This window comes from Chroicocephalus ridibundus, chromosome 3 (assembly GCF_963924245.1).
Source record: "Chroicocephalus ridibundus chromosome 3, bChrRid1.1, whole genome shotgun sequence".
NCBI lineage: Eukaryota > Metazoa > Chordata > Aves > Charadriiformes > Laridae > Chroicocephalus > Chroicocephalus ridibundus.
In genome coordinates this window covers 12698804-12982661 of record NC_086286.1, presented here as the reverse complement: position 1 = coordinate 12982661, position 283858 = coordinate 12698804, and the positions used below count along the sequence as shown (strand labels likewise).

General features: G+C 45.8%; 12 protein-coding genes and 1 long non-coding RNA gene across 25 annotated transcripts; 4 read left to right on the top strand and 9 right to left on the bottom strand.

Moving 5' to 3' along the window:
• Positions 1-90215: 90215 nt before the first annotated feature.
• On the bottom strand, positions 90216-105987 carry LOC134512598 (uncharacterized). The gene is made up of 5 exons (XR_010070170.1): positions 105681-105987; positions 98284-98392; positions 94223-94335; positions 90814-90987; positions 90216-90695 (listed from the first exon to the last, which is right to left on the bottom strand). It is a non-coding gene; the product is annotated as an uncharacterized LOC134512598 (long non-coding RNA).
• Positions 105988-106898: 911 nt separating this feature from the next.
• Positions 106899-133091, bottom strand: DTD1 (D-aminoacyl-tRNA deacylase 1). The gene is made up of 6 exons (XM_063328063.1): positions 132940-133091; positions 129700-129790; positions 126585-126820; positions 119248-119345; positions 109339-109515; positions 106899-107497 (listed from the first exon to the last, which is right to left on the bottom strand). Exons 1-5 carry the CDS (start codon positions 132980-132982, stop codon positions 109360-109362), a joined length of 624 nt encoding a protein of 207 aa, XP_063184133.1. The 5' UTR covers positions 132983-133091; the 3' UTR covers positions 106899-107497; positions 109339-109359.
• A 1045-nt stretch (positions 133092-134136) lies between these two features.
• Positions 134137-136094, bottom strand: SMIM26 (small integral membrane protein 26). Its single transcript, XM_063328061.1, has 2 exons — positions 135923-136094; positions 134137-134823 (listed from the first exon to the last, which is right to left on the bottom strand). Exons 1-2 carry the CDS (start codon positions 136077-136079, stop codon positions 134639-134641), a joined length of 342 nt encoding a protein of 113 aa, XP_063184131.1. The 5' UTR covers positions 136080-136094; the 3' UTR covers positions 134137-134638.
• Positions 136095-136733: 639 nt separating this feature from the next.
• Positions 136734-155732, bottom strand: SEC23B (SEC23 homolog B, COPII coat complex component). 3 transcript variants are annotated; one of them, XM_063328059.1, is made up of 20 exons: positions 155601-155732; positions 152628-152863; positions 151536-151593; positions 150879-150965; positions 150439-150675; positions 149974-150059; positions 149031-149175; positions 148324-148482; positions 147374-147489; positions 146057-146180; positions 145500-145580; positions 145092-145181; positions 144184-144290; positions 143862-144015; positions 142431-142508; positions 141999-142160; positions 141095-141181; positions 139319-139474; positions 138375-138440; positions 136734-137183 (listed from the first exon to the last, which is right to left on the bottom strand). In XM_063328059.1, the coding sequence occupies exons 2-20, from the start codon at positions 152846-152848 to the stop codon at positions 137094-137096; spliced, it is 2304 nt and encodes a 767-aa protein (XP_063184129.1). In that variant the 5' UTR covers positions 152849-152863; positions 155601-155732; the 3' UTR covers positions 136734-137093. The 3 variants fall into 3 exon arrangements, with proteins under 3 accessions (XP_063184129.1, XP_063184130.1, XP_063184128.1); XM_063328060.1 differs by having other exon boundaries at positions 155597-155683; XM_063328058.1 differs by having other exon boundaries at positions 155501-155641.
• Positions 155733-156739: 1007 nt separating this feature from the next.
• Positions 156740-158200, top strand: RBBP9 (RB binding protein 9, serine hydrolase). Its single transcript, XM_063328431.1, is given in 4 exon segments — positions 156740-156775; positions 157250-157386; positions 157649-157715; positions 157861-158200. Coding segments are annotated over 4 exon segments (546 nt in total). The 5' UTR covers positions 156740-156773.
• A 4011-nt stretch (positions 158201-162211) lies between these two features.
• Positions 162212-172397, bottom strand: POLR3F (RNA polymerase III subunit F). The gene is made up of 9 exons (XM_063328056.1): positions 172274-172397; positions 171380-171497; positions 169355-169422; positions 168272-168339; positions 167359-167471; positions 165238-165381; positions 164366-164473; positions 163477-163668; positions 162212-162895 (listed from the first exon to the last, which is right to left on the bottom strand). The coding sequence occupies exons 1-9, from the start codon at positions 172327-172329 to the stop codon at positions 162818-162820; spliced, it is 945 nt and encodes a 314-aa protein (XP_063184126.1). The 5' UTR covers positions 172330-172397; the 3' UTR covers positions 162212-162817.
• Positions 172398-172418: 21 nt separating this feature from the next.
• On the top strand, positions 172419-198355 carry DZANK1 (double zinc ribbon and ankyrin repeat domains 1). Its single transcript, XM_063328055.1, has 22 exons — positions 172419-172508; positions 173314-173370; positions 174362-174486; positions 175141-175294; positions 176659-176776; positions 177153-177249; positions 178011-178135; positions 178701-178786; positions 179501-179618; positions 180591-180704; positions 182836-182928; positions 184866-184988; positions 186037-186144; positions 186843-187071; positions 190451-190554; positions 192667-192741; positions 193622-193718; positions 194931-195019; positions 196286-196366; positions 196938-197065; positions 197551-197625; positions 197723-198355. The coding sequence occupies exons 3-21, from the start codon at positions 174378-174380 to the stop codon at positions 197612-197614; spliced, it is 2112 nt and encodes a 703-aa protein (XP_063184125.1). The 5' UTR covers positions 172419-172508; positions 173314-173370; positions 174362-174377; the 3' UTR covers positions 197615-197625; positions 197723-198355.
• A 193-nt stretch (positions 198356-198548) lies between these two features.
• Positions 198549-200097, bottom strand: LOC134512593 (baculoviral IAP repeat-containing protein 5-like). The gene is made up of 4 exons (XM_063328057.1): positions 199953-200097; positions 199743-199852; positions 199389-199506; positions 198549-199138 (listed from the first exon to the last, which is right to left on the bottom strand). The coding sequence occupies exons 1-4, from the start codon at positions 200076-200078 to the stop codon at positions 199055-199057; spliced, it is 438 nt and encodes a 145-aa protein (XP_063184127.1). The 5' UTR covers positions 200079-200097; the 3' UTR covers positions 198549-199054.
• Positions 200098-203464: 3367 nt separating this feature from the next.
• Positions 203465-223139, bottom strand: KAT14 (lysine acetyltransferase 14). 2 transcript variants are annotated; one of them, XM_063328052.1, is made up of 10 exons: positions 222859-223139; positions 220200-220318; positions 217952-218073; positions 215252-215433; positions 214266-214685; positions 212689-213260; positions 212005-212141; positions 211322-211497; positions 207978-208168; positions 203465-205338 (listed from the first exon to the last, which is right to left on the bottom strand). In XM_063328052.1, the coding sequence occupies exons 1-10, from the start codon at positions 223130-223132 to the stop codon at positions 205165-205167; spliced, it is 2367 nt and encodes a 788-aa protein (XP_063184122.1). In that variant the 5' UTR covers positions 223133-223139; the 3' UTR covers positions 203465-205164. The 2 variants fall into 2 exon arrangements, with proteins under 2 accessions (XP_063184122.1, XP_063184123.1); XM_063328053.1 differs by having other exon boundaries at positions 214266-214682.
• A 239-nt stretch (positions 223140-223378) lies between these two features.
• LOC134512590 (protein PET117 homolog, mitochondrial) lies at positions 223379-229380 on the bottom strand. Its single transcript, XM_063328054.1, has 2 exons — positions 229161-229380; positions 223379-223534 (listed from the first exon to the last, which is right to left on the bottom strand). Exons 1-2 carry the CDS (start codon positions 229254-229256, stop codon positions 223385-223387), a joined length of 246 nt encoding a protein of 81 aa, XP_063184124.1. The 5' UTR covers positions 229257-229380; the 3' UTR covers positions 223379-223384.
• Positions 229381-243526: 14146 nt separating this feature from the next.
• Positions 243527-253211, top strand: OVOL2 (ovo like zinc finger 2). The gene is made up of 4 exons (XM_063328051.1): positions 243527-243641; positions 244401-244594; positions 246883-247072; positions 250884-253211. Exons 1-4 carry the CDS (start codon positions 243542-243544, stop codon positions 251192-251194), a joined length of 795 nt encoding a protein of 264 aa, XP_063184121.1. The 5' UTR covers positions 243527-243541; the 3' UTR covers positions 251195-253211.
• A 968-nt stretch (positions 253212-254179) lies between these two features.
• Positions 254180-265410, bottom strand: MGME1 (mitochondrial genome maintenance exonuclease 1). 10 transcript variants are annotated; one of them, XM_063328041.1, is made up of 6 exons: positions 265295-265410; positions 263455-263646; positions 259489-260090; positions 258095-258338; positions 257504-257636; positions 254180-256246 (listed from the first exon to the last, which is right to left on the bottom strand). In XM_063328041.1, exons 3-6 carry the CDS (start codon positions 260024-260026, stop codon positions 256112-256114), a joined length of 1050 nt encoding a protein of 349 aa, XP_063184111.1. In that variant the 5' UTR covers positions 260027-260090; positions 263455-263646; positions 265295-265410; the 3' UTR covers positions 254180-256111. The 10 variants fall into 10 exon arrangements, with proteins under 10 accessions (XP_063184111.1, XP_063184110.1, XP_063184119.1 ...); XM_063328040.1 differs by having other exon boundaries at positions 265254-265373; XM_063328049.1 differs by having other exon boundaries at positions 258095-258284; positions 265254-265373.
• Positions 265411-265590: 180 nt separating this feature from the next.
• Positions 265591-283462, top strand: SNX5 (sorting nexin 5). Its single transcript, XM_063328039.1, has 13 exons — positions 265591-265752; positions 274974-275078; positions 275587-275697; positions 276287-276408; positions 276733-276856; positions 277482-277577; positions 278460-278565; positions 278645-278720; positions 279559-279598; positions 279690-279776; positions 280884-281043; positions 281777-281862; positions 282896-283462. The coding sequence occupies exons 1-13, from the start codon at positions 265720-265722 to the stop codon at positions 282941-282943; spliced, it is 1194 nt and encodes a 397-aa protein (XP_063184109.1). The 5' UTR covers positions 265591-265719; the 3' UTR covers positions 282944-283462.
• Positions 283463-283858: the final 396 nt, after the last annotated feature.

The window sequence follows — 283858 nt, the reverse complement described above, 5'->3', positions numbered from 1 at the left end:
AGTAGAGGAACAACTTCATAGCAATGTCCATATAGCCATAACAAATGCCACAAACCAAGAATACAAAGGGCAGAAAATGGAAGACGCCTTGAAAACCAAGATGCGTCAAAAACTATTGACACAACACAGCTCAACAAGAGTTTGTTGTCTGCATGTGGTGTATCTACAGACCACTCACATTGTCTACCTACAGAAAATACTCCACTCACTACAGCTGTTCTCTGCATGTGCAGCACACGCACAGAGAGCATACACTCTACATACAGAAAAGCCTCTCTTCACCTTGTATACGTCCTCTCTACCATACATTTATAATATACATTCCTACCTTATCCTCAATATAAAGATAGCATATACTCGATATACAGAAAGGCCTTGCCTCATTGCTCCATTCACTCAGGGGTTTTGGTGGTTTTGTTTTAGGGTTCCCCCGCCACCATCTCTATTATCAAGCCTATAGAGAAGACACCAGAGAATTCCTAAAGGAGCTCACTTTCTAGAAACCTCAAGTAAGAGTCCTAAAAAAAGTGCTGGAAAATTCCCAGGAAGACTCCAGATTTGGGAACTCATAAGAAACACGTGGAAAACAATTAGAAATGAGTTGCCATGAAAACCAATGAGGATTTCTTAGAAACATAAAAGAAACTCACAGGAAAAAAAACTAAGGAATTCCTACAAAGCTGAGCAGAAAAGTCATACAAAAGAAATGGGAAAATCCTTGAGTACTGCACAGTTCCTAAAAGGCAAATTGGGAATTCCTTAAAAGCACATGGGAATCCCTAGAAAGTAAACAGGATATTCCTAGAAATAAATTGTGGAATTTTTAGAGAGAAAGCGGAACACTCGCAGATAGCAGATCTGACATTTCTAGGAAGCTGACAAGAAATTCCTGGAAAGCAAATAGGGAATTACAAGACAGCAGGGGAGACAATCTAGAAAATAAACAGGGAATTCCTAGAAAGCAGATAAAGAGCTCTTGATAAACAAGGAGTGAATTTCTAGAAAGCACAACCAAAGTTTTTGGAAAGCAGATGGGGAATTCCTAGAAAGGAAGAAGGGAATTACTAGAAAACAGATGAGGATTTCTAAGAAAAGCAAGCAACGTATTCTTGACAGCAGCAGGGAATCCATAGCAAGCAGAAGGAAAAAAGAAAACCTCTAAGAGGAGAAATGCAGTTTATAAACTCTAGAAAGAATACAGGGACCTTCCAGAAAGCACTGGGGAACTTCTAGAATAAAAAGAGAAAATTCGTTGAGAGCAAGCAGGGCTTTCCTTGAAAGCACCGTAGGGAATTTCCCCAAAGCAGAGAAGAATTCCCAGGAACGGGACTGAATTTATCTGAAAGAGGGGGCTTTCACAGAAAGCAAATGATAGAAAGCAACCAGGGGATTTTCTGTGAAGCCATGGGGGAATTTGAGACAGCAAACAGAATTGCCAGAAAGCAAATCAACACCAAAGCCTCAACTACCTGGAGGTAGGAACCCCTGGGTCCCAAAGGCTGTGAGATTCAGCAGCTCCCCGCAACACCCTTAGAGGCCCTCCAGGAGAGGAAAGAAGTTCCTTAACCGCGAGCTGTAGTGACCCCAGAACTCAGGGGAGACTTCCCTGAGTTCCCCTGAGCGAGAGGGGTTGTTTCTCAAAATAAACAGCAAACCACATGCAAAACTCCAAGACAGCTGCAGGAAACTCCCAGAAAAGCAGCGGGTGGACAGAATCCCAGAAGACAAGGGATAGCCTTCCATAAAACAAATGCAAGCATTGCTTGAAAGCAGATAGGAGATACCTAGAAAGCAAGAGGAACACTCCTTGAAAGCAAAAGGTGGGGGAAATATTCCTAGGAAGCAGAAAGGAATTATTCCTAGAAAGCAGATGATGTAATAGCTTCTGAAAAGCAGAAGGAATTTTCTTTGAAAGCAGAGAAACATTGTGCTGAGGCAGCTGAGACAGGTTATTGCTAGACATCTAAAGGGTGGATATTCCTAGGAAGCAGCTGGGAGATATTGCTGGAAATAAGGGGACATTCATAGAAAGCAGAGGAGAGATGTTCCTAGTAAGCAAACAAGACAGTCCCAGAAGGCAGACAGGGAACACAGGCAGAAAACAAAAGGATGTTACTCCTGGGAAACATCAACGGAGCAATAGCTGGAACATAAATAGGAGGTTCTTCAAAGAAACCTGAGGGGATTGTCACAGAAAGCAAAGGCAGACGACTACTACACCCCCCCTAAGGTGGAGACATTCCTAGAAAGCAGAGGGAGACTACACCTAGAAAGCAAATGGAGGATGGAATATATACCTGGAGAACAGAGGAGGAGATTTGTTGAACGCAGATAAAAAAAATATTTGTTGGTAAGTAAAGGGAAAATAAACTCAGGAAACACACAAAAAAATATTATTTCAAGAGATCAGAGGGACCTTTTTTTATAAAAAGTGGAGGACCATTATTTCTAGAGAGCAAAAGGGGACATAGCCCTAGAGAGCAAAGTGGAGTTATCCACCCAGAGCAAACACAGGATATTCCCAGAGGCAAACTGATGTTTCTAGAAAGCACGCAGGGAGTTATATTATAGGAAGCATTCCCAGGAAGGATATGGGGGAATATTCCTAAAAATCAATGCCTAGAACTTATAGAGATAGATTTCTAAAAAGCCAAACCAGAAAACATTCCTAGAAAACAAGATGGTTATTTCTGGAAAGCATGTGGGTTTGCTCCTAGAAAGCAAAGGGGAAAATAGACTTGTGAAGCAAGAAGGGATATTCCCAGAAAGCAGAGGGGCAATACACCTAAAAGCTAAGGCACACTCTTAGAAAGCAGAAGGGGTAATATTCCTGGAAAAACAAGAGTTTCTGGAAACCAAATCCAGGCAATATTCCAAAACAGCAAATGGGGCTTGATATTCCTAGAAAGCAAATTGGGCGTGTTGCTAGCAAGGAAAGCCACCTGTGGTGTCATTCCTAGAAAGCAGAGAGGGGACATTGCTGGTGAGCTGAGAAGGTATGTTCCTAAAAGCATAGCTGTTAAACGGCTAGAAAACAGAAGGGGGACATGGGGGGATATTCCCAGAAATTAGGTGGCAGGGGAGTTAAAAAAAAAAAAAAGGTAGTTCTCCAAAGCCAAAATGGAAAGATCCTAGGAAGCAAAAGGGGACATATACATGAAGAGGGGATAATACTTCTAGAAAGCAGAATGTGGCTACTCCTGGAAAGCAGCTGGTGGGAGGGGAGTATTAGAAAGCAGCAGGGTATTTATAAGCAGGCAGAACACCCCTAAAAAGCAGAAGGAGAATACTCTGACAAGAGGACTATTTTTTTTTTTTTTTTAAAAGAAAAAAGAAAAGGGGTAAATATTTCTGGAAAGCAGAGGGAGGGATATTGTCCTGGAAAATAGTGGCATTGCTAGAAAGCAGAGGGACAATACTTGGGGGGGGGGGGGGGGGAAGCAGGGGAAGGAGGAAAATAGAGAAAACAAATGTCAGAAATGTTACTTTAGAGTATTACTTGAAAACAAACATTGGGAACATTCAAGGGAAACAATCTGGGGGAATAATCCTGGAAAGCAAAGAGAGTATTCCTCAAAAGCAAAAAAGGGGATACTACTAGATAACAGAAGGGCATGCTCCTGGAAGGTAAATGGGGAGGACACTAAAAAAAAAAAAAACAACCAACCAACCAAAAAAAAACCAACCGAAAACCAAGCAGTCAATTGAGGGCAGGCGACAGGAACGTGGAAGGGAATACTCCTCCAAAGGGGGGGGAGGGAGGGAGGGAAGAAGTGTTCCTGAGAGCAAATGGGGAGGGATGGGGATGGGGGGGGAGAATTCTTAAAAAATCAGAAGATACTTCTTGAACATAAACAGAAGAGATAGTTTTAAAAAAAAAAAAAAAAAAGAGGGAGGGGGCAGGATTCCTAAAAAGCCAGGTGGTGAGGAAATGCTAGAAATTCTGGAAAGTGCCTAGAAAGCATGGGGCTGGGAGGATTTCTAAGGAAACATTTTGAGGACTAGATGTCCTGAAAAGCATTAAGGGAGGAAAGGGGATTCCTAGAAAACGTAGATTATTCCTAGAAAGTGCTCAAGAGGGCAGGGGTTCCTAGAAAACATTGGACATCTCAAGAAAGCAAAGTGGAAGATTCCAGGAAAGTATTCACAGGGGGTTCCCAGAAAAAAAGAAAGAAAAAAAGTCCTCTAGAAAGCAAAAAAGGGAAGGGAGGATTCCTGGAAAATGCAAACAATTCATAGAAAGCAGAAGGGAGGATTCCTAGAAAACACAGACAACTTCTAGAAAAACTTGAAGAGGAGGTTACTAAAAATTATGGACAATCAAAAAAGGGGAGTTGCCAGAAAGCATGGAATATTCACAGAAAGCATTAAGACTTAACATTACTAGACAAGTAGTCTTACTATGTCTGGTAAGACATACTAGACTTAACATTACTTAACATTAAGCATTAACATTACTAGAAAACATGGAAAGCAGGAAAAATCCTAAGGAAGCATTCCGAAGGGATGCCTAAGTATTAGGGAGAAGTCCCCTAGAAAAATATAGACATTTTCTAGAAAGCGTATGTGCACATGGGCTTTGGGCTCAGGGGGTTTCTAGAAAGTGTGCAGGGGAGGTGTGCTTCCAAAACACTGGGGATTCCTAAGAAAGCATTAACGGATTCACAGAAAACTTGGAAAAATCCAAGGAAGGATTAAAGGAAAATTCCTGGAAAGCTTTTGGAGGGGATTCCTAGGAAATGTGGGAAATTCCTAGAAAGAACTAAGGGAGAATTTCTAGAAAATATTGGGCATTTCTAAAAAGCACCGAAGGGTAGGATTAATAGAAAACCTTAAGGAGGGGATTCCTTTGAAAGTTATATACCAGAAAAAGTGGTAATTCCTAGGCAGGGAACTGGAGGATTCTCAGGAAGAATTTGGAGGGCATTGCCATCAAGTGCAGAAAAATCCTAGGAAGCATTTAGGGGCAAATTCTAGAAAGCAAAAGAGGTGATTTCTAGAAAACGGAACAGGTGCAGCCACAGAAATTGTGGGAATTTCCTAGAAAGCAAGAGGGGTGGGATGTCTTAGAAACTAAACTGGCAGAGTCCTAGAAAATCTGGACAATTCCTACAGAGAAGTCACAAGATTCCTAGAAAACATTAAATATTCCTAGCAAGCATCAAGGAAAAGTGCTAAAAAGCAAAATGGAAGGAATTCCTAGAAAGCAAAAAGAATGAGTTCCTACAAGTTGTGAAAAATTCAAAGAAATCAAAAAGCAGGGGGAAATTCCTAGAAACAAAAACCAGAGGGAGTCCTAGAAAGCACTGAAGTGCAAGTCCTAAAAAACCCCAACCCATACAGCTCCTAGAAAGTAAATGAGGGGGGAAAGGGGGTGTTGCAGAATGGAAAATGGAGGGGGTTGTGGTCCTAAAAGCGAGTAAAATCAGAGGAAGCTTCCCTTAGTGCTTCTAGAAAGCATTACGAGGAAGCCATTTGTGATTTTGAAGGAGTGGCAACAATCAAGCTGCGGGACAGGGCTCTTTCCACACTATATGTGCCCCTCAGCTGCCCTCTTATCCCAGAGATACTTCTTCTGAAGAGCAAGTTTTAAAAAAGAATCAACAGAAAACAGGTCAAGCCCTTTGAACTGTGAAAAACATTGAGCCTTGGAGAAGTTGAGGGTTGGACAGAAAGTTCAGAGCTTGAATCCAGCTCTAAAGATAAAAAAGACAGTCGCACGGAGCAGATTGAGAAGCTCAACGTAGGACGTTTTACTTTCACCAACAACTTCCTCTTGAACAATTGTGTGGCCTTATCTCCAGAAAATGGCAGTGCACCTGCAAACTCTGGGGAAATTCAAGAAGAACAGATTTTTTTTTTTTTATAGGAAAATCAGAATTTATACAGAGAGGGTTATTTTACAAGTCTTATCTGCGTGCCTGTAAGGGATTACTCAGCAGCCCCTTGTGTTAACATGTGGGGTGATTTCTTCTTACAGCCTTATCCATCTATTAATCTGTATATTTTATGTAAACTACTACTCCAAGCTGAAACAGAGCAAAGTAGCTACCGCCGCTTTTATCATTGAACAGGAAACAGATAAGAGAAAAATATGTGATTCCTCACTGTCTGGGGAGAAGTTATTAATCAAGTTTTTGGTTCCCTGAGCCACAAGCTAAGCCTTTGATGGAATTAAGGCAACACCCCCAGTTACCAAAGCATCACAAGGCTTCAGTGCTGATCTAGTAGACCGATCCGCCTCCCATGGACATCAATTAGAGCTTTGCCACAAAAGCTCCAAGAGCACTGGATTAAGGGTCCATTTTCTATTTCATTACCTGCTTTTGCCTCTATTTACGTAGTGGCTGGCTCCTTTCCAAAGGAAATGAGCTCTTCCGCGCCAGGATTTGGCTCTCCCGTTTTCCCCCTCCCACACTTCTGTTTTATTTCAGGAATTACTTCCATGCTTTATATTCAAAGGAGGCTACATATGAATGCCATATGTTTATTCATCACCATATCCTGTCAATCTTTCAGATGTGATGACAGACTGACAAGGCAAAAGCGTGCGTTTCTGAACCCACCTGAACACTCCTGCCTCGGGTGGCACATGGGGAATGGGTCACAGCCTTTACTAGCAGGAGGACAGCAGGAATGGAAATTTTAAAGATTGCCTAATTTTCATTCTCATCTCAGGTTTGCACCACTGGAAAGCAAAGTGGCTTGTAAACAGGGATCAGTTTAGATGGGATTTAGCAAATAGATACAGTATCGCAGCATAGGATCATTTTAACTATCTCAGTCCGAGAAATCCAGGTAGTGCATCTTAAAATGAGGTTAGTGCTGTTCAATATGAAACAACTGAGCCTATCTCAGGCAGGACAGACCTGCCAGGAATCCTGAACAAGCTACACGAGGTGCTGCGTGCAGAGAAGGTACGTTACTCCACAGCAGATCAGCATTTTAAAAAACAGCAATAGCTGCAAACAGGTAACAGAGCAGTCGCATCCTTTATAGCGCCAAAGCTCTAAAATACCAAACCGAAGTGAAAATTAAAAAAGCCCACTATATCTCATGCTAGACATATAGCATGAGCAGGCAAAAGGTGGATTTACTCTTATTTGGTAACGTTGGCTATTAAGGTTCACCTGCTCCCAGCCCTGCCATCGCTTCTCCCCAGGCCGCAGCTCAGCAAGACGGGTCTTCTCCATCTTCCCCCTTGCCTGGGCAGGCTACCGGGATGCAGAGTGCCTAATCCCTGCCAGCACCTCCCTGCCTGGTAACTGTTTGTCTGGGAAGATCTCTGTACCTCATCACATGCAGTACTTTGATTCTTACCCTGCTGGAGGGGCTGTGTGCTGGGGAGGTGAAATAAAGCTGCTATTTAGCTAATCCCACCCTGCAGAGGGGAGGGGGTCCTTGCTCTGGGTAGTGGGATGACATTTGTAAGGAATAAGGGTACAGCATAACCTCAAACCCGTTCAAGACTGTCAAAATACACACAGTCCCCAAGGCACACAGGGACCAGCCCAACCTCAACTTCCAACAGTGCGAATTTACGGTGAGAATTGTCGTCACTGCAATATATGGTCACATCCACAAGTACCACAAATCAACACCTGCCTAAGTAGATCTACAGCATCAGTAAGGACAGAAGGGATATTTCAATTATCTTCTAATAACATAAATTCCACATGTCCTATGCTAATTAGATAACAGTAAATACAGGATGGGAAATAGTGCTGTTTTGAGGCAACTCGAACGCCATAAAATAAAGGCTCCTACTTAAAATACACGGCAAAATACATAAATCAAGAAGTTAAACACGTTCGTTCACCTGTGATGTAACTAGTTCACTTCAATACAAATGCCTAAACTGTGATGGTTAATCAGGTTGCCATTAGAGGTACTTGACCAGGCTTTGGGTGAAGAGGTCAGGGCTCCTCTCCTCGGCAGCTGTGCGAGGTCACCAGTGTTTTCCAGGTTCTGAGTGGCTGGAGGTGTTGGGGTAGGCAAATATATACGCCAAACCGAGAGGACGCTGTTGTAGAGTTTCAGGTAATGTAATAAACCAATATTTTTACGGTTTGTTTGCACTTTGCGTGCTATGGGCACAGGAGCATCCTTTGGGAAATTATTTGTTAAACCAAAAAAAACCCAACACAACCAAAGGATTGGAGAGAAGACCACCAAGCAAACAGTTCGCTCAGAGCAGGAACTCCAGTTCCTGACTTGTAAAGCACTGCCATAGCCAGTGGTGGGTCAAATGCATGGACGCTAATGCTATACTTGAACATTTATTTTTTTCAGCTGGTTAGTGATTCTGTGATAATTGACCACCCACAGATCTCTATCCCATCTTGTGCTTGGGACAGAACCTGTTCTGAACACTAGTGAGGCAGAAATGAGTCAGGATTTAATTAAATCTGCACATGCACAGCAAAATTCACATGATTCTCCTTGAAGAAGAAACTCACTTACCCACTCTCCTTACAAACCTAACTTGATTAATTATTTAAGGAACTACCTTACCTCCCTGCTACCTTTTTTTCCATTTTTCAGCATTCATGCCTCTCCCAGAGCCTCCAGGCAAAGGCGCAGCGTTAGGAGCAACCACATCTGTGCCAAGGGTATCTTCTGATGCTAACAGTAAGAGGCAGCATCTTCTCAGGAGTTCCCCAAGAAATGCTGCAAGTTAGCGTGCAGGAGGTAGCACGATGCATAGCACGGCTGTTCCACACTTGGCAATGCACTACTCACACTGGCTTCAAGCCCTGTGCAAGGCACTAGATCGCCCTGTGCCCAAGTCCCGTCCGGTGTGTGTCACACAGAGATCAACTACCTACCAATTTTTATTTAAACCCTAAAAATTATTCAACTTTTTGCACATTTATTATATGACTCAAATAATATCAGTAATTTCTGATAAATATTTGGCTCACTTTAGCTAAAGGCAGTTCCAGATGCATCTTTACAATTCACTACTGTGACAACAAAACCCAATTTTTACTCAAAGACATTCAGTAGTACAACACTGCGCAACTCCTTCTTCTGCAATAAAGCAGTCATTTAGGGAAAGGTAAAAATCAGTTTGTTTAAAAAATTAAAAATGAAACAGGTAAGGAAATTATGGTGGGTTTTTTTTCCAATTCTCTTGAAGACATCCGTGGGTTATCCTAAAAGACTCCCTTTAGCACAACAGAAAATCTCTTTGGTCAGCATTTGTCTTTCAGGTGCTACACACTTTCCATGAAGGAGGGTTCCTGTGGCTTTTGTTGTTGACTTCTTCACTCACTCAAATAAGTTACCACATGACAGCCTGAGCTTCACTGCCTACTCTCTTTATCTGTATAACCTCTCTACCTTGGAGACACAGGTGATGTATTCTCTTTCAGGAAAGTAAATACAAAATATCTTCAGATAGAGATACTGATTATAATCTACTTCTAATTTTAAAGCAAATACTGCAAATGACCCTCAGGGATCAGTACTGGGACCAGTCTTGTTTAACATCTTCATCAGCGACATGGACAGTGGCATTGAGTGCACCCTCAGCAAGTTTGCCAATGACACCAAGCTGCGTGGGGCAGCTGACACGCTGGAGGGAAGGAATGCCATCCAGAGGGACCTTGACAGGGTGGAGAGGTGGGCCCATGCCAACCTCATGAAGTTCAACAAGACCAAGCGCAAGGTCCTCCCATCTGGGTCAGGACAATCCCAAGCACCGATATGGGCTGGGCAGTGACTGGCTTCACAGCAGCCCTGAAGAAAAGGACTTAGGGGTACTGGTGGATGAGACACTCAACATGAGCCATCAGTGTGCACTAGCAGCCCAGAAAGCCAACCGTATCTTGGGCTGCATCAAAAGCAGTGTGTCTAGCAGGTCGAGGGAGGGGATTCTCCCCCTCTACTCCACTCTTGTGAGACCCCACCTGGAGTACTGCATCCAGTTCTGGAGCCCTTACTACAAGAGAGATATGGATGTGCTGGAACATGTCCAGAGAAGGGCCACGAGGATGATCAGAGGGCTGGAGCACCTCTCCTATGAGGACAGACTGAGAGAGTTGGGGTTGTTCAGCCTGGAGCAAAGGCGGCTCTGAGGAGACCTTATAGTGGCCTACCAGTATCTTAAAGGGGGCCTACAAGAAAGCTGGTGAGGGACTTTTTAGGATGTCAGGCAGTGGTAGGACTAGTGGGAATGGATTAAAACTAGAGATGGGACGATTCAGACTGGACATTAGGAAGAAGTTCTTCACCATGAGGGTGGTGAGACCCTGGAACAGGTTGCCTGGAGAGGTGGTGGAGGCCCCATCCCTGGAGGTGTTCAAGGCCAGGCTGGATGGGGCTTTGAGCAGCCTGGTCTAGTGGGAGGTGTCCCTGCCCATGGCAGGGGCTTGGAACTAGATGATCTTTAAGGTCCCTTCCAACCTTAACAATTCCATGATTCTATGGATTCTGAATGGTGTTTTAGACCAGTAAACACAAGCGGAATACTGAAATTTTACGTTGTTTTATGTTTTTTCTCCTGGATAAACTGGTAGAGCAGAATACACTGCTAAAATGATAAACGTGTGTTACCCATGCATCATTGTGCTGCAGGCCACCGGATCAGTACTGTATCACTTACCAAACCGACTACAGATTAACATGTAACTGTCCTTTGTCACGGGGCTTAGTTTGAGGAAAAAAACACAAAGGCTGCACTCTTCATCAGTTACCAAGCTGATCTGCAATAGCCCAGCAAGACTCACTCTCTTCTACACACCTGTCATTTCCCGTAGCTCACATAAGCAACGCATCTGCCAGATAAGCTCCTAAGCCAGGATCAGCACACAAAGCAGGTACTTGGCATTTACATGTTACAAGAACTTCAAGAGAATCTTTAAAGCCTACACAGATATCTTTTATAAATGCTTAATTTTTTTTTTTCCCTTTATTGCAACAGGTAGAATGATTAAACATCAGTATAACCTCAGAAAGCATCTTACTTCTGTGGGACTTACCTACCCCGCCCCAACTACTCCATTTTGAAATTAGAAATAGTTGTCTATAACAGACAGTGTATTGCCTAGTACCTCCTCCTTTGCAGCAGTCAGCATGCAAGATTTAAATTCACACCACAAAGGAGACAAGGCCTTGGTTAGATGAGGGAGACCAAGTCCTATTACATATAAATGAAATTTTGAAGCCAACATGAAATTATTGCACGTAGTAGATAAACTGTTTTTTGTCTGCAGTGACCAAATTCCTCCTTGATTTTTACTGAACAAAACAGTGATCCAACACCATTTCTCTTTCAGCTGGTGCAGAAGTATGGGAATATTCTTAGAATATTCCCAATCTGTGCAACCCTGAACAAGAAAAGTACAACACAGGACCTCTCATAGTTTGTTTTGTTTTTTGGTTTTTTGTTTGTTTTTTAAAAGGGATGAATTATGATGTTTTCTGCAGTTGTAGAATTAATGCCTTAAAGAAAAAAAAAGGAAAAAAAATTTGCCACGTTTCCTCAGAAAGCCACAAACTGTTCGTAACACATTCATCATTAAGTGTACTGCAGGCTGAGATTTCAGAAAGGATAGACTACCAAATAACTATAAATCGAGAGGACAAGCTAGTACCAAGTCAAATCATTCAAACAAAACTTAGCAGCTAGAGAAATGCAAGAATTATTGCAACAAAATAATTAGTCTAGCACATCAGCTTGAACAGGAGATATCAAAAAAAGATTACAGCAAGAGATGCTGAAAATTGAAAATTATCATATGCTAATTTATCATTGGTAACAGGTCATCCTTTAAAGATAAATAAACTCAGTTCCACTTGAACAAGAACCCAGCCAGCTTCAGGCAAAATATATCTGCAGCTTTTTCAGCCGTACATGGTCATGGACAGTGGCCGCAGGGACACAAGCAGCAGGACAGTATCCCAACTCCTCAGATGAGCATATAATATCAACTCTTAGAAAACTCTTAAGTCAGGAAAGAAAAAAAAAAAAAGCCACAAGGGAATACTTTTTGTCTTGTGTTTCCTGAGACTACTGCACCAAAAAAACAAAGTTACAGACGTTTAGGAAAACCAAACGAGGTAAAAGGAGAGCAATTCTACATTGCAGTGGAAATCCGTTAAAAAAAATATCATTGTTCTGTACATGAGATAAATATCCAACCAGCCCACTCAGAGCTTCATGCTGTCACGTCTAGACTGCAGTGGGCGCTTTGAAAACCAGCTTAAAACCGTGCTAGATTTATCTGAGCTGTCATGAAACTTTAGAGGTCTCTATGCCTTCTGGTTACCAAACGGTTGGTTCAGAGTAGGATAACTGGTTCCGTAGAAATGGGGAGCTAAAACAACAAAAGAGGAAGAAGATTTGTTTTCCTTGTGTGTTTTCCTTACAATTTCTGCTAGGCTGGAACTTTCTTCTTGGGCTGGCTAGTGTGGATATTTCCAAGAAGAATTCATCAAGCACTCTCCGCAAGGAGCGAGGCATCACCAAGAGGTTTGGGAAAGGCACTAGACAACAAAATAATGCAATGGGCACCTTATTGCACATCACCATTTTACACTCATTTTCATTACCGCATGGCTCAGACCGGGACGGATGCTTTTCAGACTTATAGAAGGAACCACCCACACCATTCCCCCCTACTAAACTACAGGTTCAAACCTTGACTCTGAACAGGATCTCAATCACTTTTTCCTTGCAATGAAACAGGGAATGGGGGGAGGAGAAAAAAAACATCCACTCCTACAAACCTCTGGATGAGGAGCTTTGAATATAGCCATATGATAACAGAAGGCTAAAACCAAAGAACATGCCCAAAGAACAGAACCTCTTTGTATGCACACTTATACCCTCTACAAACTATATAATACTGTATAATTATACTACGTAATTAATATTACATACTATATAGTTAGGATGTAGAAGCTATAGGCGTGTACACAAAGAAGTTATGTTCTCAAAGGCTCAAAAAAATAACAATATAGATAGGTTTTGGAGGGTAAGGCAACAAAGCGGTGATGAAGAAGGAATGGGTAAATAAAGAGGAGAAGGATACAGAGGAGGGCAGAATCTTGGCAAACAGCACTGGCAGTGACCAAGGGATGGGAAGCCAAGAAAACCCCAGCAGCAGTTAGAGCACCAGGATATACCTTAAAGATGCCATGGAAAGACTATGGAGAGCCCAAGGGTGGAGTTCCTGATGGCTGTCTCTTATTTTCCTCTCCCTGAGGACTATCTGAGCCCACAACAAGCCCCAGGCAGCTGTGGGGGACTCCAGAAGGGTTATCCTGTGTGTTCATGCTTCTCCCTAATGCAGCTGAAATAACTCTCTGGCTCCTAAACAGATGCTAAGTGACATTCGTCTCAAATGTTTCCTGTGAAAAATGCAGGGTATAGGAGGTATCAGCTCCCAATGTAGGCTGTTAAAGAGGTTGTTCCATGCAAAGAATAATTATAAGGAATCAGAGGGGGAAAAAGTTCAGCAAAGTTGTTTCTAGTTTTCTATAATTTGCTTTCTAGCAATTTAGAGGAGGCATCTTGTTTTCTGCTATACAGTAGGCCCCTTCCCCCCCGTGACTCTTCCCAAGTGATTTCACCCATACTATGTTCACAAAGTAGTGAGACACTTATACCCTGGGAATAACAGGACAGGGAGTTTGTGAGAGCAGGAGACTCCATAGGTTTGCTGAAATTTCTATAGCTAAGTGAACAAGCTGTAGACGTCAGCCAGCTAGAATGGAAAGCAACCCTTAAATAATTGCTTCAAGTAGTGTAATAATTAGTAATTACCAAGGAAAACATTTGCAAAGGAAAATACAGTGCTAAGCAAATTACGCTGTCTGCTTTTCTAACAATTACAAATTTGTTGAAAATATCAGATATGTGCAATGAATATGCCTGAAAGAGAGGAACAGTAGTTTGAGAGTCAAGAAATTACACCAAAATTGACGGCCCAGTAAGATACAGGGCTTGCTCAAAAAGAATAAAACAAGTAAATGGAATACTAATGACTTTCTAATAGCTGCAGCCTTCTAGCGTATAAGTAGTTTACTCTTGGTTTTATGCTTAAAAGACAAAGAATACATTTTAAAAAAATCAGAAAACAAATGTTTCAATGGGCAAATAGACAAAGATGAGCAGGATTTTGTTCCCTTCTTTTATATACTGTTTTCCAGTAACACATGACAACTTAGCCTGTTGAGTATAAAAATCATCTGTTTTCAAGAACCCTCTGCCTCTGTCAAACAGAGCAGTACACCAAGGCTCTTTGAGAAGCGAGTGAAGATGGTGTGCAGGAGTGAGAAAAAATGCTGGGAGCCAGGATCAAACGATCCCCACCAGAACTACTGCTACCCTTATTATATGCATCAGCTAACTTTGAGAAAGTACACTGAACACGGAGAAACAAAATGAGTAAACAGATCTATTAAGGATATCTTTATGAAGCATATCCTTTCAAGACAGATACAAGAGCAGCACAACTTGACAGTCCTCCCCAGGTGTCAGAGCCTGGAGCTCACTCCTGGCTCAGCTCATGGCCCAAGACCAGCTCCCTGGTAAAAGGCATCATGAAGAAAGTGCTGGGAGATGCCCCAGCAGGGATCCTCCCCCCACCTTTTGCTTGGGAGCTGCTCTAATGCTGAGGCTCATGGCCTTGATCCCCACCTGAACTATGCTGCACTGCAACCACCCCTGTGCCCGAGCAGGTGCCCCATTGATCTGGACCCTGGCATGCAGAACTGGCTTCCCAGCTCAGCCTTAGGCTTGCCTCATCACCAGTGTCTTCCCTGGCAACTTTGGAATCATAGAATGGTTTGTGTTGGAAGGGATCTTAAAAATCATCTAGTTCCAACCACCTGCCATGGGCAGGGACACCTCCCACTAGACTAGATTGCTGAAAGCCCCATCCAACCTGGTCTTGAACACTTCGAGGGATGGGGCACATCCACAGCTTCCCTGGGCAACCCACTGCGGTGCGTTGCCACCCTCACAGTAAAGAATTTCTTCCTGATATCTAATCTAAATGTACACTCTTCCAGTTTGAAGCCATTACCGCTCATCCTATTGCTACATACCCCTATGAAAAGTCCCTCTCCAGCTTTCTTGTAGGCCCCCTTCAGATACTGAAAGGAATCTTGACTCAGCTGAACCTCATGGCCACTCCTGGGCCTGCCCTGCTTGGTTTGCAGCCTGCACTGGTGTCCCAGGTCACCTCCCCTTGCACAGCAGCCAGCCCTTGCTGCTCTCCTGCGACACACCAAAGAGTAGGCTTCCCCTGCTCGCTTTGCGGCTTTGGCTGCTGTGACTGCACTCCCCACAGCAACCAAAACCAAACCAGCTTCGATATCCTGCAAACATCCTGCCCCACACGTTGGCTATGGAAAGAAACTGAAGCAGCGAGTGGCTTGCTCCCAATAAAAGACCATCCTTCTTCTGTGTAGAGGTACAGCAAGGAGACGATGTTTACTTTTTTCCCCCCTGCTCAGGCAGGACTAAGCCCTAAATCTATTAAAAGAAAATAACTAAACGCATGCTCCACAGATAAGCCTATTACGCTCTTAGGCAGCAGCTGGGAGAGTTAACCTCCATCTGAAACCACTTTTGGCTCTTTGACAGAGGGGTGACAATATAGGCAGCCAGGCCATCACAAACATCGTAACCGCAGAAGTGTTGGATATGAAGGGAGAGAATTTTTGACTTAAAACAGGTTTACGGTCAGCCCAACTGCAAATGCGCAGTGCCCATGGCATCATTTAAAATTCCTTCCCCTACAGCTATTCCAGGATCAGTTCTTTTCTATTAGTATTTCTTTCCTCCCATATTCGTTTGCTAGTGCAGATGAAGGTCGGGGAGAGCGATTCAGCACAAGTTCAGAGCTCACCTCACTATGCAGATATAATCAAAGCATCAAACCTGAAGGACAGCATCCACTTCCCGCTTGGAATATGCATCAGACCCCAAAAATCAAACCAGATGGTGATCTACTCCTTTCTGAACACATTTTATTCATCGTGAAGTTTATTTCAAGCAACACTGTATGTCACCTGTCAGGGTAAATGCAGATGAGTCTTCCCAGATTTCAAATTCAAATTGATTCACATTTCCTAAGCAGGGAGATATAAAATGTAGTTGCGTGTTTTGGAGCATTTTCCAGCCAAAATGCCGATGGTTTAATGCAATACACAACCACATCAGGGGACTAAAGGTAATCAGGCTGTCAGGCAGCTTCTAAGGTGTAGATGTCCGTATAAATCTGTGCACTCATAATCTAAACTTCACGCAGCAGCAGCCTACCAAGGATGAACAGGCAAGTGAATCCTACATCTCCCTGTCCCTTGTCTGCCTGCCTGCTGCCCACCTCTCCCTGTTCCTAGCAGCTCTTTGGTCTGCCAATGGCTATAAGGCATTTCCATTCCTTATAAATGCACGGTGAGAGGGGGCGTCACATCTCCGGGCTCTTAGTGGGGAAGAGAGACACAAGAAGCAGTGGGTTTTGGCAGCGGAGACCCCCCAGCATTAGAGCTTGCATCAGGGGGCAGAGATGCAGCTCATCAGGCACCCATGGATCCTGCCAGGGTTTGCCCTTGCTCAGCACCTCACACACACCGAGCTCCACCTGGGGCTTCCCACTGAGCTCAGGGAGCTCTGGGCAAGCCCATGCTTCCCATCTCCCAGCCCAGAAAACCTTCTCCGTAGAGTGAAGGCCAAATGAGTGACAAGAAACAGCCCAAAGTAGCCTCATCGTGAGAATATTACAGGGATACTGTAAAAAAAGAAAAAAAAAATCCTGTTGAAGACCAACCTAAATGCATTGAAGCACTGTGGCCCAGCATCACAGACTTCTTTAAGGATGTTTTTCCTCATATAAGGTCTAATATCTTTCGAATTATCAGCGAAAGCAGATGGACCCCCTAGCAGGCACTTGTTTTTCTTTCCCTGTGAGGCTTTATTTATTTATTTTTATTTACAGACTGCACCTAAGGTTCCCAGATGAAAGAAAACCCTACCTCCACCTGCTCGGCAATGCCCTGAAGGTGTCACTCCGTCACTTGAAATGCTCACCTCGTAACCAGGGGCTCCCAACAGCCTAGGCACACATCCCACGCCTCAGAGGTCTCCAAGGGAGGCATCGCACTCAAACAGATGCTGCGTTTAGAAGTGACATCCTTGGCAGCTGGTATTGTGAATATTCCTTAGAAATTCATGCCATTTATCTACCTGTTCTTCCATGACAGGCAGACCTAAAAGCAACTCAAATATTGATCCAGCTGGGACAGAGATGTGTCATCTTATTTAACACCCTCACAAGCCTCTGCTAGAAGGGATGGGGTTTAAAAACCTTTCGCAGGAGGATGCCCAGGAAGATGCTGCCCCCCCGGCAACCTGCAACAGTCACAGAAGGAAGAACAACGCCACCGAAGCGGGGAGTTTGGCAGGGCATCAGGAAGGCTGTTTGCGTGCACAGGGCTGCAGTGCTGTTTGGAACCAGCATCTCCATACACAGTGCCCCTACAACAGCTAGTTTGGTCTGAGAAGGGGAGAGACCTCCTGCGTCGGCACGCAGCACACGAGGACATCAGAGAGGCTATATCACAGGCTGTATCGACTAGGAGAGCTTAAACACAGCAACGGGACCAGTGAGATTACACAAGGTTTCCAAAATAAACCAAACAACTGCTTCTTATAATTTGCTCTCCGTATTTAGTTCACAGCTTTTGCATTTGAAAGGTTTCCAAGAAGCCTCAGAATATCCTGTAGGAGCAGAAGATGTGGTGGCCACACATAACATTTAAGCACCTCTTAAGCTTATTTGGAATTGAGTTTGGCACCTCAGCACCTAGCTTAAACTAGGACCTGGATATCATCCATACTTCTGCAACTTTCCCAAACTATTCCCTGCATCCACAATCCCATTCCTTCACTGCCTGTTTCACAACTTTTCAACACCACCCCCCGAAGGCCAGGCAAACACAGAAAAAGGTAAACCTGGTCTGCTCTTTCTTCCCAAGTTCTCTTCCCCGAGCCCTGGCAACTCAGGCTCCCAAATCCATCTTGTTGTTTGACCCAGAGCCCTCATCCCTCTCTTCAGGACACTCCCTACCTCCCGCCTCTGATCCAGACCCTTTAAACCATCTCCCATCTTTTGCCCTCAGCTGGCACCACCCACACTTTTAACCAAAGCTGTGTCTCACCTGTGTAACAGCCCCCGAGAGCCAGACTTCCAGCCTGCCTCATCAATTTATCTAGAGTTCTGTGCGCCTGCCATTCAGGTGACGTTCCTCCTTTCCCAAAGCCCCCCTCAGCCTCCCAGGCAAAGTCCTGCAAAAGCACAGGTGGCGATGGATGAGGAAATAGGGTGTTAGGACACAGGCAGAAGAAAACTGCTGGAGAATCACAGAAGCTGTGTGCTCCACAACGTCTGAAAGACTGCCATCCTTTTCTGTTGTGCTGTCACCAGGACACACATCTAGAATACAGTTTGTGTATAAACAGTAGATACACAAAAGTTTGTCCCTTTAGATCATTTAAAACCCCACATTTAGATCTCTAGCAAAAGCCATCCTCCCATTGGCATTCACATTAGCACGGCCTCCCACCCCTACCCCCCATCTCCCCCTCCTACCCACCTCCTCCCCAAAAAAAAAAAATCTTTTAACTTGGACTATATGATTTCGCAAATTACCCAAATTATGCTTTAATTATTCTTCATTTAATAACACATTAAAATGGCTGCAATATTTCTGAGCACATTGCTCTCACCAGTTCCCTCAAGCACATTAGTTTTGGAAATCTGATTCACAATAGTTTCACTTGGCTTTCAAGAGAGACAATAAAGCAAAGGCTGAGCATACCAAGGGCAATATAAGTACATTCTTAAAATAAAGAATTCCTGTGCTAAAGAAACCTTTAGTTAATCTATTTCTCTACAAGCAAAGAAGCTTGATTTATTGCCTGACTTCTTTCAAGAAGAAAAGATAATTGACAGTATTATACAAATGACAAGCTGAGTTACTAATCAGAGCTGGCATAAGAACAGCTAAAACTGCAGTTAGAAGCCCAGGTTAAGGTTAAAGAAAACTTGTAATTAAATAAATTACAAATTTCACACATGACAGACAGGCATTTAGCTACATTTCGAGTTTGATAGTTCCAATTATAAGTGTAGACAAACTATACCAAATTAATATAATTAAAATACAGAACTGTCAATGTCTATGCCATTAACAAGAACAGATTTTTAAATGAAGCGTGAGTCAGAGCGAGTCTGAAATTCAGTACATTTCCATCTCCGTATTTGTTTCCACCTAATCTGGTTTACAAGATGCTGTGTGGCCTAAAGCTCACTTTATATCTCTGCCACATGCACACTACGGTATGAAACAGTAGGATTATATAGCATGAAAGACAGGTTTGGGTCTCCCCCCGGTAACAGATGTCATTAAAAAAGTAAATATATATGTATATTGCTGTTAACTTACAAAAAGAATGCAAAAAGAATCCAGTTTCCCAATTTAAAACGTACCAATTGAAAACAGTGTGTTCCTGACACCATGCTTTAAGGACATTAGAATGGGGGGGGGGGGGAAGCACTCAAACAGAGTTTGGGGAAAATCACCAGCTGTGTTCATAATGCAAGAGTTGTCCTACCTGCGCAGAGGTATAAAGCCCCATGTAGCACTGGCAGAAGCACAGCCAGCATCTCTGTGCTTGCTCTTCATAGAATGGTTCGGGTTGGAAGGGACCTTAAAGATCATCTAGTTCCATCCCCCTGCCCTGGGCAGGGACACCTCCCACTAGACCAGGCTGCCCAAAGCCCCATCCAGCCTGGCCTTGAACACCTCCAGGGATGGGGCAGCCACAACTTCTCTGGGCAACCTGTTCCAGTGCCTCAGCACCCTCACAGTAAAGAATTTCTTCCTGATATCTAATCTAAATCTCCCCTCTTCCAGTTTAAAACCATTACCCCTTGTCCTATCCCTGCATCCTGACAAAGAGTCCCTCCCCTTCCTTCCTTTAGGCTCCCTTTAGGTACTGGAAGGCTGCTATAAGGTCTCCCCGGAGCCTTCTCTTCTCCAGGCTGAACAACCCCAACTCACTCAGCCTGTCTTCATAGCAGAGGTGCTCCAGCTCTCTCATCATCTTTGTGGCCCTCTGCTGGACTCGTTCCAACAGGTCCACATCCTCCTTGTGCTGAGGACTCTTCCTTCTAGAGCAGCTCCCAGCAGGATGATGTAGCCCAAGAGGCACTGGGGAGAGCTACCAGGTTGGCAGGGCAGCAGTGCCCAGAACCACAGTGCAGCACCTTCCCACACCACCGTGCCCTACTCCTCCAGTACCACCTCCTGCCCTCCTCGCCCAGCACATCAAAATCCTTTGCTCAGGTGGGATGGGAAGCAGACTTGGGGTTAGCAGAGAATAGCAGCGAAGCCATTCCAGCCTGGTTAATATAGGGGAGCTAATTCCCTCTGCTAAAAGACTGGCTTTATCAGCTCTGGCATAGCCTTATGGGTGTGGAAGCAACAGCTCTCTGGGCTCTGAATGGTGTGGATATATAAGAAATTTTTCAGAGGGTGCCATGGGCTCCTTGCTCTATTCCCCAGCATGCAGTGGGGGACACATAGATGCCACTGATCAGCCCCTGCCCTAACCCTGCACTGCAAAGTAACACAGGGAAGAAAACCCCCATGGTGCAGCTTTTGATCGGCCTTGCAAGCTGATCAAACCTTCATCAATACCAAACCCTGGGCAACAGCCTCCCATTGCCGCCTCTGTAACAGCTCAACAGCACATGGAAACACCTTGAGCAGGACACCCACCTGATGTGGTTACCCACCGCTTTCACCCCTCTGCACCTCACCTAGAGATCAGGGACCATCTCAAGCATGTCTTCTATTAACATTTTTTTAAAGGACGAAACGTGGCGGTTCTGCACCATCAAGAGTTGCTAGGAGAAGCTCAAGGGTTTGAGAGCACAGGGAACATGGAGATTTGGTGGGTATTATCGAGGAAGCAAGGCAGGGAAAGCTTAACTCACGGGTACCCCTGGGTATAGGCTGAAATAACTCTAAATCTATAAGAGAGAAGATTTTATTCAAGAGAAATTGATGATAAGTACTAACTTGATCCTAGTATCTGGCTGTATATCCAATAAAGGTGGTCCTTCAAGCCTGGTGTTTCTGCTGAAAGACTGCAGATCGAAAGGCTAATGCCGCTTATCTCTGCAGCGGCAATATTTGGGCCACAGAGTTAAGATAAACAGGACCTTTCAGCCTGCCTGAAGCACTAGAAAAGGGATTGTGAAATAAATGTGAAAAAAGGCACTAACTGAAGAGCTAATTTTTATGAAAAAAAAAATTACCACTCAGGAGCAAAATATTAACAACCAGACAGGCATATTACATGCAGAGCCTTGACCAAGTAACACGATGTTTTAAAGCGAGAATTAAAGAAGCTGTTCCACCATCCCAGTCTGCCTCAAAGCCGGGGTTCAGGGTGAGCTGGCACACCTGTAGCCATGTCAACGCCATGGAAATACAGTTGTGGCATCTGACCAACAGCCCGCAGCCAGAGCATCACTGCCTCCACGTTCACTGTGCGCTCTTCCCTCATTAGCCAGTGCGAGGCATCAGATGTATTCACCAGCCTCGTGGTTCAGTGCCTAATTGCTTCAGCGCACGCCATGACATGTCATCCCCTCTGCTGAGGCTCAGAAGACGACAGAACTATTTTGGTAGCTATTTAGTGCATTACTTGACAGCTACACAGTTAAGCACCTGTTTTGCTTTCTCATGAGCAAAAGAGTGTCAGGGTGAGATTTGTCCCGTTGTTTAACTGACATTGGCTTAAATTTGACTCTTTTCCTGTGTTTGGTGTCTCTTACTCATGTCTTCTTTGTGGGGGTTGGAAACCCCACATAGGCGTTATCAGCGGTGAGCACGAAGTCGTACTGATCATCAAAAAGGTGTTCCAAGAATTCAGAGCTGTGCAAGGCAGCTCAGGGTTTCCCAGTCTGTGAGCGCCTGCCATCACATCTCGTACAAGAACAGCCTCTCACAGCATTATGCTCCAAGAAACCAGAGTGCCAGCCGCTGTGTCAACAACAACAAGGCTCATTAAGAGGCAACTTTGACAGATATTTTTAATATAATTGCATCCTGGAAGAGAGCGTACCTTTGGAGCCTCATCGCTGGATGTTGACAGAGCCTTAAGCAGGAACAGTAAGATCTACAGGGATTTGTCTGATCATGTCGATAGAGGGAATAAGCAAAGAAATGACTGCTTAAAATGGTAGAAATTAGTACCCACTAATTATGGTAGATAAACATTGGCTGATTCCTTACCTGTCATCACCTGCTAATATTGGATGCTATAGCCATAGGCTGACTATACCTTTTCCTCTTGAACCGAATTCTTCTCTTTACAAACTGAGCAACGGAACAGCCCACAGAGCGTCTCCTTTTCATCTCTCACATGCACACAGCATTTGAAAAGCAGTAAGTTATATAAATCAGAGTCATTCAAAGGAACAGTTGTCTATGGCAATACCTACCAGCCCTCATCACAATCAGTCCAAAATTAGTTTAGCCAACAAAGAGAGGAATAAATGCAGAAAAAAACCCAAACAAGTGGGACTTGCTGAGAGGAACAAAGACAAGCAAGCTCTGAAATTGGTAGCTGGGTGAAGTAGGAGTCCCAAGGAACTTGGGCCAAAGGAAAACAAGTTATTTCAACCAAAAATTGTTAAGCATTTCCCAGGCAACTTCTTGAAGAACCAGGACAAAACTGAAACTTTCTAAAGTTATTTGGCAGGAAAAAATAATGCCCTTTTCTATAGGAAAAATGGGATGAATATCAAGGGGTGGGACAGGGTGAAGGACACAAGACACCAGGGCTATTCTCATGTCCCTTATTCTCCCATTCACTGGCATACACACAAAAAAAAACCCCACCTCAAAACCAACACAGAAGGTATGAATTCCTCCATTATTTCCCACCTCTTTCTGACCTGTAATTAATAATTACTAAGCAATATTCGTGGATGGCTTATCAAGATTGTCTTGCAAGACAGATGACGCTAATAAGTTTTATACTGCCAAGAATATTTATTGGATGTTAAACAGACTACGCCTGACTCTCAGGGGAATCCAAGGGCCACCACTAGGACATGTACTTCCAGGAAAACAGAGCAAAAGAGCAGCACCTGTCAGAAATATTAGCACAGGCTTTTTAACATGCATGTGAGGGACAGTATCACAAGCACCTACCCACGTAAGGGTCCACTATGCCGTGCACAGGCACTTTGAAGGCTTAATAGCCTAAACAAGAAATCACTCCTCTCATCATTAATCCACCTTTTGCATAGTTTATTTCTTTCCTTCAGGTTTCTAATCTTTTAACTGTTGTTCTTATCTATTAGTCCCCAAATGTGCTTCTCGCTCAATCTGTGATGCCCGTACTGACTTCTGCTTGCTCTCTGGGGCATGTTCCTCGCCTATCTTATAAAGTTCTCTTTTGTCTATCCTACAAATCTCTTAAGAGCATCTCTTTAAATTGTGACCTTAAATTACCAACAGTCCCAGGGAACAAATAGCGTATTTTAAAAGAAGGAAACTGTTACCCCAGGTATACTTATGTCTCTCCCTTAGCAGAGAGCCCCTAACCCAATGGATTAAACATCTAAGGAGCCTCTCCCATATGACTATTCTGACTCTAGGGAGAAAAAGGTCAGTCAATCTGCTGCTCAAAATAACTCATATTAAATGATTTCAACCCATCGGCACTGTCTGTCTTAAATCCAAGTCAGAGAACAAACTAAAAATATACTATAACCAGTGGTCCAGATGTCTTGAAAACATTAGAGGTACAATCTAAGTAAACAGTATGCAGACTGATCAAATACATATAGAGCACACACCAAAATAAAGCACAAATTAACTTGGATAAATAGTTCTTTTGTCAAAGTAACTTCTACAGATTTACACAAGTCTAAGTGGTGTTTATCCAAGAGTGCAAAATAGCTCCCAAGTTACCACAGTATTCTCCCCTTTCCCAGATTAATTTAAATTAAAGCATGCACAACTGGGTGATCCATGTTGGTGGTGCATTACCATTTCCAAACAAAGCCCTTCGTTACGATGGAGGTAGGGCTGGAATCTGGAGGAATATTTACCCTGCATGTCAAGTGTGGATTTGACACCGAATCAGAGTTCCCTGTGTGCATTTTGTCATTCCCCGCATCCCAAAGCCCTCAGCATAACCACACTGCTCAGACTTTAATGACAGCATCAGCTAAGGCTAGTTTATTTTATCCCATACACTCATCTTTGGATCTTGACTACTTCTGCTGCACATTTTCTCTGCTCCCTGCTTTTGCAGCGCATATCATTCCTTCAACAGCAGAGCTTGGTGCTTATTTCCTGCTTCACAAATTGGCAGTGCCCCTGTAAAATTTTAGAACATCACTAAAGGTCAGCAGATATTTACTGGGGAGCTGGAAAGAAGCAGTCACCTGCCTGGCAGCGACTATGCAAAAGGACAGTAAGAAGCAACACTTTACCAGTTGCTGAAAATGGCTGACAAAGGAAAAGAAAAGGAAGCTAGCGATAATCTGCAAGAGCCATTCATTTCAAAATTGACCAAAAACCTCTCATGTCAATTGTGAATGTCAATATAATCCCAAAATTCCTTCCTTTCCTTTTGTTGCCTCTGAGTTTTCGCGTTATTCCTTCCCTCCAGAACCAGCCGCATAAGCACTAACCTTTTGAACTCAGCCTGTAGGCTGCTAACACGGCAATTAGTTTAAGTCCCAAGAGAAGTAGGTGAAAACCAGTAATTATTTGTAGGAGGGATTACATTGTACTAGTGATAGCCACGATGGCTTTGTTCCTTCCTTGCCTGTACTTTGTTCCTTGGAATACGGATGTCCCAAATAATTGCCTCTTTCATCAGACTCCACAACGACGAGCCCCTTGCTCTTGTTCGAAACATGCATGCAAAGTAACCTAGAATTGTTAACCGCAGCTTGCCATTGCAAACAATAAATCGAAGAGAGAGAAGCAGTACAAGGGATACTCACACTGCAATTACAAGCCAAATTAATACTTATGGACTGAATACACCGGCCTTTTCCCACCTGACTTCAAATACTGTTTCCTCTCTTACCTGTATCCCTAGATTCAGAGACTCAGTTTGCTTGAAGCGCTATTTCTTTCACCCAGCTTTGTGCCAAATCTCCTTTTTAAATCTAGTCCCAGGACCTACCTTGCTGGTCCGGTGCCAGCCAGGGAGTTTGGTGGCTGCAGTCAGCAGCTGACCCACGGGAGGTGGGTGAGGTGGCACCCAGGAGTTGGCCAGCAAGACCCACATGCCCCCCACACAGGATGAAAGAGTCTGTATCTAATTAGTTCCTTTTAAAAGGAATTTGTCTTTCCTAAAACGCAATCAGAAAAATCAATCACAAATAATTGACTTGATGAAACATTTCCCTACACACATGCACGTAGACACACAGTGTAACTAGTGTCAGAGCCCTGAGTGCACGAGCAGGCCCCCAATCAACCAGACCCAGCCTCACCTGGGACCCCTAACCAAACCTTTGCCCACTGTGCAGAAGCTCTGGGTAAACTCAGGCTGCACCTTTACTCCTCACCTGAGCTGTGGTGCCTGTCTTCAGCCCCACCTCCTGGATGGACCTTGGCCCTACACTGTAGTCATGCGTGTGGTACATCCACCTCCCCCTCCCCAACCTGCTGCTCCTGTCCCTGCCTCCTGCTGCTGATGCCCTGGATGGACCCCAGTGTGGTTCATCCCCTCACCTTCTCTGGGTCTGCTGGACCCTGCTACCAGCTCCTTTTCTCTGCCCACCCTGCTCGGATCCTGTGGGGCTGCACCCTGGCTCCAGTGCAGGTGCTGCGGTCTCCTTTGGCTCCCAGCTCATTCCCTGCCTTGTGGAGCAGGTCCCTCACAGGCAGAACCAGAGGAACACCTCAAATTCAACGATGAACTCTCTGGAGAGTTGTATTCCCTTTGCAGGGGAAAACATCCCCAGATTTTGCAGGTCCTACAGAGATTATAACCATCTGCTCCAGAACTCTTAGTTCAACTCTTTTAAATATTCAAGACAATTCACCTGCACTTAAACCTGATTTCAGAGAGTAAATTCATCTGTCCCTAACAAAAGATAAGAAGCACCTTTTGTCTCCAAAAGGATGTGAACAGATGGTTTGACCAGCATGAGGATGACAGATCCTCTGCATTTCACAGCAGAGCGGCATTACACAGATAGCACAACACGCACAGCAATATCAGTAGTGTGATTAAAATGGTCTTTCCCTTAGTTTAAATAAAAAAATTCATCTTGTTCAGTTAGCCAATCACCTGTGCCTGACCGTGATTATTTTTTTTTTTAAATACACATCATTAGGAAAAGTCAGAAAGAGGCTAAATGAGGCACAGCAGTTAGCAAGAGATCTCCTCACAAGCACAAAGGAAAAAACATGGCCACCCATTGAAAATTTAAGTGGTGAAAAACTGAGACACCAATGACCAAAACAAGACCCAGTGTCTCCATTTTCCATGAGGCATAAGTATCCACAAAGCTTATGAAGAGAACTGGTCTGTTGGAAGGCTGATGTTTGCATAAGCACTAGGTTCAGGGGCATTTGGGTTACTACCTACTACAATTTTGACAGGAAAACTAATTACGGTAGGCAGGGATAAAAGGCAAATGTGGGTGAACCTTGCATTGGAGGTGAAACACATCACCTGCTTCTCCATCAGGAGGCACAGGTGCAGCACTACACTGAGCACAAGCCCTCTCCACCCATGTTCCAGCCTACATGGCTGTCCTACCCCTACTTCTCAGGTCAGTAACAACTCTTAGCCCCCAGTTTCAAAGTGGTCCCTTCTCAAGAATACTAGGTATTAAGGGGGTTTTCATCTAGAAGCATTAAATACAACAGGCCAGACTTTAACTCCCATTATTCAGTTTACAGTGAGGGTAATTATCCACTAGGAAAAAGTTTATCCCAATGAATGATCAAAATTAAGACCAGCACCAGAAAGCAGCGTGCTTTCTGAATGACAACTTCTAGCTAAATTAAGTTACTGAGCTCCAGATGCAACAGGGAGAAATTGATGGAAGTGAGGAGTAAATGAGGTGAATCAACAGTTCTATTTAAACAAAACCTATTCCACCATTGCAAAAATAAAATGTAGCAGCTGTAGCGTCGAAAACAAAAGTTATTTCCTAAAGCACCACAGATAATTGTAATGAGTGCACTGCAGAAGTTATGTAAAGCAAACTAGATGATTAAATTAATGCAGACAAAAGGTTTACTGCTACATTACATTAATATAGCCCCTGGAAACATGAAATACAGGAGAATGAAAATTCAGAGACTACAATTTTTAAATCAGATATTAGACCTCATTGCTAGCCAAAAACCAACTTCTGGGCCCATCCCACTTTTGGGGGGTCTTTTGCTTTTGGGGAACAGAAATAAAAGCTTGAGGGAAAGAAGGTCTGTGCCAAATCATTCAGGAGATCAGATTGAATGAGAGGAGCAGTTTTAAAATCACTGTTTGCCACTCCATTACTCACTGAAATCAAAGATTTACTATGACGTTTCTCATCCCAGCCATTAAAGATGTCTCAGCATAGCCAGACCAGAGGCCAACCCAGAAACCATCCCACCTCCACTAGCTGCCACCAGACCTCCAGCACAGCTTGCCGTAGGAGATACATACTCCTGCAGTCACTCCAGCCCTCCATGAGAGCAATTCTTCCTTGCTTCATTCCTTGTTTCTTCCCCCTATTTCACTCTTTTAAACTTTACGGAAGTTCAGCTGACCACAGCTGTCCCTCTCATGGTGGCTGGGAAGGCCGAGGCTCCCAGGGGCAGCCTGGAGCGATGCCTCTGGCAGACCGGCCGCTGCCCTGCCTTGGGGAGGCTGGCGAGAGTCCAGGCAGCCCCAGCCAGCCTCCAGCAGGCAGGCGGTGGCAAAGAGCCCATGCCCCAGAGAGAAGCTCCACTTTTTGCATTTGGCTTATCCTTCTCCCCCAGTCTTCTTTCACCAGTTTCTCTTGTTTTGGTCTTAGGTGGCCAAAAAAAAAAAAAAAAAAAAAGAGACCAAGGTGAGATTTTTAGCAACAGGCACTTCACCTCACTTCCTTCTCATGCCTCTGCAGACAAAGGTTAGATCTAGCCACCTCCAACACCAGGACTTTAAAAAGCTGACAAATATATTTCCCCCTCCTCCCCCAACCCCCAAATAAAAATTCTCTTCTGCTTTCAATCACTTCAAGTTTCCCCCCGCCCCCTTTTTTCTACAGCTAATAAAAGGTTAAGAAGTATTTTCATGTGAGCAGAAGCCATGGGACCAGGCAAGAAAACGCGTCCTCTCTTTGAATCCCGAGCTGTGCCCTACAGTGACCTGTCTGCACCCAGCCAGAGACAAGTGCTGCAGACTTCAAACCCTTCAGCAGCACCGTCAATTACACCCCCCCACCTCTTGGAACAACTTGTGTATGTAATTGCTCCCTACTAGGCCACTCACGTCCTAGTGGCATTCATTCTATTTCAGCCTCAGGTTAAAAAAAAAGAAGTTTTAAAGACTTTGCTTGGTTCTATTAAAGTCACTCAAAGTGTCAAGTACAGCAATGACTGCCCAAGATTAGAAGCACGTTTTATTCTCTCACTTCATAAGCCTTAATATTTCTTTTAATAAATTACTGCAGCAAGTGCGACTACATACCACAAATGCATTTTTATGCTCAGGTATTTACCAAAAGCACATTTTGATGCTGGTTCACAATTCACATGGCAAGTGCCAGAAGTCATTCAGTGATGGGAAACTCTTGGGCTCTCTGAAAGCAGAGGTCTTAGCCAGTCAGTAAAAATTTCAAACTCCAAGCCCAAACAGTTGAGTCTTCTCACACAAGAGAGAAAGCAAGACCTGCTCTGAAGAGGTCAAGGCGACTTTCAAACCAATTCAAAAAACACACATCAAATGAGTTCCAGAGCTTGGGAGCGGAAAGCGAGCATGACTATTTTGGAACACACTAAAAATGAAAACAGCACGTTTGAGATTTTTAAGGTAGCAACCTTAGGACCTGATATCAAACACATTTGAGAGGCCTGAATTCAGCAAGTTATCGCTGATCAGCTTCTGGAAAAGCAGTTTTCTCCAGAGCGTGCATAGCATTCTCAATGTTTGGCAAGTCACCCAACAACGTTTGAGAGTCACTCAAAGACCTTGGCTTGACTAGCAAAGCCTCACACATCTCTCCCAAGGCTACACACATCAGCTTGCCACTGCACACTGGGGTCAAAACACGCATTTTGGATTCATAGCTCACTTCTGTTTCGAAAAATTAGACCGTGATTGATGGCCTCAGACAGACATGGCAAGTCCTTTCAAAATTAGAGGTGAAAGTGAACCAGCAGCCATATGCTAGTACTAAAGTGAAAGCTGTCGTATTTTGGGCTTCTACAGCCTATGATATTGGTATAGAGAGTCTTGACAACATTGCGTTACTAACTTGCTGTCACAGTGAGTCATCGCTGCTCCAGAAGTGTGCATTGCACTGTCACTTCTGACAGACTTGCAGCTGGAGGTTCCTGTGTTCAGGCTGCAAGTTCACCTATCATTTCAATAATTTTTTCTTCCTTCTATACATGAACATAATTTTCATTATCTGTTTTCTTCCACAACCAGGTGTTAGCAGAGCTGATTATTTTACTATCTGCAACGGACATTGCATCAGCCATAGCCAGACCTGTGTCGCCTGGGCAGCGGGTCTCCATATGGGGGAGCAAAGCCCACTGGAACCATGCTTTGTAGCGAGCCTGAGCCATTTTAATTTTTAATTTGAAGATGTGAAAAGCCTTTTAAAACAAGTCAGCTCACATCCAATTTCCTAGAAAACCAGTGTGTCCTAGGGGGTGGAAGAGACCACCAAGGCAAAGCAGGCGGCAACTCTAGAGGGATAACACCAAGAGAAACTGGAAGGATCATCTCTGGGGGAATCAGAGTGTGCTTTTAATCTCCATCCTCATCTGCCAACAGGGGCAACAGCCAGGAGCATCTTCACAGGGAGGGGAGGACAGGAGGAAACTCTGCCTAAACCCACAACACCAAGCAAGGTTTTTGAAAGAGGTGGCAAGCTGCATCACCCCTCCAGGCCCAGGGGCTGGCAGGGATTTGCCTCTGCAGCTCTCAAAACTCTTCTCCTGCCTGCCGAGCACCTCACTGCTGGGCTGAAAGCACCATCTAGTGTCTGCAACATCTCAGCGGGTTTCTCAGCTCTTTTTGCAAAGGTGAGGCCCATGGGGACAGAGCAACACAATTCCAGGGAAAAAGGAAATATTCAAGCCCCAGCTCTCTGTTCCCCTGTGGCCCACGTAGTTACTTTCCCCACTGCAAGACCGACCACCGTTTACAGTGGCAGTGTTATTCTGCTATACCAAAAATCAAAGCCATGAAATTCAGGTCCCAAAGAGTACACACAATCAGACGGCATGGGTTTAATTATAGTGGCAGATTCAAAGGTTGCCCCCCAAGCTACAAAGCAGGAATTTCAGTACCATTGTATACTATAATTTTAGTAATCTAATTAAGTCTGTTTGGAGCCTGGCAGAAATAAGAATTTGATATTCTCTAATAATTTTCACTTCTTATTATCTCTTGCTATGTAAGATTACAGACTTCTAGGCTTTATTTTTGGAGAACAGTTATAAATACCATACCTTCCTTGTAAGGATTACACCTATTATATATTTATTAACCTGTTGGGGGTAGGAGGGTCTACCCAAGTCAAAACGCAGAAGACGACAGTTTTAGTAATATCTTCCAGAGTGGTTCTAATTTACTGACAACAGCTAATGTTCATGCCATGAATTATTCTTTAACCCAAACATGGAATTAAAAAAAAAAAGAAAAGATTTAGATAGGGGGGGATGTTACATACCTGAGCAGCAAGCACAACCTGGCTCAGCCATTTCATCTTTGTTACTGTGAAACGTATATCCTTGTCTAACTTGATACCTGACGTCATTTAGATGTTAAGAGACATTGAACCATACTAGAGCTCTGCTTCTTTAAAACCTATGGGTTTCTTGACCTGTCATCCTTTTCCTGCAAAGTAATGTCTAAATGGCATCTCTGACATTTCAAAGCGACAGCAAACAGGCTGAGTAAGTACATTCACTGGAGGGTGTCCTGGTTCCGGTGGGGATAGGGTTAATTTTCCCTGGTATTCCATGCCATGTGAGCCACGCCCACCCTGAGCTGCCGGGGGAGGGGACAGGAAGTTGCTGCTTAAAAGCGGGCTGGGGCGTCCCGGGGCCGGCCGGTCGGGAGCGGCGGGGAGCGGCGGTTCCGTAATCGCGTTTGTATATTCCCCTACCCGTGTTGTTGTTGTTGTTGTTGTTGTTTGCCTGTTCCCTTTGCTGTTCTGTTAAACTGCCTTTGTCCCAAACCAAGAGTCTTGCCTTTTCTTAACGATCCTTCCTCTATTAGGAAGGCACGTGCGAGCGGCACGTGGTTCTTTGTTGCCATCTGAGGCTAAACCACGACAGTCCTTTTTGGCGCCCAACGTGGGGCACGAAGGGTTGAGATAACGACAGAATCCAACTAGAACGTGGAAAAAACGGTTTTGTTTTTTTTTTTTTCTTCTTGTATGCATTTATTTTATTAGGTAAATAGTCACTGGTCATCATGTTGCTTGGTTTGTTCTCATGGCTGTGTTACATAAATTCCTATATGGCTTATGTACTCCCTGCGATGCTGTTTACCATGTCTGGAAGAGGGATGAGGATTATCATTCTGCTGTCCTGTGCGATATCTGTTTATGATATGATAACATCACTGTTCAGACGGCTATTTTGGGGTGTTTATGTGGTTTTGTTGTCCTGTCCGTACATTGGACACTGTCTCTCAGAATTTGTTAATAGTTTCCCCAGCCCTTTTGCCTCCCTTTTCTCCTTCGGGTCAGGTATGACAGCTTTTGAGAATCTTGAATATCCTTGGGATACTCAAACCAGCGTGTTCCTAGTGTTATGTCTCCTGAATACGTTCCAGGTCTTGTTTAGGGTTAAGCAACTATTTAAGACTACCACCCGGAGATCTGCTCCGAGGCTGGATAGTCAGGGGTGGCATGGCATGTGGGAGAGCATGGGCAGGTACCTAGAGAACTACTCACCTCCAATGGTCTGGGACTTCACCCCTGAACAATTACAGGACCCTGATAAAGTGGTAGAATATTTGAAGGGAAAATGCTGTGGCTATTCTAGAGAGGCACAACTCACCGCGCTGTGCTGGGCCCTGGCCAGTATCTACCAGGCACTGCTCAGAATTATGCAGCACCCTCAAGGGGAAGAGATGGAAACCAGACTGGCGGCCCCTGCGGCTGCTGCGGCCCCTGCGGCGGCCCCTGCGGCTGCTGCGGCCCCTGCGGCGGCCCCTGCGGCTACTGCAACCCCTGCGGCAGACACTGCGGCTACTGCAACCCCTGCGGCAGACACTGCGGCTACTGCAACCCCTGCGGCAGACACTGCGGCTACTGCAACCCCTGCGGCAGACACTGCGGCTACTGCAACCCCTGCGGCAGACACTGCGGCTACTGCAACCCCCGTGGTAGCCACTGCCACTGAACCAGGAAACCAACCCGTGCCGGTATCAGTTGCCCCCATACAGAAGAAGAAGTACACAAAGAAATCAGTTCGCTTAGTAAGAGATGATGATGAACCAGGGCCATCACGAGAGCAGGAGGAAGAGGCAGAACCAGAGATAATTACTCGATCCCTATCCTTGAGTGAGCTGCGGGATATGCGAAAAGATTTCAGCCGACTTTCAGGCGAGCACATTGTCACCTGGCTGCTCCGGTGCTGGGATAATGGGGCCAGTAGCCTGGAATTAGAGGGTAGGGAGGCCAGGCAGCTGGGATCCCTGTCTAGGGAAGGAGGCATTGACAAGGCGATTGGGAAAAAGACCCAAGCCCTCAGCCTCTGGAAACGACTCCTGTCAGGCGTGAGGGAGAGGTACCCCTTCAGTGAGGATGTTGTATGTCAGCCAAGCAAGTGGACTACCATGGAAAGAGGTATCCAGTACCTGAGAGAATTAGCCGTGCGGGAGATGATTTATTATGACTTGGACAATGCCGACTTACCCACAGACCCTGATGAGGTGCGATGCACAAGGCCCATGTGGCGGAAGTTTGTACGGAGCGCACCATCGTCATATGCCAACTCCCTGGCAGTAATGGAATGGAAAGGTGAAGAGGGACCAACAGTGGATGAGGTAGCTGGCCGGCTCCGGCGATATGAAGAAAGTCTCTCTTCCCCCCTTGTCTCAGCTGTGGAGAAATTGTCGCGGAAGGTCCAGCAACTTGAAGAGAATATGTTCTATTCCCCACCTGCACGGGCCAGCATCTCAGCTATTAGAAGCAGGCATTTCCCCACTCAAGAGAGAGAGTACAGAGGGTACACACCACGAGGCACCCTGTGGTTCTACCTGCAGGACCACGGAGAGGACATGAGGAAGTGGGATGGACGACCTACTTCGATCCTGCGGACACGGGTACAGGAGTTGCAAGGAAGGACAACCACAAAAGGGGATCCCTCCAGGAAAAGTGCCGCCCCAGTTTCCAGTGAGCCGTTCCCCAGACAAAGCAGAAGGCCTGATCTTGCTTCTGATCCTCTTGAAGGAACTTCCAAGTCATTTCTGCAAGAAGTGAGTAATGGATACTATGACGAGTATTAGGGGGGCCCTGCCTCCGGCCAGGTGGAGGAAAGGGACAACCGGGTTTATTGGACGGTGTGGATTCGATGGCCTGGCACATCAGACCCACAGGAGTATAAGGCTCTAGTGGACACGGGTGCGCAGTGTACTTTAATACCATCAAGCTATAGAGGGGCAGAACCCATTTGTATTTCTGGGGTGACAGGGGGATCCCAAGAGTTGACTGTACTGGAGGCAGAAGTGAGCCTAACTGGGAATGAGTGGCAAAAGCATCCCATTGTGACTGGCCCAGAGGCTCCATGCATCCTTGGTATAGATTACCTCAGGAGAGGGTATTTTAAGGACCCAAAAGGGTACCGCTGGGCCTTTGGCATAGCTGCTTTGGAGACAGAGGAAGTTAAACAGTTGTCTGCCTTGCCTGGTCTCTCGGAGGATTCTTCTGTTGTGGGGTTATTGAGGGTCAAAGAACAACAGGTGCCGATTGCTACCACAACGGTGCATCGGCGGCAATATCGCACTAACCGAGACTCTCTGATTCCCATCCATGAGCTGATTCGTCAACTAGAGGTTCAAGGAGTGATCAGCAAGACTCGCTCCCCCTTTAACAGTCCCATATGGCCGGTGCGAAAATCTAATGGAGAGTGGAGGCTAACTGTAGACTATCGTGGTCTGAATGAAGTCACGCCACCGCTGAGTGCTGCCGTGCCGGACATGCTAGAACTGCAGTACGAACTGGAGTCCAAGGCAGCCAAATGGTATGCCACGATTGATATAGCGAATGCATTCTTCTCAATCCCTTTGGCAGCAGAGTGCAGGCCACAGTTTGCTTTCACTTGGAGGGGCGTCCAATACACCTGGAATCGACTGCCCCAGGGGTGGAAACACAGTCCCACCATTTGCCATGGACTGATCCAGACTGCACTGGAACAGGGTGAAGCTCCAGAACATCTGCAGTACATTGATGACATCATTGTATGGGGAAACACAGCAGAAGAAGTTTTTGAGAAAGGGAGTAAAATAGTCCAAATCCTTCTGAACGCTGGTTTTGCTATAAAGCGAAGTAAGGTCAAGGGACCTGCGCAGGAGATCCAGTTTTTAGGAATAAAATGGCAAGATGGACGCCGTCAGATTCCAATGGATGTGATCAACAAAATAGCAGCTATGTCTCCACCAACTAGTAAAAAGGAAACACAGGCTTTCTTAGGTATTGTGGGTTTTTGGAGAATGCATATCCCAGATTACAGTCAAATTGTAAGCCCTCTGTATCAAGTAACCCGGAAGAAGAATGATTTTAAATGGGGTCCTGAGCAACGACAAGCTTTTGAACAAATCAAACAGGAAATAGTCCATGCAGTGGCCCTGGGGCCAGTCCGGGCAGGACAAGATGTTAAAAATGTGCTCTATACCGCAGCCGGGGAGAACGGCCCTACCTGGAGCCTCTGGCAGAAAGCACCAGGGGAGACTCGAGGTCGACCCCTAGGGTTTTGGAGTCGTGGATATAGAGGATCCGAAGCCCGCTACACTCCAACAGAAAAAGAGATATTGGCAGCATATGAAGGGGTTCGAGCTGCTTCGGAAGTAGTTGGTACAGAAGCACAGCTCCTCTTAGCACCTCGACTGCCGGTGCTGGGTTGGATGTTCAAAGAAAGGGTCCCCACCACACATCATGCAACCGATGCTACATGGAGTAAGTGGATTGCACTGATCACGCAGCGAACTCGAATGGGAAACCCCAGTCGCCCAGGAATTCTGGAAGTGATCATGGACTGGCCAGAAGGCAAGGATTTCGGAATGTCACCAGAGGAGGAGGTGACGCGTGCAGAAGAGGCCCCACCATATAATAAACTGCCAGAAAATGAGAAGAAATATGCCCTGTTCACTGATGGGTCCTGCCGTATTGTGGGAAAGCATCGAAAGTGGAAGGCTGCTGTGTGGAGTCCTACACGACGGGTTGCAGAAGCCAGTGAGGGACAGGGTGAATCGAGCCAGTTTGCAGAGGTGAAGGCTATTCAGCTGGCTTTGGACATTGCTGAGCGAGAAAAATGGCCAGTACTTTATCTCTATACTGACTCATGGATGGTGGCAAATGCTCTGTGGGGGTGGTTACAGCAGTGGAAGCAGGGCAACTGGCAGCGCAGAGGCAAACCCATCTGGGCTGCTGACCTATGGCAAGATATTGCTGCCCGGATAGAGAATCTGGTTGTGAAAGTACGCCATGTAGACGCCCACGTACCGAAGAATCGGGCCACGGAGGAACATCAGAACAACCAGCAGGTGGATCGGGCCGCCAGGATTGAAGTGGCTCAGGTGGATCTGGACTGGCAACGTAAGGGTGAACTATTCATAGCTCGGTGGGCCCATGACTCCTCAGGCCATCAAGGGAGAGATGCAACATATAGATGGGCTCGTGACCGAGGGGTGGACTTGACCATGGACGCTATTGCACAGGTCATCCATGAATGTGAGACATGCGCTGCGATCAAACAAGCCAAGCGTTTGAAGCCTCTTTGGTATGGAGGGCGATGGCTGAAATACAAATATGGGGAGGCCTGGCAGATTGATTATATCACACTGCCACAAACCCGTCAAGGCAAGCGCTATGTGCTCACAATGGTGGAAGCAACCACTGGATGGCTGGAAACATACCCTGTGCCCCATGCCACTGCCCGGAACACTATCCTGGGCCTTGAAAAGCAAGTCCTGTGGCGACATGGTACCCCAGAGAGAATTGAGTCGGACAACGGGACTCATTTCCGAAACAGCCTCATAGACACCTGGGCCAAAGAGCATGGTATCGAGTGGGTGCATCACATCCCCTATCACGCACCAGCCTCTGGGAAGATAGAACGATACAATGGACTGTTAAAAACTACACTGAGAGCAATGGGTGGTGGGACTTTCAAACACTGGGATACACATTTAGCAAAAGCTACCTGGCTAGTTAACACCAGGGGATCTAACAATCGGGCTGGCCCTGCCCAATCAAAACTTCCACGTACTGTAGAAGGGGATAAAGTCCCCGTAGTGCACATGAAGAATATGCTAGGGAAGACAGTCTGGGTTAGTCCTGCCTCAGGCAAAGGCAAACCCATCCGTGGGATTGCTTTTGCCCAAGGACCTGGGTGCACTTGGTGGGTGATGCGGCAGGATGGGGAAGTCCGATGTGTACCTCATGGGGATCTGATTTTGGGCGAGAATAGCCAATGAATCAGATTGTGTGCTGTTAATTGCTAAGTAACACTGTCATTGTATGTCCTCATTGCTATAATTACTATCAGTTGTACTACAAGTAAGGCACAGGGATGATGGGATAAGAACTGATCTCAACAGCTGGCGCCCAGCAGTTTCCTCAAGATCTACATCTTCAGCCCACGGACCGCGTGCATGAGCCACACCAGGTGCACCAGTCACAAGCTCCGAAAAATACAGCATGCAACAGACCAGCACCACCCAGCATCTCACCTGCCCTGAGAGACTGTTCTAACAGATGGAGCCCAAAGCTGTGGATTAAAAGAACTCAACGGACACTTTGGAGGGATGACCCATAAACTAAGGGCATTATATGTGTGTATATATATATATATATATATAACAGGGGAAAGTGGTGGCAATTCATTGGAACCTGCTGGGCATGGCATAGATGGTATGGAATAAGGGGTGGATAATGTCCTGGTTCCGGTGGGGATAGGGTTAATTTTCCCTGGTATTCCATGCCATGTGAGCCACGCCCACCCTGAGCTGCCGGGGGAGGGGACAGGAAGTTGCTGCTTAAAAGCGGGCTGGGGCGTCCCGGGTCCGGCCGGTCGGGAGCGGCGGGGAGCGGCGGTTCCGTAATCGCGTTTGTATATTCCCCTACCCGTGTTGTTGTTGTTGTTGTTGTTGTTTGCCTGTTCCCTTTGCTGTTCTGTTAAACTGCCTTTGTCCCAAACCAAGAGTCTTGCCTTTTCTTAACGATCCTTCCTCTATTAGGAAGGCACGTGCGAGCGGCACGTGGTTCTTTGTTGCCATCTGAGGCTAAACCACGACAGAGGGAAAAAAAAAAAAAAGAAAGAAATCAATAACAGAAAAAGGCAGCATTTGCTTACAGTAGGGTAATGAATTCTTAGAGCTCAGTTAAGTCACGATGATAATCAGAGAGTTCTCGCTTTGCTTTTTGGCTTTCAAACAGTAATACAGAGGGGTGCAATAAGTTCATTTTGTGGAAGGAAAGATGAGGTGGAAGGAGAGCTATAAACATCCATTTGGGAAGTATATCTACCCCTTATTATGAATATTAATATCGAGTTTTCCAGTTAAGACTGGAATGCATTTGCCATAAGAGTCAGCTATCTATTTACGAATGAAAATAAGTGCATGAAGTAAAGCAGTCCCTATACCAAGAAACTTCCCAGATGCTGAAAACCTACAGAACCCATCAGACAAAACCCAAAGTAATTTCCCACGTTCTGATACCTCATTTCAATAGGACATAAATTAATGACAGCAGAGAAACATACTAACCACAAGAACAATATTTTCCTGCACAGCAAAAAGGACTGAAGATCTTGAAGAGCAGCAGTCTCTGGTATATCATTTAGATACAGTGGACAAGGTTGTGCAAGGCAGTTTTGCACTCTGTGATAGAAGTGATTTCTGAACTAAAAAAGGGTATAATTCCGCGTAAGGTTGATTGCCACAGCAATCCATGTGCATTAAAGTGAAATGGATACAATGGATTTCATAGTGGGAACAGAGTAGAGCACCACACAATCACGGGTAACGCCACGTAAGGCTGCTACAAAGAGGCACTGGTAAGTAGAGCGCTCCAGCAGTCTTCACTGCAAAGGGAATAGATACATGTAATTCGATGTCATTTTAAGAGAAGCACCCACCTCCCCTCTACTGTTAAGAAGCTGTCCTTTGACTTGACATGGTAACAAGGAATAGAGGCACTAGCAACCGGTATTCACCTTATACATTGAGGCAAGGACCTAGTCTGCTCTTGCCCTAATGCCAATGGAGAGTACATCCACCAAAAACAGCCAGCATTGAGAAAACTGGAAGGAAAGCAGTTTTGTTTCCTGTACATTTCAAAAACATTGAGTGCCAGGCCCCCTGGAAAGAGAGACAGGTGTTTTACCCCACTAGATCTTCAGGGGACAGGTTGAAAAATTGTATTTCTTCTGATTTGTTCTTTCATAACAAAATCATCATGCCTCCTGGAGCTCCACATATTGCTGTATCAGCAGGCAGAGCTTTACCGAAAGACTGCAATGCCTGACTCCAGAGGCACCTTGGAGCCATGCAAGTGCCGTACACAGCGTCTGCTAACAGCACATTTCCTTGCAATGGGTCTTAGACAGACACCACTTGCATTTTAGTGGTGCTAAGGCACTATCAACCTCACTTTTCACAACTGCCAAACCAGGAAAAAAAAATAAGTTACATCAATTCCCACCAAGACAGGCTCTGAACACTCAAGAGGGGAAAACGAGCTCCTCTTTGCATGCCTAGAATAAGTTGGCACAATTGTGGAAGTCTTCTCTATCATCTACTCCTAGACAGGGATCCCGCTTAATGACCATAGGAACGTTTCACCCAGCGATCGACACCTGAGGGTACCAGTTAATCTTGCACCGTGAGAAAGGCACCATCACTCCTGGTCCCCTCAAAGCTGTCCAGCATTGCAGGCACTCCAAGGAGTTATTGACATGCAGCTCCATTTGGAAAGTTTTTGTCTTTGCCAGCAAGAGCACCCAAAGCTGTCAGATCCCCTTGAGTTTACTTCAAACAGAGAAGCATAAAGAACAAAGCCCCCTAAGAGCTTGATTTGAGCAAAGCAGAGAGGAAAGTTCTTGAGTACAGAACTAGGAAGTAATAAAACAGAGGAGGAAAAAAGCCCTACAAAACCAGTAAAAAAAGTCTTAAGATATACCTGGTATCCGTGTCCTTTCCCAGGAGTAGATCAAGAAGTTACGAAGCACGAAAGCCTATCTCCAGAATGCCTCTCCTTTCCTCTCCTTCAGTCAAAAGAAATTCCCTTCCAATTTAGAAGCCTGGCATTTGCAAGATTACAAAGGGAGCACTGGCAGGCATATTTAGCAATGACATTTTACAGGTGAAGAGATTTGCTGAAATGCTGACTACTCACTCAAGTTTATCTTTTCCTCCTCAGTACAAATAGCAGACACACATCAGTACACTGACTGCATCTGCTTGGGCATGCCTTTAAGGATTTCAGCTTGAACTCTCAATCAAGCACTACGAATTTGTTTCCAAGCCTCACATTTTATGTATTCACAAGTCCAATGGGGTGGCATGTACTGGCTGCTCTAACATTGATGATGCACCCTCCTTTCCTCTCATACCTCCACAACGAGCTGCTGGCAACGACTTACCTTTCAAAAGAAGGTAAGATACATAAATATATACAAGTAATTTTAGGATTAACGAGTCTCTAAAGGAAAAAAAAAAGTCAGATATTCTAAAATTGTTCTACTGATTTAACTTTGTGAAGCGCTGCTTCACTGGCTATGCTTGCGTTGGGCTCCCGGCCAGCAGTGGAGAGCAGTGTTTGCCCCTGGGGAACGGAGCAGCACCAGTGACCTCCACACAAAACCAGCATCAATCAGGGAAGCTCCTGCTCAGGACTTCCACCCCGGCTACATTTTACACCCCCAGGGTGCTCCGTGGAGCACAGCTCTACACTCTCAAGTGCCAGCCTCTTGTTCACAGGGAAGCAGAGTGGAAGCAGTGGGATGAAACTTGCAGAGACTGAGGGATTGCCCTGTGCAGCCGCAAGGCATTTTAAGGCTCTTCAAGCTTAGGAAAAGTCTACGCCATCGTGCGGACACAGTCTTTGTCACGTTTTGTAAATATCAGGTCATAAAAGGATGTCTGCGCAGTTTCTTTCAGAGGCTTTTCCCCAGAAGTCAAGCTTACACAGAGTGTGCGACCAGGAGCAATTCCCTGTATGGTACATTGTTGTGGATCTGTGTCACGTTGTTAGTTTCAACCCCTATTTTGGAAAGATTGGAGCTAAGTAACACACAGCAAGAGTCAAATAATGCCTGTGCTCATCCAAGGTCTGGAACCCAGGTCTGCAATAGCTACAGGACCATGCTTTCTCAAAGTAATGCCCTCTCTTGGATACATTAGAAGTTATTAGTCCGTGCCATTAAATCCATGCTATTACAATTCCAGTTTTATTTTTGGTCTAAGAGACAATTCTACACAAATAACAGACGGCCTCAGTAAGAAACCATAATAAGAGGGTGAAACTCTTATTTGCGAAGCATTGCAAGTTATAGGGAAAGAGCATGTCTGTATTATTAGCTTTAAATAGTAAGATTTTTACACCTTTTTCTTTCAGCTTGCTTACTTGTAACACATAGCTATCATTCACTCAGAAAAGTCCAACTTTATGCTGAAAGTAAGAAGTGACCAATGTAGATGCTTTCTTTGTTTCAGACAATTCATAGAGGCTTGAAAGGGATGCAGTAGTTAGATTTTATAGTTTAATCATTCTAACAGAAGTGTATAAGCATACATGGCTATGAATGTAAGTTATCATTGGTTAAATTTGCATTATTTGACTTACGGAAGAACTATACTGAGCTACGTCTGTGGATTCCACTCTATTTACGCTCAGAGTCTTACAAAAGGAAACAACTATATTACAGAAATAAAACTGGCAGAAAAATGCCACAAAATAATGATAACATGGTATTATATTTTATCTCCCCCAAACATTTCCCTATGATTATTTTCTAAAGACATTTATGGTTAAGGAAAGCACCCAGTTTTAAAATAAGTGATGCTAAATCTGCAGCATGAGCTATAAATTGGCCAGGCACAAAGAAGTCATCCCTCTAGAATGAGCATGCAATAAATTCTAGAAAGTGCTTGGGAATTCAAATCACTGCTAACAGATGAGGTGTGGCAACTCACAGCCAAAAACCCCTCTTCCTATGATAGCCAATGAGTCTGGTTTGAGGCTTAGGATCATAAACCACTTTCAAGTTGCAGAGGAACCTTAGCAGCCATCTACACGTGGCTTGAGCAGAAGCCTAAGCAGAATCTGTGTAGCAACAATGGAGAATTTTCACATTTTTGTTCACTTCACATGTTGGCTCAGCACCTGAACATCAGTCAGTAAGATTGAGTAAGGGTATCATTCTCCCAACTGGGAGAAGTTTCACTGCTGTCATCTCCTCCTTCCAAAAGGAAGCAGTAGAAACTGATGCAAGTTAGGATCTGTTGAGTTCTCTAGCAGGAACAGCATCTTTAAAAGGAAGATGGAGAAGTCACTGCCAAGTTCTGAAGAGGAATGAGCTCTGACTGAAAAGGAGAGCCAACATCCTAACTGATTAAAAAAGCATGCTGAGATCCTGTTCAGTTTTCTGTTCCACAGATAAATTGGGTGTGGAAAGATGTAGGAAAAACCTTCAAGATGGTTTCATCATTCAACCACAAGGAATCTTTAGCCTGACTTGAGATCAGGTCCTTTGGTTTTTAAGAACAAAAAAGATGAAGGTACAACACCACCAATTTGTTTCATATTCTTGGATATCTGCAACTAACATCTCTATCAGTCACCCTTTAGGATTTCTTGCCTCAAGCACAGGCTTAAGGCTGCACTAGAAAGGCAATTCAGCATCCTCACCACTGTGAAGAATCCATCTGATTCCAACAGCAGCAAAGCTGTAGAGGTCAGAGGTTCTTCTGCCCTCTCAGGGTATCTACCCCTCCTGATAGGTAACTGACACAATCTGTAGAAAAGCACGAACAAGAACTAAAGCAAGCAAAGGAAATGCAACATTTCAGAAGCTGCAAGCATGAGGAAGGAAAAAAAAAAATATATACCAAGCATACTTTGAGTGAAGTAGATATATAGAGAGCACAAGCAGAATGAGTGTGTCCCCATACAGATGACAAAAGGTATCCCATGCAGTGTCACTCTGAGAATGCTTTCTATTTTAGATATCTCACTTCCAAGGCTGGATCAGCAAGCATTTGCAAAAATTCATGAGCACTCTAAAACAAATATCATATTCAAGATTACATAACTGGTAGCAGAGCCCCTGTCAGAGGTTACTTTTCCAAATCCTAACCCTGCAATCAGACATTCACGCGTTGGAGTATTTTTATTTGTGCAGATAATATTATTCATTAGTGTCTTGTGCGTACGTGTACTTCTAAGAGGAAAAGCTGGCCAGAAGAGCTATGCCATAGCAGCCCCAAGGCTGATATCATCTTCCTGTAGCAACCTTCTCTATGCAGGACTTCTCTGCATCAGCCTACTGTTCAATAGCTCTGACAGTCAGTGTCCTGACACACGTGAGGCTTAAGTACATACTGGATCAGGAATCTCTGGGGCAGAAACCATGGCATCTTAGGACTTGTTTGTAAATTGCTGTGTATAGAAGAACCCCATATCAGCAGGAACCACACGAAATTTTAATTCAGGGAAACAAAGTTGAGACCAACTTTATAAACACAACAAAGAATCACGAAACAAGTTTTTGATGATGCAGTAAGTAAACAGCTCAAGTTGCTGGTTGAGCAAAGGTATCAACACATTATTTTGAATATAGCATAATTCAACTGTATCAGACACAAGGCTGGTCATAAATGTGTTCATCTGGATTTATTGCAGCATGCCTTAAAGCCAACAAGACAACAGCAGCAGGGAAACAGAACTGAAATTGAAAGTAAAGTACAAGTGAAGGCAGAACATCCACCACTGAGTTGAACAAACCAAGCCAATTAAAGTTCTGCTGATTTTCACAGAAGTCATCTGATGTGATGGAACCCACAGGACTCTTATGAGATTGAAATATTAGTATCAAGCATCTTAAAGCATTGCTAAAGTGAGCACACCAGTGGAAAGCAGGTAAAAATAGCTTAGAGGTAAATAACATGACTCCAACTTCCACTAGAGGCAGGAAGGGAATCCATCATGTAGGAAACAGGTTTTCCACTACAAGTTGAAGTGGATTTTTTTTTTTTTGCTGTCAAAGCGTTATTTGATACAAACATAATGACCATAATACCATACCTTTCTGTATGTATATTCTCTGCAAGACGATCCCTCAGTCAGCAGTGACAGCGCAGTCCTACACTGCTGCACACATTTAGAAACTGTATGAATCACAGGATTCAAGTCGATCCAGAGTCAAGACCTAACCTGCAAAGCACTTCAAGGCCCAGAGAATCCAACTTTCAGCTATACACTTATTTGATCTACTCTGAGCAAAAGCTAGCTATGCTAAAGCTGACCTCCCAGCTTCATGTGCTCAGTGCTACAGCTGGCAAGATGTCACACCCTAGGCTGGGTAAGATGGACTAGGTTTGGATACAGCCTGGCCGAGTGCATACTGAGCTCTAAGCACAGGCATTGTCTTAATGACTTCACAGGTAGCGATGACAGGACAAAAGCCAAGCACTTGCTTATGCAGAGTAAGGATTTAATGCTCAGCACCCTGCCCGATCAGCACCTACTGGGTACAATAGTCCACTGGGCCAGTTTACATCATCTGTTAGGTAGAAGAATAAAATTGATGGCACCCTAGTGACATATTCTCCCAGATCCTTCCAAGTGTGTAACTTCAGCAATCATATACCCACAGACGCTCCATCCCTTGTGGAGAATCTTCCGAATCTACTGAAATTTGTATTTCTTCAAACAACATATTTGATCAGTGTGCCACCTGAACGCAGGAGATAAACCAGCTCACATCCAGAATCAAGAGGCAAGAGTCACAGTATTAAGATTCCTCTGTGTAACAGATCTTAGCTATTAGATCAAGGCAGCGAAGTTTTTAAACATCCTCAGCAAAGAGATTCATACACAGAAAAAAGCCAAAGATCCTTTTGCCCCATTTTGCCTTTGTAGTCTATCCCTGCAATGCAGAGAAGGAAAACGCTGCATAATGTTAACAGGTTCTTTAAAAAGGGACTTTCCATCACTCCTGCTACAGTAAGGGAGAATCACACTTTGAACCTCAGCTGGGGAGTGCCCTTGTAAGGTAATACTGAGATAGTTAAATAATACACAATATCAGGGCACCATGGTGGCATCACTGCCATCTGTTTTCTTTCTGGAAAAGAGTTAATCAAATAGATCCATTCCATGACAAAGAGATACATATGGGAGAGCTGGCACGTATTAGCCCCATACTTGAAAAGAATTAACATTTTTAAATGACAACTGAAAACCTAAGAGAGAGGAAATGTGTTTTTCTCCTGCTTCATTCGTAACAGCTGAGGTGCTAGAAGGGCATTTCAGAGAAAAACTGCACACAATAAATATACACATCCTCCCCCCGAAACCATCATTGCTCTTTTACCTCCCCCCAAAATGGTACAGCAGTTCCAACAGTAGCACAAGCCTGCAAGTAACAAAAGACAAATGACCATAACACCGAATAACTCCACCGAGATGCTTTTAAAGCTTTTGAGTCTCCCAGATCTATTGTTCAGGGCTGTGGAGAGAAGGTCTATAGTTAGCAAGAAATCCAGTAATGTTTCCCAAGGTCGCCTCTGAGCAACCCCATCTTGGAATTTTAATTTAAGTTTTTAATAGAACAAACTGTGCATAGCAGCATATTTCATAATGTGAAACAGAAAGCCCTGGATATACTCCCTTTATCAAAAGGGGTTTTTTTCCTAAATCCAAATTAAATAAAACCAAGTAAACATAGCACAGCTTTAACCTCCCACTTCTAACATGCATAATCTTATTTGGGCATGGCTTAAACGAAGATACGGGAGGAAAGATGTAATAGCAAAAAATAGAAATAATGCAAGGAAGGAGAAAACCCACATGTATTTAAGTTGCAATTTTCCCCTGTTTGTTGTAAAACAGTTCTTTTAGAGTCAACTGTGCTTATCACCTAATCTACAAAGAGATAGGTTATACACAGGCTTTTTATGTTCATTTGAAAAACACAACCAGTGCTAATTTAAAAACAAAGGACATTTTCTTCACCAGCAGAACAGAGGTCCCAGGCAGCCATTACAGATGCCCCTATGGCTACGGTTCTCCTGCAGGAACATCTCCTGCCCCAGCCTGGCATGAGAGTTTCATGGTCATTGCTTGAAGAACCACAGAAGGAGATGAGTATTAGATCTACCTAGAGACACAGGCACCAGGTAGCCCTGGACTGCAGTCATCATTGTCTCCAAGACAGTCCTGATGGCTAGACAGCCCTTAGTGCTGAGATGGGACATTGGCTAGCTAATTGCTTGGGGCAGATGAACAACGTGGTTCCAGAACATTTGGAGCTAGCTCAAGCCATCTGTGTGAGGCTGCTTCCAGGACACCCTACCTAAGTGCAACCAGCAAGTTCCCTCATCAGGCTGCTGCTCCTCCAGCCCTGCTTCCAGACAGCACCATCCCACCTGCGCTCTCCACACATTTTATTTCCTCTGTTGCTTCTTCCCTGTCCTTACGTGTACAGCTGCTTTTTGGAAAAATAACTGACTTTGAAACACCTGGATGACATTGAAGAATTGTTATCTGCCACTTCTCTAGTGGATTTTTGGGAATCAAGGTGCTCTCCCAGGTCCTTGTGGGATTTGGCCATTGTAGCCTGACAACATCAGAGTTTTTCCAACTCTTTTCAGCCTCAGTGGTCATCTACGCCCGAGTACCGAGAGGCAAGCATTAAAAGGCAGTGACAGGTAGGAGTGACCAGAGAAGGGCTAGGCAATGGACAAATCCATGTTATCACTCTGCAGGTTCTGCTTCTAAACCAGAGCGTAGCGCAGGACTGGGATTATTCTATCCACCTGCCGAATTACTGCTTTCGGCTTTCAAACAGGTACAGGAAAAAGACTTCCTATAGAGGCATTTTGGTGACTCAAACACGAGGCCGTCATCTAGTGTGCCAAAGCACAGTAAAAACCATTTAGCTTGATAAAAAAAGCTCCTTAAACGTGACATTATCTGTCTCACATTAACCTTTAGAAAAATGCTGTCCTCATTTCTATATTCTTTCTATTCCAACATAAGCCCTTCTTCCTCCCCCCACCCTTCCTCATATTTAAACATGCACGGATAGATTTAGTTGGTGGGCTTATTTAGTCAGTGGGCAACCTATAAAACTGAGACTTTGCCCACAAGATGCAGTTCCTCCAATTTATTCCCCTTTTCTGTAACCATGAAGCACTTGGAGATGCATCACAGGCTGCCAACCGTCACTGAAGGAGAATTTTACATTAGTGGAAACTAAATTGGGGAGAGGACAGGAGCAACAATTTTGACAGTTGGATCTTTCCACCTTCCAGACTGTGGGATATTAGTAACATACCCAAAACTGCAAAATATGCTACTGCTGGAGGAGGGGGGGAACAAAAAACAAAACAACAAAACAACAAACAAACCCAAAACACCACCATACCACAAAACCGCAGTATGGTGTAATCAGAAAAGAAAAATGCTCCTCAGAAGAAATGCCCAACTGGCACCAGGGGAACTGCGGGTGTAAAACTCATAAGTGTTTGAACACCATCTGCCAAGATATTAAAAATGCAATTCCAGGCACAAAAAGCAGCATAACAAATTCAACAACCTGCTGAGCACAAGGGGTCTGAAAATCCTAGCTCTGAGGGGCCAGGAAGAAGAGAGCTGACAAGACAAGAAACATGTTTCTTGCTGTGTATGGCTGGTCACCACTGCAAATGTATACAGATCTAAAAAAAAAAAATAAGCTAGTATGAACAAGAAAGCATATTCTTACTTTTGAAACTCAGTAGAATAGCTGGTTTTGAAGTACTTGTACTTTACTGGCAGAAGTTATTTATTGCATACTCTTTTTCAGTATAGAATAGAGTCATTATACAGTAAATATCCTAGTCCGGAAACACATCCAAGCATTTATTCATGGCTGCTCCCGGCCTCCCTCCCATAAAGTTATTTTCCTCAGAGGCAACTCGGCCCTGCACTTCAGGCAAACGGTCAGTGTAGCACACCACCAGCATCTCCGATATATAAATATTTAAAATTCAGTCCAAGACAGCAAGATCTGGGAAGCAAATGTGGCCTTGATGCAGCTTTCTGGTCCTATTATTTAGGACTTGGAAAGATTCTGTTTAAAATTATCTTGCGAGTGCTTGAGTCTGAGGATAAAACGTAAGCCATGCAGCCAGTTCCAGAAACCGTTACACCTGAAAGACGGATAAACAACAGGATGCCCATCCTGTGCCGAGGCTGCTTTGAGCTGAAGGTTAGCCACAAAGCTATTTCTGAAGCAAGCATGGCTAAGCAAACAAAAGATAATAAAACCCCAAAGAATAGATAGTTCTGGAACAGCAGCAAAGTCCCCCCTGGGTGACAGGACTGAAAAAAACACAACAAAGTTTAAAGAGTGTGGTCTGAGCTCTGCCAGTCCCAGCCCTAGCTGCGTGGGTCTGGCCTCATGGACTGCCAGCCTGCAACCAAGGAGGTGGTAACAGCCCCAAAATACATCCTCCCTGGTCCCCCCTAGGATAGGACACATCACACCCTCCACAGCCCCAGCCGGGCCACTAGCATTTCAAGGTGGACTCCTGCAGCGTGACCAAGAAGCACCCAAGTTGCTCCACTTGCGGGGATGGGACACCAGAGGCACCCAGAGGGGCCACACGAATCACAGCTGCTGCATTGCCATCAAACCCTGGCGGTGTCATCGCATTCAGCGAGTTACAACTGCAGCTAAGTCACACGCAGAATAATACAAAACTGAACATACTGGGAGATCCAGTGCAAAAAAAACCCCACAGACACGCCTCAGAGTAATTCATTGTGTTGGAACAATTTTCAGGTCGGTTAATTATGTTATCTGCATCTCTGTTAAGACACTTCTTAAGCATCAATTGGACCTCTAGAAGTATTGCATGCTCCCTAACAAGCTAAAACACCCCATCTGCTATAGCTGTGAAAATGTTAAAGTCACATTTTAAAACCAAGAAACTTGTAACAAAAAAAAAAAAAGGAAGAATTTCAGATGGTCTATTAAGTATGCCACATTTAGAAATGGCCCATAAAGACTGTAATAACTGGATTTAATGGATTAATTCCCCCCCCCCCCAATACACAAGCAAGCACCAATACTGGCAAAAGCAAGCATGACCCTGTACAATGTATAGGGTCACAGCTGCATTTGCTAACAAGCTAGAATAATTTTGTTCCATGCCTCTCATGTGAAGATGTCTGTAGAACAGAGGTTATTCTTCATTCTCTTTCCATCCTAAATCTTTATTTTGGGGCAGGGGGTGTACCTTTAACAGAAGTGGCTAAGAAAATAAACCTCATTCCTTATACCTGTATTTGAGCAAGTATTTCAGCTGAGAAAGGACTGTGGTTTTTAGTGAACTCCTGGACTCTCAATAAGGCTTTTAATTAATCAATCACTAATTCATGAAGCATGAATAATTGATTCAGCACATGGCAGCAGCACCCTCAGAGAGAAGAAGGCAAAGCAATGGGATCAGCTCATCTCCTGATAGCCCCCATGCCTGGTGAACCTACTGTCCATCACCCCATGGGTGGTATCCCGAGTAATACCTCTGTGTTCCGTGAGAAAGAAGTGGGACCAGGCTTTGGACTGAGACAGGCTCAGCATTAAATTAGAGCACGGGGATTTGGTGCTAAACTGCCTCATCGCTTGGCTGGCTTAGCTGACCTTAGAGCCTCAGCCTTCTGGGCTCAGAGATAAATGACTTTAAATATTTCATCCAAATTCCTCCTGCCTTCTGTTCCAGGCATCCCAGGGCACTTTTTACTGGGGTCACCTGTCTTCTCAGCTACTTCAGCAAAAGCTTGGATAGTCCAGTTGGCCAGGTGCTGTCTGCAGCAAACACCCAACATTATCGTGTCAGAGCATCTTCTCTCTACTGCTTTCATCAGCAAATAGCATTTTTGACTCTAAAATTGTGGAGAAGTAGGTATATAGCAAGACTAACCTCCTTTCTGCCAAAGAGTCACCCCATGGTCTCCCATGGTGCTAGCAGGCTGCAAGAGCGGGTGGATGGATGGAAGATCATGGCCCTGTGCACAGCACACCTTGCATCTCCTGCACTCAACGTTCACCACCACCTTCTCATCTCAAGGCAGAGTGCTGGTGAGACACACTGCAGAGAGATGAGGTTTTGACTTGCTTCGTGCTTGTTAGGAACATTGTTGCTCTATGATTCAGTCCACCAACACTTGCAAGAACCAAGTTATTCTTTCAAAGAAAATTAAATCCCAGAAGAACTGTAGGATTTTGCTGTATAATTGGAGCTTTGTGTTTTTAGGGCTTATAAGTGCTTTTTCACTCCAGAGGCTCAGTTAGGAGTACAGAATTGCAATGCCTAAATTATAGGTACCACAAACATCTAATGATCAAAAAAAAAAAATCCCACTTGATATGCCAAATTCTGTTTCCAAGGGACATTGGAAGTTGGTTGTCTGTGTGTAGGATCTACAAGACTTGGCAAACACATTACCTTGTCTGCTCATTAAGACAGACACAGAAGAGCCACAAGGATCAGAGTTAAGGAATTAACTCTGAAGGAAGTTACCTCAGAAGGAAGCAGCCATCTCTGTGTGGGATCCACAGCCGTGAATCCTTTACTCAGGTCAGACCATCACCCCCATTTATTTGACATGCAAGAACCATATGTTCCTTCCTTGTCTGAGGGGGACTGGGTCACAACTCTGATGGGTACAGGACATTGCAGCCTTGCAGCTTTCTCTTCCATTGCCCCAGGATTTGCTTTACTTTTGTAGCATACTGAAATAAACGTAGGAACACTCCTCTAAATCTTCCCCTCTCCTGAGGGTCTGCCTGTGCTGACATGTGCTCACAACAGCAAGCATTAAGAGAAGGACCCCTCCCTCCTCCCCCAAAAAAAATCCTCTAAACTGAGTAGTGTCTGTAATCAAAGTGTCCATACAAACACTGGTCTTGATTTAATGAAATATTGATGCCCATGTATTTGCCTGTGCACAACACATCTGCAGATGCAAACTGTATCTATTCTCAATTGATTGCACACTGCTTGCTAGTTGGCTTATTTCATCTGAAACTCAGAATAAAGATCTTTATTTCAAACAAGGGCACATGACCCCATCGCAGGGTAGAAAGCATCAGAGTGCTGTTGCATCTACTTGCCTACAGTGCCTTCCTACAATTCCTTTATCATCTAAATGGGATTTTTTTTCCCCCCCTGTTTTCTCCCCGCCCCCCCCTTTTTTTTTTTTTTTAATCCACAGACTAAAACATCAGTGATAAAGATTGAACTACCCAACTTCTCCCACACTTCAGCTAGCGCTGCCCTCCAGGATGGGAGACACCGAGCGTCAGTTCCTCCCTCACAGGGAGAGGAATCTTGACTCTAGTGCCTGGTGATAGCGGCCCTTACCGGGCAGGATGGGAGACCTGTGGCCTATTCCCATACACTCGTCTGCTCAGCAGAGGACACACTGATGGGCTTGACCCAAGGCTTTCCTTTCTCTAGGGAGCACCTGAATCACTCAGCTATGTAGTAATTCTCTTGCTATTTGGAGTGATTCGTACTTAAGTATCCTGTAGAAAGGGCTCTTCTCAGCAAGAGAGGGAGTACGAGAAGACTATCTCATGACTCTTTATGGCCAGGTTCACTTAGAAGTGGAAAACATGCATTCAGCGTCCCCCAGCAGAAAGAAAATTGAACCCCAGGACTGCCTTCACTGGCTGAAGGCCCTACCTGCTGTGTACTGCAACGAAGGAATGAGGGCAGGCAGAAGGAAAGCTGCCGAATTGTATACATATCATCATCCAAATACAACGTCTACTTTATCATCAGCCACTTATAAAATAAAACAAACTTTTATTGCATAGAAAAAAAATCACCAGAACAATCTCTGGACCAACGGGAGAAGTGTCACTGTTGTTATAATGAAGTATTACCAGCCTGGGCAGTGAAACTACCCAGGTGAAATTCACATTAAGTTCCTAGAGGCTGCAATAGACAATACTTATACACAAGCTTTATTGCAGAATAAATGAGGTGAAAGGGCCATCACTGGAAGTAAAGAAGCTTTCTATGCTAAAAAAAAAAAATCTGGTAAATTTGTTCACTATAGGCATCAGCAGAGTCCTGATCCTGTCAATTTTGTACTAATTCAGCTACTTCAAGGATCAGACCTTGCGGCTATTGTCTCTACCCTGTAAATATGCAAACTGAAAGACTTCCAGACTTGCTAACATATGCAAAAGTAATTGCTTCAGAGACCCTAGATAATGCAAACAAATAACATGCCAATTTAACGTCTGCTTCTCTTGTTTGCAAGCACACAAAAAAATTGTCTCAGGATTTTACATCCAACTTTCCTAGATGCCAAGGAGAAGATTTTTAATGAAGTTTTGCCAGGTGAAATTATGCTTCCTGTATTTATAGATCCACAACACAAGCTCCCTAAACCAGCACTCTGACAAAAAAAAACACATATAAAGCAAAATACGGTATGAGCACAGAGGCAGCATCTTTCACACAAGCAGGTTTCAGTGTCTCCACCTTTGCCCATTAGGCCTTCTAATTTCTCAGTCAGGTTTTTGGGTGGTTTGTTACATTAGTTGGTTTTGGGTTTGGTGTTTTTTTTGTTTGGTTGGGTTTTTTTTTAAACACTTGAATTTTTGTAGAGTATATTGATTTACTATATCAAGAAATTAATCGAGTTACTTCATAAATATTTAAGTGAACTACACTTTAAATTCTTTGCAACTAGACAAAAAAAACCCGATATTTTTATCCCCCATAGCATATACAAAATAGGTCCTGCTCCAGGGTCACAGGCTTCTACGTATGAAGACTGCAAGAACAATGCTTATCATATATTGAATTCAAATTGCATTCAAGTCTTGGAATAAAGCTTTGATGCACGCACATGCTTAGTCATCACCTCTCAGCTCATAAGCAGGACATGGTTTTGCCACTGGCTTACTCATCTACTTCTAAAAATAGTATTAACAGGGCAAAATTCCTATTTCTTTACGAGATGACCCAGGAAATTAACCTACTTCCCTGCGCTTCTAGTGTGGGTATGTCCACATCACATGCAAGACATACCTGCTTCTTACAGCCTTCACTGCAGTGCCATAGATCAGCTCTGCAAAGTCATTATTTGCCAATCTTTAACACATAGCAAGGTGTGTATATTGTTTCTATCATTTAATGTCAACTCATTAGAGACAATGACTACACTTCACCACTAAATTGTAATTTATAGGTTTTATGCATACATTTTAGATGCAGCAGGGCATCTCCTGCAAGAGCTTACAACCAATTCCCTCTTTAAGCATCTCTTATGCTGTGCACAGAGCAGCAATCATGAGAAGGTGACACAGAAGGGCATCCGCAACCCATACAACTGGTCTAGAGTTACGCTAAAACCAGCAGCTGGACCCAGATTCAAAGCCCAACCTTGGGCTACTCTTTCAAAAAAAGAAGCTGCATCATCCTCACAGTACTTCCTTGGGCTCAAAACGCCTGGCAGGTTTCTCCTTATATTTCACTAACCCTACAGCACTTGGTATAGTCTCTCCCCTAACATCAGTTGTCTCAGTCCCTCTCCCGGGCTGTTCTGTCATTCAGATTTGGCCATGGTTGTCCTTTCCCTCCTCTCAGGTGAGAGCAGACAGTCCTCTCTGCCTGCCTCAATCTCCAAGACCAGTCCCTCCTCAAACACCTATGATCCTGTTTCATTTGCAAGTGGTATTTTATATATATTACGGGTAGACATGGCGGGGGGCGTGCAGCAGAATCGTTCACAAACATCTTTATGTAAAACTTATGGTCTCATACCCCAGCAATGAGTGGGGTTTGTAGACAAAGGGCTGGTAGCTGCAGCTGGGGACAACAGGAAGGTGGGTGCTCCAGGCTGTCAAGAGGGAAGACATGAATGAATGGTGCAAGCCAAAGGAGAAAGCAATTGCTCCCAGGTAGGTGCGGGAGCACTGCTGGATACGAGCTCCCGGGGAAGACCACAAGGACACTCTTGCCATGGAGACAGATGCTTGCTGAGCAAACAAGCTGAGGGCAACTTCAGATGGAGATCGGTGCCAGGTGACGTGTGGAAATGCAGATCACCCCACCTTCTGGAGGATTGCGGGAGACAGGATGCATAGGAGGGACATACCTGATGATATTATGAAGGTCTAACAACTTGGACACACTCTTTTCCAAAGTCTGCAGATGAATTTAGGACCACCAAATCTCTACTTTCTTTTGCTGGGAATAAGTGCAAAGAAACCTACTGGGAGTATATTTTTTCTTCCTCTCGTTGGAGTCAGATACAGTGATTCAATATCCCGTTACCATTATTTGTTGTTCAAACAGGCCTTCAGCTGCAATATGCCCATAGGGGTAAGAACATCCTGACCCAATACCGTTTTTCCATTATTTTGGTGGTTTCCCATCCCTCCCTTTTTTTTTTTTAAATAATTTTAAATTCTCTCCAGATCAAAAGTCTTAACTTAAACGAACATCTGAGATTAAGCCCAGAATTAAAAGATGATGAAGCCGCTTAAATGCACGTGCATGACACCACAGCTCTTATTAGATCAATACCTCTTTTTCAACAAGGTTCCCGCATAGCTGAGGAGTTACCTCTGTTATCTCTTGCTAACTGAACTCAGAAATTGGTTAATAAATGGGGGAGGAGATTCATCTGACCCCTGTCTAAATGCCCACATGGCAGAGAAACAGTTGAAGACTCACACTTGCTAGGTGCAACGCTTTCAGCATAATTTCTAATTTATAAGATTCTAGACATCTAAAGCTCAGTGCCCTAACCTAGCAAGCAATGACAGCCCCTAAGTCTCCCAGTTGCAAAAAGGGACTGTGCTGTGTCACAGGGTTTCCCTGACGACGCACACAGTAATCTCTGTGCAACTTTCTCCAGCATCTTTGGGTACCATGAAAACTTATTTTTGCCAGGGCACAGACATGCAATACAGAAAGGCCTTGAATCACAAGTGAATGAGGAAAACAAAAAGGAGTATTAAATATTTACTCATTCATTGGGCAGGACAAACATTTGCATTAGACCATGACTAGTAAGAGAACACTTCATGACACAGGGGGACTGTGAAGGCAAGCTTCCACCCTTTAGCCTTCTTGGCTTTGCAATCTTAATATCCTTCACTTTGCTTCCTCCATTCTGTTTCCTGCCAAAGAGCAACTACCCCATTCCATAACAGCAGGCAAAGGGGTATTTGTGACGCACCTTTCTAAAACAGGATTGAAATAGGAAAAACCAACTGGGAAGCATATTGAATTAATTCATCCTTCAAAGATGCCTTCATTTTGGACCCTCACAATCTAATTCCATAGCAGAGATGTGTTTGTTTTCTAAACAAAGAAATTTATTTCCTGCCAGGCAGAAAAATTTGATACAAAATAGAAATGTAACGCTGCTCTCCAGAAAGAAACTGAAGAGATGTTCTCCAACTGCGTGCTTTTGCGTAGTATTTCTCTACTGATAAGAAAGCTGATCTACTGCTGGGAAGCTTTCAGTTCTTTCTACTGTCGTAACCCTATCACATGCCCATATGAACAGATTACATGATATTTTCATTTGAGGTAATTTCTCCTGTTTGTGCAAGATATTAGGCTAATGGTATTCAGCATACACGTAATGGAAATAAAGTTTTGATCTCCAGCCTTCCCTATGGTTTCACTTACGCTGTAGAAAGCATTAACAGCACCGATGCAAGACAGTGATTTCTTGCAATAGTATGGGGTACCTGACAGGCTAACACCTTATATGCCTTATTCATTACAGTCAATGAGCTGTGCCAGGAGAAAGATTCAGTTAGTCATGGAAAAGCAGTGACAGTAAGGCACCAGGCTGTTAAAACACAGAGTTTCCATTTGGGCAGGAGAAGAGTCATTAATAATGATAACCACTCTCCTAGAAGGACCACGGAGACCCTGGAGAAGTGACAGGGAAGGCCCAGACACAAACAGCCAGATGTAGATAATGGAAGCGATCCAGATGATATACTAGCATTGCTCAAATAGATTATGCGACGCAACCACTTTTGCGCTCATGAACGACACCCACCTGGATTAGCAGCAGCGGGCAATTCGCTGAATTATCCTGCATCGCCTCTCTGTAGAGAGGTTTCAGTTCTAACAGTGGCCTATTATAAAATGACAATATCTGGAAGTACGTTTAAGAGAGCAGTTTAATGCCTGTTTCACCTTTCATAATATCAGTTTCTTGTGGAGTTGTTTGGTTGTGGGTTTTTTTATTTTGTGGTTTGGGTTTGGGTTTTTTTTGTTTTATTGTTTTTTAAACCAACCCTTACTGCCATTTTCCTGTCTAATTAGATTGTGAAGAAGGACAGACATTTCCAGCACAGCTCGCTAGAGCACACCGAGGCTCCAGAACACCCACAACACCCTGACAAGCAGCTGGTCTGAGGAGCCCTGCAATCTTGCAGCCCTCCACCACACACTGCGACTGCCACCGCAGACGCTGCTCCTTCGCAGCGTAAGTGGATGCTCCGGAAGCACTCCCATGGGACGAGAGGCTGCGCAGAAAGCCCTCCTGCTGTAACGCCCTCAGTGATCAAACGAGTTTTGGGCTGGCTGCTGTTAGCCCTACCACCATAAGGGAAAAGATAACATCACGAAACAAGGTATTTATCATATTTCGGTGTTATTATAGCACAATGCAAAGCAGGAGACAGAACATGGGCTGTGGTTCCCGTGGTCATTATGACAAGCTGTCCAAATAAGTTTTACAGGAATGGGAGCTGTGATTTGACAACGCTCAGCCTTTCTCAGGGTCAGCCTCAAGCCTCAAACCCGTGATTTCAGAGAACAGGCATGCTGCACTTCAGTAGCACCATCCTGGGTATTTTAAACTACAAAATACAACCTGCTTATAGAAGTCTACAATACACAAAAGACAGAAGTCCAGGGACTGTTTTTGGTAGATACGGTGGTATCGTGTCAGAAGAAAGAAACTGCAATACTACCGTGGATGGTACATCTCACAGAGGAGTGGTCTGCTGCACGCCCAGCAGACACGGCATTTTGTATTGTCTGACATGAAACACCCATCCAGCGGGCAGAAAAACAAAGCCCAGGACAAATGCATTTAATGCTTCTCTTTTCTCCAGATATCAACACTACACTGAACACCCCCCACAGAACTCAGCTCGCTCAGAGTGAAAACAGAAAGCTTTACTCCAAGTAGCAATACGTGCTCAAGAATCTGGTCTCATTATATTAAAAAAAAAAAAAAAAAAAAAAAAGAGAGAGACTCATCAGGCTGATAGGAAACGGGATGCTTCAGGTGATCCAAAAGTAGTTCAAGAGGCATAAAAAAAAAAGAAAACAGAAGACCCTATTTGAGCAATTAAGTTGCCAAACTACAAAGCAGGCATCTCTCCTTTCCCAATCCCTTTTTAGCCCCACGTACACACAGGAAATTAGCCAGTCAGGAATTTGAGAGACCAGTTTTCAATAAGCTGTCATAAAGATGGACTGAATCAGTACAGATGATTTTGTGAAAATTCAGACAGCCCCTGGGTGGCAGTGCTCCTCACTGCGGAGCTCAGCTGAATTGGGCAAATACATCAAGTGCAGATACAGCTCTGAGCCCTGCGAGAAGCACTCTGCGGATGCCTGGATGCCGCCAGCTTCAGTTAGCAAGAGTCTGCAGGCAGAAATAAAGACTACCCTAAAAAACATGCTCACATTTGAAATAGAAGGTGGTGGTGGGCACACCCAACATATTGAGAAGGGCAGCAAAAAAAAAAAAGAAGTATTTATTTACATAAAACCACATTGGTGACTGCACTGTTAAAATCATTCTTAGCTGCAGCCTCTTGTTCCTCCAGGCCTGTTTGAGAGCAGAGGAGGAAAGATGCCATGTTAGTTGCTCATAACACCTGCACACAGACCAGGAACCCTCTAAAGCCAGCCCGTGGGAAAGCCGGAACATCACCCCCTCCAGGGATTAAATGCCTGTATGTTCCTGCGCACAAACAAGGCCAGATTAGTTTCAGACTAAGGTTCCCATCCACAGCTGGGGATCCCAGACTGGGCTGCACTGGTGGTTCTCATGGCACAGCTGCTGGGCAGCTGCAAGTTAGCACGGTGTGTTAAAGAAAATGGATTTTCTTAACATCCACAGCAACGGCTGTCTGAGTTATGCACTGAGATTTACTATTGCAAAGCCCGTTTTCCCCTCTGTTAACATACCAAGCACGCTGCTATTTGAAGCAAGTATCCCAGAGATAATACACACTGGGACAAGACTGTAGAATTCTTTTTTTCATGTTTATTATGCATTACTAACAGAAGGAATATCTATTTGTTGTTTAGCTGCAGAAGCTCACCGATTTCTTTTTCACTGGGGACTCGCTTAAATATTTTCAAAAATCCAATCCGTGGTGGAACAGGGCTCCTGAAGTGTATCTTTTTTTTTTTTTTTTTTTTTTTAAAGCAGCAAGGAGAAGAACAAAAGGAAGCCCCGATGCTGAGCGGAACGCAGCTCAGCGGAGAACACGGGTGAAGATACCCTGGGGGAGAGAGGGATCTGTCGGGAATTCCGGCTAGGGGCTACATAAACGCACAGGGTACTGCGGTAATGGCTAGTAACGATCGATGGGATCGCCCCCCACCCCCGCCTCCTCCTCCTCCCCCCACCCGGCCACCACTCGCTCCAAGCGGGCAACTGGCCCCGCCGGCTTTTGTTTTTCCGACGTGGGAAGAGCTCCCCCAGGCTGCCGCCGGCTCCTGGTCAGTGGCCCCAGGGTCCCCCATCCCCCGGGGCGCGACCAGGGACACAGACACACGCCCCCCCCCCGCGGGATGCGGCCAGGGACATCCCCCCCCCGCCCCGGGACGCAGAGGCGAAACCCGCCGCAGCCTTTCCAAAACATCTGGCTGCTGCTGGCAGCACACGGCGGGGAGGGGGGAAGAAAAGAAATCGCTGTCAGCCCTTGTAATTCTTGTTTGCGACGTGTATGCAACCGGTTGATCAGTTTAATTCCTCTTTATCTACATCAGGTTTCTTTAAACCTGCGCCAGGCATCTGCTGCTCCTCCCTCCCTTGTCGTTTTCTCTTTCTTTCTCCTTCTGCCTCCTTGGGTGTTTGCCATTTCTCAGTTTTTCCCCCATTCCAATTTCCTGTCACTCTCCCTTCCGCTCCCCCCAGCCCCATCCCTCTCTCCTCACGGTATGTCTTGTTTTTCCAAGAGGAAATAACGAATTATTCTGACATAAAAATCTATACATCTGTTGGATTAAACAAACACCAGGATGTGTTTGAATGCGTAAAGAGGTTGTATGCATATCCTGGACCTTTCTGCCCCTTTAATATGGTATCCTAGGCAACCTGAATTTTCATGGTGGAGATACAACCATCCGAGCTTTTCTTGTTTTAATATAAAAATTAACCTTTGCACATCATCTGAGAATTTCAGAAAGCATATAACCTGATTATGCCCAAAGTCCATGAATTATTCATTTGTCTGCAAGTAAGAGAGATCAGATTTAATTATGTTTGAGGGGCATCTTCTTTAGAATTAAATGTTGAAATCCTCATTTGTCTACCTAGCAGTTTTAAACACGACCTACATTGAGCTTTAAATGTACATACATATGCATGGCGTTAGCTCAGGGGATGTATAAAGAGAAATTAAAAATACACCAATACCTTCATACCTATAAACAATAGGCATGTTGTATAGTCACTTGTATATTAAAGTTGCATATAATATTATATACACATTTATAATATATATTAAATAATATACAAGTCACTTGTACATTAAATCCAACACAACTTTATCTCCATTATTACAACATGAAAACAATAATAAGTTAATAATACCAAGTTATCTACAATGTGGCCACGGGTCATATAAAATGCTTATGCACTCTATAAGATCAATTTCTTAAACGGGTGTAGGTCAATGTTAGCCATCAAAAAGCGTGTATCAATCAAAGTAACAGACTCTTGTCATATTCAGCATGCCTTAAATCAACTTCAAATGAGACCTCGATTGTTATCAATATTGGCTGTCTGTGTAAGCACTTCACAGAACACTTTCACTCCGAAATACTGATGAAAAGCACCTTATGAGAGATATAATAATTCAAAGCCATTTCAAAGCAACTCATTGTCAAAACTTAAGATACACTCTGTTCCCCCCCCATCAAAATGACTTATTTTAAGGGCTGACTCACCACTGCATTAATCTAATTTCACACACGTGTGTAACCCAGAAGATTCCAGCGTAGCCATTCCCCCATAAAACTAGAAGCATATCACAGTTAAGCAATCCCACCTTTTCTCTGTATTGAGGGGTGGGCTTTAATTATTTTATTTGGAACTGCTAATATAAACCAAAATAGTTTACTGACAGGGAGCACTCTTGTTTGTAGGGCCCAATGTACAGGCTAGTTCCCTTCTGATGGCCAAGTGACCAATAGCCACAGCCACCCTGTCCCTCACCCCCTGCAGCCAGCAATACATGCAACCAGCAGGTGGGGAAGATGCACAGCCTCAGTTTCTCTACCTAATAAATAAATAGTTGGTGACATTGGATGTTTTTTGTATAGTATTTCGGGACCTACTGAGAAAAGGCCTATTTAAGAGGCTGCCATTATTAGCTGCTTACAGAGTGGAGTTCCAAAGCCAAAAAGAGAGATTGCTTTTTATTCATAATTTCTGCTAGTTTGTTTTTGTTGTTGTTTTGTTTGTTTTAAATGGAGTTAAGCATAACCTGCATATACGAAACTCTCCCTAGATGTCTGGCTTCTCAAAGGGATGTAGAAGGGATTTGGAGAGCAAGATAAGCACCCATTTCCTCCAAACATCACAGCTTTAAAGTCTGCAGCTGTCTTATTCCAAACATTACACTTACAAAAATTTATTTGAGATACAAATGTAATATTTAGCAACAAATAAAGGATAACTCTTCCCAGACCCCTGCATAAGGCAGGCAATTCAGTGTATCTGAATGAAACAAAAATAGTAGGTCTCAGCTGGTGATTTCTCCATGCCCTTCAGGTGGGGACAGCTGCATGTGTCACACACGTGTCACTAGGTATATGATGCAGGCAGTAGCCCTTGATGGTTTTGAACCGAATCAATGTTTAAAAAAACCCAGAAATTTAAAATCCCTAGGCTGCCCAAAACAAATAATAAAGCATTTAATATTTCATTACTCTCCCCCTATCACTACTGGGGAAAGCGAGCGAGTGACAGGAATTGGTATTAGATATGGGTCAATACTGCAAAAATCAAATCTAGACTTTGAATCCCCTGAAGACTGCAGGGATGGGATGCCATATTTATCAACAATACACAGCAAAGCTTCTTTTCTTATTTATATGCCTATGACAAAAGAAGCCATTATTTTCAAATCCAGTAGTCTAAATCTGACCCACTGGTTTTTAAGTGGGAGATCTAATTTCAGGACAAAGCGCATGCCACAGATACCAATTATTTTTATCAGTTTTCCCTTAGTCTTTCTTGATAAATCTTGGTTGTGAATCGCCAATAAAGCAAAAATAAGCAAGAAGCCCTATGTTTTCCCCAGTCACTTTCTCTGCCACTTGGCAAGGAGGAGGCCACAGCAGCTTAAGGTATTTTGTTCCAAACATGGCACGTCCTCGCCACAGCAGCCTGAAGAGGTGCCTACGCTTGGGAAGAAGTTTGGTTTATGCCGCAGCTGGTGTCTTGTAAAGGACAGAGACAAACCGTTTAGGCTTCCCTGCCCAAAGCTTCACGCAGGGAACAGTCATCCACATGACTAACCCCATTGGCTTCAGTTACTACCCAGCAGTTGGAGTCACAGCATCCGGATGAAGCATCTTCATTCCCAGTTGCTGAGCAGCCACATGTGCTCATGGAGCTGGCAGCTCCAAATGTGAGCCTGTGATTCTGCCTTCAGGAGGCAACAGGCCTCCGAACGTGACCGTCGGAGCTGCTGGGAATACACACAAATACGTTGTTGATGGTATGCAATACCATCGCAACACCAGGCGATGGTATGCAATACCATATGCAACACCAGGCTGCAATATATAGTCGAAATACATATGGTTGTAAAACTAGAAGAGACCCTGAGAATTGCTTCCCTTCTCCTATCTAACACCTTTTTATGTAACACCTTTTATCTAACACCTTTACCAAAGCCTCACACGTAATGCAAATTGCGAGTCTACCCTGATGTCTTTTTTCCCCCTGCAAGATGCCTTCTTCCGGTTTGTTTTCCATTGCAAGGCAACTAAATGGCTAACATTATATTTTAATACTTTAATATACAAATTTCATTCTGTTGTGAAACATTAATGAGTCCTCGATGCAGCCCTACGTCACTGCTGCAGGTGTCTAGGCTATCTGCTTACTTCAAAACTGCTATGCTGCATAAATTTAGGTTTTCTGTTACCTTTCTAAATGAGTCATTTTCTGGAATGAGCTCCCTGCCTAACATATGCAGGATGACTCCATGGATAATTGTCTTCACCTGGCAGCACTCTTACAGCCTGAGCACAGGGGTCTTCCAGCTCAAAGTCTCACAAAGATTCATAAAAGAATTGAAGGATGCACAGATATTGACCTAACACCTGTAGTGCCCTGATAAATATTATCACAGAACATCGCCTTCTTTCATAAATCAGGATATTGCATTATGTAAACACGCTTCTTCAGAATGCCACAATTCAAACACAGCTGTGTAGCCAGGCATCCCAGCACCAATTTTAGCATAAACTGAAATCCCACCGGTGCTTACACTGGTACCAACGTGAAGCTTCAATGGGACTTCAAGCACGTGCTTAAAGCTAAATCCATAGTGGGTCTGGCTGAATTGAGACAGATTTGAACACAGGGGCCGACGTGCTCTCCTGAGCTAGAGGAGCTGCAGGCTTTTCCCTACCGACAGCAGCGAGAGGGCACCTGCAAAGGACTTGTCTGAGTAGGGCCAGCCTGTGCGGCGGGGAAAAAGGTTCACACCAGTTTCTTTCCGGCTTAGGGTTTGTGGGTTTTTTTTTTCCTCCTAGTAAAAGGAAATCTTTCCACGTGGAAAGACTTAAATTTCTATGATTCCCAAGAGCTTTATTTCTCTGTTCAAAGAAACCCCCAGTTAGCTTAGTACCTCATTTCTACTCCTTTCTTATTCCCATTGCTAAGGCATATTCTTTTTTACAAGTTTAGTGACATTTTGATGGTCAAGGGCATAAAGTCCATTAACCACTCCAGACAAGTTGCTAACACCTGTACAACAACTGGAACCTCACCAAATCCCAGAATAAAGTGAACCCGAGGGCCTGCCACCATTCCCTGGTAGCTGCCTGCAGCTCTTCAGTAGCAGAGCTTGTGTTGTTTGCTTTACCATCAGCCCTCCAAAGCTTTTTTTTGCAGCCCCTCCTTCCCCCCCTCTAAGCTCGTAATCAAAAATGCTATTGAAGCTCTTGTTTTACATAGTTTCACAGGCAAACTCCCGAGTCTTTACTCCAGCTTGATGGAGCACAGGCTGGAAACGCTACTGCGTGACCCTCAGCCATACCATACCCACATCCTCACTGCCAAGGTGCGCCTCCAATATGGACCACATAGCGGCCGTTTACACAGAGGTGAGTTTTCACCAGGAGAACAAAAATTGAATAAACATTAGTTTTATATATCTTCTTGAGCGGTCATGGTATTTATCCCCATACATCCACCTGAAACAAGGTACATCATGCTTGTCACCTGCACAGGTTTGTGTATAGCTGTCTTTTCACACAACACAGAACAGATGGTGTCATATCAGGTTTCTAGAAAGTTTTCATACAAGTCTGTATCATAAGTCAGAGAGCTACATTCCTATGCCCCGAGGAGAACAGTTATAACTTAATAAGATAGCCTATAAGGCTTACTACATTTCCTAACCAACTCTAATACACATGCTGCAATTCTTCTTGATACAACAAACCACACTCGTGTTCTGGAGCAGTTACACACGCAGAACCACAGCCACTGTACAGTCACAGCTAAAGTACAACCATTTTCAAAGGGCTTTCCCTTCAAAACTTAGTAATCTTGCATAAGCGTTAGATAGCTAATGTTAACCTGGAACCCAGCAAAGTTCCCAAGCCCACAGACATGTTTACAGACAGACTCTGCTACAAGTTAGAAGAGCTCACGCTTCAGGAACCTTCTTATCAATGCAACATCCCAACACAACACAGAGGCAAAGGCCAGTACAGTTTCAGTGTCCAGCAAGGCAAATGAGGCCACTCTCCCAGTGTCACCTAAGTCAAGCTTTAGCATTGACTTCAAACACAAGTGGCTTCCTCCAGCTCCTCCTTCTAAGGAACCTGCAGCGCACAGCAGCTACTCGCTACAAAACAAAACTCACCTTTTGCCCCAGAACTCGTAGGGCCACCTCCTGAGCTAGCAGCACCCTTCACCCCCTGGAAAGCCAAGAGACCGAAGCCCACTATCCATGGAACAGCTTGTGCAGACCAGAGGCATTTGTCTCACCTTCTACTAAGAGCAGCCACCAGACTGTGGTAGCTTGCTGCTTGCAGGTGCATGGAAATAAGAGCTGCTACAGCTGTGTGTGTTTATGCAATTAATGTGCATTTAACTGATGAGTGATAGAAGAAAGCTGGGAGGGACCTAGTTTTGATTAATACCTGAAAGCTGTGAAATGGCATGACTGTCTTCACAGGGGAGGGGAGAGTTATAGCAAAGCCCCTGTGACCCAAAATGGGCTAAAACCTAGCTCCAAGTCTTCAGAAAACAGAGACCTTCCCTGGTGCTGCTGTTCTGGGGCAGAGGGCTGCTTACTTATTCTGGAGAAGTAACACCTGTGAGATCTCTTAGCTGGCTTCTTCCAGCAAGGTTGACCAACTAAGATAAAATAAAATAGAGACATTTCTTGCAATGTTGCAGGGACAGTTTTCTGTCGGCAGCTGCCACACTCCTTCAAACCCTCTTCCTCATGTGCATTGCTCAAAAGCGGGTGCAGATGGGTTCACCTCAATTGCTGAGCTCATCCCCCCTCTCCTTGGCCAGCCCCAGAAGCAGCAAATTTCTGGCTGTTGTCACAGGGTAAAGCCTGCATGCAGCACAGGCGTATCGCCCTGGGTTCCCACCACTGCAAAGCACCCGATGGCCCAATGGAGGCATGCCACTCTTTCCTGCAGCACCTCCTTGGCTGTGGGTGCAGGGTCCCAGATTTTCCCCCAAAGCATCAATTTGCTCCCAACCTCCTTGCAGTGTAGGACCTTGACCCCTCAACACCACACAGGTACCCCCACCTGGAATACACGCCATTCCCGTTTGCCAAGCAGAAAGTCTCCAAGCGACCCCTTTGCAAAGGATGCTCTCTTTTGGCATGTCTTACCGTTACAACCCTGGGATGTGTACGGCATGGAGCACGTAGGACAGTCCTTCAAACTCAGTGTCCGCTTAGTGAAGATATACTCTCCTGGTTTTAAATTATGGGAGTCTTACCCTATGTGTGTTTGACACCTTGGAAAGTCAAACAATTGGTTGATGTCACCTCAAAATGGACCGAAACATACAAAATAGGAGGTTCTGACCTGCATGATTTGTTCAAGATCGTGCAGCCAGAGATGAGGCCAGAACTAGTAAAGACTGTCTCCTCTTTGAAAGCACTCTTGATTTAATGAAATTGCAAGTGTTTGAAAGCAGTGACCAGAGCTCAGAGCAGCAAATTATACCTACAAAGGTGTTTTTATGGGCACATCCAGCTCCCACAGAAATCAATAGGGGCCTGCCCAAGTTTAGCTCAGGCCCTGAAGACAGATTACCCTCCTACCTATGTAGGGGCAATCCTTCACACCAAAGCTGTCTGAGCAGAGAAGGGAAGGGAGAAATTATTTCCCCATCAGCCGTGTTCCCTGGGTGAAATGGTCTGGGAGGTGCTCTCTGCTACACAGGCACAGCACAGCTGCCCTCTGGTTTCCAAAAGTTTGGTGTAGGTGTGCAATGCTGCAGGTTAGCGCCGTTTTCACCACAATTCAGAAAAGTGCATCTTCCTTCTCTGAAAATACAAAAGGTCAAGAAAGAGAGGCAGAAAAATACTAACCTGGCATTAAAAAAAAAATAAAATAGCAGGAACACAAAGCCATTTCAGATTTCGTGGATAAGAATGAGGCGCAGAGGCGGGGAGAAACAAAGTGATGCGCAGCTGGTCTCCTTAGCCTTTTGCTCTCCTGTCTGAGAAGGTGCTAATTTTTTCCGTGAAAACCATTATTCTGTCTACCCCAGCAAGGAACAATGCTGAGCTCCTCACTGTTTCTAGAATTAAAAGAGATCATTAAAGTCACCTAGAGTTAATGCTACTGATCCCTAATCCTCTCTGCTCTATTTCATAACCGCTGGTGTACAAAAGCCGCCTGAGCTGTGAGTTCACTTTTGCTGTATTCCCCTGGAGACAGGCAGCGGCCCTGCTGTGGAGAAACCTGGAATGAACTCCGAGATCCTATTAGGAGCGGCAAAACCTGCCTGGATATCAACAGGGTTGAGATTTGACTCATGCTCTCCAGAAGGTGCCTTTCTGTGTGGCAAACCCACCGCGGAGTTTGGAGGCTTGAGCTGAGTACCCCCCACCCCCCACCGAATTGTGTACGTTCCTTGCTAAAGTCCCTGCCTACACCTATTTCTCTTGTGAAACCTCACTTCATTGTGCCTGCTGCAGGTTGAACACCAGAGGTAAGGGCCCTGTCAGCCTGTCCATTTGAAGATTATTTTTTTGTCCCTTGTCAGGATTGAACATAGTGTTGGACACCCTGCTCTGTGCTTGCTCATTTTCTTATAGCATGTGGCTGTATGCTTTACTCCTTTCTTCTGCCCCCAGAAATCTTCCACTTTTGACCCCATCAGCTCTTCTTAGGAGGTAATTAGAAGCACAGCAAAGCTGTCTGAAGGTGCCCCAGCACAGCTTGATGCCAGACTGTGACCAGTCAGTGACTGTCTCCCTCCCTAACCACAGCTGTTCATAGGAGCATTGCAGCACCTGCTCTGAGAGCAAGGGACAAATCCTGCAGCCTTCATTTGAGCTTGGCTTGCAGGGCAGTTGGTTATTAAGGAGGGCAAGTTACCATCAGTGGGCTTTCTTCTTTCTCTTTTGGGCCCAGCTGGGGGTACAGGAAAGACCACTGGTGAAGTTATCAGAGCTGAACCAAGCCCTGGTACCAGGAGGGATGACACAGAATAGCCCCTGACTTTTAATAACACCCCAACTATATGGGCTCATATAAATTTTGTAGTATGCAATTTTAACAGATAACAAGCCATATCATTTTTATTACTGAGACAGTAATAACACTTTTATTAGTTTTAAATGCTCTGCCAGCAGGCAGAGGACTTCCCCTTCTGCAGAGCATCTCTCGTTCACAAAGTCTAGTCTCTGGTGACAGGTAAGTGAGAGCTTCCCGGGTTTGGAGTGATGACAAGACACTGGAGACGGGAAATAAGAAAAAAGTGAAGATTGTGCTCCAATTCAGAAACCTGGTCCAGCCCCAAATTAGCTCTGCCACCCCACAGCTTCCTGCTGCACTCCCAGGGAAGCAGGCATGGTCCCACCACAGCCCCACCAGCCCTTCAGAGCTTAGAGAGATGTTACATGAGCTTATGGTCAGTGCCAAGTGACAGCATAATCACAGAATCATAGAATCTTCATGGTTGGAAGAGACCTTTGAGATCATCAAGTCCAACCATACACACACACAAAAACCCCCTACAATCTCTGCCACTAGAACATGCCCTGAAGTGCCACATCTAGATGTTTCTTAAATACCTCTAGGGATGGTGACTCAACCACCTCCCTGGGCAGGCTGTTCCAGTGCCTGACCACTCTTTCAGTAAAGTAATTCTTCCTGATATCTAATCTAAACCTCCCCTGCCGCAGCTTCAGACCATTTCCTCTGGTCCTGTCATTATTCACCTGGGAGAAGAGGCCAACACCCACCTCTCTACAAGCACCTTTCAGGGAGTTGTAGAGGGCAATGAGGTCTCCCTCCCCTCAGCCTCCTCTTCTCCAAACTAAACATGTCCAGCTCCCTCAGCCTCTCCTCATATGACCTGGTCTCCAGACCCCTCACCAGCTTGGTAGCTCTCCTCTGGACCCGCTCCAGCACTTCCATGTCCCTCTTGTACAGAGGGGCCCAGAACTGAACACAGTACTCGAGGTGAGGCCTCACCAGTGCCCAGTACAGAGGCACCATCACTTCCCTGCTCCTGCTGGCCACGCTATTCCTGATACAAGCCAGAATGCTGTTGGCCACCTTGGCCACCTGGGCACACTGCTGGCTCATGTCAAGCTGGCCGTCCACCAGCACCCCCCAGGTCCTTTTCTGCTGGGCAGCTTTCCAGACACTCTTCCCCAAGCCTGTAGCGGTGCTTGGGGTTGTTGTGACCAAAATGCAGGACCCGGCACTTGGCCTTATTAAACCTCCTACAATTGCCCTTCGACCATTGATCCAGCCTGTCCAGGTCCCTCTGTAGAGCCTTCCGACCCTCAAGCAGATCAACACTCCCACCTAGTTTGGTGTCATCTGCAAACTTACTGAGGGTGCACTCAATCTCCTCATCCAGATCATTGATAAAGATATTAAACAAAACTGGCCCCAAAACCGAGCCCTGAGGGACACCACTGGTGACAGGCCACCAAGAGGATTTCACCCCATTAATCATAACTCTCTGGGCATGGCCATCGAGCCAGTTTTTAACCCAGCGAAGAGTGCACTTGTCTATGCCATGATTCGCCAGCTTCTCCAGGAGAATGCTGTGGGGGACGGTGTCAAAGGCCTTACCAAAGTCCAGACAGACAACGTCCACAGCCTTCCCCGCATCCAGAAGGCGGGTCACATGGTCATAGAAAGAGATCAGGTTGGTTAAGCAGGACCTCCCTTTCCTAAACCCATGCTGGCTGGCCCTGATCCCTTGGCTGCCCTGCACTTGCCATGAGAGCTCACTCAAGATGATCCTCTTCATGATCTTTCCTGGTATCGAGGTCAGGCTGGCAGGCCTGTACTTCCCCGGATCCTCCTTCCGACCCTTCTTGTAGATGGGCGTCACATTAGCCACCCTCCATTCATCTGGTACCTCCCCTGTTGACCAGGATTGTTGGTAAATGATGGAGAGAGGCGTTTCCAGTCTTTTTTCTGATCCTGAAACTTCTGCTGATATGTTTGTACATTGCCAGGTTGTAATGTGAGACACCACCTTTAAAATTGTTCTTCTCAGGCACAGAAGTCGGGCTTACATCAGAGTTTCTGCAACATCAGGAAACTCTACACAACGTGCTCTGAAGGTTAAAATTCTCCCCATATGGCTTACTCCATTCTTCCATTCCCCCCCACCTCTTCCCAAATCCAAAGCCCACGCTCTCGTTAGAATAAAGCTGCAGTCATTGCAAGTCCTCCTCGAAGTAATACCTCACTGTGAAATGGCTGCTCTGTAGGTGCAAAGCCCCTGCTAGTTTGCGATGCACATCGTCTTTTGTGGGAAGACAGCTGAAGACTGAGAGAATAAAAACTCAGGATGCTCATGAGGATTAATAACAGGCTCAGGTGGAGTTGCTTTAAGGGGTATCAGTAGAAACAGATTTTGCTTTGTGTTGGCTCCATAAGGTTGACATTGTTCCTTGTGACATTTGACTTGGCATTTTATTCACACCTGCTGCCAACGCTTGCATAGATGCATGTTATTTTTGGTTGTCTGCAGTAGGGTCTCCGGTTCATGTCGCTTAATTTCTGCAGTGCTGCCGCCTGTATGGGCTTTGCTGCTTTTCTAATAACAGCGGTGGTGGGGGGGAACCACAGAACAATACTAAGGTTTCAAACCCTGGGCAGGCGAGGAAGAGAACTGAGCTCCAAAGAAAACAGAGTGGAAAAAGAAACCTGCCTTCTGCTGAGAAAATACAGAGGGCTTAGGCAGGGCCTACCCCTTCGCAGTGTCTTGGATATTCAATTTTTGCCATCTTAGACTGCACCTCCCTTCACCCCTGAGTATTTTTAACACATTTGTGTGAGTGCAATTCTCTTATGATTTTCATAAGAAGTCGAAAGTAAATTCCATCATTATTCATATGGGCAACCAGCAGTGTTGAAATGTTTGGATTCACGCCACGGACCTTTGCCTACCTGGTCCTTCCTTCTGCAGAATGTCCAGCAGCTTCTCCTTGCTTGGAAAGTTTCACTGAAGCCACAGGGGAGACTGTGTTTTCAGCTTGGGCTCCCCTAGAGCAGAAAATTGTCCATCTCTGAAAAAGGCACCATCTTCTTGCCCAGAGCAAGGAGAGGGCAAAACCACCAGAGATGGGCCACAAAATTTCAACCATGGCAAAATGTTGGTTTTATTCCAACTGATTAATGTGACTGAAGCAGAAACTCAATGCAGCAATTACCATTTAGCCAAAACTCTGAGAAGCCAGGAGTAGGTTAGATAAACACTAGCCCATATGATGATGCCTTTGAGGCTAATGCCCCACAGAGATGTGGCTCCCTGTTTCTCCTGTTGAGACAAACTGCTTTCCATCAGTTAAGTCCCAGGACTGAGAAGGTCAATCCAACAGTGGGGGTGGAGACACAGCTCCAAGAAGTGCAGTGAAAGAATGCACCATTTGCCCCTATTTTAAGGTATATGTAAATACCTTGAGGGGAACGTTGCCGAAAGTGAGTAGCTGGTGTGTTTTATCTCTCCAAATGTGTGTACAAGCACACTAGCTGGGAAGAAAATACGGAAGAAAATATATCAATGACAACGAGAGCAGCTAATGTCTGCCCTGACATTGTTAAATGTGTAAAAAAGGTTTCTGGGGATTTCCTTCAATACCGTCTTACAAAGTGAAGTTCAATTTATTCAGCTTGTTGAAAAGGAGGTTGAGAGGTGGCTCAGTCATTGTGTATAGGTAATTACATACAGAAACAGTATCTGATAGCAAGGGACTTCTTAATCTCATAAAGAGCCAGCAAAATCACGTGGCTGGAATCTGAACAAAACTGCACCAATTCAACCTTGAAATAAAACTGCTCCTTCCATTAGCGGTGTAATGGCAATTAGGGACTGGGAAAGATTATACGGGGAAGCTTTAGAGTCATTCACTGGGGATGTTATGACTAGATGAGATCTCTCTCCAACAGGTAGGTGTTTTATTGCGATTCTAAGGCACATTTTACCTGCTGCATATGCAGAGCCCAGGTGCACCATCACAGCAGTCCCATTTTGTCTTGAGACTCCCTTCCTGCATAGTCTCCTCCTTTAGGGTGTCCCTAATATATTTGTAATATTTGCAATGGCACCATTAAGATAACTATCACAACTTCACAATTTTGGAGGATCAGACGACCTGTGGGGATTTAGAAAGAACGTAATTTCATAGACCCCACCCATTGATTCTCCACTGATGAGACGTATTACTTTTATTGGTTTTCTATCATCTTGCTCTAAAGGAAAAGAGATTGGAGAGATCGTCAATAAACAAGATACAACACATGCAGAGAGACCAACCAGAAATGCAAAGCAGCATGAGGAATGCTCTTAGACACATGGCTGAAGGGCTGCAAAGCTCATACCTGACTTCCTGCACCGAGTAGTCAGGCATCCCTTCAACTAAAAAACGGATACCATGAACGGGGAGTATTTCGGTCTGTCCTAGACTGAGATGTCTCTCGGTTTGCCACCTGCCTGGGCCTGCCCTGGCCTAGCCTGGCCTGGTCTGGCCTGGGCCGGGCCGGGCCGGAGGCCCAGGGCCCGGGGGGGCTGCCGGCGCTGTCGCTTAGCAACGGGTGCCGGGGCGCTGTCCATAACTGCAGGAGAGCAGCGGCGGGGGCGGTGGGCAGGGGCGTCTCTGCCCCGGTGCGGGGAGGCCTGGGCCTCCCTGCCGGCAGCCGGGGCTGCTGAGCTCCCCTGCTGTGCCGCAGCCCCCTCGGGGGAAGCTGCCCTCGCAGCGGCGAGGCCGGGCCCGGCCCCACCTGGCCCGGCCCAGGAGCGCCGGCGTGTGGGCCGTGCGCGGGGCCTGGCTGGAGCCGGGCTGTGTCAGGGCAGAGCCGCCTCAGCGAGCCCTCCCCAGGAGGGGCCGGGGCAGGCCTGCACCGCGGGGCCGGGGCTTCGCGAAACTTCGGGCGGTAACGGCCGGTGCGGGAGAGCGTTGAAGGCAAACGGCCGCTGCCGCCGCCGCCGCGGGGCGCTGCGTGTGGAGCGGCCGGCGCGGCGCTGCCCCGAGGAGGAGGAGGAGGGCGGTGTTTTCGGGGAGGACAGCCGGGGGAGCGGCCACCTTGTCCCCAGGTATTGGCGAGGGGAGAGAGGCGCTTTCCTCCGGGGAGCGGGCGGCGGGCAGCCTGCCTTTAGGTGTGGAGCCCGCACCTGGCGCTGTCGCAGGCGCCAAGGCTGTGTAAGGTGGGCGTCACAGTGGGTGTTTGGAGCCTGAGGTCCCCGCAGTTCGGAGGCTGAGCACCGGAGTGGGAAGCTGGGGACCTCGGGTGCTTTCTGTTTCCACCTCCACAGCCCCCGCCCCTGCCCCCGGCCCCTTGGCATTGGGAAACTAACAGAATCGGTTATGGTTGTAGAATTGATACAAGGGTCAGGTGCGTAGGTTCATAAATGTGAGCACACTGAAAACCCGCCTGTCAGACGGAATGATGTGTGTGGACTAAATGAAGCCTGGCCCATGCCCTGCGCTACAGTGGGATGGGGGGGCGGGCGGGCGTAAGCCAGCCAAGGGCTTTGGGAAGCTCTGGTTTTCCTGTGCAGGAGGTGGGGAGAAGGGCACGTAAATCGCCCCCGAGCCAAGCAGGAGCTGCCTGAGCAGGCTTAATTCTGGCATTGTCCAGCTTTGTGATGCTTGACTGAAAAGGTGGTGTAGTGTCATCTTGTCAGAGAAGTGTAAGAAATGTGTCTTTGCTTGTGGTGTGGGCGCCTGTTGCTCTTCCATCCCTGCTGCTTGCAGGGGGAGGAGGTGAGTTGCTTCCAGAGGGGCCCCCCTGCCCTCGTATGTCTGAAGGTCCCGTAGTCTAAAGTGTGCTGGCTTGCTTGTTGCTTTCCCTCAGAGTACTCATTCAGCATTTGCTATTTTCTGGCGTGTGGCAGCCCAGAAATGAATGTGTCTGCTTTATTTTTCTTCTGGAACCGTCTGTAGTAACGCTGCTTTTGTCTTGCACCATCTTCAGCCACACGAAATGGAGAAATTTAGCAGCACCTCAGATTGTTCTAGAAGACCTTTTGCTTTGAAAAGCATTACTTTTTGATCACAAGTGGGAAGCAACCAAGACAAAAATACCTTCCCCTTGACCCATTTCATAAAAACTGATCTATATTCTTAGATCAGCCTCTTGTCTCTGAAGGTGATTGCGTTCCTAAGGGGCAATCTCCTTGGTTCCTTCTTCGCTGCCTTCCCCAGATGAATTCACTTGGTAGGGTGGAGGGATTCCCCTTTGTGCTTACTAAGTACAGCGTCATGTCGGGTGCTTGGTGGTAGCATCTGGCATTAGGGGAAAAGCAAGTGAGAAACATTTGTTCCCATTGGGGAGGCCAGTAGCAAGATTTGCAGTTATTGTGGACCCTCGCAGGGCAATACGGCACCTGTGTTGCCCCGAGAGAGCTGTCCTGGGGAGATGTGCTTTCCCTGTCTGTATGTGACTCTCTGTGCTTGAAGCATTGTCTGTCCACAGTATTTTCCAAACGGAGAGAGATGTCTTGCTGTGCCTCTCCCTTCTGCCTGTGCTCTACAAAGAGTGTGTGTACAAAGAGAGTGCGTACAGGCAGGAGCGCCCCCCTTTTTCCCGCCTCTCTGGGTCTGTTGTACAGATGGGCAGTATAGGCTCTAAGTACAGAGACGTCTCTCTGGTCTATAGACAGCCTGTATTCCACATGCAGGCAGAAGAGCCGCATACTACCTGTGTAGACCAGCTCTTTGCTTGCAGAGAGAAAAGCGTCGCCTCACCTGTTTGTGTGCTTCTATAGGCAGAACATGCCTGATGTGCAGAGGGACTCCCCGCTTTACCCCCCAGTCTGTCTAGATTTCACGTGCAGGTGGGTGGGAAAAGGCCTGCCTCACCGGGCCTGTCTCTGCTCTGTAACCAGAATACATTCTGCATCCCGACAGGCAAGAGGTGTGTGGTCCTCTCCACATGTATTCTCCGTAGAGCCATTTTCTAGTCTCTGTGGTGACAGAAAGGTATTGCCTCACCTCGCCTTTCTGTTGTTTTCTGTTCTCTGTACAGCCAGTGTACACTGTATAAGCAGACCAAAAAGCGCTGCCTTGGTGGTGTCTAGTCCATGACTAGACAGAAGAGACACGTTTTGTCTGCATAGAGTCATACCTACAGGTGGAATATAGTCTATGTCTGGAGAGAAAAGCCTCACCGTCTCTTTTCTGTAGGCAGAGAATCTATCCTGTTATATGCTACCTACTGAGACACCAAGTCTGGCTTTGCTTGCTCATGCGTAGTCTTGAGGAAGACAGTGTGCAGTCTGTATAGTGACAGAAAAGCCTGGCCTTGTTGTTGGCATGCCGTATGTACGCAGATGGTAGATACTAAGTGTAGAGATAGGTGAGGCATGGCTTTTCTATGTACCTGTGTATTTAGCCCCTATACTCCCTATGCAGATAGAAAAGCCTCTCATCACCTTGCCTGTGTATATTCTGCATAGGGGTAAGCTGTATTCTTTATAGACTGAAAAGCCTTCCTCTCCTATCTGTGTATGTGCTAGGCGTAGAATGTACACCTCTATAGAGGTAAACAAAATCCTATTTTCAGCCCTGTCTGTAAGCAGAGATGACCTGCCTCATCTGTTTGTATCTACTCTACATATAGAATGACTATAGTCTATACGCAGACAGTACCTTTGCTCTATACACGCAGAAAAACAAGGCCTTGCCTCTGTCTCTGTGTATGTGTGCATGTAAAGTACAAGTACGTGTGTGCATATGTTCCAGCATACATTCCACACACAGAAGGAGATGCCTTTTGTCCCTCGGCCTTGAAAATGTAGGTGTTCCGCGTAGGGAGAGTATATATTCCAGATAAAGGCAGAAAAGGGTAGCTTCCCCTCACCTGTGTGTCTGGTTTATGTAGTATGTATGCAATTTAGAGATGGTATGTATATTCTGTATGTTCTACATACGTGTTCTGTGTATAGAGTGCATCTACAGATAGAAAAACACGGTTGTGCTTCCTGTGTCTGTATACTTTTTTATGCATAGATGATGTATTTTCTGAATACAGAGAGGAAAAAAGCCTCAGCGAGGTGAGATCAGCTGCGTCTTTTCTTCCTGGATGTAGAGTCTCTAGTGTCTGTATAGACTGTGTTGAGGTGTTTGTGTTTATATATATATATATTCTCAAAAGCCATTTATTTACATGTCTCTCTGTATGTCTACCTGTATATATTCTGTATATACTTGCTGCATGTTTTATGTATAGATTCTATACATCTATCTTGATGGTGTCTTAGCTGTATGTAGTTTTATATCCAGACACAAATTGCCTCACTCAGGCAATGCAGGACTTGTTCTGTATGTAAATAGGTACTACCTACATCTAATGTAAACAAAATGGAAAAAGCTTCAGCTAAGCAAGGTGTAAACTACGTACTCTGTTGTTTTGTCCCATTCAGAGATATCAAAAGCTCAGCAGAACTTTTCCGACTGTAAGCAGAAAATATCTGGTCAAGTTCTATTCAGCCAACGGATGGAAACGGGGAAATGGTCCGAAAAGCTTTTGTCCGTGTGCAGAGTTTCTGCTCTCGGAATGTCTTCTAGCTTCAGCCTGGGGAGTTCATCTGAGTCTTCTGAGTTGACCCAGATGTGGAGTTTGTGCTGTGTATCTCTTGTGTAGCTGGCAAACAGCGAGGGAGAGGTGGGAGTGACCACAGGAGCAGAGAAGTGGCTGCCAGGTGAAATAGCAGCTCTCCAGGTGGTCATTTGAAAGGGATGAAGGGAATGTTTTGGAGGCCACCTTGCATCTCAGCCAGAAAGGGCCTTCTGTGAGTGCAAGTTTCTTCAAAGGCAGGGAAGTGGGTTGTGCCCCTAAGCAGGTGTCACCTGTTAAGAATGAAAGGTGTCTAGGAAGCATGAAGAGAGGTTGCCTGCAGAGTTGCTAACTCCCTCTACAGTAGCAGTGGTCTGGGAAGAGGTCTAGCGTTTGTGATGGAGTCATAGAAACATAGAATAGTTTGGGTTGGAAGGGACCTTTAAAAATCATCTAGTCCAACCCCCTAGTGCAATGAGCAGGGACATGTTCAACCATATCAGGTAGTCCATCATTGCGACGCTTGGCTCTTCTTTGAAGCTCTTCAGGGCACATCCCAGGACGGCTTGGGGAACATTGCTGCCTGGCTGATAGTGGAGCTCGTGAGCGTGCTGCCGTGGAGGCGTCGGTCACTGCACCAGCGCCCCAGAGCAGCTCTTCACTGTGCCGCCTGGCTCTTCTTTGGAGCCCTTCGCCACAGCAGAGGAGCGCACCACAGCATCCCCCTGGAGCAGCCCTTCATGGCTCTGCCTGGCTCTTCTTGGAGGCATTCATCGCTCCACCTGGATCATCTTTGAGAGCTTCAGCGCGCTGCCCTGAAGGAGCCCTTTATGGCGCTGCCTGTCTTTTTTTGGAGCTCTTCATGGCGCCTTCCTCAGAGGAGTCCTTCATCGCGCCAGCCAGCTCTTTTTGGAGCGCTTCCTCGCACCACCCGTCTCTTTCTGGAGGCCTTGACTACTGCGCCTCTGAGGATCCCTTCTTCATGTCCGCCGGCTCCTTTTGGAACCCTTCATGGTGCCACACGGCTCTCTTTGGAGCCGTTTGTGACGCTGCCAGGCTCTTTTTGGAGGCCTGTGTGGCGCCGCCCAGCTTTTTTTGGAGCCCTTCACCACACTAGCCTGAAGGAGGCTGTCATCACGTCATCTGCCTCCTCTTGGAGCCCTTCACCGCACCGCCCAGATCGTCTTGGAGCCCTTCATCTCAGCGCAGCAAAGGAGCCCTTCATCGCGATATGTATGGTTGGGTCTGTATTGTGTTCTGTTTTCTGTCGTGTTGTATTTTCTATCTTGTTGTTGTTGTATTGTCTTGTGTAGTAAGGAGCGTATTGTATTGTATCTACTGTATCCTTTTGTATCACACGTATCCCATTGTATTGTATGGTATGTATGGTAATGTTTAATGTATGTAGTGTATGCTCTGTTATATTTTATGTGTTGTATTTATTGTATTTTATTTTGTATTGTATTCTTTGGTATGTATTGTATGGGGGTGCATTGTGTTTCATGTGTTGCATTATTTTTTTGTACTGTAGTGCATTGTCTGTCGTGTATGTAATGGATTGCATGGTATTTCTCATCTGGTATGTGTTGTGGAGATTGTAGGTATTGTAGGTATGGTATGATATTTTGTGGTATCGTGTTGTGTTGCGTTGTATGGTATGGTCCTTAGAGTATTGTTTGTCATGAATCGTGTGTAATGTATTGCACCGTATTTTGTTTTGTCTTCTGTGTTTTATGTCTTGTATGGTATTTATTTTGTGTATGGTAGTGTAGGTATCGTCGTAGGTATGGTATGGTATTGTAGGTATTGTATTTTGTATTGTATTGTCTGCATTGTAGCGTACTATGTTTTGTATTTGCTGTTTTCTATGTGTTGTCAGCATTGTATTCTATTGTATGTGTTGAGTATTATGTGTCGCTTTGGGTGGTATGGTATTGTCTGTATGGTATTGTACCGTAGTTTGTATCGTGTACTGTAGTTTGTGTTGTCTTGTGTATTGCATGTATTTTATGGTATGGCATTGAATTGCATGCATTGTATTGTACGTATGAAATTCCATTTTGTATGCGTTGTACTGCATTTGGTATTGTATGTATTTTATTTTGTATTGCATGTTGTTATTGCCTTGTATTTCTTTAATTTGGTATTGCTTTGTATTGCGCTTGACTGCATTTAATGTGTTGTCTATATTGTACTTGAAGTAATGTATGTCACGATTGGCATGGTCTGGATTGTACTGATGGCAGTGTCTGTAATGTATGTAGTGTATGTTTTGTGTTGTATTTTTTTATTGTGTATTTTGTGTTGCAGCATATGTATTTTATGTAGTGTATAGTATTTATTATGTGGTCTGTATTGGGGCCTATTGCATGTTATGTGTTTCTAGTATGTATTGTATTCTGTGTATTTTATGATATTTTACATGTTATGCGTTGTGTTTTCTTGCTCGTGTTGCGTTGTATTGTATGGTAGGGTCTGTATTGCTTAGTGCGTTGTCGGTACGGTATTTCCTGTATGTCTTGTATGGTATGCATTGTATTGTGTTGCATGGTATGTCTTGGGAGGTCTCTGTTTTATGCTATGTACTGAATGGTGGGGGAGGTTTTGTATGGTATAGTGTTAATTGTGTGCGTTGCATGGTGTGGTAGCCTATTTATTGTATTTTTATACATTGTCTTAAGTCAGTGTATGTTCTTGTTTAGCTTGCGTTGTGTCTGGTATTTCTTTTGTTGTATGCATGGTATTGTATAGTGTGGTACGTATGGTCTTGTAGGTATTGTGTGTGTTGTATTGTGTCTACTCTTTTGTAATGTATGTTCTGTATTGTGTTGCAGGTATTGTAGTGTATTCTCCTGTATTGTGTTGTATGACACTGTATTGCGTTGTATGTATTGTAGGGTACTCTGTCGTGTTCTGTATTATACTGTAGTTTGTTTTGTATTCTGCATTGTGATTTGCATGGTATGTAGCATATAGGATGCATGGTGTGGTATTGCAAGTGTGGTGTTTTGTGTGTATTGTATTGCGTATTGCATTGTTTTGTTGCCTTCCATGTATTCCGTTTGGTGTTGTATTTTATGGATTGTGTGTTATTTATTGTACGGTCTGTGTTCTATTTCTGTATTGTAACGTCTTGTACTTTGTTTTGTGTGGCAGCGTAGTATTGTGCAGTATTTTGTACAAGTGTGTATGGAGTCTGTGTTCTGTTCTCTTGTGTGTTCCTTGGTATTAAGTGAAGTGGGTGGAATGACTCCCAGGAGGGGAGTTGTGGGATGGGGGCTAGAGGCGGTATTGTCTGTATTGTATTTTGTAATGTATTGTATTTTCTGGGATGGTAGTGTTTGTATTAGAATGTCCGTGTTGTATTTGGCATAGTATTTTGTATTATAATGCTGGTAATGGTATTTCTTGTATGTGTTGTGTTACATTGTATCTATTCTGTTGCCTGTTGTGTTTTATTGTATTGTCGTTCCTGTCTGGAGCCCTTCAGTGGGCCACACAGCTCGTTTTAGAGCCCTTCATTGTGGCACGTGGCTTTTTCTTTTTTTTTCTTTTTGAGCTCTTCACTACAGTGCCCCGATGGAGCCCTTCCTCATGCCACGCGGCTCGTTGTGGAGGCCATCACCAGGAACATGGCCCTTTTTAGAGCCCTTCATCATGGCGCCAAGCTCTTTTTGGAGCCTTTTGTGGTGCCACCCAGCTGTTTTTGGAGTCCTTCCCCATGCTGCCTTGGAGGAACCCTTCATCACGCCGCCCGGCTCTTTTTGGAGCCCTTCATCATGCTTTGCCGCTGGCAGAGCCCTTCATCGTGGGAGACGGCTCTTTTACGAGCCCTTCACCGTGCCAACCGGCTCTCTATAAAGCCCTTCATCATGCCGCTAGGCTATTTTTGGAGCCTTTTGTGGTGCTGCCCAGCTGTTTTTGGAGCCCTTAACCATGCTGCCCTGAAGGCGCCCTTCATCACGCTGCCCAGCTCATCTCGGAGGCCTTGGCTGTGCTATGTGGGAGGAGGCCAGCCTGACGCCACCCCGGAGGAGAGCTTCATCGCTCCGCCCAGCTTGTCTTCAAGTCCCTCATGTCGCCCTGCCAGAGGAGCCCATGGTTGTGCCGCCCCAGAGGAGTTCTTCATCGTGCTGCCCAGATGGTCTTGGAGCCCCCTGAGCGCAGCAACCCAGAGGAGCCTCTTCACTTGGGCACCTGGGAGGAGCCCATGCTGGCGGTACGTCTAGTTTGCTATGTCATGTGCTATGTTTTGGATTGCGTTGTCTTTTTTGGCTGGTAGTGTTTGTATTGCGTGGTATGTGTTGTATTTTGTGCAGTGTTTGGCCTTGTCCTTATGCTACGGTATTTCTTGTGCGCTGTGTCTTGTGCTGTGTTGTGTGTTGTGTTGTCTGGTTTGGTGTGATGGTGTGGTATGGTTTGTAAGTCTGGTAGGTCTGGTATTCTATTTAGTATTTTTTGTCTGTTGTGTCCTTCATGTCCTGAGTCCGTCATGGTGCCGCCTGGCTGACCGTGGAGCTCGTGAGCGTGCCGCCGGGGAGGAGTCGGTCACTGCGCCAGCGCCCCAGAGCAGCTCTTCACTGTGCCGCCTGGCTCTTCTTTGGAGCCCTTTGCCGCAGCAGAGGAGCGCGCCGCCGCATCCCCCTGGAGGAGCCCTTCATGGCACCGTCTGGCTCCTCTTGGAGCCCTTCATCGCTCCGCCTGGATCGCCTTGGAGAGCTTCAGCACGCTGCCCTGAAGGAGCCCTTTATGGTGCTGCATGTTTGTTTTTGGAGCTCTTGCTGGCGCCTCCCCGGAGGAGTCCTTCATGGCACAGCCCCGGAGCAGCCCTTCCTCATGCCGCCCGGCTCTTTTGTTTGAGCCCTTCGTCGTTTCAGGTGGCTCATTTTGGAGCCCTTCACGGTGCGCCCCCGGCAGAGCCCTGCATTATGCCCCCCAGCTTATTTTAGAGCGCTTCACCACGCCACACGGCTCGTTCTAGAGCCCTTCAGCGTGCCACGCGGCTCTTTTTTGAGCCCTTCACTGCAGTGCCCCGGAGGAGCCCTTCGTCGTGCCACGCAGCTCGTTTTGGAGCCCTGCGTCGTGGCGCTGCCTGGCTCGTTTTGGAGCCCTTCACCATGCTGCCCTGGAGGAGCACTTCATCACGCCGCCCGGCTCTTTTTGGAGCCCTTCATCATGCTTTGCCGCCGGCAGAGCCCTTCATCATGGGAGACGGCTCTTTTTCGAGCCCTTCACTATTGCACCCCTGAGGAGCCCTTCAGCGTGCCAGCCGGCTCGTTCTGGAGCCCTTCAGCGTGCCGCCAGGCTCGTTTTGGAGCCCGTCACTGCAGTGCCCCGGAAGAGCCCTTCAGCGTGCCAGCCGGCTCGTTTTGGAGCCCTTCAGCGTGCCGCCAGGCTCGTTTTGGAGCCTTTCAGCGTGCCGCCAGGCTCGTTTTGGAGCCCTTCAGCGTGCCGCCAGGCTCGTTTTGGAGCGCTTCAGCGTGCTGCCCTGCAGGAGCCCTTCATCACGCTGCCCAGCTCATCTCGGAGACCTTGGCTGTGCTGTGTGGGAGGAGGCCAGCCTGACGCCACCCCGGAGGAGAGCTTCATCGCTCCGCCCAGCTTGTCTTCAAGTCCCTCATGTCGCCCTGCCAGAGGAGCCCATGGTTGTGCCGCCCCAGAGGAGTTCTTCATCGTGCTGCCCAGATGGTCTTGGAGCCCCTTGAGCGCAGCAACCCAGAGGAGCCTCTTCACTTGGGCACCTGGGAGGAGCCCATGCTGGCGGTATGTCTAGTTTGCTATGTCTTGTGCTATGTTTTGGATTGCGTTGTCTTTTTTGGCTGGTAGTGTTTGTATTGCGTGGTATGTGTTGTATTTTGTGCAGTGTTTGGCCTTGTCCTTATGGTACGGTATTTCTTGTGCGCTGTGTCTTGTGCTGTGTTGTGTGTTGTGTGTTGTATTCTCTGGTTTGGTGTGATGGTGTGGTATGTGAAGTCTGGTCGGTCTGGTATTCTATTTAGTATTTTTTGTCTGTTGTGTCCTTCATGTCTGGAGTCCGTCATGGTGCCGCCTGGCTGATCGTGGAGCTCGTGAGCGTGCCGCCGGGGAGGAGTCGGTCACTGCGCCAGCGCCCCAGAGCAGCTCTTCACTGTGCCGCCTGGCTCTTCTTTGGAGCCCTTTGCCGCAGCAGAGGAGCGCGCCGCCGCATCCCCCTGGAGGAGTCCTTCATGGCACCGTCTGGCTCCTCTTGGAGCCCTTCATCGCTCCGCCTGGATCGCCTTGGAGAGCTTCAGCGCGCTGCCCTGAAGGAGCCCTTTATGGCGCTGCCTGTCTGTTTTTGGAGCTCTTGCTGGCGCCTCCCCGGAGGAGTCCTTCATGGCACAGCCCCGGAGCAGCCCTTCCTCATGCCGCCCGGCTCTTTTGTTTGAGCCCTTCGTCGTTTCAGGTGGCTCATTTTGGAGCCCTTCACGGTGCGCCCCCGGCAGAGCCCTGCATTATGCCCCCCAGCTTATTTTAGAGCCCTTCACCACGCCACACAGCTCATTTTGGAGCCCTTCATCGTGCCACGCGGCTCTTTTTTGAGCCCTGCACTGCAGTGCCCCGGAGGAGCCCTTCGTCGTGGCGCCGCCTGGCTCGTTTTGGAGCCCTTCGTCGTGGCGCCGCCTGGCTCGTTTTGGAGCCCTTCACCATGCTGCCCTGGAGGAGCCCTTCATCACGCCGCCCGGCTCTTTTTGGAGCACTTCATCATGCTTCGCCGCCGGCAGAGCCCTTCATCGTGGGAGACGGCTCTTTTTCGAGCCCTTCACTATTGCACCCCCGAGGAGCCCTTCAGCGTGCCAGCCGGCTCGTTTTGGAGCCCTTCAGCGTGCCAGCCGGCTCGTTTTGGAGCCCTTCAGCGTGCCGCCTGGCTCGTTTTGGAGCCCTTCACCATGCTGCCCTGGAGGAGCACTTCATCACGCCGCCCGGCTCTTTTTGGAGCCCTTCATCATGCTTTGCCGCCGGCAGAGCCCTTCATCATGGGAGACGGCTCTTTTTCGAGCCCTTCACTATTGCACCCCTGAGGAGCCCTGCAGCGTGCCAGCCGGCTCGTTTTGGAGCGCTTCAGCGTGCCGCCAGGCTCGTTTTGGAGCCCTTCAGCGTGCTGCCCTGCAGGAGCCCTTCATCACGCTGCCCAGCTCATCTCGGAGACCTTGGCTGTGCTGTGTGGGAGGAGGCCAGCCTGACGCCACCCCGGAGGAGAGCTTCATCGCTCCGCCCAGCTTGTCTTCAAGTCCCTCATGTCGCCCTGCCAGAGGAGCCCATGGTTGTGCCGCCCCAGAGGAGTTCTTCATCGTGCTGCCCAGATGGTCTTGGAGCCCCTTGAGCGCAGCAACCCAGAGGAGCCTCTTCACTTGGGCACCTGGGAGGAGCCCATGCTGGCGGTATGTCTAGTTTGCTATGTCTTGTGCTATGTTTTGGATTGCGTTGTCTTTTTTGGCTGGTAGTGTTTGTATTGCGTGGTATGTGTTGTATTTTGTGCAGTGTTTGGCCTTGTCCTTATGGTACGGTATTTCTTGTGCGCTGTGTCTTGTGCTGTGTTGTGTGTTGTGTGTTGTATTCTCTGGTTTGGTGTGATGGTGTGGTATGTGAAGTCTGGTCGGTCTGGTATTCTATTTAGTATTTTTTGTCTGTTGTGTCCTTCATGTCTGGAGTCCGTCATGGTGCCGCCTGGCTGATCGTGGAGCTCGTGAGCGTGCCGCCGGGGAGGAGTCGGTCACTGCGCCAGCGCCCCAGAGCAGCTCTTCACTGTGCCGCCTGGCTCTTCTTTGGAGCCCTTCGCCGCAGCAGAGGAGCGCGCCGCCGCATCCCCCGGGAGGAGTCCTTCATGGCACCGTCTGGCTCCTCTTGGAGCCCTTCATCGCTCCGCCTGGATCGCCTTGGAGAGCTTCAGCGCGCTGCCCTGAAGGAGCCCTTTATGGCGCTGCCTGTCTGTTTTTGGAGCTCTTGCTGGCGCCTCCCCGGAGGAGTCCTTCATGGCACAGCCCCGGAGCAGCCCTTCCTCATGCCGCCCGGCTCTTTTGTTTGAGCCCTTCGTCGTTTCAGGTGGCTCATTTTGGAGCCCTTCACGGTGCGCCCCCAGCAGAGCCCTGCATTATGCCCCCCAGCTTATTTTAGAGCCCTTCACCACGCCACACAGCTCATTTTGGAGCCCTTCATCGTGCCACGCGGCTCTTTTTTGAGCCCTGCACTGCAGTGCCCCGGAGGAGACCTTCGTCGTGCCACGCGGCTCGTTTTGGAGCCCTTCGTCGTGGCGCCGCCTGGCTCGTTTTGGAGCCCTTCACCATGCTGCCCTGGAGGAGCCCTTCATCACGCCGCCCGGCTCTTTTTGGAGCACTTCATCATGCTTCGCCGCCGGCAGAGCCCTTAATCGTGGGAGACGGCTCTTTTTCGAGCCCTTCACTATTGCACCCCCGAGGAGCCCTTCAGCGTGCCAGCCGGCTCGTTTTGGAGCCCTTCAGCGTGCCGTCTGGCTCGTTTTGGAGCCCTTCGTCGTGGCGCCGCCTGGCTCGTTTTGGAGCCATTCACCATGCTGCCCTGGAGGAGCCCTTCATCACGCCGCCCGGCTCTTTTTGGAGCCCTTCATCATGCTTCGCCGCCGGCAGAGGCCTTCATCGTGGGAGACGGCTCTTTTTCAAGCCCTTCACTATTGCACCCCCGAGGAGCCCTTCGTCGTGCCACGCGGCTCGTTTTGGAGCCCTTCGTCGTGCCACGCGGCTCGTTTTGGAGCCCTGCGTCGTGGCGCCGCCTGGCTCGTTTTGGAGCCCTTCAGCGTGCTGCCCTGCAGGAGCCCTTCATCACGCTGCCCAGCTCATCTCGGAGACCTTGGCTGTGCTATGTGGGAGGAGGCCAGCCTGACGCCACCCCGGAGGAGAGCTTCATCGCTCCACCCAGCTTGTCTTCAAGTCCCTCATGTCGCCCTGCCAGAGGAGCCCATGGTTGTGCCGCCCCAGAGGAGTTCTTCATCGTGCTGCCCAGATGGTCTTGGAGCCCCTTGAGCGCAGCAACCCAGAGGAGCCTCTTCACTTGGGCACCTGGGAGGAGCCCATGCTGGCGGTACGTCTAGTTTGCTATGTCTTGTGCTATGTTTTGGATTGCGCTGTCTTTTTTGGCTGGTAGTGTTTGTATTGCGTGGTATGTGTTGTATTTTGTGCAGTGTTTGGCCTTGTCCTTATGCTACGGTATTTCTTGTGCGCTGTGTCTTGTGCTGTGTTGTGTGTTGTGTTGTCTGGTTTGGTGTGATGGTGTGGTATGGTTTGTAAGTCTGGTCGGTCTGGTATTCTATTTAGTATTTTTTGTCTGTTGTGTCCTTCATGTCTGGAGTCCGTCATGGTGCCGCCTGGCTGATCGTGGAGCTCGTGAGCGTGCCGCCGGGGAGGAGTCGGTCACTGCGCCAGCGCCCCAGAGCAGCTCTTCACTGTGCCGCCTGGCTCTTCTTTGGAGCCCTTCGCCGCAGCAGAGGAGCGCGCCGCCGCATCCCCCTGGAGGAGCCCTTCATGGCACCGTCTGGCTCCTCTTGGAGCCCTTCATTGCTCCGCCTGGATCGCCTTGGAGAGCTTCAGCGCGCTGCCCTGAAGGAGCCCTTTATGGCGCTGCCTGTCTGCTTTTGGAGCTCTTGCTGGCGCCTCCCCGGAGGAGTCCTTCATGGCACAGCCCCGGAGCAGCCCTTCCTCATGCCGCCCGGCTCTTTTGTTTGAGCCCTTCGTCATTTCAGGTGGCTCATTTTGGAGCCCTTCACGGTGCGCCCCCAGCAGAGCCCTGCATTATGGCCCCCGGCTTATTTTAGAGCCCTTCACCACGCCACACAGCTCATTTTGGAGCCCTTCATCGTGCCACGCGGCTCTTTATTGAGCCCTGCACTGCAGTGCCCCGGAGGAGCCCTTCGTCGTGGCGCCGCCTGGCTCGTTTTGGAGCCCTTCGTCGTGGCGCCGCCTGGCTCGTTTTGGAGCCCTTCACCATGCTGCCCTGGAGGAGCCCTTCATCACGCCGCCCGGCTCTTTTTGGAGCCCTTCATCATGCTTCGCCGCCGGCAGAGCCCTTCATCGTGGGAGACGGCTCTTTTTCGAGCCCTTCACTATTGCACCCCCGAGGAGCCCTTCAGCGTGCCAGCCGGCTCGTTTTGAAGCCCTTCAGCGTGCCGCCAGGCTCGTTTTGGAGCCCGTCACTGCAGTGCCCCGGAAGAGCCCTTCGTCGTGCCACACGGCTCGTTTTGGAGCCTTTTGTGGCGCCGCCTGGCTCGTTTTGGAGCCCTTCAGCGTGCCGCCAGGCTCGTTTTGGAGCCCTTCAGCGTGCCGCCAGGCTCGTTTTGGAGCCCTTCAGCGTGCTGCCCTGCAGGAGCCCTTCATCACGCTGCCCAGCTCATCTCGGAGACCTTGGCTGTGCTATGTGGGAGGAGGCCAGCCTGACGCCACCCCGGAGGAGAGCTTCATCGCTCCGCCCAGCTTGTCTTCAAGTCCCTCATGTCGCCCTGCCAGAGGAGCCCATGGTTGTGCCGCCCCAGAGGAGTTCTTCATCGTGCTGCCCAGATGGTCTTGGAGCCCCTTGAGCGCAGCAACCCAGAGGAGCCTCTTCACTTGGGCACCTGGGAGGAGCCCATGCTGGCGGTACGTCTAGTTTGCTATGTCTTGTGCTATGTTTTGGATTGCGCTGTCTTTTTTGGCTGGTAGTGTTTGTATTGCGTGGTATGTGTTGTATTTTGTGCAGTGTTTGGCCTTGTCCTTATGCTACGGTATTTCTTGTGCGCTGTGTCTTGTGCTGTGTTGTGTGTTGTGTTGTCTGGTTTGGTGTGATGGTGTGGTACGGTTTGTAAGTCTGGTAGGTCTGGTATTCTATTTAGTATTTTTTGTCTGTTGTGTCCTTCATGTCTGGAGTCCGTCATGGTGCCGCCTGGCTGATCGTGGAGCTCGTGAGCGTGCCGCCGGGGAGGAGTCGGTCACTGCGCCAGCGCCCCAGAGCAGCTCTTCACTGTGCCGCCTGGCTCTTCTTTGGAGCCCTTCGCCGCAGCAGAGGAGCGCGCCGCCGCATCCCCCGGGAGGAGTCCTTCATGGCACCGTCTGGCTCCTCTTGGAGCCCTTCATCGCTCCGCCTGGATCGCCTTGGAGAGCTTCAGCGCGCTGCCCTGAAGGAGCCCTTTATGGCGCTGCCTGTCTGCTTTTGGAGCTCTTCCTGGCGCCTCCCCGGAGGAGTCCTTCATGGCACAGCCCCGGAGCAGCCCTTCCTCATGCCGCCCGGCTCTTTTGTTTGAGCCCTTCGTCGTTTCAGGTGGCTCATTTTGGAGCCCTTCACGGTGCGCCCCCAGCAGAGCCCTGCATTATGCCCCCCAGCTTATTTTAGAGCCCTTCACCACGCCACACAGCTCATTTTGGAGCCCTTCATCGTGCCACGCGGCTCTTTATTGAGCCCTGCACTGCAGTGCCTCGGAGGAGCCCTTCGTCGTGGCGCCGCCTGGCTCGTTTTGGAGCCCTTCGTCGTGGCGCCGCCTGGCTCGTTTTGGAGCCCTTCGTCGTGGCGCCGCCTGGCTCGTTTTGGAGCCCTTCACCATGCTGCCCTGGAGGAGCACTTCATCACACCGCCCGGCTCTTTTTGGAGCCCTTCATCATGCTTCGCCGCCGGCAGAGCCCTTCATCGTGGGAGACGGCTCTTTTTCGAGCCCTTCACTATTGCACCCTGAGGAGCCCTTCATCACACCACCCGGCTCGTTTTGAGGCCCTTCATCATGCTTTGCCGCTGGCAGAGCCCTTCATCGTGGGAGACGGCTCTTTTTTGAGCCCTTCACTATTGCACCCCCAAGGAGCCCTTCAGTGTGCCAGCCGGCTCGTTTTGGAGCCCTTCAGTGTGCCAGCCGGCTCGTTTTGCAGCCCTTCAGCTTGCCGCCAGGCTCGTTTTGGAGCCCTTCACTGCAGTGTCCCTGAAGAGCCCTTCGTCGTGCCACGCGGCTCGTTTTGGAGCCTTTTGTGGCGCCGCCTGGCTCGTTTTGGAGCCCTTCACCATGCTGCCCTGCAGGAGCCCTTCATCACGCTGCCCAGCCCTTCATCACGGAGACCTTGGCTGTGCTATGTGGGAGGAGGCCAGCCTGACGCCACCCCGGAGGAGAGCTTCATCGCTCCGCCCAGCTTGTCTTCAAGTCCCTCATGTCGCCCTGCCAGAGGAGCCCATGGTTGTGCCGCCCCAGAGGAGTTCTTCATCGTGCTGCCCAGATGGTCTTGGAGCCCCTTGAGCGCAGCAACCCAGAGGAGCCTCTTCACTTGGGCACCTGGGAGGAGCCCATGCTGGCGGTACGTCTAGTTTGCTATGTCTTGTGCTATGTTTTGGATTGCGTTGTCTTTTTTGGCTGGTAGTGTTTGTATTGCGTGGTATGTGTTGTATTTTGTGCAGTGTTTGGCCTTGTCCTTATGCTACGGTATTTCTTGTGCGCTGTGTCTTGTGCTGTGTTGTGTGTTGTGTTGTCTGGTTTGGTGTGATGGTGTGGTATGGTTTGTAAGTCTGGTAGGTCTGGTATTCTATTTAGTATTTTTTGTCTGTTGTGTCCTTCATGTCTGGAGTCCGTCATGGTGCCGCCTGGCTGATCGTGGAGCTCGTGAGCGTGCCGCCGGGGAGGAGTCGGTCAGTGCGCCAGCGCCCCAGAGCAGCTCTTCACTGTGCCGCCTGGCTCTTCTTTGGAGCCCTTCACCGCAGCAGAGGAGCGCGCCGCCGCATCCCCCTGGAGGAGTCCTTCATGGCACCGTCTGGCTCCTCTTGGAGCCCTTCATCGCTCCGCCTGGATCGCCTTGGAGAGCTTCAGCGCGCTGCCCTGAAGGAGCCCTTTATGGCGCTGCCTGTCTGCTTTTGGAGCTCTTGCTGGCGCCTCCCCGGAGGAGTCCTTCATGGCACAGCCCCGGAGCAGCCCTTCCTCATGCCGCCCGGCTCTTTTGTTTGAGCCCTTCGTCATTTCAGGTGGCTCATTTTGGAGCCCTTCACGGTGCGCCCCCAGCAGAGCCCTGCATTATGCCCCCCGGCTTATTTTAGAGCCCTTCACCATGCCACACAGCTCATTTTGGAGCCCTTCATCGTGCCACGCGGCTCTTTATTGAGCCCTGCACTGCAGTGCCCCGGAGGAGCCCTTCGTCGTGGCGGCGCCTGGCTCGTTTTGGAGCCCTTCGTCGTGGCGCCGCCTGGCTCGTTTTGGAGCCCTTCACCATGCTGCCCTGGAGGAGCCCTTCATCACGCCGCCCGGCTCTTTTTGGAGCCCTTCATCATGCTTCGCCGCCGGCAGAGCCCTTCATCGTGGGAGCCGGCTCGTTTTGGAGCCCTTCAGCGTGCCAGCCGGCTCGTTTTGGAGCCCTTCAGCGTGCCAGCCGGCTCGTTTTGGAGCCCTTCAGCGTGCCAGCCGGCTCGTTTTGGAGCCCTTCACTGCAGTGCCCCGGAAGAGCTCTTCGTCGTGCCACACGGCTCATTTTGGAGCCCTTCGTCGTGGAGCCGCCTGGCTCGTTTTGGAGCCCTTCGTCGTGGAGCCGCCCGGCTCTTTTTGGAGCCCTTCACCATGCTGCCCTGGAGGAGCCCTTCATCACGCCGCCCGGCTCTTTTTGGAGCCCTTCATCATGCTTCGCTGCCGGCAGAGCCCTTCATCGTGGGTGACGGCTCTTTTTCGAGCCCCTTCTTTTTTCCCCTTCTTTGGGATTTTGTTGAGTCATGATGCCGACAGAGGCTGCTTTGCCAGCATACTTAAATTTCCATCCTGGAGAAAGGTACCCGTCTGTTTGACATCTGTGAGGAATGAAATCCTGTATTTACCAACAGAGGAACTGTGGAAATGCATGCTTTTCTCCTATTGTTCAACCCTCATCTAGAGGGACCTATTTTATGCATGGTTTATGCGTGGAGTATGAGAAGTTTTTATGTTCTCTTAAAGGTGGCTCTGCTGCACATTGAAGGCTTTTGTCCAGCGCTTTGTGGGACAGAGGCGGGTCTGTTCCACAGCACAGACATCCTCACTAGGAGTTTCGACCAGACTTGCTGAGAACAGGTGAAGGGTTTTGCCCAAGGAACATTTTCTCGGCCTCACTGATGGGCTGTAAGGAAATGTAAGAACGTTGGGGTTATTTTACGATATAACGCAGTGGAGTTCAACTTTTCCCGCCGGGATGGGACTCGGGGAGCAGTTGTCCTGCGAGCTCCAGGGGAGTTTCTTTTTGGTGTGTAAAAACCTACGTCTTCTGCTGCCTCTCGCTAGAGAGTGGCCTGTTCACAACTATTTCGGCAGGTCTTTTATAATGTTCAGGAGGGAGGAGTTTTATCTATGCGCCGTCAAGTACTTCTTGCAACATGAACTTTCTCTGATGCTGCTAATTGCTTCTCTTGCTTAGGAGCAAGTCGGGGACTTAATTTTCTGAGATCGTACTCACTCAGGTTGTAAATACTACACTGACGTGCAGCAGAGTGCTACAAATGGTAGTAACGTTCCATGGCTATTGGGAATTAAAACAGGAGAAGAATGGTATTTTTAAGCTTGTTGAGCGAAAGAAGAAATTGCAAAGCTTCCCTTGAAGCATAACGCCCCCACGTCGTGTTGGCAAGAGTTGGGAATGTAAAAGGGACGACTGTCATCACCAAGAAGGCAATAATGAGAGAAGCTGCTTCGCATTATAAAATAACCATTATTTTATTTTCTGTTTTATAGCAAGGGTGCATGCATCACATGCCATGTAAAAAATTACTTGGGCCGTGATCTAAAAGAATTTATCATTCAATAATTTCAAGTCCCTGTTAGAGCTGTTGTGTTGAACTGATATTCTGCTTTTATGGCAGGGTGGTCTTGTTGCAAGAATAATGAAGCACAGAAGGTACGAAATGGGGGGGAGGGGAACTTTCATTATAAAAACATGTCTAAAACTGAGGTAGCTTTGTTTTCATCCACAACAGTGACATGTAGAGAAAGTAAGTCAGTATTTTCCAATAATTCATCCTTACTGTAAAGAATCTACGTAATTAAGAGTCTGTTTGATTCAATTACAACATCAAGCTACGTTCCCAGAAGACAGAGATAGGTTGATAATGCCCTTTGAAAGCACAAAAACTAGCCTGCAATTATGTTCTACATGGCTACTCTTCAAAGAGCCCAGCTTCCCAGAGGGGGTTTCAGCAAGGTTCTTCAGCTCCTGCATGTGACCCCAACCCCACACATCATCCAGGTACTAAAGGTATAACACTGTCATCTCAAGAGTTGAGGAAGGAGGGCAGGAAAACTCTTCGGGTCAAACCAAAAAAAAAAAAAAAAAAAAAAAAAAGTCAAATAAAGACCAACACGGTAATGAATAAATTCAAAATGTGAGAGGTGAACTTACTCTTTTTGGAAAACCACATACCTGAGCGTGTGATCTGCAGGCAAAGGTTAGGCACTTTTGAGCGTCTGGGATGTAGCCTTCTTTAAGTAACGTCTCCAAACTTTTTTCATCACCACCACAAACTGCTGAACGCCTGGGGATCACTTTGTCTGCTCCTTTGCCAAGGATCCCATCAGCATTAGCAAGTCCAGAACACTGCAAATATTTGAAGTCGCTAATTATTTGTGAGGTTATGGAACAATTACAGTTTAATTTTCTGGTCATTTCTCATACAATCATTAAGAAGAAAATCCTACTTTAAGAACAAAATCCTACCTATTTTTTCCATTACTGAGTTTTCTTCAGAGAACAGCGTTTATCATTCAATAGTATGATCATAACAGTGTGCTTTGGCACTGATTTACATCATTGACTGGCTGTATAAATTACATTGACACATACAGGCTTGGCTGCCTCTAAAATCTTGTACTCCATTATTCTAAGTAGGCAAGCAATAAATGTGTTTTAATTAGAACCAGAGACAGATATTTGATATTTCCCAGCAATCCCTTTTACAGCAATACCGAGTGCCCATGGCACATGCTTAGATCCAGGCGTCTCTGGAGTTTGGAGGTAAAGTGAACATGTGAGCTGCAGACAAAATGAATATTTCCTTCTGTTGAACAGCACTCACCGAGATACTGATGCAGAAAAATCATCTTATAACTCATCTCTTTCACCCACGTCCTTCCCAGCTAATGAGGATTAGTGGACAAACACCGGTCCCTTTGATACTTGGATTTATTGATGCTGCTCAGAGATTGCAAGCTACAAAGGCAGTATTTGATTTATGGATGTCTCTAGTACTGGCAATTTTGCCAACCCATCTTTCATTCCTGAAAAGGTGAAGATAAAAAAGAGCAGCGCTCTCAATATCTGCTGCAGCCTGAGCTCCTCATCAGCCTGAGGAGAGTCCTCGGTCTGACACCCAGCTTCAATGACAGCTCAGCTGATGATCCCCTTTTGCTAACAGTTACAATCAAGCATCTCCTGATAATTTTGCAGTTAGCAGACTGTCTTAAATATCTTTATTCCTAAGTGCTGCGAGCCACATGCAAATCGTGGGGCTCCTGGGAGAGGCTTCTCTTTGGTGACCTGCTGCTCTGGGAATTGCTTTCCACTCTTGGTTTTCTGCTGCAAAAAGCTACTTATTTCATAGGGATTGGGCACATCTGTAAATACAGCAGGGGCCTGGGAGGTCTGGATCTGCCCCTTGGCATGGCCACCCCGTGCCATGGTCCATAGGGGGGTTGGCTTTTCCCTTGGCTTGGCAGTTGATGCTTGCACCTGACAAAACATCTGATACACTGCATGAGATCACTACCATTACACAGCATAAAATAAACAACAAATTGCCCTTAATTGGTAGGTAGTGACTTCACAGAGTGACCTCACCATTTAGCAGTTTGTCCGTAGTATAGTAATAAGGGGACCATTAGTCAGTTGCTGCTCGTTAAACTGTCACTGCCACAACATACCAGCATAGCAAGTGACCTTCCTGACTTCTACAGGCGTGCCTTGGGGCAACAGGTTTCCTCTTTTCTAAATAGGAATTATCTTCAACAAACAGTATTTAAAAGAAGACTTGAAGCTGTACGCCTTCTTCAGACCAGCACAACGGTCTGCTGAAGACACACCATATTGATCACCCTGTCTTTAAGTTAATCACGATAATTATGAAAAAAAAAAAATGCAGCAAACAAGTGTAATCCTTGGATATTAGTTATTTACGCTGCACTATTAAAATTACACTAAAATAATATACCACAGAGGAGAACCACTTTCTCCATGTAGAGGATGCTGCCATTATTCAATATGCCAATAATATTCCTCAGCTGACGGATTGTTAGGGTCATATAGCCGCAAATTATTAGCAGTATATTGTACGCTAATAATAAAAAAACATGAGAACTGGAACTATAAATCATATCCATTGCTTATTACTAGCTCCAATCCTACTAAAGCATTACATGTGGTCTTCTAATCCTACTGTGAAAGAAGAGGGAGCAGGGGGTCACCGGTCCAGCTCCCTGAAAGATCAGGGCAGCAGCAGATCAACAACTGGCAAACATGCCCAAGGGATGGCAATGGGATGGATGGTATTTCTTTGCCATGCTTTTTTAAGTCTTATTATATATTCCCCCACAGGTATTGACAGACCAGTCCGTATGATTTCTCTGGTTAGGTTAAGGCACCCTCAGGTTTAATAGCAATACATTTAATTGCGGCTGAAAGGAATAATTGCACTTAACAAGTTTTGCATGTCTATGTGAAAGAAACTGTTGCTGTCACTTAAGGACCAGAGAGAAATTATCTTCACTGAACGATATCCTATTACAGGAGCAATGTCATCAGAATCAAACCGCTTTGCTAGTGTTACTGAGGGTGATTAATTATACTGTGAAATTTGGTCTTTAATCCATTCACAGATTTGATTTCCTATTTCTTGCTATTACTTAAGGGAAAATATATCAAATTAGTGAAACAAAAAGATTTAAGTAATTAATCGTGGTTTTGCATACCTGCTTGCAACTAAAATTAAATTGAAAATACTGAAATTTGACCTTACAATGTCCAAAAGTAGAACTAAAACTGTATCTGATGACAATTCACTGCAAGTTTGAAAACCCACGCTAAATGAATGATGACCATTACCATGTAATAGAAGCTTTCTTAAGTTCTGCAGCGTAGGCAGCAACAAACAAAGGTGTAATTCAAAATCCTTGCTTCATTCCTCACCTGCTCCTTTCTCCAGAACTATTTTTATTTTTTCAGCAAATCCCTAAAATTAATATTTTTGCTCTTAAAAAACACTGGGGAACTTATAGCCTATTTTTTTCACACACATTCAAAACAGAAATCAGAAAAATACAATATATTCAGAACTCTAAATATAATCTGAAAAATTAATGGTGGAACACATTAGACAAATTTAATTCAATTTTTAACATTTTCTCATTTACCCAATAAATAGAAATGGGAATTGAATTAGCTTATTAGAGTCATTAAACTAATATATTTCTGTTCTGGAAATACATATATCTTCATATATTTCACTTCATATAATCTTCATATATCTCACTTATGAAGAGATACTAAATAGAACCCTTTCTCAAAAAAATCTCATAACAGATTCACTTCCCAAATATAATAAATGAACTCATACGTACATGCAATAGTTATGATACTTAAATAATTATTGCTTCCTAACAGCTGATTTAGTCTCAATACGCTCTTTTAGTGCGCTTCAACTCCATTAGCATTTAGACTGCCTTACAGCTGTCAGGATAGGTTAGGAAAAAAAATCACGCGATAACAATGCAAAAAGTATACAAATTATCGTTCAGAGTACAGCCGTACATGGAAGTGAGACGACAGCCTTTCAGCTTACCTGACATGAAGCTTCGTGCAAAGAATTTCATCCACACCAAGGAGGGTGGCCATTAACATTCGCTCCATGTTGGAGCGGATCCCTTCCAACACCTGCATCCCCATTTTCAGCACCTTCAAGCACAACAGGAAAAAAAAAAAATCATTAAGGAGAAGAAATTAAAGGATTCAGTGCACAACTCAATGGTTTTGTCACTGAATTCTCACTGCAATAATCATAATTCTTTTGCTTTTACCCTCCCCTCTCGTAACCAAAACTAATTTGTCCTAAATGATCACGCAGCACTGACTACCAAGATGTTTGCAGTCTGGTCTAAGACTCAGACTCGCACACACCCTCCCTTCTATTGTGTTTCATGTAAAAGAAACTACTTGCAGCATTGCTGAGAGACAGGACACAATTTTTCAGGCTCTGAGATGAAAATTAAGGTATAGGCAGTGATTGGAGAAACGATAAGTACATTCCCCTTTCTTCAGGGGGCATAGCAATAGAAATCCCAGTCAAGTAAACTTATTGGTACCTAATTTCTTGCCCTCAGAATTAAGTCACTTTATCTTAAAAACACTCATTACACCCACACACATTTATATATGGAAGTTACTGCAAATAAAAAGAGGTAATTACTTGTGCAAAGTAGTCAGAATTGGTGTTAAACTTAGCATTCAATGATATCTAAGAAGTACTTAGAAGAACATTATCTCTGTGTGTTCATAAGAAAATGCTGGTTTTTTGATTAATTAGAATTTTGTCTGACGGGTGTAAAAAGTAGTTTGAAACTGTAGGCACTTTCTTAGGCTTAGGATGTAACGGTCTGGATATGTACGCAAGTAACAACTCGGATCCGGCAGCTTCCTCACACCCATCACGCCCGACCCACATCTTGCCAACCCAAAGTGCAGGTAACAAGGGGTTTTACTTCTGATTTACACTGTAGGTGGTGAGCATGGAATCAATCCTATTGGCACTAGAAACAATTCCTTATTTACCTTCATATTAAAGAGGATGCGTAAAATGCAGCTACCTCTGCTTACTGATACAAATTGAGATATCAATCAATATATGAAAGATACCTGCAAACTGCTAAGTCCCCAAAAAGCGATCCCTGAAAGGAGCCACTCCTCCCGTTAGATCTACCACTGAGTCACCCTGTCAGGCACTGTGAATGTGAAGTGTCTCTGCATATTGCAAATCTGCGATAAATTTGTTGGTGTGTAAGGCTTAAATAAACTTTGTGCAACTTTTCAGAAGGCCTGAAAGTGGAAAGCAAGAGGACTTGTAAGAAGTCCACGTTGGACATCACAGGATTGCCCTGGTAAACGCCATTTCACAGGATGTATCTCTGTCTTAACATGTACTGAACGTAAATGACACCACTAAGACAGTTATCTTTCTCATGCCCCATCTTATTAGCATGCATCACTACAAAGGAAAGCTAATATTTTAAAGGGCTGTTAAAATACTAGAGAGCTAACTGCAGTTTTGGTTTGGGGCTCTGCATTTCTGGGATTTATATTAGCCCATGTTTGAAATAAAAAAAAAAAATCTATTAGCAAAAAACCTCAAAAGCCAAGGACCAAGTAACAGGGGGAAAAAATAAAAGAAGGAAAAACTACCTCATTCTACCCAGAGGTTTGTCAAAAAATGACCCTTGTGTGGTACAAGGAGTATTAACAATTGTGGACAGTGACAGACTCCCCACTCCCCCAGTTGTTCAAGCTCTCACAGCCGTCCTATGAAAGATTAAAAAGGCAAAACCTTAGAGCTGAGGCAAGGGATCAGATTTGATGAAGCCACAGCCTCCTAGAGTCTGAAAAGACTTCTCCTAGACACACAAGACTTTCCCCAAGAGACCAATCAAGATTAAAGGTATCGTTCATTGCATGAAAACACTATAACCCTCAGCCCATGAGTCTAATTTGAGCCTTACTGAGATGCCTGAAGTGGTATCAGCAGGTGAACGTGACTAAGCACTGATCCCAAAGCCTTGTATCGTCCTGGCACAGTGCGGAGTCCAGCCCAACCAGCCCTGATGAGCAGCTCAGTCTAGTAGCCACCATCCACCACCATGGCCTCCTAAGGGCGCATGCAACTGTCTTGGCAGGTCAACGTGCAAGAAATACCCATTTTTATATGAAAAGTGTGACTGTTTCCTCAGTCATTTTGAATCTTTCCCTGTAATCTCTCTCGTTGACTTGGGAAAGCGAGGGACCAGCGGTGGCACACAATTCAGTCAAAAGCTGGCAGCCCGCCTGAGCAACGCTAGGGTTTTAACAAGTGACAACCAGACTGATCGTAAAATAAAACGAGATGGTGCAAACTTTGATATACACTGCACCCCTCAAAGAGCCAAAGTTCTGGAGCCTTTGGAGTGAAGGAACAAGTAAAACTGCTCCTATGGGCTCTCAGACAAGCTACTACAGCAAAAGTTAAAGGGCCTAAATATATTCCATATATTCTGCTTTGTTACAGAAAAGGCTGTTTGGTATTTCTGTAAGCAGTATTTTTATAGGTGAGTATATAGGTCTAGGTCAAAATCTATACCAGTATTATTATTATACAGTCCATTTTTGGATTCTCTTTGAGAAGCAGATAAGACAGGGTGAGATGAAGCCAGTGGTCCCAAGAAACGAGCACTGCAACTTCAGGAAAACCCCTGTGCAGAGCAGCATGCCTTGGGAGACTCCAACAAGGGTGGAAGTAAATTCTATTTGAGAGGGGATGTTTATTGATCAAAACACATATATATTTTATATGCATTTATATGCCTATATATATTTATATATATATAAAACATATTTTTATAAAAATATATTAATATATTTATATATATATTATATATTTTTATATATTAAAAATATATTTATATACACACAGACACACACACATTCATCTTCCAGCAAGATCTGCTGGAAGGAGAAGAGTTGGCAACTCCCAAACCAATCACAGAGCAAAATGCTGCATGAAACCCTGTTGCCACGAGGATCCAAGAGATACCTTATCCAGTAACCCCAGCGGATTTGACAAAGGCACAGCCTATTTCCCAAATACAAAGAGCGACTGAAGTTTCACCAGTGTTTCTGCATTTCCCCATCACAAACATCATTTTCAGCTCACTTAAATTAATCCTCTCTCAACTCACAGTCACAGTAAATCAGATGCCGGTGATGCAAGAAAACTGGACTAACTGAATCAGATGACCAGAAGAGCTAGAATTAAGAATCATTATCGTACGAGTAACCTCACGGCCCAAGAGGCCCTCCCACCCTTCTCAGCATCTCCTGTGCTTTCCGAATGGGGGAACAATAGCAGAACACGTACAGGACACTGTAGATGAAAGGTCAGGTTATGTATGTTCTTCCTCTTCCCTCTGGCATCACTGAGGAGTCATCAGTTCACCACATTTTTGGCCTCCATAAGAAGCATACATGTCCAAAGTAAGGGTGGGACTTGATACAAAATAGATACAACAAGAGAAGCACAGAGGGGACAGCAGACAAACCTCAAATATTACACTGCAGAGACAGACAATTACTGGGGACTGACTGCTGAAGTTTATTGCATCGCATTAAACTATCAGTCCAGCAAGACACAAACAAATGTTGATGCCCTGAATTCTTGCTACATGTACATTTAGAGACTAACAGATGGTCAACCTACAGACTTCTTCATACCAGGGGTCAATGTATTTTATACTTTATTTACAACAGCCATTCTGGAAACACCGCTATAGTGCATTTAATTCATCCCCAATGGCATTTAGACTCGGCAGTACTGGGCACACTGCCATTAGTCTAGAAACATTAAGTTTGTACAGGAGGCATCTTTTACTCCACTTGTTTCCCTCCAAAGAAAAGCCTCATGGATACCACTCGAGCCTCCAGCTGCTTCCCTTTCCCTTTACTCCCCATTGCCCCACTGGGGCATGAAAAGGATTCATGACTACACAGGTAAGCGGGTTTTCTTCTTTCACAGGACCATTTATGTTATTTTTATGTTCTTCTAAATATTTCCAAAACCAATACAAAACCCACTTTGCAAGCTGTGCTGGAAATGGCACTTACACAGAAGCCCCAATGGGATGGGTCCACCATTCAGCCTGAGATTATGAAAGATGCGGGCACCACGGAGGAACAGGAGCCGATCAGCTTGACGGTAGGGAAAGAAGGGATGCTGGAAGGCAAGATAAAATGTACTCAAAATCAATGCATCTGGGACCTTCCCTACGAGGCACTAGGCATAAAACAGGAATTAAATGTATTCTGTGTTTATCTTCAGAAATTCAAATGTTTCAAGTAGGAAATACTTGAAAATAATTGTTGACTGTCCTCATCTTAAGACATGCAAAATCCTTCTGCCTTTTCCAGCGTAGATTAGAGGATAACCAGCAGTGATACTTGCATCAGGAGCAGCACCGCTTCTCCTGGCCTGAGATCCTACTCACCCTTAAAAATCCACCTACTTTAAACTTAGAAAAAATAAAAGTGAGTTTCTCACCTGTCTCTTCCCCCTGAAATACAGAGGCAGTTTTTATTTGCAGCAGGCAGACAAATACTTGGTGGTTTCAGTGGACACCTGAGCTTATGAAGCCCACTGGCTATGTTGCAGGAAGTTCCCTAAAACTTTTATTTTTCATTGTTGCTCTTTTTTTTTTTAAAATAATAAACCACAAATCATAAATATCCGCATTGCTCTCCCCTTCATGGAGCCCTCACTATTTTTTAGCATATCAGAAACGATTTCAGCAAGTTTGGGTTTTTTGTTCAGGTTGCTTTTTTAAGAACATTTATCAACGTTGAAGTTTTCCACGCTGGTTCCTTGGCTGGGCTGGGCTTCATAAGGTTGCTCCACTGTCCTGCTACCCGCCTGCTTCAGGAATAGCAAGCCCCAACAGTGTGAGACCATGACAAAATATTCCAAAGAACATAGTAATTAACTCTCTGTAGAGAGAAATATTCCATCTAGCTGCCCTTTTGAAGGGGCAGCTAGAAAAAAAAAAAAAAACTCTCTGAAACTCTCTGAAGAAAAAAAAACTTTTAAAACATGAATATATTTTAGGATTAAAAACAAATGTGTTTGCTCTTTACATTCCTATCTCATTTCCTCCTATCCCAGGTGAAACCAAAAAAGCACTTAAGAAAACTGATTTGCAGCTACCACAAGCCTTTTATTTCCCTGTACATACAAATAAAATCCATTATACAACAATGGAACAGTGCCTGGCTTCTGGTTAACGAGGGCATCTCAAACTCTTGAGCAACAGAGAAAGGCGTATTCATAGCCTAATTTAAACTGCAATGTATCTGCACAAGCAGAGAGAAAAATAAAATAAAACAGAGAAGATTACCTGGAGCAAAGGCAACCTCCTCCCCTAACGGAGAACTTGTACGCCTCTATGTGAGTACAATCTTACCCTGTTTATATGCAAAAGGCCTGTTTTTGTAGCCAGGGAATTTGTCAGTCAAAAGGAGTGGTTACAGTATTTGTAAGCATTGAACTTATCTCAGCAAAAAACACCTCCTGCCTTTAAACCAAAAAAATCCCTGCCATCTAGCTCGACGAATGCTTTAAACCAAAAACAACCCAGAGGCTAAGGCTTCCATAAAGGTAGCAGAGAAAATACCGGCACCAGCACCACGGCAGTGGAAATTACGGTAACGGGTAGCACCAGGCACCTCTAATCCAGTTCCTGTTCATTCCTCCCGTGGCTTCTCTGTAAGGCTGAGGGTTTTCAACAAATGTAATGCAGATCATAGCGTGAATATGCAAAAAAAAAAGTGATTATATTCTACAGTTTTTGAACAGAGCAGCTATCTGGAAAAGATATCCCACTTATAGGCAAATACATACACTGTAACGAAAAGAACTATCTCAATTATCGCCTTTAAGGAGGGAGACGTTAATGAAAACCGCTTTAATCCACTGCAGTGATTTTCAGTTTCTTAGGTTTTGCTGACACCTGGTGGCACATATGAAAAGCGTCCTAACGCAATAAACAGGTGCTCCTGCTCCACCGGCTGCATCATACCTCAACCTCTCTGAATAATGACTTGGCATTTCCATTACTGCACGCCAACAGACTCAAAATTTTAGAAGAGCTGCTGTGGAAGTCTTTTACAGGTTCAGCCTTGACAGAGTAACATCTACCCTCAACTATACGCCCTCAACTACTTCAACCTCTTGCATACAATTGTGTTAGTGCAAAACGATTAATAAAAAGATACATACTGGCTCCATAGAGCCACAAGCTTTTCAACCACCCCTATGAAATGAATCCCAGCTCTTAACAGGGAAAAAAAAAATTTACCATCATACCTCAGTTGGCACTGGTTGACAACCCCCAGATAACCGAAACACAAGAGGAAAAAAAACCTTAATAAGCACAGTTAGCAAAGTACTCTTATTGCATCTCCTCTCCTTACGTTGCAGCTGAGCCACACTCCCCACACACCAGCATTACAATATATTCGTTATTATATCAACAGGAATATTTTGTTGTCGATGCAACAAATGGAGCAGCTCTAAAACATTGTGGGTACGATGTTGACTGCAAGTATTAAAGTATTTATTAAAGCAGAGGAGCTCTTTGAAGCAAATTAGCACGGAAAAATTAAATATTTGAATATTTTGAAAAAAATATTTACTTGGTACACAAGTGCCTTCAGTACCACTATGGTCCATTTATTCAATAAATATTTTATAAGGATATTTGCAGCGTGGTTTTGTGTGATTCTCAACACATCCCAGACCACAAAACAGGCACTTGCAATTCAGCAATCTCATTGAGACTTCAACAGTATTAAGGTTTATGAGCCACTCTGACATTATTCACAAAGCTTGTTTTAAACACCAATCTCAGATTTAGTTTTTCACACGTAGACTAATTTTTTCATTACCACATTTCTTGACAGGGCCTCCTGTAACATCCTGATTCACCCTTAGGGTTTTGCCACCAAGCAGATCCACCAAGACACACTTCTTGTGTAAAGATGAACACCTGTGACAACGGCTGTGACCACCCATCCATGTCACCTCCAGAACCCCAGTGGCTCGCAGCACAGGGTGTCCGACGCAGAGACATGCTGCAGCCCAGAAGACACGACCACACGCTTTTTCCTTTTTTAAAATCTCTTGGCAAAGCAACCCTGAGACCTTCCCTGGCCTGCGTATGCACTTGGTGTTAATTACCATTACCAAGCATTCTTTTAAGGAAGATTAGTAGGTTAATGATAATATACATAGAGTGTACACAAATTAGAGATCAAAAGCCTTCAGAGAACGGTGAAGAGCCAGCTTGAGAGAACGCCCTGACAAAGACATTCTGCTTTTCTGCACTCTTCCCTGAAAACCCAGTGCAGGGACAGACGGAGGGCAGAGCTGGCACCACTGACTTTCTGGTGGCACCTAAGTCACCTGTGTTTCGCTTATAGATTCGCTGCCTCCTTCTCTCTAAATCCTGCCATTTCACCGACAGTATTTTGACTCAAATACCAAAGCTGTCCCCGCTGTGCTGAACTTGCATCCCATCTCTGTTGAAACACAGGGAGTGGTTTGTTTGAGCAGCACATGATAAAACCTGTAAGCTTTCAAGGAAGAGCAGGGGATCTCAGCATCGGCAGGTCCTTGCAATGGGTACCACAAGCACAGAGCATCAACAGGAATGTGAGGTAACGGGGGTGTACACGCACAAATCATACCACAGAATCACAGAATCCCAGGTTGGAAGGGACATCAAGAATCAACTGGTCCAACCTTTCTTGGAAAAAGCACAGTCTAGACAAGATGGCCCAGCACCCTGTCCAGCTGAATCTTAAGTCTCCAGTGATGGGGAATCCACCACTACCCTGGGGAGATTATTCCAATGGCTGATTGTTCTCATTGTGAAAAAATTTTCCTCTTGTGTCTAATCGGAATCTCCCTAGGAGTAACTTGTACCCATTACCTCTTGTCTTTTCCATGTGACTTCTTGTAAAAAGAGTCTCCATCTTCTTTGCAGCCACCCTTTAAATGAACATGGAATAATGGCGAGTTATTGTGCCCGCAACAAAATTCCATGGTCCAGCAGCACATTCTGCTCTCGAGGGGCTGCAGTGAACACACAAGCCTGCACAGGAGGACCATAGCACATATGGAGACGTCCCACCCTCATGGTCTGTCCCAGCCAGAGCAAGCTCAGACCCCACTAAGCCATGGGCTGTCTCCAGCCCCTGGTATCCCATATCCACTGAGGCTATGCTGCTCTGATCTCAGTCCCATTTACATCTTGTGGCTTCCTAAAACATGCAGTGACAATAAATTGCATGATGTAATTACAAGGAAAACAGGCTTTTTGGCTGGGTTTATACCTGCTCCATCAACCCTTCCATGCTGGGTGTAGGAACCCAAGGTCAGCCACAGCTCAGCACTCCCATGATCCATTCTCAGGGACAGGGTCATTTTCATCAGCCCCTCAAACTTCCACCTGACTCCTCATCAATTTAAAAGACCTCAGCTTGGAGCTATTGATGCCAGAGTGAACAAGAGAACAGAAGGCCAGTTTTCATAGGAAGGATTAGGATGCAGCTTATTTAGCAAACCATGGATCAGGGAGGAAATAGGGTGCTCTCCTCTTATGGCACCGGGAATGGCATTACTTGTGATAAAACTGAGGTTGGCATGGGAATGAATGGGTACTCCAGAATATGGAAAAGTGACCAGCCTTAGGATTTCACGCCTTATTTCAGACAACTTGTTTGTATTTTCACACCATCTGGTCTCTTTGCTGCCAGGGGTCTACCAGCTCACTTCCACTGACAACCAGATACATGCAAAAGGTTGAGGAGGCTCTTTTTTAATTGTCAGCAAACCTTTGTTGCTTGCAGGGCCCATAGATATATGCACCTGAGTTGACAGATAAGCATTTCTAACCACACAGGCACAAAATCAACTGAAAATGGGCATTTCTATGGACAGCATAGAAATGTTCGATATGGCCCGGCAGCCATGGAAGAACAGATGCCTCGTACCAGCTGAAAACCTGCTCCAGGAGCTCCTGGCTCCCCATCAATGGGCAAGATGGAAACTCAGAGAGAGGGTGCTGGGTAGAGAACAGGAACAGCCTGGCTGCCGGCAGAGCAGGTTTCCCTCTTTCAGAGCCCTATATTTTTCTGTACCACACCATGAAGAGGTACTTCTGCCCTCCTTCCTCTTCTGCAAACTCTGCCTCTCTCTGCTCAATCAACAGCACTGTGATCACTGAAAGGACTGCGCATCTGCTTTAATTGCAAGTCCTGAAATGCACCTGAGTGTTTTACCTGCACTACTATCCAGCCACGCTAGATTTCATTTTTGGAATACTATTTGTTTTGCAATAGACTGGAACTCCCCCAGTCCTGTGGAAGAACCATAGGAAGGTGTATTTTAGTAAAGTGCAGTAAATTATTTTGAGACTGAAACCTGTCATCACATAACCACCAGATCAGAGCAGAAAGAGAGCTACTTGCCACCATGTTCAAACCAGGATTCTCCAGGAACCAGCATTACTAGCAACTGTAAATCAGACCACTTTGAATTCATTGTCCACACTAGCTCCTAAAATTGGGAACTGTGAGTTTATCCACTAAGCATTTACATCAGTCATACATTATTTTACCTTTAATTCATTTGTATTTACACACCAAATTAAAATTATCCAATCATTTTTCCAAATAGTTTTGTAGGAGCCTTGCTTACTCTGACTGTTCCATTCTTAGAATCCTACTTTTTAAAGCAACGTAGTCCACAGATTCAGTATATGAATGGAGATGTTTTCAAAACGCTTACAAAACAGGTTTTCACTGTTATAATTATTGTCTTTTCTGGTCATAGCAGTCAATGAAAATTAGCAGTAAATTTTCAAAGGAGTCCTAGCATAATTTCTGCTTACTGGGGACACCTCCCTTGGGAGTTTTCTGTTGAGAAAATAAGGTTGGAAGTAAAATAGGCCCTGCAGTGGAGTGTCTAAATGAGTTTCGATATAGAATGGTTTGCAGACACTCCCCTGTTAGCTAGTACTTTAAACGGGTACGAAAAATATCTGTATTCAGATTTAGATTGTCTCCCAGATACCTGCTGAGAATTTCAAATGGAAAAACCCAACATGACTTTCTTGCAGACCTCGCTCACATACAAGCGCTACCAGGTATTTGCAGAAATCCCACCAAGAATATGTTCTGTAATTTTATGCACTTTTGTTGTAAGGGCTGAGGATGATTCTTGCCCAAGTTCACAAGACAGGGCAAGGCAAAGAGACACCAGCACCAACACAGGAGGAAGCAGAAAGGAATTTGAAAGATTTAACCAGGATCCTTGAAGCATTATCACAAGGACAAATGGCCACAGGACATTGATTTTTGGGGTGTTCCTCAAAACATCCACCCTATAGGTTCGGCCTGCAGATCTTTAACCCAAGGGCAGCCAGCGTGCAGCTGGTGATCAGACATTGCATGGTCTCTGAATGAGGAGCTGATTTATTATAGCCAGCAAACATTAGATGGTCATCTTCTGCCTCTGGCCCATAAATCACAAAGTGAACTGTGAGCAAAACTGCTCTGTGAGCTGGGATAGGAAAAAGGAGAAAAGCCTGCAAGTCTAAACCTGTAGAAAAGGGAATAATGAGCAGCAACTTACCATTCGTTCATATTGTCCCTTAACATTTTATAAACATATTAAACAAACACACCTTTTTGTTAGATTTTCAGCATTTAGGAAAACGTAAGTAACATTCATTCCAACCAAAAACCTCATCTATTTCACAAACAGACAACAAAAGCTCACCAAGGCGCTAGAAACAGACCTGTCCTAAGAAAGACCAGGCAGAGGAACAGATAGAGCAATTCAAGCCTCCTGGTTTTTGCTTACAGCTTGCTACAAGCAGGAAAAGCCACGGGACAGATACCGAGTTTCTAAGCCATTTAATGCACTTGGAAAAGTGGCCTCTCCCAAGTTTTGCTGCCAGCAGAAAGGGCAGTAACTTTTGTTAAAGTAAACAGAACATTTAACAAAGTGGGATTAGCTAATTCAGGTTTTTTGAATTCTGAAACAAATCATGGTGCATGAAAATACACTGGGGACAGGACAACAGGAAGCATCTGTTTTCCTGGGTGTTTCCAGTTCCCATGCCTCCATCACCACAGGCCATGACCACGTCCCAGCTTATGGTGAGCTTGCCCTCACATGTCCCACGTGAGGCAGGAAAATGCTATTGATTAGAGAAGAGAGACTCAGAGCGACCATGTAGTCCGGTCACTCAGAGAAAGCATGGTTGAGCAGGGAGCCAAGCATCCGGTCACCCCATTTTTGACCAACTGCCACCACTTCTTTGCCCTTTATTTCTGCTTAAATGTAGCTAGAATACCACATCTTGGCTCTCCTGAAATATATTTATAATACTTTTTCTTTCAACCTTTATTATTCTTTTTTAGTTTAGCTTCTACCAGCTTACCTTTTAGGATGCAAACAGACTGTGGGACTTCCTTCACACCGTTATCTTCTTAAGAAGTTGCAAAGCAGAAGACCAGATTTCAAATATGCTGGAGCAAGCAGGGCACTTAAACCAGATGAGATAGCCAGGTCTGAGGGCTGGTTGGTCAACAACCATATCAACACCAGAGAGGTAGGCACTCACTGTCTTCCTGACTGAATTTGCCCTTTGCAACCAGTTAAGCACTAATCTCACAACCGCCTATCAGGCTGTAGTCCCAGGTGAGGAAGACTCTGAAGGGATGAGACACAACACATGCACCTGGAGATGAAACAGCACTGCTTGTGACAAAGATGTGACCCAGGCAAACTCAATTAATGTAATGGCCAGATGAAAAATGATGTAAATTCTTAAAGGCAAGACTAAGTGTTAACATTTCAACCTAACCTGGCTACTCACCATTCTTGATAAATGTCAGGTGTGTGGCTTGCCAAATCTTTACTTGAGCTTCATGTATTTTAAGAAGCCATGTCAGGGTGCAGTTCTGAAACTCTCCTGTCTTGGTTTGACTGATACTTTACTAAACAAACAGAAGCAAAAAGCTACAAGATAAAAGTTTAAAAAGAAAAACCGCAGTGGTTATATGGTCTGCAGTACTGTAAATAAAATACGCATTTGGATTAAGAACAACTATCATCAGAGAGTTAGCCCTATAATCAGGTAAAGACAGTTGTGCAATAAGCATCCTGGCTCTGATGGTGGCCATGGCAGATGGCTAGTGAAGACCATGAGGCCAAGGCAGGCCTGGAGAGTACCCCGTATAAAAGGTACCACCGCCACCTCTGAAAGAAGTCAAAGGTGTCACGATTTGCAGTCTTTCATTTCCCCTGAAACATCCTTGGCTTTAACACCCACAGGACAGCAGTTCTGCAGCTGCTTCTCAGCTCTTGTGTTTGCTGGCAGCTTCCAAATGCTGTTCTGCCTCTGATGAATCTGACAGCAGGCGCATGATACAGTCAGCTGCTGCGGCATTTTGATAGTCACCATGAAGTACCTAAAGGACTTTGATGTGTTGAAAAGAGCAAAGATTTCAGAACAGCAATCTGACTTCCAAAGGAGAGGTGGGTGAGTTACGTTAGTAGATGCTTCTTGGCTTGTAACTTTTGCTCTGTCACTCACATTCTCGAATACATCACTGTACCTTAGGGAATGCAACACACAAACACCAACAGGCACTCAGCTAGCATCATTTGTTTAATAAAGTCTTTTCTGTTTTTAAAAAAGTTTACAAGACAGATGTGTTCCACATGATAAACGACTAGCGGCTGATCTTTCCTTTTAATAACTTAATCCATGCAGAAGGACTGGACTGCCTAACTTGGTGTTACATAGCAGCTGAACAATATACCAAAATATACACAGATCTACACGCTGCCATGGAAACAGGTAGCACGTGACACCATAGAGTGAGAATCAAAATACAAGCCTGCTTGGATAATTTTCAGAATTCAAGTGTAAGTTTAAGGAAAAACCCTGATTCGTTTTTGAAATGGAGCTTATGTACTGAAAGGTCTGCTACAATCTGCCTACAGTCACCCTTTACTCAGCAGTCATGTGAAAACACATACACAAAAATGTTATGAGTCCTTTTTACTACTGGTACTACACATCAACAACTGAATCTGATAGCATTGCTTTGGTTGTTTCAATACAGAATGATACAGGTTTCTAATGTCTTAGATCTGTTTTCCCATTTTCCATTCTTTTCCAAAGCTGTTGAAGAGTGGTGCTGAGGTGAATGTCTGTTGGGTCTCTCTTCAAGAATCCAGTACAAGAAACTGTGGAAGGCAAACAGACAGGAACATTACTACAAGTAGAGTAGAAATAGAATATGATGCCTTCAGCTCCCATAGGACAAGTACCTTAATTGTCACAGCATGAAAATTAATGATAGGTTATTGGTATATCACATTTTAGCAATTTTCAGCTCCCTAGAAATGTTCAGCTCCCTAGAATTTCAAATGCTATTGGATAGGTCAGACTGACCAAAGCACTCTAGAAGGCCTGCAAACTCCTGCTCTCTAAAATGTTCTTATTTCAACACACAACCCAGCAACAGTGGGGGAAACCTTATATTCCTGTACATCCTGCTATATTCCTATAGCAGCAAGGCCAACAGTTGCTGAAAAATAGCACATCCTCACTTTATTTTCCAAGAATATGTTCTCCTTCCCAATGTGCCTACTCGTCTCCAATATTAAAACAGGAAGGTGCACTGAACATAAAGCCAAAGAGAGCAGAACTCATGTGATTCCAGCTGTTGTATGATATGACAACCCACAGAACCATTTCACACCAGTCTTGAAGCTTCTCTCCGTGAGGCCAGTGAAAAAAAGCCCACGGACTTGAGAATTTCTTTGATCTCCTTTCCAGGCCAATCCAAAACAAAATTTCAGTATTTCCAGAAATCTATTCAATGCCTTATGCAAATTCCTTTATATTAGTACTGCATAGATAATAGTAACTTCTGTAAAACAGAAACCAACCCCCAATGTCTGACTACTGGGAAAATTCATGGGTTTTTTAAATTTGTTTTTTTTAAAAAGCAAGTTTCTGAGCAATGCGTGATATTGAATTGTATAGATCACAAGCCAGCCTGAACTCTAGGGATGGGAAAACAAGAGAAAAGTTAGACCTTAACTTTGCAAAGCTGTTAATAATTAAACTGCACAGCCAGTCCAGGACTTCAGCGTGCAGATGAGGGAAATAATGCTTTCTTGAGAGCCTGGGCATGTTTCAAAGTTCAAAATCAGCAATGTAGCTTTTTTGGGGAGTTGGGGGCACGGAAGGCAACGAAAGCTGTGTTCTCAAGACTTAAAGATGGCTGGAAGAGTATGATAAATACATATCTACAAATGTAGATAATCTATGAAAAAGGACTCAGGTCTATATTCAGAGAGCTTAATTCAATTCACTCAGGTCCAAGCACATCCGGCAGGTCAAGTGCCTGAAGGGAGAAGAAACCCCAGTTCTCTCACTGAATTCAAGCAGCAAGTCTGGCTCTCAATGCCTGGCCTAATGTTCTCTAATTAGACCGTGAAGGTGTATAAAATAGACTCTTATCAAGTCATTCTGGAAAAGAAGAAACTGAGGAGGGAGAGGTAGGAACCGTCCTAGGAAGTTGCATTTCTGGCCTGTCTCCAGCTTCTAAAATGTTTTTCACTTCCATTGCTGGGGACTATGTGTTATCTGGATATCACAAACGGTGGGGGCTGTTCCAGAGTGACCTGCCTGCTAGGTAAAGGCAGAGAGAGAAAAACAACCATCTATCTCCACTCTGAAGAATACAAAGCAGGATTCCGAGTTAAGTCACTGTTGTGCTGAAAGACCAAAATTTTAGATTTTCTACGTCAACCTGGAAACAGTCATGGATGGGCCAGACTCACAGACACACACCTCCAGCCAAGCACACAGCTGGGAAGAGATTTTCACCCACTTCTACATTCTGATGTGCCGACTGCAGACAGAAGCGGAGGTTACCCACCAGCAAGATTATCAGCATTTCACTGTTCAGCACGTCTAATGCAACTCTCTGTATGCGCTGCTTCATCAAAGCACCCAGGGTTAGAGACTGCCAAGCAGGAGGACACAGCTTTACAGAGGAGTGGAAAAGCCAAACCTGAGGCCTGCTTTGGATGAGCTAGGGCTCTCTTTCTGAAGACACATCTCCTTCTGCTCCACTGCTTGCGCTGGGGTCTTCCTTGTTACGGGGGGCATTTCTTTCTCTACTTGACTCAGAGGGCACCTTGGTTCTGGTCTTCTCTTTTCTTTGTTGCTGTTTTTCAAGTTTTGTCAGCTATTCACAAAGTAAGGAGAGTGAGAGAACACTTAATGGAACAAAACCATTTCAGAAGAATGTTTCTAAAAAATCATAAATGTAAGCATTTGTTGAAAACTTGCAATTCATATTCACACCACCAATATATATGTCAATAAAACAGACAAGAAAAAAAACACCAAGGCCTAGATTTTCAGGTATTTGGAGAAGACGCTGAATTATCATCTGCTAACATGATCTCCCCTCTAAGTATAAGAGAAGCGTGCACGGTCAAAGGACTACCCTCTACTTTTCAGAGCTCCTTTTCCGCCCAACACAATCTGCCAACATGGAAAATAATACAACACAAGGACCAAAAGGGGGAGCTGGATTCCACCAAACTCCTCTTCTGTTTTGGGTGTTAAGTGGCAGTTTTGTAGTTTCAAAGTTGCTGACAACAGATGTATCCCAAGAACAAATTTATTTTATTCTTTATTCAAAGAAAGACATGGATAAACCTTAACAACACACAGAATAACCATTTCAAATCAGCTTGGACAAAACCCTCGGCTAACAGTGCCTTGCCATGTCTCAGCAGAAATGCTTTCAATGCTATTAAAAGAGTCAAACTTAAGTTGCACATAGCTGTCACTTCTACATGTCTTTCCCATTTTTCAGACAAGCAGGTTGCACTAGGTTCTGGGGACACTACAAGTGATAGCTACTTAAGTCACTACACTTTCTGTAGTTTATAAGGTTGGTTTGTTTCTGTAATCTACAGATTTTCCCAATGCTTTCACATTTCCCCCAAGATAAAGCATACTAGTCATAAATCATCATTTCCTGGCCAGAAGATCTCTTCTGAGGTGAAATCTTCATAGAATCAAATAAGATAGATTATGTGTGTCAATCATAAATTAGACAGGCTTACAGAACACGCATACAAAGACGCAAATCTGAGCTCCAAGTCGGTAAGAGCTAAGAATGCAGACTGCAGAGCCTTGGGAGGATGCATAATATCCCCTTGTACCTTTTCCCACATATACACCCTCCCTGAACACCTGTACACACGCACTTTATTCTGACACAGAATATTCTTAGCTGGCTATTTCACAACTAAAAGTAGTTTATTTTTATTATGTGAAATGACAGAGTACAATTATTTGTTTGTCTAGCATGACCCAGTCCTCAAGTCAGACGCATGTATGTAACAAACGTGTTGGCATGACACAGGCAATATTTTAACTCACATGTCAGATAACATGCACACTACTCTTCTGCCAACAAGCCTATTTACACAGCAAATGAATGTTAAAGGAAATTGAGAAAGCGAGTGCATCTGCAGGAAGGGAAACAAAAGTTTGTGAGTCCTTAATATTAAAGGTACTCAACCTTAACTAATGGTACTCCCACGGTCTCTATGGAGTTGAGTTTTATATTTGCAAATGGTACTGGGGTCATCCAGCTGCTGAAATCAGAACTGGGGTTTCAATGATCTTGATGGTACAAAAATGTAGCGGCAGAGGGAAGGCACACTACATTAACTGCAGGCTGCAGAGACCTGAAAGCATAGTTCCTAGGTTTCAAAATATAGATTCGTACACATTTAAATAACTACGTGAGAAGACAGTGCATATTCATCATTCCTCACCGGCCCTCAACCTAGCAGTCAGTAACTGCAAAGTACCCCTCAACACAAGAACCCCCATCACCAAGCCAAACCACAGTCAAACCTGCTGCAACAAACCTATACACAGCTGTTGCGACCTGTACCCCCTTCTTTTACTGCAGCATCGAGGATCCGAGCAGTGACCCTTTTTCGACAATAATGATGCTGAAAAAAATTTCTGTTACCTCATAGTTCTGTAACTTATAACTCCATGAAACTTCGTTGTTTCTGTAAATAACATGATTACAGAATGACATGATATTGTCTCTTCTCTAACAAGTGTTTCTTATTACTTGAAAGAAGAAAAAGCCTAAGACACGTGACACCAATAGTTTAAATTGAGTTACCTTTATCTTTGTGAAGGCTGTGAGCTAACCCAATAAAGCTAACCCTGGATTTTCAAAACATGAAAAACAGTATGGTATCACACTGTGAACTTTGTGTTATGCAACACAGAATACACATCCATAATGCATATTTGTGTTCATATATAATTTACATATAGAGGCAGAAATGGCTCAATACATGATGGCATGTCGTATTACATGCCTCTACTGGCCATTTTCCAACATGGTCTTGGGGGCAAATAGAATTCTCTCTTAAGACTTCTGAAGTATGTATAGTTATATATACAATTTTGTAAATATATATATAAACACACATATAGTCCGATGTACAAAGGGACCATATTTTCTGTTGAAATCGGAGTAGCAAGCATTCACATCCTAGAGTAAACAGTATGCAACAGATGGTCTCAGAAGTTATGACATGCATATTTATCATAAAGGACCTCATAAGTTACCTAATTCTGTAACTAATTAGTTTGAGAACAATGTAGCGCAGAGGGCAAACAAAACAGCAGATACACAGAGATAAAACCAGATCCATCTTCACACGTAGCTCTGTAGCGGACCCAGAGCTCTACTACTCATGACTACTCAACTACATCTCTTCCTCATAGGCCAACATCTCTAGCAGATGGAGAAAAAACAGGAGCTGGAATAACCTTGGAATATTAAGAACAACTTCTAGGCTGGCATGATCTGACAGCAGCATTCACCCAGCTCAAAGCAAAATGACGCAAGTTCATTTAGATTAGGGGAGAGGATAATTTGATAAACTGTATTAATCCAAATCTCATATAAACTGGATTTACCTTTTTTTTAATTATAACAAATTAAAGCTGAAGTTCATTTATGAACTGTTTCATCCATCTAAAACTCAAATAATACTGAAATAGATAAGGATTTCTGTGTACCTGTGGACATAAACACACATACGCATGCTCTCCCACCTGTGCATACACCGTGATCAGTCTATGAACAAAAGTTCAGACATAAAGATTAAAATGCATTTCTTTGTACTCAAAATATACAGTCTTATTGTTACTACGCAGGCAACAAAAGAATTACACATCCCCAGATTTTTTCATTTCTGTGCTCTAAGGTGCTTGAGTAATTCAAATAGATGTGTTATAGGAGTACAGGATGTGTTATAGGAGTACACTCCACCACAAAAGACCTGACCGTGAGCTGAAAAAAGTTACAACAGTTAACTTTTTGGTATTAAAATGAATAAAACTTCAGACACACAGGTCCGGTTCAATGAAACATATCTTTAATGCTTTCCATATAAGCACAGAGTGTGTTCCATACTCATCATCTCATCTGCAGAAATATAATGAGCTGTTTCTGGCTACTGCCTTATGACGTTTGCTGGCTAGCTGTAGAGACAGTGCACCTGTACAGAAAGTGTCTAACTCAGCATTACATCTATAAACCAAAATTCATTCTTTCCTGAGACATCTTGAAAGACTCCTAAAGATTCGAAGTGTGGACATCTTACAGCAGAAGCAGCACTGTCTCATGGCAAAAGTACTGTCTCTGCCTAAGATTTAATGCAGGGCTGGTTAGCAGCATGTAGCAGTTACATCTGCACAAGTGCTGAAATATTCACATTTATATCACAAGACCAGACACCCTGCACATTAAGCTATGACATGCTGCATATAGGCAAAAATTCGTGCACAGGATTAGAATAAGTGCCCCTCAATCTGTTAAGGCAGTCTAACTATAGATCTAACAGTAGTAACGAAGCCCAAAAACTCACACAGAAAATAATGTAAACCTGTACACATCAATCCTTTTATCTCAAGCCACAGTACCCTGGAATCACTTCATGTTACAAATTTGGCCAGAACCAAAACCCACAGGCTGTTCAGAAGTAGTCCTTAATGGTCCCTTGCCAGCATCCAAAAGCTGTGCTTTGGGGATCAATACCCGGTCTGACCCAACTGCTGAATTTCTGAAGCATGAAAGAAGTCAGAAAAGTCCTGAAACATCTTAAGTGTTTAAGACCATCTCCCTCGAGACCACAAGAGTGCAAGAGTCCTCAGTCAACAGAAAGCAACTTTTCTTTTCTCACACTGTAATATACAGGTATTTTACATTGCTGAGACACTACCAATGAACTAATAATCTCAAACTATGTGGATGCTGCTTCATCCCCAACAGACTGACCAACGTATAGAGTAATAGTTTTGCAAAAGGTCAAAATTTACATTCGGGTTGACAGCTTCTTTGACAAATTCTAGCCTGATGCAATTTAATAGTACATGACAGACATGAAATTTTTAAAATTTAATAATTACAGTGCAAAGCACTGTGAAAGAAGGTTTCACCAAGGCAGAAATGTCTGCCATTATGTCAGCTGTAATACTATGCCACATCACTTTTGCAATCAATTTGCCATAGCAAAAACATGAAAACAAACTGGCATACCAAGTCTCCCACTTGAAAATGGTAATAATGCTCCAGGTTGGTTGTTTTGCTGAAGTTAATTTCCCACATTCAGAAATGCCTTAGTGTCAGCCTTCCTTGAAGTTCTACCTTCTTGCATACAGAAACATATCCTCTGTTTTCCTTTTTCTCTGTGATCACTGTGTACACAGAGGCTGATTGCTGCTCTAGAGACAGCTTTTCCTTTTGCGATAGCCATGAATAACACCAGGAAGAAGTGAATGACACCAACAAGAAAATTATTTTGTTAGCAGTCTGCCAGAAAATCAGTGGCAGTGTTCATGTTTCTGGAACCTCAAACCACAAGAAGATCTGCAGATGTATATTTTAAATTTCAGTAGTGGTGTACCAAGCTGCTACAATTTCAAATTAAAAAAAAATTAAAATAAATCACAAGAACTTTAAGGACAGGTTACATTTCAGGAAGAGACCAATCCTTCAAACTGCTGTAGGGCATTACAAATCTAGCAGTTTAATGTTAATGCCACTAAGCCAATGACAGCACTGAGATAAAATGATTATCAGAGGTCTACTGCAAAAATAAATCAACAGAAAGATTGCGACAGAAGGCGGCTAGTCTTCACAATCTGTTAGGGAGATGGCAGATCATCTGACTTTTTCCTTTCCGCATATCTATACCTTAGCCTTATGATCAAAGTGTTATTAGGAGCTTTTTTTCTCTTTGAGAAGAGAACACAATCCTTTTGGCCAATGAGCACCTCATGCAAGGAATTATACACTTCATTTTGTTCCTAGAAGAAACATGAGCAGCACACAATTAAGTTACACTACACAGGCCCAAAGCCTGGGGCAAGAAAAGTGCTACCAGCCCTTCATCAGTTAGCCTGGTCTACCTTGCTGCCCAGGGTCTTGGAAAAATTCCCAAGCCAAGCAGTCTAGCAGCTGCACGGCTTCCCCGCTTGTTTTCCCCAACTTGTTTTCTTTATCACCAGTGATACAGATAACCAGTTGAACTCCCTTTCATTCATTTTCCTCAAGAAAACTTTCACTATAAGAAAATGAACTCATAGGGTATTTATTTGTTTCTTCAAAGTAAGCTCAAAAACTGCAACTGGAAGAAGAGAAATATCAAAGTTGGCAACACAAAGCTGGCAACAAAATATGTCAGCTGACAGTGACAAGTAGAAGACTGTAGATTGTATGTTCACACGGGAAGGAAGAAAAACTAGGTGACAAAAAGCAAATTCAAAGACAACAGGAAAAATCCATATGCTGCAGACAGAGGCCCTCACTCTACAGTCATTTATCATAGTTTAATATCATAAAACATTTGACACAAGCTGCATCAGGACTGTACTACTGATCACACAATTCCACGACAATCTCCATCCCTCCCTAAAATGAAAATGCTGAACCAACTCCATACTTGGGGAACTGAAAACACCTTCAGCTACATCATGTTAAAATGTTCTAACTGAAAAGTGACAGAAAAGTTAAAATACTAGATTTGGGTTTTCTCCACATTCAGCAGAGAAATCACTTTTGGCTACACAGTTACGAGAAGTTTTTAAGGCATAAATGATAGAATATTTATGTGGAATTCCTTTAATGGATTTTCTGTAATCGAGATCCCCCTGCCATTTAAAAATGTAGGTTACTTAAATGTCAGTGTTGAGAAGTTCCTCTCTCGTTCAAAACACTGACATTTCCAAGGGGTCTACATTATTATTTACTCCTCATATATACCAAGCGTGTGCATGCTGCTTTACAGTACTGATAGAGGCAGGTTCAGTAACAAAGATCTGCTCCAATGCTTTCATTCTTCTTATCCCTCCCACTACAGCGTCCAGTTCCAAAATATGTTTTAAAATACAATGTGGTTTATTTCATTCTGGACAGTCATGGAACAAACAGACCCACAGAGATCAGTTCGGCATCTAAGTAGAATATATGCATTAAACACTGAAACTGCTACACCACTTTCCCTAGCAGAAGTAGTAAAAATGCACAGAATATTTCCAAACTGAATTCCATGATTATCCATAATGCTTTCAAAGTTCAAGGGGATTTTTTTGAGTTGTCACCATGTCACCTCCCCAGGCACCCTCTAAAACCTCTTCCTGCTCCATTTCTGTCTGGCTGCTTCTACTAGCTAGAAATTCCTACGAAAAAATACAAAGTACATCTCCCTAACCTCCCCCAAAACATGATATAAACATACAAAGTATTCTGGGCACAGCTAACCTAGTCTCAGCAATGATCACAACAAACTTCAAGATAGTACAGAAATTTGCTGCACTCTTAGTGCTGACCTTTGTAATTATCCACATGGATGCGTGTAAGTTCAAAAGAAATTATCCCAAATTGCTTTATTGTTAAGGCTGGAAACTACAATGCTTGTGATTTGTACTAGAACATTATGAAAAATCCTTTTGTTTCCTGCATCATAGCCAAGAGTGAAGAGAAATACTTGATCTACCCTTACTCTCAAAGAAATGTAGTCACTATTATTGAACTCAGAACAGAATCACTGCATGTGTTTATTGACCTTCTTCCATTTTATGCCTTTTTGTTTTCATATTTCTTATCCAGTTTCTAATCTGTGACTTTATTTTGCCTTTCAAGCAAAATTTCTTGTACCTCAGACTTACCAAAAAGATGCTTTAAGAGCTTAATTAAACACCAGCTATTTTTTTCTTTTTCTATCATTCCATTCACGTCCAAATTCCAAAACAATCACAAGTCTTCAGAAAAGGCCCAGCAATCACTAATTACTGCTGTTGTAAGAATCTTCTGATTTACTTCATACTTTTGTTTGCTTACTATTAAAACAGATGACAATGGAACTGAACAGTTCACAACAAATTGAACTGTAGTAGCTTCCCCTGCTTACTAGGCATTCAAAAACAGTTGGCATATTCTCTCTTTTATATATATATATATACACACACGCACACATTTTAGATACATACATATACACACACATATCTATTTGTTGTATGAGGAGGACTTCTTTTTTTATGAATTTTTTTATTAATTCCATAAGTGATTTACTTCCTCTCTAGCACAAGGATTATAAACATACATTTGGATTAGTTAATCCAAATGTATTTTACTAATTACATTGCTAAGGAATTATAAAAATCAGATTACCATTTACAACCACAGACAATCACTCCAAAAAAAGAGGTATTTCACTGTCACATCCACTGACATAAAAGAGCTATTCATCAGCAATTATTTGTCTAATCTCTTTCTGTTAACATCACATTAAACACTGCAGGATCGTTTATTTATCTCTTCTTCCTAAAGCAGAAAGCAAAAAGATAAAAACTACACCATCGCTAACCCTTAGCTCCCATGCTACAAGCAAATCGACAGACTATGAGAGCAAAAAAAAAAAATGCAATGGGCAGGGAAGAGAGAAGAGAATGACAAATCCAAATTGGTTCTTCCGCATCTCACGTCTTCTATGATGGGTGACAGATGATGGCACACATGTCAAATAGTACCAGCAAAGAATGCTTAAGAGTGTCAGAAACAGCAATGCCTCCACCAGTGTGTGTTAAGGTCCCCATATGAGCTGAAAAAGACACCCAGTAACACTTAAAAGAGCTGCCAATTTTCAAGTAAATGGGGTTCTTTGAAAAGTGGCATAGATTAAAATCTTTGTGCATCTAAAGTGCACACAGCTGGACTGCTTTTTCGGTGTCTGTGCCACTGCTATAGCTCCTCCATTTCTGTGAGAAGCAAGAATCCCACACATGAGGACTTGCAATGAGCTAGAACTGAGGGTGGCTACGAAATGCGTGTGAACAGCACATTGCAGAAAGAAGGTAAGAAAATTTATGTTACTCTTATTCTCATATAAGGACTGTCTGGAACCCACTCAGATAGCACATAGGACTCTGTCTGTCCTCCTTTTCACAGGGTCCAGGCACAGACTCAGTAAGAAGATACTTGGTGTAACCTTACCTTAGGACAAATGACAGTGCTCTAAGCACATCCTGCCCGAGAAGCCTCATCTTTGCTGATGAAGAATGAAGTTTAAGGAGGAAAGGAAGGCAATCAGCAGGCGAGATTGAACAGAATCATTCACATTAAACAGGGAATTCATGCCAGACAAAGTCTGAAAATCAGCATCCTTCCCAGTCTACAGTCCACATTATGGCCACCAGGAAGGTGTTGTCAGATGGGAAAAGCAGGCAACTGTGAGGGCAAAACCCTTAAACAGACAATGTTCCCCAAGAAAGAGAGGGAAACTTGCAAAATCCAGCACGCCCTGGTGATTCCTCTTGGGTTATTTTATACTTACACGTAGGACAGGACAGCTGGGGTAAAAGCTCTCTCAGTGGTCTCCATTTCAGTCAGAGACTACACCGTGCCATCCTCCAGTGATCCACCCACCCTTACACCAATTATTCACACTAAACTGCTTGAGCAAAACAGACTGGTCACCAGCTTTGTCCTAGAGACCAAGACACCACAGGCACCACCATCTCATACTAAGAGGCAGCAGGACACGATGCTGCCATCCATCCTGCCACTAACGCCCTCAACTGCAGGCTACAGTAAATGCCTCTATACAAAGGATACAGCCACCTGCAACTGAGACAGAGCCATGCAAGAGCATGGAGAATTTGTGCAGTAAACATTGCTCAGTGGCATGAAGGTAACATGTCTTTTCCTATTTCACAAAGAGCTGGAGCGGCAAAAGCAGAGGGTCAATATTGCCTTAAGTACCACAACTAAATCTCAGCCTTAACAAGTCTATATCATAAGGGGAGGGGTGGCTGGCACACCGGAAGGCTGTGCCACCATACAGAGAGACCTGGACAGGTTGGAGAGTTGGGCAGAGAGAAACCTTATGAAATTCAATAAGGGCAAGTGTAGGGTGCTGCACCTGGGGAGGAATAACCCCCTGCACCAGTACAGGTTGGGGGCTGACCTGCTGGAGAGCAGCTCTGTGGAAAGAGACCTGGGAGTCCTGGTGGGCAACAGGATGACCATGAGCCAGCAATGTGCCCTTGTGGCTCCTGTGCACCCTGCTCTAGGTGACCCTGCTCTGGCAGGGGGGTTGGACCAGATGATCTCCAGAGGCCCCTTCCAACCCTTATCACTCTGTGGTTCTGTGACCTTTACCAGGACAGCAGGCAGCTATCAACAGACCAGGGAACTGAAGAAAACAATGCAATTATTTCAATTTTCAGAGGCTGCACAGGAAGTACAAGGTCTTGATGCCTAAGGAAATGTACACTGCTCATAACAGGAATGCTACAAATTTGCAGACAAGGCACAGCCTATACATCCACCCTTTCCAAACAGACCTTCTGGCTCACTTACCTGTTTAGGGTCAACAGTGGCAGCTGGGGACTCCAGTTCTATTGTTACAGGACCATCATTCTGGATGTGTACCTGCATGTAGGCACCAAACTTGCCGTCTGAAAAGTGAAGGGACAAGAAGTGCTGAGGGCTCTTGGAAGGATAACACATACCAAAATCTCTACCAAATGTGCTACTAAAAAAAAAAAAAAAAAAAGAATACATAAAAGGACAACCAACTAACAAACTGCAGAAAGCTACTAAGAAACACAGTCTACGTGCACCCAGCTATGTGGTCTGATATTCAGAGATTATAATTATGCAGCTAAGTACAGAAATGTCCACAAAACAAATGAAGTCTACAGATAATCAAGGTGCTCACAGTTCAGGATAGGCAGGATAGTTCTCACAGACCAGAGATGAAATTTTAAAAGATGTAGCAACAGCTAAGCCTAGGGATCCAGTCCAGCTAACCAGTTGATGTTTTGAAGAAATCTTAAATATAGGCAAAAGATAAAAAGACCCAAAGCCTGCTCTGAAGCATGGGACATTGAATACTCTAGAGCAGGGGACACTGGGGTGCAGCTCAGTCCCAAACTGCAACAGCAATTTCTACATTCCTGTTTGCAACCTAGGCCGTTCTTCGACAAAGTTTGGCAAAAAAGGCGGAAAAAACCAGTGTCTCCCCTGTTAACCCTGCCTACTTCATAGGAATACACTTCTGAAATCAGAAATGTCTATGTCATTTGTCATCAATGGCATTTATTAGCACACCAGCTGAGGCACAGACCACATTTTTGGTAAGCATTTGAGAAGTTTCCACCACAACACACCCATGATATTTTTATCCTGCATAGTCTACAAAAGCCATCCCTTTGCATGCTCTCTTCTCATATCTCATTTTTCTTTCTGCAAATTCCTTGCTCCATTTTTTCTAGTCCAGCTTTCTACTCCTCAAACTCATCCCACCCCTGGCTGAGTCTATTTGACTGCTCACTCCCACATGTTCTCTTCTCCTGTCGTGCACACTTGAGTAGCCTTTCTAGACCCTCCTGTAGGGACAGCAAGAAGAGCAGACATTAGCATACCAATACAAATGCATGGAAGAGAAATAGGTGTACTACAGCACGCAGACAGCAGATAGCTAAAGACTGGAACAGTCTCTCCTACTGGGAAGGCAGGCCTGGACCCTGCTCAGCAACACGACCAAAACTGCTTTCAGCACCACCTCGGTCAGTGAGCAAGAACATGTTGAAAGCCACAGGCTGAAACTTCAGTGGAGCAACCACCCACTGGGAATATTTACACGAGGTTTTGTATAGCTACACAGCAGCTTTCCACGGCAACATGTGATGCCCCTGACTGAACAAAGGTCAAAACAAACTGTCCTGATTCTTCAAAAACAGGCTACTGGGGACAAATAGCTCTGGAAGAGTTTTCAGTCTTTTCCAGTCACATCCTGTGACTAGCATTTGCTTAAAAGAAAAAGGAAAAACAAAATGCATGTTCAGGCCTGTCCAACACATATGGTCCATATCATAACAGATGCTGCCCAACTCCTTTTCCAAAGGCGGTATGCTACAACCCACCCCATGAGCTAGAGATACAAGCTCTGGCAAAGCCAAAAACGATAGCACTGCACAGGAGTTTGCTGGTAATGGTCCGGCGGCCAAGGAAAAGGTTCCTGGACTGATCACTGAAGAGTCACAGCAACAGAAACGCCAATGGGAAGCGGGCAAGAGCATGATTCGAGAAAGTATTTTTATGAAAATGAATGTGATTTACTGAACAATTTTACCAGCTGCACTCCTCAGACTTTCTGCCCCACAGAGGAGGTGGCAGAAGAGAACACCTGCCCAGTGTCACAGCTCGCTGTCTCTATACAGGCTCCTTTCATCAAACTGACTTTCTTCAATGTTTCACATGGGCTGAGAAACTTTATGGGTGCTGAATCCAGGAACCCGACAAAGGCATGGCTGCCACAGCTGCACACTCCCAGGTACAAACAGTAGCAAGGCTGAGCATGTATTCCTGGTAGGCACACACACGCAAACACAGGTATGCTATGCACACACATACATATACCCACACAGCCAGCTGCACAGATACCAACACAGGCATGCTCAGCTCTCCCAGGCGCACAAACAGCACCTACAGCCTCACCTTGAACTGCCCACTGGCTGATTAGGATGAAGGTCCACTGGGGGGAAACACGTACATGTATACAACACGGACCGCTCCAGAAGCTGGGCTTAGACACTCAGTCTGCCCAGTAGCTGCCCATGGATCTTAGCCTCCCCAGACGCTGGCACCTGGGTATACAAGTCCCTGAGGCCTGCAGCCCTGCTCCTGCTGCTGGTACAGACCCCCTCGCACGCATGCACACACACACACACACACACACATCTCCTGCCAGCTCTCCGGCAGTTTGCTGGCCCCCCCCCATCTTAGCCTTAGAGACACGCAGGCACACAGGTCTCTTCCATAGAGACCCCCATCTCTACAGCAGCTGGCCAGGACTCCCCTAGTCCCTCCGAAAGCCAGTTTCTCCTGTGGTCTCACCCTCAGAGACACACACCCAGACCCAGCTCTGGCCACTGTAGCTCCTCGCCACCTCATCTTGCTGGCTATTTGCTCACTCACAGCACGGGCCTCAGACCCATGGTCTGACTCCAGTTCCTGCACTCAGACCCCCATTCACACACATGCACATGAAACAGTGGGTCCCCCACCCAGGAAAATAGTTAGAAATGGACTTTAGTAAGAAGACAATGCTGATCAGGTGCAGGGCATAGCCACAAGTGTACTGGCTTACATGTGGCCGGCCCTTCTCATACCCATATCCTTTTATTTTCCCATGCTTGTTCCTCCCCAAACCACCTAGATCCACCCCTTTCCCTGCCTTTTCTTCCTCATCTAAACATCCCATAACAAGTCTTGTGAGACCGTGAAATGCTCTTCTCCTGCATCTGTCCTGTATCCCTAGGTGGTGACCCACCTCAATCCAAAAGGTGCTCTGGAGAGCCACTCCTGTTGACTCACCAGGATGGGCATCACACCTGAGCCCCAGGACAGCCCTGAGAGGGGCCTGGACAGGGTCTGCGATCCTCTGAGTCCAGAATTTGCATTCTCCTGCCTGCCCCTGTGCTCCTTTGTGTGTGCAGATGAGTTTTGCATCACATAACCTATGAAGAACTACTACAGCAGGAGTGAAAACTTTTTCCCATCTGACAACTCCACTGTAGGGTCAGTACCATCTGGAGGGAGGTGACAACTGAGGCTATGGTGGCATCAAAGAATGGCACATCAGAAGTTACAGGCACATCAACAGTTACTGCTTTAACAAGGTGCAGCTGACTTGATTGAGTAAATCGGGTAAACACACATACCATGAAGCTGTCAGTATTTCAGGAAAGGGTCACTGTATTCTGAATGCTAGCTAACAGTGCAGAAGAAAAAAATAAGACAAAAATATTACAAAGCAAGTAAAAAAAAAATCAAAACAACTTGTTCTCATTTTATAAATTTGCAGGAGGCTGGAACATGTAAAGGGTCCCACTGAGAAAAGATGTCAGAACAATCAAAAACCTAGTGATTATAATTTTCCAGCACAGTTTTCAAACCCTTTGCCACCCATGATAGATGAGAACCTGCAGGGAAAATCCAGGTAGTTTTTCCCTAAACCTGTAGCTTATGGTTTCACTGGTGAATCATGCAGGCACATGTTTTCAGAGATGCCTATAAATGACTCTCAGTTGAGAAATAAATGTTGGAAGAATGCTTGCTACGTGTGGTTAGCTTTATCTGCACATTTGAAGTCTAGCTACCATAATGTGTAAGAGTCTCTTAGAGAACAAATACCAGCAAAAACAAAAAACACCATCTTAACCTTTATTAGTGGGAGCATATCTTTTCAAATAGCTCTTTACATATCACATCATCCCTCTGCTGTACTTTACTCACAGAAAATGACTGCCTTCGCACTTCCCATACAGGTATGGACCTAAAAAAAAAAAAGTAAACTTCACAGGTCCCTCTTTTCAAAGGCTGATAAAGTGGTCAAATAACCCCCTACCTTTATCAGAACACTCAAGGCACTCCAATGCCACAAGCTCTTTCTATCTTGTTTCAGCATCAGAACTACTGTCAAGGGACATCTTTCTGTAACGGCTCCCTCCCATTCTCCCCATACTTACACTTCCAGTCTTTTGACACAAGGTCACCCCAGGTCAAGGTGAATCATAGCTCAGAAAGTTTAAGATTTAGAGCTAATGGAAACAGTATTTAAAACAGAAATGTCTGTTAATACTACCCTCCTCTATAGCCTCTCTCTTCCAGACCTTCCTTTCAAAGACAGGAAGGGTCCCAGCGCCTTGCAACCACCACTATATGAAAGGCAGTGCAGGTTTCAGTCTCAGCAACCTCATTCTCTCAAAGGATTTAACAAGCCAGGGAAAATTTCTTCTCACATTCCAAAATCCCTTTATTGGTCTTAACCCTGTGGACCACCACACCCCCTCATCTTCAAGCTATCAAACATACTGCAAAGGTGATGTTGTCAGAAGCAGCTGCCAACCTCCCTTATCACAAATTAATGTAGTTTCAGGGACGATGGTCCCTGCACAGTATGTGCCTTCCTCATGGGAAACTTATGGATTTTTGTGTTGGCAGGTCCCTTATACAACAAAACCAAAGGGTTCTAGTGGTCCATTTGTCCTCATAGCTCTTTTCAAGAAGTGACCTCACTGTAACACAACTTTTTTCTCTGCAGCTTCAGGGTCTGGTCTTGCCTGAAAGAACAAGGGAAAGCAAAAACCTACTTCCACAATTTCTTCTTAAATCCTTAAATGCCTAATTCCTCCTTAGGAAGAGATGCCTCTTCAGCAGAATCTCCCTCAGTGTTGGCTGCCTGCCTCAAAAAGATGCTTCTGCCTTCCTTCCCTTGTTCCAGTGTCTACCATAGTATCAGTATATGGCAATTCGTATAACCTTTCAGAGAAGGCATTTTTCATTTGTGTTTTATAGTTTCCTGAAAAGGTAAGTTGAGAGACAAGCCTGCCTCCTCTCAAACAGACTGACATCTGTGGCACCACTGCATTTTGCATTCACCTAAGAGCAAAACGGTGGAACAAACCGCCTCTGCGGCGCTCGGACAGACAGGCTTCAAAGGAGCTGATTGTTCTGCACTTGAATGCAACTTTTCAAACTCTGATGCAGACAAATCCCTCTTCTGCACAGGCCTGCAAAGAAACTGAAGACATCATCTCTTCCATCTCTCTATCCCAAAAATCTGTCTGGATTGATTTTCATTTTTCAGTCAGAGGGAAAGGAGAAGAAAGAAACCACTCTCCTTTGATGTTGCTTGTTACCCCAGCAACTTTGGATAAATTTATCACATGACCGTGTATTGTCCATGGGAGACACTAGCAACTTGCCCTTAAATACTATTTCTTTTCCTGCTTTTTATACCACAATGTTCTTCAATATAGTAAGGACCCTTCCCCGCTTTAAGACTTCTTGACTGATCAAGTCACGTCCTTGCAACATCCTCTGCAATAAAATAGGATCCTCAACTATAATTAAAGTGACAAATTTATTCTGCTGGACACCCATCTCCTTGAATTCCTTTTCCTTAAGAATCTGGCATGCATGCCTGCCTTGGGGGCAAAGATGATCTTTATCTTAGGTGAGACAGACAAGCCACATCTGAGATGTAAAGACTTGAAAAGGAGATATAATTTACTTCCAGAATATTTTTTGGACATATCTCAAGCCTCATGACCTAGAAACTTCACACTGGTTTTATTCAGAAGTTACTTCTAAGCTTAACCCCATGGAGGTAATCTTGCTCCAGATAAGAGCATTTAGGAATGTGACAACACTCACAAAGGGAATTAATCAGAGACAATAATTCTGCTTTCAACGTGTACCAAACCTTAACCTGAACTAAACTCCTCCTTGTGGAACAGTTCTCTCATATTTCCTCAGATATTGCTATGAAGGGAGTGAGATGTTTCACACTGCCATGCTAAACCTTACTGCCTCAGAAGACTAAATCCACAATCAAGACAGAGAGTGAAGGCCACAACACACAAGGAGAAGTGAAAGAAGAAAGTCCATACTTGCTTTTAGTTTACCAGGATATAAGGGTACAACTCGATCAAATCTTACCAGAGCAAATCTTATTCCTATTGACTTCCCAGGAAGTTCTGTTACCAGTTTCAGAGGCACAGAAATGGGTCCTAACTTAGTCGTGAGATTCAAAAAACCACATACTCCAAATTCATTAGAACAGAAGTGTTCTATGTTACAGACCAAAAAGAATTCAGGGAAGGGGTATCAGAAGTGCCTTCTTTATCATCAGCAAATATTAACTGGAAGAACATATCAAGCTACTGGAAAACTGACACAAGATGGACATGTTATGTGTGCATTTCACTGTGCCTCCCTGGAAAGCACTGAGATAATTATGTTCATCTACAGTCATTATAGAGATTAGCCTCTAAATCTTTCTCCAGCTACCAGTTTTCTGTCTTTTTTCTCCTTTTTTTCCTCATAAGGAAAGTAAGGCTGACTGTTATCTATTAATAGCCCTCATTTAAAAAACAGTCTTTTCTAGACACTTGTCTTCTGGACAAGTGTATCAAAAAATCAAGCCTAAATATGAGAATGGCAAGAAAGCAAACAGAAAAGCAAACAGAAGAGATTAAGGGTGGATAGAGCACAAACGCGAAGGGAAGCTAGGCATTTTCTGGTAAAGAGAAAACTTTGCATGTATGGCATAGACTTGCAAAAAGGTAGTCTAAATCAAACGCTTTTCTCAAGTAGCACATTACACCTCCCACTGTCATCATTACCATTTAGCAGAATGTAAAGCTAAAGTGACAGATGGAGATACACTGTCCATCACACACTGGCGACGCCTTCGAGCCTGACTAACCACATATGCCTTAGAAAAAATGTTCCTCCTGGATTAATCTGGCTACACAGCACAAAACATACAGACTTTGAAGGAGTCTAACCCCAGAGTTTGTTCTCATGGCTGCAGCCTCTCTGGGTTAAGTTGTCAGAGTCATTGCTCCCATTGTACAGCCAATAACAATACAAGAACATCTACATGTCAAACTATTCCAGAGGAACACCAGGAAATGGCTTGGCTAGACAAAGATGGGACCAATCACCCTGCTGGGCTGCTAGTGAAAATACCATAACATCCCCTCCTCTACTGCCGTGTAAAGAGAGTTCCTTTGCCACACAGACAGAAAATCACAGAATAAAGAAAGTAACAATTAAGGAAGAGCACACACAAACAAGGTTCACCGGTCACATCAAGGACCTTACCAACCTTTTGCCCTTACCTTTAATAAGCTCTGGTTTGTAGGCTTTTCTTAGCTGCTCTAGGAAGTTGTTATAAAAACACTCCGCCTGCTCTGTGGGCATTGCCATGTGGTAGTCGGGCTTGTTTCCTTTCAGGATGCACTGGAGAGTAAATTGGCTCACACACAACACTTCATACTGTTTATCCATCACGCTTTTGGACCAGTGCTTCCCACTTTCATCTTCAAATACTCTCAAGTTCAATATCTTTCGAACCCTAGGAGGAGATAAAGATAATTCCTAAATTGTCCCATGCAGGATCAACAGGTACAAGTTAATGCCTACCACACAGGATGAGATAAAAGGGAAGGCAGATGCATATTTATTCTGCCTCAACATAACAAGATATCCCTTTGTCCCTTCCTTCATAAACCACAGGAATCTCGTCACATCAGGCAGAGCCATAACCAAGAAAGCCCTTACCCATAACATTGTCAGACCATTAATTAACATCATCATTTTACAGTGCATGAGATCAGGACAGAATAGCTGCAAGTTACAGGGTGACATAAAGATGGCATAGGAAGTAAGAAAGCTTACTCTTTACTATCTGATTTTATGTGTCACATCATTATTTAACATGTGAATAGCTTTGGGAATTTTAATCCTCCCACTGCACTGGGAAATCACACTCAGTATGAAATGAGATCATCCTAAACTACGGTTGTTTCCAAACACAATTCACATATATTCCTCCAGCCTTGTCACCTCCTAGCACTCTTTCCAAACCCAGCCCCACAAGCCAGATAAGGACAGCACTTTTTCATCACTATCATAGAATCACAGAATCACAGAACAGTTTGGGTTGGAAGGGATCTCCAAAGATCACCTAGTCCACTCCCCCTGCAACGAGCAGGGACATCTTCAACTAGATAAGGTTGTTCAGAGCCCTGTCCAACCTGACCTTGAATGTTTCCAGGGATGGGCCATCTACCACCTCTCTGGGCAACCTGTTCCAGTGTCTCACCACTCTCAGAGTAAGGAACGTCTTCCTTATGTCTAGTCTAAATCTACCCTCTTTTACTTTAAAACCATTACCCCTCATTCTATCGCAACAGGCCCTAATAAAAAGTCTGTCCCCATCTTTCTTATAAGCCCCCTTTAAATATTGAAAGTCCGCCATAAGGTCTCACAAAGCCTTCTCTTCTCCAGGCTGAACAACCCCAAATCTCACAGCCTGTCTTCATAGCAGAGGTGCTCCAGCCCGCTGATCATTTCTGTGGCCCTCCTCTGGACCCACTCCAACGGGTCGATGTCTTTTCTGTGCTGAGGGCTCCAGAGATGGATGCAGTACTCCAGGTGGGGTCCATTCAGAGAGAAGTAGAGGGGCAGAATCGCCTCCCTCGAGCTGCTGGCCACGGATGAGAGGAGGAAGGCAGGGAACAGTGCACAACTTCAGGTGGCAGCAAAGTGGTGACTGAGTCTTGTTTGTGTTTGTATTAAGGCGATTTTTGGATCTGTGGGGCACAACTGACTGGTTTGGATAGTCAGAGAGGACAAGGAGACTTTCACAAATGAATCCTAAAAAGCAGCAGGCAGACATGCAACCCAGTCTACGGCTGGACTTTGATTGACAACAAGACTGCATGCATGCCACTCTCCTGTCTTTAGTTTCTTCTTTTAGCTTCTACAAATCTGCAGTATCTATAAACAAGACAGTGTATCAAGCACAAGTTATTTCAATTGCAGCCATCAGCCAGACATTTTACGCTACACCACGCTGCACCAGAGGTGAGTCAGTATAAAATAAAGCTGAAACTTTGTTACAGTCATGGAATAGAAGTATAGAAACATGGAATAGTTTGGGTTGTAAGGGATCTTTAAAGGTCATCTAGTCCAACCCCCCTGAGGCACAGTGACAAAAAAACATCCTTGACAAAGACAAATGGAATTGACTCTTGAATGAAATGGATGGTTAAAAGCCTTGGAAGGACCCAGCATATAGGCTTAAATCATCGTCACTGCTGTGTTTTAATGATAAAGATGTTTGCTGTTTCATTTACAGGATTACTAAAGTTTCCTTTAATAGGACTTGAAGAGCCTGGTTAAGCTGATTTCTTTCATTCCTTTTTTTCAGATGCTGGCTTCCTGCCTTTCCTGCGTCAGTCATCCAAACAACATGGTGTTCAGAGCACAGTTGCTACGGACTGCCTGCTTGCAATATTCAGAAGCATTTTTCACATTCACCAAGGTAGGAATGAGAAACAACGATACAGCAAATATTACACACTGAGGAGGCAAACAGTAAGGCAAGCCAATGGAGCATGTCATAATAAAAACACCTTCAGCTTTGCTGCAATTCTCTACAAGTTTCACATGTTTATGTGAGATCTTTGGTGACCTTTAGTTCACATCCCCACTCTCTACTTTCTCTTCCAAATCTGCTATGGGTTGTTTTCGCCCTCACTCACATTCTTCTCTCTTCACTGCTTGAGCCTTTCCTCTTCTTGACATCAGTTAGCTCTATTACCTGTTTCTTCTTTGCCTTCATAAGAACTGGGGTCAGCCCTAGAACAACGAACAGACCGAAGCAGACAGAGGACAACACTGGAGAACTCTCTCTTGCATATGTTTGCTGGCTGAATCACAGTATTTTGTGGCCATGGAATAGATGGCCAGGGCCAGCCCTCCAGGCTGCCAAAACTTATTCACTTCTACAGAAAAGCAACTGACAAGACTATCCAGCCTTTTGAAAGAACAAAATATCTCATTTGCAAGCTAAAATGAGAGTTTGAGGTTTCTGATACAACCCATCCTTGAAGAACGTTTTTTTGGCATAAATTCATACAGTAAAAAGGGAAGACCTTTTAAAAAGGGAGATCAGAAAAACCCAACATGTCGATTCTTCCATTTTGAGTCTCTTCTTGATTAAAAAAAGCACATAGACAGGGAATGGAAACAGGTTTTTCTCAACGGAACATAAAAAGAAAACTCTAACTAAGAAACCTTCAAGATAAAATCTGAAGAAGAACTAACAGGCAACCTGAGTTCCCCAATGGGAGTGCCCCATTTCTCTGGCTACTGCACAGGTGTCACTGATCCAGTGTCAGAAATGCACAAATAAGAGTACAAGGCAAAAAGAAATACGTGACTTACATGTGCTCCAGCTCTCTTTGCGTATCTTCCAAAGAAATGCCCAGCAGCACACAGAGGCCTCGTCCTATTGAACTTATTTGCTCACCACCCACTGGGGAAGGGGGGAAAAAAGAAAGGTAAGCTAAATGCACTGTCTCGTTTTATGACACAAGTAAGTACTGACTGCACAACCATGAAAGCAAACATCACTCTAAACTCTTCTTCTCCGTCTTAAGTTTGTTAAAGAGTAAAGATCACACAGACGCCCTCTTTCAAAAGTCTTCCCACTGTTGGGACTTATTTGTGAGGGACTAGCTCAAGATGCTTACTCCAGTGTTTAAAAACAACATACGAAGATTTTTTTATTATAACTGGATCAGCAGTGCTAACCAGAGAGGTGGCAGAACTCTCTCAAATCCTTGTAAAAATTATCCACCTGCCTGATATCAATAAGTACACTCAATTTCTCTACTCCCCCACTCCCTGCATACTTTGCATAAGTAGTGAAAAGGTGATTTCTACTTGATATAGTCCTCATGAATTTTTTGAAACAAGACTTTTAACAACCTGCAAATTCTACCCTCCTAGTTGGGAACACAACCTCTTTAATGACATTTATAATAAAACACAAACCATCACAGATTCACTGTGTTTTCCTAAGTTTTAAATTATCTTAATTTAATTTAAATCATCTTAACATGGTTAAGCCTGAGATGACTGTAGTAAGATTTAAATGAGGTCTTAAAACTGAAATAGGCGCTAGCTACTCAGCCATTAAAAATAGATCCAGGCTCATACAACTGTGAAAAAAAGCCCCAAACTTCCTGTAAAATGCAAGGAGAGCAGCCCCCCAGTGAAAGCTGAAAGCACCTGTGGCCAGAGCTGGACTATTTCCAGTGGGCAAGAAGCAAACCAGTGGACAAAACTCCTCCCAAAAACTCTTCCTTTCCATCCAATCTGGGTATGAGCCCTCCAGATCAGAAATCTATCCTCCTGCTAAGCACAGCACTATCTCCTTCACAGAGGGACATCTCAAACTCTTTAACAGCCAGAAACAGCAGTTTAAATTCTACCCAGAAATGTGGCAATGTCAGCCACGATCTTGGTGCTGACTGTGTCTGACCACTATTGTACCCCCAGTAACAGCTGTGCACTAAAGCTGTGCTCCTTACTTATTCACAGGCATGCTCTTCCAATGCTTACTGACCATCCACATACAAGCAGAAGCCATTTATTTAACGTGCAGGCTACCCTGCTGCACACCACCTTGGCCCTGGGCCCCAGAGCAGGCACACTTACTGCCTCACATGCAAACTTCACAGGGATTTTAAGCATCTTGAACACAGAAGGTCCAACCAGTTCCAACAGCAGGGACGCACCATTCCTTCCAGCAGCTTAAGCAAGCACCAGGGCTATCACTGGCTGCCTTGACCCATGCAAGCAATGCACGGTGGCGACTGGGACAGCACTGCCAACTCACACAAGCGATGCAAAAAGGTGAGTCGGGCTGCACTGCCAACATACTTGCAATGCAAGGAGGTGACTGCGATTGTCATGCCGACACATGAGAGTCACAGGAGAAGGCATCTGGGATGGTACTGCCAACACACACAAGCAATGCAAGGAGATGACTGCAATTCTAGTGGCAGCACAGGCAAGTCATGCAAGGAGGCAACTGCAGCTGCACTGCCAACGCATGCGAGCAACGCAAGGAGGCAGCTCTGATTGTAGTGCCAACGCATTCAAGCCATGGGAGAAGGTGATCGCAACTGCACTGCTGACACACACAAGCAATGCAAAGAGGCAACTGTGACCATAGAGCCAGCACGTGCGAGCCATGTGAGGAGGCAACTGGGATGGCTCCGTTGACACACACAAGCAACGCGCAACAGTAATTGGGACAGCCCTGCCAACATAAGCAAGCAATGTAAGGAGATTACTGCTATTATAGTGCCAACACATGCAAGCAATGCAAGGAGGCAACTCTCATTAGAGAGACAACACACACAAGCCATGGGCAAAGACAACTGGGATGGCGCTGCCAACACACACAAACAATAGAAGGAGATGGCTGTGACTGTAGTACCAACACACGCAAGCAATGCAAGGAGGTGACTACAACTCCACTGCCAACACATGACAGCAATGCAAGGAAGCAACTCTGATTATAGTGTTGACACATGCAAACTACATCCCTGGCAACTGGGACAGCACTGCTGACACACGGAAGCAATGCAGAGAGGCAACTCTTATTGCAGTGCCCTGCACATGCAAGCCATAGAAGAAAGCGATCACAACTGCACTGCCAACACATGCAAGCAATGCAAGATTACTGCGATTGTAGTGGTGGCATATGCAATCCACAGGACAAGGCAATTGGGATGGCATGGCCAATATACACAAAACAATGCATGGCAGTAATCAGGACAGCCCTGCCAACACAACCAAGCAATGCAAAACGACTGCGACTCTAGTGTCAATGCATGCAAGCCACTCAAGGAGGTGAATGCAACTGGCTTGCCAGCCCATGCAAGCAATGCAAGGAGGAGACTCCCATTATAGACAGCACGTGCAAGCCACAAGTAATAGCAGCTAGGACAGCACTGCCAAAACACAAAAGCAATGCAAGAAGGCAAGTCTGATTACAGTGCCTGATACATGCAAGCCATACGGTGACTGCAACCGCACTGCCAACACACACAACCAATGCACGGCTGTACTCAGGCCAGCCCTGCCAACACAAGGCAAGCAATGCAAGGAGACTACAATTCTAGGGTCAAGACACGCAAGCGGGTGAACGCAGCCACCCCGCCAACCCTTGCAATGCATGCCGGCCATGCAAGGAGGCCACTCGGATTATACAGATAACACGCGGGTAAAAGCAACTGGGAAGGCACTTGCCAACACCTGCAAGCGACGCGAGGAGGCGACCGGGCCAGCATGGCCGGCACACACCGGCAACACAAGCAAAGCAAGCCGACCCACGCAGGGGGACGAGGGGTGTTGTGAGGGGGGGAGGACGACTGCCCACGCACGCCAGCTGTGGGAAAAAGGGAGGGAGATGCCCCCACGCACACACAGAGACAACGTGAGGGGACGGCACTGAGGCGAAGGCGCTGAGGGGCCGCGGCGGGGAAGGGAGGCCCGGCCCGGGGGAAGGGGGAGGCGGGGGCGGGCGGAGCGTGGCTCCGCCACGCTCCGCCCGCCCCCGCCTCCCCCTTCCCCCGGCTCCGGTGACCCTCCCGGTGGCGGCACACTGACCTGTGACGCTGGCCTGGGCCACCCGCTGGACGATGGCCTTCATGGTGGCGCGGCCGCGCAGCGCAGGCCCGGCGCCGGTGTGAGGCGAGGAGGGGAAGGCGGCGGCGCTAGGCAACAGCGGGAGCTCCCCGCCGGCCCGCCCCGCTCACAGCGCCCCCTGGCGGCTGGGAGGTGCTGGCGCACGCACCCTGCCAGAGGCGCTGTAGTGGGGGGGGAGTGGGTGTATATATATATGTATATATATACAAACGGTACCTGTAGGGGAAGCTCCTATAGAAAAGGGAGGTGTGCGCAGAGGCAGGCGAGGTGTCTACAGGTGTTTCGCGCGCGGAGGGGCTCCATTCATCTGGGGGGAGTTGGCGCCTATAGGGTCTTTGGGGGGGAGTCACCTACAGAAAGGAGCAGATGCAGGTAACGGGAGTGGCGCCCTCTATAGGAACGGCGATAGGGGAACGGGGGTGGGGAGGAAGTGCCCATAGAAATTAGCGGCTGGGAGGAGCCTTCTGGAAAAGGAAGTGGTGGCTGTAGGGACTGGAGAAGACCATATAGAAAGGCAGGTCTATAGGTGCATGAGCTGGGACTCGTGGTATAAAAGCCCCTATAGAAGCTGGTGTGCGTGGGCAGAGGGGCTGGGGGTAGCTTTCTATGCAGCGAGATGGTATCTGCAGGGGCTGTGGGAAGACCCTATAGCGACCTGTGGCAGTAGGAGAATCCTCCTAGAAAAGGCTATAGGGTCAGTGGCCAGCCCCTATAGAAGCAGCTGTCAGCAGGGAAAGCACCTACGGAAAGGAAGGTCTGCTTGGGCAGAGTCTGGGGTCAGCCTCCTCTGAAGGGTGACAGTCTATAGGGACTGGGGGAAGGCCCTGTAGAAAGTAGGGGCTGGGGGTAGCCTTCTCAAAGTGGAAGCGGCTATAGCAGCTGCAGGGAGCCCCTATAGCAGTGGGGGTCAGCAGCAAGAAAAGCTGGGGAAAACACCTATAGAAATCAGCAGCCAGGGGCAGCTTACTGTGAAAGGAGGTGGTGTCAATAAGAGGCCTATAGAATGAAAGTCAGCTGCAGCCACAGCAGCTGGGGGACATTCCCCTACAAGGGGACATAGCACATGTGAAACCCCTATAGAAAGGAGGGCCTGGTAGAGGGCTGGGAGCAGAAAACTGGGTAAGTATTCAACTTACAGTAGTATTTCTGCACTTGTAATTCAACTCTTTAAGCTTTTATTTGAAGGACAATTAACAACTCTCATACCCCAAAGATTAAACTATGTTCCTTCCTGTTTACTCATCGTTCCTAAAGTATCTGTTTCAGAGCTGATCAGTTGAGGAGCCATTCTGGGTACATCCTCGATCACCCAGGTATGTCCTGGATCACCAGCTGGGAAACCAACGTCACAGGAGATCTGCAACGGCCACCTGGTCAGACCACCAGACACAGGACACCAGGCAGCACACAGATATGTTAACATCTCACAACATGCTTATCTGAATCCAGTCTGTCGTTCGTAATTTGAACACACATGCAAAGAGCAGCAGTGACCCCAGCAGACGAGAAGGTTTGCAAGCTCTGCGAGGTTATGTCACAGATGGAGCTGTCATTTCAGCAACACAAGAGAAACTTTTACACCAATGGTCTGGTGCCAGGCACCAGGATGATTCTCTCGGAGACGCCAGCTCCAGCACAAAGTTCTGAGCTTCCAAACCATTTAATTTTCAGAAGGAGGGCTGTCATTTGAATCAAACAATGACTTCACACGCCTGAGCAGTCGAGTAATAGGAGGTATATCATCTCTGTATGTTATTACTGTTGTCACTTGAAATCCTAAAGGTGTTTCTCTAGAGAATACTTCCTTGCGGGGTTCTTGGTTTGCCTGAGGATCACTTTCATTCCCTAAGAATTAAGGGGAGAGAAAAAAAAAGAGCATTACAATCAAAAAGTTTTATCCCTTCATTATGGCAAAACAGCAGCCATATAGGCATTCTGTCTTCTTTTTGCTTTTTCTCAAATTCTGAGAAATAGATAGCAAAGATCTAGTGACTGTGTAGCCAGAAAACGTTATTTACTAGGCTAAGTTAGGTTGCTGCACTGGTACTGGACCAGTATCAGTACTACAGTAGCAGCAATAACAACTGGCTTCCAAGTTATCCACATTACAGCTAGCTCCATGTTACTACACCTTAGCAGCTGGCTGCTGAGGGAGAGAGAGAGGCTATTTCAGTTGGAAGGGACTACAGCAGTCATCTAGTCCAACTGCCTAAACACAGCTGACCAAAAGTAAAAGCATATTATTAAGGGCATTGACCAAATACCTCTTAAACACTAACAGGCCTAGCGCATTGACCAAATACCTCTTAAACACTAACAGGCCTGGCGCATTGACCACATCTCTAGGAAGCCTGTTCCAGTGTTTGACCACCCTCTCGGTAAAGAAATACTTCCTAATGTCCAGTCTGAACCTCCCCTGGCGCAGTTTTGAACCGTTCCCGCAATGCAAATGAAAGCAACAAGTTGGAAAGGGTCTAGACCCTGTTCTCGTCATCAGAGATAAAGCACAAACTTTCTCCACCAACACGGGATTCACCCAGGAGGGTGAACCTCCTGGGGATGTCGGGAGGCGCTGGGTGCACACCGAGCCACCAGCAGCCCTGCCAGCTCGCCCACCCCATGAGGACCCCTCGCACCCCGCAGCCGCACAGCCCCAGGAGCCCCGGCAAGCCGACAGACAGGCTGCCAGAGCAGTTCAGCGCAGGCAGCACCCGCCCCTGCCTCCCTCGGCCGAGGGAACGGCCGGAACCGGGGCTGGGGGGACCCCACCGCCGGCAGCGCTGGTCCCACAGGCCCGGGAGGGCGACCGAGCCCCGCCCGCAAGGCCAAGCTCCCCTCAGCCAAGCCCCGCCCCTTCGCCAGGCCCTCTCTCAGCGCCACCGCCCCGCACCGCCGAGGTGACCCCAGGCGGCGTCCCCGGGCTCGGGTCCGCTGTAGCCCGTACCGAGCCCGCCGCCGCTCTCGGTGCCGCCGTCGGTGCTGCTGGAGCGGTAGTGGAGCATGGCCCCCAGCAGGGTCCAGCCGCCCACCGAGTACAGCAGCGCCGCCCGCGCGTTCCACACCGCCGCCCGCATCGTCCCCCCAGCAACGCCCGCGCCCATTGGTCGGGCCGCGCCGCCAATCGGGTGGGGGCAAGGAGGGCGGTGCGCGCATGCGCCCTGGCTGCGGGGGCGGGAGCAAGGGGAAGATGGCGGCGGGAGCCAGCGGGCGCCATTACAGGGGCGCTGTGCTCCGCACGGAGGGCGCAGCGGCTGGGTCCGCTGTGAGCATCGCGGCAGGAGGAGGGGCGAGCGGGTGGCACGGCAGCGGCCGAGAACCCAGCTCGGGCGGGAGCTCCGCGGCTGAGGCGGTGTGAGGCGATTGAGCCCGGCTCTGGGCGCATCCCACGGGGACAGCGTCTCTTTCGGGTGCAGGGCCGGTTTTCCTGTCAAGTTTTCAAGCCTGTTAATGCTGTTGAAAGGGGGAAGAAGGGAGAGGCTGGCTTTCAGGCCCTGAGTCACGCTGAGGGCCAAGGCAACACTTCCCCAGGCTAACGCCATTCTCAAAGCGGGAGTTGTAGGTCTCGCTCCACTCCCTGCATCCATAAAAGCATTCTCCGCCATCTAATACGTGTTCTGCAGTCTCTTGCCTTTAGGAGCGCTTTGAAATTATTTTCAGTAGCGTGTACACAGCCCCCAGGGGTTACATTTTCAAAAATGGAAAGGAGGGAGGCCCACTCCGTTGACTCACACAGCTGAATTAGGGATAGCATTAAGTAGTAATACTCTTACCCAGTTTTATTTTTCATTAATACCACTCCCAGATTGCTAAAAGACACCTTTTAAGAACACACAACATTAAAAATTAAGCTAAAGGCTGTTAAAATTGGCTAAAACATCCTTTAGCTCCAGTTACAATGTATGAAAAATGTAGAGTAAACAGAATATAGACAAAAGGGAGTACAAATAAATTAAAATCTAGAAGGGCCAAGTACAAAATGCTCCCTGCGTATTTATTTAATTTCATACTTAAAAACCTTGATCTAAAAGAGAGAGAAGGAAATGTAAATAAATGGTCCGCTTCTGTCAACACGATCTATGTAACTCTTCTGTTCTTGCTGCTTGGTTGGATGAAAGTCATGATGCACTTGAAACTGCCAGCTTTTTGAGATGGTCCATGAACACCTGGAGACTAACATCATCTGTCAAGATTGGTGCTCCCGATTCCTGCACAAAAATAAAGAAATAATGAGCCTAAAGTAGTGGTGTTAACACTGGAGTCTAACTGAAAGCAAATCAGGTGTCAGCATTCTGAACGAATTGCCTGCTGAATCAACCACCTTTTTTCCCCGCAAAGGACAGATACCTAGCCGAAAGATGCTACTCATTGCACTAGAGGATAGTGTCAGTGCCGTTTCCAATCTAAACTACTGGGAAAAAAACCATCTCTTCTTTCTAAAACATTAGGAATTTTGCTGCGCAGAGCTCTACACAAACAAGGTAAAGAAAGAGGATATAAAAGTCTCGTATTGTCAGATAAATTAAATCTTTATGTATCCATATGCTAGTTACTTTTTTCCAGCATACTAAATACACTGTGACCTACGAGTTTTAAATCATTTTTGTAGGGAAGGGTGAAGATAAATTTCTACATCAGGTCATCTGAAACCTCTAAAGAGCATATTCTACATCAAATTAGCTGCTTCCTTCAGTAGCAGCCACCACAGAAAGCTCGCCTGCTCCGCCTGTGCCCCACGTGTCACTGGGATACAGGAAGGGAGATGGAAGGGGCAAAGCACTCCTTGTGGAGACCATTCATCTCCTGCCATTAATCTGCTGAGGTACTGAGCTGTTCTGGCAGCACCTCTATTTGGGCAGACGTTCCTTGGATCCATGGAGAAAAAGCCCCAAAGTCAACTGGATTTTGTGGAAAACGGGGAGGGGGGCGATTCAGTACAAGAACAGGAATACAAGCTTAGTCATTCATGCTTGAAAACGGTATTTTGATCATCTTGTCATCTAGTGCTCCCCACCACTACTGTTTATCTTATCAACAACCATGGATTTGAATAAGCAGGTTGAATGAAAATCTAACGTGCCTAAGCTTTAGAGACAAATCTCATAAATCAGCTCTGTCTTTTAAAATGCTACAATTATTGCAGTCTCAGCTGGTAATGCCATTATCAGATCCTTTGGCACACAGAAATAACCTTGTTTCCTCGCACCGTAAAGCACTGTAAGATTTTCAAATCCAGTCACATGTGTCTGCAAAAAGCTCTTCGGCAAGAAAGAGAGGACAAGTGTAACCTGCTCACAGTTTGTGGCCAGGTGGAGAAATAGGATGACTACTACGCAGACAAATACGTAAATGTATATTTTACAGCATTCCCAAACATGAGCAGCTCTTCCATTGCTTACCTGTCCCCAGGCATAGAGGTTATTGTGGGTCTGAGAAGGGTTCACTTTAGACAAGAGGAACCGGGCCTATAAAGAGAAAACATTGGAGAAGTAGTTATGTAAAATGGCAGACCTGTCAGCTCCCTCAAGACTCCTTACTGCCTTAGATCATGACTAACGATGTCTCCCTGCTTTTGCAAGGTACAAATTTAACTTAAACAGGTTTCAAGTCCAGAAACAGCCCTGCTCCACAGACAACTTCTCTGCAGGGGGCACAGAGTGCTCTGCTCCAGCAAGCAGCGCTGGCCTGGCAGGGCAGCTCCGGTTCCATGTGACACAGACACGTCACCAGCACTGTCCCTCGCACGCCCCCATCCGCTCTTTGGAAAAGAGGTCAGTGGAGAACCAGCATAACATGGTCACATCAGAAATTAATACCAAATGTTTGTTTTGGAGCATCAGTTCCAGGCCCTTCACTGCTACAAACAAGCCAGATACACACAAGCACAGCACAACTGCAGTTCCAGGAAGAGCAAAAACAGGAACTATTTTATATCCTCCTTCAGCATCCAAGAATAAAGGAACAGATGGTCAATCACTCAGTGTAACTTACTGTCCTAGCTAGTTAACTGCACTCCCTGTCTCGGGTAAGTTTAGATATGGAGCCAAATTATTTCTTTCCAACCTCTTTGGGGAATAAAAAGATAATTAAGCTGGCTTTTTCAGTTTTTGTTTTGTTTTTTTTTCCCCCATCCTCAGACTTCAGAAGCACATCCAGCGTGTGACTGATTTATTAAAAGACAATGTTGTAGTAAGAGCTCATGAGAAAATATGCAAGCTCTATACTTTGAAAAGCTAAATTACCACTGTATTTAACTTACAGAACCATCTTCTTAGTAAAGCAGAACAAGACAGGTATTTGCTCTATTCAACAACAGAAAAAGTTCCTCGATAAACCTGCTTACCTGACTGCCCCCATGTTCGGTGTGGATGTAACGCGGCATCGGGAATCTAGTCTGCAAGATTTCCTGGGCATCATCCAGTGGGGCTTGCAGTAGGTGCTTGAAGTTTTCATATTCAGGCATGTCTTGGTAACCGGCTTTCTGCCACTGTGCGATAGTCTATTGACGGGACAGGGAGGAAATGAAAAAATAACAGAGATGTCTGCAAGCCTCCCCTTCTTAATCTGCATGTCTTAAGGCAGCAGAATGTTACATGTACTTCTGCTTAAACAGCACAGGGCAAATGCTTTTTTTTCCACTATTCTGGCAATAACATTATCTAGTTTCTGTCTGTTCCTGAATTTAAGAACAGGCACTCAACACAAGAGCTGGTAGCAGTTTGTGCGCTGCAAGAGCAATTTGTTAAAAGTGATCTTCAAGCCTTTACGTTTCAGCCTGTGCCAACACAGAAACACAAAGCATTTATAAATCACTGGCATTTTAAATCTGTCTTGGTCTTAAAGGAAGCAGCCTTACAGTATTTTTAAGGTACTTAACAATATGTACCTAACAATTGCTCTGTACATGCGCAGATCACACACTTAGCTCTTCCTTTGTCTAAATTTTACCCAGTTGCTGAGTGTCTTGCTCTGCAACAGTAGGTAGGAACTATTTAAGGTAACTCTGGAAGATTTATTTCATTGTTGACTCAAGCGTTCGACTCCTGTCCACATCAGCTGGGTATCTCTGCTCAGTTCTCAAAGAGAATTAATTCTTTATGGACTGAAGTTGGGAGCTAATAATGGAGCTGCCACAAACTATCATGCCAAACTTTGTGCATTATAATAGCAGTCATTAAATGAAGTAACTTAGTTCAAAAACAAAGGGAACAATTAAATGCATCCCAAAAAGTTTTCACTAGTAGGAACGTTTGACCGTAAACTAAGATGGGTTTATTTAAACTACTCCAATCTGATGCCATGTTTAGGTACAAAAAACTGGATGAGGGCCTCTCCCCAACCACGACTATAAAGGATATGAGGGGGAAAAAGACATCAAAGAACAGGGAGATTTCCAGAGAAAAAAAATGGAAAGCCAGCTTCCTCTTCATCCCTTATCCCTTAACTACTGCAGGGTGTGAGACATTTCCATTCTGCAGCTACAATAGCATACCAGTCTCTTACGAAACCTGGCAGGACTGAAATACAGATCTCCAGGTCTGCATACTGAGGAGGAACTGGAAAGCCAAGGCTTCGCATATTGGTACAAATCTGGATGTTTAGAAGCCGCCCTAAGGATGTAGGCCCTTTAGGATGTACCTGAAGTGGCCAGAGTTACCTCAGTCAACATGGAAGTAAAATAGCTACTGATAAAAATGTCCAATATTTAAAAGCAAAAACTGGAAAAATTTGTAATGGAAATTACAAATTTAAGCAGCAGTATTTGAGTATCAAAACCCAGCAACCAAGTACGTCTTGTATCTGAAAATCAAACTGCAGCTCTCTGCTCTGCTTAGTTTCAAGTTTCTCTGTCCTTTTCCAGGCATGGTAAGGGACCATCTTCATTACCAAACTAACATGACAGCTATTCCTCAGCGCAGAACACATCCTTGGCAACTCCAGCAGGATTTTTTTTGATAACTGGGACAGTGGGGGAAATTGTATTAAAACTGGCAACATGTATATGATGTCATTATGCTAGTGTGGGCTTTGCCAGCAGCTCTTCTCATACTAACAGTGACACTGTCTGCAGGCATGGCAGGAGGGAGGGAGTGCAAAGAGAGAACGTATTTCACTGTACCTCACCAAGGTAGATAACTATCTGGAAGAAAGTATCCATCAGGAGGATTCTGTCAGGAAGAATACTGCTGCTGTCCAAAAGCACTGGCTGGGGAAAATAAAAAAGAGTAAGTCAGGCGCCACTAAGGCCTCAGAACTGTACTAACCTTCATGGTTGGCCGAACAGCTCGCTCAGCCCTGCCCAAATGGACGCGACTCCACCAACAGCTGCTCAGCCCATGTGAATGCCTCGCAGAGCACGGTCAAGCTCCTGCTCATTACTGAATGGAGCAGTGCGTTATCAGCTGCTGTATAAAGCGCAGGATGCGAGAGAGAAACAATCTTGAACAAGATTATCTCAAGAATAATAAGGAATAACACTCTGGCAAATGCGGCCAAGAATGTTTCAAAGTGTTACTCCAGCAGCTCCTGCGTTTCTTTCCTGCCAGAGACCCTCCTTTCAAGGGAATACATGTCTGTCCATGGAATACTTGCACATAGTTAAACACTGCTGCATAAACACCTGAAAACAAGCAGCTGGTGGGAGATTACGACCTGGACGGGATGAGGCTTGCTGACTTACGCAGTGGAGATGGCAGCCTCTGGCAGAGAAGCAAAAGTGATACTGACAGCTGCAATATTCACCAGATGTTGAAGAGTGGGAACTGTGACTTGGGGGGGGGGGGAGGGGGAGAAGGTGGGGAGGTTCTTTTTTGGGGAGTTTTTTGACATTTTTGTCTTTTTTAATCAAAGCTGTAAGCTTACTGAAAACACAATTCGTATTTTACCTTGCCCCATCTCAGTTTTTAATAATTACCTTGATTAAAAAAAAATATATAGGGGCCTTTTTGCTGAAATAGTATTACTCAGACTGAATGCTCGTTATTTTGGATTGGTCCACCTCTTCTAGTTGAACAGGGACTCACCTCAGGAGGTCCATGGAAAGAATAAGCATAAAGGATGGGCTGGATCATAATAAGAGACTGGGTCAGATCTTGCCTAGCAAAGTGGTGACGGTAGTAAGAAGATTCATCTGGACTGTTATTGAAGACCTGCAGGAATGGGGAGCGTCGCAGATGGAACATGAACTGCACCAGAAAGATGAGTGAGAAGAGAAATGTAAGGAAGTTGCCAAAACCTCTGCACCCATCTCCAGTCTTTCTGAACAGCAAATTCTTATTAACTCCTCCGAGTTCTTCCCTTACCAGTCATTTGCAGCACTGAACTACAGAACCAGCCCACCAAATTAAAACAACATCTGTTTCTCCCCTCTTGAATTTGATAAACGGTACAAGACATTTTATCATCACTCTCACTCATCCTTGCACACTTTTCCCATGGCTCTGTGAAGTTCTTACCTGGGGATACAAAGAAAATGATTCCGATAATCTGAAGGAGTTGGGATCATCTTTGTTGTATTGTCCAAATTTCTGACACTGTTGGAAGCAAAATGGATACTTTGGTTATCTCTCTCTTCTTTTGTTTTTGATTTTGTTTTTTGGGGGGGAGGGGGGTTGTTGTTTGGGTTTTTTTAGAATTAACACTTTTTATTTTGGAAGGGTGTTCTTTTGGTTCTTTTTAAACACAGCAACCAAGGCATGAAAATGACAATAACAAGTAATATAAAAATTATTTCTCTTTACAGCACTCGTTTCTGTATGTTACTGGAATGACATCTATTTATCTGAGTAATCTAGATTTGAAATTATCTAAGAATGAAAGAAACAGTGCTTCTACTACTACCCAATATTTTTCCATTAAATCAGGGGTACTACATTACACCTAAACTGCTTTGTATGCTACGAAACACTTTGGCAGCAACTCTACGTCCTTCTGGAGCAGCAGCAGCCTGGCATTTCACGAACTGCTTCCCTGAGAATAAGAAGCATCAATGGTTTTAGCAATTTAACTATAAATGACTGTGCAATCATTTCAGCATGCCCGTGTGTGTTTTGGTACTCAAATCTTTACTTGATACTGGTCCCGTTTTTTCAGTGTCTGATGTGCTGTATGTGTTAGTATCAACTCCACAGGGTGTCTGGACAAAGCCAGCACCAATTTAGGCAATTCAGGCTTCTGAAATTCAAAAAGACAGTAGGAAGTTGCAGAAGTGATTACTACCCTGAACTTGGCACCGGTGAGCCCACATCTGAATGCTGTGTCCAGTTTGGGGCTCCCCAGTGCAAGACAGAGATGGATATACTGGATTGAGTTTAGCAGAGGCCACCAAGCTGGTCAGGCGCTGGGGCACCTCATGTAGAAAGAGAGGCTGAAGAACCTGCGTTTGTTCAGCCTGGTGAAAAGTGGGATTAGGGAGTCCCATCGCTGTCTACAGCTACCCAACAGATAGCTGGAGAAATGGAAATTCTGATGGGAGTGAGGGGGAGAAAATAAAAGAAAAAAGAAAAAAAATCAGTGACAGTGATAAACACTGGAACAAGTTATCAAGAGAAGCAAGAGATCTTCAAAACTCAACTGAACAAGACCTGGAGCAACCTTAAGTTCAAAGCTGGCCCTACTTTGAGCAGGGGAGTTGAACCAGAGACCTCCAGAGGTCCCTTCCCACCTGCATTATTCTGTGTTTCACTATCACTTCTTTAATCTCAGGTTTAACCCTTTCAGCATAACAGATCATACTGGCTTCTGAGCTATTGTGTACTACAACTATGTGACCGTGATCAGAGCACAAATGAAGCAAGTCAATCTGAAAAAAAGAACGGTGTTTTCATTTCCAGAGACCATTTTTAACAAAAACAAGAACACACACAACTGCAGGCTATTGGCCTTACCAGTCTAATCAGCTGTCTGTCCAGCCATCGCAGAACATCAGGTCCCTCCTCAGACTCAGCTCTGTACACTCCCAGTCGTGCCATCAGCACAGCAGCTGCTTCCTGGTCAAACGCAGCTTCTATATGCTGGAGTTGACTCTGTGCATCTGCCCAACTACAAGGTTAGTAAAGAGTTAGTGCTACGTGCACTCACCTTCAGCAAAACCCAAACCAGATTCAGCCTCTGCTGCCAATGCATGCAACAAAATGCTAGAAAAATTCCAGAACAGACTGCAGCTTCAGTTTCTGCCATTCTGCCAAAGAACTGGCATGAGATACTCACTTTCTGGCTATGGTGGTGACACGAATGCGTTTCTGCGTACTGGAGTGTTGATACTGAGTGACAAACTGCACTGCCCCTCTGCCTCCCTGAGGTATTGGTGCGTTGTGCTGCAAATGAAACAAGGTAAGCCTTCAAAACGGGCTGGCTTTTTCATAACTCTGTACACTACAGAGAACTCCAGGGCACCATTTGAGCAATCATAGAATAAGTACAAGCTAGAGACGGACCAGAGAAGAGAGGTGGATGTGTTAGTGTTGTGTTTTCCAGCAGCCCTCAGAGTCAAGTGGTGCTGGACCCATTTAATATTGTGCCTGACACTTCCTCAGCTTGTCCCTTAAAGGATGGCAGCAACTTATCATCTCTATAGCAATAAACATAAGAATGGCAGTACAAGGCCTGAGCAAAGGTCCTGTGAGTCCACCATCCTATTCCCAACAGTAACAAGCCCACACAGCAGAGAAGTCAAAGAGGCACACACATGGAATAGAATTCCTTCGGGGTGGTCTTCCTAGCTTCTAGCTGCCACATGCTCAGAAACTTCCCCAGCCAAAAGCTGCTTCCGAGCCACCAAGTTATTACAACTTGGAGGAGCAACTCTCCAAGAATTTGAAGGTATTTATACTTTTATTCTCCACAGCACCTACTGACAAAAAGACAATTTCTTTTTTGTTAAATAAATACTACAGGAACACAAGGAAAGAATGCAGGGTTTGTACAGAACAAGAGTATTAGGCAATTTATGCATATGAAAACAACCTCTGAGACTATTTCTTTGGCACAGAACACTTGGTTGCTTTGCAACCATCCATCTGCAACACAGGGGATGTCGTTGCATTTCCTGGCCCTGTTACAAACAAATAGTTTGGTGTATAAAAAACAACCAAAAAAACCGAGAAGCCAGGACTGACCTGATTTACCACTTCAAAGTAAATGGCCAGAGTTGTGCTGGGATCCAGACTACAAATTTTCCATTGAGATGTTCCTCCAATTCCAAGCTCCTGCACAGAATTGAAAAGAAAGCAGCATTTTTGTCTGTAGCAGCATGTTAAATTCTGATCAGAGGTGCAAGTTACGGCAGGCCTTCTAGATTTCTTATCTTTTGGGTGTGAACGCAGTTACTGAAGGACATACAGTTAAAAGAAAGCCTTTATGGGGTAAGAATTTAGTCTAGGAAAGACTGTCTTTTCCTAGGGATGTTTCCAAATTGTTCTTCTCGTTGAAAAGTTTGACATTCTAGCTGAGCTGTAGGTCTAGACAGAAGCTTTGCACTGTTTATTTACTTCTTTATTAAAGATTTTTCCATGTCAGAAACTTACATTTTCAGAGACACATGGCCCTTTAGCATTCAGGGATATGCATGGTCCAATAGCTCCTGCAATTTTCAGCTCCCTAGAGGTCTAAAATAAGGTAAAAAAAAGTTGTTTGTTTTTTTTGTTTTTTAAATCAAGTCAGTCAAACAGAATACACACAGACTAAATCAGTTGCTCAGCTTTGGTCAGATTTTCCTAGATCACCTACTGCTACAATTACTGAATGTAAGAGAATCTACACAGTCACATTTTAATAATGAAGACATATTTACAGTGACCACAAGAGAGTATGAAATGTTCCTTGCTGAGTGAGGAGAGGCTGAGCACAGCAGCTCAGCTGCCTTTTTTTTTTTTTTTGTTTAAACACACACACACACACAAACTTAGTAAGCTTCCAAACAAAAATCCCTCTGCTCGCTCCAGTATGGTTCTTCTCTCAAAACAGGCACTACAGCTGACCTCAAACACGTAGAATTTTCTACGCCCCAGATACTTAAATCGACTTTCAAATGAACAGCACTTGTATTTCCCAGTTAATGTCATTCAATGAAATTATCTCTCACCTTCACATCCAAACTTGCACCAAAAGCCATCCGAAATTCCCCGTTGAACCCTTTGTTAAATACCCGCTGGAAGGTTTGCTTGAAAAGAGAAGTGTTGAAGGAGTCTCCCATCACCATTTGTCCTCTGGGAAAGAAAAAACAATACAGAGAGGAACTGAAGCAACTGGGAACTAGAAGTAAGGCACAAAGGATACATCCCTCCAACTCTCATGCATGCAAACACATGCAGAAACTGTTTTAAAGCATGCCTTTGCATAGGTGGAATTCACATCAGGGAACACAATTCATGGACATCTCTTCCAAAGCCAAACAAGTTAATGCTCCATCTTTGCCAGCTTGCTTTCTCAACTATATTTCTTGCCCTTTAGCTGCCTTAAAAATGCTCATGTTCCACCAGATAGAAATATCTCAACCCAGGAGAGCGCTTTGCTGAGCCTGCCTTCCCCGAGTAGGGAACCACCCACACTACAGACAGGATGGCTGCAGCACAAGGACAGGTGCATGGGTCTGTGCTGTGCCTTCCCCAAGTGCCTTGGTTAACCCAGGCCTGATCATATGGAGCTTAGTCATGCAGCCAAAGGGTCAAACAATCTCTCTTCTGCTCACTGAGTATTACATGAGTATTTACAAATGCCTTGCATTTGCGCAAACCATCTTTTGACTCCCTAGACACAGCAGTTTTTAAATGGTAAATAAGACATGTTGAGCCCGGTTTAGCACACAGACTCCCTCACAGAGACTGTAAGGTTTTCAGCAATATGGAACACAGACATTTACCCCTTAGAGACGTCACTTAAAACTAGACCCAAGGAAGCTGAGAATCCCTGGAGAAAGCTCAAGTGAGCTGTTAAGCAGAGCAAATCTGCCCAACGGAAGGAAAGCTTCTACCCACCACTGGTAGCAGAGCCTGACGCTCTGCTGTTCTGACGGCACTTCAGTCATGCACACACCATAAAGCACGGCATCTCTATCCCATAAATTCTGGAAAGGATACTTGCCGTCTCCCAAGGAGGCAGAAGGCATTTGCAAAAGATATGTTGCGCCATGCTTTAGAATACCTTTTTCAAAGCAGGATATGGAGTTTTCTACCAGCAGTGCTAATTCACATGCTGTTTTGAGACTTCAGAAATGTGGACTGGGATCAGGGGAGGTTTGCCATATATATCCTGGCAAATTCAAACCACAGTTTAGAATAGAATGATAAAAATCTTACCCTTTTGCCCTGATAGCAAACTTAACTGCTTTCTGAACCATTCTCCCCCTCAAAAAAAAATAAAGGCCAGGTTCCAACTTTGTGCTCTCCTGCTATGAACATACCCGGTGAGGTTTGCACAACACTTCATCTCTAGCAGTCCAGTCTGATCCAGGGCGCAGGCATAGATGTCAATGCAATGCCCGTTGGCTGCAGTGCGATTAGCCAGAGTCTCGTAGTGCTGGGGAAAATACACACGGTGTTTAGGATGCCACAATGGGCAATTTTTCTACGGCTCTCCAGCTGAGGCCAGCACATGAAACACAAGGTAAAAAGCAATTAGCAGTGCTGTAGTAACTAAACAGCTGTTGGCTCTTACTGCTCTGCTGGAACATGCTTCACCCTCCTAGGAATGGAGGGTTTGCACGTGGATGAGCTTGAGTTGCATGTCACAAATACAGAGAGTGGATGAACTGCATGGGATCTTTGTCTGTGGTAACTTAGTGGAAACCCAAAGGCTTCCAGGTGATAGTTAAAAGAACAGGTGTCATACTGCTTCCTCTAAGCTGGCAGGCACATTTCATGCCTGACATTTTAACTATTTTAACTGTTCTTTCATATGCCAGGAAGACAAAGGAAGCCTTCTGGACGTGACCAATTCTTAGAAGACAGGTTTTTTTCTCCCCAGAAGGAGATACAATGACACTGATGAACAAACTCTCCACCCACCATCAGCTACGAAACAGCACTGAAATACTACTTTCTCTGAGAAGGCACAAGACTGCGCTGGAAAAGTAACCAGGAGGAAGTCTTTTTTACTCTTCCCTTGACCATTCTCACAGTTTAACATACACAAAAGGCTCAGGCACTTCAAGGACAACCATGCAAATATATGGACATACTGTTCCCACATCAAGAGAATGGAATATGTTTATTCCCTGGGGAAGGACACTGAGCAGCTGTCAACATAGCAGTGTATGTAGGTTTGTGTTAGGTCCTTTCCCCCCATTTACTGTTCTGACACAATATTCAGTTTTTGGTTTTTTAAACACAACCAGCAGACACTAGCACCTACTTTGGTGGCCTTCTTCATGAACCTTGCATTGTCCTTCTCTATGTCATGCCAAGAACGGATGGGTGTTTTCAGTTCATCTCCTACCACCATGCCTGGTCCTTGTGTTGGTGGCCCACCTGTAAACAGCATTATTCTGGCCCCGGTGTTTGGAAATGTGCCCTAAAATAAAAATACAGACTTGTATCAGAAAGAGAGAGAGAGAAAAAAAAAAAAGGTGGGAGGGAAGGGAGAGAGACTGATTAAATGGCAATTTCTGCAATGTCATTAAGGACCTGTCTCTGCTAGAGGCTGCTTTGACAAATAGCAATGCATTTCCTGACAGTCGCAGCACTCTCAAGTTCAGACTCAAGCTACGTCAAGCTTCGTGTCCTCATAACAGGAAGCAGGCAGTTTCTGTTTTTACTTAATCTGAGATGACCCTCAGATAAACCCAGTGCGTAGTATCACCTCCATATGGCGACACATGCGAAAATCGGAGACCTTTAAACATCTGCATATTTTACCATTTAGTTGTAAACTCTCAGCCCACTCTACACCAGCTGCTGCTAATTCGTATCAAACATCAGTAGAGACAAATTGCACCTCTGCAGCACAAACTAACTGGGCCACAGACCAAGCTGGCCTGACACTTGCGCATGTCTCGGCAAAGACTGCCAGGTGCTTACTTTGATCAGCTCATCTCAAAAAAACAACAGCACTAAGAGTACCTCCAGTAAGCCAACAGCAATCGAAAGAGCTACTCCAGTGGAACGTAAAGGCCTCTTTCCCTGGGTCACTGGCCATGGGTCCCTTTGCAGTTCTCCAAGCAGATCTGTTAAATTCATGTCAATCTTATGTACTGGCTGCAGAAACCTGCAAAAGTTCAAATAAAATGCTTTCCTACTTATAAGTCCTTTCAGTTTAGAGAAGAAAGAAAGTGCCCCTTTGTTTCTGGCACACATAAACTGCACTGAGATAGTTATCAGAAGCGAAAAGTCATGTGGCATGTTCCCTTACATCCAAACTTTCTAAGATAACAGGCCTGTGCAAAATAAACAATTTGATCAAAGCAAGACATCAGGAACTGACAAGAATGCAAAGTCACATAAAGCACAGGGAAGAACTTCAATGGTGATTTAGTCTACGAAAGCGCAAAAGAGCTGCCACTGAAAAAGAGGGGCTGAGAAAGAGAAAACTGTATTGAACGGAGGCATATACAGCTTTACTGTTCAGTGGTCACTCCTTGCCCGCCAATCATCTTTTTGGACTTGCTGGGTCAGGGGGTAGGATGTGGTATGTAGGGTTGTTATGCATAGAGCAGACCCCCGCATTGGCTGGTCAATCAAAAAGACAGGTCCTTGCTCCAGAGGACTCCTGAGCAATACGCTTTCCAAAGACAGCTACTCTGTTTTCAAGTAGGAATCTAGCCTGAATGGCAATCATGTTCTCGCAACTGCAAAACCAAGATACTATAGAAGTCTAATACATTGCCTACAGCCCTAGTAAATCCCACCCATACATATCATTTGATGTAGGGAAACAACCATGACAAGACAATACCATCCAAATCTTCTTACAAAGACTCCTCTTGGGAAACGCCCGTTTAGAAGCGTGACCCCAAAGAGGCATAAAACATTTGCCCCGCTCTTCTGCTGTGCTGGTGCAGCGTACCTGCTTGAAATAACAGGTTGCTCTGGAGTTTGAAGAGGTCTTCCCTGTTGAATGGGAACAGCTGGCCTTGAAAGCCCAAGCATATCCTAGAGAACAGAAAAAAGGAGGCAGAGGAGATGTACCATTTAAACACTAAACATATTATTTGCTGTTAAGCAATATACCCTGAGGCCTGCAATACTGTAGCATTAAATACATTAAAATCTGTTGAATTATTAATCTTTGAACTCCCATTAGGAATGGATCAATGGGTCCATTATGCAAGATGCACAAACTCTATCTTGGACAAGCTTCCAATGAATTTACAAAGGCAAAAAGACAGGACAGATATTGGGAGGGAAACAGGGTAACAGTTAAGAGCACTGAACCTTCCTTCTTCCCCAAGAGCCCAGAGCTTGAAAGACCACTAGTGGTGTCAACAGAGCTAACAGGAACAAGCCACCAGCCTGAGATGGCTGAACATACCTGTATTTGCTTAGCTGTCAAGTCCTTTGTGCCCCTAAACACGTAGCTCTTGGAAATGCCTTCACAGCTCAGCTCGTGAACCTGGACCATTCTGCCAAAAGTGATAAGCCCCACTAGAGCGTCGGCAGGCAGCAGACTTAGGGACATCTGGAGGGACTCCTTCAGCGCCTGCAAGTCCTCCTCCTCCAAGCATGTGTCGACAACATACAGGAAGATCAATGGTGTCTGTGGACCTCGCTAATATGGAAAGAGATGGATTTACTAGGCGCATGCATATGCCAGGTGACATTTTATAATGCCACCAGCCAAGGAATAAAATGAGCCCTATCTTAAGCACCTTGCAGAAATGTTACTTATTTGCTAAGTAAATTTAATACATGCATAAGCTGTCATAAACAAGACAATTCTGGGGGCTTCAGACTTGCCTGTGATTCACTTACCTGCACTATATATTCAATTGTTGAAAACTGAGGCATAAGCTCTGCTGGTTGATTGACTTCAGATATGCCCGCATATGCCGGAGGGAACTGAAAAAGGGAACAAAAAATTAGGACAAGGAAGTTTCAGAACAGAAATGTAGGGCCCTCCTCCGCAGTACAGAGGCTGCCCTGCTCATGATGTGGTTATTCAAATCTTTATTTATTGCCACTGCACCAACAGTGAAGTATGGACAGCTGCTCAATCTGGTGTAAATAAAAGGTAGGACTAAAGCAGTGATTATGCATTAGCTGAAATTCATTTAGACATGCAACAGTTTCCGATGGCAAAAGTCTACTCAAATCTAATGAACTTCATACTAGGCAAGAACAGTAAACGATAAGTGCAAAAAACACACTGGAAACACATGAGACAAAATAGCATGTTTATCTCCTTCCTATGCCCTGCATCCTGGTAAAGTCACTGGAAAAACGGAACTGAAAATAGACAAGATATCAGGTAAAACAGACCCATTAACAAGTGCCTTTTTCAGCAAGAGAAAAAGGACAAGGGAAGGAATCTAGAAAAGTGGAATTTATGCATAAGATACTTTGCCAGAGGAGGTCATCAATAAAGTGTCCACTGAAAAGATGGAAGGGCTGACGCTTTTTCCAACTTACCTGATTTCTCTGGAAACAGAAGTTACAAGCCCAGAGCTTGGCCCGATAGTCAACTTGGCTGCAAGGGAAAGATGAGGTGTTAGTATAACTGCAGGCACAATTTTACAGCGTGGCTTCACAATTATCTATGCTGGTTCACATTACTGAGGAAGAAACAGAATATCAGACACTTCAACTTGAACGACAGGAGTTTTAAGGATTCAGACTCTTGTTCTATTGCCAGAAAGTCCATTAGCTCATCCAGCCCTGCCACTTCCAGGCTTGTCAGTGTGATGGACCACTGACAGCTCTCCGGAGCTTAGCCTTTGGCAGACAGACTTGGGTCTAAACATTCTTTCACTACACTTGGGCTTATCTCAGTCATCTTATTGTTTGTACAGCTGTAGCACACAAGCACTCCAGTCACAGAGCAGCAGGAGCCATTCACACAGATCCTGCGCAAACACTGAACAAACAGGCTGTTCCCTGCCCCAAAGAGTTTACCCTCCTCAGCCCGTTACAACATCCTGTAACTGCTGCTTATTTCATGGGCTTGATCTCTTCTTACTTCCTCTTACTGGCTTTCCCTGCCTTTTCTCAGCCCAATGCTATGCTCCGACTACGTATGAATCGTATAAATCATCACATGATTTTGGGACCAAGATTATTGCTCTAAAATTCTCAGCAAAACTTCAAAGAAAACCTTGTTGCTCATACTAGAACGGACATACAGGCAGTAGGATGTGTAGGAAGCAGGAAAACAAGCGAACATCACAGCCCAGAGGAAAGTATCAATATAATTATTTTAAGTTTCATCATGCACCACAAAATCCTCTGGGATGGTAAGAAGATTGGCCATTTCCATATCACGTCAGCCTTAATAGCCTCCCCAAAGGCACTCCTCTCTCCTCTGTTTCTGGCAGCTCTAGTAACAGGCTGGCATTCAACATATCTCATTAGGCATGCATAGATTTTATCAAATCCACTACATCTAAATGAATGAGGCTGCCAGGTACTGGGCAGAGAAAAATCGGAATAAGGAAGCAGTGAAGTTCAGATAAAAACTAGGCACTATCCAGCCTCTCTTAACATCCGCAGCCAAGAAATTCATACCAGAGTGGGTTGAGCACCGCTTTGCAAGTCGGCCTGCTACAAAGCACCGGTTCATACTGCACAGGCGGCAGGTCAAGACGCTCCTTCAGTGGGGTCAGAAGACAGGCCAGGGGGACAACCATCCTTGTGGCCTCCAGCCTGCTGGAGGGCCACACGTTCCAGCTGAAACGCACTCCATCACGCTCCTCATTTTGCTGGATGAACTCCAGGTACGTCGCCATGGGACTGCAGAAGCTCTGAAAGGACATAAGCAACACATGTTCAGGCAGCAGTCACTTGTTTGGACAACTGTCCTGCAAAGGAGGGCAGCAGATCAACTACATGAGGCACAAGACATTGCAGGACAAAGCCAATGTGTTATAATGAGTTAATCCCATTATCAAATGAGCCATGTGACTACATTAATCTCTTCTGTCCAGTGCTCTCATCAACATCACAGACAATTAAAACTCCACCAAATCCAATAAAGAAACAAGGAAACAAGGACACTCAAAGCCAGAATGCAAGCTTTTTTCTTGTGATCCACATTTAACATCCCACTCAGCCCCAGGCTGGCCTCAAGTCAATCCTGCCTGACTCAGGTCAGTAAAGGAAAACAGGTCAGACTCATAACACATCCTGAAGCCTTCAGCTAAAACCTTGAGGGGAGAAAAGGAGGCCAAGCCTGAGAACAAAACACTCATCACAAATGTCATCTGGTTGCCAGCCTGCCCTGCTTACAGATGGAAAGGAGAACACGACATAATGGTTAAAAGAAGTCTTTGGTGATTTTAGACACCCTCTTTGCATGGCACCATGTCCCTCTCCCAGTAAGGGAGGAGCTGAGAGTCCAGTAGATTTCAGAAAAGACAGGCTATTCAAGGAGGGATATCTCCAACACACCAGAGGAATCACTCTCTGTACCGCCTTACTAAACTCTTCAGAGTAAGACATGAACAAGACTCCCCAGGCCATCCTTACCTTTACGTCTCCGAGAAAGGGAAGGACGAGCCTACTGTAAACTCACTCGTTGAACGCAGCCCACAACCACCACACAGCACTGGCAGCAACTCACAGAGCCAAGAGCAGCAGCACCATGACCCCCTCTGGCCGAGGAAACTCAGAGGTTTGCCTCCAGCTGCAGATGCTCCAGGATTACCTTACTCCTTATCCTCACTGTAGGCAGGAGATTCAGGAGGGCCACAGGCGTGAGAAATCAGAAGCATTGCTTCCTCCAAAGGAGGACAAGTTTTGGTGTGTGTTTTCCTACAGACCTCCAAACTGATCACTGTTTTCTTTGTCCTTGCTATTAAGGATGTAAATCATTGGGCATTGCCCTGTATTTCCACCCCCACCTCCATACAGACAAATGGAAGGGTTTAGCAACACATGCCTACCACAAATGGGTCTGTCAGAGTAAAAGTCAGAGCTGAGCCTCCCTGTAAAAGATCCCACACATCAGAACAGCAAGATAAACACCCGACATCTCAGGTATGCAACGCAACCGCAGTGCAAATTTACTCCGTGTTCCTCCAACCGCAGCCCAGCACCACCACTACCCTGCTCCGGGCCGAGCCCCAGTTGCCCAGCTGGGTTTGGCATGGGCTGTGGCTCTGCTTTTGGGTCAGGATGGCAGGAGGGGAGGTGTCCCCACCCCAATGAGAGCTGTGCAGGGCCGTTTTAGGGCTGGGTGCCTGCTCAATCTGCCAGCTCCCCCCCAGCAGCAGGGCCCTCCAGCCCCAGTCCTGCAGTGACCTCCGGGGCCCAGCCCAGTGGTGGAGAGGTCCCAAAGCCCCTGTCCAGGAGAGGACAGACCCTTCCAAAGCCTCAGCAGATGAGTGGTGGTAGCATTCCAGTTTCTGTATGAGATCTGCTACAAGGCACACTGCTCACCCACCCCTCCTAGCAAAGCTATAGGCGATACTGCTGAATGTGTTCCAGGGAACGCCACAGATCCCCCAGCTGCTGTGCTCAGCACAGCTATAGGGGACATCACAGATCCTAGACATCACACTAGTGAAGCTATAGGGGCCACCTCTGACCCCCTGTGTCTCTGGTCCCCAGCACTGACACAGGGTAAAGCACTGACCCCCTGCACTGCCACAGGTGGCATTGCTGACCCCAGCCCTGCGGGACACTGCCAGGCCCCAGCACCCCCGGGGGACACTACCAAGCCCTGGATTGGCAAAGCTACAGAGAACGCCGCTGAGCCCTGCGCTGCTCTATGGGACGCTGCCAATCCCCATGCAAGCACTGCTGTAGGGGACACCACAGGGCATCCCCGGTACCTCTCATTGGGAACACCAGTACCCCCCATCAGGGACACCACCGAGCATCCCTAGTACCCCCCATCGGGGACACCAGTACCCCCCATCAGGGACACCACCGAGCATCCCTAGTACCCCCCATTGGGGACACCAGTACCCCCCATCAGGGACACCACAGGGCATCCCCAGTACCTCTCATTGGGGACACCAGTACCCCCCATCAGGGACACCACAGGGCATCCCCACTACCTCTCATTGGGGACACCAGTACCCCCCACCAGGGACACCACCGAGCATCCCTAGGTGTCCCCAACAGGGACACCTGTACCCCCCATCAGGGACACCACCGAGCATCCCTAGTACCCCCCATCGGGGACACCAGTACCTCCCATCGGGGACACCACTGAGCCTCCCCACTCCTCTCTAGGGGATGCCACAGATCCCCTAAGCACCCCCTCACAGGGGAGACCACTGACCTCCCACAACCCCCCCTCACAGGGGACACAATGACCCGCCAGACCCCTCCCACAGAAGACTCCACTGACCTTCCCCCCACCCCCAGCCCTCCCTCACAGGGGACACCACGGACCCCTCCCCAGGACCCCCCTCACGGGGGACGCCACTCACCCCCACAGCCCCCCGCTACAGGCGACACCACCACCCGCAGTCCCCAAGCACGGCCACGGGCGACGGGAACCCCCGGGAACCCCCCGCAGCCTCCACCTGCCTTCGCCGCGCCGCTCCCCGCCGCCGTCTCCCGGCAGGCCCCGCGCGGCCGGCAAGGCCAGCTCAGCGGTACCCGGTGCCCGCAGACAAGATGGCGGCGGCGGCGCGCCCCGCCCTCCGCCGGCGAGGCTTCGCCGACATCTTGGTTAAGGGCACCCGAGGCGCCGTTCTGAAGGAGGGGAAGCGGCGTGACCCTACCAAACATGGCGAGGCGGCGGCGTCAGGGAGGCCATCTTGACTAAGGGTTCCAGGTGCAGCGTTGGAATGGCGATAAGCGGGGTGCCCTTACTAAATATGGGGGGGGAGGCGTCGCCTTCCCGCATCGGCACAGGCCAGCGAGCTACAGGGTGAGGGAGGCGGCTGTTCCCTCAGGGTGCTCGGCAGCTTGGAAGGGTGCTGTCGTGTTCAGCAGGGAGGGTCATCTTTGTAGGCACAGAAACTCCTGGGAAGAGGTTATCAGTAACAATTTAATAATAATACAGACACTCTTTTAAAAAAAAATAAACTGCAAGCCCCAAGCGGCCTCATCTTTGCCTCAGTTCTTGGCCCCCTTTGTCAGCCCGGGGTTACCTTCCCCCAGCATCATGTCTCTGAGCAAGCCAAGCCGTGAGGCCGCCCAGGCCGCTGACAAAGCAGAGCCCAGGGCAGGCATGGCTAGAAACTGAAAAAGACCTTATTTTTTTTTGGTTTGCCCTGAGGACATGCACCCATCAACAGCAAATCTCCCAGCATTCGCATACCTGATAGCCGGCGTTTGCTTTCAAATATGCCTGACCTGGGTAAACTGGATATTCCTCCGTCGGTGTTTGCAGAAAAGACGTGGGAGCCAGCTTTACCCTCATGGCTGGTTTGAGGCCGCAGCGGTTCATCAATCCATGAGGAAACCTGTGCCCCAGCCCACTGGGAAAACCCCAGTGCGCAGACCCTCTGGTGAGGAGAGAGCCAGGGATGGCCACAATATCCAGAAATGCAACATGCTGCCTGTGGGCATACGGTGGAGGTTTGACCAAGTCTGACTTGCTTCAGAAACTTGTCTGTGCCTTGAATATGGGCAAATGTGTTCTCTCTTTCATTGCTTCCCTCTCTTGTTACTTCCCACAGTCTCTCCTGAAGCCAAACAGCCTGTGTCTAGTGAGACCGATGCCATGAATCCACTCCAGCTTTGTGCAATACCATGTAAGTGGGATTTGTCCTATCTTAATGTGTGCACGTAAATCCATCGCTGAACGCTGCAAACTTTCACACATACTTCTAGGGGAAAAGGCGTAGTGAAACATCTTGACTCGCTTCCAATAGTTTGGGTGCTTGCCTTAAATTCATGTGGTGGTCAGCCTGCAAATACTCCCCAGGCTTCTGTGTGAGGACCACTCCATCTTTGCTTAAAGGAAATCAATGCTCTGTGATTGAGTTCGCTCACCTATGCACTGTCAAGCTTTGGTTTTTTTCTGTTTTCTCTCTCTTAAATGCAAAAGAAATCTGTGTGTTGAATATTTTGTAGTTTTCTTAAAGAGATTAGAAGAAAGCCTAAAGCTCATTCTGAAGTTGCTTGGTAACACTCAGCTTAAAACAACAGGAGCAACGTGATTGACATGCTGTGCAGCAGGGTGGTCCTCCATGCAGGTTTGATCACCAGGCTCCTGTTTTTCTCAGGTATGTCAAAACTCACCCAATTATCATGTTGGTGTCTGCCTACACCTCTGATACGGCAGATGAAAAAAACACAAGAGAGCCAGTAGTATGGAGATCTACTGATACAGGAGATAGAAGATATGTTGCCTCCTACCTATGTTGCCTACCTAGCACAAGCAACATGAAAGCAACATAAAAGCTGGCCAAACTGTGTAGCTTAGATTGCTTGTAGAGGCTCTCTGTTGTGGCCACCCACAAGGTGATGTTCTTTCTTTCTGCTCTATAAGCTACATGGAACGCATCTTACACTTTTCTTAGCTATATGAAGGTTTTGGTAAAACCATGCATAAGAGATGTGGCCAACTTTGACATATAATAAGCAGTTAGGAATATGAATATGTTTTAAACATTACTGCGCAGTCTACAATGGAATGTTTGGCTATAAAAAGAAAAAAAGGGGCAATCTCTTCTCAGCCTTCAAGGACCTGTAAAAATCTGTGACTGCTCCAAGTTCACAGTCTGTGCTAAGAGTTTGTTTACACTAGAAATAGCAAGAAATTAAACAAACCACTGAGGAAAGAAGGACAAATGTTTCAACTCTATTCTCTGTGCCCCTCAAGATAATTCGACAGACCCTGGCAGTAGAAGAAGATCCAGTGAAACTGCCGTTGGGCTATTGTAGAGTTTGGATCCATCGTCACTCCTTCCCTTCCCTGGAAAGTATAGAAGCAATTGGCTGACAGATATGGAGCAGAAGCGCTTAAGTACACAGATAGGGGCGATTTTCAAAACACTGAATTCCACAGAAAGATTGGCATTATCCAGGGAATGCTTGAGGAAACTGCTTTAACCGAGAGCCATTCATTCCTTCTTCCCAGGGCAGAAAAGGTGTATTTTCTACTGAAGCATCTAACACTGGAGAGCAACATTTCAGGTCCAAAACAAAGCAAAATGAGATGTTGTCTGAGCTGAATGTTAATGTTGCCTTCCCAGCAAGTTGTGTGTTCTGCAAGGGTTAAATTTGCTTGTGTAAAATATGAAGACAAGCAGAAAGATCACAAATTCAGTGGGAACAAAGAAGTAGAAGAATGCTACCTGTGCTTATATGCTGAAGTGTGTAAAAGTCAAATTACTACTATTGTTAATGTCCTCAGACCCAGGACTTGCTCTCCAAGCAGTATCAGTAAGAGGCAAAGCAAATCTGCTCTTCTGGAATTGCTAGTTTACGCTTCATTTTATATCATCCTCACACTGCCACGTCTCAAAAGCAAAGCACAGTGCCTTACTGGGACCCAGGGCTTCAAGGCCATGCTACGCCCACCCTGCTAGCATTAGATTAATTAAAACATTGATCAACTCTTGTGAGTTTGCAAGAGGAGCAAAATCCTAAAGATATGTGTTTCTAGACCAAATAACTAAAGTAAAAGCTTTCCCATTCTTCCGTTTTCCTGGAAGAACCACAAGCTTGCTCAAAAAGTGAGAGAGAGGGAAAAACAGGCTACCTACATAAGCCCCAACTTGTTTTATGTTTAACAACTGAAAGAGGAGAATGCTTCGAGCTCCGCTTCCCCTCCTCCCCGCTCCCCCCAGGATCTCCTGAAGACTGTGCAAAGTGCAATAATTAACTTTCCTAGGGAGGAAGTGAACATTTTTCAACAAGAACTTAGACACCATCCGTGGAGCTTCTCACAGTACCTTTTCGTCCCTTCCAGGCCACAGGCTAAGCTGGGGTCAGCACAGCTGAGGGCCTGGCTAACTATTTCTCACCGATTAAATGACAGAAAGTCCCAGCCATGGGAAGCAAGAGGGGAAGGTGGTCAGTGTGTGGTGGAGGACAGCCCTGTTTAAGGTGTCTATACCCTGTTTCAAAGCATGAAGTGCTTGGCAGCAACAGGAGACCCAGCTGTCCCCATGCGCAGTTGTTTGTTCCCAAAAACCGCTTTGCACGTAGAAGCAAAACAGGAAACCAGAGCAGGGTTTAAGAGCTTTTTCTCTTTTCTTTCTGGAGCCCGAGGGTAGCTGTTACCAGAAGATGGCACTCCAACAGCACCAGTTGTTCAACCATCCCGCTTAACACCTCTAACAGGGGCGAGAGTTATGATCAGAGTAATTAAGGAAAAAAAAAAAAAAAAACCACAAACCCAGGAAAAACCGAACAGCGACTCAGCCACGGGGGAAATGTTTTCGTTGTCAAAGCTGCAAGTTTGCCATTAATGTTAATGCTTTAAACTTTGGACTGTAAAGGCTAGGCACGTTAAACAGCACCTGCTAGCTGTGCTCTCCCTCAGTTCACAACACAGCCTGGTACTGTGGTTAATGTTTCTCCTGGAAATAAAAAGCAATCATACACTTGATTCCATGTGAAAATGGGACTTGGGTGTGACCACTCGCCAACTTGCTTCTGTACAGTCGGTTACCACTAGTGAGGAAACCGCTCAGAACAGCCTGGTGGGTTCACAGCAGGGTCTGCACACCCCAGGGATCACAAAAACAGGGATGAACTCTGACCCAGGAGGTCCCTCGTGGTCCTGCAGCAGCTGAACTACGACCTCTTGTATGAGGCTGGCTTAAAGAAATGAGCGGATCATGCTTCCAAGTGGTCATCTGTAATTCGAGGGTTAACTTTCGCTCTCAGCTTTCTACACGTAAGTGTTTTGATATTAAGTACTGGAGCCAATATTGTAGCTTCCGCAAAACATTACCTTTCATACCAGTTTGTAAAGGGGACAGCTTTGCTAGGTAGAAGACTGAAGGAACTCATGGAGGAAAAAAAAGACTAGACTATTAATGTTATCATTTAGCATTTACTCCCTTTTTAGAAAAGGATTACAGGCTGATCCATTAGCCAGGTTCACGAAGAACCAGAGTGACAGATCATTCCTCTAACTCCTTTAGAAATAGATCAGACAGACCCCTATTTTACAGACAGGAAAGTGAAATCGCTTTACTTTTCTCTATAGGCCTGTTTTTTTCCATGTTTGAGAAGTCTTACTACAGCTGCAACACTGAGAAACTTCAGAGGCCACAAAGGTCACCTAAACCAGATAAACCCAATACAACTGACCCAGAATTTACAGAGCTTAATAAACCAGCTCTTCTTCTTCCTAAAGCTGTTCACTGATGACAAGCTCTCTCCTCCTTCTTATTGCCAATGAATATGGTCATACCGAGTAAAGCGACATACCTGCATGATAAAGCCCACTTGTTTCCCTGAAAGCTATCTTCTAGCTGCTGCAGAGCACAAACAATGCGTTATCTCTGCAGCAGCAGGATTCAGGAGCCCATTGTGGCAGGTCCTCTTTGAAGGCAAGAGGACAAAGGCAATCCCAGCCCCACACCTCCGTGTAATTACCTTTGGCCACATAACGGATGTCTGAAGCGGAGGTTAAGGTGCTTTCCTCAGGCTTCAGTGTGCTGAGTGGTTAAAGGGGGCAGAAAAAGAGCAAACATCTAATTGCTTCACCCCCACATCTCTTTTGTAGGAGCTCTTCTGCCTCCATAGAGATATGCATCCCTGCCACCTTGAGTCAACACAGAAAGAGCCAGCTCTGGGTGCTCACAGTAGCTAACGCAATCAAACTCTACCCATGGACATGCCAGCTTATCAGTACTAGATGTTTGCTCCACTCGGAGACAGCATGCCTACTCGCCAACAAGGAGCCTTTGCCTCTGTATCTATACCGTCCCTGCATGGGACAGGAACTATTTTTTTATTATTTGTTTTTTAAGTTCTTTGTACAGCACTTACCCACTGTTAGCCTTCTGTCCACAACCCATGCTATAAGTAGGAAAATGGGAACTGAGCGAGATTTGAACACTTCTATGGGATCCAGATTGCTTTTAGAAGGTACAAACTTCTGGACAGTATTGAAATAGCTGATATAAAGTCTCCTACTCTTACGAGGTAAACCTCTTCCAAAAATCTCTCTGTGTTAGCCCACCATTTACTACTCATGGACAGATTACCTGGCATGCCGGTAACTCAGCAGTAGAGGTGTTTGACCATTGCCTTCCCAACAGCATCCAGGAGGGCTTATTTTCAGACAGGCAATTTTGAAATTAGCTAGATGCGACTGGTCCAGTGTTGTGCTTGACCCACCGTTTCCCAGTGCTGGGAGGCCAGTAGCTGTGTAGAGATCCAGCCTGGACACAGCAAGATTAAACCACAGGTAGCAAGTGGTACTGGGACCAGACTGTCTCTGCATAGTTCATATGTCTACACTGCCCTGCCTGCAGTCATATAAGCACAATATTCTCATTTATGAAAAAGGAGCTGACTTGTTTTTTTTTTCCCTAGATGTTACTTGATTAAAGGAGAGGTGCAGTAACTAATTAGCATAACACAGTTGGTACAAAAATCTGTTTACTTCCCAAGTGAGATTTGAACCTACATTTTCCAAAGGCAGCATCGCCCCTCTAATACTGCCAGATGGACAGCGATAGCCAGAGGAAACTAGACACAGCTCTCTGAAGAGGTCCACGGCCTGGAATACCCTGGGCATGAGGTTTACACCACCACCACAGTCTATATGTTATTGCCAATTCATGAGTCCAGAGTCACACAGAGAAGGAGCCAGAGAGGTCACACTTAAGGGAAACACAAATTGGCTCCCCATGACAGGGAAAGAATATTGTGCTTTTCGATGATATGCCAGTATCACGCCTTTCTCAGATCACAAACCAAGGCCCGAGGCCGTATTTATGTACAAACAACTGACGCTGGAATCTTTTTCAACCCTGAGGGTACTCAGATAATCTATAAAAAATTTGGCTGTACCATCAGGCCAGAGGAACTCTTTTTCTCTTCCAGAAAACACATCTTCCCAGAATATTTCTATTCAAAATTTCAGCTGGCATACCCATGTACGTGATGCAGCTGTCAGAACACACCAACACAGGATCATAATCCTGTAGCTGTCAGATGAAGGAATAAATACAACAGATGCATCACCAGGCAATGGCAGCAATGAAGGAAATGAAGCACATGAGAAAAGTCAGGGTTTTAATGATAAATTAGCAGGTAGGAAAGATAATAAAGAATCGCTGAGTTCTGTTTGACATATTTAGGATCTTTCCCACGTCAGAGTCTTAGTCTTCAATTAGATGGTAGCTATCAAGGGAGAAAAGCGTCAACTTTAGGACTTAGAGCACCCACCATTAGCATTAGTCTGAAAGCAAAGTTCAGGTTCTCATTCTCGGCAACACTCATTAGCAAGTTTTTCTGATCAGCTAATGACTTTTTTTTCCTCTTATTCAGAATAAGCATCTGTGGAGTACTTGACACAATCCTTGGAAGCGATGCATCACCACCCAGCTGTGCTACGACACTTTTCAAGTCCCACAACTAATTTTTGGTACAAGAATGGATCTACATTTCCACTTCAGCCTTGATCTTCAGTGCTGACTCGATTTCCAGTCCACTCACAGCACCGCTCGGGCAACTGATATGCTGCTGCTTTATGTTTCATTAAAAACAGTCACTCCACATCCTGAAGTTGCTCACAAATTTAGAAGTCCACTTTTAAAAAAGCAAGCTGCTTTGTCAGCTTGGCTGTGAAGCACAAATCCAGTTTACAGTTTTCTTTCACTTTAAAACTCCAGCCACTCTGTCATATAAATACAGTTTGATGGAGAAATCTCACCACCTTCGTGGCAATCATCAAAAACCTGCAAAAGCAAGCCCTGTGTCAGTAGAGTAATTATATACAGCAAGTACAATCTAACTGGAAGTAACATGCTCACATGTTTTCTGCTCCGTGCACAGTAGAAAAGCAGAAGTCTAACAGAGGCCAAAATCTAGGAAGTCCAATGCCAGCTCTGAGGAAGAATAATGTGAGCACAACAAAGCAAAACAGACCCCACTGCAGTAAATCATGGAAATGGACACGCTGGCAAGTTTTACCCACATATTATCAGTTTACAATCCAAGCAGGAGAGACCAAAAGCTAGACAGAAATAAGTTAGCTTGTTCAAAAACATAAATAGGCAAACATGCGATCAGAAAATATAATAGTACGATTTGGAATGGGCTACGCTTGATGGCACCCTTTGACATACAGTAAAGAGACAACGTACGAGCAGGAAACTTCCTGGTCTAAACTAAAGAACCTGCCTCTTACACCATAGCTAAGGTATCACAGGTAACACTCATGGTTACAAGGAGCACCCACAGGCACAACCTTGCAATGTGCTAGCTGGCCATTAGCGGGATTGCACCCACATATTCATATACAGAATTAATTACTTACGGGACAGAGTCCACAGGGCGTCCTGACTAATCCAGTGGGTTGTATGAGAGGACTGACGGCTCTGTACAACTTCATCTGTCCATCCACACTGCCTACCGTCCCCTCCTTTGCAGCAATAATAGTCATCTCCACTTTTCCATCGTATATTAGTGTATTTAAAATGGTTTCAATATCTTCCATTGACAACTCGACCTAAGAAATAATGTGTAAAATAAATATTAGTAAATGCGCAAACACCGTCAGTTACAAATCCTTAGAATTCTAACCTAGCCCAGACAAAGGAACCGCTCTCGCTGGGCACTTTATAGGGTTGTGCAGATACGAAAAGAAAAGCAAATACCTCCTAACTCCCAAGCACTTTTGGATTACACTAGCCTTGGCTTACCAAAAAGAACATCCCTATGCACCTCAAGTGTCTACATCATCCTAGCATGATACGTTTCCAGTTTTACAAGAAAACAATCGTGAAAGAAGACAGACAGACTACTGAAGATACGCCTGTTGATGGTGACCAATAATCACGGAGGTTTTCTTCCTCCCCTTTTTTTTTTTCCCCTCACCTAAAACTGCTTGAAGTGCATAGGCAAACTTGGGAGAAATTATAAAATATAAACCAGTTGAGACTGTTAAAGGAAAAATTACCCCAGTTCCCATCAAAAAGTATGTGGATGCAAATTCTTTTATACGTCTTTGAAAAACCCACGTGCACAAACTACCCTGGAATCCCATGGAGCACCAATGACCCTCCTCAAAAAACAATAAAGCGGCAAAGCCCACTTCCAATACAGTGACTGGGTAGGGTACTTGCCAGACCCTCACCAAATTTGCAGGACTCAACTCCTGCAGCTACTCATGCTTTTCGAGAGTAGTAAGATGAATCTATTCTGACCTTACTGATACCCAGTTCACAGATGTATTTCCACACCTCATGGGATGAGGCGAATGAGCTGTTCCTCTGTATCATGGGGTTCTGTTTGCTCTCTCGAGCTGCTTCTGCCTAAGAAAAAAGCAAAGAAGAGTTATAGTCAGTACTCACTGCCAAGAGCCTCCTTCGCGGTTCGGTTTCAGGCAGACTGAAGTATTAAAGTTGATTTCCAAACCATTTCTGGGACATGTTTTTTATTTGGTATTTAAAGCTACGTCCTTAAGACTGATGTAGGTGAGACGATGCAGTGCACAAGCAAACATAATTTTACAATAAATATGACACAAAATTTACACAGTGATTTAGATTAATATGAAGGAATATCAGCATCTGGCAGGTTTTTTTTGACACAAAAGAAGTTTCTGATGTATGTAGTGCCAGTTAAAATATATTTCAATGGAACAGAGAAGTGTTGCAATCTGCATAGGACTTATTTAATGGAAAGCAGGCTTCTCCTGCAGTTATGCTAGAGAAAATTGTTTTCTAGGCAGAGATGACTCACTAGTGCCTTTCTCAGAAATTAGGAACTCTGCAGGGAAAACACTGACTTTTGCTAGGTTTTTTGGTCCTGTGTTCTTTGCTGCCTAGCTTGTCATTGGACTTTGGAGACTGAAGGCTTCGCTCCATGTACAGGGTGTAAAAATACACATTATTAAAGTGCAACACCATCACACTTGCTGTGACACAAGCAATCCAGTACAGATTCGCCAATGCAGTTATAACAGTGTCCAACACTTGCAAAAAACACTATGGAAAACTCAAGCCTTGCCTGTCACTGGTTTTATAAAGAAAATAATTACTTGCACAAAACTGGTGGCTTTAGTAGTGGCACTCACCTTACTCTGTAGAAATTTAAAACACTGTTGATTTAACACCTCCACAAATTCAGACTCAAAGTCTTGGTCACTGTACCAAGCCCCACCAGTCACAGAGCGGTCGGGCTGCAGGTTATATAGCATATACACCTTCTTCTTGGATGCCTGTTAGAGAAAAGCGCACAGCTCTTAACAGCTGAAAGTCTTCCATAAGAAAGGAAGATTGAAGAAGATATCTGCAAAAGAGATAGTTCATTACTCCTAAAACCTGGGGCACAGCAATCCAGCTATGCTTAACGTGTTTGACTCTCGGATCACACGGAGATAAAGAGAAGATCAATACATTTACATTCCTAATCGCTTTGTAACAGTGTTAGAGGAGAGAAGCCTGCTAACGATGTGCACACAATACAAACCTCACTGAAGATGATCTCAGAGTTTAATTTTAACCTATTGACTCTAATCCTCCTCCACCGTCAAAGCAGGGCAGGAAAGTGTCTTTAGACGACAGCAAAGACAAACTTAACAGAGCAGCTTTCAACTGTTTGTGCAGGATTCAATCTGTGCGCTGATGATGGGAGGGATTACATGATTAAACCCTGCAGCTAAAGTTAGCCCTTGCGAACCCACTCCTTACTGCCACACCTAGACCGGGTGAATGGGAATGCCGCTTTAGTCCTGATATTAGTAGCCAGTTAAAGGGCAATGGTCGTCCAAAGGACTACTCAGCAACCACTGAAGCCAACCAACTTTAGCAGTGTTACGTCCCCTATATGACTAGATGAAGTCAACATCTCTCACAAGAACATGAAAAAGCTACTGCTTTCCTATGTCCAACTTCTTTATTTCCATTTTATTTAGGAAGTCACCCTCACCTCTCACTCCCCCCATCTCCCCAGACAATGCACACACGCAAGGCAACGTATTGCCTCCGTGGTGCAGGTGAGGCTGGCACATAGAAAAGGCATACAACGTAAAACTTCCAAGAGCTCACAAGCAAGTGGTCTTCCTGCTGTACCAGGCCCTGCAATAAGACAGAACCTCTGCTGGAAACAAGGAGAATGTTCAAAGAACACGCTAATACCAATGATTTGTAAGGAAGCAGGTAAGGGAGAGCAGGATGCTACGTGAGCATTGTAACAGCGTGAGAAAAAGCATGGAAAAGGATAAGCCCTACTCTAGTACGTGGACTGTTTGCACATAAGGTAAGAAAGTACTTGAGTAACTGCAACAAAGTAAAGGGACCAAGACTGAAACAGAACCAAATGTCTTAGATATTATTTGAAGAAAACAATGCAAATCCAGTATGAAACAGATAACTGAAAGAGTTCAGAATCTCCAGATGAGAGTAACCTTGCAAGGCCCCTTGCAGCTGTAACCATATCAGTAGTATCATACAAAAAGCTGGGATTGCTTCAGTATTAGAAACACCAGATTGTGGTACAGCAACATTGGGACCAATGGAGAAAAAGTAATTATGGGCAGGTTGCTTATTTGGGTGGAGACTGAGTGGAGAAAAGGGTGGTAGAAAGGAGAGTTAAGAAACAAGAAAGGGGAATAAAGTATAAAAACCAATGAGGGAACAACAGAGGGCAGGATCTGCAGAGAGCAGGCGTGTGGATGCCTACAGACAGCAGAGAACCTGACGTGTGGACCCAAACCCTTTGGAAACCCACCAGACTCTTCCCTAGCTTTATGTCTTAAAGACCGGGTATGGAAGAGCAGAGAAAAGAGTGACAGAACTGCAGGCTATCAGTAAGCAGTGTGAGAGGTTTGTGAAGGGCAGAAGAGCTGCAACAACAGTTGTGCACCGTAAAGAATTAAGAGAACTAGAACTGCAATTTGATAGCAATAGTATGTAATTAGTAGTGGTGGGAAGAGTGATAAAACTGCATATTAACAATGATAAATTTACTAATTAGGTTATTAATCAGTTTGTTAGTTGATTATTTAACAAACATTATCATCTCTCATATCTGTTGCACCTCAAACCTACAAACTAAAGGCAGAGTCAAACGCTGGTGCACAGTCAGTGGGAGCGCCGGAGGCAGAACGAGGTTTCTCTGCCCCCAGTCCCCTGTTCAAACATATTCAGCACGCAGCAAACGTTTGAAATGGTTAAAAAAGTCACAAAATACTCACTGCCACAGATTTAACTGCTTTAATTAGTTTCTTGCTTTCCAAGTTTTTCAGTATCTTGTTGATCTCCGTTAAAGGCAAATTACTCTTGTATCTAATGTCCCTGCTCCAGATACCTGTTTAAAAACAGAGAAGTCATGGAAATGAACAGAAGAAGCCATTTGTTTCTGTACGTACTCACAAAGCAAAAATCACACCACAATGTTGCTTGACTCGCTTGCCAACCATAGGATGTATCCTCGGTCCTACCACTCCCAGCAAAAGGGAGCGAAGGAACAGAAAGGGACAGGGAAAAAAAAAAAACAACAAACAACCACAACTGACAAAAATAAGAAATACACATCACAACACTGTCCTCCTGCCCTTTCCCTCTCCTCTGCGAGCTCTTACAACTCTGACATTTTACTGCCAACATGAATACCTCACAGCAATGTTCTTGCACTTTTAGGTAACTAGTGTTTGCTTCAACAAAATTATGACAGCCAGTTCTGCCTGCCATCTTTCAACCACAGCGTGCAGTGACTGCTGAGAAAGTCTGGTTACTAGCAGTGGTTTCTGCTGGCAGTACACCTGTTAAATCCGATATAGATATCACGTTGTCTTTTAAGTAGTGAGCGTTCCGTAGATTCCTTAGCTTGACAGTCCCATAGATAACTCTTAATTCATATTCCAAATATTCTGAAAGAGCCCCCCCAGAAAAGTCAACCAGGACAGGTTGTTATTTTAATGGAGAAATATGTCATCTTCTCTTTTGTTTTTAAAAAGTGGGCACATGGAACATTAGCTACAGACCTGGTATGGGGGCTCCAGATTTTATATTTGTATTGTCTGGACAAACATTTAAAAGTTTGGACAGGAACGGTTCCGTAAGTAAACAGAGTTAGTACCATTCACAATTATAATTTATTTAAAATACCTTTGTTGCCTGCATCTTCTATAATTTGGTAAACCAGTTTCTCTTGATTGTCAGAGCCTTTCATTTTACTGTAAAATAAGACAGACATCGGGATTTTTGAAAGGTCCAAAATTTGAAAGAAGTAGGATTTGTTTTAAACTGAAAACAAGAACTATGAAAAAAACAATGCACAAAGAAAAAAAACCGCCCTACACAATAAGCCCGCCATTGGCAAATACAATACATGACACTAAACCTCTTGATCAAGCCAAGCTTGCCAGTGAGAAGCCACAGTAAAGAGAAAAGAGCACAGTACGAAAAAAAAGTGACTAAGCAGGAATCGCTCCACTTGTCATAACAACGGGGAACTTGGGAGTCACGTATTAACACACTGTGAAAGGTCAAACACAGCACAGAGCATAATTTAGGATAATCTGTCTCTAGAGAGAATGTCTTAAAAGGGATAGTAAAAAGCGTGCTCCCAACTCTAAAACATGCCTTTTCACCAGTCTGAGAAAGCCTGAACTCATCAATCTTTTTCTAAAGCATTTGAAAAAGAGCATGACACGCCTGCACTGAGGATAATTTTGAAGGCTATTTCTTTCCAGAAGTATGTCTGGGCATCTTTTACTCAGATTTACATAGGCATCACAAGGCATGGTTTGAAGCTACATTTTAATAAATCATTAATAAACCAAAGAGCACGAGTTCAAGCGGCCTCCTGGAACAGCTGTAAATATGAGCGCTGATCCTGTAACGTGAGCACTGAGGAAGACCACACAACCACAGTTTGCAGATGGTATGACTGGGCTTCAGCTGGATTTCACCTAAACGTATACGTATGTTTGCACGGATCACTTTTCTGTCATCACTTGCTAGCGGGAACTCTGCTAGCATGTTAGAGCTACAGTCCCATGGCACCCTCTGTTCAGTAGAAACCACTATACCTAACAGTTTTCAGGATCAGCTCAGGGGATTTAAGCGTACCCTCCAGAAATAAGCAGTTCTGTAAAATCCATGTTACAGAATGTCTTCTCAGCAATGCTGCACGTGAGCTGCAGAACTGTGTTCCTAATATATTTATCCAGCACACATAAGGCTTACCTTGCGTTTTGAGACTCTTTGATTCTATACAGGAGGCCTGCATTGCTCCTGAGAAGATCCAGTTGCCCCTAGGAGAGATAAGCACAATGCATTTACTTTGCTTCAAAGAGCTTCTTTCAGAACGCGGCAAGAATCTTCTAATATTCTAAATTTAAAACCTTATTTCACGTCAACTGAATAAAGCAAAGGGAAAATAACATTTCTAACCACTGGAAACAATAATACCCTTGAGGATATATTTTTCCCCTACAAATATTCATTTATCATCAGCTACCAGAAATAACAAATACAGTTCCCAAGCCTTCCGACATCATCTATCTATTCACTTCCTATTATTTCTCCTAACTTTCACCATTGGACAAGGGATACCAAGTTCTCGTATACTTTGTTCTTGCTTTCCACCAAAACAGTCTACCCAGAAATCACCTTGGAGCGCTACTGCACAAGTTTTGAATAATTCTGAGTTCCAGTAGCAAAGTTCTATTTTTTACTAAGCAGAGATCACTGGAAAACTGCCAGCCAGGATTGATAGTGCCTCTCAGAGGCAAATTACTGGCATCTCTCACACGCAAAACATCTGTCCTGCCCTTAATGCTTGCGCCTAGGCCGGGCAAATTCTTATTTCCTATTTTGAAGGGGTAAGCAATTCGACAAGTCCAAGAGCATAACTATTGTATAACTGCATTAACTAACATTCACTCTGTCATTGCCAGCTAATCCTTTCCTCATAGTTACAGCCTCGTTTCTTACAGATTTGCATTATGTGGTTGATTGAAGCTCACACCTCAAGATGATCCCCTTCAGGGCTTTTCTACAGATGAAGTATCTGATGCTTATTAAGGCTGAGCTCTCACTGCAGTTTTTCCCCATGCCTGAGGTACTTGCTAGATCTCCCCGCACAACCCATCTATTTTAAACAAATTCTAGAGACTTGACAATCTTTGAAGCCTCATTGTGAAATATGGCCAACCCATTCAAAAGTTACTGAACACACAAGCTCACACCCAATGTGCTGAAAAACCCTATAACAGAAAGATCAAAAAGAGAAAGATTAGATTACTTCCAGTGCCACCTAGTATGGTCCAAGCTAAGAAGTTTTGGTTATTAAAAAGAACCAAAACTAAAACACACAAATCACATCTTGCTCAGTTTGCACGCTTTCCAACACCCCGCTTTCTGAGAAAGCAAGTGCCCCTCTTTTCAACAGTGCCCGCTTGACTGCGCCACTCAGCCTGCTTTATTTCCCAGCTTCACACACCCACAAAGCAGCAGCTCAGGGATCTTGATCTTTAAAGACCTTGAACGTTTTGCTGATACTCAAGCCTACGCCACACTGAACCAACAAGGCTAAACAGCTGCTATCTGTTCCTGAACAGGCGGCAGTAGTAGTTAACAGCGATCCTCGCTCCTATCTTGGGCTGCCTGCTGATGCAGTAAAGGGAAATGCCTAGTGAGATGTGGGAAATTTACGGAATATGCAAGAAAATCCCTTGAGATGTCTCAGTTGCATATTATCAGAGTAATCCACAACTTCAGAATTTTGTGAGGGGTTTGGAGAAGATCTTCACGTGTAAGGGCATGGGCTAACAATGATTTTCTTTCTAGCTAATTCATTCCCCACCATTAGCGAGCAGGTCTTGTGGAACCACTGCAACTACACTGCACCCCACTGTTACATTAGACCATTGTGTCACATTCTGCTTTACAAAGAAACGCACAGGGAAAAGACAACCAAGGAACTTTAGGCACAACAAAAAAAAGATGCGGTACTTCTCAGTGGTAGCTTCCTCACCTAGAAATCCACACGGATATACACATTCCTATTAACTTCATATTACACAATGGAAAGACTAAGTTTTGAGGGACACTATGGCAACCATAAGTAAGTTATGGTAACTGTACGTTCTGGCAAGTGCTGGGATTAATTTGCTAGCCCAGCTCAACAGGTTGCTACCATGCAGCCTGTATGGATGAGGAGTGCTCCGGGCTGGCTGAACTAACACAAGGAAGGTGAGATCACCCTACCATCGAGAGCAGCCTGTTGATCGCCATGGCTCGCTGCTGGGCTTCCATGTGAGGCATGTCATTTTGAATCACCTGGTCTGTGATACCGTGAGGGAACTGATGACACAGCTCAATAATCCTGGGGGAGGAGAAAAAGCATGTTTAGAAGCATGTTCTACTGCATCCAAACCCAAATCCGAACAGTAATAAGAGTCAGAAGAGAGGGAAAAGAACAACTCAGGGGAAAAGTACCCACAAACCGCTTTTTGGTCGTATCTATGAAGGGAACTTAGCATCTACTCCCTGTGCTGACAAATATGCTTTTGCAACTAACTGCTGGACAAACTACCTTTGCTCTTTGTGACAACATGGAGCTCCTTCTTAAGGAGCTTGTGTTGCTCTCATTATTAAAAACATGGATTTAGAGCTCCCTGTACAGTTTCATCACACAAAAGGTTCTGATGGGAAGGAATTGCTAGTTAGCCAGAGAATGCAAATACTGGTTAAATACCTTTTAGGAAAAATAATGACTTGATGCAGAAAAGCCACAATTCCCTTTCCCAGGAACAGAAAGTCACCAGGGCAGCCGAAGGCAACCCCACCCCATGCCTCGCTGCTACCTAAGCCCCCACAGAACACACTGCCCCCGACACCAGTAAACCTCCTGCGGGACACATTTCCTCGCCACCCCCCGTGCCTCCACCAACACAACCTGTGCCCAGCCGACTCCCCCCCCCCGCACCCCAGGACACTTCCCTACCCTCCCTTCCCGCCCCCACGCACCCCCAGCCCCTTCGCGGCCCTCTTCCCCCCGCCGCCAGGGCCCTCACCGCCCGGCAGCCCCCCAACACACGCCCCGCCGCCCCGCCTCCCACCGGGCCGCCCCCCCAGGCGCCTCCCGCCGCAGCTGCGGACCTGTTCTCTATCTCCATGGGGTCGGGGACCTCCGGCTTCACCTTCACCTCCGCCATGGCGCGGCGGGCCCCGACCGGCGGCCGCACCAGCGACCCGACCCCGGCGCGCCCGGCGGCGCGGGGAGATGACGTCACGGCCACGCGGCGGCGGGGTCGGTTGCTAAGCAGCGGGACGCGGGCCGGTGCGGGGCCGCGCTGGCGGGGCCGGGGCCGGGGCCGGGCGCGCGGCGGCTGTGGTAACGGGAGGGCGGGGGGGTATCCGCGATCCGGCGGGGATCGAGCTGGGGGCCGGCTGGATCCAGCGAGGGGGGCAGGATTCTGTACCGGGGATCGAGTGGGCGGGCAGGGATCGAGTGGACCGGGCACGGCTCTATAGCAGGGATGGAGCGGGGTGGGCAGGGATCGGGTAGCGTCAGCAGGGCTCTGTGCTGGGGATCGAGCGGGGCGGGCGGGGCTGTGGGATGGGATCGAGCGGGGTGAGCAGGGATGCCGTTGGGATCGAGCAGGATGGGCGGGTGCTTGGTATCAAGGATCGAGTGGGGTGGGCAGGGCTGTGGCTGGGATCCAGTGGGATGGGCAAGGGGCGCAGTAGCGGGGATCGAGTGGGGCGGACAGGGATCGAGTGGGGTGGGCAGCGCTCTGTGGCAGGGATTGAGTGGAGTGGGCAGAGATCGAGTGGGGTGGGCAGGGCTGTGGGACGGGACCGAGAGGGGTGAGCTGAGGCCGTGTGAGGGGGTGTTGAGTGTGGGGGCCAGGGACTGCCATGGGACCGTGTGGGACAGGACGGAGCGGGGTGGTCAGGCTCGTGCAGTGGGACCGAGTGGGGTGTCAGGGGCTGTCCAGCAGGGATCGAGTGGGATGAGGTGGGGTGGGGTGGGGTGGGCTGTGCCGTGAGGGGATGGGAAGCGGGGCCTGACCTGGCAGGGCCTGTGCAGGCAGGGACGGAACCCACGCTGGGGCAGGGGCCAGGCAGGACCGGTTGTGTCCCACCACGGATGGGCTCCTAGAACACTGACACAGGGCACTGTGCTTTTGGTCCAGGTGTGCCAAGAGGAGGCGAGTCCTTGAGGAAAAATACTCTTTGCTGCCTCGTGTCAGGTAAAGATCTGATCGACCCATCGTTGCGTGTCCCCTGCCACCGCATGCAGCCTAAGAGAGTTTGGCTGAGAACTGCCCACACTCCTTAGCCGCTGTTTCGGGCAACCCAGCCAAGGAGATGGGCAGCTGCAGGCAGCGCTGTGCCGTAGCTTGTCGTAGCACCACTGAGAGCGTGGACTAATGAGCACCTCCCGTGCTGAATCATTACTCTCTGTGTTGATGAGTAGAGTAAGAGGTGTTTCTGGAGGACTGAAGGGTTGGTTACAAAACCAAGTCCTTTCTAGTGTAGACATGTTTCCTGGCCCTGAGTATCAATTCCCAAGCTCTGGAGTACATATTTTTGCATTGTAAAATGTTATCGTATCCAAATGCAATTTTTCACCCTTGAATTGTGTGACATGATAATGACTATGTAAATTATGATAAATCATGTTTGGCACCTGTTTTGGAGGTATATTCTTAATGCATGTGGTAGCTGAGATAAGCTGTAGGAATAGCTGTCTTGCTTTAGTCCTTTTTGGGACATCTTATATATATTCAGATGGCCACGATGAAAAAGAGGTTGGTCCTTCCTGCAGAGAAAATGACACCACATCTGCCATGATTAGGGTTGAGACACTTTGCTGTCACTCACTCTTACCTCGTATCAATGATGTATGATGCTAAAGCTGTTTCACTTGAATATACGGAAATCAGACTTGAGCAAGGAAGGCCGAAGTGAAATGGAAGCGCCAGTGCTGATCTCAAGCTTCGTTCACTGTTCTAAAACAGGAGAGTAAGTCAGAAGTGTGATGGTTGCTAGGATCTGGCTCCTTTTCAATGTGAAAATAATGCAAACATTAATGAGAACTAACAGTTTAAAGAATCCAGTGTTCTCTCTTTTAAGAGGAAAAAATGAAGACAAGGAATCACGTTAAAAGACTGTATTTCTCAATGCATTCTTCTGTTTAGAAAAATTATTGTCTGCCTTTTTGTTTTTCTTTTTTTAAAGATCACTGCTGAGAAAAATGACAGCTGGCTCTATCTCAGTTCCTCAGGTCATACCACTGAGAATCCCTCTTCCAGGAAAGGCTAAACATGAAATAGACACAAATACTCTTATAGAATTAAAATCAGGTATGAATAAAAGCTTTGACTCTATGTAAAACCTTATGTGTTCACTTGAAATTTTTAGCCTCTATACTTTTGTTTGCATTTAGTTATGATTTTTACGAGTTCCCACTTCCTTAAGGAACTTATAAAATTAACCAACATGTTTTGATACACCAACTATACTTGCACCTAATTTTCTGCATTCAAGCAATATTATTGATATGAGTTATTTCATGTGTGCTAGCAGTCTTAATTGCTTCCAAGATCAAGCTCTTAAGATGTTGTATTTCACTTCCCCTGCAAAACCAGTGCTTGAAAGTATCATATGCTGGGCTCACCCCAAAGATTTTCCTTACAATTTTTGAAATGCCACCTTTCACCATGGGAGAAAATATCTTTTCTGTCATCAGAACGGACAAAGTGTTGCAATGTTTTAATACAAAACCATTGCGCAGCTACTTTATGAAGAGAAATACTGCTTATAATGAAATTCTGTTTGTTGAGCAACTAATTTTTCATGGGAGAAAGTTTTGGTCCCAAACATTCAGTCATTTATGGAACTGCTTTATTTTGTTTACGTGAGAAAAATAAAGCACAGTAGTGAGTACTTTGAAGCATAGAGCTTGTTTTTCACAGGTTGAATACAGTTTGGCTAATTACTTTCTCTGTGTCTTTCAGATACGCCTGAGGTCTCCATTTATTACACTTTAGATGGAAGTAAACCAGAACTCATTAGGAAACCTGGCTATGGAGAGCATAACACTTTTAAGTATAAGGGTCCTATCGTATTACCAGTTGGGAAAATAATGGTGAAGGCACTGGCAGTTACAAAGTAAGTATCCTGTTTTATTTTAGTCATATTTTGACAAGGGACAGATATTCCAGTCATGGCTTGGAGCCACGTTGTTTCAAGCACTCCATACCTCGCAAACGAGAGACGCCCCTTTCCCCAGCCCATTTGCAATCTAAGTGATCTTCATGGGTTGCATTGGCTTCACTTTCTCATAACACTTTTTATCCATTAAGTGTTTGTGTGGTTGGATTATCTCTCAGATGTTTGTCTCCTGGGCTGAGGATGTAGGCCAATGGTACATAAAGGCTATGGGTGAGAAACTAATAAAATAGACTATACTTAGAGCTCATCCTTTTGAGCGTGGTCATCAGAAATGCCAGAGGAACTAGTATGGTGTTTTCTGGGGTTATCCAGATTTATAGAAGTTGGTCTTCCCAGGAATTTGCTTAGTTTTTCCCAAAGGAGCACAGAATGCTAAACCTTCACAGCTAAAGTACAACGTTGTATGTGCAAGGGTTAAGTAAAAATACAATAGGTAGAAAGAAAACTGGATTTTGCTGCACAGCCACTGACTTTCTCCAAACTAACTTCACGCTTAGAGACAGAGAGACGACACATGCATTTTCTTTCTCTACCATGTTGCGTTATCTTTTATTTCCAAGGGAACAGAAACTACTGCTCCAGCTGGGGATTTGTGCTTGCTGTTCCCTGCTATTAGCACCTGCAGGTAGCCTTTGCTTGTGTCTGCACTGGAATATAACAACATTATATTCCCCGTGCAGGGACATGCAAAACCTAGGCCTATATGATTTTCTGATATCACTACCTAGATTAACACTCGTTTCCAGTACGTTTTTATTAAGGCGTTTCCAGGTGTGATAAATAGATGCTCTAGAATTACAATGAATCCTAAATGAATGGGTTGGATATTTAAAGCAATTTCAATTTTACTGCTGTAATTTAATAAATAGCAGAGAATTACAGTTGTTTTATCACATAAATAGCATGCTACCTGCTGTTTGACTAGGAAAATAAATATGGTATTATGAATGGAATAAAAGTCTTGCTCCCCTCTATTTTCTGCAGCGCTGGCAAACGCTAGTTACCCTAGAAAGCAGACACAGGAGTATCGGGAGTTCTATATTTAAAAGATGTTGAAGGATTAAGGTATCCATATGTTTTATCGGTAACTCCTTATTGTGCACTTTTTAAACTTAAAAAAACCCAAAACAAACCAAAACCAAAACCGAGAGTATTGCCCAGGATTATACTTATCGACTGAAATAATGACTTGCAAGCGGGGAAGAGATGTTCCAGCAAATAAGCCATGCTCGTCAGTGATTTACTTGTTGCTGCACATGGGTTTGTGGCATGTATATAACTTTGTGAACGTTGATTTTCAGGGACTGCAGGGAGAGTACGGTTGTAACAAAGGTGTTTCTGGTAGAGTACAAACAACCAAACATCCTCTTCTCTGTTGAAGACGATGATGAGAATTTCCTAAAAGATGTCGCCACACCGGTAAGTTTTAGCAGTTGTAACCCCTTGTGTGAATATAAAATGTTGTATGTATGATATTACTTAGAGATTAAACCTTGATTGCCTATACTTTTAATATATTTTATTTTCTCTGTTTGCCCATCTTTGCTGCCTTAGTCCTTTCTGTAATATTAAAATTTCAAGGGGACATATTATTTTTTTTCTTCTTTTCACTGGTCTTTTATGACCAATTCAGGTCAAATATTTTAAAAATACGTTTATAATTTAAGCTTTTCAAATGCTTGCATTGAAAATAAATACATTGATCATGTATTTGTAAGAACATAACAACTATGACAAGAGAGGTTAGAGCAAAACCAAAAATTTCATTTGGAATTCAAATGGGATTACTTTTCAGGAGAGGGAAGGTGGAATGTTTACTACAAAATCAAAGAAGAATGGAGTGAATGTGGAAACCAAGCCTGCCTGGAGTGAAGCACCCCAAGATTTTCAAGGTATGATATTACTTCATAAAAATGAAATTGACTTCTGTTTTAGCCGAAAATAGGGTAAAGCTTTCCTCTTGTATCACTGGTAAAATATGGGGAATTTTAAAACCATCTCAGAAGACTGCACGTTCTCTGGGAATTCCAATTTTGATTGCTCAACACTGCAAATAGAGAACAAAAATTACCTTCTATATGTTTTCCATTACCTCTTAAAAATGTGTTAAAATGTTATTAATTTCTCAGCAACATAACAAGGCCCAGCCTATATTTCCTTTTGTGCCAGAAAACGCTGTTAAATTGATGGGACTGCCAATCCTTTATGGAGTTCTTTACTGATGTTTGCTTGCAGTAAGATTCCAAAATAAATACACAAAGCAGAAACAAAAGCTTAACTCAGATTTTATGTATAGATACAGCCTGTTATTCCATGGTAACAGCAATGGGACTGTTTAAGAGCAGAGAATCGTATTAATGTTTACTCATTAATTTACTCTTAGGAGCTGGGGAGTTTTTGAGCACGCAGGAAGGAAGAAAACTGTAAATAGAGAAAATACAAAAGTAAGCTCTTTCATAGAAGAATGAGGTTTCTTCTGGTTTAATTTCCTGTAATGCCATACAGTTTATTTGAACCCAAAACCAGGATGTCAAATAGGTTTTTAAATATACTTAGCTATTGGAATTTAAAGCAAAAGTAAGTAGTATTCATGTTAAGATAATGTTAACTGCATGAAGTGAATGACAGTGGAATAACAGGGTTATAATTTTAGACTTGGAAACAGAAGAAAAGACTGCTCACAGGTCCTTGCAAGGGCCGCAGCTCCCGGCCAGTGATTTGGAAACAGCAGAGTACAGAGAGGAATCCATCTCAGGACTACCAATAGAGTCACTACAGGTAAGCCAAGGGGTGTTGAGGAACACTGTAAAAGGCTGTCACCAGAACTGAGCTCTGAAAAAATAAAGATGTAAAGATTTGTGATCATTCTTATATAATCTCTCAGAAATTAATGCCTTTGTCTGTGTTATACAGTACTAATTTCAATTAATGGTAATGACGCACTGGAACAGGAACGCCCAAAGCAGTACACAGTTATCAGTAAGGACAAAACCAGGCAAAGCAAATTAACAATGCCTGCATTCCTACTAATTCTCTTCTAATACATTACTGAATCTGCAATTAGCAAATAACTATTGCTATAGGTCAGCAAGTTGATATTTAAAGCTTAATATTCAGTAACGCTGTCTTGGAAGTAAATAGCAAGACATTGATTTATTTTTATTGGAAGAAGCTGTGGATCCTTAATGCAACTAATGGGGGAATCAAGTGTAGTAGATATTCCTCAAAGCAATGCATTTCAGTGCAGTTTGTCTCAAATAACATCTTTAGTTGATTTTGCTACTCTTGCATGCATTTTGCAAATATTCGCTTAACTAAGGCTAAAGAATTACCTTTATTTCAGTTTGCTAGTTCTTCTGCAGTGACTAGCCGGAAGAGCTTAGCAAGCACACAGGTGGCAAGGATCCAGAGGGAAACAGATTTCCTCAAGTAAGTGACTTCTCTTTTTAACATATTTGTCCTTGGAAAGTAACTGAGCAATTGCCTTTTGCAATCAAGTTGATAATACTGTGGGGCTCTATAAAAATGAGGAAAGGAAAGTCAGGCACTGGCTCATAACTGGAGAATGTTATCTAGGTAGAGCTTTGAAAATTTTTTTCTTATATATAGTTTCATTTACATCTCACCATACACGGTTATCCTTATCATGATATCATCTTATCATCTTTTTTAAAAAAATTCCTAACACCTGTAGGATCAGAGGAAAAAGTTGTGTTTTCAAATGAGAGTACAGCCCTCACTGCTGTAGGTGAAAACTGCTCACTGGAGTAGTCTCACAGAACTTGAGTGCTTATCAATATTGCAAGGGTTATGTGATCTGCATCAGTGGTTCCCCATGTTGCAGCAGTGAGGCCTGATACAGATTGCGTGTCTGGAGACTTGTTTACCTCATATGGTGAGGAAGAAAGTAGGAAACTCCATAGCAGCCAGAGAGCTTTCTACCTTGCAAAGCTTAGAGTTCAGAACCTCATGTCATGGACCCTAGGGCATGGTCTGGTGGACCACCATAGCTTGGAAACCACAACTGAGCTGATTTCTCTAAGTCCTTTGCCCTAAGTCCTATCACAGCGGGTTCTAGATTAATCATTATTATGCAGCAGTACAGTACCAAAACAAGCTCAGCCAGTTTGCTCTTACTTTCAGATGTGCGCACTGTTCTGCACCTCGCCTGTCTAACCCCTTGGCTCATTTCTGTCAGGAATGTGGATCTCCTATCCCACCTGTGCCAGTACGTCGCTTACCACCCCCTGAAGGAGCGCAGGTCAGCAAAACGTCATAACAATCAACAAATCCTCTTTGGAGAAACCAACTTCCTCAGCAAATTACACATTCAATGCTGGCAAAACCATTATTTAGTCGCACTTCCATTTGGAAAGCTCTGTTCTGATTGTTTTAGTTTGTTCAATACCTTTAGCAGTGGACCCGCTGTAATTCTTAAACGATGTGCAAATTTAACCATAGATTGATTCAAGGGCCATATATTTTAATAAGGATAACAACGAAAATAAATTGGGTTTTATTCACTTGTGCCAGGAAACATCACCAAATTCAGATTCCTCCTCATCCTGCAACAACCACCACCGCATCTTCAGGACCTGCATTATGCATCTTATCACAGTGCTAACTCGTGCAGTTAGTTAGTTAGTAACTAGTACCTATGTCATAGCCGTAGAAGATCCATCTAATATGCCTGAAACCTTAAATGGTGGCCTGTGCGGTCATATGTATGAGCACCAAGTTTTTACAGTGATGCCTGTAACTATCTTCTCTAAGCTCTTCCCAAGAGATAATAACCTGATCTAACAAGTCAATGGTGTCATTTTTTTTCCTGTATCATCAGAAAGTTGGCTTGTCTGGGGCAATGCTGTAGTTTCAAGTGATGACTGACTGAGAATATTCAGCGCCTCTTTAGACTGGGTTCATAGTTAGGAGGATTTGAATTACCTGCACACGTTTTATAGTAGCATTTTTAATTTACTGAAAATTAACTTAGTAACTTTCTGTCATATTTTTAGTAGTTGGTAAAGCATTCTCTTTCCAGTTGTCTTAATATTTTCTCAGTAACCTTTGATCTTTAGGGATCAATATCAGCATCTTTTGCTGTCAGTTGCTATGTCTCCAGTGACTCTGTTGCCGGTGTACACTCTAACCAGGAAAATATTGACAATCTCTTGATAATCTTAATGGTCTCATTAGGGTCCTTAACATGTGGTGATGTGGTTTTTTTCTTCAGATGGCACCATGTCTTGAATGCGGACATCTTGTGCCAATGAATACGCCCACTTGCATTGTATGTGAGTCGCCAATAGCTCCACAGCTGCAGCCCCAAACCAACAACTGCATAAAGGTACTTGAGAATAAATATAACAAAATAACAATTTACCTCCTGGCATGCATTTTTTTAACAGACGACTTTATTACAAAAATTTTGATCCAACTCAGGTTTGTGTAATTATATTACGACAGCTTTAAGAATTAGTAGGATCAAAACCACCTCGAATAGAAATAATCTTTAAAGGTAAACCACATAAGCTCAGGAAGACGCGCTGAGGAGCACATGATGTAGCAGTCTGAATGACAGGAATGCATGCACTTGTCCTCAGTAGAGAGATATTATTTGAGTCTATGATTTATGACCTCAGTATTACTAAGCATTTTAAGTTTATTAAATACGTCCTCATTACTCTGCTTACCTCATTTGATTGTAAGCGCTTAGCACAGATGGGCTGGCAGGACTTTGGCAGTGGGCATATGCCCAAAACGTTAGAGCGCAATCTTGATCACTGATCCAAAAGTGCTGGTGGTCTTAACTAGACAAAATTTGCCCTACAAAATACTCCCTACCCAGGGGTATGGGGACCCAAGTAGGGCCCCTTCTCGATCCCCCCGGTCAGGGGAAAGGGTGTGAGGAGGAGAGGACTGATATTGCGTGTCCACAATTGGTTGCAGAGCTGGTGTTGGCAACAAGGTTTTGTTTTCTATGATAGTGGGACCCTGTTTGAGTATCAACAACTGCTTGATACAAGTGATAGGGATGCCAGTGAGGAAGGGTGCTCTGCTGGGTCGCATACTTACAGAGAAGAAAGGCCTTCATGGGGATAGGAAGCTCAAATACAGCCCTGGCTGCAATGACCACGAGATGGTGTTCAGGACCCTGAGAAGAAGGAGCAGGGGCAAAAAGCAAGAACAGAGCAATGGACTTTAGGAGAGAAGACTTTGGCTTCTTCAGGGATCTGCTTGAAAAAGTCTAATGATATCCCGGGCTGCATGTAGGAAGTGTGGTGCCTGCAGGTAAAGGGAGGTGATCCTTCCTCTCTACTCAGCACTAGTGAGGCTGTATTTGGAGTGTACAGCTCCCCAGCACAAGAGAGACATGGACGTACTAGATGCCAGAGAGCCACTAAGATGATTAAGGAGCCGGAGCATCTGGAAGTAAGACTGAGAGAGCTGGGTCTGTTTGGTCTAGGGAAGAGAAGGCTTAGGGGAATCTCATCGATGTATATAAATATCTGAAGGGAGGGTGTAAAGAAGACAGAGCCAGGCTCTTTTCAGTGGTGCCCAGGGACAGGACGAGAGGCAATGGGCACAAACTGAAACACAGGAGGTTCCCTCTGAACATCAGGAAACACTTTTTTACTGTGAGGGTAACTGAGCCCTGGCACAGGTTGCCTGGAGAGGTTGTGGAATCTCCATCCTTGGAGATATTCGAAAGCCATCTGGACATGGTCCTGTGCAACCTCCTCTGGGTGGCCCTGCTTGAGCAGGGTGGGATTGGACCTCCAGAGGTCCATTCCAACCTCAACCATTCTGTGGTTCTGTGATCATTGCAAGGGAACATTTTTGGAAAGAGAAGGGTGCTGAAAGGAAACTATTGACCGAAGACTATCAGATAACAAAGGAGATTCATAATTTGAGGCAGTTCTCAGCTTGACGTCAAAGTAGATTATAGACATTAAATTTGGCCCAAAGTTAATATTTTATGACAACCTTTATGTAGGTGCAGAGACAAACCTGAGCTAATTGGTGCCAACAATCAAAATATCAGACTCATTATTCTTAGCCCTGGTGGAAACTCACTCGTAGATAGTGACCATGGTAAAACCTTTTAAGGGCACCCTCATAGTATATTATTATTACATTTCCTTGCACATACTGCACAATCTGTTTTGTGTGAGTGCAGGAACTAAGCAAACTGACAGTAATACATAAAAAGATCTGGAGGTATCAGTGCTGGATCTCCTGAGGGAACTGTACCATAGTTTAAAAAAAATTGTCACCAACATATGTAGATTTGTGATGACCAGGCAATATGCCTTAACTAAAGTCCGAACCCCACAGCACAGAATTGAAGGCTCTCTTCTATCTGCAGGGCTGAATAACCACCGCACATTGTAGGATCAAGTTCTCTCGTTGTTATTATTGTTGTTGTTCACAGTTTTCAAATACCATGTGAAATATGTTCTTTCTCTATTTCAAAGGGTAAAGTGATTTGTCAGGCGTGTGGCACAGGAAATCCTCTTCACCATAAACACTGTGTGACTTGTGAAAGCAAACTGCCTGAAATACAGACGGTAAGGCTTCTTGCATCAACCATGCTAGGGTTAATCAAATCAAAGCTTAACATTCTTTTTCTTTGGAAAACTGAAGTCATATCCCTGCGTGCCTATGTTACAAAAGCAGAGAATCCCTCCCCCGTGCCATATTCAAGCCCAGCGCTCCCACAGGTGCTCCATCACAAATGTCCAGCTAAACATAAGTGTATTGTATACCTTCATGTGTCCCCTGTGGAGGTCAGGATTGCAAATGCCGTTGTGAAAGCTCAGAAGGGTCTTAGAAAATGGGTGATCTTGGCTCCAAAGAAGTCTTGTTTGTGTTCAGATTATTTTCCGTTGCAACAGAAAAGTTGAGTATATACATCAAGAAGATCATTCTCATTGATTTCAATTCTTTTGTGACAATAAAATATTCTTTTACATTATTTTTCTTATCTCCACTTGCTGCTTCCCCTACATGCATACAGCTACTGTGCTTGTATTTGGCTGTGACTCTGCACAGAGGTGAGAAAAGCGACAATAAATGTTCCCCCTAAAATGGCTGCGGTTTCAGCTCCCCATTTAGCTCACTCATTTGGTTCCTTAGAAGAATTTTACTTTCACTCCTGAAGAGAGACGTCTTGTATGAAAACCTTTTGGTACATTTCACTTCTCCAGGTTGTGCTAAGTACAGAAATGAGAGAAGAATAATGATTTGCAAGTTAAAATCTTTTGATCACAGTGGCAACATCCTGAGTTCTAAAACTGTCAGTAGCTAGAGGCAAAGGTCCCTTGTGTAGCCACTAAGGTGTCATTTTAGAGTGAATTTCAGTAGGAATCTGTACTTACCCAAGATAAATATGTTTAAGTGCTTCATTGAATGTAGATATCAATATGTAGCTGCATATGTAGTTAGGCATGTGACTTGAATGGTGAGACCTGCAGTAGCTAAGAGTTGTTGTTAAATGCTTACTGACTTACTATTAGTATTAATCAGACATTTTACTAATAATAGTGATTAATTAGTGATAACAATAGTAATTCCTGAACAATTAATAATTAGTAATAACGATGATATTACTATTAACGGTTATTAAATAATTGAGATTGAGAACATGCTTAGACTCATGCTCTTGTAAATTTTATCTTCCAGATGAACCTCTAAGTTACATCATTCAAACTGCAATGCAGGCCACACGTGAAAATAGGGCTATTTCCTATTTGCTTACTTGTTGTTGTGGTGTGTGTAATCAAAATAATTTTTCTCTGGTTCTGTTCCTTATTGATATTCCTGACTTGCAGAGAAAATAAACTGCGTGAGCCCTGAGACAAAACCTATCAAAACATTTCAAGATCCGTTTGTCTTAACTAGGATCTATAATCAACCTCTAGAAGTTTCAGCTGAAAAATCTGTTTTCTTCTGCAGACCCGTATAAGTTAATTGTACTAGGAAAGCTCGGTAATATATAACTTATATGAGGTAAAAGAGTGCAAGAAAATGCTTATGTAGCAAATATCAAACTGAGACAAAACTCATTGTCTGGACTTACTCTCCCTGCCATACTAACACAAAGAAGAGTATGAAGAAAAATAGCTGTTGCGTTCTGGATTTGAAAATATCAGTTTATCAGCAGAGAAACCTCCCTCCTAACTTCGAGTGTACTTATACACAGGGCCATATTAACAAATACTCAGTGTAAAAGGACACAGTTGATAATTAAATTTTTTTTTGCTCTCAGTTCTGCTAAAAATATTTAAAAATTAATTAATGACACATTTTACTGTGGTTTTGTAGTGAAAAAAAAATTACAAGGTAGATCCAAGTTGGTCTGTTGCTTATTCTAAGTTGAAATAATTCTTTTAGGCTGAATAATACTTGATATTATCAAAGTAGCTTGCTTTCCTCTTTCACCTTATTTTTCTTAGGAACTTTTCTTCATAAGAAGTATTTTCTCCCTAATGCTTTGTTTTATTAGCCCGTGTTTGGAGGAGACACCCCCCCGCCTTATCCCAGCCATCAGAGGAAGACAGTTTCGTGCTCAAAATGCAATCGTGTTAACCAGCGTGATGCCCATTTCTGTGACTGGTGTGGAGCCAAGGCACGTGTTCTCGGTGTTTGTGTTGACAAATCTGTTTTTACTCATCTGTCACCTGCAGCAATTTCAAACTTATCTTTGCAAAACTCTTGTCAGTTAGTACACAGCTTATTATTATTAAAATACTTGCTTAGAGCGCATAAGATTACATAAAGAAAAATTAAAGGCTTAGATGACATCCTGACCCCATGTCAGTCAGTCACTTAAGGGTTTAGAGATGTAAACTAATTACCATGGGTCAATGAGCATCAGCTCCTTGCATCAATTGAGATGCGATAGCTGTGTACGCTGCCAAAGTAACTTCTCCATCAAAGGTTAAAGTATAGGCTAATTTAATGCAAGTTTTCCCGTGTCTACTCTGGGCTATGATACAGGTAATCACCAGAGATGAGATGATGCGTGCAATTATTTTTGGCTGAAGGCCTCATTAACTTCACTGCAGAAAAGTACTTCCTCTTAACTGCTGCTCAGTAGAGCTTTTGCATGGTACAATCAATGTAAACAATTTCCACTGGCATATATTTTTATAAGTATAGTGTTCCAATCTAAGATGAGGAGGAGAATTGGGGGGAATTTTTTTATTTTCCGTTGAGGTGAGTCTACGTAAAATTTTAAACGCTCCCCCATATGCATACATAACCATTGGTCCTATACTACACCGGGGGACTCAGGGTGGTGGGGGTACTGTTAGAATTGAACAGGAAAGAATTGCAGTCAGTATTTAATATCAGAGCACACACTAGGAATGACAGGGTTTTGCCAAAGAAAAGAAATATTCTTTTGAAAAGTCTATATTAAAAAAGTAACATACCAAAATGCTAGATTGTCTGTAAAAATGCTTGCCTCCGGAGGACAGTGCTGAGATAGCTGAAGATTTACTGTCTTGCATCTGCCAGTGTGTTAGCAGTCTGGTATCCTGGTTGATATTTCTAATCTAATAGCTTTAGGTAGTGCTACTTTAATTCCTTTTAATTCATGTCACTGCTTTTATCTCTCCTGAACCAGGTATCATATGTTTCTGTAGTGATAAGTGTTTCATTCACCTTTCCAGCCCGGACCTCCTCCATCCTACTTTACTTGTTTCAAGTGTGGCACAAGCAACCGTCCATACGCTCGCTTCTGTGGGTCCTGCGGTGTTTACATAGAGCCCCCATCACGGGTGGGTTCTCAGAACGGGAGTCTCATGGATGCTGCGGGCTTACCGTGGTTTTCTGAGCTAAGACACACGGTATTACAAAGCTGGGCTTGAACACAGCTAAAAGGCTGGTCCGTGTGGGTATAGATCAGCACAACTCCATTCGATTCCGCTTTGAGACAACACCGTGGTCTGTGAGCACGCTGAGGGCAAAACCAAGGATATGTTTATTCTGAGAACTGCTTTCTGCCGAAAAGTAGCCTTAGCCAAAGGCCTTAATCCAGCCTTATTCTAAATAGGAAAGTGAGAAACAATCAGCTTTTCAAAAGTCTTAGCTCTTTAAGTACTTTTATCTTACTACTTGTGAATTATTCGTGTCCTGCTGATACAGGGTATTCTTTCAAGCATATGTAACAGTGCTTTGAAAACTGTGTTTTAAGAAAGACCATAATACTTAGCAAGGCCAGCTTTTGTCCTACAAATGCATACACGTTGTTCTGCTGGCATTCACGAATAGCTTTGCTTTTGCTTGAATATTTGTGATAAGTTGCTTCATTGTTACAGAACGATAATTAAAATCAAGAATTGTTACTGATTCTTCCCCCTAGCTTTTTTATTCATTTACAATTTTGTATTCTGTTCTGGTTGATTTCTGTTTGTAAGCCATTTAATTATATCTAATGATATTAGTTACACTTTTCCTTCCCCTCCACTCCCCACAGGCTAAACAATTTCAAGCTCAAGTTGCCTGGCAGCCTAGTCCTATTTCCGTGCCCAAATCAAAGGCAGAACTAAAAGAAAGAGAAGATAAAGGAACCCAAACCATTGGACTTTTTTACCCATCTAGCAAAATGCTGGAGAAGAAGCAGCTTGAACTGATTTCACAAACAGAAAAACTGGAAAAGATGAGTGATCATAAGCCTCTCCTGACAGCCGTTAGTCCTGGAAAAGGTCAGGAGTTTTGATTTTTTATTTTCTAAATAAAGCTGCAATGTATGACCTTACTTTTTCTTGAAAATATTATAGTCTATGGAATGTGGCAGCAGTAGGACACTAATATACATCTTTACAAGTCTGTCTTCCCACCAATCACTTGTAAATGCAGTGCCTTAGAATTCAGATCACTGATCTCCATCAATAGCTAAAAGAAAGCCTGTCAGCAATATCGATATGATGGTTACTGAACCCTGTGCAGCGTTACTAATTTGCCAGTAGTTTGATTTCCTCAGATCTTAGAAGATCAGGGGCAGGTGTCCTATATAAAATTGGAAACCACTGAACAACCACCCCACCTCCTGCAATATGAAGCTCAGTTACTACTGCGGTAGCACCTGTTGGGAGTATTGTTAAACAAAACTCTGAGACACAGGGGATCGTAGCTCTTGAAAAATATGATAAGGCTCGTCTACGTGAAGAACTTGTTTGAGGTGCTGTTGTGGAATAAATGATAAAAGTTTTGGAAGCAAAGGAAACTAAACTAGAGAGAGGGATCCTTAACAGGAATACAATAAACAGGGTTGGTAGAAACCTTGAGTGCTCTTGTAGGCCCTCTTTTCCAGCCCTGCAAAGGTATCAGTACATGTAGATCACTCACTGACTAGACCGTCCATGCGCAGACTACCATATCAGTACCACAAACAAGTTTGTTTCACAGTCCCTGGTTTGGTCAGTTAGTTCTTTGTGGAATCACTTGACTGTTTGCTGTCATTAAAAAGTTTGCAATTTTTAGAGATGTTAGTTTTACTATCCTGGGAAAACTCCAACTTCAGCTTTCCGGATCCCAAACCCTTGAAGACAGTCCATAAGTATTAATTAGGGACCTAATAAATGGCCTAATTTGCAAAGTATTCTTTAATCTCATGGGGCAGTCCAGCTGTGCAGTCCAGAAAATAAGTTAATTTTAAATGACTGCAGCACCAAACCCCAGTTACTTGTTTTGATCCAGTTTCCCATCTCGAGCTCTTTTCTACAATCAGAGGGTCAACCTTTCAGGCCGTTATCAGAGTTGTTCATCTATTAGGCAGAAAAAGTCATTAATGAACGTTAGAACTTCCTGTTTTGACTCAGTGTATAAATATCCAGATGATGCACTTTTATTTTTTAAATTATCACTGGGGAACTCTGTTTTCCTACTCCTTTGCTCTGAAACGTGGCGTGTTCTCTTAGACATCACTGTAGCAAATACAACAACTTGACTCAACACGTCAGGGAGCTTAATTTAGTCAGAGATAATAAAGGATTGGCCCGGAACAGTGCTGAGAGGAAAAAAAAAAAAGTAACACGGAACATTCATATATCTTTATCAGAAGTGCAGCTCTTGACTTGTGAGTGAGAACTCCTTTCCCTGGGAAAGGCTGGGGAGAAATTCTGAACTGCTTTTGAACTATGTTAATTTTTATCCTGTTAATTTTTATCCATTTAGCAGAGGTAACTTTGTTGAAGTTACACTGTGTAATGTATTCTCCTTTAGAGCCTGCCAAGGACTGAGGAACATAATTCATTCTATAAATCAATAAATGTCTGTTGCAAGTCAAGTCTTTCATGCTGCTCCCTTCCCTTGATGCCGAGTTGTATATATGGCTTGAAACTACGTGTAACAACAAGACCATACACTAACACCCAGGAAAATCTTGTTTATATATGCCAAATATGTCTATTCTTTCTTCAATTCAAATAGTATCAGACATTTGATATTAAAGTTTTTAAATAGAAGTGATTAAATAAGTTGAGGTTTATTTTTCATTTCTTGACCTATCAGCCATTAACTAACCTTCTTTTGTTTTGTGAAGATTAAAAATAAAATGCCAGTTAGGACAAGGGTAAAAGACAGCAGTACCAAAACACTAATCCTCTGATGTGTACTGTGTTTCTTCTTTTGCTCTACTGTCCGTCTGTTTTGAACAGGAACCAAGTCATTTCCCAGGTAAACTTTACAAAGAAGCCTCTCCTTTGCTACTCTAACAAAACAGTAAATCAGTGTGATATAGGTGTAATCAACTATTGACAGCATAAATTCAAGTATGCCATCAGTGCCGCCAAAAATCCTTTTAGATGTAATAAAACGTCAAACACGCAAGAATATGTTCCCGGCCATCTGGATTTTTTGAAATAAAATATGGGGATCTAGGCTGGTTACAAATCAGTTTATAGCAGATAATACCGACTTCTCTGGAGGGATCACTCACCAAGTAGTAGTCTAGCATAGATTTTTTTTAATTACTATTTTCAACTTGTATTAGTTTTTGCATGTGAGACAGTGGCAGGGAACAATTTACGTTGCTCTGTGGATCCTTTTTTCTATATTCCTTTAAAGCTGCCTAACAAATAAGACTTGCTGTTTTAGTTTGTCATAGTTTCTACCAGTTCGATCTTGGAACAGTCCTGCAAGCGTAAAAATCCCTGTGCACTTGCCTTTTCTTGTAAAAGCCAGAGCAGCACTTTTCTTCTGACTTGGCTTCTTTTCGCTGTTTTGAGCTTCACTTAACATGAAGGGAAGGATAAGGTCAGAGCAACTTCATTGTGCAAGTTAAACAAGGTTACCAAGCCTACACAATTTATTTACAACAAAATAAATCATACTCTCTACTTTCCATAAGGATGCTCAAAAATAAAATTAGCCAGATCCCGATACCAATCAATTAAGACTGAGAACAAGTCCTTTTGTTTCTTTCTCTGATGAAAACAGAACATTGCTTCAGAAACACTTGGAAATACTGCAAAAACTCTAAATGGCTTAAGATGAGTTTTGAATCCAGGCGCATTCAGCCCCTCATGTTTCGTACCCTGGACCAGCCTAGAGGAATGCTGACTCTCTCCCAGAGATCCTGACAGGCAAAGAGCAGGAAGGCTTAAGCTTTTAGTACACTCTCCCACATATTTACATAGACCAGAATACTGTGTAGGTGGAGTTACAAAATCTGCAGTTTTCAGATTTGGCTTATTGTTACCTGTCAGTGGTCTCAAACAAACAAAAAATCCATTCAATAATGTAAAATTGCTTAGTTCTAATATTGTACTTTTTTTTTTTTAATGATCTGGAACAGTGTGAGATCCTCCTTCACACAGAGCCAATTTTGATTGCAAAGGACAATTCCAAGACATGGTTTTGTTGTGAATAGAAGTGCCCTAAGAAAGAATTATAGCCTATGGATAAGAAAGCATTCTACCTTTTTTTAGGGTATAACTTACTTCTCCTTTTCTTGATCAGATGAATTTTCTAAAGAAAAATTCCCTTTTTTTTTGTCTCAGTGAAAATATGCTATCACACGAGTAGAAGAAATGTTAATCGCAATTTCAGGGATGTTCCTCCTGCTTAACTCTCTCTGATCAGGTTACTGGAGAAAACAGCTGGATCACGTCTGCGCTCACCTCAGGAGCTATGCTCAGAACAATCTTGAATTCAGAGCTCTGATTGGGGAACCTCGAATGGGAAAGGTAGGAAGGAGCTTGGGAGTCATATCTTTCCATGCAGCCTCATGAAAAGATTACTGGGGCTGCTGGATAAACACTGGGAAAATAGATGTCACCCTTTTCTTTATACCTTGAGCTGTTTATGTGTGTAATTTGTTCTCTTTTGTCGTTCCATTTTTGTTCAGTCTTTTACTGAAGATTTTTTTGTGCTTTCTTTCCTATGGCAGTTCCTATTCACCTCTCACCTCACAGCTATAAGAGAAGTGACAGAAGCCAGAAAGCCCTTGCTCAGCTGCTTTTATAGTATCCCACAGCAGGCAATCAAGAAAAAAAAAAAAAAAGAGATCACTGACATCTATGGACTTGGTCAGTTAAATAAGCCCTGCTAGAAATGGGACGTAATGATATGCTTGCCTCTGCTCTGGGCTGGATGATACCAGCAGATAGCAGCAATTCTCTTTGGCTACATACATAGTCTACTTCTAGTATAAACTATACCCGTATTATAGGAACACGGTACTGCTTTTCCTACTGGAGATGCAGTCTTCAGGATATCAGCAACCTGCATTAAAATGATTAAAAGGGTGATAGCAAGAAAGTGGAAACTGGAGGTTCTTCCTGAAGAGTCCTAGAAGATAGGGCTGGTATGACAGAGATCGCTGGGTCCCTGTCCTGAGGGAGGATCAATTCTGCCTAAACTGTTCCTGACAGATGTTTGTCTTGAAGCTTTTCAAACTCACCAACAATGGAGATTTCACAATTGCCCCAGGCAGTCAATTTCTGCGCTCAATTATCCTTGCTGTTCAGCTGCAGTACTGTATTGCTTTCTTTGGCAGCCCTGCTGGGTTAAGGAGTTGCGTCCCCTCACCCTGCCTCCTCCATGCTGCCAGCGCAACTGCTTGTGGCAATGTCCTGTGGACCGGATCAGCGATTGACCCGGGCTAAAAATAGCTCTGGAGGGAGAAAAAGGGCATCAGTACAAAAGTAGGTTGGCAGTGAGCAGCTGGAAGCGGGATGCAGGCAGAAGGAGGGCTGGGAACTTCTTGAACATACTGGGAAGCTTTTTCACACTGTCTGACCTAAGTCTCCCTTGTTACAGTTCAAGCTCACTATTTCTTAGCCTGTCCTGACTGATGTGATACAGCAGTAAAAAAAACCCACAATTTTATCACATAGAAACAACTACAGAAAAGTTTATGAAGACTGGGGCTCAGAAATCTAGTTGTCATTTGGCAGATTACACTTTTGTGAGGTATGACGCTCCACCAGATACTTTGCGTCTAAATTCTCTACCCACTGAGACCTATTGGGTCCACCAGTACGTTCAGAAGTTGTAGCACAAGTATAAATGTAAAAGAGATCTGCTTGGTGGAGAGGAATTGTAAGTCTACTGCAACTTGTTTCCTTTGCTAGAAGATTCAAAAGGATATGCCTGAAAAATATTAAACTGCCTGGAGAAGGCTTTTCCTGCTGCTTCTTGGCCTTTTGTCATCCTATTGTCTTGAAACCACTGCCCCCAGAAGTGATTCAAAGTAGATGCCAATTATCTGGGTTTCATACTGCTTTTTCAGTGTTCCTGCGGGTTAGAAATATAATCAACCTTATCTCAAAATTCTCAACCTGCTGCAAGATAACCTATTCGGCTTCGTTCCACTTCTTTAGAATCCCCTGTGCATTTATTTGCGTATAACTTCAATAGTCCTCTTGCCAGCAGGAGTGTCTCAATGAATTAATATAGAAAGTTGCCCGTGTTTTACTACAGGCTGTGCTTCTACAGACTGGTGCAAGTAAAGCTGCAGCCAGTTCTCCCGGCGCAGGGAGTCCTGAGGACGGCACAGCCTCTCATGCGGCTGCAGAATCTGGGTGGAGAATGACTGAACTTTCACGAAAAGTGGCATTATTATATCTTTTGGATTCATTCGGCATTTCAGTCATTTTGATATTCCCAGTTACTCAAAATACCACCCGCTCCTTGTTCAGTTAGATGGGAAGAGTTGGTACAACATCACGAGCAGGCAAAGGCCACATGTGTGATTTTGTGTATTGGCTCCACGATAAGCATCAGCAAGACTTATTTCTAGAACTATTTCCGCGTACTTTTTCTAAGTGATACTAATGGTTGCTCTTTCCCTCTAGATTAATTCTGCTACCATCCATGAGGATGACCATGAAGTCACTATTACATTGAATTACGCTCTTGCTATTAACAAGGTCGGTTCGGGGCATAGGGCCCGTTGTTAGGCAGCTGGTCTAAAGCTGTCGCTACACCAGTCAGTGTAAGGCTGATATATTTTAAATTCAGGTCTAAACAAGAAATTCTTTTGTTCAGAGGGTGTTAACTCATCGCTTCAGAGAAAGGTATCTTTTTCTGTTGGAGCTAGCTGAACAGGTATCTTTATCTGATTAAGCCACACTTCATGGTTATGTTGCGTTTCATTAATTTGCTATTAATAATAACATTCTTCTTTCATCGTGCTAGCACCCCTTAGCTCCTGATCTTAGAGCCTCCTTTTCTTGAGTCTGCATATCGTGCTCTTGAGAAACAAGCTTAGTAATTTTCAATAGTTCGGAGATAATGTTTGCCAGAGCTCCTGTTAATTGTATTCAGTCAAAATCCCTACCTCCAGAATTACTGTGTTCCAAAACCCACCCACATATTCATTGCCAGCTTTTCACAGATTAAAATCTACCATTTCACAGATCCAAAATTCAGACTGTATCTCTTATGTAGAATCTTTAAAAACTTACCTTGCCAAGTGGGGCCTGAAAAGGTGTATCACATCATTTCACAAGCGAGGAGTTTATCGGATCTCTCAAGTGGTAGGCACGCTTTCATTTGGATGAGAATCTTCATTTCATTAGGTGAGGTTGTGTCACTTTTTTCCTTTTTTAAAACAAAACAAATACCTAACACAAGGTCTAGAAAAAAAGCTACATTATTTTGCCTCAAAACAGAGTTTAATTATATATAATAATTGTTCTCGTGCTAATTTGAGGCTGATATTAAAAGCCTATATATTTTGTGCTACTGAGATTATAACAGCATTACATGATAATCGGAGTAACTGTGTGCATTCTGATGATTCTACAGGATATTCATACTAATAAACCAGTGAAGTTCAGCAGTCATTACCTGAATACTGTAACAGAAGCCAGAGGTGGACAGGAGGGCAGTCAGATGAGTTTTGGTGAGGTTTTTTTTTCCTCCCCCTGTCTTTGTGATAGACCATAAATACACTATTCAAGAATATGGAAGTAGTGCTTGGGAGGTTAGACACTGAGATAGGCAAATGAATATCTTGGCACATTCTGCGCCACCTTAAGTTGATCTTTAAGTCTCAAAATGTGGCTGAGTTCAGATTTAAGCAAGGTACAGACTCTGTCAAAAGCTCATGGGAATGCTTCATCCCTAGAGGACAGCTAGCGAGGCCAGTAAACTGCAGCCGCAGGCCATAGCAGTGTCTTTCTTATTGCGATAAAACTTTACATGCTTTGCATGTTCTTTTAAAATAGGAGCTATAAATGTCAATATTATCTCGACTTTTGAGCTGTGCCAGGGACTTCAGCTTCAGTATATTTGGCAAAGATAAGAAATGATGAAATACATTAATTCTAGACGTAGTTTTCAGAGATGCTTAACTTGCATTTCCCATTGGTGTCAGTAACAGCTCAGCATTTTAGACATCACATATTGGACTTAGGTTTTCATTAAATCAATGAGTTGTAAAGTCAGCATTAGAATTCAGAAATTCCTACCGTATAATTTGACATACTTCAACTCACGGAGACACTTCAGCCAGCTTGTGCTTCTGATGTGAGACTTGGCAAGTGGCAGCCGCGGCACTAGAAGCTGGTTTTCTGGAGTGTCAATAACGTGACTGTGATTCCAGGCACTCCAGTAGCACCAGCTCAAAGGGTCTCCACATGCTGCGTAATTTCCTTAGCACTCCTGCACACTGGTGGATTACATCTCTCAAAAATAATGGACATGCATATCTAGTCAAGGTCCTCTAGTCTCGCTCTTAAGTATTTGGGAGCTAAACAACATTGAAAAGTTGTAAGGTTTTTGGTCAAAACAATTAATGAAGCCAAGTCAAGCCTGTTGAATAGCTGCAGCTAGTTAAAAAAAGACTCAAAGCCCCCAAACTCCACATTTATTGAATCTTAATTTCAAAATAGTGAGATTTTAAGTCTGCCTGAGTGTAAACCTTTTGTTAAAACCAGTCTGATCTGCAACAAATATTTCATCACTTTCTCTTGTAGAAAACTGATAAATATTGCTTTCATTTCAACACAAAATAAAATATTTTTGTGGATAAATTATTTCCAGATCTCTCCCCCAAGTTCTTGTTAGGATACGGACTTTGCTTTGAATTAACACTTGTTTCCCTTTCTGGTAGGCAAAGATGATCATAATGTTTTCCACTCAGGAGGCAAAATAAAGAGAACAAAGTCAAGAACACTTACAGAAAAAGAAGAGAAACTCCCCGTATGTATCTTCTGCCAGTACATGAAAAACTACCTATAGAGCAGCACTAAGGTGAAGGAGGGCGTCCATGGGTAAACACACAAAGCTTTTAAAGCTGGCTGGGGTTGGGAGGAAGAAAGGAGACAAGTCCAACTTAATATAAAACCTGAAAAATCATAGCAGACATTTATTACAGAATTTGAAATAACCAAACTTTGTTCCTAGGAAGAGCTTAATTAGATTGTTGGTTTCATTTTTGGACCCATTCTGTTTTACTGACACAGCATTAGGCCTAAACACTGTTGCAGACTGATTTTGTTACAGGTTTTTCTCAGAACCAACCTCAGATGGAGGCATTACCGTCTGCCCTTGCCCCTTACTACCTGGTTTGACTCCACAGGACATACTTGGCTGTGCTAGAACTGCTCTTTGCGCAGTCAGACTGTGAACCAGGCGGGGGAAGATCATCTACGCAACAGGCTTTTAAGGCAACTCCGTTTTCCCATAAAGCTGAGATGTCAGCACAACTGAGGGCAGGCTCAGTGCAAGAAGCAAGGCTGTACTTCCACTGGAGAAATATCCTGGAAGCACTGCCTACTAAAGAGATCGTCAGTAGTAGCACAGAAAACCTCAAAAGGGAAACGTGCATTAATCTCAGGTTGGATCACTTAGGCAGCTCAACGGGTGCAAGATACAGAGCTTTGTGATACAAGTCCAGGGATAAAAATGCTTGGTCAAGCAGTTGGGCTTTCGAAAGGGGAGAGGAAGGAGGTGGAGAAGTGGGAAGAAATAACAGGAGAAGGGTTTTGGATTGGTTGGTTGGTTGGTTTGTTTCGAGATTTAGTTACCAAACTTCTGCAAGGCAAAACATACTCATTTTCTAAATAAAATGCTTCCACAAGTTCAGGAAGCTTCAAACTTTAATTCTGTAGCAAAGAGCTTGTGCCCATGTTTACTGTGGTGAACAGATCTTTGTACAGTCCTGGAGAGCTGCACTGATTTTACGTCAATGTCACTGCCAGTCACTTACAGACAAGTTTGCTGAATCAAGACCTCAGTCGTGAGGTATTTGCCTGGATTATCCAACACTAGCTCAGATTCACAAAGAAATTCCCGCAGAAGGGTCCCGAGTTAGTAATGCTGAGGCTCAGCCATGTTCCGTTTTTCCCTCAGCTACATTCGTGCCACTGTGTGCATTTTCCACCTCTACTCAAAGGCAGAATATGGCCCACCTACTTGTATTGTCACTACGTGAAATGTTACTGGCTGTTTTCTGTGTTTCCACAGCCACAGTCCAGACAACTGCTGGACGAATTGGGTCCAAATGGGAAAGGAAGAATCCCCGTGGTAGAACAATTGCTCAGTGAAGTAAGTTATTGCCTGCTGAAGTTTCTCTTTCCAATTCTTTGACCATTTACCGCATGAATATTAGCCTGGTATGCAACCAACTTCATGCTTAGGAGGCAACATCGTTGCAATACAACTGTCTTCAGGTTGAAAGAGCATTTTGGAGAAGAAATAGCCTGTTTTCCGTTTATATATGTTCTCCCCAAATTTCCATTTGGCTGGTGTGTAAGGTATTCTCATCTGGGTTTGTCAAGACCATATAGAAAGAAAAATATATTAATTTTATAGTTCCAGGTCAAATCCTCTTGACTATACAAAAGAAAGCATAGTCTCTACCTTTTTGCTGTGTAGGTGCATCCTGATGGTGAAATCTAGCTTGACTGCCCTTGTTATACACATTTACTCTGCTTTTGAGCTAGGACAAACATTTTTCAGAAGAAATGTTAAGAATCAATACCACAATTTGAAGATTTCTCTGTTGTGAGCACAAAGACCGTTTGCCAACTTAAATTGCCATAATTTTAAAGCAAGCTGGAAGCTGAAGAACCTTCATGGCTTTAACAATTCACCTTCCCTGTCCTGTGCGTTCTAGGGAGCTGACCCAAACCACACCAGCGACAAGGACCGACCTGCTCTCACGGCTGCGGTCCTTAAAAAGCACGCGGAACCAATCTCCCTTCTCATGCAGAAAGGTGCTGACATCGACCAGCAGTCAGGACCGTAAGTGAGCGCCGATTCTCTGCCTCAGGCCTTTTGAAGTTTTACCAAAAAAAGCACTTGTGCTCTAATTTCAGAGAGGATTAACCTCCCACCTCCTCCCCTCCAAAAATCTGTAGTCAAGGAGCTATTTTCAAAGCCAAATTAAAAAGAAAAACAAAAACCCCGGAAAACAACAAACGCAAACAACCTGCAAATAAGCAAAGATAATAGTATTCACAGTCCTTTCAGTTGCCAGCTTTGAAGATTTATCACAATTTCTCTTAGAAGAGCTGTTCTTCTACACAATTGCTTCCCCCATCAGCTTCCCCCACTTCAACTCAATACAATAAACCACACTAAAGCCTACCCCAAAAAAATCACCTCGACTCCTAGTGTATTCTCTATCTTCCTATTCGCTTTCCTTAGTTTAATTTGCTAGGCCATTTCTCCATGTACCAGGACATTTTCCTTAGGTAACAAGTACGTTGCCCATTCCTCCTACGCAGGCACACCACCACTGCTCTCCACGAAGCAGTTCTGCTTGGATCGGAGGGAGAGGAGTGCACCTGAGCCCTGTTACAGTAAGTACTGCGGCTACCCACAGTCTACCTGCACAGACCTCGTCGGCTATTCTGAAGGGCCAGAGCCCGGCTGAGGCTCAGCACTCTTCTCTCACAGTTGTGTCCCTGCAGGAAGAGGCATCCAGAAATTCTGAAGTTACTCCGCATCAACACTTCACCTACAAGCCACTTCACTAATTCCAGTAACTTGGAATGAATTTAAGTAGCTTAAAACAATCTGTTCTTCATCAAAAAGAAGAATGCAAAAGGGCAATCGGCATATGATTTGGCTGTTACAGCTGGAAATAATGAAGTTATTTCATTGTTTGCAAGTAAATTCAGACAGGGAATGTTGGACAAACTTACAAAACCCAGGAGCATTGGTCTCATCAGTGTGCGATGGCAACTGCCTCTTCCCCAAGACGGAGCTGGAGGTTCTTTAGGTGAGGGAGCACCTAAACGCGTGCCTCCAGTTCTGTCTGCAGATTTCACAGTCCCACACGATCAACCTGGGCCCTGCAACAGCCAGCTATTTGGTACTAGGTTCCCCCATTCCTTCCCAGCAGTTCAGAGCACAATTCATCGCTGTCCACGCTCTGTTCTGCAAGATTTCTTTCCCTTTCCAAATCTGTGCAAGGAGAGGGACCAACCAAACCTTTCAGGGCACAAGGACGTTTTAAGAGACCTGACGAACACCACTTAAGACAGTTTAACACTTGAGCAACAGCACTGCACCGTACTTTGATTAGCTTATTTTCCATTTTGAAGTTAAAACCGCATTCAGTGCAGCTCATTCCATTAAGGGTCAGATTCTCTTCCTCCAGGAAACTGAGAAAAATTACTTTGCTTTTTAGCCTTCAACTTTTATTTATGAAAGCATCAATATAAGGCAGCAGCCTTATAGAAGTTTACAAGAAGTTTATAATAGAAGTTTAAAATAGAAGCTTACAAGGGCACCAGGCACACTAAGATTTGGTGTAATTAGACATTATTAGCCACAATCCTAAGTCCCTAAAGGAGTTTTAAAACCCTTTTTATTTCCAAAACTATCCAAAAGCATTGGTATATTCAGTATAAAAATAGAAGTGCCTGCCAGCTCTTGGAAGAAACACAAGTTTTTGCACCAGAGCTACCAGCGTCTCCAAAATGGAAACAGCTAGGTTTAAAAAAAAAAACAGAACAAGTAAAGCCACAAGTAGTAATCCTTAATTAAACCAACAGGAAGAACATGAGAATCCTTGCAGAAAAAAAAAAAAGATTATGTACGCAGTGCATCAAACCCCCTTTACTTCCCCAACAGACTCAGGCGAGTGGAGAATTCAGTCTGATTCTCACAATGACGGCCGTTCCGAAAGCAGTCTCGGGAAACGCAGTCCTTTAGTCAAAGGGGCAGCGCCAGAGCACATGTACAAGACAAACGTCACCAGTAAGTGAGAAGCTACAGTAGAGCCTAGGAGCCCAGATTCTCTATTTCACGGCGCACGCTCTTGGCTATATCTTCAACCTCGGTCACCTTCTGAGCAATTTCTTTTTTCTGCAAAGAATAAAAATAATACGTTACTGTCTACTGCTAAATTGGGTATTGTTCAGCTTCAAGGGGAAAGCGGGCTACATCTCCCGTAAGGCAAAGGCTGAGAACCGGGAAAAGACACACCATCTGATGCAGCACGAGCCAGGAAGCCGCAGACCACTTTGGTGAAGAACCAAGAGGCCAGCTAAACAATCCCAAGACTCGAAACTAAATAACTCTTACGGCATCACAGTGCCGATGTGTACATACATACCAGTACATTTTTCATTCGTTCCCTGTCCAGCTTCAGGAACTCCTGCAGTGTCAGGTTAGTGGGGACTTTCTGAAGGGAGAGTAAAGCACAGTGCACAGAGTGTTTCTTGTGTTCCTTCCTGAAAAGGAAAAAAGAAAAAGAGAGGAGAGGGAGGGGGAAGAGAGGAGGAAGAGAGAAGGGAAGGGAAAGAGGAAAAAGAGGAAAGAGGGAGGGAGAGGAGAAAGGGAGAGGGAAAAAGAGAGAAAGAAAGCTCACAATAAGACACAGGCAGCCATTCTTCCCTGCCAAGCATCTCGGTGGCAGCAGCGGTTCCCCGCCACTGGGGGGGGGGCGGGGGAACCCCCCGCTACTCACAGGGGGTCGTCGTCGGGCTCCCATCCCTCCAGCTCCTTGAGGCAGAAGAAGCACTGCGCCACGTCGGGGCTGTTCTCGCTGGGGCAGTGCAGGAAACCCGCCGCCGCCATCTGCGGGCAGAGGGAGGGCGGGAAGGGCCCGTCAGCGCCGGCCCCGCTCCGCCCGGCCCCGGCCCCGCTCCCCCGAGCCCCGCTCCCCCGCCGGGCTCACCTGCTCGGGCGTGCAGGCGCAGCCCTCGGTGAAGGGCCAGCTGCGGAAGGTGTTGGCGCGGGTGAGGACGAAGTAGAGCCGCCATTCCTCGGGCAGCGGCACCGCCGTCTCCGCCTCGGCCGCCATGGCTGCGTTCGAACGGCGGCGGTTGGGCGCGCGGGGCAGGGCGGGAGCGGGGCGGCCGCGAGGGCTGCCGGGAGCCGTAGTCCCGCCGCCGGGAGCCGTAGTCCCGCCGCTGGGAGCCGTAGTCCCGCCGCTGGGGCGGCAGCGCGGGGGCCGGCCCGGATCTCCCCTCCCCTCCCCTCCCGGGGAGCCGGGCAGGCGCCGGCGGGCGGCACCGTCGCTGGGCGAGGCCAGGAGCCGCGGGGCCGTCGCGGCAGCGCCCGCCGTCGCCAGCCCAGCAGCGGCTCACGCAGCCCCGAGCCGCGTCCCTCGCACCGCCCCAGCCCCAAAGGGCCAGCGAAGATGATGAGAGCGCTGGAGCACCCCTGGTGCGAGGACAGGCTGAGAGAGCTGGGGGTGTTCAGCCTGGAGAAGAGAAGGCTCCGGGGAGACCTTACAGCAGCCTTCCAGTACCTAAAAAGGGGCTACAGGAGAGATGGGGAGGCTCTTTGCAAGGGCATGCAGTGATAGGACAAGGGGTAATGGCCTCAAACTGTAAGGGAAGAGATTTCAATTAGGTATCAGGAAGAAATTTTTCACTCTGAGGGTGGTGAGGCACTGGAACAGGTTGCCCAGGGAAGCTGTGGCTGCCCCATCCCTGGAAGTGTTCAAGGCCAGGCTGGATGGGGCTTTGGGCAGCCTGGTCTAGTGGGAGGTGTCCCTGCCCAGGGCAGGGGGGTTGGAACTAGAAGATCTTTAAGGTCCCTTCCAACCCAAACCATTCTGTGATAAAGGATGCTTTTTTTAAAGCCTCCAGCACAAAGCCAAGGGGAAGGAGAACAAGTTGGGCAGTTCGAACTTTTTTTTTGTTTGTTTTAAATATACCTGTAAGAAGGGTTTCCATGTGGACAGAGCTGGTAGAGAAGCACAGTAGGAAGGGTCCCATTGAGACAGCACCCGCATAGAGGTGCTCCCCCTGCTCTGTGGCAGCAGCTGCCTGTTCTTGCCACAGGCAGCAGGAGCGGCTGAACTCGTCCTCTCTGCCTGACTAAGGCTGCCTACACGGAGAAGGAAGCAGGACCTGGCAATCTGCCTCGCTGCCACAGGGGCAGGAGGCAGTTGTTTTTGTGGGGAAGAACCAGCTACTCCTCCATCACAGCATCAGGGTCTCAGTTTCCTGCAGTGCCTGATGTGTCAGGTGGTGCTTGCTCAGAGAGAGCCTCCTCCAGAAAAAACTCACGGGCTAGAGGGAAGCAACCCTGTGGCCCAGGTTACCTCCTGGGGCAAGCTGAAGCAAGGGATAAAGCAGAGACATGGCTTAGCTCAACCACTCACTAAGAGGTTATCAGCACTCCCTGATGGGTCTGCAAAGAAACACATCCTAACGCCATAGGTGGCAACGAATGAACCAAGCAGACTTTTGCTTCTTCCCCCAGGCTGGATCTGAAACCTCAAAAACAGCATTCAGCTCATACGCGTGCAACATCGGGCCTCTCAGGAAAGAGACTTCTCTTTCAAAGTAAACTGCAAAGTATTACTTCTACAAAATTACAAACTACTATGCAGAATGATCCCAGTATTTACGCAGCTCAGCCACTGTAGATCAACAGGCACGATAAGCTGACCACAGCGGGCAGCTTCCTGGTTGTGAAGTATCAAAGCTCAGACAAGCACGTGGAATAGTTCAGGCTTTGCTGCCCTATTAGGGAAGCGTGAGGTTCCACCTTTATTCTCCAGGAAAACTTTGTTCTGTTAAACTGAGCTGTGTTTGGCAACCACAATCACCGCTACAGTCACTGCGCGGCTCAGGGAAGCGTGGCGTAATCGTGTCATTAAGCAGGGTGGATGCTGGTGTTCTAATCACAGCTAACGTAACTCACCACGCTGGTCTCTGAGGCACAAAGAGGCGAGCAGAGGGCTAAGAGCACACAGTTTGTTTCATCGCAAGCCTTGGAGGACCCTCATCTGTTGCACAGAAAGCCAGCTGCACATGACCATTCAAGCCGTGGCCTCAAGCTGCTAAGCTTAAGAGCCACTCGGGCTTCTTATTATTCAACATTTCGGAGAGGAAGCTGGAAGCGGTCCCTGCGCAGCCACAAAAGAGAAATGGAGTTACAGTGGCTATTTTATAGCTACTTCAAAGGCTGCCTAATTCTAGTACTGACCTCATGAGGGCAGGTAGAGCTCCCTGGCAACCCTGGCGTGTTTCCCCAGGGCTGCCAGCCCTTTATCAGACTGCACACCTGATTTCACATAGTGCCTCAACCTCCCATCCTCAGAAGACTTGCTGAAAGCGGGGGGCGAGTTCCTGCTCACCAAACAGCGCCTCCATGCTCTGTGCTCACCCATACAGCCAGCAGAATAAAAGAAACAGTCTCTTACAGACAGCTTGAGTTGCTAAGAGGAAGTAACGCACAGAGACTGCAGGCTTCACCAGTGTCCTTGAGATCTGGTTTGCTGGGATCCCTTTGCAAGTCAAGAAGATCTTCTTGGGTCACGGCTATTCATCTTTGCCCAGATCATCAACAAAGCGATCCTCAAGCCAGCCACACTTGCACCCTGTTCTCACCAAAGCCGTTAGGATCAACAGGGAGGGATCGTGGTAAGCAGTTCAAAGCCATGCCAGATTTTTACAGGCAGGGGAGTGGGGAGCGTCCTTCACATAAGATAACACCAAGGGATCAAAACATAAGCCAGGAGTGTGGGATATAATAGGTACAGCAGTTAACTGGCTGATTTTCCAAGAAATAGGTGCAAATTAGCAAGAAACAAGCCATGTCCATGTAAACACAAAGCAATTTTGTGTTTCTGCAGCCTGCAGAACAGCAATATTGATCTCCATTCCCTGTAACCTTTAATGAGCTCATTCTTACCAGTCTCCCTGAAGAAGGCAAATGTTGGTATTTCTACTTTTCCAGATGACAGACAGATCCAAAATGGCTCAGGTACAAAAGCTCGAAGGCACTTCATTGCCTTTGTGGGTCTGGGGTAAATGAACCGCCTGGATAAAACAAGCGGTCTGCAGCACACTGGGAATCCCAGGGCTGTTCTAACACCTTCTTCACTTGGCATCCTCCCTCTGAGGGACAAAGCCACAGAGGGGTAAGCACAGAACAAGAAGCTCCTCAAAATCTTCACGGTCACCTTCGAGAACATGGCACAGAACTGGTCATCTTCTTCAGACTGCCTTTAATCTCCTAAATCTGGCTGGCAAGGAAACAGCCCGCTAGGGCCTGCCTGCGTGTGGCTTCTGTGTGGATGCCCAGTAGAGAAATGAGGAGTTTCTTGCCTTGCTCCACTGCCCACAAACACGCTTTGCATCCTCTATCGGCCGTACCTGAGTTTGCTGGATTTCAATGAAATAAGATGATGGAGAGACAGCTTAACAAACAGTATGACTACAGATAGGCTTTTCCAAGGGAAGGGCTTTAATTCCATTCATAAAGACAGATTAATTTTTTTTTCTTTCCAAGTACAGCTAACATCAGTAACATTGAAAATTTTCACGTAGTCATAAAGCGGGCAGAAATGTGCACAGATGTTAGGGCACACACTGCTTGGATGGGCTCTTTTTCCCCTCCCACTAAAACTGGTTTTGTTTTGGTGATGATGTACATCGACTACACAAAAACATACTTTGTGTCCATCTCTCTGCGGTTACCAGAATGAAGACTCCATTAAGGGAACAACTACTTATAGCCAGGTACCCCACGGGTATACACAGTGGATTAAGAAAAGTTGTCACTTTTGTTGTGTAGCTCTCTGTGGGCCTTGATGTGAAAGGAACAGCACAGTGGATGCAATTCCTGTTTTAAACTGCACAGGCTGACCTTTGGTCAGGCAGCAGAGCAATCTGCCAACTTACTGTTCATCTGCAATAAAAGTCATGGAGAGAGAGGGAAGCTGCTAAACTGTATAAAAGGACTAGACCCCGCTTCCAGAGAAACTGTTTGGGGTTTGTATTTTTTTTAATTCTTGGTTATTTCTACTTATTCTTTGCTCTCCTCTTTGCTTACACTTAGAGCCACGAAATCCCAGCCGAGATGGTTCCAAGAAGTGGAACTGGCCCACCTCTACCTTCTCCTCCCTCCAAGGTGCAAACGGATTGCTTCTACAAACCAGAGCCTGCATTTCAAACGTCACTGCTGACTTTTGTTCTGGCTTTCTTCTAGCCAGAGAGTCTGCAGCAAGAGGAGGTGGATACTGGAGCCAGCGAGGCTGGCTCTGTGGTTAGAGGTGCGCCCAAGGGGTGATCTGCAGGATCAACAACTGGCAGATAGGTTGTAAGATCTCAAAGAGCTGATTTGGCGGCTGTTGTGTCCTACTTTGCCTAGCTACAAACCCGCTTGACATCTTGTTTCTGAACACAAAACACTGCGCACTACAAGAACTTCACATTGAGCACAAGGTCAACGAAGGGAAAGGAAGGCAGTAGGGAAGGAGCAGAAGAAGAACATCTCCTCTGAGCCTTGCATTGGGATCACATTAGTTCACACACACTTCATTATTCCTAAAACATCGTTCCGGTATTGCTGTTCTGGCACGGGTAGAGCTTTGCTAAGGTTAGCATCCAGCTAGATGCACCCATATCTTATCTCCCTTCACAGATTGGAGACGTGGTTCATAACAAAGCAATCAAATCGCAGAAACGCCGTGGATGATTTAAGCTTAGATGTTAATTTCCCATAAACAAAAACAGAAACAAAAAACCTGCAACTTCTTTTGGATAGGTTTCAAAATCAGAAATCCATGGGGCCCCTCTGAATTGATAAGTATCTTTTTGTTTGTGTTTTTGTTTGTTTGTTTGTCAATGAGGCTCTCCAAAGTAACAGTGGCAGGAAAACTCCCCATAAAGAATTTCAGTCTTCCAGTGGTTTCAGCATGTCCCAGTTGGCATTTCCAGGCCTTTCCCCTTGGAGCGTAGGAATCAGTCCTCTTGGATTGTACTTTCAGCACACAACACAGCACTGTTGACATTTGAAGTCCTAGGAATAAAGGCATCGGTGCGTTCCAGCTCTCACGTGGCAGCCGACGTCCTCCACTGAAAGCCGTGGTGGTTCTTTGCTTGACAGACCGGGCTTTTCGCAGACGCCGAGACAGCTCCAACAGATCAGCGCCGCAGCCTGAGAAAGAACGCATGCTTGCACTCCTTGCTGTCCAAGGGATAGTATTTGTCATAAAAATCCAAAATGTATTCTTCAGTCTTAAATCCAAATTTTTGGTAGAGCAGCATAGCAGGGTTGCTTGCAGAGACGTGAAGGGTTACGTCTTTGCCCATGCAGGTCTGCCAAGGGAGGGGGGGGGGGTGATGGAAAAAAAAAAAAAAAAAAAAAAAAAAGAGAGAATCACAGCAAGAGAATGAGACAGCCTCTGGGGGAATGCGGAGGAGAAGAGATTCATCAGTTCAGGTATTCAAGTTCCTGAGGAAATGTGAGAAAATCGCAGGCCTCGACACAGAAGTTACCACACATAGCAACAGCTGAAAGGCGAAGAGAGCGCCACTCTTTCTCAGAGCCTTTGTTTCTGGTAAACATGGACTCTCTGACAATGAAAGCAGGTTCTGGATTATAATTTGTCAGTTTTCCATTGTCAATTGCTAAATAATTGTTAATTAAAAATAATCTCCGTGTACAGCACTGATCTCAAATACTTATTAACAATGGCCTGAAGAAAAGACAAAACATGCCAGAGGATCAGGCGCCGCACTCCTCCCCATCAGCAAACAGAGCTGAGCTCTCCGGGAGCGCGCGAGCAGCCCCAGCGCACCTCTGGGCTGTCACGCTGGAATTCCTGTCTATCCCACCCAGCTCCTCTCCCATCCTTCAGGGCACAGCACTTGCCTCCCGAGAAGGCAGGGAATTTAGTTCAGGCAGCAAATGGCATCGCTGAAGTTACATTAAAGATCCCAGAATATTCTAACCAGCAGCTCTCTGATAAAGATGCCAATATAATATTTTTTTTCCTGCTTTCATCTAGTGTGTTAATAGCATTCTATGTATATTGAATGTATTGCAACTCTTAAATGAGAACAGTAACACCCTTCAGGAAATTTCCAAGGTAGACGATTCAAAGGGAAAGCTCTCACAGGGATTTAAGAAAAAAAAAAAAACACCCAAACAAAAACAAACAAGTAAAATAACGAGGATTCATTTCTGGGAATAGGTAGTTGGAATGAGATATTAAGAAGATGCAGTTTGGTCCTCTGGGCTCAATGCATTATAGGGTAACTTCTGACAACAAACCCATCATCAAGGCACCGTTTGCATCAACACTTTTTTTGTTAGATTATGCTGTTTCCAAGAATCCATCCCCAAACTCAGCACGCTGATCCAAGAGATGGGGAATTACCCTTAATCCAAACAGTGTACTAAAGTGGCTCTTGCTACAGGGAGCAGACCCTGGTGTCAGCCCGAGCAGGCTGCAAAGCAGCACATACGATCTGGCGCTTGAGGAACAGAAGCTGACAACCACCATTTCCCCTCCTTCATGACTAAACCCCTTCCTACCACTGACAAATAATCAGCAACGGAAAAATAAATCTAACGCGAGCTGAACATACAATGGTGATCTCTCATGGCTAGCGAGCCTAACCAGTCTCAAACCTGCCTGGCTCTCCTCAAGATGATAATTTTATGCTAGTCTACCTGCAAACAGAATTAGGTTAATTGGCTGGGATACGTGCTACAAAGAGCTGTGCTGATTTTCCACAGGTGACTTGCCAATACATCCCAACTCTGCTGGAGAGACATGAGTCCAGCTGCTGGATCCCTGCAAACCTTGGCACATCGCTCGCGCCTGTTCTCACTAGGCGTTGACATCTCATGTCAACAGACCACAGTTGAGGGCAATTTACTTAAACGCTTCACCCAGAGACGCTCGGGAAACGCAAGGGATGAATTTAAAGTAGACTGGTTAGCAGCCTGTGCCAACACGTTAGAGCAGAGAGAGGTGGACACTGCAGAGAGCTGTGTAGGTAGAAGAGTTACCCTCAGGTGGCCCAGAAGAGCTACGCTCAGAGGAAACTGCTTTTCCAAGGTACAGATCACGGTTCCCAAGGCTCTGCCAGCACTCCCTGCCTCTCTTCAGCCAAATGAGTATGAGGAAAAACAGTTTCAATGGCGAGTTTTTGCTAGTGCAGCTCATCTTGACTAAAACAAGTTAAGGAACGTTTCACATCACCAGCTCTGCCAACAGAGTTCAGGGAGTGGTAAAACTGTGGGCCCTGGTGAGGCACAGCTGGGCTCTGAAAATGCCATCTGTCTGCATTCTCCCTCAAAATTAAGCTGGCTTTCCTGCAATTTAATTCAAGAAAGCGAATGGAATTAAGGCCACCTGAATAACAGTATTCACTCAGAGATTTAATGAAGTTTAACTACTTTAATACCACCCGTTTAGTGAGCTCAGATTAATTTTCCCAAACGTCCCTGTGGAACAAAGCCCAGTACAAGCTAGTTTGAACAAATTTGAATGAGATTGCAAACACTTATTCTTTATCTTCAGCTCAGCTGGATTTGAACCAGCATATTAGAAGTGAAAGAGAATGATTAAGATCAGTAAGTGATTTAATGCAACAGCCCTGGTCACAGAATAAACCAGGTGTAGCCAAGAAAGCTGCAATAGATTATTTCTGAACCTCCCCTTCATTATCTCATCTTCTCCTTTAAACCCCAAATTTACGATATTACTGTCTATTGACCACTGAAGAACACAAAGTCAATCCCAAGACAGTCAAATTCTACAGCATCTCGCTAATTTTGAGGACCTGACCAGTACGGTTATTCTTCTAAATACATTTTAGTTTCTGCTTTTGAAGTGATTTCCCACCATAAATGTTCACAGGGGCTGCTGAGAATCTGTGCAGCTGTGTAAGCACAGAATGGGCAAGAGGAATCGTTCTTTATCGGAGACACAGGACTTCATTACCTGGATAAGATGGTAAATCATGAAGGTTGCAATCCCAGCTCTTCTCCACTCAGGGTGAACTAACAGAAAAGAGATGTAAGCTTCATTGTATTTCACATCTGGCACCATAAAGCCAAAGGCAATGATAACTTTCTTGTAAAGGACGACGACGCTGAAGTCTGGATATTGCAGGCATTCTGACAAATCAATTCCTATGGAAAAAGAGACAAACCGCAGCTGAAAACACTACAAACCAAGAGAAAAGCAGACTGTTCTGTGTCACTTGCAGGGAAATTCAGAGTTTTAAGTCTTTTTAGAAACATTCCTTTTGCCTTAATTTCAAAGCTCAGAGATTGAACCAAATCTGCTTCCACCAACCAACCAACCAAGACCTACCAACTACTGGGTATTCGCACATGGAGAAATTAACAAAGCTGATTTCCTCCCAAATGACCCAAGGATGAAACTAAAGCTCAAAAAGCGGGTTCTCTAAACCAGAATGATTTTAAAAATAAAAAATAATTAAAAAAAATCACACAACCTTAGCACCCAATTAATCTTTCCTTGGCTTGTATTCTCAGCTGTATCAACGGACTCTGCTAAGGAGCCAGTTCTAAATATGCATGTGAATAAAGATACTTCTGCGTGCAAACGTTTGCTGGATTGGGTCCTAGTAAGTTTGGCCCCTTTCCTAGGGCTCTTAAGGGCTACAGTAGCATTAATGGATAATGGTTGGCTTCTTCATTCCACCTGGGAATGCCAGGCCAGCACCAGGTTGGTGTATACCATTGCTATTCCAGCCAGCAAATGCTGAAGGACCTGCCTGCAGACAAGCAAAGCGGGGAGATTCAGAGCGTATCAGAGAGATACACGGAGTAAACCATCCCGTTCTTCCTGCAAACCCACTCCAGGCACAGCAGATGTAAAACTGGGCTTCAGCTGTGGTAGCATTACCTCCCTAAGGTTCCTATCTCTTTTCTCCAGCTGGCCTTGAGCTCCTGCTGCTTCCTCTGTTGTGCATACTCAGCTGTTTGCGTGAGCCTGACCACAGCTTTCAATGCTATCAAAACACATGCTTTTAGCATGCAAATTCTCTAATCTGGGGCGTGAAGCAGCCTCTCAGGCAGCGGTGCTTCTGTGAGTCAGAGGCTGGACAGAAACGCCTGAAGCCGGTGACTTCTGCGTGGAGTTCGTTACCTTGCCTAATCACATTGCTGCTGCAGCCTGAGAGCATCCACACAGCATGTTAGGGCCAAGCAGTGCAGTTCACAGCACATAAGATTGGTAATTTGTGTGGACAGGCCCTAAATGAGGTGCAAGACATAGCGGAGCTGTGCCGTAAATGTTAGTTTCAGCCTTAAATTGGCAATCGCGTATATGTTTGGACTGTGGGATAACAAAATAGCAGAGTATGTTTTCCAGTAATGTTTATCACTCTTGATGAGATGCAAGACTTCATAAGGCGCCAGGCACAAATAAGCGGGTGAATTATGTTCTTGCTCGAGAGTAAGCTGGGTGGAGTAAGACGTGGGAGGAATCGATTGGCAATAGGGAGCCGTGTTAATTATCTCAAGGCTGCAAATGGCTGTGAAGTGCCTTACAGCATGTCTGTACAGGAACGCTACATTGCCCTGAGCACACTGGCGTCGATGAAATGGTGCCGTCCCCTCAGCACGCAGTTATTCCTGTAGGAAGATGCTTAGCTCAGTACGGTTTACCACTCGTCTGCTCGGGAGACGTTTCCCGTTAGGACATGAAGGCACAAGATACCGTGAGAGACAAGAAGGGGGAATCTTGCTTCACATCAGCTCATTTGCGGTAACTACCTACAAACTTGTTTCTGCTTTGTGAGAAACAAGAAGAGCTCTGCTGGGAAGGATATGGAGAGGTGGAAGAACTAAGGCTTGGTCTTACCCCACCTGGTGAAGTGCCTAAAACTTAAGAACTTGGTCAACAAGAGCATCGCTGTTAGAAGGCAACTAAGCACACCTAAGATGTGTGCTAAAATGATAGCAGCCTGCAAGCACACATGCTTCAGGTGCCTAAACTGAGGCAGAATTACAGTTTTTTCTCCGAATAACAGTGCTAGCTTAACAATGCTCTTCTCTGTCGTGAAGCTAAACCCTTCACATCCACAAAAACCAGTGTGCTTTATCTCCTGAAGTATCACTGCTTACCTCTCCTGCTACAACAGAACCAAAGGCGCAATAATCGTATAATCCCAGCCTCAGAAAATTTACACCATGGAAGAGATTTTTGATTCCTGTTTGGAGACCGATGGGAGTGTCAGCTTTCTGATTTAATGACGAACAGTTCACAGTTGGGTGGAACACACCCACGCTCCTTATGTTAAATAAAACAGGGTGAGTCCTGAAGAACTTAAAGAAGGTGGGACCCAACTTGGCCAGAACTTCAAATGCATTATCAGAAGAGGAGAGACTATGACAAAGGGGTTCAGCCTCTGTTAGGATTGCAAGCGTCTCTCATGAGCTCCAAAACAGCTTGTGAAAGGGAAGGTATGTCACATTATCTCCCCCCGAGTTGTACAATTTGGACAATGAGTAGCACAAAGAGCTCCGATCCTGACTGTAGCCTATGAGCACTGCTGAACTACAAACCTGGTCGAACCACTATCTGCAAATCAAAACGTAAAGCAAACAGTTACTTGGAATAAAGGTGTGTACTGTTTGTACTGGGCTTTTCTAAATTAGCCTGCCGCGTTGTTTACTGATCAGAAGCTGATCCATGCAGTAGATGAACATCACAATTATTATTTCAGAAGAACTAGAGACAACAGCGTCATAACTGCCCCCAGAAAGGGCAGACACTGTCCCAAAGAGCCTACAGTTCTAGAAATGACACATAAAAGTCAGTACCCAAGCTTTCCTATACCTTGCAAATACTGAGGCTATAAGAAATAAAGGACACCACAGTGAATCTTGCAGTTGTGAGTGCAATTTCTAATTTCACTCCAACATATCCAGCTGCTAGGAAGAAACTTTCTTATGAAGCTAATGAGGAGTAGATCTCTGGTTTACTTCAGTCACAGATTGTGCAAAACTTTTCATTGGATGCTTAATTTTAGTAACTGACTACTCCTATTGGCATCAATAGTGTCACCCAAAACAACCTATTTCTTTAAGTACTGTGTTAATTAAGGCCTAATTGCCCAGCTCTAAATGATCTCGAAAAACAAAGACACCAAACCCACGTCTCCATTTCAACTGCATTCCTAAGACATCAGATAATGGTTTTCTAAGAACCCAGCCAGACACCAACTGAAGAAAAGTTTGGCCCAAGAATAATTTTTTTTCTGAACAAAACCCACTTCCTTCTTAGAAAACCAAGCACTGAAGGAATCTTACCAGGCCAGAAGAATTCGTGGCACATGGAGTTTATAGTGGGGATGTGATTAGGGCGAACGTAGCAGTAATCAATGGGTGCTTCTGGCTCAGCCTTCCAATTGAGATCATTCCTGTGTGGATACGCCCGGATTTCTGCCAGCAGCCTGAGTTTTGGGGGCTTTGTCTCATAATCGCGCCTGCCAGTAACATGAAAAGCAAACACAAAAGGCAAGTGAGCAACAATAACTGCCACTGCAGCTGAATGGGTACTGCCCATAAAATATTTTCTGACATGCTCAACTCGGAACAAAAGAACAGTCTTCCATTCATGTGGGAAAACAGCACCCAGCTCAGCAAAACCACCCTTGTGTCAGAGGCCAGGAAACTTCCCAGATCCGCAGCATGCCAAGCCAGTCTCTCCTTACAGCAGGAGCAAGGAGTTCTGACCCAAGAGCAGGTGCAACGTCCACTAAATGACTACGGTGATTCCCTCTCTGCCCTGACCTCTCTTGGAGATTCCCCTTCCAACGCAGAGCCAGTTTAACTACTCAGCTAAATAATTTAAACACTGTCCTTTCAGGGTTACCACAGTATACTGGGTTGTGCTCCAGTGATGAGTGAGGAGCAGTGCCCAGGAAAGGTGTCCTCTCCATGGGCTGTTCATTCACAAGCCAAGAGCAAATTCAACCTCTGAGCATCTGTACCTGATGTACGGTTTCAGGACACGGGATGTGTAAGGACTGACAATACTGTGGTCTGTCAGCAGGTCTTCTGAGCCTACCAGTCGATACAGAAACTTTGTTGTCTGCTGTCGATATCCCTTCATGGCAGGCAGCATTGTCTAGATGTACAAAAAAACGCAGAACATTTCAGGAAGATTAGTCAATGACTTAACACAGGGGAATCATATCAATATAGGGAGAATAAGGGCCTTTCAATCTGACAGGATGGGCTGGACCCACAGCACGATGGTCCCACCTCACAGGACTCTGCTGTGCACTCTCAGATTTAGCACCCAAACCTACGAGCCACATACATTACTCTGAAAAGCGCCGCAAGTGATCTCCCTCCTACACAGCATGAAAGAGCAACCGCCTGTTTGGGTACCTCCAGGCCTCCACCATCAGTGTTTGGGCAGGGCTGGAGTACAAATACATAGACCTTTGTGGTGCTGACACTGATAGACAGCCGTGCTGTACGAGCACGTCCCAAGAAGAAAGGGGCTTGTGAGAACATTGGTGGGGACACAGCCCCAAGTCAAAACGAGTCTTGTTCACATAATCCTTTTCACTTTGGGAGTCAGATAACCTCAAGGTTACACTGCTGTCTGCAGCAAAAGCTGTAAAATAACCAATGCCAAAAGCTCACGTAGATTTGGAAACACTCACCTGGTATCTGTCCAAGATCCTGAAATCCTGGCTAGTAGTTCTGTACGTTGCTTGCCCTACTGGGGACCTGGAAACACCTCCTTCTTTGGCTCCGTAAATCCCATCGACCAAGAGCAGCGCAGCGTTCACAACTTGGTCCAAGTCAAAGAGCGGCAGTCCTCTTTCCCTCTTGGCCTGCCTGACTATCAGTTTGCGTCTCAGTCTCCGGGCCTCTGGGGTCATGCTCATGGCGTTAGGACAGGCTTCCAGTCTCTTCAGCAGCAGCTTTTCCTCATAGATGCTAACAGAGGTATGCTTGGGAGCTCTGGGTTTAGCATCCTTCTCCAGCTGTGGCTTCCTCTTGTCTCGTCCCCTCACCTGCAGCGATGCATTTGACTCTTCAGGATCTTCACTGTCACCTTCCATCCTTTCTGTTTTTTCTTCTTCACTCTCCACCTCTTGCTTGATCTGCTCAGCTGTCTTCACTTTTTTTCTACTTGCTATCACAGTGCCAGCACCAGCTGTCCCACTGGGAGGGGGCACGTACTCTATTCCTGGGTCTATAACTCCATCTCCTTCCATCTCCTCATCATCTGTTCAAGAGATCAAAATAATTCAGGAAAAAATGTAAATATCAAACCCCCTTCCAAAAAGGGTTGTCACAGGACTTTTCTGCTAAGGAGAAATAACGCGGGTTCACCCAACACACTCCATTTTCTATATACTTCTGGACCTTCTGATTTTGGACAGGGGACACCGTAAGGAGTCCCGTTTCAGGACACAGAATGCACACCTGCTTCTAAGGTGTCTTGCATTTCAGCACCCGAAAACATGGGACTCCTGAGCTGCAAGTGGTTTTGACACTTGTCTTTGACAAGTGTTACATTTTTGCAAATTCCTCAAGACTGGGGATCAAATAGTCAAGCTGGTGAGCTATATCTTCAGCTAGCATACCCTGGAGGAGTTCTGTTTAAACTGAGGGAACAGCTAGGAGACACAGAAGCACAGGATTTGTCCCTCTACAGAACCTGAGTATCCTTCCTTCCAACAAGAAGTGCTTTATTCTCGACTTCTCTGATTAAGATTGAGGTCTGGCTCCTAAAAGCATTCAGCCTGCATCACTGCTTTGCAACCTGACTGATACGTAACATTTGTTAATTGGGATGTTTGAACTTAGAGAACTACTGGAACATTACCATGAGAATTAAATTTCTCCCATTCAAGAAATGGTTGAGGCAAAATTAGAGTTGCTATCTAACAGCATAATCTGTGTTGCTTATGCTGAGTGGTGCAGCAGTTGCTAGGTGAAATCTTCTACCCATTGTTTATTCAGGATCCCTCAGAAGACCATAAGGGAGGTTCCTTCTGGCCTTAGAAGCTGGCAATACCACTATGGAAAACTAATCAAGATTTACACACAACTAAGACAAACGGAAGTTTACCAGTTACTTTCCATCTTATATTTAAAAGATCCTGCAGCTCAATGGAAGTTTCTTCTGGTTTGCTTTGTTTGTTTTTGTTTGTTTTCTTTTTATTTAACATCTTCCTTGACAACTATGTATGGCTTATTATTAAAGAAAAAACATGGCATCTCTTACCATGAAACAGAGCCTGTGGTGGCATGACATCTGGGATGAGATCTGCTTCTGAGAGAAGGCTGGGAGTAGCTGAATGCGAGGCTGGAGTGCCAGGAGCAGAGAAGTCCAGAGATGGGGAAGGAGAAGGGCTTGTCAGAGGAGTGCGATCTGAAGAGCTCAAGGAGGAGAAGTCAATCACCTCTCCTTTCTCAAGGACAATATCGGGACGACGGCCTCGACTGCTGAATTTAACGGGAGTGGAGGATGTACTCCGGTCTAGGAAGCCGGCTGCCTCCTTCTGGGCTCTCCGAATATCCTTGGCTTCCTGAGTTCGAGATCTCTTCTCCTTCAGCTCCATGGCCGATTCGACTGGATTGCGGCTTACCCGCTTCCTGAGTCCTTCCACAGTAATGATAGGATCCAGAGGTGGCTTTGAAGCTGCTAAAGAAGTAGTTTGCTTATTCTAACAGACACTGAGCTCCTGTAGTCGCTGGACACATACCATACAGTCAAAACCACACATTGACTACAAATCTTAGAAGATGCATTTTCAAAATATACAAGAAACTCACTCCTGGACATGTAGCCAATACACCACTAAAGCCTCATTTAAGCCCCAATTTTGCTCCTCTGCACAGAAGGGAATTCGCATCTAGTGTGGACAAAACATAAAAAAAAACCTTCCTAGGGTAAAGAGGAGCAGAGAAATTGTAGATTTTAGCTACGAAAAAGCCTGAACAAATCTCAAAAAACCTGAACAAATCTCAAAAGCCTCTAAATCGTTTAGCACAATGCAAAAAGGCAATGAAATATAACAGGCTTCTCATACTGCAGCATATACACCACAGTCCTCTTAAATCAAGAATTATAGCAGAGAAACTAAGAAAAAAAAAATCACGTCCTGTAACTGTCCATACACACAAACACATTATTTTAAATAAACTTTTCTCATGTCTTCCTGCTCTGGCCATAGCTAGGAACCTACACACCATCAGGGAAAGAATTACCTTTTGCCTTTAGTGCAGATGCAGACAACTTCTCTCCTTCAGGTTTCATGGTTGGGGGTTTATTATGAACCAGTTTCCACCACCCCGGTTCTCCAAATTCCTGTGCCCCTGAGCGGAAAAACAAGGGGCTCCCCACTGAGAGACAACCAGCGACTGTGCTCCACCATGTTGAAGTCTTTTTCCTACAGCAGGAGAGGGGAAAACAAGCGTTAGGTTCCCCCTGGCCAGCTGTGCTTTCATCCTGAAGCCTCCTCCCTCCACCAGGATGGAAAGGGCAAAGTGCCACTGGTACTGATGCAGAGAGACGACATAGTCGCTACACCCCCATCCTCAAACAGGCTAAGATTAATTAATTTCTTCTCAAACAGAATCACTCTGAAGGGCAAGTGACAATGCACTGGTGGGCTCTGATGTACAAAGCGCTGTGTATGTATGCTCCATCAATGCCACGCAAATGCAGCTCAATTTCTCTTCCGTCACAAGCTGAGCCTACAGAGGACAGGTCTACCCTGACACTGGAACCCCCAGCTTTTAAATGCTGATATTGCTACCTTTAACAATTTGGTGATGCAAGAACAGGAACAGGATCCTACCGATAGCTGTGTTGACCTGACATTTCAGAGCAATATTCCATTACTGAAGAGGGCAAACAGGACTCTGGGTGTACAGGATGGGAGAGGCAAGGGAAAAATGATAAAGGCGTCACCACTTCACACGTAAGGAAAGACAAACTTAATTTAAATGCCTGCCTTGACTACTTTGAGATTTCATTTAGCTCCTGGAGCTGCAGGACAGGACCCCTAAGGCCGAATTCACAAAGGGACTTGGGATCTGACCACTTTGCCCTCCATAGCTGCAGCCTCATTGGCCACTGCAGAGAAGCAGACTCAGGGGTCAGAGAAATAAATCAGAGGACAAGAGAGATGCAGGAAATAGCAAAATAACAGAGTGTGCGCGCTTGTCCCACAGACGCATCCCTGCGATACATACTGGAGAGGCAGAATCTCTGCTTGGAGATTTCTGCCATAAAACTTCTCCTGCAGCATGGGCAAGATGATGCCAACTAGTCAACATACCAGCCAGCCACACTTACTGAACTATTTCTGTAGCACCTTTTTGGCCACTTGGAGGCAGGGAGCTGCATTTAAGCCTTTCACTCTGCAGGGCAGCGTACTCTACTGGGCATCTGAGTGCTTTTTGTTGCTCTAAGAACTGGTCACAGGGCTAACTAGAACGCCGTATGGAAGAAGTTAGAAGAAATATTTTAAAATTGCCCCTGTAGCAAATAACTGAGGTACTCCCTTGGCTAACGGAGAACCAGGTTCACGGTGTAGAGTCTAAACCCTTATTTGCACAGGATCTTGGGATTCCTTCTTGCCTTTGCATACCTCCATTGGCAAAAACTTCAGTACTCAGGCTAGGCTTGGCCAGGCAGGTATTCACTGCTGTCTGAGTGTTGCCAAGTACACACCTTGGGGTACTGACCCGTAAGTGGGGGGGATTAAACTCAGGTGCCCCAGACCAGAGTCAGGAGCATTACGGTAGGTCTGGATAAGCTGTGCTTTAATATGCCAAGGAAGTAAAGCGTGGCACACCTTGAACCGCTACACATGTGGTTCAGCTGTCCCCTGGCTTGTCCAGGCAAGTGGGGACACCACTTCTGAGGACAGTAATCACTTCATCTGAATTTAATCAGAGCAAGGTGTGCACAGTTCCCGGGGCGGGTCTCAAAAGGCAGCAGCAAACCCTGGGAGGTGATGGCTGCCTGAGCAAGGGACAATGGGCCATCGGCTCCCTTCCTGTCAGGGTCCCTGTTGACTCCAGAGGGGACAAATGCTAACATTTCTGAGAACAGAATAAGGAGGCACAGACAAGCAATGAAAGCAAAGCCAAAGAAGAAATCTGGTTAGGGAGAAAGGATCTTACAGATCTTACGACAGAGAAATCCCTGGGGAAGAAAAGCAGCTGTGAAGTCAATCAAATCTACAAGTTCGAAGGCTTGCTCAGTTCCTTTCCTGCCTCTGTAGCACATGCATCAACAGTGAGACTTGGGTTTGACAGCTTCAGTGTGCTCAGAAAAAATGTGCCATTTGCCTATACAGCACACAGCTGTGAAGGCTGCCCTTTGCAAGACGGCTTCTTACTCCAACAGCTTTTTTCTTTACACACACTGAAAACCATTTCAGTGGTTTGTAATGCCTGCTATCTAAAGTTATTTTATGGAGATCCAAAACAAGCTAACAGACTAGGCACAGTTTTCCTCTGTGGAGAACTGGGTCCATCCAAGCTTTATAGCCAAATAACAGAGTACTTTGCTGGACTTTTTCTTTTTTTTTTTTTCCCTTTAAAGCCCAGTGACATCAGCCCTAGCTCATTCATTGTGTCTATTTACAAATACTCAAAGGCTTTGCAGATTCATACACTACCTACAGGAAGATAAGAAATAACCCAAAATATATGCATTTACACATTGGTTTGTGTGACATTCTTGCGGCTCTTTTTCCCCACTAAGAAATGCTTATTTGTTTTCAAGAGTACCCCTCATGCCTATGTTCAGGCCCTCAATATTAAATCCTCCAATATTGTCACTAATGTCACAGAGACATCACCAAATTAACCAGGATTCTTGTCCATCTGCATAACAAGTTTTAACTGCTTTGGCTCACCAGCCAGACCTTCAGGGAAACACCACGTCTTTACCTGTTCCCTAATAAGAAAGTCCAGTGTTTCTCAATAAAAGCACAAATATCTTCTTTCCACCTGAAGTACCCCTGACGGCCTGTTCCTTCCAGAGACAAATTGTACATTGCCAGCATGACAACCTGGAATAGAAAGTGTTGGATACAAGTGAGTCTTTTCTGTTTCATCTGCTGAAATGCCCCCCACAGCTGCCACACACACACGCACAAGTCTTTGCTCCCTCATAAATATCTTATTTTTGCAACATCTCATAGGCAACTTCTGCAATCCATCTTCTTCCTGCTTTCATGCTGCCCATTCTTGTTTTTCTATTGTTAGATGCACATTCTCCCAGAGAACGCTCTATCCCAAGGGAATAACAAGCTGCCTAGTTATGCAGGTTTATGCTGAGATACAGGCTTTTGCAATGGTTGTATAAATGAATTATATCGCAACTGGGGTCTGAATGTAGTGTGGAGATAGGGAAAAAGTCTCTCAAAAAGAGTCTCAAGTTTAATACAATATAATCCATCTAGTGACAACGGTCCTTCTAAACACTTACTGTTACTTTTCAAGCTGAACAGGCTGTAAACTCTCTGTAAAATCACACGACAACTACTAATTTTTCTGGGTATACAAGAATTACATTTGTCTCCAGGTGACCTTCATTAAAGACAGCCCCTTTACAGCTCATTCACATGCTTCACAACCAAATTTAGTCTGACCTATTACATGCCTGAACTGAAGGGCAGGTTTGAAAAATATCACACCTCTTTGTAAGTAATTTCTAGGTGACCAACTATGATCATGTTTATCCAATTCATTTGAATACAACTAAAATCGTACAGCTGGGCTGCGACCATCTTTCAACAACACACAGCCTCGGTTGGATACTACTTGCAGCAGAGACTTATTCTTCACCGTCAGAGAAGTTTGAAATGTATTTTTCTTAGGGAGATGGATCTCCTCACAGCAGGACATAGCTTTCTGGAATGCATTGCTGAAGATGCCAAAATGAGAAAATACAGACAGCTTTAGTGTCCCCTGTACCCTATTTCTGCTTTGCAACCCCTCTTAGATTGATAACTATCTATCTAGGATTTTGTGCTTTATAAGCCAGGTGGGACAGCGTCTCAGGACTTCAAAACCAATTCTCTTTTCAACTGGTTAAAGATAAGGATCTGTTGAGGCCACATACTCTGAAAAAAATCCAGAAATCACTGTCCCTATTTTTCCTACATCAAGGTAAGTTTGACCACTTCCTTAAATTCAACTTAGCCAGAAGCAGCAGCGGCTGCTGGAAGCCTAAGGAAATAGCTTCTTCACTCATTAACTTTCTCCCTCACCCGTTTTGATTTTGCCTGTCCCTTCCCCATGCCACTCTGAAGAGAGCTGGGTGTAATGCTAGCAGCCTTTGCTCTCCAGATCTGTAACTCGCTGAAACTCTGCCAGCCTGCTGTGCCAACATTGCCTCCTGCGCAGCCCTGCACTGGCCACCATGAGAAAGCACTGTAGGAGTTAAAACCGATGTTTTAATTGATCTATTATGAGACATCACACCACTACTGTCCCAAAGGATGCAAAATAGATGTCTTGCACATACTGCCCGATGCTCAGCATGTGGAAACACTTAATGCTGAGCAGCAGCCACTGCTTAATCAAATTCATTTTACGCAAAGACAGCCAGCACTGCCTGCCCGCCCCTCCAGCACCCTGCTTAGAGAAGATGGTGTGCATCAGTTCACCCACATGGTGGTTGCTGTATAATGTAAATTATGGTGATTGCTCAGGTGTGCAAGTGACTGAAATAGCAAATTCCAGCAAGGACTATTGCTAGTGGGTAAGCAGCCAGATTGGAGCTTTGCGTTCAGGGACTGGCAAGCTTTCTGTTTGTATGTTGCCACCTCGCTAGCTTTACATTTGCTCATATACACAAAAACCTGTTCATACCTAGCAGTCAAATTGCATTCAATTTGCTTTTCCAAACCTGCCTGAAGCTACGAATTCATGAGCAACATTAAGGGGAAGAAGAAAAAAAAAAAAAAAAAAAAGAAAAAAGAATGTGGTTTGCATGATTATCTTTCAATTCACCTGCCAAATGCCCAACTTCTAATATGCAGGCAATCCTTAGCTAATTAATTTCTGAAGTTCATGCATATGTTTCTTTGTTACCGATAGCTGATTCTCCATTTTTAGGTAGCACATACACAACAAACAACAATTTTAGAAAGTCCTGTGGTTATTCCGCTGGCACAAACATTTTACTTACTTGCTGCCACGTTAATCTCAGCCGTTCAAATTGCTCCTTCCCATCTTCTGAGCAATCACAGCAAGTAAATCTGAAGAAGTTGTCTCCTTTGAGGTAGCTGAGCTGTTCTCTCAGTTGACCTAAAATGAATGGGCAAAAATCAATTTCTTGGTCCTTTTATAGGGAAAAAATGCTGCAAAGGAGATTTGGATTCCCTACAACATCAGGCAGAAAAGTACTTTTTGCTTTTTCCCCAGAGTCTAGAGACCCAGTCAGTTCCCAGGAAGCATCAGAACTCGCTGCGATGGAAGGTGCAGATTCATTTCACAGTTGCAGCAGCCAGTGACCAACTGAAAAGCACAGGCACAAAAAAGGAGCGTTCTACTTAACATCTGAATGCAGGTACAAAACCAAGGATTTCCTTGTTTCCACTGCATTTCTCATTCCTTCTTGCTTCCCCGGGATAACCTATACACTTCAATAAAAAACTGTTTTTCCACTCTGCTTAAAAAAAAAAAAAAAAAAAAAAAGCTGACCTATTTAAAAAAAGGTGTGCTACTGCAAAAGCTATCAGAACATAAAAACTTTCTCTTCCACATCATCTTTCCACTCACTGCTACATGTCTTTACAGCTCTCTCTTTCCCTGTCCAGAAATTGTTCCTAAAGTAAGGCTGCCAGTCCTTGTTTACAGCAGCCTCTAGGATGCACTGCAGCAGACATGGCGTGAAGCTTTAAGGTATTTATTTCTCCTGTCAGGGGAAGATCTTCTTTCCTTTAGACCACGAGCCAAAAGAACAGCCCAACATTACCAGGAAACACTTTTTCTTTACTGCAGTTGATGCATTAGATCCCAAATCAGCAAAGCACTTCAGCATGGGCTTTGCTGCGTAAAGCCAACCCTGCATTAAAGTTTGTCTGAACAAAAGCGATCTGCTGGGATAGAGCCACCTGTAAAAGCCCACACAGTCAAAGTTACGGGCTCTAATTCTGTGTTTCTGGAGCAGAGAAAAAAAAAATCCAAACAAAACAAACCATCATAGGAATCAGGACTTCTAAACTCACCAGGGGTTAATTGAGACAAATATGAAAAATTAAAAAATAAAATCACAGGACAGGGAAACAGTTAAGACAACAGCATTTCTGAAAAGTTCCAGACGAAAGGTCTTTCTCTAAAAGAACGACATCTCTTTTACTGTATAATGGCACCAGATCAAGCATTTGTAATACATGGATGCTCTGCTTCCACAGTGAACTGCGGAATCTAGCTATTAAAGTTGCACCTACGTCTGATGGGGGAAAAAAACCCCACACTTAGTAGATTAATAGAATTTTTACATAGCAATTCAATGTAAAAAGTCATAATTTGTCTGAGCGTGTTGGTGATTTTCACAAGTGACAACTGATATCCATATAACTGAACAATAAGCAAAGAGAATAGCATTCCCCTTTTCCGGCTCGTTTACTTTGCACATTTGTATCTAGTTACTGTTGCTCTGCTATTGGCTTTTTCTGCTCTTTGGATTTGTTCCACAGCAACGAGAGAGGGGAACATCTTTGTAAAATAAAACAAATTGAGTGTTAAATCAAGTGCTCTAAGATGAACTATCTCATGCTACCTTTAGCTCTCTGCTTTTTTTTTTATTAATACATTTCAAGTTAATATGTCTTTTTAACTGCACACTACTTTAACAGTATGATGTTGGTTCCATTACATTAACATCAAAACACTCACTAACACAGCTTGAAATTTCTTTACTGTAACTTTTGGCAAATTCTAAGATGGCAAAAGGGCAGCTCTGACATACCTGCAAGGCAGGTGCCACCTGAAGAGTTCATTATTTCTAGCCACAAAAAAAAAAAAAAACCAAACACACAACTCAAACAAGAAAACCTCAAAAGAACAACAAAAAATCCAAACAAACAAAACACAAAAAACCCCAAACCATAAAACAACCAGTGCTTAGCAATATCTAGCTTTCGGCTCTAATAACAGAATAATCCAGAATTTCGAAAGTATAGTCTGTCGTGTTGCCAACAGCATGTATCTTATGTCAAGCAGCAGAGGGATCAAGTTCTGCAGCTTGCTCTGAACACCTCCCAAAGCTAGCTGCTACAGGCTGGACACGCTTCTGTGAAAGCTAAATTAAATTCACATTATCAGGAAACCATTAAAATTGAGATTTAACCATATGCTCCACAGATGTGACAAACTGACCAGGAAAAAAAAAATACAGAAAAAGTAATGCTATCCCAAAGCCCTTTTCCTCCACAGGAAAAGCTTTACAGCAAGGGTCGTAATCTTTATCTGAGTGAGCAGAGAGGCCAAGTTGCTTGGGCAAAGTCCCCTAAACGCAACAGCAGCAAGACTTGGGAGGGTGTGCTTTTTCTGAAGTCATACCCTTGTTCATTACTAGTTAAAGAAGACAGTCCCATGTCTTTAGAGGGAATGCCAGCTTCAGACACCCATACAGTTCATGGACTGAAGTGCATAACGCACACGGCTGGCATGAGGCTGAGGCTGCTAGGCTCCAGGCTGTGCTGAGAGCCTTTCTCCTCCAACACAGAAGGCAATACAGCAAAACAAGGGCTGCCGCATAAAACAGGCATGCAGGACAGCGTAACCACTTTGCAAACAACTCCAGCCAGGCAAGCGAGACACAAGGCAACAGGCAGGCTTACTTGCTGGAATCCACTTCTGGCACTTCTCGCAGTAATAGGACATCTCCTCCATCCAGGATGCGTCACCTTCATCACTGTTCAGAGAGTCCCCACTCTGGTCATGAGATAAATCCACCGAAGCCTGGTCCTCAGACTCTACAATCAGGAGGGTCTCCCCCTCCACCTCACCCTCCTCCAAGCCCTCTGAGGTAGAGGTCCTGGTGGCTTCATCATCATGGCGGCTTAGCAGCCCACTCATGTGAACGTTGTTAGCCATCTTAGATGGTGTTTGCATAACAAGGAGCTCCTCCCCACATTGACAAGTCCATCCAGGCTGTATGTGCTGGCCAAGCCTCCACAAAGTACCGATGGATGACAGAGAAAATGTTTTGTGTCCACCCTACAGCTTTTGGGGCTGGATTACAACCTATACAAAAGAAGCAGTCTTTCACAGATTACCTCTGTTAGCTGGAACACTCGCAAGTAGTTAAGACACCAGTGATCTCCCAACGTCTTTAATCAAACCTCTAATGACTCAGGTCTGTGACTAGGACTGCTGGGACCCTTTTTCCATTAGCGCCTTGTCTCTTTCTTCCATAAGCTGCTTTGTTAAAGCAATCTGCTCTTCTAGTAGGCGAATATTCTCCTTTTTCTGATTTTGACGCTCGAGATCTCTGAGAACTCCGCTGTGCAGCCTCTGAAAACACAAGGGACAGGGTTTATCACAGCCTGTTGGATGCTGAATGCAATCAACCCCCACCCAGCTGTAACCCCTCCTGCAGGGCTGCTCACCACGCTGCAAGTCCTCTGCCACCACCTGTAGCTACAGCCACTTAATGTGGTTTGAATCTAAAACTACAGCAACTGGTACCCAATATCAATAAGCTAATGGTACTATACCAAAAAGCGCTTTATCTGTACTCACTTCAGATGGGTGGGTTTTACTAAGTGGCAAAGCTACCGAGAAAATAAATGCTACATACCCATAATTCCCATGCTGGGCAAGATGGACATGGCCTATAAAATCCTGTTACCTCTGCCCTAAATCTTTACCAAATCAAACTAATCTCCCCCAAACTTCTCCTCTGCTTGGAGAGAATTTGGTGGCAAATTGGAAATTATTTTAAGAAAAAACTGCTATGTATCTTCATCTGCTTCTTTCTGCTCATGTCTTACTCTTAAAGAAAATACCTTGTAAGCTCTTGCTGCAAGGCTGACTGAAGTCCCACAGCCTACTTATGCCAAGCTCCTGAAAAAGCAAGGCCCTTGATTCAAAAAATATCCCTTTTACCTAACACATTCATTGTAAATAAAATGTGCAACACAGACCAGCAGTTTTCAAACTGGTGGGTAAGCTCCCCAATGGGTGTACAAAGCCCTAAGAAAATCCCAACTTCTCTTTATTTCCTCCATATGCTTCTCTCTCTCTCCTTGCTACCTGGAAGCTTTTTTTCACTCTGACAAGTTTAACCTTTACCTCTCACCAGGGGAATGCAAAATAAGTGAAACCAAAACTGGTGACATGGATTGGGATGGGGAAAAGGAGGGGAGGGACTAGCTGGGAACCAGCTGCTCTACTCCAGATGTGCAGGTCTGGGGGCAGGCGAGGAGCAGAGGGGTGATGAGATCAGACACAGGATGGAGAAGATGGTGAGGCTGATGCTAACTCTGGAAGGAAATGAGGACCACATGAAGCATTTAATTGGTTATTCACGTCACATACAGCTGATACACAGTTCTCTGGCAATTTCAACCGACCAAAACTGGTGCTGCTGCCATCCTTCCAGCCCCACGCTCCCCACACTGCTTGTCCCACCCCAGGCTCAGCCAGTCCAGGCAGCTCAGCCAGCAAAAAACAACTCACCCTCTTTTTCTTTCCTTCACAAAACCAGTCATACTCTGCTGGTTTAACTACCTGAGCTGGCTAACCAAAGACAAGCATCAGTGCAAAGGAGGACATCGGATGCACAGTCCAATTTTGCGGTTTGACTTGAACTCCTGGGGCTTTTAGATATGCAGACACTCACGAGAATTCAAAGCAATAGTCATAAGCTTATCAGAAAATATGATACGTGAGGACAGAAACATTATAAATGAGTAAAAACCATCAAAGGATTGTTGAGAGCCAACCCTGGCTCACATCTAAATCAAGCTGTGTGATAGCAGTAGTGTTTTAGCCCAACTAAAGATGAGAATCTTTAGTTGAAGTTAAGTTTAGTTAAAGTATTATCCACCCGCCTAATTTACAAACTTATGCTCATCTTGGACTCAGGAATGAGAAATTTTCACAGGTGCCAATGTTAGCCACTGGATACTGGAGATATGGATAAATTATTTAGCCTAATGTCAAAAAAGATGAATAATTTATTTGACCTGTTTGAATGATGATAAAATGTATCTGCAAATAACTTATTTGAAAGCTGACCCTGAAGTCATTTTAGAAGATGTTTGTGATTATTATTTGACAAGTTCTCACAGGGTTTTATTCTTCATCTAGAATGCCAATAACTGCACATTTCAAAGGCAATTATTTCTCCTGTCAAGTTTAAAATAAAAAGGTTTTGTTTAAGAAATATTTTATGTTGTTAAGAAAATGCACAGACACGTATGTCAGCCAATAATCAAAACTCTCTCTGGAAATTAATCTAATAAAAACAGTTCCTTCCCATTGGCTTCAATCAACTGAACTCAGGTTACAGATTAGTAATCGCTACAGACAAAGTTCATAAATTTATTATTTCATTACTATTAGTTAATAACAATAAAGATGTGGGGAGTCACATCAAGAATGTGATTCTTCTTCCTTCGCAAAACACAGCTATTCTGCAATCTTTCAGATGGTGAATGCATTTACTTTGAAAATGCACAATTTGCAAAAGACAGCTTTGTAATTTGAGAATCACGAGTGACAAAGTGCTACGAAAAAGCTAATCTTCTCACCTCCCTCTATTCTCAGAAGTTCGGCCTGCTTGTCTCCTGCATCAGTTTAGATAAATGTGCGCAAGCTCAAATCACTTTGTGCCTGGCATATCAATTTACAAGAGTCAAAAATTTATTAATTTGCATAAAGATAAACCTGAAATAATCCCTACACCGGGACTGCAGAATATCCACGTTACTTATTTTCATTACATTATCTAAGTAACTGGGTTCCTTAAATGTGAAGCCATTATTTCCCGACTTGAAAATGAAGAATTATAAAGAGAAAATCTCAGATTTCATTTATGAAAAATAAGCTTTGAGCCTCAGTGCTTCTGAATAACAAGTTACACTGACTGCTGGAAAAAAAGAATTCAACATTTTGGCTTTGCTTCTGCAGCAGCAGCATCTTGAGGAACGCTAATATCCCTGCAAACATACACAGATGAGCGTGAAATCCAGCTTTGGGGGAGATCGCTTCTAATTCTAGAGAACTGGTTTGTGAACCCATCCCCGTATGTACAGGTCAGGTACCTCTGATGTCATGAGTTCCCCATGCATAGTTCACAGGCTGTGCCCACGCCTGGGTGTCAGGACCGATAGCAAAGAGTAGACGCTGGTCCTGTCCCCCAAAACCCCCAAAAGGTATTATTGCTGACCAACTGCATCCTTTGACCCCTCCACTTCTAGGACACTCAGCAAAACTGCCTATCTGCTGGCAGCCCAAGAGCAGTGACACTGATATCCTCCACCCCGATGGCTGCTTCCAGCTGCGGAAAAGTAAGTTAAGACAGACCCACCGGAAGAAAGCTGCCCACCATTGTCTCATGTGGGAAACCCAGGGTCTTCTCATGCAGAAGCTTGCAGCAGTGACCTCACGTGTAACAACCAAATCAATTTAACATTATTTTGCCAAACAAGCAACAACTACAGCGCGGAGCAACAGGAACAGGCAAAGGGCAGCAAGTCCCTATTTTTTTCCTGGTATCATTAGAAATATATGAAGCAAACAGAGGGCATCAACCACATCGACTCATTTGCTGATCCACCACTCCTTCTACTAGCGTCGTGTTCCATACGCTGGTAGAATGCACGTTGTAAACTTGCCGTTGTGCCCTTAATTAACCTGTGTTTTGCACATGAGTTGTAGCATGGCCTCTACATACCACAGGACCGCTGCCTCCTTCAGTGCTCAGCACAGATCCTGGCCAGGTGCTCAGCCTTTAGTTTCACATTCCTTCTTCAACCTGTTGCCCGGGGCGTTACTTACTTCATGATACACAGATTCCACTCTGACGGTAGCGTTACTCATTTACTTGTGTACTGTTTTATGCCTGTTACCTCTACAGAATATGAATGTTTTGTACATGTTAATTTATTTTCATAGTCTATGAGATGAAGGAGAGATATCAGCCAAGGATTAAGGTCAAAAACATCCATTAGGTGTCTCACTGAAACACCCAAGGGTGATTTTTTTCAGAGCACGTGTTGTCCTGCAGCACAAAGTACAGCTCCCTGTAGTTTAGGAGCATTCAGCACGTGTTCCTGACAGACCTTCAGTGGCACAAGGCAGGCACGCTGACTTAGCCAGCACCCACCTGGAAAAATCTGAATTTAAGTGGTCTACCCAGCATCTATGTCAGCTCCACCTGAAGCAGAGCCGCTACCCATCACTGCTCCAAGAGACCAGCCTTCCTCCTCTTCTTGCTGCCTCAGCCATTCAGTGCGTCTTCCAACTTCTGCAGCAAATTAACCTGCCTCTTCCCTTACCCAGATCAGTCTCATCCTCCAAGATCCATCATTCTCAAGCGCTGACAGAAACAATCGCTTGAGGGAAAAAATATAATCCTGTAATTACAGACCACACCATAAAGCCCATGCAACAGGCAACTGAGCTGGGGTATGGACTAGCAACTTCAACTCTTATGTTTTCTGACTACTTCAGACCTTTAACAATAGTCGTTTAACATAAGCGCTTTTTTGTGTGCATTTTCTGGACTTTTTGTAAAGAAGGCGGTGAAAATCAGATGTCTGCTCTCATATGGGTACCATTTGAGTCATTAGCAGGGTCTAAACCTGCACACTCCTTGCCCAAACTTCTACCACGCACAACTTCTCCATTCTGTAATCACAAAACTTTTAGTCCAGGGCAGGATTTCTTTGTACATGGACTCACCATCATCTGCCCTGACACTTCTGGCTCTCTTGCACACAGGGTGCCTGCCAGGAATTACCTGATTTTTGTAAATGTAGCACAGAAAAACTTCCCATTTAATTACCACACGGTATTTCTGTTCTCTTGTGCTCTGCCTGTCCTGCCAGATCAGGGGGCAGGCTGCGTGGCACACAACAACGCTGTTTGCCCTTGAGCGGGAGGCATTTCTGGAACTCAGGAAAAGCAGAGCACAGGCACTGCCAGAGGGACAAGCGGCAGTGGGACATGAGAGCACAGCAGGACAGGGGAGAGCCCCAGGAATGATGCCAGGGTGATGCCCTTGGGCCTGCAGGGTGTGGGATTACATCCTTCCTGTACTGTAAAACCCCCAGCTGCTGTGGAGAACGAGGAAACCTCCTCCACCGAGTCTGTCCAGTCTTACCCTTGAGCTCCCCACAGGGAAGGGGCAGGTGCCCTTTGGGGTAGTTGGCGGAGAGAGAACCACCGGGGGCAGAGCAGGGGGGGCAGTGCACAGGCAGGGCACCGCTGCGCAGCCTCTGGGCTCCAGGCTGGGTGCACCCCAGCGCCCGCAGCCCCCAGCTGTGGGCAGAGGCACAGGCGGTGGCAGCACCCTGGGCACGGAAGGCCTGCAGGAAAGGAGGCAGGTGGGAGGGCAGGACGGTGGGCAGGAGGGTGGGCAGGAGAGGATGAGGGCAGGCAGGCAGGAGGGCAGGCAGGCAGGAGAGCAGGCAGGCGGGGAGGGAGCAGGCAGAAGAGCAGGCAGGGAGGGAGGGAGGGAGGGAGCCGGCAGGAGGGCAGGCAGGCAGCAGGCAGGCAGAAGAGCAGGCAGGCAGGGAGGGAACAGGCAGGCAGGGAACAGGCAGGCAGGGAGAGCAGGCAGGAGGGAAGGCAGGCAGGGAGGGAGCAGGCAGGAAGGAGCGGGCAGGAGGGAAGGCAGGGAGTGCAGGCAGGGAGGGAGCGGGCAGGCAGAAGAGCAGGCAGGAGCGCGGGCAGCAGGAGGCAGAGACACGTGGAGCGGGGGCGGGGCCGGGAGCGAGCAGGGGGCGGGGCTGCGGCCGGAGACCTCGGCTCGCGCCCACAGGTGAGGGCGGGGCTCGTGCCAGGCCCCTCAGGCCGCAGGTGAGAGGGCAGGGCCTGCCCTGGGCGGGGCGCTTCCCTCCCACCTCCCCTCACACACCCCACACCCCCCCCACCCCGCCACTCCCCCCTTCTCGGCCGGGCCACTCACCTCCCGCTCCCGCCGCTGCTGGAGGTGCACGGCCGCCACGGTGGCGGCGGAGAGCAGCGCGGAGAGGGCCAGCACCGCCCGGGAGCTCCGCGACATCGCCGCCGGTGGCGGGGCGAGCGGCGCGTGCCGGAGCCGCCTGCTCGCGGCGGGGGGAAGGGCCGGGCGGCGGCGGCGGCGGCGCGCGCGCGGGGGGGCGGGCGAGTCGGGGCGGGGGGGGTGGGGGGGGTGAGAGAGAGAGCCGAGTGCCGAGCGCGTCGAGCCCAGGCCTGAGCAACCGAGCGCCGATGCGGGAGGGCTGGGCCCAGCGAGGCCCCGTCCCACGGGGCGGGCGGGGAAGGCCCCGACCGCGCCCCCGGGCGGCGGGAAGGCGGATGAAGTGGGCGCTCCCGGCCGCCTGCATCGCACGTGGAGCGGCTCCCGGGCTTTCCTGCCGGGGTTTGGGGTGCCCTGGCGCCTCACAGGTACCCCTAGGCCCGCCGCAGGGAGCGGGCCGCGGCCTGCTGCTGGGTGCCTGAGGTGCGGCACCTCGTCCTCGCTGCGGTGGGATGGCAGGGGGGACGGTGCCCTGTGGCCAGTGTTCGCCTAACCTAACCCTTGCTGACAGGCTGCCTGTTGAGGTTTTACAGGAGGGTCATCAACCCGCCGTGGTTGGGCCCTTGCACCCTTCTGACCAGAAATGCCGGCGCAGGTGGCTGGAAAAGGGCCTTTTCACCATTGACGCCTCTACCGGGGAGAGCCCCCCAGGTGGTCCGATGCCTCCTGGTGCTTTTCCGGAGCTTCCAGCCGACATGCGCTTGCATTTCCAGTGCGGTTGCAGCTCTGAAAAACAAACAAAAGGAGATTTCTTCTGAGTTCACGAAAGATTTTTTGCTTTTATTGCGTGAAGACCTCCAGTTCTGCACTTTCCTTGCCCAGAAAACCCAAATTGCATAGGACGAGCAGCTGGAGAAAGCAGCTCTTCAATTGTTTGGTTTCTTCTCATTGTTCAGTGTGTGGCCTTAGGCCTCATGTTTGGCAGTTTTTCGTGCTCTGAAGACAGCATTATTCCTATCCCTGGGGGCTTTTCCCTGGCACTTCCTCACTAGAGTATCTCAGTGTTTTACAGACGAAAAATAATTTATGTTCCCAGAGCTCCTGTGTGAGGGCAACAGATGGCTATCGTGAATGACTTTGATCCACCATGTTCAGATGCGCATCAGGCTTCAGCTGGAGGACTTCAGCCTTTCAGGGCACTTTCACCCTGTAACACTTTAAAACAAACTTCCCCTTGGCTACTGTGGAGCAGACAGAGGTTCAGGTCACGCTCCCGAAAAGCGGGGAAGTTTTCAGCAGTCCCTATCTGCTGCGTTACCACCCAAATGTGCATATCAGAAGTGCACAAGAGTGACTCTTAATGAATGCATCAAATAAAAGGAAGTCTAGTGGGGAGGTGGGATATACCAGGGGGTTGGGGGAAAAATCATTCACCGTTTCCCACAGTCCAGGGGTAGCCAGTGGGTGTGTGGGTAGCAAGCGTAAACCAAGCAAAAAGAAAGTCACACCGTGTGTGAGCGAGTTGTGGAAGTCATTGCTGTCGGTACTGCAGAAGCTGAACTTCCCTGCGGATTCAGAAAGGAACTGAACAAATTCCTGGAGCAGCCTTGATATCTGGATGCTGCTTTTGTCTCAGGAACTCCTTAAACCACAAATGAAGGGGAAGGGGGGAGGTTTATTGTGAAAGGTGTAGCCTTATTCCTGACTCCTTCCTGTACTTCTCTCTCCAAGTGTTCGCCACAGCTTGCTGCCAGGCAGGATGGTGGGGTAGTAGGAATCTCAACCCCAGCAGGTACCACAGTCCCTGTCTCAATACCAGGCTCGGATATTTCCAGGTAGAGCTTAGAAGAGTTACAGAGCGGTAGCTACGAGGGGATGGCAGGGTCATATCTCCAGCCCTGTCTGGAATGGAAGAGGAAAACCAAACGTGTGAAGCCAATCCCGCATTATTATAATCTTTTTCATCTGTCTGCTGAATGAATGTGATTAAAATGAAAGGCAAAATTAGCGGGAATGATAATATTTCAATTGAGTCTAATAGTTTTGCTCACATTGGTGTGTTTACTGTTATTAAGACTTATGCATAAGTGCTTGTAATGCGGCCAAGGCCACTGGAGTGCCAAGAACAGGGTCGAGCCAGATGCACAGCGGATGCGAGCCAGCGCGGCGCCCTTGGCACTGTGGAAGGGCGCAGCTCGCCCCGGCTGGAAGCTGAGCGTCCCTACCCAACGACCCAAGCCTGGCATCAATCACCTGAGGGGCTAAAACCCTGGGCGGGAAACGTTCAGGCTGCGCTTTCGCAGCCTGAGTTTCTTCCATGGTAGTTCAGGTGCTCCCGCCCTCTTCCCTTCCCTCCCAAGGGCTAGGCCTTGCTGAAGTGCTTGCCTTCCCTGCTGTGGCCCTGCTCTTCTGCTTCGGGTGGTTGCCCCCTTCCCGTGCTCAGGGTGAGCTCATTCATGGAGGGCAACCTTCTGGAAAGCCCAGCCACGGAGCAGACGAGCGCCTGGGTCTGGCTTAAAACCCTGCAGCAGCTACAATGCAGAAAAGCCCGTTTTCCTTTTTCTGAGACACTTTTGCAGCTGGGTTGGGTAAGCCCGGCCAGAGGCACGCTGCCGAGGCAGGAAAGTGGGGGTGATGGAGGAGGGACACAGGAGGACCCAGTGGTGACAAGGAAAGCCTTTCTAGCTGGTGGTTGGCAGAAGGAGAAGAGAGAAGGAGATTTCAGAGTTCCCCTCAACAAACACAACGTTGACTGCCCCAGGCCCATTGCAGAGATGTCTCATGGGGCTGATGGTGTGTGTGCAACCGGCGGAGCGATGGTAGCTCCTTGCAGCGAGATGAGCTGGGTTGCCAATACTTTCAAAAAGAGAGTGAGGCAGAGGATGAGCTTGTGCTGAGGGAAACGTGGCTCAGGAGAGCCTCTTTCTTTGCTGGCTCTGCTGGTTGCTCTCCGCGGGAGGCTTTCTTCAAACAAATGCCTTGGCTGCCGGTGGCTGGTTTCTGGTGTGTTACGCCCATACCTTCCTTTGACGCTGTCTCTCCTGTGCCTTGGTTCCTCCTCTGCTGGCCTGGGCATAGTGGAGCGCGTCCTCTCCTGGAGAAGGGGCTGAGCACCAGTCAGGGAAGGGTTGACTCACATGTGAAGGAGACTGTGAAAAGCCGAAGGCCATTTTTCCCCTGGGCTAACAGCTCAGATCTTTACAGTGATCTTGGATAACATGTCTGAAGTCAATGCTTAGGGGGCATTTTTTATCCTGGTTTCCGAAGAAAATGAAGCTTGTGCAACCTCTGTGCCTCATCCACCCCCTCCCTCCCCTCCGTGCTCTTACATGGGCATTTGCCAGCCTCCTTGGTTGAGGCTGCATTGCAGGTTCTGTCTCGGTAAGACTTCCATGTTTATTTTGATGGATGTGGAGGAGTTCTGGCTAAGCTTTGCGTAATGGGTAGTTACACCGAGCAAGGGAGCATCTCATGAAGGGAAGGGGTGGCAGTGTCAGCTCAACCCTATATTAGCCACCAGAGAATCCACAAAACAGGGCGCTCAGTCGTGGCTTGCCTTAGCGGGTCACCGGTAGCACTAAAGCTTAAGGAAAACCCTGCAAAAATATGGCCAGGGTATGGAGATAAAGTTTGAACCGAGCCCATTTCCACATTCACGGCCTGAACTGCACCCCCCGTCCCGCTCCACTTCTCCTGTGTAAGGTGACGAACCAATCTCTCTCATCAAACTGCAAACAAACAATAAAAAAAAAATTAAAAAAAAATCCTGAAGGTATGTTTTGACAAAGCTTTCAGGTTCTTTTTTTCCAGGGGTTTTGGTGAGCTCGCTGTCCTTCCCCCTTTGCAGAGCCAGCTCTTCCTCCCTCCCGGCGGGGCGTGCTCCTGCAGGTGAGTTTGCACGCACCCGGAGCGCTCACTGGGACACTCCGGCAACCTCCATTGGAAAGAAGACCAAAAAAAATAAAAAGTCCGAACCCAACCTAAAGCAAATTCCCATCTGCTCCATGAAGGCGCTGGAGCAGACTGCTGGCTTTGCCGTTGGGAATTCACCCCGGAGAGCCCAGCCCAGCCCTGGCCCCGGCTGCCCTCTCTCACAGGCTTTTGGGGGGGGGGGGGGTGTCCGGGCGTGTGGCTGATGAGTGTGGGGGTGCCTGCGCCGGCACCCCCTCGGCCACGGGTCTCAGGGGAGATACGGAGCTGGGCACGTGGGAGAGCCTAGCGCAGGGGGGAGCTCGCTCTGCCTGCTGTTATTAGCATTGATTTTCTTCTTATGGCTGCACTAATAATAGCAGCAAAAAAAAAAAAAAAAAAAAATAATTGCTGTGTTGTAGGCACTTTTTTTTCTCACCGTGATGCCTTTTCCGCTTTGAGAAACGGAATTATTTCCCCCCCCGCCCCCGACGGTGACAGACCTGGTTGTGGCAGCGTAGGCGTCGATTATCCAAGTGCAGCCACCCTGGCCAGGCGGTAAATGTTTTTATCACGTTTGCTGGAGGGGGGGGGATCATATTGTTGGCATTCAAAACTTTGAAAAATGCAGTGGAAAAAAATCGAAATGTGTTAAAAGTTTTTGTGTCCCTCCTCTGTAATTAAGAGGTAGGGTCACTGGGGGCTTCTCTGTGCGCAGAGACTTGAAAAATAATTTAAATTAATGAAATGTATGTATTAAAAATGCCTTATTTTGACCGGGTTAGCCTCCTCTCCAGGCAGGCAGAGGTATGCCGGACTTGGGCGAATTTTATTTTCTGCCGGGCATGAATGAAGCGAAAGCCGCCATAGCTCACCCCACTGACATTTGTACGTGGCCTTCACAAGGCTCTGACCTGCTCTCACCATCGACTCAGATGAATTCTGCTGCTCGTCCCCTGCGGGCAAGCCCTGGGATCCTGGCAGATCTTCTCAAGGAGCCAGAGGGAAGCGACTCTGATCCTCCTGGAATTTTAATGATAGAGAAAAGAGGAAACCGGGGAGGGGGAACCCATCTTCTACTCCCTTGTGAGCGAGGGAGCGAGGTGGGTTTCCTTCCCTTTGCAGGGCAGCCTGCGAAACAGTTACTTTTGATTTTAATTTCCCCGTGTGCTTCCTCCTTCCAGCGGGGAGAGCAGACACCCGGGGCAGCCGCTACGCGGTAGCCCTGCCGGTTGTTTTATTGCCGGGCGATGTGTGGTTACACGTTAGCCAGCCAGCCCCGGGGGTGGCTGCGCCAGCGGGTCACCTCCAGGTAAATAAACTAAGGTGTGGGCTCCGCCGCGGCCTCCTTTCGCCCCGACCGGAGGGTGCAAAAGGCCCCCCCTCCACATCCCCAGCCACCCCAGGCTCCTTCCCCGGCTTCCCCGGGATGGGAGGAAGCAAGGAGAGCGGTCTGGATGCCGTCTCTCCCCCCCCGCCACATCTCGCCCCGTTTTTCCCAGGGTGCGGCTTGTCCCTGCCCTTAGTTTCGGGGTGCCGCAGCGGGTACCCGACCCGGGGAGCTGCACCTCGGCTCCCTCCCGCACACGCTTCCCCACGAGCGGGGACGGGCGGTTGAAACGCAGGCAGAGGCCAAAGTCTACCCGCGGGGCGGCGAGGGGAGGATGTAAAGCCAGCACTTTATAATTATATTGGCGGCAATCGCACAGACCCTTGCCCGCGGCCGGCGGGAGGCAGGTATTGCGGCAGCGCTGCTGGGAGTCGAGGGCAGGCAGAGACGCTTACGGGAGTGGGGTTGGGTTTTTTGTGTTGATTTTTTTTTTTTTTTTTTTTCCTGGCAAACATTGTAAAAGGCACCGGGAGATAAAAACCCTTCTGAAAAAAAAAAAAAAAAAAAAAAAAACCAAAAAAAAGCAAAAAAACCCCAACACGCTGGTGGAGTAATTCTGCGAGCAATCACCCCGCAGCTTGCACGGCAAACGAAAGCCTGCCCCAGCGCTGCAAGGCAGGGAGGTGTGTGGGTACCCGGCCCCCACCCAAAGCGGGGTGAGCCCTGCGGGGTGCGGGGTGCAGGGTGCTGCACCCCCCCCCCCCGGCTCCCACCCTCCTGGGGCTCCCCCAGCAGGAGGACGAGGGCTTCTGGGGCTGCGACGGAGCAGGGAGAGGAGGGCAAATGTCGGGGTTTGGCCTCGGCTGGGTGGGTGGGAAGGGGGCAGGGGCACCCCTGGGTGCTGCAGCCGGGACAGAGCCCCCCCACCCCGGCTCTGCAGGGAAAGGAGCCCATCTGGAAGTGGCACCGCTGAGCTCCCTGGGCGATTTCGTATCCTGATGCTTAACCCATCCCGGCCGTGTTGGAGCACATGCTCTGCCGTAGCGCAGATGGGACGAGCAGGGGCTCTCCCGCAGCGGCACTGGGTCCCCACCCGCAGCCAGCCTTCCCCGTGCACCCGCAGCACCGGGATGGGGAGCGGGAAAGGTCCGTCTCTAACACAGCAGCGTTTGAACAGGGGTTGGGACATCCCGACCCATCCCATGGCCCGGCTTGGAGCAGGATTGTGCTCAAGCCTGCTGGCATCGGCGGTGCTAATGGCCAAGGCTGTCCTGGCAGTCCTCCTCGTTGGAGAGGAGGAGTCCAGATGGACCTCATCTTATCTTTATACTGCCCAAAAGCCCCAGGGAGCTGCACTGCAAGGGTGCTTGGCCAGGGCTGGCAGCCGTGGGACCGTCCCCCAGCACCAAACCCGAGACTTATTCCTTCCTCCAGCTCATCACTGACTCTCTGTGCCCTTGTCGCTGCTCCTTCACGCTATTATTCCACCCATTCCCCCCCCCCAAAAAGGAGAGGGACGGCACCTACCGCCCAGCCGGCCCCTCTCGAAGAAGGGTTTTGAAATCGTAAAGAAATGCGTGAACCCCATATGCATACAATGGGGTTTATGGCGGCGGTCATCTGGCAGGAATGAGGAAGCCTCAGGGGCCCCATTTGTCCTTGGGGAGGGGACAGGGGATTTTCTACCACCGAGGTTTGAGCTTGGAGGGGGGTGGCAGGGCTGGGTTTGCAGGAGGGGGGACGCGCAGCCCCCCACAGCCCACCGGGCGGTGCGGCAGCTTATCAGCCTGTGCCAGCCACGGGAAGCGGGGATTTTAATGGCGTTTCGAAAGCGCTCTTGTTATTTTTAGGACCCTGGGAAGGTACTGATGGGGTCAGACCCCAGTTGTGGCTCATCCAGCTTTTCTCCACCAGCGCCCGCCGACACCCGCCTTTTCGGTGAGACCTTTCCCAAGGGAGCTGGGCGACTGCCGGCTCCCTAACCCCCCGTGGGAGGTTTTGGTCCCAGTCAGCTAACAGGACTGGCTGGCCTTGCCCAGCAGCCGGGCTTCGCACTCCTTGCTTGAACTCTCAGCCTCCGTGAGCACGTGTGGTGCACCCTGATGTGCAGGGCATCCCGACAGCAGGGCATCCCAACAGCCGTGCATCCCGACGGCAGTGCATCCTGATGTGCAGGGCATCCCGACAGCAGGGCATCCCGACGGCAGTGCATCCTGATGTGCAGGGCATCCCGACAGCAGGGCATCCCGACGGCAGTGCATCCTGATGTGCAGGGCATCCCGACAGCAGGGCATCCCAACAGCCGTGCATCCCGACGGCAGTGCATCCTGATGTGCAGGGCATCCCGACAGCAGGGCATCCCGACGGCAGTGCATCCTGATGTGCAGGGCATCCCGACAGCAGGGCATCCCAACAGCCGTGCATCCCGACGGCAGTGCATCCTGATGTGCAGGGCATCCCGACAGCAGGGCATCCCGACAGCAGGGCATCCCAACAGCCGTGCATCCCGACGGCAGTGCATCCTGATGTGCAGTGCATCCCGACAGCAGGGCATCCCAACAGCCGTGCATCCCGACGGCAGTGCATCCTGATGTGCAGTGCATCCCGACAGCAGCGCATCCCAATGTGCAATGCTTGCCGACAGCAGCGCATCCCGACGGATGGTGCGTCCTGACAGCAGCACGTCCCGACGGCAGCACGTCCTGACCTGCAGCGCATCCCAACGGCAGGGAAAATGCATCTTTTCTGGGGCGATGCCTCCTGTTTGCGTGGGTCACCCCACTGAAGCAGGCACGAGCCAGGCAGCGAAATGGGAACGTAGGGATAACACGGGGAGGGAAAACATCTCTCTGGAGGACGGAGCCAGGGCGGGGGGTTTCAGCCGACCACCCATGGTGGCCTTCCCACTGCATTCCAGCAGCAGCTGGGGCCCCCTTGGGAGGTGGAATCAGGGCTCAGACAGGGAAGCCGCTCATCTTCATGGGTATCAACACCCGCTCTGGCCAGATCTGGCTGGCCAAAGCGTTCCGTGGCCTCCTGCCTGACAGATCCCAAAATCCAAACCACTGGTCTAAAAGGACGAGCGGCTGCTGCCCCATTTCTTCTCTGTTCATGCAGCTGTTGGGTTTGGTACGTAGAGAGAAACATCGTGTAAAAAACATCAGAGGAACCCTGGGGATTGAGGACCACCACCACCACCGACTGGTTGCTGGAGGGGCTGTGACTTGCATGGATGTGGCTTTTGGAGGTTAGAGCCCGTGTGGATTCGCTGGTGTCTAATAAAGGTTGTGCGTGTGATGTATTTTTAAGCACAGCAGGAACATTAAGAGGCAGTAGCTTTCTGTCCTCTCTTTAGCTACCGATTTGCAGGAAACTCCTGGGATTTCACTACCTTTGCAACCTCTGCCGCTGTTATCAGGCTTGGTAGGAACGCAACAAAGTTCCCGGGGAGGAAACACCGGGCAGGGGGTGGGATCACAGGAAACCAAGCCACAAAAAAAAAGTTAGGCAGCGCAGGCAAAGCTGGGGAAGGGGCTTCAGAGGGTCTCCAGAGGCAGACGCTCACATGGTCGTGTTTCTACAGCAGAGTCTGCGAGCTCAGGGCTCTGCTGACCACCTTGTGAGAGCGGACACCTCTCCAAGGGGGTCACCCCATCCTCCCAGAGAGGTGCTGCACCATGTGTGGGGGACACGGGTCCTCTGGCAGCCTCTTCTCTCAAGCTTCATGGCCACGGGTGCCATCGAGGAGGATGCTGGGGGGATGCTGCTGGGGTCCGACACCCAGCACGAGCTCCGCAGGGTGCCTGGGTGCTGTTTTCACGGGGAGCGGGACTTGGAGGCTCGTCGGGGAGTGGCCGGGCAACCTGGGGTGACGCCGGGCGCCCCGAGGGAGCGGAGCCGCAGCGAGTGGGCGGCCGGAGAGACAGCGCCGAGCCGGCGGGGGGGAGTGGGAAGGAAGCAGAGGTATCGGTGGAGAAAGACAGGGAGACGCTGGGAGTGGCAGGGGCCGTGGGAGGCAGGGAGACGGGAGCCCGGTGAGTCAGCCTGGTGGGGTGCTTTGAAACCCGGCGGGGAAGCACAGGCAAGGCAGGTTCTGCCGCAGCCCGGGGAGCCATCTTCTCCCGGCTGGCACCTTCTCCATCCCCCCCTTCCCTGCTCAGCCAAGGAAAGCAGTTCGCCCTCCAAACTGGGACAGCTTGTGGAGCCGCTGCTCTCTCTTTCCGAGATAACGTTGGCGTGGAGCCACCCTGGCTCCATCCGCTGTGGTGAAGTGGTTCCTCATCTAACCATGGGAGCTGCCAAAACCCGGCTTGGAAGCGGAGATTTCCAGTGGTCGGGCTTGGCCCCATGGCCGGCGGCACAGGGGGGTGTTGCACAGGCGTGACCAGGGCAGTGGCTTTGCTCCGGCAGCCTGTGCCACCCCCAGCAATGCTCACACCCGGCCCCGACCTCCGGCGGACCGTGGGCCGGTATTTGCCCAAACGTTAGCGCTGGAGATGCCATGCATTGGGTGGGAACCTGCCCTTGGGGGCAATGGCAACCCCTCCAGCAGCGTGCAGTGCGTGCGTGCGGGCGGCTGCCGAAACCCAGCTGAGTCACCCCTGGTGCTGCAGGTGTGTGATGGGGCGCAGGGCGGAGCAGGGGGAGCCCCCCCCGAGAGCACGTCGTCTCTTCACAGGCTGATGCTGGGCTGCGAGACCAAGGGCAGATGTCCAGTTGGAAGGAAAGTTGGGGCTGGAAACAACGTGTGCCCCAGGCGGGGTTTTTTTTTAGAGCAGGGGGACTTTTCCTCTCTGCTCCACTGCGGGCTTTCAAGCTGTGGTCCGTATACAGATCTCCGTGATCCTTTTGGGAAGACTCAACGGCACTTTGGACCTCCACTGGCTAATCCAGGGAGCCAGCAGGCTGGGAAAGGCTGCGGATGAAATACCCTCTCTTGTTGCCAGCTTGCCTTGGGTGCAATGGGAGCATCTCCCTTCTGCAAACCCTCTCCCTGTAACGTGGCCGGGATGCAAGCCCGGGGCTCCTGGTGGCCTTGCAGAGCTCGTTCCTGGGTGCTGGCATGGACTGCATGCTTGCTGTCCCACCTCATATGGGGAAATGTGGAGCATTTCGAGGAAGGGAGTGTTCATGCCAGAATGCCTGGGATGTCCCAGCTTCCTCCCCCTCTCTCCCAAAACTCCTCTGGGAGGAGCAAGGGAGTTTTCCAGCAGAGGGGTGCCTGTCGGCTGGGTGTTTGGGTGACTTGTAGCAGCCCAGATGTTCCAGCCCTGGTGTTCCAGGCACACCACAGACCCCAGAAGATGAAGGTCCACCTTCCCAAGCATGTGAAGCTGTGGCCTCTCTTGCACAGTCACTAAACTTGGATAAATCCCTCCATCTGAGCTCTGCTGGGAGCCAGAGACCAAAGGCTGCGCTGTTGCATTGCTGGGCTCCTGCACCAGCCAGGGTCTCATCTCTGTCCTGCCCAGTTTGGCTCAAAATTGTGAGAAATCACCGGAAAAGGGGGACTGGGTGACTGCGCTCTCAGCCTCGTGGGCAGAGCATCCCCACGCAGCCCCTGCAGGCGTACTGCTGGTGTCCCTCTGCTTCTGCGCAGGAGGGGTGATGGTTGGGGTGATCAAGGTGGAAAGTAGCCCAGGCAAGAAGAAGAAGAAAGAACATGGCTCCCTGGGGTCGCTGGGCAGCTAAAATATTCCCTGATCACAGATAAAACTGAGTTATCATCCCCCGAGCAGCGGATGTGTGTCTTTGCTTACACATCCTTTACCGAGCATCTTTCCTTCTGCTCTTCTCCTCTCAAGCCCAGCTCCTTCCCTCGCTCCCTCCGCCCTGGTCCTTGTCCCCAAGCACGCTTTCCCCACTCCCTTCCAGGTGCTGTATCAACCGGGGGGAGGCTGGCGATGAGAGGGACTCCTCCAGAAGGGACGAGTGCCCCGTGCCCCTCACATGCGACCATCGATCCCCCCCCAACCCTGGGGTCGGCTGGGGAAGGAGGGAGCTGCGATTGCGACAGCGACACATGGCCGATTCATTGAGTGATCCCATCTCTCCCTCCTCACTCCCAAATGATTCGAGTCAAATAAAACACATTTTAGTAGTCAAATCTGTAAGGGTGGGTCCCATTGTGCTTTGACCCTACAGGGCATTTTGTACATTTAATTTGATTTACACCCAAAATGTTAATTTAATGTACTGGATTTTCTCCCACACCCAAGTAACGCTGAAAAATTAAACAAGATCCTACAGAAAGGTTTGTGTGCCATTATCTCGTTAGCGTTGTTATTTGTTGAGTAATTACAGCGCTTGGGCTGTACGTGCAACATTGCTCCAGCGGGCGTATGGAGAAGGACACCGGCTGCCCAGTGACGTGTCCATGGGCTGCCTCGATGAAGACAGCGTGTCCCCAGGGATGCCGCTTCATGGTGCTGCGTGTGGCTCCTTGCAATGGTGTTGGTGGGACCGTGCTGTGAGCATGCTTCCCAGGCTCCTCCGGGTTAAAAAATACCAAGGAATGGTCATTTTAGGAAAGGCAGCATGGTTTTCTTCCAGACTATGGCCAAGCAACGTCAAGGCTTGGCCAACAATCTGTGTTTCCACCCGCTAGCTCAAGGGGAAGGCAGCCCACCACCGCCGAGATGCTCTACTGCGCGTAGATGGTGCCTCTCCGTCCAGCTCCTCTTGCTTTGCCAAAGGCTTCAGGACCTTCTCCCACCCTGTGCCTCCGACGGTGCTGGGCACACCGCAGCCCTGACCACTCGTGCTGATACTGCTACTACTGATAATTTAGTTCCTGATTCAGCTGTGCTTGTAAGTACACGTCTGACTTGGAGCACCCAATTAAAATGAAGCGTGTACTCCAGGACCTCGCTAAATGGGAACCTCAAAGCAGGATTTGAAAAAGCTGAGGAGACGTTAAAGTAGTCACTGCAAACCCTTGGTTCAGGAGCGTTGTGATTAATGTCATTTGCTACCTATTTTGGCTTAAAAGACAAGGAGTGGTTAAAATAAAAGAAACCTCAAGTTGAAAGCGTTGCAAAAAATCAATTAAAACCCATGTAGCTGCATTTTGACCCGGAGCAAAATCCCAGACGAAATGGAGAAATTACATAGCCTTAAAGAGAAAGAAAGAAAGAGAAGGTTTTACGTGTGGTATTGCTGAGGTATTGCCCAAAGGCATGCTGAGGTGTCTTCTTCCCCCCCCCCCGACTCCCCGCTACCTGTGGAGACTGTAAACTCCCCGCAGGAGCTGGGGGAGCCAGTAGCTGCCTCCCAGCCCTTCGCCATCGCTCCCAGGGCTTGTCCTGTGGGAGAGTGGTCTAGGCTTAAAACCCTTCCTGGAGGAGAAAGCACTGGGCGGTGTGGCAACTCCTCTGCTGCTTCAGCTGGTGGGATGAAGACGTCTGCGCATCGCTCCGGTAGACCCTACTGAAACGCGGTATGGTGGGTAGGGCTGCTGCGGCTCCCGGCTGGGATTTCCTGGCTGGAATTGTACCCTTTACTTCTCATATTTCTCCAACAGAAACCCTGATTGCGTTGGGATGCTCAGCCTGGAGGACCTCTCTGGTGGTGCCGCACCTGATGCAGGGCTCAGGGCTGGGGTTCCCACCGCTCCCACGCCCCCAGGGCTCAAACCCACTCAAGACCCCCGTACAACGTCCCCAACAGCCCCACAGTGGTGGTCCTTGCCCCAGAGAGTAACCGGGGATATGTTTTAAGCAGAGCTCTTTCATTTGACCACCACATTTGAAGGCGCGTCCTTTCCAGAAGCTCCAGATCCATCCCCTGAAGTTAACTCTTCTTCTCAATGAAGCCGACGGTGAAACTCCCGGCGATTCCCCCCTGGCCTGCGCTTTGCTCTTTGGGATGAAAGCGGCAACCTTCGAGAAGAGGGATGCCATCTGAAAGGCCTCTTCACATGGGGGAAACGGCTCCTGTGCTCAGCCCCACCAGCCTGCACCACGGCTCCAGCCCGGTGCCGGCTCTGCTGGGAGGCTGCTCCCAGTGCGTTCCCGCTGCGTTTCATAAAAAAAGCGGATTGAATTGTAGGTGTGAGGCGGGAGAAGGCACCCCTGAATGCTCTCAAATACCCGAGGACACATCACGCGTGGGCTCCGCTGCGCTCGGAGACTTTTCAGTGCAGTTTTGTGGGTTTTCTTCTGTTTCTTTTGCTTCCTTCCCCCCCCCACCCCGGTCTTTTGTTTCATTTCCACTTCGGGAAGAGGGGGAGAGTACAAGAGGCGAATAAAAAAAAAACGAGGGGGGGGGGTGGCGGCTGAGGCCGTGACACATTTTTCTTTTTAAATCAATGACTGAAATAGAATAAAGCCTTTTTCTTTTTTTTTCTTCTTCTCTCTCCTTCTCTTTTTAAAGAAGAAAAAGCTTGTCATTAAGAAAAATAACAACAACTTTCTCTGCCTGCTGCCGCCCCGGGGGCAGCTCAGCCTCTTCCCCGGCGCCCCGGGGAGCCCTCCCCTCCGCCGGCTGCCCCCGGGGGGGGGTGTGCGTCTTACCCTCGGCTCAGCCCCCCACGGGGGGCGCCGGGACCCGCACCCGCGGGTGGGGAGCACCCACCCCCGGCATCCCCCGGCGGCGGCGGGCGGGCAGCGGGTCCGGGTCTGCCGGGGGTGGATGGATGGATGGATGGGTGGGTGGGGGGCCAGGCGGGCAGCGACGGCGGGGCTCCCCTCCTCTATTTTTTTTTTTTTAATTTTCAGACGTTAAATTCTTTTGCAAACATTCATGCCTTAGGAAGGGCTGGAACAAAGCTCAGCTGCTCCAACCGGTCGGACAGGTAAGCAGACTTGTTGACACCGTTATGTTTGCAGCACGCATGCTCCTTCCCAAGTTTCCTGGTGCATTTTTCTATTCCACCTTATGAAACTTTCCTCCCCCCCCCCTACCCACCCCCCCCCCCTCTCCTTTCCCCTCCCCTCCCCTTCCCCTCCCCGCGCCTCGGCGGCTCTGCCCGGTGCGTGCGGTCCCGCTCCCCGCCGGGCTGCGGGCGGGCGGCGGGGTGAGCCGCCGCTCCGCTCCGCTCCGCTCCGCGCCCAGCTCTGCCGAGCCGAGCCGAGCCGAGCCGAGCCGAGCCGTGCCCCCTGCCCTCGCCATGCCCAGAGCCTTCCTGGTGAAGCGCCGGAGCCCGCAGCCGGCGGTGCGCAGCTGGGATGGGCTGCCCGATGAGGAGAGAGCCGACACCTACATCCCAGGTACGGCCGCCGACGGGCTCCCTCCCCCGGCACCGCTCGCCGCCGGCAGGGAGGGGGGGTCCCCGCCGGACCCCAGCCCTCACCCCGGACCCCGCGGGCTGCGGAGGGGGTGGGTTGGGGAGGGGGTTTTGCCCCCCCGGGAGACCCCCGAGGTGGGGGACGGACGGACAGACGGCGGGCCGGGGAGAGCTGTGCTTAACGTGGAGGGGGGGTGGGGGGTGAAGGGGCTCGGGGACCCTCCCCGCCCAGCGGCGGGGGGTGCCGGTCCCGCCGGGCGCTGCCGCCCCCATGCCTGGCACCATCTCCCACCCCGGGGCATGGCGGGGGCGGGGGGGCGGGGGGGGGGGGTGTCCGGGAAGGTGGGAAACCTCGTTTGCATGAGAAAGGTGGCGGGGGGAGGAGGAGAAGAAAGGAGCCGGGCGCGGGGGGGGGGGGGACGGGACGACGACGATGTCCTCCTGGCCTCCCCCTCCGCCTCCTCCTCCTCCTCCTCCTGCCCTTGCCCGGGGTATAACGGGAAGGCGGCGGAGCTGGCTTGTTTGAACTTTGGGACCGTTCGTGTTTGAGTTTCCGATTGCAGCGGGAGCCGGGGATCCTCCCCCGCCGCCGGCGGCCCGCCCGCAGGTTAAACACCGGGGATCGGAGGCTCCCGCCCGCCGCCGCCCCCCACCGCCGCCTTCTCCCCCCCCATCCCCCCCCCCCCCCCCCCGGCGGCTCCCCGGTCTCCCCCCCCTCATTTACCGCATCCCCCCGCCGCAGGCGGCATCGGCTGCGTGCTGCTGGGCTACGAGGACAGCTGCAGCCTGGAGAGCAGCGGGAGCAGCAGCGGGACCCGCGACGCCGAGCCCAGCGACTCCCCCACCCTCCAGCCCCCCCCCGGCGACCTGGGCACGGCCGGGGGGATGCTACTGGACCTGGCCGTCAAGCGCCCCGTCGTCAGGTCGAAAATCAAGGTAACCGGCCCGCAATCCATCCCCCCCCCCCCCCCGCTGTCTCTTCCCCCGTGATGGGGTGACCCCTCTTTGAGGGCAGTGCCCGGCTGGCGGCTGGGGACGCCGGGTGACAGCAGTCCCTTGGGCCGTCTCTGCCGTGGTGGTGACAGCACCCGTCCCACACACCGAGATGGAGGCCCCGCAAAGAGCAGCTCCCATAGGATGGCAGCGGCAGGGCAAGCCTTGTAAGCGATGTACCGTAATCTTCCAGCGCCCTTTGCCTTCCCTTATCCCCCGCCTGGGACACGCTGCCCCTGACCTCCTTGGCCCGGGTCCCAAAGGAGCTCTGAAGCCAGCCAGGAAGGACCAGCCCTGGCAGCTAGGAGTCATGCCCCACGGTGCGTGGGTGGATCTCGTTCCTTAACGTGGGGCCTCCTTAAAAGGCCGCCTTCCAGGTTGTAGTCAAGCCTTGGCCAAGGGGGGCTGTGCTGAATCTTCCCACCCCACCCCCCCCCCTTACCCTCTTCACTTATCAAGATAGCAGCTAGGAAAAGGTCCTCCTCCAAAGCTGTGAAAGGCCATTGCCACTTTGAGGTAGACCCTCAGGCTTGGGTGAAATGAAGCAAGTATCTGTCCGTTAACTTTGCTGAAGAGCCTCTCTGCTGCATGGGCAGGGGCTCTTAGTGACTGGGTGTCCCCTGGGCAGACCCAGCAGAGCACAACCATGATGTCCCTCCCAAGGCTGAGAAGGCTCATGGGCTCCTCATAGTACCAGAGAACCGGAGACCGAGCTCCCAAAGTGTGGTGGTGATGCAGATGGGGTGGGAGGACCACGTCCATCTCTGAACATCCAGGGTTCCCCTCAGCAGAGGTGGACCCAGGCCACCCCAGTGCTAGGAAGGAGATGTGTTTACTGGTGGTTAGTTAACACCTCGTTAAGCCCTGGATGTTGGTCTGATGGATGGAGCTGTAAAAATTCCCACTGTCTCTGCTGGGATGACAGCCTTTCAGCCACCATGTTATTAATCTCATGATTAAACACTAGGTTTTCACCTTGCTTATATGCGGCCGCATGAGGTGGAGTCCTACCTGTTGCCCAACAGATACTTCCCAGCCGGCTCCCCCTCTAGTTTCACACCTCGTGGTTTTGCAAATGATTTTTTTAAAAAAATCTTTCTTTGTAGGTAGCATTGCTTCAGTAGTAAGTGAAGGAGGAGGATGGGGAAAAATAAGTGGTTCTTCAGGAAAAAGAAACACCACGTGTATTCTTCTCCTTATGAAGAGCTTGCCCCGCTGCTCTTTGACTTTAACCTACTTTGTGTAATTTAACCTGGGCCATTAGCAACAGTCACAGCGAAACCCCGCTTCGGCAGAGTTGGGTTTTCTCAGCGTGCCACAGAAACTCCCCAAAAGCGCCACCGGAGCCGATGGACGTGTGCATGTGGTGCCGCCCGCGTCGCTGGCTTTCCCCCATCCCAAGTGGCTAACGGCGAGCACGTCCACTCCCCCGCCGATAATTAAACTAATGGCGAAGTATTTGCGTCTTCCAGACACTAAGCCTGCCCTCTGAGGAACGCTCTTCCCGAGAGCTGAATCATCAGTGTCTCCCTTAGTCAAGTTAGGTCATGGTGTTGGCACAATATTTTTGGTGTTAGGAGCGGGAATGAGGAGATTAACCCCTAATGACACTCTGCCGTTAATTAACGAGCCAGGGAGACCAACGGGAGGAGATTAGTGCCATTGTCTCAGTCTCTGCTGAGTCAGCACAACGTGCCTTTGGTTTATCTTGCCAAACCTACCTTTTTTTTTTTCCACCACTGGCCGTTTTTTGAGGGACCCACAGCAGCTGGGAGCGAAGGCACCGCATGGGTATGACTTTCTCACGCCAGGAGGGGCCTCCCATCTCCCACCAGGATATTGTCTGAGTGCAGGAGCAAACACACACGTGGCACCACGGAAGAGGTCCTCATAGCCTAGACGTGTATGTGCTTATGGATGTAGCTGGACGAGGGTCCCTGCCTTGGGAAGGTATCCAGCATGCAGGCTTTTTTTTAACCCCTGCAGCCCAAGCTGGCCAGCGTTGCCCCCGTCCCAAACCGTGCATGTTCGTTAGGTCACCCACCTGATTGCAAGGGAAGCGTGAAGGTATCGCCCAGCAAGGATCTCCCAAATGCTTTCACTTTTGGTTTTGGATATATCCCAAGAATTTTTTCTAATGCAACAATACGCCATCCCTCCTCGCTTTGTTTGTTTTCTGTCGGTCTTTGTCATCCTGATGCCTACTCGCCCTGTCCTCTTCCATTCCTTAGTTCACCACCGGCACCTGTAACGATGCTACGGTGCATAGCTGCGAGCTGTGCGGCAAAGGCTTTCGCTTGCAGCGGATGCTCAACCGTCACGTCAAGTGTCACAGCCAGGTGAAGAGACACTTGTGCACCTTCTGCGGAAAAGGCTTCAACGACACCTTCGATCTGAAAAGACATGTCCGGACCCATACTGGTGAGAACGTGTTCCCTGGAGGGTCACGGACGGCTCTGGCTAGCGGGAGGTGGGAGAAGGGGTAAGACGGGACAAGGAGAAGGAGAGGGTGAGGGTAATCTGGCAAGATAATAATACAAACCCCAGGTAGACAACATTTGCAAAAAATAGCGGGGATGCAGTGGAGGAAAGGGAAAGGCTGGACAGATTAAAGTCCTGGGACTAAAGAAATTTGAGGAGAAGTAAAGAAATAAAGAAATCCGTGTGAAACAGTCTGGGTGCATGAGCTGCCATCCAGATGTGGTGTAGACATGGCCACGAGACCAGGATAACCCACCCGGGATAGCCAACTCATGGCACATTATTGCGAGTCTGGTGCGTAGCGGTGAGGGCAGGCGGGCGGTGGATGAAAATGCTTTGCCCTCTAGAGGCAACGAGCAGCAGTTTCTTGGTTTTTTTGCAAACCTTCCCCGCCGGCTGTCCTGCAGGATGGGTTTATGGCTTGATTTTGGCACCGTTTGGAGAAACCAGAGCGTGGTTCATTCTGCGCCTGCAGAAACTAGTTTCTAGTTTCCCTAGAAACCAGACAACACACCTGACTTCTGCTAACCCTGTGTGCTGCATCCCTGCCTGCTTCAGGCTACCAGCTCCCCAAGTCCCCTTTCGGAGACGTTTCCCTCTGCACATCCAGCCACCCAGATCAGGTTGGCCACTGGCCTAAACCGTCTCTGCTCCCTTGTCGTGTGAGTCACAGCATGGGTTGAAAACCAGGAGCAGTGGGTTGAAAATATCCCAGCAGCGGTTCCGGCCCTGGATTGAGGGTGGGTAAAAATGTTGCCCTTAGCCTGGGCTTAGTTCCCTCCTCCCTGGTTGCGTCTACACCAGATGTACAGGCAAAACCAAGGATGCTGTGACTTAAGCCATTAAACACATTAAGGCTGAAAAATTGTCCCTTTCCCTTCTCTGCTCGCTCTTGCTCCCGTATGGCTCCACCAGGCTGGGGGGGGATGCACTTCCCATGGCCACTCTGCAGTGGGGTCAGTTCTCGAGCCCACCCCAAATAGCTGCCGTTGTCTTTCTTTGAAGCAGGGTGGTTGCCTCAAATCCAGCTCTCTGGACACAGAAGTGCTTATCCTAACCTGGAGCAGGCAGAAGGCCACCTTTTTGTTTCTCTTTCTTATTCTTAGTGGAAGCGATGGCTTAAATACCTACCAACCCCGTCCTCACCAAGCAAGAGGCTTTCTAGCAGTCCGAGCTGCCTGTGCTCAGGAGGCTTTGATTTCGCACTGCAGGGCACCCAGAAGATGCATCCACCCCATCTGCCGGGCACATTCCAACTTTCCACATTTGTGGTGACTTATGGGACCGGCCGATTACTTGGGCTCGCTCTCCGATGCCCCTTTTTTGGCTTAGGCACCATTAACCAGGCGAACTGCTAGAGGCGATGCAAATACGTTGGTGGGCAGGAGCTGTTTCTTAGCAGGAGAGCTCACGAAAACAATGCCGCCCGTTTCAGTTGGAGAGCATTGTCTGGAGCCAGCGTTTTGGGCTAGTTTGGTTTGTTTGCAAAGCTTTCATGTGGAAAGGAGAGCCGCCGGCTGCGAGCAGGGAGCTGCCGCCGGGGTACGGCTGAAGTATGGAGTCAGTGCTTCTGAAAGAAGCGATTTTTCAACCTGTCCCCTCAACCTTTGAGACTCAGAAACTGAATCTGAGAGGGTGTCTTTTCAGAAGCTAAAAAATACGTGTATGGTGTGGCAGGTAGGGTTGAACTTCCTACACAGGAGTGGAGCCAATTTTGCGAAACTCTGAAAGGGAAGAAGGATCTTTGTACTGGGCAGGAGTAAAAACCCATTGTCCTAGAAATGTGAATCTTATGGTTCGATTGTCCCCAAATGTACTAGGGGAAACCTGGCATCGCTATTTCTCCTCTCCAGTGTAAAGCCAGGACAAACATTCACATATATGGCATTTACCTGGTGCTCTGCGTTGCGGGGGCGATGAAGGCTGGCAGTCACAGCGGTACCAATAATGCTCTGGCACGTATCGTTTCCAGGCTGAAGTGTGGCATCTCTGAAAGCGGTGGCCTTTTTTATGTCAAACTTGATTGCTGTTCAGGAAAGCTGGGCTATATTTGTATGTTAAAAAGAAGACAAGCTGGAAGTGCTCACGTTGGCTTTATTTCGTAGCTACGTGTGCTCATTTACATACGCTTTGCTGAATTTCAGTGTTCCGGTGGAAATTGCCGTGCAGCGTTTGTAACCGGACGGTGCAACAGCAGGGTAGGGTCAAGAGAACGTGAAAGCCAACCGTCCCGGTCTAGCTTCATGGCACAAGCAGACTTAAACGTTCAAAAGTAACCAATACACACAGTAAAATCAAATTTTAAAATGTTTCCCAAGTAATGAAGGGGTTCCCACAGCCCTGATGGGCCCTGCCATCCTGGCACGACCCCTCTTGTGCTTGTATTTGTGCCTGTGGAGCACTGTTGGCGTCAGGAACTGGGGAAGGTGGAGGTTTAAATTGCCTTCAGTGAGCACGAAAGGGCAGCCGAAATACCGTTTGTAAAAGACGGGGGTTTGTGGGTGAATTCTACTGGAGATTTGGAGTTTCTCTCCAATTGCGGTGTCACGTAACCCAAGCAGTCTCGCAGCAGTAGGTGTTGGGAAACTTCAGCCTCGATAGTTTAAGCCGGCGCACCGGGATAACCTCCTTTCACAAGACTTGCAAAAATGCAATCGAGGTGCCGCTGGTTGCGACTCCTAATCAGTTTGGATTTCTGCTAGAAAGATCAGCGACTGGGAGGTGAACTTAACACAATCTGATTACAAAGTTACAACCGTCTGTATGAAAGCCTGTGCTTTGCCCCTTTTTTGCCTGGCTGTTACTCACCGTAGGTCAGATCTTCCGCACGCTGGTGTTTCACCTTCCGTTGGGAAAAGAGAGGGGTTTAAGTAACTCCTTGCATCGGTTTTAATGCTGGTCTTTGCTTGAAAACTTACTGAGCTGGTCTAGTAAGTAAAATCACTGCTGGTTTAATTTTTTTCAAGTGTCAATAAACCCTCAGCTATTTGTCATTCGAGTACTGGGGGGTCGTTGTTGTTAAATTGGTGCCAATTAGTGGTAAAATGGGGATTTTTTACGGGTCAATATTTTTACGGTGTTGGTTTTCTGTGCTGAATGAAACTGCTTGGGCATTCAAATCACAAGGCAGCTCCTTCTCCCTCCTCTGGAGACACTCTTCTGTCACCTTCATGCCCTTCTCTGCTAGAACTGGAGCTTGTAATCTCAGTCATCCCATCTGTATTCTATGGAAACACTCTCTTCTCCTTTGAAGCACTGTGATCGCTGTATGTTCACATTAGGCTGCCGTTCACCGAAGCCTCGTTAAGCTTTGCTCACTAAAAGAGAAAAATTAACATCTTAGATGCGAGATTTCATCCATTGTAAAAGCCAAAATGAAAGGTTAGCAGAAACCGATAGTTTTACCCAATCACAGGACTTGAAAAAGTCGGGGCTCTACAGGAGTAATTTTCGCAAGAGTCGATAACGGCTTCTTCGTTAGGACCAAAGCGCTGATGGGCACCTGTTATTCACAGCGTCTGCCTACGTCTTCTCGAAACGTTTCTAGGTTTTCTATTCCTAAATATATCAACACGTTCCTGAAAATTTTAGGCCAAAAGGAAGACGTTTTATTTAGACAGGTAGCTCCTTGGGCTAGTAGGTCCGTGGCTGCTGGCCATCTGCTCCATGGCTGATATGCCAGAGCCTTGCTCCTTAGTCGGCTGTAAGAAACGTAAATCAGGACGGTAATTGCTGTCTTTTCATGTTGCAGGAATTCGGCCTTACAAATGTGAAGTTTGCAACAAAGCCTTCACCCAGCGCTGCTCCCTGGAGTCCCACCTTAAGAAGATTCACGGCGTGCAGCAGCAGTACGCCTACAAACAGCGGCGAGATAAACTTTACGTGTGCGAAGACTGCGGCTACACGGGCCCCACGCAGGAGGACCTGTACCTGCACGTTAGTAACGTTCACCCCGGAAGCGCTTTCCTGAAAAAAACCTCAAAAAAACTCGCAGCCGTTTTGCAAAACAAACTGAGCCCTGTCCTGCAGAGGAACTCCAAAGATGACGACAAGGATGAGTAACACGGTGGATTACAGTGGTCTAAAGGAATGAAGTTTACATGTAGGACTATAGAGATATATATATATATTATTTTTTTAAAAACAATTTTGGAAGAAAACCCTGAAATGAAAGGGATGCTTTGGTTAACGGGACTGTCTTGGTGTTGGCACAACCTCAACTTGAAAGAAATATTCCGGTATATGATGCAAACATCATACTTTTTATCTGGTCAAGAAAAATGGAAAGCTTGGAAGAGGCCGTCACATCTCGGATGGAATATTTACTGAACTGACCTTCAGGCAACCCGTTTTCTGTCTCGGCTCTACCACACGTCCGCGTGGCCATTGACAAATACCTTCGCCTTTCCCCAGTGTATTTTGCAAAGATGATAACCGTTACCTCCCTACAGATTCCTTTTGAGAGGTTTGGGTGAAAAGTGCCGTGTAAGCGCAGCTGCCACTACATTGTTCTATGCAAAATTAATTAAACTGGTCTTAAGAACCGGAGTATGCTGTATCGGTAAATAAGATAAAATGTGCAAATAACCTTAACTCTGCCCTCCGTGCAGTAAACTAGTGATTTATGGAAGCATGATCCAAGGTGAGCTGAAACTTCTTTTTAAAGGACGCAGAACTTTTTCCTCCCAAACTTCCCAGGGCAGACTTATGGTCATGTTTAAGGTACTTCAAGCTGTGAACTTATTTTATCATGTTTAGATTTAAGTGTAACCTTAACGCTGATGTTCCTGGACTTGTCATGGTCACTTTGGGGGTCATTGCCCCACCCTTTTAACATACATCAATATCAACCCAGAAACCCAAAGAAAACACTTGGATGACTTGAAGATATGTATTTTTCTGTCATGACGAAATGCAATTTTGTGTGTATTTTATGGTGTGTGTGCGCGCGTGTGCATTTGGGGATTTTTTTGTCTTATTAATGATCAAGTGCCCGTTCACTGATAGAACAGAGCGGTGCAATGCAGTGAAGAGTGAGATTTAGCCTGGCCCTGCCTCATGAGATCAGTGCAAAAATGTAGGCATGAACCTGTACCCGCTGTCACTTCGGAGGGCTCCGAGTGAGACTGATGCCGCGAGGGAAGGAGGTGGCCACGACGCTGAGGGTGCTGGCACTTGTGCTTTTGGACTTCCCCCGAAGTCCTGCTCCAGCTTCTGTTGACCCAGGACAACCCAGAGGGCAGCCTGTAGGGACTGTGGAGTGTGAATTTAGGGATTTGGAAAAAAAAAAAAAAAAGGGAGGGAGGGAGAGGGATGCCCGTAACTGATATCGCTGAAACCGCCGCCTGACACTGAGACTCTAAAGAAGCTGCTGCAGCCTTTACTGGGCACTTGGGTGTCTATTAGAAAGACAGGGTGGGGTGGTGACACCCTCAGCGACCACAAGTTACTCTGGTCCAAGCCTGTGTTATTCATTTGTCTCTTAATGGACACAGCCGCTAAACGGGTTTTACATCAATTTATATGTCTAACAATTAGTGGATTTCATTTGTAAATTCCCCAAAGCCATTTCGTGCTCAAAATCAAGCTGTACGCTTGGGGCAGGACACGCCGTATTCTATATGCGTCGAAACAACAGCTGAAAAGTCAGCCACCTAAAATACAGAGTCGTAGCCAGGACCTTAAGAATCATTACTACTAAAATGAGAGATTCTGAGCGTGTCTGCAAGAATTGTAAAAATCTTCTCCATTTGCCTCAGTTTTGTACAGGCATCTGCTTGGGGTTTTGTGGGGAGAAGCTTCTAGGGGTTTTAAAGCATTTCTAATGATATTAATATTTTATTCAGCACAACTGTTTGGTGCTTGGGACCTTGAAAACAAGGATAATAAAGTGATGATACTGTGTAAAGAACAAACTTGTCATCCTATGTAACAGGAAAGTTCACAGAATGCTTTAAGGAATGGGAAGTCCACAGGAAAAAAGAAAAAGCATCTGCGGTAAATTAGGAGATCCTTACTTTGCAAAAAGAGCTAAAGCTGAGCCCCAGTTCTTCTGAGATCATGCCATTATAACTGCAGAGTATAAACGGAAGGTCGCTCACTCTGAACGAAGCACGAATGCTTGAAGTACAAAAATTGCCTGGCTCAGCAAGGTATTAACAGCTGGTTCAGCCATTTGTGCTGGTGATATCCATCCCCCTCAACCCCCCCCCACCCAACTCAGCGAGGTCTCCATCATGAGACTTTGTTGAGTTCAGCTCCAAGGTGGGACTGTTCAGTAGAGCCCACCTGAGCAAAGGGACTCGCGTTCACCGAATTGCAAAGGGTCCCTGTGCTTAGCTCTGCTGAAACCTCCGCCCTCACGCTGGAGCAGTGGAGATGCAGCTGAGACCCTCCCTGTCTAGCTGCAGACACATTTCGTAGGCATGTGCGGGGGGGTTTGTCCCACACATTGCTTCCGATTTCCCTCCATCGCTGCGAAAGCATGTCCCTGTTGACACATTAAGGTGGTCCTTCTGGGTAATCTGTCAAAGAAGGCATCCACAGCAACAGCAAAAAAGCATCAGGCAGCAGTACGCAGAAGAAAAACCTGGACAGAGAGCACAGCTCTGACAAGCTGGATGCTACAGCTGGAGTAACTGCTCTGACGAGCTGGTTTTTCTGCAGAGGACAGATACACCCTGTAGCAGGTGCCTTGGGCACATCAATTTAACAGTCTGGCAAGTTAGTCTAAACTGGTCACAAAGTGGGTTTGAGTTTGCGTGACCGTGGCAAAGGCCATCTGCCAGTTCTGTAACGGGAGAAAACTGGCACTACAGAAACGCTCCAGAGCCCACCGAGGGATGGATGCCGGCGGCAGCCGGACTGTCAGAACTGCTAGACACCAGTTACTTCCAGCGCTTCTGCCTTTGAAGGCTGCCTGCCTTCTGGCTCTCTGATGGTACAGGCTCCTCTGAGACGTAAAGGCAGGTTTACAAAGCGCCCCTGCCAGCGAGGCAGTGAGCCTTCCTCAGACACAAGGCTTTTGTTAAACAGATGAGCAGGGGTGAAGCCAAGGGGTGACAGCACTGCCCAGGCTCCAGACTTGACATTTACCAGGTGGCAGGATGAGTCTGGAATCTTACATGCTTCAGAGACATCTAACGGCTGGATGATGCACTGAGGAAGGCGGCAATCCCACCCAAACATTGCCCAACTCTTCCGTGCTCTCTCGATGTACCCAATCCCAATCAACCCAGGGAATTCAGCACATCTTATCGCCTCCTGCTTCTGCCCAGGGGCATCTTACCTCTTGCTTATGCCCGCCTTCTTTGTGTTCATGGAGCAGTCTTTCACAGAAAATTGACCGTGTTCAGGGACGTTGAACCACCCACTTGCTAAAATTCTGTGATGTGGGAAGATACTGGTAAAACAGGTAGAACTTCTGAGCACTCACGCAGCGTCCTCGTGGTTAGTCATCTCTGAACCCAGTTTCTCAGTCGCCACGGTTTGTCTTTTTAGATAGAAATCTAATTAAGCACAGAGTAATCATAGCATCACCAGGCCAGGTTTGAATAAGCAAGTACCACTATAACTAAGTTTCATTGCACAGGTTTCCACAGTTCAGTACCCTGCAGGAACAAAGGTTTCAGTTTCTTCAGCAGCAAGCCTGCCCATTGGGTTTTTTTGGGTACGGTTCGGGCTGATTTTCTTGAAGCTTATGGGTTGGTCGTATTTTTATTGGTAATCTGCAGTGTTATTACAAAAACTCATACGTACAACTCAGAGTAAACAAAGGGAATGAGGAAAAGAGCTTTCCAGGTGTGGAACACACAAAGCAATACCGCCTGACAACATCAAGGCTTATTCAAAACCAAGTCTATAGACAGAGAAACAAGCTTCAAATTAACTCTTCCGTTTTAGAACATCTATTCACAAACTTATTTGAAAAAAAACCCAAACAAAAACAACTGACAAAACCCAACCAGCAGCTCTTCGTTCCTCAGAAGGCCCAGCTTCGAAGTGACAAGGCTGCTTTTATAAACTCACTCGCACTGGCGAACGCTATAACCTGGCACAGGAGATGGTTCCACACAAGGTGGGCTCCGTATCGGCTCAGACCCCCAGCAAAGTCAGGGGAGCTCAAGACAGCTGCAGACCTGTCCTGCACAGCCCCTCACAACCGAAGGTCCAAGGTTTGCACTCTCACAGCTCTCTCATGGGGGCCGCCCAGCCTGTTAGGAAACCTGCGGGAGGAGCCACTTGCTAGAAGTGGTCAAACTTCCAACTTTTCAGAACACTCATTGGAAATTTCTAAGTGTATCGGTCACAATTCTGCTCCTCTTTTGCTAAGCCACCTCTCTTAAAGAATTGCGTTGCCTTAGTATTTTAAATAAACGCTTATGAGAACTTTGGTTATAATTCTCAGCGCAGTTTTTCCAGTTGTTGCCGTAAGAGAAACCACAAATCGTAACAAGCCTGTTAATAGATACCTTTGAGATGAGCAAGAACTAAGCTGACCGAAACCTGGTCTACTATATTCATTTGTTTATCGTTTGCATTTCTCTCAGCTCAGACTATGCAGATGTCGTTCTGTTTTAGTTCACCAACTTCATTTTCAAAGTCTCAGTTCTGCAACAGGTTGTTTTGTTTTGGTTTTTTTTTTTTAAAACGACAAAAGAAGGATGATTTGATTGAACAACTTTCCTATCAACTTCAGGCTGTATAAACTTTGTGGGGAAAACCAGAGATTAAGTAAGTCGACTCTGTCCAGCCAAGTCCACTTAAGTCACCTACAACGTAAGGAAATACACATGCCCCACTCCAATTTTCTTTCAATCTTTTTTTTTTTTTTGGTGGTGGTGGGGGGGAAACCCCGATATTAAGAAATTAGCCAAAGTTACTCAAAAAAGAATATGTATTCAAACAGAAGATTTAAACAAAGGATTCTTGGTTTGGCTCTGTGCTCAGACCACAGGCTTCATCATGGCTTAGTTTGGGTCAGTTTTTGTCCATGTACTCTTCAAGGCGCAAAAGCCACTTGTTCCAGTACTGCGAGCACAGGTCGGGATCCATGAAATGCGGATGCGCAGGGGAGCCGTTCTTATAGGCAACCACAATCAGTCCACAGCTAACCTACAGTTAAAACCAGAAAGCTGTCAGAAATACAATGTTAATATGCAACTTCAATCAGCAATTCTGAACGCTAAACCTCACTGTAAAACTTCATCCTTAACATGTAAGTACCTTAAATAAGAGATGGGAAACAAAAAGAGCAATAATTTACCATAAAATACTTGGAGACTAACATGCAAACGCTGAGAGCTCAAAGCTCTGACTGGCTTTAGTGAAAGCTGGAGGACTCAAACTCTAAGTATCCGAGTGACAGGGTCTATTTAAACCTTGCAGGTGCTGGTTAAATTGCCAGTGACTGATGAGGTTTTGCCTGGGGTCATATAACCAGACTGATGCCATTCTCCAGCATCGGTCTGAATGGAAATGGTTACTTCGGTGTGCTCCGACATCTTTTGCACTTGACAAACAGCTCTAATCCAAACCCCACACAGCTACTGGGGTGAAGTGAAAGTGGTGGGGGACATAAGACTAATAGCAGAATTCCAAAATTACTGCTTGTATTTCACTCTGTAAGGACCATGTCTGTTTAGTGCTTGTGTTTACTGATCTGTATAATATTCTAGAAAGTCCCCTGAACAACCAATGGATTACCCTGCTCTCTTCTACTTTGTATCTTCCCCCCTCAATGCTTTGTATTGAAATAACAGTCCTTCAGGCCAAGCAGACCTGGCTAGAATCGTGTTTGGAGTCTTTAAAAACATTATTCCACTGTTTTCCGATGACGTGATTGATAACACACTGCTTTCCTCTGAGGAAACACTGCAGAGCTTCCAAACACCCTAAGTAAATCACTTAGTCCCTCGTTTGCTAGTGGGATATAGCAACACATGATGCGAGCAACGCCCTCCCACCCCATTTCCCTGTTTGCAGGCTCTTTCGCTTTACCTCCTCTCCTCCCCCTTCCTACTCTTGACACAAGCAAAAACCACACAGAACAAAGCACTGGGGATTGCCCAGATGCCAAGTCACTGTGAGTTCATCTGACCTCCTAAGATGCTGAACATCCCTAGGTCCCACTGAGCAGCTCCTTAAAACCAATGAAAATACACTGCTGACAGGCAAAGGCAGCAGGATTAGCAAGAATAGTGGAGTTATTTCACAGTACGACGGCTTAACCTGATCTAAGACTGGGCTGCTTTGTTACAAATCCAATCAACGGTTCCATGCTGGACAGCAGGTGCTAAAGGCAGTAGGTGGGGAGAAATTAAAATAACACGGGCGCTACTGCTTGTCTTGACAGGTAGTAGGCCTACTGACCTGGAAGTCATAATTGGCATCATGATTTATGGCTCCAATATATGCTGCAACCTGTAATGGGTTGTCAAAAGTATTCTTCAGAAACGGCTTTGGTTTCTCTGAAGTTTTCCAGTCAATCACACACAACTGGCCTCTGCATAAGAGAACAAGATAGGACAATGTTTTAAACTTAAGTTTAGTCGTAGTAAGAAACAAAGGATGGACAGCAAAGAAAGCTGTATCACTCTTAGCCTGCTGATGTCATGCTGCTCATTATTATGTCTAAGCAAGTCTTTTCCACATTGGTAGTTTAGAACTCAAAAATCAAGACTTACGAATATCTGCTGCAGTTCCCGGCAACTGCTGAGGAGCACTTAACCCTGCCCCGCTCATACCCTGCTCCAGTAAGGAATTCTCCACAAAGAACAACAGCACTTCTGCCATCGGGTTCACCTCTGAGTTCACCCATTTCGTCCCTCTTAGAGATCTTTCCAGCTTCCCCCCAACAGCTCACCAACAGACCTGCTCCAGCCCGGGACACAGGCTCCTGTGCGCCACGGAGCACCACACAACACTGGCACAATCAGGTTTCTTAGAGAACCAGTACCTCACCGATACTTAGCCACGCAGTCTACCAGGCCCAGGTACTGAAGAGTCTCATGCTGAACGGCACTTTCCAGGGCTTTCACTTCGCTGACATCTTTTAAGACATGCTGCACGCTTGATAAGTAGCCAGAAATAGCAACATCTTCTCTCTGCTCCTTAGTTGTCACTTCTTCAGACAGAAATATAGATTCCAAAGCTGCATGAAAGAACTCTCCTTGGAGAAAAAGATCTAAGAAAAATGGGAAAACCCCTGCATTTTACACGCTACTTATAATACCTGATGGACTTGTATTCTAGATATTATGCAACATAGCTCTTAAAGCAGTCCTGTTTTTTTGTACTGAAAGCTTGAGGATGTGGGGAGGAGAAGGGAATGAGACAGAAAAATAAATTAAGTGTCAACAGTGAAATTAGCATCTCTTACATCAATGCCTACTTTATTTTTTTGGTCTCACTAATTAGAAACAAAATATGATTTTTAATTTATTTTTTATTCAAAGGCATTTGTGAATTTCTACGAATTAAAAATATTATTCTAGGCTGCTTTTGATGCATTTGCTTCTTCCACTGCATTGGTTCATTTGAATGGAAATAATCTCCTCCTGAAACGGGTGGGCACAGTTCTAGGAGTAAGGGTTTATCTCAGAAATGATTCCAAGAAAGATAAATTTAAATAGTTATGTTAGGTTTGTTATGCCACCTTATTCACTGAAGTGCTTATCAACTCAAAAAGCATAAACACAGGATATTCAGCTTCAAATAGCATAATAACTCATGTAAGGAGCACTCGGGTATTTATCAACCTGCTACAAGAGGCTACCTACTATCCCCCAGGTCCTCCCAGACCCCCTTCAGTCCTACAGCTTGGGGGAAGTCACCTTTGTAGGTCTTATGAAATGAAAACCTCTAAATGCATGGTGATTTCATAGAAGAGGCTATGTGTACCAAACAGTTACTGAAGAACTTCAACTTAAACAGCAAGATACTAGTTTTTTAACCACTGGAGACTTCAGAATGCTTATTTCTATGTCATTACAAAGCAGTTTTGTAACCGCAAACAGGCTCAGTAACATCAGCTGGAAAATATCTATTTGTAAATAGATGCTAGCAAATCGAGAAATAAAGAAGAGGCAGACAGAATAGGGCAAAGAAAGTCTACAGTCCAATTCTCATTTTTCCACACATTTCTGAATCCATTTTAGTGGTCCTAGAACAAAGATCAGAGCTTAGATTACTTGAGGTGTGCTCATAACATGCTCTTGCCCCTTGAAATGGAAACAACTATAATGGCTTTCCAGAACACTCGACTTGTAGGGCCAGATACTGCAGCTATGCTAGCATGTCCCAGCCAGCTATCCAGGCTATTGCTTCTACTTTGTAAACACACTGGTTAGACTTACTTTTAGTGTACTCTTCAAACCCATCTTTTCCAAGTTCCTGTATCATTTTCTGCTTCCATCTTTCTAGATAAAAGACTTGTTGTGGAGACATAGTCTGTTGAAGAATACGAGTAACACTGGGCATTTTTGTTTTTTGTAAAGAGATTTTCATGGGGAGGTTTGACTCACTGCTGAGAAGGGGAATTCTCTTGTCGGGGTTTATTAAAGGAACACAGTTCTTGGGAGTTTTTGTTTCAGCTTTAACGGGAGGTCTGTGTTTATCCGGTGGCCCATATAACAAATTGTCTTCTTCCAATATTGTCTCTGGTGTTTGGGCGCTGGTTTTGTAAGATGTAACAGAGTAGACCAAGTTCTTGTATTTTTCTTGGTCAACTTGTTCGTAACCATTCACTTTTTTCTTTTTACTATAAAGACAAGTGGAGGTGGCCAGACACAAATATGGGAATTGGTTTTGGCAAAAAGGTATTTGAAAAAGCATTCCCAGTTTCCCAGGTTTCCTGGACAGTAGCTGTAGGAATTTCATTCTGACAAGAAACATTTGTGAGCAGTTAGAATTTTCTTTCTTCTGTTAGGAACAGTCTGTCGGTAACCATATTTCCCCCCTGTGGAAAAAGAAATTCGTGATTTCCAGAGTCATAAAACTCTACCATCAACCTATTTCTGCCCTTTGCCAAACAAAGAACTGATGTGGTCATAAAGGGCCCTCACACACCTTATGCCACCAAAATTCCGTTACATAAATAATACAATAACAGATAGAACCGATAAGCAATGAAAAGAGGAAATGATTCTGAAAAGAACCAGTGCTGGCCCACAAAATCTGAAACAGGGCAAACACATAAAGATGCTACAGTGGAGGGTGCTCTTACAGTAAGAGGATCAAAACTGTCACAAAAAGAGACAGAAAAAACTGTTCTGCAACAAACACCCCCTCCCCAAAAGAGGGAGGGGGAAATAAAAAACGGCTATGCAGAAGGGAATGTAGCAAATCCATTGTCATGAGGTATTAAAACCAAGTAAGTTTATAGTGGATGCCCAACTTAAGAGGATTGTGGGGACAAAGTACCTTTTGGAAAATAAAAACATGTTTTTCTTTTGTATACCTAGGAGAAAGCAGACAGTGGCAGTATATGCATGCTGAAATTCCCGAGACTGTGAAAGCCAAGGAGAAACCAGATATACTGCAAGTATCTTCAGATTCAAATAAATCTTTTAAAGACCAGACTAAAATATAAGAATATTTTTCTAAACTGAGTTTCAAACATCGCTGTGTTCTAAGACACTTAGGAAGTTTAAAAGCAAAACCAGTATACCAGAATTATTGTTCACAGCACAGCTTTCAAAACTACCTTGTAACTGCAGTGCCAAATCCTGGGAAAGTTTATGCACATGGATAAAATGCCACTTGCAGAATTGAGGCCTTCTCTCCTACGAAAAGTTATCTGCTTACCATTACAAAGTTCCCTTCCATCCACTACAAACAAAGAATACAGACAACACACACTGCCAATTAATATCAGCATTTTGTTCCCAAAAGGACTTTGTTACTCTTTTCTTTCCCCACACTTCTTAGACAGCACTTCATACGCTGCCCACATCGCAGGCGACACAGAAAACAAAAACATAGCAGGAGGAGTTATTTTGTATGGACAGATCTTGCGCTCACGCAGAACTGCAGTGACACCAACGTGTGGGTGCAGGCATCTGTCACAAAGAACAGTTTGCAAAAATGGGGCTGTACTGGCTGCAGCTGATGAGATCAAGGCATCTTGTAACAAGAGGCTGAGACCTTGGACTCTGGTTCCATAAATATTGTTCTTCATCTGTGAAGGACAAAAACCTCCAGCTGTAGACATTTAATCAGGACTAGGCAGATACACTGCTTTTTTCTTTACTGGCTTTACCTTTTCATGCTGACTTTGTATCGTTTGGGCAAATAATAACTGTTCTGTAACCTGACTGCATGTAATCCGATATAAAATTAACCTGTCAAAAGCAAATCTGAACCAGGAAAACACAATCAGGTTGGATCAGAACTTTGTGTCATGTAACAGTGGCCTTTCTGACCCAGTACCAGGTGCCCTACAGCCAGATTTGCCATACTGTTGTTAAATGGTCTCACAGAGTCTTTAGTAAGGGTTTCCTATAATTACAATGCATATCAATCAAAATAGTTAATGATTTTAAAACCGCTTCATGGTCCATAAGAGAGTAAGGGAGAAAAAGAATGAAAGTACCAATTGGCTAATTCTGCCACTGACTTTTTACAGTCTGATTAGATATAAAGCAAGCTACCTTACAAGGGAAACTCACCATTTAAGATACTTTGAATCTGTCACTCCCCTTTTTTAATCATTACATTACACTTAATATCAAATCAAATCTAAATCTGCTTTCCTTATCCAGCAGAACTGGCCTAGGTGGAGTTGCACTTGTTTTCTCATTTTCCAGCGTTCACCAGCAAGAATGGACATGACTCTTGCTCTGAGCATCCTCTGACCTTCTAGATTCCTGTCAAAACTGCTCTCCTGCCTCCACATGAGAAAAGTGCAGTCAGATGCATTACGAAAGGACAAACCAGACAATTTCAACCATTTTATTGCCACAAAAGTATACAAGTTTTGCCAAAAAATAGAACAACCTGATTTAGGCAGGTTACACAGCAGCAAGAAATTGGACTATGTTCTGTAACTTAAGCTCTGCCCTGCTTCATTTCTTGAACACGTGAGGGAGTTTTACAAATTTAGGTGAAATGTAATCAAAGTTTATGTTACCTCTCATTTCTTACATAATGTCAAAAAGCTGTTTCTACAGCTTGCTAGAAATTTGTAACAGCATAAAGAGGTATTTTTAATGAAATATACGTGTTTTAATTTTTCAATTCTCCTTGGGTTTTCAGTGAATTTTGTATGTCTTCAACTATTACTACCAATTGTTCTAATAAATTTGTTTTTAAGAAGCTCCCCATGTTTTGTCATTTCACCATCATAAAGCATCTCACTTCTGCAAAATTGCTATATGCCAGCATTTACAGCAACTCATTCTTCTCAGAAGACAATCACATTTTTAATAGATTTTTTGGTGTTGGAACGGGATCGGTTACCTGACAAAATGTGCCCCTTGTTGACAAAGAAATAACGAACAATGTTAGCACATTACAAAAGGTGTCAGTTTGCTGCAGGAGGTAACAAAAAACAGTAAAAGCAGCAAAGGAATACGTAAAGGTCAGGCTTTAATACCATAAGCAAATTGCTTCACTGTATTTTTTCATCATAAATAGCAGTGCAGAAAAATTAATCTCTCCTCTCTCGGAGTTTACCTCCTAATAGAGTTGCTGAAACTGTGATTTAAAATAGAACAGGAAAAAAATACTCTTATTCCAATGTAATAGTAACCAATCTTGTAGTTTCTCAGGCTATTGTTTGATGACCATTAATATGCCTACCCAAGTGTATTAATCAGAACAGAATAAACGCTGGATCAATGAGTGTGTTTGTTACATTAGCCAGATGACAAAAGAAAAAGTTTATTCTGGCTTTGTGTCAGCTGCAGGAAGCAAGATACCTGATTCAATACAAAGCTCACCTGTAGTAAGCTGCCCCCTCAATATTTTTTAAGGAATAAATTTATACTAGATGAGTGCTTTGAATTATGGGGCTATTAAAATATGCAATATTACAAGCCCTAAAACCAATTTATAACAACACTGATACAGCGTTTCAGGAACATCTAGTATGAATTTTGAATTAACAGCCTATATTGTTCTGGTGTAATATCTGTGGAAATGTTTGTGCTCTCTGTGAACTAAACCACCAGGAAAGGGAGAGTTCGTCAGCTGCTGTGCTGTTCTACAGAAGTAAAGAGGTTCTAAGATTGCTAAGAAATAAAGAATGCTTCTATCTAGCAGAATAAAGAATCATGTGTTTTTCAATAAATCATAGTGGCATTTCTGTGCAAATAACTTACATTTACAAGAAAGAAATGGAGTTGGAGTGGTCTGGATCTACTCTCATACACAAAGAGCAGAATTTAATTGATATTTCCCTCAGGGCAAGTGTCTCCCTTCTCTCTGAAACAGTTTGTGTTCGAAGAGTGGTAGAAATGCATCAAGTATTGCATGGTGAGCCACACTGGAGAACTGAACACAAATAAAATAACCTGGAGGAAAAAAAAACAACAAAAAGGGAGGACTTCTTTTAAGTTTCCCAAGATAGTTGATTTTGCAGCTCCAACAACTGCACTAATACAACACAAGAAGTTTTTCCAGGATAAGAATGAGTGGCCTAAGTGAGGGAAACAAAAAAGGGTTACTTAAGAAAGTGTTCGTGTCCGTAAAAACCTTCCTCCAACTATGGTTTCAGCCAATAATCAGTATAGCTTTTTCTCCACAGTCACGTATCAAGCAAACAAACCCACTAGTTTACTTAAAGATAATAAGAAAAAGCACTCTTAAACATAGTTACAGATCTGTTATCCTGTGTCCCCAATCTGAGGACGGCAAATCCACTGATGAAGGTAGGTATATTTTTAAGTTAACATTGCAGGTTTTTATCTGGAAAGAAGTATTACTATTTGATGTAGAAAGGCAACAGTAACCTATCTTGTTGGTCGAAATCACCACTTTCTCTTTTTTTCTGATTACAGCTTAATAATGCAGGGCTTTAACAGCTATATAAATTTCAGGACCACGCACGCTTGCCCATTCCCTACCCTCAACCTCACTCCCTTGGTTCCTTGCAGTTTGCAAGCTAAATCATTGAAACTATCCAGGTTATAAAATACACCTCCCTCTTTCAGGAAGCTAAGAGCATGGGGAGAAAAAAGAGATTTAAAAAAAACAAAACCAAAAAAACCCAAAACTTAGCAACCCAGTTTAAAGCACAAGCCCACAGAGCTACAACGGATGAAAGGGACAACAATCATAGAATGTGTTGGGTTGGAAGGGACCTTTAAAGGTCACCTAGTCCAACCTCCCTGCAGTGAGCAGGGACATCTTCAACTAGATCAGGTTGCTCAGAGCCTCATCAGGCCTGGCCTTGAATGTCTCCAGGGATGGGGCCTCCACCACCTCTCTGGGCAACCTGTTCCAGTGTCTCACCACCCTCACTGTAAAGAACTTCTTCCTAATGTCTAACCTAAACCTACCCTGCTCTAGTTTAAAACCATTGCCCCTCGTCCTATCGCTACATATCCTTGCAAACAACAAGCTTCAGCACTGGGAAGGGAATTAGCAGGAAACAGGGTTGTAACACAAAATCAGCATTTTTGGCAAAAGAATCTGTGAAAGAGCTGGCCTAATCTCGGTGACCAGCAAGTGCCCTCCAGCAGACGGAAACCCCTTCTGAACAGGCACCTGGACATCCCAGATAGGGTTGGACAGCCTATGCCTGTGCAGGGCATCCCTCTCGCTGGGAGAAGCCGCTCTGGACAAGAAGCCTTGCTGGAGGCCCGCCTGCCCCACCGGGGGCTGGGGTGGGCAAAAGGGTTAGCCTCGGCAGGAAAGAGCTGCAGGCCCTGCGACCGGGGCCGGGGTGGGCACAAGGGCTGGCGTCGGGAGGAGGGAGCTGCAGGCCCTGCGACGGGGGCAGGCTGCTGCTCTCCCTCACCTAACCCAGGCCCGGCGCTGAGGGACCGACCTTTCACCCCCCCCAGCCCGCCTCCCCCCACAAGCCGCAGGTGCCTACCGAAGCGGCGACCGCCGTCCCGGCCCCGGCCCCGACCCGATCCCCGGCCCCGACCCGACCCCCATCCCCATCTCTCCTCACCGCCATCAGCCGCGCAGATGGAGACGCGGGGCCACCATTACCTCAGCGCCGCGCTTCCCGCCACCGCCGCCACAGCCGCCTGTGCGCAGGCGCGGCCCGGCCCCGCCGCCCGCTGGGATCTGTAGTTCTGTTTCCGGAGCTCGGCGGTGGGGGGGCGTGCCTTCTCCCTTTCAGTTTTGAGGTTTTTTTTTTTATGAGTGTTCTTTGAAAACCTCCAAAGAAGATAACTCACGTCTTTCAAAGCAAGGGAAAAAAATAATTAAAATAAAGCGTTGTGCTACCATCTTGGATGAGGGCAAGGGGCACCCTGCCCTCACCCAAGATGGCCGCCGCCGCCACGGCCTGCGCTGTGCAGGGCGGGGGTGTGTCGCCGGCGGCGGGAGGCGGCCGCGGCCCCGCCCCGGGCTTATATGAGGCGGCGGCGGCGGCGGGGAGGGCGGTGAGCGGCTGGCCGTGCCTGGGCGACATGGCTTTGCTCCGGGAGGACGCGCAAAGCAAGGTGAGGGCGGCGGCCCAGGCCTGGCTGAGGCGAGGTGTGGGGGCGCGGCCGTGCCCCCCCCGCCCCGGGCTGAGGGCCGCGCTCAGCCCCCGCGCCGTGAGGGAGCTCCCCGCCCCCCGCAGCACCGGGGCAGTGGCAGGTTTTTGGGTTTGTTCGGTTTAGGGTTTGGTGGTTTTTTTAATTTTTAACATTAGTTTTCTTAAGTGTTAGTTTTCTTAAGTGTTAGTTTTCTTAGCAGCCCCTGCGCTGCTTCTCCCTGCACCCGAGGTCCTCTGAGGGGAGGGAAGGAGGGTGCAGCTTCCCAGCGTGAGTGCGGGGTGCTGCCTCTGAAGGAAGAGGTGTGTAGAGAAAGATAAAAATGGAAGAAAACAGGGTGGGAAGGAGGAGATGGGGAGGGCTCTGCACTACCACAAGGCAGTGCTGGCTGTGAGGGGGGCACCTAGTTGGTGGTGGGAGTGGGGTGATAAGCAGGGCCTTGGGGCTGCAGGAGCAGGGCCTGCTGGGGGATGCAGGAGCTGGACCTGCTTGTCAGGACCTGTGGCTATGTGCTAGCCATGAAGTGCTGTAGGCACTTAAGCTTGCTCTTCCTCAGTGGGTCAGCTGCCTTGTGTGTCTGTGACCAGCCTTCCTGGTTGTGTGGCCTGTGTTAATTAGGCTGTCAGCTGTCACTTCAGCTGTGACGCCTCTTTCCTTTAGTTGTCACATCGGTAGCTGAGTTAGTTTTCCTTTCTCTGTAGTAGTGCCTTGTTAGTTTGAAGCTTTGAGCGCTGAGGAGGCTTATGTCTTGGCTTTGAGGGAATGTGGAGTGTTTCCTGAAATTGGGATGCTCAGCTTCTCAGAGGAAATGCAAATTAAATGCTAAAACAGGCACTTTGTGAATTAGTTACTGTGTGTATGTAGATAGTGCTTGGAATTATTTCTCATACTGGGCAAGCTGCCTGGATTATCTACCTAGTCTACCTGGTTTAATAACTCCCCCAACACACCCCGAACAGAAGGTAGGACAGTCATATAACAGTCTGTGAGCTGTCTAGCTAGCTTTCATACTGTTGTATCTGAATGTAGTTTTGCATTGTGACTAAACTGAACTCGCAGGAAAATGACTTGTGTTTTAAGCTGTTAAGTGTGCTTAAGGGTTGTGTTCTCAGTCTGTATTTTCTCCAGCCTTTTGGAAGATGTATATTAGCTGACCTGAGGGCTAGAAATATACCTGTCTTGAATAATTTCTTTAGGTAATTTCCTTTCATCTGCTTCTCTTGCATTTTAATCTTTTAAAACAGTCTTGGTCCGGTAGAACTGGCAAAAGTTTGTTGAACAGGTGTTTTGAGTTGTGAACTAGCTGGTGCTTTAACCTTTTCCTGCTGCATGTGAAACTATTGGTATTATAGTATCTGTCACTTGAGAATACTGAGTGAAAGTTGCAAGCCTGTAAGGCTTGCAAGACCTGTAGGTGATGGGTGGAGGGGAAGGTAAAATATCAGCTGTCTTCCAGCAACTGGTAACTTTGAGTGTTTGTGTGCCCTTTCTAACTTATCAGACAGGAATATTGGGGGGAGGGGAAAACGTTCCCACGGTTAGGGCTGGAGTATCTTTAATGCTTGATGGCCAAAGATTAACTAGCTTGTTTCGGGTAGTAGAGCTGTCTTTGGATTCCAGCAACAGGGAGGAGGATGGAAATACTTGTATCTTGTCTGTTCCTGTTTAGGTAAGGAAACAGCAACATAGAACTGATGTGTGGCCAGTAGATAAAGCCTATGCCTATAAAGGAAGCTTCATTAGGTCTTAACCTTGAATAGGAATCATTGGTAAGTGTAAACTGAAAACTGACCCTGAGGTGGCAAAGCAGGAGAGGATCAGGATATGTAGGAAGAGGAAGGGAGGGTAGGATAAGGGTGATTGGAAGTGCAGTGGGAAAGACGGTGTAATCTGTCATGGGGAGGAAAAGGCATTTCAGAAAGTGAAGTGAGTAGTGGGACTGCCAAGCTAAGCTTGTGCAAATTCCCTGGTATTTCTTAATGTCAGTGGCTTGATATTATTTTAAAGGCTCCAGTCCGCAATTAAACTGTTCTAGGTCAAAATACTGAGAGAGAGTATTGTAGCCCCTCTCTCTCGGAACAGTCAGTGGAAGACAGAATGGTATGTCGTAGCCTGGGACTTGCTGTTATCACTCCTGAACAGTGGTTCTCGGTGATGGACAACTTCTGCTATGTGCTCTGGAAAGAATGAGAACCTATTAGATCTTGCTTGTGCTTTGCCAGGAAACTGCAACTACATGCTGCTGGGCCTAAAAGCAAGTAGGGAGATGACCTGCTAGCAAGATGAAAGCTACTGGATAAGGATAACGTACTGTCAAGGACGTATAGCCTCTATGAGGCTGGCCCAGTTTGGGCTAATGACACAACTTCAAATCCATGGGAGGTGAAGAGAGCATGGTGAGCCTGTATTGCTGGGACTCCCTACCACCAACTCCAGCCTCACTGCAGGAGGTCAGCAAAACATTCTTGTAGATGCTGACTGTGGCTTAGGGATTCGCTTCTGTTGCACAATTTCCATTTTAGCTGGGCATGCTTTGCAGATGGCATATGGGCTAAAAGTGCTTAGCCATGGGCTGTGCTCTGCAGGCAGACTGCTGCAGCAAGGTGGATTTGGCCTGCACTGACAAAGCTGTTGCTTGACTCCTCGAGCTGAGGAAGCAGTAGGTTGTGTGGAAGTGTCCTGTATGCTGCTAGGTGGAGTGAAGTGAGCTGGAGAGGCTTTTGCTCAGAACGTGGGATCCTTCAATGTTGAGAGTGTCCTTCCCACAGCTTCCTCACACTGTAAGGAGGTGTGTGACTACAGGGAGTGATGCAGAGAGATCCCTCTGGCAGGAGAGCAAAGTGATCAGGCCAGCTTATTGCACAGCCAGTGGCAACAGGTGCTCTGGCTATACAGGCTGCCTTCTGCTTGCTTGGCAAGCACTGCACTTGGTGAGGAATGCCATTTCAATGAGACTAAATTGAGCTATTATTCCCTCTTTATCTTTTTTTTAAGCAAAATAATGAAACTAATGTGTCACTGGAGTTCTGCAGTCCAAAGTCACAAATTTTGGAAAGCATTTTCTATAGCATAAGTAGCAACATGAAGACTGGTTCAGTTTTCCTGGTTTTGTGTAACTTGGACTACTTCAGGACTGATTCTGCTGAATGTCAGAGAGCTAACACAAGTCTGTCACAAAGGCTGTGAAATCAAAGCTTCACATCTACTGTATTGGCTCTTTGCTGCTGCATGTGTGCAGTGTACTTTCAGACATATTTTTAGTATCTTGATTAAGGGAAACTTAATCTACTTGGGCTGAATATGACTGAAACATAGTTCCAGCAACTAATGCCACTAATATCTGCTGGCCAGATACTCTGAAAGTCTGCTAGTTAACTCCTGGGTGTTGAAACAAGGCCCTCTGGAACTGAAGACTCTGTATAAACTGCCAGAAAACATCATGATCTTTTACTGCTCTCTGGAGAGCACTTAAACTGGTTTAATTAGAAAGACTACTTTGTAAAAAGTAATGGATGCTGGGTAGTGGCAGATGTAATTACTACTGAAGTCTTGTTTGTGGCTGTTTCTTGACTGACAGCAGGGAGGTGATCAGTAAGAGGAGAGGGTTTTTACAAGGTAGCTGACAGTAAGCAGAATGCTGTGACACACAAACCCTTGTGGAAGGGCTCCTTGCTCCTTCTGGGAGCCTGTCCATGTGGAAGACCCCTGCATTAATCTGACTTTGAGAATGAATACGGGTTCTTATTTCACTAGCAATTGGATGTTGTACACAGTTGCTTGCACTGGCAGATTCTTTTGTTAGAATGCAGAAGTAACATCAAGTTATCTAGAATCGTTGCTAAAACTGCAAAGGGTGTAATTTTAAAAGCAGCAGCAGTTCAGGCCACTCAACAGAACTAAGTGGCTTTGGTGACTCAGGGCATTTCCTTCCACTGGATGCCTGCAAGCATGAAAATGTGTTTGCATTGGGTGAAGCCTGATCAGAAACTCATGTCTGTCAAGCTGAAGCCTGGGTAGCTGATGTACTGGATTGATCACTGGACTGTACTTAAATGATCCAACTCTTTTTTGTTGATCTTTTTTTAACATCTGTAAGCAATAGGGGAAAAAAAGCAGTGCTGTAAAACTCTGCCTGGATTGGTCACAGTAGTGTTCTCTCGCTTGTGCTTCCAGATCAGGTGATTATCATAGTGTCCTAATTAGTAACATAATATCTCTTTCAGTCTTGAAATAGTCTACCTTAAATCTACTTCAGTTCTAGGTCCTAAAGCCTAGAAACATTAATCAATACAATGACTGTTATTCTGAAGGGCTGTGCTTGATGTCTTGCTCAAATTTCAAGGTCAGACAGTTCTAGTGGATGGTATTTTACTGAACGGGGAGAAGTTTTTCTTGAATCCTGGAGAAACCCTGAGGATCCCAATAAAAGTCATAAAGAGGCATGAGCCTAGCAGTGGCAGGCATGGCAGCAGCTGTAATGGTGCTGTAGTTGTTGCAAACCAGAAGCCTCTAATTTTTTCTGGGAAAGGGAAATGAGAGGTGAAAGTGGGGGCACTGTGCTGGGTTTGGGTGAGTGTTTCAGTTTGCAGCCCAACACAGCAAACTGTTTCCCCCTGGTGCAGCTCCAGGAGTCACTGTTCTCTGTACCTCTTTGGACATGTGCTGCATGTAAGGAATAACTCTTGCCAGCTGCTGAGCTTGGATTATAGCCCCTCAAGGGTGTGGGGTGACAGACTGGTTTCTGGTAACTGGGATGGGGAAACTTCAGTTCTCTTGCCCGCTTCCTGGAGTGCAGGGAAAAAGCAATGATGTCCTAGTAGAGACGTGCCTCCAGATATGAAGGGGCTGCCAGGCATGGCAGGCCAGAGAGCTAAGATGGAGTGCTTTCCTGGGAAGGCCTTGGCTTGGGTGCCTCCTGTGAAAAAGGAACAAGCCTGGGGATGAAAGTTTAATTCCTCTGTTCTGCACAGACCACTGTGACCATAAGCAAGTAGATCTTCATTCCTGCTTGTAGGGTGGGTGTAGGAGCAATGGTGGAATGAAAGGTCCTGAATGATGAGCTGATAATGCTGCAGGAGCATGTGTTTGTGTTGATCAAAGGTTGGTGTGGAACATCTGCTTTAGGTGCACGGGGTTAGTGCCTTATAGAGATGTGATAACAAGAGGGGGGCTTCTTGCTTCCAGTTCATTGGATAAATGCTGCCCCAGCACTTTCTGTAGGGAAACAAAGCACTCTGTCCTCCTGAAGTCAGACGGTGTGAATGTTCTCTTTGTAGTCTGAGCCTTGCTGCTCTGATTGTGTAATTCTAAAGGTCTCTGGCCTGGAGTTAGGAGCCCACAGTGACCTTCACTGGACTAGAGCACTAGTGGTTTTATAATCCTCTGTTTCATATGGCTTCAGGTCCTTTACTAAAGACCAGACTCCTGAAGGGTAGAGATGATAATCCTGTGCTGTCTGCAAATAGTGATATGCTTGATGTTTGAGCCTGCAGTGGCCTTTAAGTATATGCTGTGTCATGTATATTTACAGCGGATGTTTAGGGTAGTAGAGGTACAAGATTTTTTTTTAAGCAAGTGGCTTCCTGTAGTCCTGAGGGGCAAGATCCCAGCACTGTATATAGGTGTGCTCTTGACTCTTGTCCTGTTTCTGAGGTGGTCTCACACTTTGAGCCATATTTATAGTACATACTGCTCTGGAGTGCACAACTGAGCACTGCTGCTGATTCACAGTTGCTTCTGTGTAAATAGGCACTGCTGGGGCAGTAAGCTGTCCTGCAGTAGCATTCCTGGGCATTGCTGAAGCTGTAGGTTACATGTTCTTGCCCCATTGCCTCTGCAGTTTATGGTGCTAGTGCAAGGAAGAAATGCCTGTGACATGTGCACTGCTTTAAGCTGACAAAGCAGTACCATCTTGTGTCCATATCTGCCCATCTCTTGTGCAGGCATCTACTAGGCATGGCGGGTGTGGGGTGTGGCTGGTGTCTAATCACAGGTTACTTTCTCCACAACACTTAATAAGAAAGTTCACAAATTCGGGACTGGCTGATTTGTGTAATCCTTTCCTTAGTTTAGCTGAGAGGAAGCAGTTTCCTTTGGCTTATCATACTTTCCAGACTCAGCAGTTCATATTGTTAGCACTGCTGATCCTGTTTGGACGGTAAAGATAAGTAAGCAGGATGCAAAACACTGGGGTCTGCATCTCACTGCTTTGGCTGCAAGTGTTATTCGGCTGGGAAACACCGACCGACTTGCCTTTCATTCAACTGGCAACAGTCAGTGAACTGTGCTCTCAGTGAAACTCATGTCTGAATGGTGGCCTTCTAACTGTCTTTCCTCCAGTGCTTGAATGGGGCAGCTTCTGCCTAAACCAGTGTTGGTGACCTCCAAACCATGCACCTTTGTACTCTCTGGTCTGGCCTTCCTAGCAAGTAGTGTAATCATGTGCCTGTAGGGGAATATAATAATCTGTCCCATAAAGTGACTGGAGAGAAGCAACTGTACTGTTGGAGTCTCACCACATCCATTTGGATGTGAGCAGTGCTGGGACTGCTAGGAACTGTGTTCCAGGGCACACTCTGTAAGCTCGATTGATGTCCTTGCTTGCTGCCAAGGCAATACCCATGATGGGATAAATGCCTTCTGTCCTGCAGAAGTCAGGATGGGAAGCTCAATGGGCTGCATACAAGGTCTTTCCATTGTCATAAGGCTTAAAAATGTATATCTCTTACCTACCTGCTTCTAACTGTAGCTAACAGCTAGTGTGTAGCAGATAGAAAGTCTTTTTAGTGTGGCTGGAAGGATGAGGGTACAGTGGCTGGGGCATCCCTCACTTATGCGTGAGAGCCTGATCATAGATGATAGCAGGAACCATTGGTGATAGTGGGAGTCTAGGCAGGGGCAGACTGGATAGAGACAAAAGCATGCTATAGCCTGACAGCTGTGTCCTCTGCAGGCAGCCAGAGAGACTTGTCATCTACCAGATCTGGGCTGCAGTACACAGATGGCCAGACTAGGGGGAGGGAGTTTCCAAAGCTTTTGGAAGTGAACCTTCACTGTATAAAGGGCAACCTCTCAACAGTTCTTATGCAGCTTTACAGAAGCTTAAGGCAGCATTCAAGATATCTGTGATATGACAGGATTGCTCAGATGCTGTCTGGCACCAGCTTCTGTGGGCTTCAGCACTGAATCTTGTGCTTGGCGGGTGGCTGGGGCAAGCTCCTGGCTGGTGGGGTCTGTGCAGTAGTATGCTGCAGTATGGTGAAAAACTTAAGTTGTGGCCCAGTTGGGTAGCTTGCTTTCCTGGGAAAGCATTTAGAATTATCTCTAAAGGATAACATTGGGATTCAGCCTGGCTCTGACAGTCACTCTTCAGCAAACTTCCTGTGTTGTGACCTTGGTCTCTGTCAGTTTCTCCCTTATGCAGAAAATAAGAATGTTTTGTTATGCTGCAGCACTAAAGAGAGGGCCTCTTAGACAAGTTTCATAGTGGAGGAACACCATAATGTGACAGGCTAAAGTTCCTGCCTGCTTCTGGAATACAGGTGACTGAAGCTGGTGATCACTAGTGTCTAATAGCTTGTAAAAGTCTATTCCTTGATATCTAAATACATGATTCTACTTGATGTAAGAACTGAATGTATGCATTAACCTTAGTAATCTATGCTGGATATGCCTAAACGTTTTTGCTTGCTTCTGAGGTCATGTAGGGAATTGAAGCCATTTGTCATCAATGGTTGGGTACATGTGGTGGAGTATGACTTGATGAAGGAAGTTTGAATTGCAAACCAGTGAGGGAAATGAGCTGGTGGCTATGCCGAATCTTACTGCTCTTGAGTGCAGCCTGGCCGCTTCCCTGGCTTCCCAGAACAGGTTGGCATGCTGAGCATCAAGGCTTTGTCTGCTCTAAGTCAGCAAGTGCTGTCTTTGTAAGGAATTTCAGTGGGACTATGGCTTGAGGATGTTAGTGGTGTGTAACCTATAGCATCTTCAACTGAGAAGGGTATTCCACTGATCTATAAAAGTTTAAGCATGGTTGAAACTATATTCTGGGTGTAGGCTGTTGGAATGAAGAAATAAGTCCCTGAAGGAAGATGCTGTCTCTCTGTTTAAGGCCTGTCTGAAGCACTGGCAAGGCAAGTCTGCTTTTTATTGAACCTGGTATGGTCTCCTGTAAAGGGTTCCTCACATAGCATGCTCAGAAACCTCTGTTGAGCTGCTCTGAGTGGAAACAAATAGCATTAAAATGTTGCCAGACACAAAGCTCTGTCTAGAAAAGATAAAACAAGACCTGAATTTAGGAGAGGAAGAGACTTGCAGCTACAAGCAGCACGTAGCTTTTTGTAAAGCAAAGCTCAGTTATCTTTGAGGCTAGTTCTTGTACCAGCTTACTGGGGCTTTCTTTAACAGCAAATGTGCATTCTGCCAGCAATGAATAACGATGTCAGGTATTCTGAAAAAAAGATTGAACAGATGCAGTGATGGTGCCACAGTGTTCTTGGGTTTTGGTCCTGCTTCTGGCAAACAGTTGGCTCTTAGACTTTTTATGGGAGCCTAGAGAGGTTTCATGCCCCACTTTCCAAGATCAGAGAGAACGTAGCCTCTGTAGCTGTCAGAACAGCTACTGAACCTGTGCAGTAGTTTTTTGAGATCAGAATGGCAGTGGTGACCAATCTGGGCCTGGTGAGGAAGCATCAGGCTCTTGCCTATGACTTGCTATTTGTAATAGATAAAAGCACTTAACTCTTCTTGCTTTAGATTAAATCAGCTCTGTGATCTAAAGGTGAGGAAACAGGTCACAAGGCTGCGCTCATAAGAGCTGTTCTGCCACGTATTGTGGAGGTGCAGGATAATGAAGAGAACTACTAGGTTTGATGTGCTTCAAGTAAATAAGCTGGAGAAGTACTGGAAGGAGGATGCTTCTAATGGAAACCTCTAATGGAAACTCTTAACAGTCGGTTCTTCAGACTTTTAAGCTAACAAGCCTTCTTGGCTTCCTGTGTTTGGAAAGGAAGGTTTGTCACAGTGATGTGTAGGTAGTGTCAAGGCTGTTATGCTTGTCCATATGTGCCATTCCTGGAGGCAGTGGTTTAGTGTAATGCGGTTCTTGTTGACAGCTGAGGACCAGTCTGGCTTCACTAAACCTACTTGAAGCTCGACCAAGGCTTATTCTGTGAATTCTGTTGCAGCTGAGGTCTGTATCTGTAGACCTGAATGTTGATCCTTCTCTCCAAATTGATATACCTGATGCCCTAAGTGAAAAGGACAGAGTGAAATTCACTGTGCATACTAAGGTAAGATCGCGGGGTAGAAAGTGGTCTTTGTAAGAGCTCTGCAAGTAATCTGTGTATTTGTAATACCCATACCTATAAAGACGGGCTTTGCAATGGAGGAAATCTAATTAGAAAGAGCTTTTCCACTTAAAGGACTGAGAGTATATATATGCAGAAGCTTCATATTTCCTGAGACTTGAACACTCTCTAAATAGAGGCAAGGTAGCTGATACACGAGATTTGCTTTGCTAAGGAGTCCTAGCTTAACACCAGAAGGCTGGGGGGTAGGGGCGGGGAAACCAGCTACTGTGAAACTTCACAAAATAAACTGCATTAATGCTGTTCCACAACAGTGCCTTTTCTTTAAATAGCCTCCTTACTACTAAGGCTCTCGAATGAGTGCCAGCTCAGCTAAAAGGGAGTAGGCGAGGCTCTTACTAGGCAAAATAGCTTCCTTTGGAAATGGACAGAACTGTTTCTAAAAGCACTAATTTACAAAACAGTAGAGCTTCTATATCTTCTCTTCCAGACTACACTGCCAGCTTTTCAAAGCCCTGAGTTTTCAGTTACAAGGCAGCATGAAGACTTTGTGTGGCTGCATGATACGCTCACTGAAACTGAAGAGTATGCAGGACTCATTGTAAGTACTTCCTGAAAAATGTAACTTTAAACAAAAGACTATGGCGATTTAAAGTGCATACTAGTAAGGGCATGAGGTCTGCTTTACCAGCGTTACTAGTGCTTCATGACTCGGGTATTACCTATGTTTCCTTTTGCCTTAATTCCCAAACAACTTGAGTGGTATGGCTCTATGTTAACTTTCTGTATTGCCTGAAGCAGCAAAAAAAGCTTGATACTCTGAGAGTTCCTGACTCTATGGTGGTATTAATATCTGCCTGAAGAGGACAGAGTGAAATACTCTATTAAATATAGTCTTTATTTCCTGTCCTGATTCTTTAGGAGGCCATGTGGGCCACAGAAGATGGCTGACTACAGGCTGGATTATAGAGGCTGTTCCTCTCAGTTGGTTTCCCTCCTGGGGCAGGGGTAGCATGGAGCTAGGAGGGGCAAACCGGGGCCTGGACTTCAACATGCTTCTAGAATTCCTGGGTGCAGAGCCTTGCTGGCTTGCCATGACCAGGCAAAAAGACCTCCTTCCGGGGAAGGCTAGAAGTAACTTTGAAAAACTTTATTTGCTAGCATCTATTACTAACCAATTTCTTGGCTAGATACCTCCAGCACCTTCAAAGCCTGATTTTGATGGTCCCCGAGAGAAGATGCAGAAGCTAGGGGAAGGAGAAGTGTCCATGACAAAAGAAGAGTTTGCCAAAATGAAGCAAGAGCTAGAAGCGTAAGTAGAATGAGGCTACTGCCAAAAGCTGCACTTAGAGAAGCCTCCTGGGAGAGCAACTTGTTTGGTGGTAACTGATCTTGAGTGTGGCTATTTTGAAGGGTGTCTGCTGTTGCATAATCTTTAAAATCTTGGAGCTGGGATGTTGCCAAAAGTTTCTCTCAAACTGGAAAGCATCCTAGCTAAAGAGATTGAAAATAGTTTCTCTATCACTAGCTGGCTATTTCAGAAGCATGTTGCTTAATATTTTCATTGGATAAACCTAAAGCAATTCTTTGAAGAAGGCAATACAAGAGAGGATCTCAGTCTGTTCTTTCCCTTCAGGGAATACCTCGCTGTCTTCAAGAAGACTGTATCGTCGCATGAAATATTCCTTCAGCGGATTTCTTCTCATCCTGTGCTCAGCAAAGATCGCAATTTTCATGTTTTCTTGGAGTATGACCAGGATGTAAGACTTTTTTCCTTCTTTCTAAGTGAGGCAAGATATTCAGGGTGCTGTCACTTTTTCTGGGTACAGACAAAACACTATGTAAACCTATGTGCAGCATCAGCAAACAGATATTGCCAGTACTTCTGTGAGATGATTAAAGGATGAAAGTCTGACCTTTTTCTGCTATAAACCTCATAGTGTTTCTTAATCCTAGTCAAGTTGGTTAGGAAGCCAGCTTTGTATGTCTTGATATGTTAGGAAGAAGTATGGTTCAGGTCTACCTGTGCTGTGTGTTGCATGGTCCTAAAATGGAAGAATGGAGGTGTAATAAAGCTAGTACTGCATCTATTTTGTCACACTTAGTTATGAGTGATAGATGCTGATCCAAGATATGTAAGGAGAAACTGAGCTTTTTCTGGGAATGGGGAAAAATCTATGGCACAGAATAGTTGAACAACTTCAGTCAGCCATTTGTTACGTGAGCCATCTTTGTACAACTTATACAGGCATTATTGAGAGTGTGGAAATCAGCCTGCTGTATCGCATGCTAGATATAAGTGATGTTACTATACTGCAAGTGTCAAAATAATCACTTTCCCCCCCTTGGGATAACTTTAAAGCTGTCTTGGCTTCTCTGTTGCAGCTGAGTGTTCGGAGGAAAAACACAAAAGAAATGTTTGGTGGCTTTTTAAAAAGTGTGGTAAAGAGTGCTGATGAAGTCCTCTTCTCTGGAGTCAAGGTAAGGTAGTTGGTTTACTTCTTACTTAACCTAATCTTGATTGTTTCTTGCATCCTGCTCTGGGGATGTTAGTTATGCCTGCTTCAGACTTGATGTGCGTGAGGCTGAGTTACTAATGCTAAGCTTCCTTGTTACTGCTGTTCCAAGCGGGGTGGAGTAGCCTACGTTAATTTTGACTGCTGTAGAAATAAGACATTGAAGCTATACGCTGTTAAAAACTTAAATGTATATTTAAGCTTCTGGTAGCTGTACAAGAGTTGCCTTAACACAAGATACTGGTGGGGAGGAAGGAATTACACATTCAGTAAATGTGCTTGTGGCTTTTGTCTACTTTGGAGCTCTGAACAAACATGATTTATGGGTTTCTGCTTGCACTAAATGAGATCAAATACCAAAGACTCCTGTAACTGGTCCAGCTTTAGCTCTTCTATCGTGTTTCCATGGTAGCTCTTTCTAATAGACTTGCTGTCCTAAACACAATGTCATGAAACATTACAGTACATATAATGTTTGGTGTGGATGGGAAGCAAGCTTGTAAATGGCTTAGCTACTGTATTGCAGCAGGCCTGGGAAATAAAATCAAACAGTTGGGGCGCCTAAGGGCTGTCTGATACCAACTTACTGGTTGCTTCAGACAATCTGCAGCATTGGATAGTTGAGTGTCAAGTCCATCTTCACTTCATTGTGAAAAACAAAATTGCTGAACAGCTTGGTTTGTCAAACCTTTTGCCTCAGGATCTTGTCTTGAACTCTGCTCTTCAATAGAGATAACGGGCATAATGCTCAGGTGGCTATGGTTAGTTCTTTGGCCTTTCCCAAAATAGGGAAGAGCTTGTACTCTGCAGTAATGTAACTGACTTAAGAGGTCGTTCTCTCTTTCAGGAAGTAGAAGACTTTTTTGAGCAAGAGAAGACTTTTCTTGTGAACTACTACAACAGAATCAAGGATGCATGTGCAAAAGCCGATAAGATGACAAGATCTCATAAAAGTGAATCTTTTCAAAGACCTTTCTAAAGACCTTGCAGTCTTGCTGATTTCATTCTGAAAGCCTTCTCTTGTTCTTGCAGATGTTGCAGATGACTATATTTATACTTCAGCTTGCTTGAACAGCCTGGCATTAGAAGAACCTACAGTTATCAAAAAGTAAGTAATTCTAACTGTTCATAAACATATCCTGAGTCTGGGAATATCAAGTTCCTTCTGTAAAATCCAGGGGATTGAGTCATCACTAGTTTGAGTGTCTTGAATTGCAAGCAAGCAGCATTGACACTTTCTATCCTCTGACGCTCCTGGTGTGGCAGACCTAAAACTATCAATTGCATCTGACTTAACCAGCTGATCTCTTGCTAGTTGTGCCCTACAGCTGAATCCTGCTGGTCATCAAAGCTCCTTCTAAGCAGAAAGTCTCCTTGAATTTTTTCAGGTCGCAATCTCCCAGAGAATATGGGAGAAAGGGGTTATGCATTGGTGTTCTAATGTGCTGTTAAATACAACCACAGCCTACACTAGGTCTGTGTTATCTTCTGGTCCTTTGAAGTTCCAGAATAGTAGGGTTTTCTAAGCTATGCAAACCTAGTCACCTTTTCTGAGGTGAATTCTTACACCTCTCTAAGCTTTGCTATCAATTTACCAAGACCTTGTTAAAACAGTATGTAGCTGAATAAATAGTTTATCCCTTGGAGGGTAGCAGCGGGGAAATTCTCCACAGAACCTTTGTGCTCTATAGATCAGTGTTGTTACTTTAAATGGTGTCTAGCTGCTGAGCTGTACTAGTCTGTCAGGCTGGAATCCAGCACCCCTTGCATTGAACCTTTTGTCTACATCTTTGCCTAGACCTGGGTTCTCGTCAAGCCCTTGTCTGGGTCTGTATGCAGGATTAAACTCCATCCTTCAGCTTTTGGGTTTCCTGCCAATTGATCCTGGCACTTATCAGACTAAGAAGTACCTAAACTTATTTATACACTTCTTTTGTCACCCTTAGGTACTTGTTGAAAGTTGCTGAGCTCTTTGAGAAACTCAGGGTAAGAGAAGCTTGGGGGCAGAGGGGAGAAGAATCTCTGAATCTGTATGTTGCTGTTTTCTGTTACGTACCAACTCTGATCTTTTCTGCAGAAGGTAGAGAGTAGAGTTTCATCTGATGAAGACTTAAAGCTCTCTGAACTGTTGAGGTACTACATGCTCAATATAGAAGCTGCTAAGGTGAGAACAATTTTCTTTTCGAAGCTTAATTTTATTATGGGCTTCATGATTCACTAGTGGTATTCTTTGTACTTTAAGAAGACAGGAAGGTGGGCCCTTCTTTTACCTAAGAAACCTGGCACTCCTAAACCACAGCAGACTATAGAAACCATATATTGGCTAGCTGTGGTCCAGCCCACTTACAGAAGGGCTGTTTAATATCTGCAAAGAGTTTTTCTTTGGCATGTAGAGAGGAAGAACTCTTTTAATTTCTGTAAGTTAGAGCAAACTGAATTTGAGTCTGCAGCAGCATTCTAATCCTTCACTTGCCTGAGTACTCATGACTTGTCAGTAAAACCAATGTCAGCTAATGAAAAATTCTGAAGTAAATCTTAACTACTAAAGTACTTAACCATGAATATACAGTAACATGTGAAGGCAGTTGGAGTCTGAACTTCCAAGAGGGGTTTGGTAAATTGATGTGACTACAAAACCCTTGCTGACAACTCTTTCCTAATCAATACTTGACTTGGCAAGAGGATGACTGTGCTGAGAAATGGTATCTAGATATAACCTGATGGGCCTTTTCATCTGATGTCATGTACCCCGGAACATTCACTACAAGCTCCCTCTGTGTTGTACTGCTATTCAGATATCAAGACTATACTGTTGCTGGATTAGAAAGGAATTAGTGCTGAGACCTGTACTAGTTTTCATGATTAGGTTAGTCTAGTGCTTATGTCAAACTGTCAGATCTTCAACAAATTAAATGATAGTGTATCCCTTACTAGGGTAAGGCAGGACATTCAGGAAGTGCCATGCCTCCTTAGTGGAGAGGCCCACCTTATAGAAGGATAAAGCTACTTTAAGGGAAGAAGTGATGCCTACAGTAGGCCTTGAACTTCCTTGACTAAAGCACAAGTGGCTGTCCTGAAAACTTGTCACAGCACTAGTGAAAGGTTCCTCTTGCTATGCTAAGAGCATAGCAGGTTATAACAGCTTGTTGGAAGAAGCAGAATCTGATGCTGAAAGAAGTGAAACCTCCAACCTCCTGCTTCTAAGGTAGTTGTAACCTCAGTTGGGGAAGTAGTCCTCTTAAGGCTTTGCACTATTCCTGTCTACTTTCAGGATCTTCTGTACAGACGTACAAGGGCTCTTGTTGACTATGAAAACTCCAACAAAGCTCTAGATAAAGCCAGGCTAAAGAGCAAGGACGTCAGGCTGGCTGAGGCACATCAACAGGACTGTTGTCAGAAGTTTGAAAAGATTTCAGAATCTGCAAAACAAGGTAAAACAGGCTTTGCTGTATTTATGCTGAAGGGAGACCCTAATGCAAGCCAGGTCTTGATCTGATGTTCAACTACTGAAGGCTTCTGAACGCTCTCCTGAAGCAAGTAGTCAGGCTGCCCCAAGGACTGTATAGATGCCTGCAAAACTAATGGAGCCAAATATTTTTTTAAGAATGATTGTCTGAAGCAAAGCAATGTCAGTACTAGATCAACCTTAATTACAAGCCCCTAGTATTTGCTTTCCAGACTGTACTCTTATTCTCAGCCTCCACCTGAAGGTAACTACTCAGGCTTCTGATTATCTCAATTAGAACTGTGCAAGCAGGCTTTTGCTCTGTCCCAGTACAGCCAAGTGCCTCATACAGAGCTTCAAACACTGGTTCTTAGTGTATGCCTTTAGACAATATAACCCAGAGGAAACATGCTTTCATGGTACATATGCTATTCTTCTAACATTCTTGGGTTTCAAATGTTCTATGGCTTCTGTTCTATTCCGGTTGTCTTCCTACAAAACCTTTCTGTCTTAGACAAGCTGGTTCCTTGCCAAGATGTCAGTGTCATGTGATGAATGCATCTCTGGCTAGAAACAGCAAGACTTAACTCTTGAACCGTTCTGTGGCTGAATACTGTAATTAGAGCTGTGCAACAGAACTCATGAAATGTAAGCAGTGTTACTGAAACGTCACTCACGCTTTGTAAGTCTGTCTTGTCTTTGTTCTTTCTTCCCTACAGAACTGATGAGCTTCAAACAGAAGAGAATAGCAGCATTCCGCAAAAACCTAATTGAAATGGCAGAACTGGAAATAAAACATGCAAAGGTGTGTTCTTTTTGGAATTTAACAGGCATAGCTTGAGAGAAGTGAGTACTGTGTGACTTGGAGGATTTGCTGGGTTTCCTTTAAAACTAGGAAGTGTAAAATAGAACAGCTGAGTTCTTTTGCTGAGATCTGAAGAGGGGAAGGAAAGGAAGTGAAAAGTTGTAGGTGTACAAAGAACAAATGCTGACAGTCTTATCTGTCCTGTGCAGAAATTCTGTTTCCAATCTGTCACTCATAGGACACCAGCCTAATGCACTGCAAGTGACAAGTCTCAATTTTGCAGGCAGTATACAACAGCTCGCCTAACTTCCCATCAGGCAGCCTCACCTGTGGGGTTTGACCTCTCCTGCACCTAGAGGCAGCTGCTGCCTCAAGTGTTCCTGAGTGCTGTGAGAGCGCATCCTGCAGCCTGTTATCTAACTGTCAACCCTTATCACTTGGTTTGTCAGTGAAGGGGGCCGCTGGCTTTGTAGCAGTGTCTGCCAAGCTTTACTGAGCAGGTGTGAAGTAGGCTGTGGAGGCCACACCATGTACTGCCATCTTAATCCAGGGAAGTGTACACAGGTTACATGGTCTGTAGTTTAGTGTAGAGAACAAAGCAGGAAGACTCAGGAAGAGGTAACTGCATCCTCAGCTTCTTTTGAAGAAGGAAAGTCTAATTTCCCACCCCCTAAGAGTCCTGGACTTCATCACAGGTAGCTGCTTCAGTGCTGAGCTTGAACGTGACATATAAAAGGCTTCACAATACTGCTCAGTTTGGCCCCCTTAAAAAAACTTACTACTCTCTCTTGCACTTCTTCCCGCAAACTGAGTCATGGTTGCAGGCCTGCAGGAAGAGGCAGATTGCAGACTGTATGATCTGTTTTTGGTGCTTTACTGCTTGAATGCTTATCTTTGCAGTATAAGCTCTTCATTATTGTCACAGGCTATGAAATCCTGGGATGGACCTATTATTTTGGAAGCTACTTCATTGTGGAAGGCAGGATTTAAATTGTCAGTCATACTCACTGAAACTAATTCTCTTCCTTTCCAGAACAATGTCTCTCTCCTGCAAAGCTGTATTGATTTGTTCAAGAACTAAGGCGCCTTATTCTGAAAATGTGAAAAAAAGCATCAGTTGCACTCAATGGCCAGGGGCAACTTACTGGCTTGACTTCATTAGCTTAAAATAAATATTGTCACTGAGATTCTGTTTGACTAATACTTAAATGTGTTGATAGTGATACATTGACTTTCTTGGTATAAATGAGAGCCGAATTGTTTATGAATTGTCTGGATGTAGCTAACATCCTGTTGGTTGATAACTCAAAATGAGTCAAATGTAAGAAATCAATTTGCTGTTGACTGACTTAATCTAGCAGAAAATGTTTTCTGAGAAGAACTCCTTTTTTGCAGGATCGTGAAGTAATCTGTCTCTTCATAGCCCTGATATATTAAAAACTTGCAAGTGGGAGTGACTTACATAAGTGTAGTAATTTTATAAAGTAAATATCTTAACATTCCACTTCCCAGACAGATTTCTACTACAATATATTTTGAATTTCTATAACTACATTAAGTATTTGTACACTTGGGCAATACAGCAAATAAAGATGTCTGATACAACAAGCTGTTGAATGGCAAGACTTTGTGTGGGATGTAAAATGACAAGCTGAGGCTTCAGGCACAGAACCATCACAAATTACTCTTCAGCTGGAGCTCTTCATTCAGACCACTGGAGAGACATATTTGATTCAATAGGATTGTTCTTGGAATGAGTGTTGACATGAAATGTGGGGACTGCAGGTCATGTTGCTGTTTGAGTTGCTTTCTATGTGGTGCACACAAAGGGAACCAGGCCTTTCAAAAGCATTGATAAGTATAGATGGCTTGGGCTCCTTCAGACTACTTACAATGCTTCATATTTTGTCAGCCTTTACACCTCCTGCTAGCAACAAGAGGCTGTTTAAAACTTCCAGGCTTCTGGAAGCACAGCCCTTGCCAGTCCACTGCAAGA

Coding starts and splice junctions, on each gene's coding strand:
- KAT14 (XM_063328052.1), bottom strand. CDS start 223,132: ATGCAAACACCATCTAAGATGGCTAACAACGTTCACATGAGTGGGCTG. Junction 211,498..212,004: donor GTCCTGAAACCGTACATCAG/GTACAGATGCTC, acceptor TGTTACTGGCAG/GCGCGATTATGAGACAAAGC. Junction 208,169..211,321: donor CCACGAATTCTTCTGGCCTG/GTAAGATTCCTT, acceptor CTTTTTCCATAG/GAATTGATTTGTCAGAATGC.
- LOC134512593 (XM_063328057.1), bottom strand. CDS start 200,078: ATGGCGGCCGAGGCGGAGACGGCGGTGCCGCTGCCCGAGGAATGGCGG. Junction 199,507..199,742: donor GAGCCCGACGACGACCCCCT/GTGAGTAGCGGG, acceptor TTTCCTTTTCAG/GAAGGAACACAAGAAACACT. Junction 199,139..199,388: donor AACGAATGAAAAATGTACTG/GTATGTATGTAC, acceptor TATTCTTTGCAG/AAAAAAGAAATTGCTCAGAA.
- LOC134512590 (XM_063328054.1), bottom strand. CDS start 229,256: ATGTCGCGGAGCTCCCGGGCGGTGCTGGCCCTCTCCGCGCTGCTCTCC. Junction 223,535..229,160: donor AGCAGCGGCGGGAGCGGGAG/GTGAGTGGCCCG, acceptor TTGTGTTTTCAG/AGGCTGCACAGCGGAGTTCT.
- MGME1 (XM_063328041.1), bottom strand. CDS start 260,026: ATGTTTCTTGTCAGAATGAAATTCCTACAGCTACTGTCCAGGAAACCT. Junction 257,637..258,094: donor GACTGCGTGGCTAAGTATCG/GTGAGGTACTGG, acceptor TCTCTTATGCAG/AGGCCAGTTGTGTGTGATTG. Junction 256,247..257,503: donor ATGCCAATTATGACTTCCAG/GTCAGTAGGCCT, acceptor TTTTAACTGTAG/GTTAGCTGTGGACTGATTGT.
- SEC23B (XM_063328059.1), bottom strand. CDS start 152,848: ATGGCGACGTACCTGGAGTTCATCCAGCAAAATGAGGAGCGTGATGGA. Junction 147,490..148,323: donor TCATGAAGAAGGCCACCAAA/GTAGGTGCTAGT, acceptor TATTTTCCCCAG/CACTACGAGACTCTGGCTAA. Junction 142,509..143,861: donor ACAGACAGCTGATTAGACTG/GTAAGGCCAATA, acceptor TGCTTCCAACAG/TGTCAGAAATTTGGACAATA.
- DZANK1 (XM_063328055.1), top strand. CDS start 174,378: ATGACAGCTGGCTCTATCTCAGTTCCTCAGGTCATACCACTGAGAATC. Junction 177,250..178,010: donor AGCACCCCAAGATTTTCAAG/GTATGATATTAC, acceptor TTATAATTTTAG/ACTTGGAAACAGAAGAAAAG. Junction 186,145..186,842: donor ACATAGAGCCCCCATCACGG/GTGGGTTCTCAG, acceptor CACTCCCCACAG/GCTAAACAATTTCAAGCTCA.
- DTD1 (XM_063328063.1), bottom strand. CDS start 132,982: ATGAAGGCCATCGTCCAGCGGGTGGCCCAGGCCAGCGTCACAG. Junction 126,821..129,699: donor CAAAGAGAGCTGGAGCACAT/GTAAGTCACGTA, acceptor ATCTCCTCCTAG/GGTTCGAAAGATATTGAACT. Junction 119,346..126,584: donor CAAACCAGAGCTTATTAAAG/GTAAGGGCAAAA, acceptor TTCACTTTTCAG/ACGGCAAGTTTGGTGCCTAC.
- SNX5 (XM_063328039.1), top strand. CDS start 265,720: ATGGCTTTGCTCCGGGAGGACGCGCAAAGCAAG. Junction 276,857..277,481: donor TCTTGGAGTATGACCAGGAT/GTAAGACTTTTT, acceptor TCTCTGTTGCAG/CTGAGTGTTCGGAGGAAAAA. Junction 281,863..282,895: donor TGGAAATAAAACATGCAAAG/GTGTGTTCTTTT, acceptor CTTCCTTTCCAG/AACAATGTCTCTCTCCTGCA.
- SMIM26 (XM_063328061.1), bottom strand. CDS start 136,079: ATGGGCGCGGGCGTTGCTGGGGGGACGATGCGGGCGGCGGTGTGGAAC. Junction 134,824..135,922: donor CGAGAGCGGCGGCGGGCTCG/GTACGGGCTACA, acceptor CTTAATTCTTAG/GGAATGAAAGTGATCCTCAG.
- POLR3F (XM_063328056.1), bottom strand. CDS start 172,329: ATGGCGGAGGTGAAGGTGAAGCCGGAGGTCCCCGACCCCATGGAGATA. Junction 168,340..169,354: donor AAAGAGTCTCAAAACGCAAG/GTAAGCCTTATG, acceptor CTTATTTTACAG/TAAAATGAAAGGCTCTGACA. Junction 164,474..165,237: donor TTAAATTTCTACAGAGTAAG/GTGAGTGCCACT, acceptor CTTTTTTCTTAG/GCAGAAGCAGCTCGAGAGAG.
- OVOL2 (XM_063328051.1), top strand. CDS start 243,542: ATGCCCAGAGCCTTCCTGGTGAAGCGCCGGAGCCCGCAGCCGGCGGTG. Junction 244,595..246,882: donor TCGTCAGGTCGAAAATCAAG/GTAACCGGCCCG, acceptor TCCATTCCTTAG/TTCACCACCGGCACCTGTAA. Junction 247,073..250,883: donor ACATGTCCGGACCCATACTG/GTGAGAACGTGT, acceptor TTCATGTTGCAG/GAATTCGGCCTTACAAATGT.